Source organism: Bombina bombina, chromosome 8 (genome assembly GCF_027579735.1).
Source record: "Bombina bombina isolate aBomBom1 chromosome 8, aBomBom1.pri, whole genome shotgun sequence".
NCBI lineage: Eukaryota > Metazoa > Chordata > Amphibia > Anura > Bombinatoridae > Bombina > Bombina bombina.
In genome coordinates, this window is record NC_069506.1 from 272,485,156 (window position 1) to 272,773,513 (window position 288,358).

The following is a 288,358-nucleotide window of genomic DNA, read 5'->3' on the forward strand; positions in this document are numbered from 1 at the left end:
GTCAGAAGGTTAAAGCTTCTAAGCACTTGCCGAGCTCTTCATTCCATTCTTCGGCCATCTGTAGCTCAGTGCATGGAGGTAATCGGATTAATGGTAGCAGCAATGGACGTAGTCCCTTTTGCTCGAATTCATCTCAGGCTACTGCAATTGTGCATGCTCAAACAGTGGAATGGGGATTATGCAGATTTGTCTCCTCAAATCCAACTGGACCAGAAAACCAGAGATTCTCTTCTCTGGTGGTTGTCTCAGGATCACTTGTCTCAGGGAATGTGCTTCCGCAGACCGGAGTGGATCATCGTAACGACCGACGCCAGTCTGTTAGGCTAGGGCGCGGTCTGGGGCTCCCTGAAAGCTCAGGGCCTATGGTCTCGGGAAGAGTCTCTTCTCCCGATAAACATTTTAGAACTGAGAGCGATATTTAATGCGCTCCAGGCATGGCCTCAGCTAGCGGCGGCCAAGTTCATCAGACTTTTCACCCGGGGGAGTGGGAACTCCACCCGGAGGTATTTGCTCAGCTGACTCAGCTTTGGGGCATTCCAGAGTTAGATCTGATGGCGTCCCATCAGAACACCAAACTTCCTCTTTACGGATCCAGGTCCAGGGATCCCAAGGCGGCATTGATAGATGCTCTAGTAGCGCCTTGGTCCTTCAATCTGGCCTATGTCTTTCCACCGTTTCCCCTTCTCCCTCGGCTGGTATCCAGAATCAAGCAGGAGAAGGCCTTGGTAATTCTGATGGCGCCTGCGTGGCCACGCAGGACTTGGTATGCAGACCTAGTGGACATGTCATCTGTTCCACCATGGACACTGCCAATGAGGCACGATCTTCTAATACAGGGTCCATTCAAGCATCCAAATCTAGTTTCTCTGCAGCTGACTGCTTGGAGATTGAACGCTTAATTCTATCCAAGCTTGGGTTCTCTGAATCAGTCATAGATACTCTGATCCAAGCTAGAAAACCTGTCACCAGGAAAATTTACCATAAGATATGGCGAAAATATCTTTGTTGGTGTGAATCCAAGGGTTACTCGTGGAGTAAAATTAGGATTCCAAGAATATTGTCTTTTCTCCAAGAAGGATTGGAGAAAGGTTTATCAGCTAGTTCCTTAAAGGGGCAGATATCCGTTCTGTCGATCCTTTTACACAAGCGTCTGGCAGAAGTACCAGATGTTCAAGCGTTTGTACAGGCGTTAGTCAGAATCAAGCCTGTCTATAAACCTGTGGCTCCTCCATGGAGTCTAAATTTAGTTCTTTCAGTTCTTCAAGGGGTTCCGTTTGAACCTTTACATTCCATAGATATTAAGTTATTATCTTGGAAAGTTTTGTTTTTGGTAGCTATATCTTCTGCTCGAAGAGTTTCAGAATTGTCTGCTTTGCAGTGTAATTCACCCTATCTGGTGTTCCATGCAGATAAGGTAGTTTTGCGTACAAAACCTGGTTTTCTTCCTAAAGTTGTTTCTAATAAGAACATTAACCAGGAAATCATTGTTCCTTCCTTGTGTCCTAATCTCGCTTCTAAGAAGGAACGGCTTTTGCACAATCTTGATGTGGTTCGTGCTTTGAAATTCTATTTACAAGCAACTAAGGATTTCAGACAAACATCATCTTTGTTTGTTGTCTTTTCTGGTAAGAGAGAGAGGTCAAAAAGCGATGGCTACCTCTCTTTCCTTCTGGTTGAAAAGCATCATCCGATTGGCTTATGAGACTGCTGGGCAGCAGCCTCCTGAACGAATTACAGCTCATTCCACCAGAGCTGTGGCTTCCACTTGGGCCTTCAAGAATGAGGCTTCTGTTGAACAGATTTGTAAGGCAGCGACTTGGTCTTCACTGCATACTTTTGCCAAATTTTACAAATTCGATACTTTTGCTTCTTCGGAGGCTATTTTTGGGAGAAAGGTTTTGCAAGAAGTGGTGCCTTCCGTTTAGGTTACCTGTCTTGTTCCCTCCCTTCATCCGTGTCCTAAAGCTTTGGTATTGTTATCCCACAAGTAAGGATGAATCCGTGGACTGGATACACCTTGCAAGAGAAAACAGAATTTATGCTTACCTGATAAATTACTTTCTCTTGCGGTGTATCCAGTCCACAGCCCGCCCTGGCAATTAAGTCAGGTTAACATTTATTGTTTAAACTACAGTCACCACTGCACCCTATGATTTCTCCTTTTTCTCCTAACCGTCGGTCGAATGACTGGGGGGCGGAGCCAGAGGGGGAGCTATATGGACAGCTCTGCTGTGTGTTCTCTTTGCCACTTCCTGTAGGGAATGAGAATATCCCACAAGTAAGGATGAATCCGTGGACTGGATACACTGCAAGAGAAAGTAATTTATCAGGTAAGCATAAATTCTGTTTTTAATTTTCTCAAGCAAAAGTTTGTTATTTTAAATGGTACCGGTGTGTACTATTCACTCTCTAGCAGAAAAGGGATGAAGATTTCTGCAAGGAGGATGATGATCTTAGCGCTTTGTAACTAAGATCCACTGCTGTTCCCACAGAGGCTGAGGAGTACAGGAAAACTTCAGTTGGGGGAACGGTTTGCATGCTAATCTGCATTGAGGTATGTTCAGTCAATTTTTTTCTAGACAGACTGTGATAATTCTAGAAAAGGCTGACAGTATCCCCATGAGGGAATGGTAAGCTGTATTCAGAGACTTAGTATGGAATCCCAGCTTGCACAAAGGGCTAAGTTGTTACTGGTGACACTTATAAGAAAAACGTTTTTTATTAAAAGAGATTAACGTTTTGAGGGACTTTGGAGGTTCATTATGGCTTATTTAAGGGTTATTAACCCACATGGTTAGTTTAGAAACACTTTGGTGTGTTTCTTTTAGGCCCCACTGACATCGAGTGAGGTGGGAGGGGCCTATTCTCGCGCCTCAGATGCGCAGTTTATTTTACACACAAGACATCCAGCTGCTACTCCGGAGGGTCCTGCTGTACTTGAGGGCCTAAAGGAAGCTTTTTCCCCACAAATCTATCCCTAAGGGCAGGTAGGTGCCACAGCAGAACTGTGGCAAGGTGCTGAACGTTTTTATACTGGGTTTTGACGTTTTGTCAATCTGGTTTTTCCATTAAGGGGTTAATCGTTTATTTGACTGGTGGGGCAATCTTACTAAGGCTTTATGATTTCACTAAAAATTTCGAAAAGTTTACTGCTTTTTTACACTGTTTTGCAGAGTTTGTGCATCTTTTTTTCTCTTAAAGGCACAGTATCGTTTTTTTCTAAGTATTGTTTACTTTGAATAAAGTGTTTTCCAAGCTTGCTTGTTTCATTACTAGCCTGTTTAACATGTCTGACATCAAGGAAACTCCTTGTTCAATGTGTTTAGAAGCCATTGTGGAACCCCATCTTGGAATGTGTCCCACTTGCATTGATATGTCTATAAATTTTAAAGAGCATATTATAGCACTTAAAAATATAGCGCTAGATGATTCTCAGACAGAAAGAAATGAGGTTATGCCATCTAGCTCTCCCCAAGTGTCACAACCAGTAACGCCCGCACAAGTCACGCCAAGTACCTCTAGTGCGTCGACTTCGTTTACTTTACAAGACATGGCCACAGTTATGAATACAACCCTCACAGAGGTTTTATCTAAACTGCCTGGGTTACAAGGAAAGCGTGACAGCTCTGGGTTAAGAACAAATACTGAGCCTTCTGACGCTTTAGTAGCCGTATCCGATATACCCTCACAATGTTCTGAAGTAGGGGTAAGGGATTTGCTGTCTGAGGGAGAGATTTCTGATTCAGGGAAGACGCTCCCTCAGACAGATTCTGATATGACGGCCTTTAAATTTAAGCTTGAACACCTCCACTTTTTGCTCAGGGAGGTATTAGCGACTCTGGATGATTGTGACCCTATAGTGGTATAGTGGAAATTGTGTAAAATGGACAAATACTTAGAGGTTCCTGTTTACACTGATGTTTTTCCAGTCCCTAAGAGGATTGCGAACATTGTTACTAAGGAGTGGGATAGACCAGGTATACAGTTCGCTCCCCCTCCTGATTTTAAGAAAATGTTTCCCATATCTGACACCATGCGGGACTCGTGGCAGATGGTCCCTAAGGTGGAGGGAGCTATTTCTACTCTCGCCAAGCGTACAACTATACCTATCAAAGACAGTTGTGCTTTCAAAGATCCTATGGATAAAAAATTAGAGGGTCTCCTAAAGAAAATTTTTGTTCATCAAGGTTTTCTTCTCCAACCTATTGCATGCATTGTTCCTGTAACTACTGCAGCTGCTTTCTGATTCGAGGCTCTAGAAGAGGCTCTTCAGAGGGAGACCCCATTAGAGGATATTATGGATAGAATTAAGGCCCTTAAGCTGGCTAATTCTTTCATTACAGATGCCGCTTTTCAACTGGCTAAATTAGCGGCAAAGAATTCAGGTTTTGCCATTTTAGCGCGCAGGGCTTTATGGCTTAAGTCCTTTTCAGCTGATGTGTCATCAAAATCTAAAGTTTTGAACATCCCTTTCAAAGGAAAGACCCTATTCGGGCCTGAACTGAAAGAGATTATTTCAGACATCACTGGAGGGAAAGGCCATGCCCTCCCTCAGGATAAAACAAATAAAATGAGGACCAAACAAAATAATTTTCGTTCCTTTCGGAACTTCAAGGGTGGTCCCTCTTCCTCTTCCCCGGCTGTGAAGCAAGAGGGGAATTTTGCCCAATCCAAGTCAGTCTGGAGACCTAACCAGGCTTGGAACAAGGGTAAACAGGCCAAGAAGCCTGCTGCTGCCTCTAAGACAGCATGAAGGGGTAGCCCCCGATCCGGGACCGGATCTAGTAGGGGGCAGACTCTCTCTCTTCGCCCAGGCTTGGGCAAGAGATGTTCACGATTCCTGGGTTTTAGAAATTGTTACCCAGGGTTATCTTCTGGACTTCAAAGACTCCCCTCCAAGGGGGAGATTTCTCATTTCTCAATTGTCTGCAAACCAGAGAAAGAGAGAGGCGTTCTTACGCTGTGTAGAAGACCTACATACCATGGGAGTGATTCGCCCAGTTCCAAAAGCGGAACAAGGGCTAGGGTTTTACTCAAACCTGTTTGTGGTTCCCAAAAAAGAAGGAACTTTCAGACCAATCTTGGATCTCAAAATTCTAAACAAATTCCACAGGGTACCATCATTCAAGATGGGGACCATTCTGCCTCTGATCCAGGAGGGTCAATATATGACCACCGTGGACTTAAAGGATGCGTATCTGCACATCCCTATTCACAGAGATCATCATCAATTCCTCAGATTCGCCTTTCTGGACAGGCATTACCAGTTTGTGGCCCTTCCCTTCGGGTTTGCCATGGCTCCCAGAATTTTCACAAAGGTGCTAGGGTCCCTTTTAGCAGTTCTAAGACCGCAGGGCATAGCAGTGGCGCCTTATCTAGACGACATCTTAATTCAAGCGTCGACTTTCCAGCTAGCCAAGTCCCACACGGACATCGTGTTGGCTTTTCTGAGATCTCATGGGTGGAAGGTGAACATAAAAAAAGAGTTCTCTCTTCCCTCTCACAAGAGTTTCCTTCCTAGGGACTCTGATAGACTCGGTAGAAATGAAAATATTTCTGACGGAGGTCAGGAAATCAAAACTCATAACCACCTGCCAAGCTCTTCATTCCATTCCTCGGCCATCAGTGGCTCAGTGTATGGAGGTAATCGGCCTTATGGTAGTGGCAATGGACATAGTTCCTTTTGCCCGCCTACACCTCAGACCACTGCAACTATGCATGTTCGAACAGTGGAATGGGGATTATGCAGGAGACCAGAGATTCTCTTCTCTGGTGGTTGTCTCAGGACCACCTGTCTCAGGGAACGTGTTTCCGCAGGCCAGAGTGGCTCATAGTAACGACAGATGCCAGCCTACTGGGCTGGGGTGCAGTCTGCAACTCCCTGAAAGCTCAGGGCTTATGGTCTCAGGAGGAAGCTCTGCTCCCGATAAACTTTCTAGAACTGAGAGCGATATTCAATGCTCTTCAGGCGTGGCCTCAGCTGGCTGCGGCCAAATTCATCAGATTTCAGTCGGACAACATCACAACTAGCTTATATCAATCATCAAGGAGGAACATGGAGTTCTCTAGCGATGATGGAGGTGACCAAAATAATCCGATGGGCGGAGACTCACTCTTGCCATCTTTCAGCAATCCATATCCCAGGGGTAGAGAACTGGGAGGCGGATTTCCTAAGTCGCCAGACTTTTCATCCGGGGTAGTGGGAGCTCCACCCGGAAGTATTTGCCCAGCTGACTCGGCTATGGGGCACACCAGAATTAGATCTGATGGCGTCTCGTCAGAACGCCAAGCTTCCTTGTTACGGGTCCAGGTCCCGGGATCCCCAGGCAGTACTGATAGATGCTCTAGCAGTGTCCTGGTCCTTCAACCTGGCCTATGTATTTCCACCGTTTCCTCTCCTTCCATGTCTGCTTGCCAGAATCAAGCAGGAGAGAGCTTCAGTGATTTTGATAGCACCTGCGTGGCCACGCAGGACTTGGTATGCAGATCTGGTGGACATGTCATCTGTTCCACTGTGGACTCTGCCGATGAGGCAGGACCTTCTAATCCAGGGTCCATTCAAGCATCTAAATCTAATTTCTCTGCGTCTGACTGCTTCGAGATTGAATGCCTGATTTTATCAAAGCGTGGTTCTTCTGAGTCGGTCATTGATACCCTGATTCAGGCTAGAAAGCCTGTCACTAGTGATGTCGCGAACCTAAAAATTTCGATTCGCAAACGGCGGACTCGAACTTCCGCAACTGTTCGTGAACCGGGCGACCCGCCATTGACTTCAATAGGCAGGCGAACTTTAAAACCAACAGGGACTCTTTCTGGCCACAATAGTGATGGAAAAGTTTTTCAAGGGGACTAACACCTGGACTGTGGCATCCCTGAGGGGGATCCATGGCAAAACTCCCACAGAAAATTGCATAGTTGATGCAGAGTCTGGTTTTAATCCATAAAGGGCATAAATCACCTAACATTCCTAAATTGTTTGGAATAACGGGCTTTAAAACATCAGGTATGATGTTGTATCAATCAGGTAGTGTAAGGGTTACGCCCGCTTCACAGTGACAAACACCGCAAACAACCGCAAACAGTCCATTTGCACAACCACGAGATGGATAGATAGATACATAGATTACATAGATCAATAGATGCAATATACTTTTGATAGATACGATTGATAGTTAGATAGATTTGATAGATAAAGAGATAGATTTGATAGATATATAATTTTCCAGACAGAGAATTACAAGACGTGCGGTCTGGGACCCATGGTAAGGTTCCCAGAGGCAGTTGCGGCGCCAGGGGACGTGTATATGGCAGGGATTTTAGGAACCGGGAGATGGAAAAAGATGCTTGGTCGGTCCTCCTACTTCAAATTTGGCCTAAACACAAGTGGCTGTCACAAAACAATCCGGCCACGAGATAGATACATAGATTACATAAATCAATAGATGCAATATACATTTGATAGATACAAATTACATAGATCAATAGATGCAATATACATTTGATAGATACAAATTACATAGATCAATAGATGCAATATACATTTGATAGATACAAATTACATAGATCAATAGATGCAATATACATTTGATAGATACGAATTACATAGATCAATAGATGCAATATACATTTGATAGATACGAATTACATAGATCAATAAATGCAATATACATTTGATAGATACAAATTACATAGATCAATAGATGCAATATACATTTGATAGATACAAATTACATAGATCAATAGATGCAATATACATTTGATAGATACGATTGATAGTTATATAGATTTGATAGATAAATAGATAGATTTGATAGATATATAATTTCCCAGACAGAGAATTACAAGACGTGCGGTCTGAGACCCATGGTAAGGTTACTTCCTTTTGCACAATCGAGTACAGGTTGGGGTCCGGGATTGCCTTTTGTGCAAAGAAATTGTTGCCGGGTACCTTCCACTGCGGTGTCCCCTAACAGGGGACGTGTATATGGCATGGATTTTAGGAACCGGGAGATGGAAAAAGATGCTTGGACACCCAGTACAGGTCGTTCTCCTTCAGCCTTTTTATATGAGGGTCCCCGACCCTCAACAGGCACGACAGCATGAAAGACCCCATATGCCATGACTTCCTTTTGCACAATCGAGTACAGGTATGGCATCGATTTTAGGAACCCGGAGATAATTTTTAGGAACCGGGAGATGGAAAAAGATGCTTGGACACCCAGTACAGATTGTTCTCCTTCAGCCTTTTTATACAAGGGTCCCCGACCCTCAACAGGCACGACAGCATGAAAGACCCCATATGCCATGACTTCCTTTTGCACAATCGAGTACAGGTATGGTATCGATTTTAGGAACCCGGAGATAATTTTTGGAACTGGGAGATGGAAAAAGATGCTTGGTCAGTCCTCCTACTTCAAATTTGGGGCACTGCGTGTGTAATCTACTGTGCCACCAGATATGAGTGGTGTGTTAAGTAGTACTATTCTTAGCAGTTTAATCCCTGTTATGTGCTTTTTTTTTGGTTTGGGTTTTGAAGCCACAGTGCAGCACCAGAGTCCAGAAAAATTAGGCATGTACACATGCATGAAAAATTAGGTATTGTTGCAGCCGCTGCTGTAGCAGCGGCCAGAAAAATTGATGTTTGTTTGACAGTTAGAAAGTGCCCTAAAACATTGCGGCTTGAACCCTAGTTGTTGGCGGATAAGTCACGCAAGTCATCCGCCATTCGAAGATAAAATACAGCAGCGTGTGGACCATTTTTAGCCCAAGGCAGCTCATCTCATCAGGCCTTTTTTACTCGAATGTATCGCCCAATGTCAGTCCCTTCGGGATCCATCTCTCATTCATTTTAATAAAGGTGAGGTAATCTAGACTTTTTTGACCTAGGCGACTTCTCTTCTCAGTGACAATACCTCCTGCTGCACTAAAGGTCCTTTCTGACAGGACACTTGAAGCGGGGCAGGCCAGAAGTTCGATTTCAAATTGGGATAGCTCAGGCCACAGGTCAAGCCTGCACACCCAGTAGTCAAGGGGTTCATCGCTCCTCAGAGTGTTGAGATCTGCAGTTAAAGGGACAGTCAAGTCCAAAAAAAACTTTCATGTTTCAAATAGGGCATGCAATTTTAAACAACTTTCCAATTTACTTTTCTCACCAATTTTGCTTTGTTCTTTTGATATTCTTAGTTGAAAGCTAGACCTAGGAAGGCTCATATGATAATTGCTAAGCCATTGAAGGCCGCCTCTAATCACATGCTTTTGTATTTGCTTTTCACAGCAGGGGAGAGCTAGTTCAGGTAAACCCTATAGATAACATTGTGAGCATGGCCGTGAATTGTGGCAGACACTGCACTAATTGGCTAAAATAAAAGTCAATAGATAATAAATAAAATGTCATGTGATCAGGGGGCTGTCAGAAGATGTTTAGATACAAGGTAATCACAGAGGTAAAAAGTATATTAATATAACAGTGTTAGTTATACAAAACTGGGTAATGGGTAATAAATAGACATGTGCACCGCTAAAAAATTCGGTTCGTTTTCGGTTCGGATTGATTCGGACTTTTCGAATTTCGTTTCGGATCGAATCGGATTCGGCAAAATTTGAATAAATTCGTTTCGGATTTATTCGGATCCGAATAAATTAGTTTCGGATTTATTCGGATTCGGCTGAATTCGGTTCTATTCCGTTCCGAAATTCGGTATGTTTTTAGTACACTAACACCCATTTAGTACACTAAGTCACTAACACCCATAAACTACCTATGAACCACTAAACCAAGGCCCCCCCACATCGCAAACCCTATAATAACATTATTTAACCCCTAATCTGCCGATCGGATATCGCCGCAACCTACATTATAGCTATTAACCCCTAATCTGCTGTCCCTAACACCGCCGACCCCTACATTATAGTTATTAACCCCTAATCTGCCTCCCCCAACGTCGCCGCAATCTAACTACAAGTATTAACCCCTAATCTGCCGACCCGATATCGCCGCCTACATTATAGCTATTAACCCCTAATCTGCTGTCCCTAACACCGCCGACCCCTACATTATAGTTATTAACCCCTAATCTGCCCCCCCACGTCGCCGCAATCTAACTACAAGTATTAACCCCTAATCTGCCGACCCGATATCGCCGCCTACATTATAGCTATTAACCCCTAATCTGCTGTCCCTAACACCGCCGACCCCTACATTATAGTTATTAACCCCTAATCTGCCTCCCCCAACGTCGCCGCAATCTAACTACAAGTATTAACCCCTAATCTGCCGACCCGATATCGCCGCCGCCTACATTATAGCTATTAACCCCTAATCTGCTGTCCCTAACACCGCCGACCCCTACATTATAGTTATTAACCCCTAATCTGCCTCCCCCCAACTTCGCCACAATCTAACTACAAGTATTAACCCCTAATCTGCCGACCCGATATCGCCGCCGCCTACATTATAGCTATTAACCCCTAATCTGCTGTCCCTAACACCGCCGACCCCTACATTATAGTTATTAACCCCTAATCTGCCCCCCCCAACGTCGCCACAATCTAACTACAAGTATTAACCCCTAATCTGCCGACCGCAAATCGCCGCCACTATAATAAATGTATTAACCCCTAAACCGCCGCACTCCCGCCTCGCAAACACTATAATACATTTTATTAACCCCTAATCTGCCCTCCCTAACATCGCCGCCACCTACCTACAATTATTAACCCCTAATCTCCCGCCCCCAACGTCGCCGCTACTATAATAAGGTTATTAACCCCTAAACCTAAGTCTAACCCTAACACTAACACCCCCTAACTTAAATATAATTTAAATAAAACGAAATAAGTTTACTATAGTTAAATAAATGAATCCTATTTAAAACTAAAGACTTACCTGTAAAATAAACCCTAAGATAGCTGCAATATAACTAATAGTTACATTGTAGCTATTTTAGGATTTATTTTTATTTTACAGGCAACTTTGTATTTATTTTAACTATTTACAATAATTATTAAATAGTTAATAACTATTTAATAACTACCTAGCTAAAATTAAAACAAATTTACCTGTAAAATAAATCCTAACCTAAGTTACAATTACACCTAACACTACACTATCATTAAATTAACTAAATAAATGAATCATATTTAAAACAAAATACTTACCTGTAAAATAAACCCTAATATAGCTGCAATATAACTAATAGTTACATTGTAGCTATTTTAGCATTTATATTTATTTTACAGGCAACTTTGTATTTATTTTAACTAGGTACAAAAGCTATTAAATAGTTATTGACTAATTAATAGCTACCTAGTTAAAATAATTACCTAAATTACCTGTAAAATAAATCCTAACCTAAGTTACAATTAAACCTAACACTACACTGTCATTAAATAAATTAACTACAAGTACCTACAATTATCTACAATTAAATAAACTAAAGTACAAAACCCCCCCACTAAATTACAAAAAAACAAACACTAAATTACAAAAAATAAAAAAATATTACAAGAATTTTAAACTAATTACACCTAATCTAAGCCCCCTAATAAAATAACAAAGCCCCCCAAAATAAAAAAAATGCCCTACCCTATACTAAATTACAAAAGTTAACAGCTCTATTACCTTACCAGCCCTGAACAGGGCCCTTTGCGGGGCATGCCCCAAAGAAAACGGCTCTTTTGCCTGTAAAAAAAAACACAATCCCCCCCCCACATTACAACCCACCACCCACATACCCCTACTCTAACCCAAACCCCCCTTAAATAAACCTAACACTACCCCCCTGAAGATCTCCCTACCTTGAGTCGTGTTCACCCAGCCGGGCCGAAGTCTTCATCCGATGGGGCAGAAGAGGACATCCAGACCGGCAGAAGTCTTCATCCAAGCGGGGCAAGAAGAGGTCTTCCATCCATCATACAAGTACCAAAATACAAACAAACACTAAATTACAAAAAATAATAAAATATTACAATAATTTTAAACTAATTACACCTAATCTAAGCCCCCTACTAGCTATTAATATAGCTTCAATATAACTAATAGTTACATTGTAGCTATTTTAGGATTTATATTTATTTTACAGGCAACTTTGTATTTATTTTAACTAGGTACAATAGCTATTAAATAGTTAATAACTATTTAATAACTACCTAGCTAAAATAAATACAAATTTACCTGTAAAATAAATCATAACCTAAGTTACAATTACACCTAACACTACACTATCATTAAATTAACTAAATAAATGAATCCTATATAAAACTAAAGACTTACCTGTAAAATAAACCCTAATATAGCTGCAATATAACTAATAGTTACATTGTAGCTATTTTAGCATTTATATTTATTGTACAGGCAACTTTGTATTTATTTTAACTAGGTTCAATAGCTATTAAATAGATATTGACTATTTAATAGCTACCTAGTTAAAATAATTACAAAATTACCTGGAAAATAAATCCTAACCTAAGTTACAATTAAACCTAACACTACACTATCATTAAATAAATTAACTACAAGTACCTACAATTAAATACAATTAAAAAAACTAAACTAAAGTACAAAACCCCCCCCACTAAATTACAAAAAATAAAAAAATATTACAAGAATTTTAAACTAATTACACCTAATCTAAGCCCCCTAATAAAATAACAAAGCCCCCAAAATAAAAAAAAATGCCCTACCCTATACTAAATTACAAAAGTTAACAGCTCTATTACCTTACCAGCCCTGAACAGGGCCTTTTGCGGGGCATGCCCCAAAGAAAACAGCTCTTTTGCCTGTAAAAAAAAACACAATACCCCCCCCCCACATTACAACCCACCACCCACATACCCCTACTCTAACCCAAACCCCCCTTAAATAAACCTAACACTACCCCCCTGAAGATCTCCCTACCTTGAGTCGTGTTCACCCAGCCGGGCCGAAGTCTTCATCCGATGGGGCAGAAGAGGACATCCAGACCGGCAGAAGTCTTCATCCAAGCGGGGCAAGAAGAGGTCTTCCATCCATCAGAAAAGTACAAAAAAACAAACAAACACTAAATTAGCAAGAATAATAAAATATTACAATAATTTTAAAATAATTACACCTAATCTAAGCCCCCTACTAGCTATTAATATAGCTTCAATATAACTAATAGTTACATTGTAGCTATTTTAGGATTTATATTTATTTTACAGGCAACTTTGTATTTATTTTAACTAGGTACAATAGCTATTAAATAGTTAATAACTACCTAGCTAAAATAAATACAAATTTACCTGTAAAATAAACCCTAACCTAAGTTACAATTACACCTAACACTACACTGTCATTAAATTAACTAAATAAATTAATCCTATATAAAACTAAATACTTACCTGTAAAATAAACCCCAATATAGCTACAATATAACTAATAGTTACATTGTAGCTATTTTAGCATTTATATTTATTTTACAGGCAACTTTGTATTTATTTTAACTAGGTACAATAGCTATTAAATAGATATTTACTGTTTAATAGCTACCTAGTTAAAATAATTACAAAATTACCTGTAAAATAAATCCTAACCTAAGTTACTATTAAACCTAACACTACACTATCATTAAATAAATTAACTACAAGTACCTACAATTAAATACAATGAAATAAACTAAACTAAAGTACAAAAAAAACAAACACTAAATTACAAAAAATAAAAAAAATTACAAGAATTTTAAACTAATTACACCTAATCTAAGCCCCCTAATAAAATAACAAAGCCCCCCAAAATAAAAAAAATGCCCTACCCTATACTAAATTACAAAAGTAATCAGCTCTATTACCTTACCAGCCCTGAACAGGGCCTTTTGCGGGGCATGCCCCAAAGAAAACAGCTCTTTTGCCTGTAAAAAAAAACACAATACCCCCCCCCCCACATTACAACCCACCACCCACATACCCCTACTCTAACCCAAACCCCCCTTAAATAAACCTAACACTACCCCCCTGAAGATCTCTCTCTACCGTGTCTTCACCCAGCGGGCCGAAGTCTTCATCCGATGGGGCAGAAGAGGACATCCAGACCGGCAGAAGTCTTCATCCAAGCGGGGCAAGAAGAGGTCTTCCATCCATCAGAAGTCTTGATCCAGGCGGCATCTTCTCTGTTCATCCATCCGGAGCGGAGCGGCAGCATCCTGAAGACATCCCACGCAGAGCATCCTCTTCTTTCTTGATCCGACGACTAGGTGACTGTACCTTTAAGTGACGTCATCCAAGATGGCGTCCCTTGAATTCCGATTGGCTGATAGGATTCTATCAGCCAATCGGAATTAAGGTAGGAAAAATCTGATTGGCTGATTCAATTAGCCAATCAGATTCAAGTTCAATCCGATTGGCTGATCCAATCAGCCAATCAGATTGAGCTCGCATTCTATTGGCTGATCGGAACAGCCAATAGAATGCGAGGTCAATCTGATTGGCTGATTCCATCAGCCAATTGGATTGAACTTGAATCTGGCTGATTAAATCAGCCAATCAGATTTTTCCTACCTTAATTCCGATTGGCTGATAGAATCCTATCAGCCAATCGGAATTCAAGGGACGCCATCTTGGATGACGTCACTTAAAGGTACAGTCACCTAGTCGTCGGATCAAGAAAGAAGAGGATGCTCTGCGTGGGATGTCTTCAGGATGCTGCCGCTCCGCTCCGGATGGATGAACAGAGAAGATGCCGCCTGGATCAAGACTTCTGATGGATGGAAGACCTCTTCTTGCCCCGCTTGGATGAAGACTTCTGCCGGTCTGGATGTCCTCTTCTGCCCGATCGGATGAAGACTTCGGCCCGCTGGGTGAAGACACGGTAGAGAGATTTTCAGGGGGGTAGTGTTAGGTTTATTTAAGGGGGGTTTGGGTTAGAGTAGGGGTATGTGGGTGGTGGGTTGTAATGTGGGGGGGGTATTGTGTTTTTTTTTACAGGCAAAAGAGCTGTTTTCTTTGGGGCATGCCCCCGCAAAAGGCCCTGTTCAGGGCTGGTAAGGTAATAGAGCTGATTACTTTTGTAATTTAGTATAGGGTAGGGCATTTTTTTATTTTGGGGGGCTTTGTTATTTTATTAGGGGGCTTAGATTAGGTGTAATTAGTTTAAAATTCTTGTAATTTTTTTTATTTTTTGTAATTTAGTGTTTGTTTTTTTTGTACTTTAGTTTAGTTTATTTCATTGTATTTAATTGTAGGTACTTGTAGTTAATTTATTTAATAGTGTAGTGTTAGGTTTAATAGTAACTTAGGTTAGGATTTATTTTACAGGTAATTTTGTAATTATTTTAACTAGGTAGCTATTAATTAGTCAATAACTATTTAATAGCTATTGTACCTATTTAAAATAAATACAAAGTTGCCTGTAAAATAAATATAAATGCTAAAATAGCTACAATGTAACTATTAGTTATATTGTAGCTATATTAGGGTTTATTTTACAGGTAAGTATTTAGTTTTATATAGGATTAATTTATTTAGTTAATTTAATGACAGTGTAGTGTAGTGTTAGGTGTAATTGTAACTTAGGTTAGGGTTTATTTTACAGGTAAATTTGTATTTATTTTAGCTAGGTAGTTATTAACTATTTAATAGCTATTGTACCTAGTTAAAATAAATACAAAGTTGCCTGTAAAATAAATATAAATCCTAAAATAGCTACAATGTAACTATTAGTTATATTGTAGCTATATTAATAGCTAGTAGGGGGCTTAGATTAGGTGTAATTAGTTTAAAATGGTTGTAATATTTTATTATTTTTGCTAATTTAGTGTTTGTTTGTTTTTTTGTACTTTTCTGATGGATGGAAGACCTCTTCTTGCCCCGCTTGGATGAAGACTTCTGCCGGTCTGGATGTCCTCTTCTGCCCCATCGGATGAAGACTTCGGCCCGGCTGGGTGAACACGACTCAAGGTAGGGAGATCTTCAGGGGGGTAGTGTTAGGTTTATTTAAGGGGGGTTTGGGTTAGAGTAGGGGTATGTGGGTGGTGGGTTGTAATGTGGGGGGGGGATTGTGGTTTTTTTTTACAGGCAAAAGAGCTGTTTTCTTTGGGGCATGCCCCGCAAAGGGCCCTGTTCAGGGCTGGTAAGGTAATAGAGCTGTTAACTTTTGTAATTTAGTATAGGTTAGGGCATTTTTTTTATTTTGGGGGGCTTTGTTATTTTATTAGGGGGCTTAGATTAGGTGTAATTAGTTTAAAATTCTTGTAATATTTTTTTATTTTTTGTAATTTAGTGGGGGGGGTTTGTACTTTAGTTTAGTTTTTTTAATTGTATTTAATTGTAGGTACTTGTAGTTAATTTATTTAATGATAGTGTAGTGTTAGGTTTAATTGTAACTTAGGTTAGGATTTATTTTACAGGTAATTTTGTAATTATTTTAACTAGGTAGCTATTAAATAGTCAATATCTATTTAATAGCTATTGAACCTAGTTAAAATGAATACAAAGTTGCCTGTACAATAAATATAAATGCTAAAATAGCTACAATCTAACTATTAGTTATATTGCAGCTATCTTAGGGTTTATTTTACAGGTAAGTCTTTAGTTTTATATAGGATTCATTTATTTAGTTAATTTAATGATAGTGTAGTGTTAGGTGTAATTGTAACTTAGGTTATGATTTATTTTACAGGTAAATTTGTATTTATTTTAGCTAGGTAGTTATTAAATAGTTATTAACTATTTAATAACTATTGTACCTAGTTAAAATAAATACAAAGTTTCCTGTAAAATACATATAAATCCTAAAATAGCTACAATGTAACTATTAGTTATATTGAAGCTATATTAATAGCTAGTAGGGGGCTTAGATTAGGTGTAATTAGTTTAAAATTATTGTAATATTTTATTATTTTTGGTAATTTCGTGTTTGTTTGTATTTTGGTACTTGTATGATGGATGGAAGACCTCTTCTTGCCCCGCTTGGATGAAGACTTCTGCCGGTCTGGATGTCCTCTTCTGCCCCATCGGATGAAGACTTCGGCCCGGCTGGGTGAACACGACTCAAGGTAGGGAGATCTTCAGGGGGGTAGTGTTAGGTTTATTTAAGGGGGGTTTGGGTTAGAGTAGGGGTATGTGGGGGGGGGGGATTGTGTTTTTTTTTTACAGGCAAAAGAGCTGTTTTCTTTGGGGCATGCCCCGCAAAGGGCCCTGTTCAGGGCTGGTAAGGTAATAGAGCTGTTAACTTTTGTAATTTAGTATAGGGTAGGGCATTTTTTTATTTTGGGGGGCTTTGTTATTTTATTAGGGGACTTAGATTAGGTGTAATTAGTTTAAAATTCTTGTAATATTTTTTTATTTTTTGTAATTTAGTGGTTTTTTATTTTTTGTAATTTAGTGGGGGGGGTTTTGTACTTTAGTTTATTTAATTGTAGGTACTTGTAGTTAATTTATTTAATGACAGTGTAGTGTTAGGTTTTATTGTAACTTAGGTTAGGATTTATTTTACAGGTAATTTTGTAATTATTTTAACTAGGTAGCTATTAATTAGTCAATAACTATTTAATAGCTATTGTACCTAGTTAAAATAAATACAAAGTTGCCTGTAAAATAAATATAAATGCTAAAATAGCTACAATGTAACTATTAGTTATATTGCAGCTATATTAGGGTTTATTTTACAGGTAAGTATTTAGTTTTAAATATGAGTCATTTATTTAATTAATTAAATGATAGTGTAGTGTTAGGTGTAATTGTAACTTAGGTTAGGATTTATTTTACAGGTAAATTTGTATTTATTTTAGCTAGGTAGTTATTAAATAGTTAATAACTATTTAATAACTATTGTACCTAGTTAAAATAAATACAAAGTTGCCTGTAAAATAAAAATAAATCCTAAAATAGCTACAATGTAACTATTAGTTATATTGCAGCTATCTTAGGGTTTATTTTACAGGTAAGTCTTTAGTTTTAAATAGGATTAATTTATTTAACTATAGTAAACTTATTTCGTTTTATTTAAATTATATTTAAGTTAGGGGGTGTTAGTGTTAGGGTTAGATTTAGGTTTAGGGGTTAATAACCTTATTATAGTAGCGGCGACGTTGGGGGCGGGAGATTAGGGGTTAATAATTGTAGGTAGGTGGCGGCGATGTTAGGGAGGGCAGATTAGGGGTTAATAAAATGTATTATAGTGTTTGCGAGGCGGGAGTGCAGCGGTTTAGGGGTTAATACATTTATTATAGTGGCGGCGATTTGCGGTCGGCAGATTAGGGGTTAATACTTGTAGTTAGATTGTGGCGACGTTGGGGGGAGGCAGATTAGGGGTTAATAACTATAATGTAGGGGTCGGCGGTGTTAGGGACAGCAGATTAGGGGTTAATAGTTATAATGTAGGCGGCGGCGATATCGGGTCGGCAGATTAGGGGTTAATACTTGTAGTTAGATTGCGGCGACGTTGGGGGGGGGCAGATTAGGGGTTAATAACTATAATGTAGGGGTCGGCGGTGTTAGGGACAGCAGATTAGGGGTTAATAGCTATAATGTAGGCGGCGGCGATATCGGGTCGGCAGATTAGGGGTTAATACTTGTAGTTAGATTGCGGCGACGTTGGGGGGGGCAGATTAGGGGTTAATAACTATAATGTAGGGGTCGGCGGTGTTAGGGACAGCAGATTAGGGGTTAATAGCTATAATGTAGGTGGCGGCGATATTCGGTCGGCAGATTAGGGGTTAATAAAATACTGCAGGTGTCAGCGATAGCGGAGGCAGCAGATTAGGGGTTAATAAGTGTTAGATTAGGGGTGTTTAGAGACTCGGGGTACATGTTAGGGTGTTAGGTGCAGACTTAGTGTTTCCCCATAGGAAACAATGGGGCTGCGGTGTTAGTTTTTTTTCAGCCGAAACTCCCATTGTTTCCTATGGGGAAATGCCGAATTTTAACGAGCTAATTCGGATTTATTCGGAGATACGGCAGCTATTTCGGATTCATTCGGTAGATTCGGAAGTATTTTAATTCGGAAATCCGAATCGATCCGAATCTCCGAATTTACCGAATTTACCGAATTTCCGAATTAATCCGAAACGAACCGCACATGTCTAGTAATAAAGGGATTATCTATCTTTTAAAACAACAAAAATTCTGGTGTTGACTGTCCCTTTAAGGCGAGGTAGTCTGCTACCTGTCGGTTGAGTCGTTCTCTGAGGCTGGATCCCGAAAGGGCTGTGGCGATGCATAGGAGTTAAAAAGGTCTGCATGTCCTCCATCAACAACACATCTGGAAAGCGTCCTGTCCTTGCCGGCGTGGTCGTGGGAGGAGGAGTATTACTTTCACCTCTTCCCCTGTTAGATTCCCATTGTGCTGTGACATCACCCTTATACGCTGTGTAAAGCATACTTTTTAATTTGTTTTCAAACTGCTCCATCCTTTCCGACTTGCGGGAATTCGGTAACATTTCAGTCACTTTATGCTTATACCGGGGGTCTAGTAGCGTGGACACCCAGTACAGTTCGTTCTCCTTTTATACGAGTGTCCCTCAACAGGCACGACAGCATGAAAGACCCTGTCAGCCGTAAAGGACCAGCCCAGGATTCAACCCAACTGCTAGCGTGAAAAGTAAAAACACACACTAGCACACTGAGAAATATCCAGGACGTGACCCACTCAGGATTGATGAAAGCAAATGTCCTTTTAAGAAGATAAATAAAACTAAGTGAAATTCCTTTTAGCAAGTGATAAATAAATGTCCTTTTAAGCAGGATAGCAAACAAACAGATATTCCTTTTAGCAGGTCTGGATAAAGCAAATGTCCCTTTAAGCAGGTTAGCAAACAAACAGAGATTCCTTTTAGCAGGTTTGGATAAAGCAAATGTCCCTTTAAGCAGGTTAGCAAACAAACAGAGATTCCTTTTAGCAGGTTTGGATAAAGCAAATGTCCCTTTAAGCAGGTTAGCAAACAAACAGATTCCTTTTAGCAGGTTTGAATAAAGCAAATGTCCCTTTAAGCAGGTTAGCAAACAAACAATGAAGTATTCTTTTTGCAGGTTTGTTAAAGCAAATGTCCCCTTAAGCAGGTTTAGCAAACAAACAATGAAGTATTCTTTGAAGCAGGTTTGTTAAAGCAAATATCCCCTTAAGCAGGTTTAGCAAACATACAGAGAGATATTCAGGCAAGGAGATTCTGGCAAGGGAGAAGGAGACATCAGAACATTACTCACACAGGTCCGGTCAGGAATGAAGGGGAAGAGAAAACAAACGGGCCCCGAGTAAGATCTCCCGCCGAGATTTGAAGGCAGGGAGACTCTGACGTCAGGAGGAGTGCTAGATACCGCGTCACGTTGCTAGGCAACGTGACGTGATACAGAGGGGATCCGTGAGCCGCGGCGACACGGCAATGAGCGGATCTGAAGCATGACAGCACCCCCCCTCAAGGACCCCTCCGGGGGACAGGACCAGGCCTAGCAGGATAAGCCTTGTGAAAGGCCCTAATCAAAGCAGGGGCGTGTACATGTTGGGCTGGTTCCCAAGTCCGCTCTGTGACTGGATAACCCTTCCAATGGATGAGATAGTATAGTTTCTTGCCACGAAGTTTGGAATCCAGAATGTGAGCAACCTCAAACTCAGGCTGTCCCTGTACCAAGAGAGGTGGAGGCTTGGGCAGAGACTTAGAAAATCTATTAGATCACACCGGTTTCAGGAGAGAAACATGGAAAACAGGGTGAACTTTGAGAGTCTTGGGAAGAGCAACTCGGTATGCAGTAGAACAAACTTGACCCAGTATTCGGAAAGGACCCACATATCGTGGCCCCAATTTAATAGAAGGTTGTTTGAGATGAAGGTGACGAGTAGAAATCCAAACCTTGTCTCCAGGACGAAAATTAGGAGCCTTCTTCCGTCTGCGATCAGCAAAAAACTTGTATCGATTAGTGGCTTTGGAAAGAAGAACACGTATCTTACGCCAATGTCGAGTTAATCTCCGAGCAGTTTGATCAGAAGCAGGATTTTCAGAAGAGGAAGTATACAGAGGAAATGTTCTGGGTTGAAATCTGTAAGCTGCAAAAAAGGGAGAAGACTGAAGAGATGAATTGTAACGAGCATTATGGGCCAACTCCGCCAAAGGAAGATAACGAGTCCAATTAGAATGATTATGGTCCACATAATGTCTAAGGTAAGTCTCCAGACACTGGTTTACTCTCTCGGTTTGGCCGTTAGACTGTGGATGATGAGAAGTTGATAAAGAGACTGTAGTGCCAAAATGTTTGCAGAGCCATCTCCAGAACCGAGAAACAAATTGTACCCCTCTATCGGAGACGATGTCCATAGGAAAACCATGTAATCTCACGATATGCAAAAGGAAAAGCTCAGAAAGTCCCTTGGCAGATGGAAGACCAGGCAAAGGAATGAAATGAGCAGACTTCGTAAACCTGTCGACCACCACTAAAATAGTGTTGTTTCCGGCAGAAAGAGGAAGGTCTGTAATAAAATCCATAGATAAATGGGTCCAAGGCTGGTGAGGAATGGGTAAAGGTTGAAGTAAACCAGAAGGGAGTTGACGAGGAGTTTCATTTGTAGCACATTGTGTGCAAACTTAGACATAATCTTTAACATCTTGAGTGAGAGTAGGCCACCAGACATACTGTTTGAGATTCCGAGTCGTGTTACTGACGCCAGGATGTCCAGAGAGAGGACTATCATGAGCCCAATGTAGAATCTTAGGACGGAGATGTTCAGGAACAAATAATAAACCGTCAGGAGGTTTGAAGGATGAAGGAAAATCCTTTTGAGCAGACTGTAAGTCCTGTAAACAAGAGGTTGATAATTGAGCTATGACTTCTTGTGGTTGAAGTATGGTACCAGATTCTGGAGTAGAGGTAGATTGAAACTGTCTGGATAAGGCATCCGCTTTTATATTCTTAGAACCAGGTATATAGGAAAGATTGTAATTAAAACGTGAAAAGAATAAAGACCAACGAGCTTGTCTGGAATTCAATCGTTTGGCAGTTTGGAGATAAAGAAGATTTTTATGATCCGTGAGTATGGAAAATGGAAAGGTAGTACCCTCCAACCAATGCCTCCATTCGTCCAGAGCCATCTTGATGGCTAATAACTCTTTATTGCCAACGTCATAATTTAATTCAGAAGAAGTAAATTTCTTGGAAAAGAAACCTACAGGATGAATCTTACCCGTGTCAGGTATTCGTTGGGAAAGAACAGCCCCAGCAGCAACAGAAGAAGCATCCACTTCTAGGATAAATTGAAAATCCGGATTTGGATGACGGAGTATGGGTGCAGAAGAAAAGGCCTTTTTGAGGGACCCAAAGGCCTTAATAGCCTCTGGGGACCATTCTTTACAATCTTGCCCTTTCTAGTGAGTGACGTAAGGGGAGTAGTAATAGTAGCAAATCCTTTGATAAATTTCCTGTAATAACTGGCGAAGCCAAGAAACCGTTGTAGGGCCTTAAGAGAATCAGGTCTAGGCCAGTCCAAAATGGAAGAAAGCTTATTCAGATCCATTTCAAATCTGGATTCAGATATTACATAACCCAAGAAAGGTATGGATTTTTGATGAAATGAACATTTCTCCAACTTGGCGAATAGATGATTGTCTCGTAACCGTTGCAAAACCTTCCTGACGTGGTGTACATGATCTTGATAATTGTGGGAAAAAATTAAAATATCGTCAAGGTAAATAATGACGAAGGAGTTCAAAAAATCCCGAAAGATCTCATTCACGAAGTGTTGAAAAACAGCAGGGGCATTACACAGCCCAAAGGGCATGACCAGATATTCATAATGCCCAAATCGAGTGTTAAAGGCTGTCTTCCATTCGTCACCTTTGCGCATGCGAATAAGGTTATAAGCACCACGAAGGTCCAGTTTGGTAAATATTGTAGCTCCTTGAAGATAAGTAAACAGTTCAGGAATAAGAGGCAGAGGGTAACTATTCTTGACTGTGATTTGATTCAAACCCCGGTAATCAATACAAGGTCGCAGACCTCCATCCTTTTTTCCCACAAAAAAGAATCCTGCCCCTAGAGGAGAAGAGGAAGGTCGAATAAAACCTCTAGCCAAACTATCTTGGATATATTCCTCTAAGGCAACATTCTCAGGCCTTGAGAGTGGATACGTCTTGCCACGAGGGTAGGTTGCCCCAGGAAGTAGATCAATGGGGCAATCAAAAGCACGATGTGGGGGAAGACGTTCTGCTTCTTTCTTGGAAAAAACATCAACATAATCTTGATAAGGTGCGGGTAACGACCCAGAGGTATCAATAGTGAGAGCAATAGTGAGAGGCACTTTAGTGGGTATTTGAAGACACCTATTTTGACATGTATATCCCCAGGAAATGAGTTCGCCTTGAGTCCAAGAGAAGACAGGGTTATGTAACTGGAGCCAGGGAAGACCCAAAATTATGGGAAATTGAGGAGTCGAGATTACGTCAAAACATATTGTCTCTGAATGAAGAATTCCTACAGAAAAGAGAATGGGTCTAGTAGCAAACTGGATAAGTCCGGGACCCAAAGGATCTCCACTAACAGTGGAGACAGGAATAGAATACTCCTTTTTGCTTAATGGAATAGAGTGAGTAGCTACAAATGTGGAATCGATGAAGACTCCTCCAGCACCAGAGTCAATAAGGGCTTGAGTATGAATCTTGTCTCCTCCAATTTGAAGAGTAACCGGAACAAAAAGTTTATTATTGAGGCAATGAGATCCTATTTGGCTTAACTTAGCTCCCTGGACAGAAGTTAAGCCCTGGCTTTTAACGGTCTGGTAGGACAATCTTTTAATAAATGTCCTTTAAGGCCACAGTATAAACACAGTCCAAGAGAGCGTCTCCTCAGACGTTCAGTTCCAGTTAATCTAATGGTGCCTATTTCCATTGGTTCAGCCTGATCGGAAGGTGGAGAAGCGGGAGTTAAAGGGTTAGAGAGGCGAGGTACCAGACGAAAAGGTCGATTAGAAGCTTTCTGACTTCTCTCTCTTTCTTGTTGGCGTTCGCGGTATCTGGAATCGAGGCAAATACAAAGATTTATCAGAGCTTCTAGAGATTCTGGAAGTTCACGATAGACCAACTCATCTTTGAGACGTTCAGAGAGTCCTTTGCGAAAAGCTGCTCTAAGAGCTCCCTGATTCCAAGTAGTCTCAGAAGCTAGAGTGCGAAATTCAATGGCATATTGAGATACAGGTTGACCACCTTGTCGTAAGTCTAGAAGAGAAGCTTCAGCAGCGGCAGACCTCCCTGGTTTATCGAAGACATTTGAAAAGACAGAGAGGAATGTATCCACATCCTGGAGTATTGGATCATTCTTTTCAAGCAAAGGTGATACCCAGGCTAAGGCTCTACCTTTCATTAAGGAAATAAGGAAAGTGATTCTAGAGGAGGAAGTTGCAAAGAGAACAGGACTATTCCGAAAATGAAGGCGACACTGATTCAGAAAACCCCTACAATCCTCAGAATTCCCATCATATTTGTCCGGAAGAGGTATCCTGGGACGGAGCTGACCTTGTGACTGATTGGTAGGATTCGTAGGGGGAGAGGGATCCAACGGAATAGGATTAGGAGGTATAGGAGCAGCCATATTCTGAAGTAAAGTAGTTATCTGATCCAACTTTGCGTCCAAGGATTGCAAGTGGGTAGCATGAGATCCCAATAACTGTCCCTGGTGGGTCACGGCCATGGATAATTCAGTGGGGTCCATTTTTATGGCCCGTTTGTAATGTCAGCCGTAAAGGACCAGCCCAGGATTCAACCCAACTGCTAGCGTGAAAAGTAAAAACACACGCTAGCACACTGAGAAATATCCAGGACGTGACCCACTCAGGATTGATGAAAGCAAATGTTCTTTTAAGAAGATAAATAAAACTAAATGAAATTCCTTTTAGCAAGTGATAAATAAATGTCCTTTTAAGCAGGATAGCAAACCAACAGATATTCCTTTTATCAGGTCTGGATAAAGCAAATGTCCCTTTAAGCAGGTTAGCAAATAAACAGAGATTCCTTTTAGCAGGTCTGGATAAAGCAAATGTCCCTTTAAGCAGGTTAGCAAACAGAGATTCCTTTTAGCAGGTTTGGATAAAGCAAATATCCCTTTAAGCAGGTTAGCAAACAAACAGAGATTCCTTTTAGCAGGTTTGGATAAAGCAAATGTCCCTTTAAGCAGGTTAGCAAACAAACAGAGATTCCTTTTAGCAGGTTTGGATAAAGCAAATGTCCCTTTAAGCAGGTTAGCAAACAAACAGAGATTCCTTTTAGCAGGTTTGAATAAAGCAAATGTCCCTTTAAGCAGGTTAGCAAACAAACAGAAAGGTCTTCCTCTTATTAGATTTGAATAAAGCAAATGTCCCTTTAAGCAGGTTAGCAAACAAACAATGAAGTATTCTTTTTGCAGGTTTGTTAAAGCAAATGTCCCCTTAAGCAGGTTTAGCAAACAAACAGTGAAGTATTCTTTGAAGCAGGTTTGTTAAAGCAAATATCCCCTTAAGCAGGTTTAGCAAACATACAGAGAGATATTCAGGCAAGTAGATTCTGGCAAGGGAGAAGGAGACATCAGAACATTACTCACACAGGTCCGGTCCGGAATGAAGGGGAAGAGAAAACAAACGGGCCCCGAGTAAGATTTCCCGCCGAGATTTGAAGGCAGGGAGACTCTGACGTCAGGAGGAGTGCCAGATACCGCGTCACGTTGCTAGGCAACGTGACGTGATACAGAGGGGATCCGTGAGCCGTTGCGACACGGCAATGAGGGGATCCGAAGCATGACAGACCCCATTTGCACAAGGTTGGATGCCGAGCTACTCATGTCCCGTTCCTCATCCTCACTGATCTCACTGAAGTTATCTTCTTCCCCCCAGCCACGTACAACACCACGGGTACCAGATAGGTGACAACGAGCACCCTGGGATGCCTGTTGTGCTTGGTCTTCCTCCTCCTCCTCAAAGCCACATTCCTCCTCTGACTCCTCTTCCTCACAATCCTCTTCCTGCGTTGCCGCTGGTCCAGCAAGCGATGCTAATAAGGCTGTTTCTGGTGGTGATGGTGACCACAACTCTTCCTCTTCACGTTCATCTACGGCCTGATCCAGCACTCTTCGCAGGGCACGCTCCAGGAAGAAAACAAATGGTATGATGTCGCTGATGGTGCCTTCGGTGCGACTGACTAGGTTTGTCACCTCCTCAAAAGGATGCATGAGCCTACAGGCATGTGGCAAAAAAACTGGGTGCTTATGCACAAAGCGTTGTACAATCAGATTACACACATGTGCCATGCACGGCACATGTGTGAACTTGCCCAATTTCAATGCCGCCACCAAATTACTTCCGTTGTCAGAAAACACTTTGCCGATCTCCAGTTGTTTTGGAGTCAGCCACTGATCCACCTGTGCGTTCAGTGCGGACAGGAGTGCTGCTGCGGTGTGACTCTCTGCTTTCAGGCAAGTCAACCCCAAGACGGCGTGACACTGCCGTATCCGGGATGTGGAATAGTACCTGGGGAGCTGGGGGGGGGGTGCCGTTGATGTGGAGCAAGACACAGCAGCAGAAGAGAACTCAGCCGAGGAGGTTATGGAAGACAATGGAGTAGGAGGAGTAGAGGAGGTGGCAGCAGGCCTGCCTGCAAGTCGGGGCGGTGTCACCAACTCATCCTCTGCAGAGCCAGGCATTCCATGCTTGGCAGCTGTCAGCAGGTTTACCCAATGCGCAGTGTAGGTGATATACCTGCCCTGACCATGCTTTGCAGACCAGCTATCAGTGGTCAGATGGACCCTTGCCCCAAGACTGTGTGCCAGACATGCCATTACTTCTTTTCGCACAATCGAGTACAGGTTGGGGATTGCCTTTTGTGAAAAGAAATTTCGGCCGGGTACCTTCCACTGCGGTGTCCCAATAGCTACAAATTTTTTGAACGCCTCAGACTCCACCAGCTTGTATGGTAAAAGCTGGCGGGCTAAGAGTTCAGACAAGCCAGCTGTCAGATGCCGGGCAAGGGGGTGACTTGTTGACATTGGCTTCTTACGCTCAAACATGTCCTTGACAGACACCTGACTGTGGTCAGATGAGCAGGAACTGCTCCGGAAGAGAGACTGATTGGCGGATGGTTGAGAGGGGGCAAGGAGCACAGCAGTGGTTGACGTGGCTGAAGATGCTGGACCAGGAGGAGGATGGCGGCTTTGAGTTTGTGTGCTGCTTCTACTCATGTGTTCATCCCATAGGCGTTTGTGATGTGAGATCATGTGCCTTCGCAAAGCAGTTGTACCTAGGTGGGTGTTGGACTTCCCACGGCTCAGTTTCTTTTGGCACAGGTTGCGAATGGCATTGCTGTTGTCAGAGGCAGACACATAAAAAAATGCCACACTTCTGAGCTCTGCAATGACGGCATTCTGGTGGTGTCAACAGCATGCATTGATTGGTGTGCTGTCTGGCTGACCCCGGGTGCCGATGCATGCTGTCTGACTGTGCCACTAGCTCCTTGCGACGACTTCCCCCTGCTTCCAACTCGTCTCCTCCTCCTGCTCCTTTCTGTCTCCCCATCTGAACTTTCCCCCTGTTTTTCTTCTCTTCTACCGGGCGCCCACGTGACATCCACGGACGCATCATCATCATCAACCCCTTTACTTGTATCTGACAACTCAACAACGGAAGCAGCGGCGGGTACAACATCATCATCATCATCACACCGTGCGTCGTCCATGTCTGTAATGCTACCTGACTGAGACATATCACAGTTATCTACATCCTCTGTCAATGATGGTTGCACATCACTCATTTCTTCACACTGAGGTGTACATAACTCCTCTGACAGATCAAGTGAGGTGGCTGTGGTGCTAGTGTCGGCGGTGGCGGCAGGCGGGCGAGTGGTAAGTTGAGAGGTGCCCGAAGCTAAGCTAGAGGAGGAGGATGGTGCGTCAAGGTTACGAGCGGAAGCTGTAGAAGATTGGGTGTCCTGTGTTATAAAGTCAACTATTTCATCAGAACTTTTCGTGTTCATGGTACGTGGCCTAACACTGGGCATTATTCTATGGCCAAAGGGAATCACAGCACCACGACGGCCCCTGCGGGTTGGTCTGCCTCTGCCTGTCATTTTTTTTTCAATTAGTGCTACTATGCGTGGAAGCTACTGTGAGTGGGCACAGTATACGCTGTGAGCCTGACACAAAAAAGCAGACTGATGTTTCACAGTCAAAATATTTTTTTTATTTTTAAATGTACACTTACACTACTATTAAACAAGATATGAGTGGTGCCACTGGGCAAGTGGGCACAGTATACGCTGTGAGCCTGACATAAAAAAGCAGACTGATGTTTCAAAGTCAAAATATTTTTTTTATTTTTAAAATGTACACTTATATTACTATTAAACAAGATAATATGAGTGGTTGTGGCACTGGACAAGTGGGCACAGTATACGCTGTGAGCCTGACACACAAAAGCAGACTGATGTTTCACAGTCAAAATAGTTTTTTTATTTTTAAATGTACACTTACACTACTATTAAACAAGATATGAGTGGTGGCACTGGGCAAGTGGGCACAGTATACGCTGTGAGCCTGACACACACGCTGGTAGTGGTAGGCTGGCCTGGCAACTGCAATTAGATTACACTAGCAGACTGATGTAAAAGTTTTTTTTTTAAAAAAAATTACACTACTGTTACACCAGATATGACTGGTGGTGGCACTGAGAAAGAAGACACAGTATATGCTGTGAGCCTGACACACAGGCTGGCAGTGGCAGGCAGGCAACTGCTATTAGATTACACTAACAGACTGATGTAAAAGTTTTTTTTTAAAAAATGTACACTACTGTTACACCAGATATGACTGGTGGTGGCACTGAGCAAGTAGACACAGTATATGCTGTGAGACTGACACACAGACTGGCAGTGGCAGGCTGGCCTGGCAACTGAAATTAGATTACACTAGCAGACTGATGTAAAAGTTTTTAAAAAAATTTACACTACTGTTACACCAGATATGACTGGTGGTGGCACTGAGCAAGTAGGCACAGTATATGCTGTGAGCCTGACACACAGGCTGGCAGTGGCAGGCAGGCAACTGCTATTAGATTACACTAGCAGACTGATGTAAAAGTTTTTTTTTTTTTTAAATTACACTACTGTTACACCAGATATGACTGGTGGTGGCACTGAGAAAGAAGACACAGTATATGCTGTGAGCCTGACACACAGGCTGGCAGTGGCAGGCAGGCAGGCAACTGCTATTAGATTACACTAGCAGACTGATGTAAAAGTTTTTTTTAAAAAAAATGTACACTACTGTTACACCAGATATGACTGGTGGTGGCACTGAGCAAGTAGGCACAGTATATGCTGTGAGACTGACACACAGACTGGCAGTGGCAGGCTGGCCTGGCAACTGAAATTAGATTACACTAGCAGACTGATGTAAAAGTTTTTAAAAAAATTTACACTACTGTTACACCAGATATGACTGGTGGTGGCACTGAGCAAGTAGGCACAGTATATGCTGTGAGCCTGACACACAGGCTGGCAGTGGCAGGCAGGCAACTGCTATTAGATTACACTAGCAGACTGATGTAAAAGTTTTTTTTAAAAAAATTTACACTACTGTTACACCAGATATGACTGGTGGTGGCACTGAGCAAGTAGGCACAGTATATGCTGTGAGACTGACACACAGACTGGCAGTGGCAGGCTGGCCTGGCAACTGAAATTAGATTACACTAGCAGACTGATGTAAAAGTTTTTTAAAAAATTTACACTACTGTTACACCAGATATGACTGGTGGTGGCACTGAGCAAGTAGGCACAGCATATGCTGTGAGCCTGACACACAGGCTGGCAGTGGCAGGCAGGCAACTGCTATTAGATAACACTAGCAGACTGATGTAAAAGTTTTTTTTTTAAATTTACACTACTGTTACACCAGATATGACTGGTGGTGGCACTGAGCAAGTAGGCACAGTATATGCTGTGAGCCTGACACACAGGCTGGCAGTGGCAGGCTGGCCTGGCAACTGAAATTAGATTACACTAGCAGACTGATGTAAAAGTTTTTTTTTTTTAATTTACACTAATGTTACACCAGATATGAGTGGTGGCACTGAGCAAGTAGGCACAGTATATGCTGTGAGCCAGACACACAGGCTGGCAGTGGCAGGCAGGCAATTGCTATTAGATTACACTAGCAGACTGATGTAAAAGTTGTTTTTTTAAATTTACACTACTGTTACACCAGATATCACTGGTGGCACTGAGCAAGTAGGCACAGTATATGCTGTGAGCCTGACACACAGGCTGGCAGTGGCAGGCTGGCCTGGCAACTGAAATTAGATTACACTAGCAGACTGATGTAAAAGTTTTTTTAAAAAAAAATTTACACTAATGTTACACCAGATATGAGTGGTGGCACTGAGCAAGTAGGCACAGTATATGCTGTGAGCCAGACACACAGGCTGGCAGTGGCAGGCAGGCAACTGCTATTAGATTACACTAGCAGACTGATGTAAAAGTTTTTTTAAAAAAATGTACACTAATGTTACACCAGATATGAGTGGTGGCACTGAGCAAGTAGGTACATTATATGCTGTGAGCCAGACACACAGGCAGGCAACTGCTATTAGATTACACTAGCAGACTGATGTAAAAGTTTTTTTTTAAAAAAATGACACTACTGTTACACCAGATATGACTGGTGGTGGCACTGAGCAAGTAGGCACAGTATATGCTGTGAGCCGGACACACAGGCTGGCAGTGGCAGGCTGGCCTGGCAACTGAAATTAGATTACACTAGCAGACTGATGTCAAAGTTTTCTTTCATGTAATTGGCAAGAGTCCATGAGCTAGTGACATATGGGATATACAATCCTACCAGGAGGGGCAAAGTTTCCCAAACCTCAAAATGCCTATAAATACACCCCTCACCACACCCACAATTCAGTTTTACAAACTTTGCCTCCTATGGAGGTGGTGAAGTAAGTTTGTGCTAAGATTTCTACATTGATATGCGCTTCTCAGCATTGTTGAAGCCCAATTCCTCTCAGAGTACAGCGAATGTCAGAGGTACGTGAAGGGAGTATCACCTATTGAATACGATGATTTCCCTAACGGGGGTCTTTTTCATGGGTTCTCTGTTATCGGTCGTAGAGATTCATCTCCTACCTCCCTTTTCAGATCGACGATATACTCTCAAATTTACCATTACCTCTACTAGAGAACTGTTTTAGTACTGGTTTGGCTATCTGCTATATGTGGATGGGTGTCTTTTGGTAAGTATGTTTTTATTACTTAAGACACTCTCAGCTATGGTTTGGCACTTTATGCAAATTATATAAAGTTCTAAATATATGTATTGTACTTATATTTGCCATGAGTCAGGTTCATGTATTTCCTTCTGCAGACTGTCAGTTTCATATTTGGGAATATAAACACTTTAAGAAATTTGTTTCTTACCTGGGGTTTAGTCTTTTTCAATTTTGACTACTTTTGCATTTGCGGGTATTAGGCCTGCGGGTGCGTCAAATGTTAGACTTTATTGCGTCATTTTTGGCGCAAACTTTTTTGGCGCGGGAAATTACGTTTTTGACGCAACTTCGTCATTTCCGGCGTCATACGTGACGTCGAGACCTTTCACACGGCAGTGTCATTAGTGACGCAAGTGTGTCATTTCCGGTCATTTTTGGCGCCAAAAAAGTTTACGTTACGTTGTGCGTCATACTTGGCGCCAAATTTTTTTCATTATTTCAATACCCCATTTATGTTTGCCTCCTGCTTTCTTCTCTATCAAGAGGCCTATGCTTTTGCATTTTTTCCCATTCCTGAAACTGTCATTTAAGGAAATAGATAATTTTGCTTTATATGTTGTTTTTTCTTTTACATTGAGCAAGATGTCCCAATCAGATCCTGTCTCTGAAGTTTCTGCTGGAACATTTCTGCCTGACATCGGTTCTACCAAAGCTAAGTGCATTTGTTGCAAAATTATAGAAATTATTCCACCGAATGTCATTTGTAATAGTTGTCATGATAAACTTTTACATGCAGATAGTGTTTCTATCAGTAATAGTACATTGCCAGTTGCAGTTCCTTCAACTTCTAATGTGCATGATATACCTGTAAATTTTAAAGAATTTGTTTCTGAATCTATTATGAAGGCTTTGTCTGCATTTCCACCTTCTAATAAACGTAAAAGGTCTTTTAAAACTTCTCATTTAGCTGATGAAATTTCAAATGACCAACAACATAATAATTCATCCTCTTCTGCTGAGGATCTATCTGAAACAGAAGATCCTTCCTCAGATATTGACACTGACAAATCTACTTATTTATTTAAAATAGAGTATATGCGTTCTTTATTAAAAGAAGTGTTAATTACTTTGGATATTGAGGTAACCAGTCCCATTGACGTTCAGTCTAATAAATATTTAAATGCTGTTTTTAAACCTCCTGTGGTTCCCCCAGGTGTTTTTCCCATTCCTGAGGCTATTTCTTATATGATTTCTAGGGAATGGAATAAGCCAGGTACTTCCTTTGTTCCTTCTTCAAGGTTTAAGAGGTTGTATCCTTTACCAGCAAAATCTATAGAGTTTTGGGAAAAGATCCCCAAAGTTGATGGGGCTATTTCTACTCTTGCTAAACGTACCACTATTCCTATGGAAGATAGCACTTCCTTTAAGGATCCTTTAGATAGGAAGCTTGAATCTTATCTAAGGAAGGCCTATTTATATTCAGGTCATCTTCTCAGACCTGCTATTTCTTTGGGTGATGTTGCGGCTGCATCAACTTTCTGGTTGGAAAATTTAGCGCAACATGAATTGGATTCTGACATATCTAGCATTGTTCGCTTACTGCAACATGCTAATCATTTTATTTGTGATGCCATTTTTGATATTATCAAAATTGATGTTAGATCCATGTCTTTAGCTGTATTAGCTAGAAGAGCTTTGTGGCTTAAATCTTGGAATGCTGATATGACATCTAAATCTAGATTACTATCTCTTTCTTTCCAAGGTAATAATTTATTTGGTTCTCAGTTGGATTCTATTATTTCACCTATCACGGGAGGAAAAGGAGTTTTTTTGCCTCAGGATAAAAAACCTAAGGGAAAATCTAAGGCTTCTAACCGTTTTCGTTCCTTTTGTCAGAATAAGGAACAAAAACGCAATCCTCCTCCCAAGGAATCTGCTTCCAGTTGGAAGCCTTCCTCAAATTGGAATAAATCCAAGCCATTTAGGAAACCAAAGTCTGCCCCTAAGTCCGCATGAAGGTGCGGCCCTCATTCCAGCTCAGCTGGTAGGGGGCAGATTAAGGTTTTTCAAGGATTTTTAGATAAAATCTGTCCAAAATCATTGGATTCAGAGCATTGTCTCTCAAGGGTATCGAATAGGATTCAAAGTAAGACCTCCTGTGAGAAGATTTTTTCTCTCACACATTCCTGTAAATCCAGTAAAAGCTCAGGCTTTTCTGAAGTGTGTTTCAGACCTGGAGTCTTCAGGGGTAATCATGCCAGTTCCTCTTCAGGAACAAGGTTTGGGGTTTTATTCAAACCTATTCATTGTACCAAAGAAAGAAAATTTGTTCAGACCAGTTTTGGATCTGAAAATTTTGAATCGTTATGTAAGAGTACCAACTTTCAAGATGGTGACTATAAGGACTATTCTGCCTTTTGTTCAGCAAGGACATTATATATCCACAATAGACTTGCAGGATGCATACCTTCATATTCCGATTCATCCAGAACACTATCAGTTTCTGAGATTCTCTTTTCTAGACAAGCATTACCAATTTGTTGCTCTTCCATTTGGCCTAGCAACAGCTCCAATAATCTTTTCAAAGGTTCTAGGTGCCCTACTATCTGTAATCAGAGAACAGGGTATTGCGGTGTTTCCTTATTTGGACGATATCTAGGTACTAGCTCAGTCTTTACATACTGCAGAATCTCACACGAATCAACTAGTGTTGTTTCTTCGGAAACATGGTTGGAGGATCAATTTACCAAAAAGTTTCTTGATTCCTCAGACAAGGGTCACCTTTTTAGGTTTCCAGATAGATTCAGTGTCCATGACTCTGTCTCTAACAGACAAGAGACGTTTAAAATTGGTTGCAGCCTGCCGGCACCTTCAGTCTCAGTCATTCCCTTCAGTGGCTATGTGCATGGAAGTTTTAGGTCTCATGACTGCAGCATCGGACACAATCCCCTTTGCTCATTTTCACATGAGACCTCTACAGCTTTGTATGCTGAATCAATGGTGCAGGGATTATACAAAGATATCACAATTAATATCCTTGAATCCCAATGTTCGACACTCTCTGACATGGTGGATAGATCACCATCGTTTGGTTCAAGGGGCTTCTTTTGTTCGCCCAACCTGGACTGTGATCACAACAGATGCAAGTCTTTCAGGTTGGGGAGCCGTTTGGGGGTCTCTGACAGCACAAGGGGTTTGGAAATCTCAAGAGGCGAGATTACCAATAAATATTTTAGAACTCCGTGCAATTCTCAGGGCTCTTCAGTTCTGGCCTCTACTAAAGAGAGAACCGTTCATTTGTTTTCAGACAGACAATATCACAACTGTGGCTTATGTCAATCATCAGGGTGGGACTTACAGTCCCCAAGCTATGAAAGAAGTATTTCGGATACTTGCTTGGGCGGAATCCAGCTCCTGTCTAATCTCTGCGGTGCATATCCCAGGTGTAGACAATTGGGAGGAGACTTTACATCCAGGGGAGTGGTCTCTCCATCCAGATGTGTTTTCTCAGATTGTTCAGATGTGGGGGCTTCCAGAGATAGATCTCATGGCCTCTCATCTAAACAAGAAACTTCCCAGATACCTGTCCAGGTCCAGGGATGTTCAGGCGGAAGCAGTGGATGCACTGACACTTCCTTGGTGTTATCAACCTGCTTACATCTTCCCGCCTCTAGTTCTTCTTCCAAGAGTAATTTCCAAAATCATCATGGAACAGTCTTTTGTGTTGCTGGTGGCTCCAGCATGGCCACACAGGTTTTGGTATGGGGATCTGGTTCGGATGTCCAGTTGCCCGCCTTGGCCACTTCCGTTACGGCCGGACCTACTATCTCAAGGTCCGTTTTTCCATCAGCATCTCAAATCATTAAATTTGAAGGTATGGAAATTGAACGCTTAGTTCTAAGTCATAGAGGTTTCTCTGATTCAGTGATTAATACTATGTTACAAGCTCGTAAATCTGTCTCTAGGAAGATTTATTATAGAGTTTGGAAGGCTTACATTTCATGGTGTTCTTCTCATAAATTCTCCTGGCGTTCTTTAAGAATTCCTAGAATTTTGCAGTTTCTTCAGGATGGTCTGGATAAGGGTTTGTCTGCAAGTTCCTTGAAAGGACAAATCTCCGCTCTCTCTGTTTTATTTCACAGAAAAATTGCTATACTTCCTCATATACACTGTTTTGTACAGGCTTTAGTTCGTATTAAGCCTGTCATTAAGTCAATTTCTCCTCCTTGGAGTCTTAATTTGGTTCTGAGGGCTTTACAGGCTCCTCCTTTTGAACCTATGCATTCTTTGGACATTAAACTACTTTCTTGGAAAGTGTTGTTCCTTTTGGCTATCTCTTCTGCTAGTAGAGTTTCTGAGCTATCTGCTCTTTCTTGTGAGTCTCCTTTTCTGATTTTTCATCAGGATAAGGCAGTTTTGCTGACTTCTTTTCAATTTTTACCTAAGGTTGTGAATTCTAACAACATTAGTAGAGAAATTGTTGTCCCTTCTTTATGTCCTAATCCTAAGAATTCTTTGGAGAGATCCTTACATTCTTTGGATGTGGTAAGAGCTTTGAAATATTATGTGGAAGCTACTAAAAATTTCAGGAAGACTTCTAGTCTATTTGTTTTATTTTCTGGTCCTAGGAAAGGTCAGAAAGCTTCTGCTGTTTCCTTGGCTTCTTGGTTGAAACTTTTGATTCATCAAGCTTATTTGGAGTCGGGTCAAACCCCGCCTCAGAGAATTACAGCTCATTCTACTAGATCAGTCTCTACTTCATGGGCTTTTAAGAATGAAGCTTCAGTTGATCAGATTTGCAAAGCAGCCACTTGGTCCTCTTTGCATACATTTACTAAATTCTACCATTTTGATGTATTTGCTTCTTCGGAAGCAGTTTTTGGTAGAAAAGTTCTTCAGGCAGCTGTTTCAGTTTGATTCTTCTGCTTTTTTATTTAAGTTTTTTTCTTTCAAAAGTGAAAATAAACTTATTTTTGGGTTGTGGATTATTTTCTCAGCGGAATATGGCTGTTTTTGTTTTAGTCCCTCCCTCTCTAGTGACTCTTGAGTGGAAGACTCCACATCTTGGGTATTGATATCCCATATGTCACTAGCTCATGGACTCTTGCCAATTACATGAAAGAAAACATAATTTATGTAAGAACTTACCTGATAAATTCATTTCTTTCATATTGGCAAGAGTCCATGAGGCCCACCCTTTTTTATGGTGGTTATGATTTTTTGTATAAAGCATAATTATTTCCAAATTTCCTTTGTTGATGCTTTCTACTCCTTTCTTTATCACCCCACTGCTTGGCTATTCGTTAAACTGAATTGTGGGTGTGGTGAGGGGTGTATTTATAGGCATTTTGAGGTTTGGGAAACTTTGTCCCTCCTGGTAGGATTGTATATCCCATATGTCACTAGCTCATGGACTCTTGCCAATATGAAAGAAATTAATTTATCAGGTAAGTTCTTACATAAATTATGTTTTTTTTTTTTAATTTACACTAATGTTAGACAAGATATGAGTGGTGGCACTGAGCAAGTAGGCACAGTATATGCTGTGAGCCTGACACACAGGCTGGCAGTGGCAGGCAGGCAGGCAGGCAACTGCTATTAGATTACACTAGCAGACTGATGTAAAAGTTTTTTTTTTTTAAATTTACACTAATGTTACACCAGATATGAGTCGTGGCACTGAGCAAGTAGGCACAGTATATGCTGTGAGCCTGACACACAGACTGACAGGCAGGAAAATGCAATTAGATTACAAAGAAGAAAAAAAAAAGACTGATGTTCTAGCCCTAAAAAGGTTTTTTTGGCTTTTTGGGGTGCTGTCCTTACAGCAGAGATCAGATGAGTCCTTCAGGACTGTAGTGGACACTGAATACACTAGCCTAGCTATCAATTTCCCTATAAAATCATCAGCAGCAGCACTATGCCTCCTCTCTCTAAGAATGCAGGATCAGAATGAATCTAAAATGGCTGCTGCCCAGGAGCTGGGAGGGTCTGGGAGTGAGTGTCTGCTGCTGATTGGCTGAAATGTGTCTGCAGACTGTGAGATACAGGGTCAAAGTTTACTCAATGATGACGAATAGAGGACGGATCGAACATTGCATATGTTCGCCCGCCACGGCGAACAGGAGCAAGCTATGTTCGCCGGGAACTGTTCTCCGGCGAACTGTTCGCGACATCACTACCTGTCACCAGGAAAATCTATCATAAGATATGGCGAAAATATCTTTATTGGTGTGAATCCAAGGGTTACTCATGGAGTAAGATTAGGATTCCTAGGATACTGTCTTTTCTCCAAGAAGGATTGGAGAAGGGATTATCAGCTAGCTCCTTAAAAGGACAGATATCTGCTTTGTCTATTCTTTTACACAAACGTCTGGCAGATGTCCCAGACGTTCAGGCGTTTAGTCAGGCTTTAGTCAGAATCAAGCCTGTATTCAAACCTGTTGCTCCGCCATGGAGCTTAAACTTAGTTCTTAAAGTTCTTCAAGGGGTTCCGTTTGAACCTATGCATTCCATAGATATTAAGCTTCTATCTTGGAAAGTTCTGTTTTTAGTAGCTATCTCTCGAAGAGTTTCTGAGTTATCTGCTTTACAGTGTGACTCACCTTATCTTGTTTTCCACGCTGATAAGGTGGTTTTGCGTACCAAACCTGGATTCCTTCCTAAGGTTGTTTCTAATAGGAATATCAATCAGGAAATTGTTGTTCCTTCTCTGTGTCCTAATCCTTCTTCCAAGAAGGAACGTCTGTTGCACAATCTTGATGTGGTTCGTGCTTTAAAGTTCTACTTACAAGCAACTAAAGATTTTCGTCAAACATCTTCGTTGTTTGTTGTCTATTCTGGTAAGCGGAGAGGTCAAAAGGCTACGGCTACCTCTCTTTCTTTTTGTCTGAAAAGCATCATCCCTTTGGCTTATGAGACTGCTGGCCAACAGCCTCCTGAAAGGATTACTGTTCATTCTACTAGAGCAGTGGCTTCCACATGGGCTTTTAAAAATGAGGCTTCTGTTGAACAGATTTGTAAGGCGGCGACTTGGTCTTCACTTCATACTTTTTCCAAATTTTCCAAATTTGATACTTTTGCTTCTTCGGAGGCGATTTTTGGGAGAAAGGTTCTACAAGCAGTGGTGCCTTCCGTTTAGTTACCTGTCTTGTCCCTCCCTTCATCCGTGTCCTAAAGCTTTGGTATTGGTATCCCACAAGTATTGGATGAATCCGTGGACTTGATACATCTTGCAAGAGAAAACAAAATTTATGCTTACCTGATAAATTTAAAAAACTTCAGTCACCTCTGCACCCTATAGTTTCTCCTTTTTCTTCCTAACCTTCGGTCGAATGACTGGGAGGTGGAGCTAAGGGAGGAGCTATATTGACAGCTCTGCTGTGGGTGCTCTTTTTGCCACTTCCTGTTGGGAAGGAGAATATCCCACAAGTATTGGATGAATCCGTGGACTCGATACATCGCAAGAGAGAGAAATTTATCAGGTAAGCATAAATTTTGTTTTTTCTACTATGGAGCATACTGGAACTGTCCCCAATAATATAAACTTACATCCTTTAGTGGGTAGATCCACTGATTTTGCAAATCAATTTAAATGTGTATTGTGCTACTGTTGTTCCCCCAGCTCAACTTTGCAATACTTGTATGTATCACCTGATGCATTCCAATCAATCTAATGTTGCTTTTTCCCCTAAAGGAATTTGTTCTCTTCTGTTTGCTCTTTACAAGGGCGTTGAAAGTTTGCTCCAGGATTTAAAGTTATTGTGCGCCCAACTGTTTCTGAAATGTTACCGTTTGTCTCCTTCAAGTAAGGGCAAAATATATAGGTCTGACAATCAACCTACTGTCAAACTTATTTTTCCATTATGAATCTCTAAAAGTTAGATCAGCTAAAAAGCTTCTCAACTTGAAGACAGATCTGATGTGTCAGAACCTGAATCCTTGAGAATCTCAAGGATTCAGGTTCTGACACATCAGATCTGTGTTTTGAAGGTGAATATATTTCTGATAATCAAAACTCACTCACTAATTTAGCAATACTCAAGATTCATCCTCTTATGTTCAAACTGGAACACCTTTACTAAAGTCAGTGTTATGTACTTTAGGGGTTCAAGATCCTAAACCTGCTAAGGAAAAGTCCATTAAGCAATTGGATCTAATTTTAAAACCTGCTGCTAAAGTTCCAGAGGTTTTTTCCAGTCCCTGGTGCAATTACTGAAATAATTACCAAAGAGTGGACAAGGCCTGGCGTTCCTTATAATGCAGCCTCAAATTTTTAAAAGATGTTCACGTTACTGTCTTTTAATTTAGAAACTATCCCAAAGGGTAGACAGACATTTCCCTACAAAAGGCCCTTTTAAGAGCTATTGTAGTTTAGTTTAGGGGGTGTTTTTATTTTGGGGGGCTTTTTATTGTCATAGGGATTAGGTTTCATTTTTTTATTTTTGATTTTGTTTATTTTTTTCTGTAATTTTATAGTTTTTTATTTTTTGTAATTTTAGATATTTTTTTTGTAATTTAATGTTAGGTTTTATTTAAGTGTAAATTAGTATTGGGGTTAATTTAGGGGGTGTTAGGTTAGGGGGCTTAGTAATTTAGTTATTTGCGTTGTGGGTGTTTGGTGGTTTAGGAGTTAATAGGTTAGTTAGGTTTATTGCGATGTGGGGAGTTGGTGGTTTAGGGGTTAATAGGTTAATTAAGTTTATTGGGATGTGGGGAATCAGTGGTTTAGGGGTTAATAGGTTAATTAGGTTTATTGCGATGTGGGGGGTTGTCGGTTTAGGGGTTAATTAGGTTTATTGCAATGTGGGGGTTTGTCAGTTTAGGAGTTAATAGGTTAATTAGGTTTAGGGATGCACCGATACTGAGCATTTGTACTAGTGCACAATGCTCTGATACTGATACTTTTGGCCAGGTGCCTACTCTGTTACAGGGAGGAAGGAGGGACGTGACGCGCAGCGCAATGAAAACCGGGCTGATACTTTTGGCTAGGTTCCTACTCTGCCTACTGTTACAGCGATGTGAGGGAGGAAGGAGGGACGCGACACGCAAAAAAAACCGGGAGACAGAAATGACGTCACTCCGGCCCTGGCATCATTACAGGCGCATGAGGGAGCAGTGTGCTGGATGTGCCACATAAGCAGAACTATCGATCACAGGGCAGTTACAGGACAGACAGATTAGGTAGGCAGTCAATTGCATATGTGCATATTGCTCCTCTGTAGCACTGCACGCATCTATAGGCAGCGTGGGGACCGGGGCTAATAAGTGTGAATAGTAGCACCGCATTTTCAAAACATTTGTGCCTCCAGATCTTCAGCACTGCAACCGCATATAGCATAAAAATGTTATGCATTTGTCACCAGTTTGCCTAACCCAAGGTCAGAGAGCTGCACTTTAGTTGTATGGCTTATTGACTCAGTGTGTTTCTTCAGCTCTGAATCAATAGGTTAAAGTGGATCTACACAAGCACAAGCACTGAGGGGATTAGCACTAAACATGGCGCAGTCCTTTGCCCCCAGTGTGCACATTAATACCTATCTAGTAGTTGTAATGTAGCTGCAGCTTTGTATGGTTCAGCTCTGCATTCAGACCAATATAAATAACATTTGTGAGCAATAATTAAATTGTAAGCTCTGTGGGGTATATTCTATCACTAGCAGCTAATGCTGTTTTATCAGAAAATCAGTAATAAAACTCACATACCATTTGTGTCTTATCCCAGATATGCAACAATCCTCAGTAAGGAAGCAGGTCTTTATTTACATGTATAAATCAGTTTTGCAGTCAGAGAAACCCCCAAATCACACCCACCTGTCCCTACCAATCACACCCACCTGTCCTCCAATCACACCCACTTTCCCCCAAAATCAAACCCACCTGTCTCCCCAATCACACCCACCTTTTCCCCCAAATCAAACCCACCTGTTCTTTAAATTAAACCCACCTGTACTCCCAGATCACACCCACTTGTTACCCCACATCACAACCACCTGTACTCCAAGACCACACCCACCTATATTTCCAGATCAAACCCACCTGTACCAAAAACATGGTATCGGTGCAACCCTAATTAGGTTTATTGCGATGTGGAGGGTTGGCGGCTAAGGGGTTAATATTTTAATTGTTATTTGCGGATTAGGGGTTAATTACTTTATTATTTTGCAATGTGGGGGTTTGCGGTTTCGGTGTTCAATACTTTGTGCGGGAGGTTAAGTTTCGTGTAGGGGGTTACGTGTTTTTTATTTCTTTCTTGCGGGCGGTTAGGTGTTTTTTCATTTTTTCATGTGGGCGGTTGCGTGTTTTTTTTTTTTTTACGGCTTCGGGTTTGCCTATGCTGCATCCAGGTGGATCTCGAAAATGGCAGGGTGGTGAAAGAATCCACCCACGGACACGGTGCCATTTTTGAAATCCACTGGGATGCAGCTTCGCTCATCCAGGTGGATTATTTTGGCTTTGAGGATGCGTGCGCAACTGGCGACACAGACGGATGCGTTGCAAACACAATTAAAGTATAGATTTTTCTTTTCCACACCCCAAACCTATTATAAAAATACTGTTGGTATCGGAAAGGTTATGATTAAGGTCATTTGACCGAAACGTTGTGTTGCTGTGTCTTTGGTGATGTCTCAATAAAGAAGATTTTTTATTACATTCATTGGATGGTGCTGTTCCTTCTGTGGAGTTTGATCGGAAAGGTTGAGCCAATATAATTAGAGATTAAAACAATAAATATGGAAATTTCTATATCTTGGCCTATAACCTAGGCAATACTTACCAGATTCCTGCCCTATGGTTCTCTGTATTCCTATGATGATCAAAACTAGGAATGAAGGTGGGAGGGAGGTCACATTGATATAGGTAAAGGTGGTGGTTATCTGTCCATGGCATAAGGAGTCTAGTACACGTCATGAAAGAACAATTCAGAGAACTTGGCTGCTATATGGTAAGAAGCACTTCAACCAGTGGGGATGTGGGTTGTAGTTGGCAGCAACTCTCAAAATGTTTTTTGAGATTTTTCACACCACAAAATAACAGGAATCATTGTCTACTGAGGCTGGGGCACAATATAAGACTTGATTTATTTGTTCTTTTAATAGACCATAAATATATTGTTGATTTGTTTAGAAAGTATGCAATGGTTAGAGTACTGTGTGTGGTGGGGAAAACACTGTGCAATTACAAGCAAGTGAGTTGAAAAATGCTGGTTTGGTTTAGTTTTGTTCTTTTAACACTAAATTGGCACCACACATAAGTGTCTAGTGTGTGGACATTGATTGGTGGACATTGATTTGTCAGTTCTATTAATTAGCTACCTGGGTAGTTGTTATCAAAGGTGTCAAACATTGTAGTTTTGGTTACACTATGGGGTAGAATAATGTCCCATTAAGCTGAGGACACTTGGTGTTTTGGAATCGGACCTTTTAAGACATCCGCAGAATAATGCGAGCGCACAAACACCACCTAGAATAGACCATCTCCCCCCACTTGGAGTTATAGTGTTCTTAAAAAACATTAAACAAGCATTGAAGTCAAAATTAAGCTTTTGTTATTCAAATAGAACATTCAACTAAATATGATCAAATTGTGTACAGTCTTTTTCTGTGCATGTTTTCTGTGGCACCAGCTCCTACTAATGTAGGATCATTATTTAATAATTGTAAATAGACATACAACTAAAAGAAGGAGTGCTTAACCCTGTGTTGGAATAACAATTACTGCTTCTTAGAGAATACCACTAACCACTTACCCTAACTACAATGATTTAAACCCATTTTTTTGTCAGTGTTACAAATTAGGAAATCTGCAGCTAGACCTTAAAGGGACAGGAAACCCCAAAAATGTATTTCAGGATTTGACCAGAACATACAATTATAAACAACTTTCCAATTTACTTCTGTTATCAAATTTGCTTCATTCTCTTTTTATCATTTGCTGAAGGAACAGCATTGCACTACTGGCAGCTAGCTGATACATCTAGATAGCAAATCACAAGAAACAAATGTGTGCAGGCACCAGTGAGCAGCTAGCTCCCACTAATGTAGGATATGTGTGTTTTCTTTTTCAACAAGGAACAGCAAGAGAATGAAGCACATTTGAAAATAGAAGTGAATTTAAAAGTGTCTTAAAATTGCATGCTATGGGGCCTATCTATCTAAGTGTCAACCGCAAATATGCTGGAATTCCGCATCGTAATTGTTGCGAGATTGATCCGACCTAGTTATCAAAGCCTCCAGACTGGCAAATGATGAAATTTGTGATGTAACATACGATCCGCCGGTCTCAATCCGACGCAGATCGATGCTTACGTCATTACAGATGTTCCGAATACACCTTCGGCTCTATTTGACACTTTTTTCCCATTTATCAAACTTTTAACAGGTACGCTCGCGGCTATTCAGACGCAGCGTACCTGGTTTTCAAACTGCCACCCTTGAGGCCGCGGATGCCATAGAAACCAATGGGAGTATGAAAGCACGAAAGCTTATGTTCGATGCTGCAAGAGAATGAAGCATACCCCATTGATTTATATGATAGAAAAAAAAGTTATGTTTTCACCTAACACCCTAACATAAACCCCAATTGCTGATTGGAACAGCCAATAAAATGAGAGCCCAAATCCTATTGATTGATTGGAACAGCCAATAGAATGAGAGCTGCTCAAATCCTATTGGCTGATTTGAACAGCCAATAGGATTTTAGCAGCTCTAATTCCTATTGGCTGATTGAAATCTTTCCACCAATAGGAATGCAAGGGATGCCATCTTTGATGGCGTCACTTGCATTGAAGTTCCAGTGTACAGCGGCGACCGGATGAAGATAGAAGATGCCGTCTGGATGAAGACTTCTTGCCGCCTGGATGAGGACTTCGCCGGCTGGATGAAGATAGAAGATGCCGCCTGGATGAAGACTTCTTGCCGCCTGGATGATGACTTCGCCGGCTGGATGGATCCTTCAAGCGGGACTTTAACAACTGTAAGTGGATCGTCAGGGGTTAGTGTTAGGTTTTTTTAAGGGTTTTTTGGTTGGGTTTTATTTTTAGATTAGGGTCTGGGCAATGTAAAAGAGCTAAATGCCCTTTTAAGGGCAATGCCCATACAAATGCCCTTTTCAGGGCAATGGGTAGCTTAGGTTTTTTTAGAGTTAGGGTTTTTATTTGGGGGGGTTGGTTGGGTGGTGGGTTTTACTGTTGGGGGGGGTGTTTGTATTTTTTTTTTACAGGTAAAAGAGCTGATATCTTTGGGGCAATGCCCCACAAAAGGCCCTTTTAAGGGCCATTGGTAGTTTATTGTAGGCTAGGGTTTTTTTTATTTTGGGGGGGCTTTTTTATTTTGATAGGGCTATTAGATTAGGTTTAAAAAAATTAGTTTTTTATAATTTGGTTTGCTTTTCTTCGTAATTTAGTGTTTTGTTTTTTTTTGGTAACTTACAGCTAGATTACGAGTGTTCAGCGCTATAGGGAAATTAACGACTGCCACAAAAGCTGCGTTATTTCACCTCCCTATAGCGCTGTTATTACAGGTTTACAAAAAGCAGGCTTGTGGGGGCGATATGGTGGCGTTGAGCTCCATACTGCACTGAAATACAAGCGATGCTTTGACGATTTCCCCATAGACATCAATAGGTATAGCCGGCAAAAAAGAAGCCTAACACCTGCGATCGCGGAAGCAAAAGCTCCGTAACGCAGCCCCATTGATGTCTATGGGGAAAGAAAAAGTTATGTTTAAACCTAACACCCTAACATAAACCCTGAGTCTAAACACCCCTAATCTGCTGCCCCCGACATCGCTGCAACCTACATAATGTTGTTAACCCCTAATCTGCCACCCTTAACATCACCGCCACTTAAATAAAACTATTAACCCCTAATCTGCCGCTCCCGATATAGCCGCCACCTACATACAGTTATTAACCCCTAATCTGCTGCCCTTAACATCGCCGCCACCTACATACAGTTATTAACCCCTAATCTGCTGCCCTTAACATCGCCGCCACCTACATACAGTTATTAACCCCTAATCTGCCGCCCTTAACATCGCTGCCACCTACATTACAGTTATTAACCCCTAATCTGTCACCCCCACTATACTAGTTAACCCCTAAACCTCTGGCCTCCAACATCAAACACTAGCCCTAACCCTAAGTCTAACCCTAATGTAACCGTAAGTCCAAGTCTAACCCTTACACCCCTTGATTTAAATATAATTAAAATAAATCTAAATAAACCTTACAATTATTACCTAAATAATTCCTATTGTAATGTTAGTTTTTAGTGTAAGGCAGGTTAGGTTTTATTTTACAGGTAACTTTGTATTTAATTTAGCTAGGTAGATATTAAATAGTTAATAACTATTTACTAACTAGTCTAACTAGTAAAAATTAATACAAACTTAGTTGTGAAATAAAAATAAAACCTAAGATAGCTACAATATATACAATATAACTATTAGTTATTTTGTAGCTAGCCTAGGTTTTTTTACAGGTAAGTATGTATTTAGTTTTAAATAGGAATTATTTAGGTAATAATTGTAAGGTTTATTTATATTTATTTCAATTATATTTAAGTTAGGGGGTGTTAGGGTTAGGCTTACGTTAGTGTTAGGTTTAGGAGTTAATATATTTATGTAGAGTTAGTGATGTGGGAGGTCAGAGGTTTAGGGGTTAATAATTTATTTAAAGGGACACTGAACCCCAATTTTTTCTTTCGTGATTCAGATAGAGCATGCAATTTGAAGCAACTTTCTAATTTACTCCTATTATCATTTTTTCTTCATTCTCTTGCTATCTTTATTTGAATAAGAAGGCATCTAAGCTTTTTTTCTTGGTTCAGACTCTGGACAGCACTTTTTTATTGGTGGATGAATTTATCCACCAATCAGCAAGGACAACCTAGGTTGTTCACCAAAAATGGGCCGGCATCTAAACTTACATTCTTGCATTTCAAATAAAGATACCAAGAGAATAAAGAAAATTTGATAATAGATACATTAGAAAGTTGCTTAAAATGTCATGCTCTATCTGAATCACAAAAGAAAAAATTTGGGTTCAGTGTCCCTTTAAGTATATTTCATTGTGGGGGGCTTGTGGTTTAGTGGTTAAAAGGTTTATTATAGCAGCGGTGTGGGCGGACCGCAGATTAGGGGTTAATAATCTTTAAATATTGTTTGCAATGCGGGGGGCGGCGGTTTAGGGGTTAATAGGTTTATTATAGTGGGGACGATGTTAGGGAGCGGCGGAATAGGGGTTAATAATTTTATTTTGTGGCGGCGATGTCCGGAGCAGCATTTTAGGGGTTAATAATTTTATTTTAGTGTTTGCGATGCGGGAGGGTCTCGGTTTAGGGGTTAATAGGTAGTTTATGGGTGTAAGTGTACTTTTTAACACTTTAGTTATGAGTTTTATGTTACAACTTTGTAACATAAAACTCGTAACTACTGACTTTAGATGGCGGAACGGATCTTGTTGGTATAGGGTGTACCGCTCACTTTTTGGCCTCCCAGGCAAAACTCGTCCATTGAAAAAGGACTTTTTTTAAAAGTGCGGTACTGACATTGCATGACGGCCAAAAAGGTGTGCGGTACACCTATACCTACTAGACTTATAATAGCGGCGTTAGGGAAAAAGCAGCGTTATGAAGCATACCGCTGCTTTTTCACTCATAACGCAGAACTTGTAATTTAGCTGTTAGTGTTTTTTTTTTTAATTAGTCATTTGAATACGGTTTAATTGTATATTTAAATAATTTTAGTAGGCTTAGGTTTTTTAAATATGTAATTTATTTTATTTAATTGGTAGTTTAATGTAATTTTAGTATAATAGTTAGGGTAGGTTAATTAATAGTTTAAAATTAGTTTATTTTATTCTACAGGTAAGTTTTAATTTATATTAGGATAGGGATGTTGTAATTTTAATTTAAAGTTAAGGTGTTGTTAGGTTTAGGGGTTAATAGCTTAATTTAGTTTTTGGCGATGTGGGGTGCTGACGATTTAGGGGTTAATAGGTTTAGTTAGTGGTGTTGATGTTGGGAGGCAGAGGTTTAGGGGTTAATATGTTTATTTAGGTTGCACCGGTGTCAAGAAGCGGCGGTAAGGGGTTAATAACTTTATTTAGATTGTTGCGGTGGCGGTATAGGGGTTAAACATTTTATTATAGTGGCGGCGTTTAGTGAAATGGTATAAATAAAGTTGGGAAAAACACGAATAGCAGCGTCATCGATGACTGTTAGTTAACAACGGTCCGATGCTCATCGCCCCGTGCTTGTGTTTTTGACGGCTTTATTTATAAATATGGAGATCGTATTCAGATCCGCAGCAACAATGTTTGGCGAGCGAATCGACACCCGCGAATGCAATATAGTTGACGCTTTGATACATATCCCCCTCTATGTGAATCATGCAAGTTTATTTTTGACTTTCCTATCCCTTTAACATTAAACATGGCTCCCGGATTGTGGGAGCCCAGCTTATATTTATTTAACTGTGTGCTGCAGCATTTCTACAGCCGATACTTGTTATACTCAAAAAATATTTTTGAATATATATATAGTTAAAGGGACATAAAACCCAAAATATTTATTTTATTTACTTATATTATCATTTACTTTACTCTTTAGATATCCTTTGTTGAAGATAAAAAAAAATATACCACAATGGTGAAAACCCCAAATACAAAATAATATGAAATGAAATGTGTCAAAATAAAGACTCAGATACAGACCATCACAATGTCAGATATCAAATAAAAAAGGCAGAGTCCTCTTGAATAAGGCATAAAGACAAACTTTAATTCTGTTCTTACAAATCCTCAGAAGCAATCCCCAAGGAAAGAGAAAAGCAAACATAGTGCTGGTTCTTTATTTTGACACATTTTATTTCAGATCCTTTGTTGAAGAAACAGCAATGCACATGGACGAACCAATCACATGAGGCATCTTTGTGCAGCCATCTTTGTAACTGTTTATTTAATAAGAATTGGTGTGTATGGGGATATGTTAGTTTTTATTATTAGATGTATTTTTAGTGCTATTCTCTTAGAAGCAGTAATTGTTATTCCAACACAGGGTTAAACACTCTGTCTTTTAGTTGTATGTCTATTTACAATTATTTAATAATTGTTTCAATTGTGCTAATATTCTGGCTAGAAAAAAACCTCCAAGACATTTATTTGTTTCTAATTTGAGGCTTTCTTGTAGATTAATTTACTAGTTTCCCCCATCTTTTCTTTCGCTGTAATATGTAGGAGAGCCTGTTATTGGCTGATGGTGACAGAGGGAAATGAAAGGATACGTGTTATCACATTATCTTTTTATTACAGACTTCCACTGTATTTGCTGGTCCTTGAATTAACTTTGAAAGATTCTTTAATAAGCTATTTAACAAGGTGTTAAATGTGGAGATCAATAAAGGAATGTATTACATGTTGCGCTAAATTAACTTTTTTCGACTCCACTTTTCACCCCCTTTCAGTTAGATTCAGTGTTACACAGGATAGACACCGTATATGCACATAACCATAAAAGGCCTATAATGCTGTCCCACAAATAGAAAGTATGAAAATAAGACTTAAATTTCTTTATTTGGACATACTTAAAAAAGAAGGCAAAGCAGAACTAGATCTCTTAAATTTACATACAAATAATTGCAAATATATATATATATATATATACTTATATATATACTGTATAGAGTTACTTCTTCACCATGTGCAGTTTTTGGGAAAAGGAGGATTTCTATAAGAGAACTTGTGCTTATTGGGGATGTTCTCAGGGGGTAATAGTGCCCCCTCTACCCCAAGGTTATGCACTTTAATACATTTTAAGGGGTTATCTTTGGAAACTTGTTGTACATTCATAGAAAGAATTACAGTGCATTGCATTGAAGTAGATAGATCTCTCATTTGAGGGGGTGGGAGTTGGAGGATTGTCAGTGCTTATGTCAGTCATTGATCCCACAATCTCTTTTATTTAACTTTGGTTAGTCTGAACACCTCCCACCAGTGTCTGTTCAGAAACCACCCTTGTCCTAATATAAGGCCAAAGTAAGAGACTGGCGTAATTTGAATACTATATGGGTTTAGGCAAGTCCATCCTAGACCACAAAGGTCACATCAAGGTCACTTATTATGGTCAAGTGAAACCTGCAGAAACAAAGGTTACTTCAAGATCAACTGAACTTAGTTTATAATCTTAAGACCAGACAGCCAGCTGGCCTCATTGAAATCCTTTGCTGAGGGGGAAACTGGATGCCAACCTAGGGTCAAGGTTAATTGTTGACTTTGTGGTCAGAAACATCATGAGATGGAAAGGCCTTTCAGTCCATATGAGCTTCAGGAAGGAGTGCTGAGTTCATCTTCAACACAAAGCAGGATACAACCCAGAGTCAGAAATCCTGTGATGTGAATAGATGACTCAGTTCCTCAGATCCATGTATTTTTCTCCCTTCAAAATAAAAAGACATCATGCAAAGTTTTGAATAGTAGTGCAACTAGAGACACTTCATAAGTAGTAGTAGTGGAGACAGATACTTAGACACATAGAAGTGCTTTAGGAGTGAGTGAATGGAATGGTGTAAAATGTATTATGCCAATAAAATAGCTGTAACTTTAATACACTACGATTCTTTGGTCACAAAAAAATAATAGTGCCATGATGCTCTATGGGCACGAAGTTGGATACTAAATCCGTCAGCATTTCAGCACTGTATTAATTATGATTCTAAAGAATTTTCCATGTAGGGATTTTGTAATTCTGAAATCTCACATAACTACTATCCAGTGGTTGCTAGTCCCTTAAAAGGGCGTTAAACATCTCTTGCTTAGGTATAATTGTGCATTTCCCATTTTCTATAAATGGGCAAACATGTTCTGTAACTAAGGTTTTGTTGAAGAAAATCTAGGTTCCAGAAAAACCTTTTTGGCTTCTCTACAGATCATTGAACAAGCACAGTTTTATACAAAAGCAAGATGTATTTAATGTTGCTTGATGGAGAGGGATGTTGTAATATTGTGTTTCCCATTGTCGGGCTGCACTTTAGTGTTGAGGTGCTGTGTTTTTCTTTCTTTTCAGTGTTGTGTGCTGTATTTTAGGAGTCTCACCTGGTCTCCTGGAGGTTTCTTCTCTTGGGGTCCTGGAAGCAGAACAGATTCCTCCGCTGGTGAATCTGGCTTCATTTCCACTACAATCTTATCCTTTTCACCAGGTGTTGTTCTGGGAAAGAGTGCAGTTTGTGAGGAAATTTAAATTCAAATGCACATTAAAGGGATAGTCTAGTCAAAATTAAACTTCATGCTTTAGATAGGTCATGCAATTTTAAGCAACTTTCTAATGTACTCCTATTATAAAAAAAATTTCTTCGTTCTCTTGGTATCTTTAAGTGTTAGCTTAGGAGCCAGCCCATTTTTGTTTCAGCACCTGGGTAGCGCTTGCTGATTGGTGGCTACATTTAGACACCAATCAGAAAGCGCTACCCAGGTGCTGAACCAAAAATAAGCCGGCTCCTAAGCTTACATTCATGCTTTTTCAAGTAAAGATTGCAAGAGAATGAATACAAATTTATAATAGTAGTGAATTAGAAAGTCAATAAAAATTGCATGCTCTGTCTGAATCATGAAAGTTTCATTTTGACCAGACTATTCCTTTAAACATAGGATCCACAATAGTTCTACTACTCACATGTCCTGTTTCCCAGAGCGGCCACAGGGAATCCGTCCTTTTTTGTATAGGAAGTACAGCACTGCTCCCAGAATAGCGAGAAGAAGGATACACACTATAACCGCAACAATTACCACACCATGACTTCCTTCTTTTGTTTGCTCGTCTGCAGAGACAACATGAGTGTCACTAACAAGTCACAATGTCATATTCATTAAAAGATTATAAAAGGCCATTGTACCAGTTCATTTATTGCATAGCATGCAGTTAATCTTGCTTTAAGGTGAAACAAGTTACTCTCTGATTAGTCAGCACAGCATCATGCTGAGCCGTTGAGCTTTTTTGCTACCTACATATATACCCTATTGTAGGTCAAATTTCAGTGAGCGACCCACCCAAATTATATATTGTTTTTTTCAGCAGATTCACAATAAACCATTATTATATTTATAATTCATGCCATATCAGATAGCTGCAGCAAAAACTGTAAAGAAAAGTGTATATTTCTTTCTTAGATTTTAGTAAATTATACTGAAAATGAACAAGGGACCACTGCTGTTACTGTGACCACCGTACTAAATTGTCTACTAGAAAATAAACTTTAATAGGAGTCTCTTCGCATACCCGATTTTTTTTATTGGTCATATTAATGACCCATTCCCAAGGAAATTCCTGTGTTTTTTTCCTGCTTTTGCCCAGATTACAAGTGAAGCTGTATTTAACGCTCCCACTCGTACGTTAGCTAGAAGTAAGATTTTTACACGCACCGATTTTAGTGCTTGTATTACAAGTTGTAAGTTAAAAAGTTTTAATACGCTCGAAAACCTGATGAATGTAAAAAGCCTAAATTAGGATATTGCACGAGCAATAACGTATTCCCACATAGAAGTGGAGCAAAAAAAAAACCCTACTTTAGCGCAATCCCAATTGGATATTCTCAAGTGCGCTAACCCAACATGAAAATATGAATATTTCACATTCCAATGTTCTTCACATAGCAGAATATGTTCCATTTATTCATAAATACATATTTCTACATATATCTGAGGTTACAAGGTTACAATTGTGGTCAGTGGTATTAGGTTGTTACACAGTATCAGGTAATGATTTTTTTTTCATAAATGTGCAACGTTGCACCCTTTTCCTAAGCAGGGTTCAGGATTGAATAAGGTCACACAAATAGAGAGCGTGGAAAAGTAAACAAGGAGAGGGTAAGCAAACCGCTAGTAAGTGGCAGTGAGTGGATTGCACAGGTGCAGCTTATTAATGGCAAATTGCAAGCAGAGGCGATAGGGATATTGAGTCAACTGACCTTTCTTGATGTTTGTGTCTAATGTGGAAAGAGAACAAATGAATGAGGATTACTTTCTACTTTGCATACATCCTGCCACACCTAACTCTGTCTGTACCACCATCTGCCACTGATCCCCCTTCATGCTTCACTTCACTCCCCTCTACATCTTTCATTAAAGGGACATGAAACCCAAATGATTTAGAAAGAGCATGCAATTTTAGACAACTTTCTAATTTACTTCTATTATCTAATTTGCTTCATTCTCTTGATATCCTTTACTGAAAAGCATATCTAGATAGGCTCAGTAGCTGCTGTTTGGTGGCTGCACATAGATGCCTTATGTGATTGGCTCACCCATGTGCATTGCTATTTCTTCAATGAAGTATACCTAAAGAATAAAGCAAATTAAATGATAGATGTAAATTGGAATGTTGTTTAAAATTTTATTCTCTATCTGAACCATCAAAGAAAATTTTGGGTTTAATGTCCCTTTAAAGGCAAATTAACACAGAAAGATACCTGTTCTGTTACTAACTCTAAATTGAATAGATTTGAAAATATGCACCAGAGATAACAACCACTATAATCCTGTGTCCTGTAATGTTTCTATCTCACTCTTGTCTCACTCGCCTTCTGCTAATTACTCTCTGCTCTGTTCTTCTAAGTCTTCCTCCCTTTTCCTATAGTCCTTCCTCAACTTATACTTACAATCTTACTTTGTCTGTCCACTGTCTCCCCCCCCCCCCCCCACCATTTGATCTCTTTATGCCTAGGTAAATCACCCCTGTCTCACTTGATTGTAACATTATTTAGACCTTCTCTTCTCTCCATCTCTTCTTCTCGGTTCCCTGTATCTCCCTCACTCAACCCTTCTTATGCCAATGAACCTTCCATTTTTCCACATGATCTTTACAATGGGTCTTCCTTCCCCACTCTCTGCATCACTTTCTCCATTTATTTATTGTTTTTACATGTTGTGGGTCTTCCTTTCACACTTTTTACAAATTTTTCTTGTCTATTCATTATCTAGCCCTTTCAAAAAAAAAATTGTTTTTTTTTTCTCAATTTCCTCCCCCCCCCTTAGATCTCTAGCTCCCCTTTTGTTTTTGTTCCCCTGCCCATAATCTAGCTATCTGAATATGTTGCTCTTACCTGCATTGATGTCCGTAGAGGTTGTAGTTTCAGGTACTGTTCCTAAAACAGAATAATAGTCAGAGAGCATAGATCCCAACTATATTTAAGCACAAGCATATAAATAGATATATATCTAAGCAAACTCAAAAAGCCCTACATCCATTTCTACATGTGTGAAATACACTCACACACACAAATACACACCTATTTACACCTGCAAAAAATACTTAAATCATTATAAATGTAAGTCAGAAAAAGCTCAGACCTCAGTGTTTATTAGAGAGCCAGTGGATGTTTAATTGATGTTAAGTATGAAATATTGGGAATTTTTATAGGATTGTTTTAAAAATTAGGCTTTTGTTTGGGGAGGATTAAATGTTGGACGTGATTAGGTTTATGGGGGTTGTGATAGGGGATCTTTTGTTGGAGACTGGTGCTGGGGCCATATTACAGCCTTCACTCATTCTTGTCCTTCTGCTCACCACTCTCTGCTCTGTTCCTCTGAATCTCTCTTCCTTTTTCCATATTCCTTTCTTCTACCACTTGTATTTGTTAACACTGTTATGTTTACTATAGTCTTTCTTTCCTTCTTGTTTTATCTTTTCAAATTCCAGCATTCTCCTTAAAGGGATACTAACCCCTCATTTTTTCTTTCATGATTCAGATAGAGCATGCAATTTTAAGCAACTTTATAATTTACTCCTATTATCAATTTTTCTTTGTTCTCATGTTATCTTGATTTGAAAAAGCAGTAATAAAAGGTTAGGAGCCGGCCCATTTTTTAGTTCAGCACCTTGGTAGAGCTGCTGATTGGTTTGCTACATTTAGCCACAAATCAGCAAGTGCTACCCATGTGCTGAACAAAAAATGGTCTGGCTCTAAAGCTTACAGTACTGCTTTTTCAAATCAAGATAGCATGAGAACAAAGAAAAATTGATAATAGGAGTAAATTAGAAAGGTGCTTAAAATCTCATGCTCTATCTGAATCATGAAATAAAAAAAATGGGTTTAGTATCCCTTTAAGTCAATCACTCTATCTCACTTGGTTTTGACTTTCTCTACCCTTCTCTCTTTCCCATTTCTTCTCCTTTATTCCCTGTCTCTTATTGGCTAATTTTCTCATGAAACAAATCAACCTTTTACTTGTCCATGTGACCTCTTTTATAGCCTCCTTTCTCCATATCTCTTTGTACATTAATCTATTGCTTTTAAATTACTTGGCTCTTCTTTTCTCTCTTATACTATCTATTTAACTATCCATATTCTCTTCCTTATCTAGCACTTTATATAGTCTGGATTTGTTATCCTTCTATCAATTTGTTTCCCTTCCTCCAGTTGTCTCACTCCCCATTAGGGTTAGTTCCCCAGCCCATCCCTTCTGCTTGTAATTCCTCATCTTGAATGTTTTGCTCTTACCTGTGCTGATGAGTGTAGAGGTTATTATATCAGGTACTGTTCACAAAACAGAACAAGAGTCACACAACATAAAGACAAACAGAGCATACATATAAACATGCATTAAACATACATAGTAGTGTAGCTATAGTTTAAGTTTTTTAGGTGTTTGTAAAGTTAGGCACCTTAAGTGGCTGGGCATGTTTAAAATGTGCTTAAAAAGATTCAAGCAGTTTAATACAGACAATTAAACATTTATTGAAAGTTTGTGTTTCTGTGGCTATAGTATGTTTTTGTTTGGGGTCTAACAATAACTCAGATGGCCAAAAGACATAACATTTCATAGTAATTACGGTAACCAATAAAAAAGTGCATGTGCACATATTTCTCAATGAGCCTTTAAACTGATTAAACAGGCAGGAAATATTAAATTCATTAAACATATTTGGAGAATCTAAAATAAGGTTCAGGCTTCAGTATTTTGTATTTAAAAACAAAAAACAAAACATAAAAGGCACCAGATACCACACTGGTCAATCAATCTGATAAATCTGAGTCTAAAAATTACCTTTTTTTTATTATATAAATTATTTGAAAGTCCATTCTAACTTAAATTATATCCACACTACCATTAAGCATAAATATCCAATTTTTAATTACTTACTCTCTTCCAGCAAGATGATTTTCATATCCGTTCCAAAGGAGTTAACAGCTGTACAGTTTATTCCCCAACGTATCAGATCGAATGTTACCAGCACAGTCCGATTACTGGTCACTCCATAATCATCCTCCTCCTCATTTTCCTGGAATACAATAATATACTGAGCTATATATAAGATAAGGGCACAAGCTAAAAAAAAGAGGGGGTGGAGAAAATAGTATTTTGGTGATAGAAGAGGGGAGATTAAGCAGGAAATTCAGGACTAAACACTATATCATAGGGTAACTGAGAAGGAACAGGGCAGAAAGCTGAACTAAGTTGACCAGAGAAGATGAATTACCGCATTGCCACTATCTGACCAGCTGATCCTTGGTTTTGGATAACCCTGAGCTCTGCACATTACATTCACCTCATCACCATTCTGCACTTGAAGAAAACCTGGGCTAACAGAGACTTCTGGCTTACCTGCGATAGGGAACAGGAAGTGTTACATGGTGACCTATGAAATGTCTGTTACCGCTTATTTAGCCATTTTTCTACTACCTTTCACAATTATCTGGAGCTCTTTGTGCACACTCAGGCCTGGTACATCCAGCAGTTCAGCTACACACATGTACATGCCAGACATGTTATAATCCACGTTTTTCAGATCTAGAGATGGGTCATTGGCAATGACTGTATCGTCCTACAGAAATTAAAAAGTAGAGTTATATCAGTAAAAAGGTAAACTTAAAGGGACAGTCAACACCAGAATTTTTGTTGTTTTAAAAATTAGATAATCCCTTTATTACCCATTCCCCAGTTTTGCAAAAACCAACACAGTTATAATACACTTTTTTACCTCTGTGATTAACTTGTATCTAAGCATCTTCTGACAGCCCCCTGATCACATGACATTTTATTTATTATCTATTGACTTTCATTTTAGCCAATTAGTGCAGTGTCTGCCACAATCCACGGGCATGCTTACAATGTTATCTATAGGGTTTACCTGAACTAGCTCTCCCCTGCTGTGAAAAGCAAATACAAAGCATGTGATTAGAGGCGGCCTTCAAGGGCTTAGAAATTATCATATGAGCCTTCCTAGGTCTATCTTTCCACTAAGAATACCAAAAGAACAAAGCAAAATTGGTGATAAAAGTAAATTGGAAAGTTGCTTAAAATTACATGCCCTATTTGAAACATGAAAGTTTTTTTTGGACTTGACTGTCCGTTTAAATGTAACTAAACAGATATCTAATGATTCCAATAGAGCAATTTACTTCTATTATCAAATGTATCTCTGTTTCTTTTTGTATACTTTGTTGGAACTACTTCATGTGATAGCATACTGAGGTATTCTCCGGAATGTGTGCCTGTCTTAAGGATTATATGTGCACCAATGTTACAAACACTGGTGCCACATAATGCACAACATATTTGCACACTTCTGAGCCTACTACAGTATGCTATGTAAAAGAGTTACATTTTATCAAAGTATATTAAGATTAAGAGATACAATTTATAACAGACTTAATGGGAACACTTTAAAAAATTGTGACATAATATAATTGTACACTTAACACAAGCCACCAAAAAGATTTGGAGATCCACTGTATCTTTGGTGGACTTACTTTCTTCCATTGAAAGTTTATCTTAGCTGATCCATTTGCTTTGCACAAGATGCTGAAATCAGACCCAAGTTCAGCTATAGCTGGCGATTCCTGAGAAAGTGATGGTGTATCCAGAACTAGGAAATAGGGAGAGAGATATTGAGGTTTAACAGCATAAGGGCACTGGTGATACCAGGATCATGAACAAGTTGCTCTGTTGATGGGTATATAATGTCCCTTCATTGTGTGCTTTAATGAATACAGTAAGAGGTTAAAGTGCATACTTTAGGCATTTTCCACAAACATCTGCAAACTAATGGATGCATGTTGTTATTTGGGTAGATTTATTAACAGGCTCTCTTGCCTCTCCAACTCCTCCAATCTCACCAAGACCTATGTTATTTTATGGAGCACATTTATTAAAAATTGGAGAGGTGTTTGAGCTTTCATGACTGGCCTCTAAACAATAACATAGGAACTGATAAGTCCAGAGAGACTGGGGAGGTCGTTAGGGAATCTACCCTAGTAAATTAAGGAGCTGTCCATGGTTCTAGAGAAACTAAAGAGACATCTCATGCCAAGAAACTACAAGGTACATTATACTCAGCTTGTGTTTATCAAATACTTTATCTAGAAAAATATCCTTCATTTTTCATTTAGAATAGAATCTAACTGGTTTGCAAAACGATTGAGCTATATTCTAAGATTTAGATGACCTTGATCCCAAAAAATTAATTTTAGGGAATACAACTATTTCCTGAATGCTATTTTGTATATATAATATTGGGGCAGATCATAATCCTCTAGAAAAGTTTTTCAAATATTTTTTTCTGCAACATTCACTATTCAAATCTATGGGAGGTTTTGTACATAAATAATAAGCTTTTCTAAAGGTTTGGAATCAACGCCATTATCAGACAACAACTAGAAGCAATAAGCCCAAATCTTTTGTTCTTGATCTCCAGCCACATGTTGCTCATAAGACCACACCTTGCAGCTCGATAAAACCCCTCAAAAAATATAGAAATAATGCTGAATGTGACATTTTTGTTCTGAGAAGAACTAGTAGAAGAAATGTTATGTAGGATATTATTCTTTGGACCATGGCTTAATTCTCTCTACAAAATGTAATAATGCTACTATTGCCAGACTCAGATTTTCTCTCTTCTTTCAAAATTATCTGGAACAAAGAACAGACTCTTGGAGCTTACTGTAAATATATGTTTAAAGAAGAAAACTAGAAATACGACAGTCACCAATATTAAGTTTAGCAGTTCTGTTGTTCACCAATGCTAGATCTATAATTGGACCTGGAGGGACTATGTCATTGGATGGGAGGGTAAACAGGCAGATCCCATTATGGCTGACTGTTAATGTCTCTTATTATTTAAGGCCTGATCATCACAAATTTAACTGCATGGAATTAAATCTATTTTTTTAGCATTATATATGTTTTGAGCTTCAATTTGTGAGACTGCTATGATTTAGATTGTAATGAATGGAGCGTTGGAGAGTTGGGGTTGTTATTTCATTCTTGGGCCCTAGCTTCTTTATGATGGCTTCGAAATATCCTCAATGGGTCAATTTCCAATGTGTTTCCTAAGCTCCCAAGCTCACATTTTGTGTAAAGTATTACAATGTACATCCTTACTTAAAGGGTCATTCAAGTCAACTTTTTACTTATGCATCAGAAATGATTCACTGTATTGCAAAAGAGCTTTGGACAAAACACGTGTATTTAAAGCATTTATAACTGTATTTTTTAAAGAAAAATATGCATTGATTTGCAGGCCTATTGGATGTTGTTTATTTTACTTCCTTTGTTGTAGCCAATCAGTAAGAGATATAGGCAAGCTTGTGCATATATGTGGAGCACTTTATGGCAGCACCTTTGCAAGAATGTTATCCATTTGTAAGAGTACTAGATGGCAGCCCTATTTCCTGTCATGTGGTGCTCCAAATTCCTGCAAAGTTTTTTTTTTTTTTTTTAACTTTTAAATTAATAGGGTTGCCAGGTGCCCAGTATTCAACTGGTCAGTCCTGTATTTTTGTGAAGATGTTGCTGGACAGCTTTCTAAAATACTGGACGCTTAAAGGGACACTAAACACAAACATTTTCTTTCATGATTCAGGTAGAGAATATAATTTTAAACAACATTTAAATTTAATTATAATATTTAATTGTATTAATTCTTTAGCTATCCTTTGTTGAGGAGATAGCAATGTATATGGGTGAGCCAATCACAAGAGGCATCTATGAGCAGCAACCGCTCCATAACTTTTCCACCTGCTCTGAGGCGGTAGACAGAATCGATCGAATACGATTGGTTTGATTGACACCCCCTGCTAGCGGCTGATTGGCCGTGAATCTGAAGGGGGCAGCATTGCACCAGCAGTTCACAAGGACTGCTTGTGCAATGATAAATACCGACAGCGTATGCTGTCCGCATTTATTGATGTGCAGCGGACATGATACACTACTTTGTATCATGTCCGCTCGCACATTGATAAATATAGCCCTATGGGTTTTTAAATGTACAAAGCCTCCTATGCCTCAATGCATTACCTATATGGAGCAGAAAGAAATATAAATAAGTCAAGGGGGTCAAATCATTACTATCTGAGTGTATTGGAGCAGCTAAAAAGGTATTATGATTGATTTGTGATACTTGCAGAAATGCCTGTTCAATTGTGAAAAATGTTCATGGTTGGATCAAGAGTGGGGGCTTTTGGGGGAAGCAATGTGTGACCCCCGCCCCCAACTATCATCGTTCCAAGACATTGTCCAGTATTTTTGTGGTGGACAGCTGGCACCCCTAATAATTAAATATTTTATGAAGAACTACATTTTGAGGTATCTGACCATTTAAACAGGCTAGCTCACCTCAACTACTCTCAAGTGTTAATTCCTGTTACTGCATGAAGTATCTGACTATATTAACATCCTTATCATTTCAGCAGAAAGTGTATTTAAACTTCTTTTCAATTACTGTTCTATTTCATATAAAATAGACATTAAAGGGATACTAAACCCACATTTTTTCTTTCATGATTCAGATAGAGCATGCAATTTTAAGGAGCTTTCTAATTTAATTATATTATTAATTTTTCTTCATTCTCTTGCTATTTTTATTTAAAAAGCAGGAATTTGAAGCTTAGAAGCCAGCCCATTTTAGGTTCAGCACCCTGGATAGCACTTGCTTATTGGTGGCTACATTTAGCAAATCAATAAGCAAGCATAACCCAGGTTCTGAACCAAAAATGGGCCGGCTCCTAATCTTCAAATTCCTACTTTTTAAATAAAGTTAGCAAGAGAACAAAGAAAAATTGATAATATGAGAAAATTAGAAAGTTGCTTAAAATTGCATGCTCTATCTGAATCATGAAAAAAAAATGGGTTTAGTGTCCCTTTTAATCATATGCCGCATGCTAAAAATTAACATAGGCTTTTCCTAAATAATAATAATACAAAAATATTAAACACATGCAAATGAGTTAAACACAAAGGCCTCGCTTCCATTGAGTCGTAATTCAGTTTGCGTGCACTCGCAAACCGTTAAATATGCTGTCGAAAGCAATAGCGTTTAACGACTGTTTCCAATGGCGCGTTATACCTCAATATCGGCTGCCGGACTTCGGCTGCCGAAAAGATTTTCGCGTCCCATAGAAAGTAATAGAAGCCGTTAATCGATAAATTATACCAGGTTTCCATTGAAAGCGCTAACCGTTAATACACTGTCGGAGGCTGTCGATACATTGAGACATATTACCCCCAGCTCAACTAGGTGTATAGGAGGAAAAAGAGCTTTTTTGAGGCCTGTTTCTCATTGAAATTGCAAATCCCAAAGAAATTATGAGTGTTTCAATGTACAAATAACATTATATATGCTACATTTATTGGTCCTATGTATAGGAATATTTGCACCCATGTTGTCATAGAAATATCAATATGTATGTACATATAAAAATATATGCAAGCACCACAATTATGGAGCGACCTCCCGCACACTTTCAAACCTTCCCCATGCCTAATATTCTTTAAGAGATCCCTCTCTACATATCTCAAAACAGAATGCACCTGTCATTGTTGATTATATATTTCCTACCTGTTCTATGTTACATTTTTGGGCATATGTATTATTATTTTTTATTTTATTTTATTGTACCCATTGTATCAATGCAATGTTTTGTGTACCCAGGACATACTTGAAAACTATAGAAATCTCAATGTATCTTTCCTGGTAAAATATTATAAAAATAAATAAAATATCTACCTATTCAAAATGAAACCTTTGCCCAGGGATGCTATATATAATCTCAATACATATAGAAAAATAATTCAAAGTAAATAAGTTGTTTATAATGAAGATGAGTTTTATTATTACAGATTTACCCTCATTCAAATGTAATTTTCAATGTGAAAATCATATTTATTCAATACAAAACGATAACACATTAAAGTTATAATGTGTCATAGTACTAATATTTATAAAATATATGTAATGTCATGTCTGCTAAAGCAGATAATACATTTGCAATATTTAGACTATTAACCAAAATACATACGTGCTTAATATTACATACTTCAAGAGATATGAAGTATTGTCTTTAACATGGAATTATTGAAACAATTTAAAAGTGCATTGTGCATTGGTCCCAGGGAGAGTCTGTGTCTGTTCATATGATGTCAATTAAAATGTATTAATCACCTCTATATCATGGCAATCACATATATGTTGTGTATACATCATTGCTTAAATATCATAAAGATACATTTATCTAATTATTCTAAATATTGAATAATAATCTTGACAAAAAGGAGTGCATTAGTCATGATAGGTATTAGTCATGATAGGTATATATTTCAGATATTACATTCCACATAGGACTAGAATGAATGCAAGGTGTTTGGCCATATCAACAGGAAGGAATATTTACTTTTCAACTCTTCTATAACTGTATAAGCCTTATTAGCTTCATCTGAAGGAGCAAACAACATATGCTTGTGGAATATAAATCATAACATTTACACATGTCACGTTGACCAATGTTAGATAGCATATACTGTATAAATTTCAGACACGTATCCCCAAGTATTCTTAAACGGCATAATATCCTCAATAAAAGGACACATACATTTATCAACAATGTACACCTGCATATTAATTGACATCATGTGAAATAAAAATGAATAAAGCTGTTAATGTTTTGAAAATAAACAGCTATTAAAACAATTTTGAAATATATTTTCTAATTTGGATTAGAAAAATATATGCATATTTATGAGATGGAAATCACACTTAAGAAAGTGCTTCATACAAAAAAATTAGATATTATATATCTGTAAATAATTTAAAAAGAAAAATACTTATTAATGCTTGCGGCGGGATTTGGCCTTTGGAGGAGAGGTACTTGGGATGGAAGTGTGGCGTCTTGGGCGACGCACACCAGCTGACTGGGAGGCTAAAACATGCGATTCAGGGTCCTGCAGGGAGATAACAGAGGATGCGAGTGAGGAGGGAGTTTGCGGCCTATCTGCAAGCCTCTCCACTGCCTCTGCCAGGCGGACGAGTGCGGCATTATGTATGTCCATCTGGCTCTGTAGCCTCCTGAAATCATGCTGCTGCTGGAGCCTAGTAAGTCTAAGCTCCCTGTGAATGAGCCTCAGTAGAGCATCCTGCTGGGACTGTGCGGGGATATTGGATTCCATGGGGGGCACTTGTGGCTGTATAGGTGTCTCCGGCACATATTCCTGGCTCTGTGTGAGGTTGTCGTCACTCAGTCTTGGGGACTGTGTGGGTGGCTCAATATCCAATTGAGGACAGACATTGGTGGGGGGTGGTGGTGATTGTTGTTGTGGTGGTAGTGGTGGCGGCATTTGTTGTGCCATGGGAGGGTGCTGAATCTGTTGTTGAGGTGGCATATAGTACATATGCTGCGGTGGAGGATGCATCTGCTGATGCTGTGGTGATGAAGGAGGCATCTGCTGATGCTGTGGTGATGAAGGAGGCATCTGCTGATGCTGTGGTGATGAAGGATGCATCTGCTGATGCTGTGGTGGTGGAGGATGCATCTGATAATGCTGTGGTGGAGGATGCATCTGATAATGCTGTGATGAAGGATGCATCTGCTGATGCTGTGGTGGTGGAGGATGCATCTGATAATGCTGTGGTGGAGGATGCATCTGATAATGCTGTGGTGGAGGATGCATCTGATAATGCTGTGGTGGAGGATGCATCTGATAATGCTGTGGTGGAGGATGCATCTGATAATGCTGTGATGAAGGATGCATCTGCTGATGCTGTGGTGGTGGAGGATGCATCTGATAATGCTGTGGTGGAGGATGCATCTGATAATGCTGTGGTGGTGGAGGCTGCATCTGATGATATGTCCTCCCAGATGAATATGGGGATGGGCCAGGAACATTTTCAACCTCATAGGCCAGTGGCTGTTGCTCATCTCCTTCAAGTATGCTGAGGTAGGAGTATCCAGCTTCAATAACATCCCCCTCCTCCTCCTCACTGAATTCCGGAACATCACTGGCCTCCGGTCTTGTTGAGGACTCATACTCATGTTCCAATTCTGAAAAATAAATTGTAATTATAAATTAATCTGATGAAACATCTAACATTTGAAAATCAAATTTATAGATATAGTTTTATATATATATATATATATAAAATCTATACCCTTGCTTGTTTGAGCAGATAGCCACTCCAGAAATCAGGATGAATATATCCACTACAACTATGTTAAGATGCCATTAAAGGGGCAATGAAGTACAAATTAAACTTTCATGATTCAGACAGAGCATGCAAATTTAGTCAACTTTTTATATTTTACTCCTATTATCATATTTTCTTCCTTCTCTTGGTATCTTTATTTGAGAAGCAAGAATGTAAAGCTTAAGAGCCAGACAATTTTTGTTTCAGAACCTGGGTTGCTGTTGCTTATTGGGTGGCTAAATGTAGCCACCAATCACGAGCGCTAGCCAGGGTTCTGAACCAAAAATGCAAAGTCTCCATAGCTTACATTCCTACTTTTTCAAATAAAGATACCAAGAGAACAAAGAAATATTGATAATAGTAGTACATTAGAGAGTTGCTTAAAATTGCTGCTCTATCTGAATCATGAAATAAAAACATTGGGTTTACTATCACTTTACGTTACTGTGCAAATTAGACTTTGAACCATGTAAAACATTACTTGTACTAATCCTACCTAGGTATGTTTTCCACTGATGCTTGAACACAATTGATTACTAAACATATATAATATATGAACATTCTATATTCTGTATTACACATGTGTATGATTACATTTATATTTTAAAAAACAAAGCCGATATATATTTCTGATGTTAACATATATTTGTTAGAAATAAAACATTTATTACATATGATATTTAATATTCACCTTCATGGACCTCTTCAGCTGGCACTGATGTGTCCATTGTCCCCTTACATCCTAGGACAGATTCATCTGAGATGACATTGGCCATCATCTCCTCCCATGACCTTAGGTGTATTCTCTTGCTAGGACCACCACCTGTCCCACGTGCATATTTGGCCTGCTGTGCCAGCTTAGCTTTGGTTTCCCTCCTGCAGTCATGATAGCGGTGTTTAATGCTGGCAGTAGAACGATTACGTCCTAAGCAGCTGACTGCCACTCAAATCTCCTCCCACAGCTTATTCCGGACAGCCGGCCTCAGGTTAGGGTTCTCCAGCTGAGCTGCCCTCTCCAAGTATGCCTCAACAAGAGCCTCCTTCTCCTCCTCAGAGTACCTCTCCTCTCTTAGCCTGCCCTTCACACCTGAAGGGCCAGCAGACACAGACTCTCCCTCCTGTGACTGGGGACCAGCCCTCTCTACCTCCTCTGTCCCTGCAGGCTGTGACAGGCTACCACCAGCCCCACCCCCAGTTGCCACAGTCTGCCCCACTTTCCCTTTTCTTTTTGTGCCTAGCTGAGGCTGACTCCTCCTCACTCCTCCCACCTCCATTCCTCTTCCACCCTCTCTCCTTCCCTCCTCTGCCAGGGTTTGAGGAAGGACAAATCCTCCACCCAAACCTCGGCCCCTATTCCTGCCCATACTACTCCCTACTTCCCCCCTCCCCCTCCCTCTATCCACCCTCACCACTGCCCTCCCCCTAGCCACCCCCTTCCCAACTCCACTAGGCCTATCCATCCCTTTCTCCTTCCTCCCTAACTCTAACCTAACACTAAAGTCCCTAGCTTACCTAACTACACTAATTCACCTAACTAAACCCTAAATTAAATAGCCCCAAAACTAACTACCTAACCTATCTAGACCCTAACTATCTATATTCTATATCCCTCAAAATAAAAATAAAATGTGGGGGTGAAAATAAACCAAGGGATGTAAATGAAAAAGGAAAAACTAAGGAGGATTAGAACAAAATTATAGAAAAATAATAAGGGATGCAAATTAAGAAAGGGGTGAGCTATATAGTCAAATGAAACAAAAAATATGGGATGTTAAAAAAAAAAAAAATAGGATGGGCAAAATGTATATATAAAAAAACAAGTTATATAGTGAGGAAGGGAAGGGTAGTCAAAGGGGGGATGGGAAGTGGAATAAGGGGATTAATGAAAGGAGTAATAAAGGAAGATGGGGATATGGGGGTTAATGAAAAAAAAAATGTGAATGTGTTTGTATCAAATAAAAGTGTGTATGTGTGTGTGTGTGTGTATTTGTGTGTATAAACTAATGTGTGTTAATTAACTAATGTATGGATGTGTGTGTGTGTTCCTAATATTATATGAGGCCTACAATAAGAATATATGAAAATAAAATATCAAACTCTCCACTAACTCTCAAACAACTCTCAAAAACCCAAAACTCCTACCAACGCAACTAGCTCCCGTGTCTTTCTCTCTAGAGGCGATCACAGGTAAAGAGCGCAGGCGCAAACCGTTATTCTTATAGACAGAGGTCGGGTTACCATGGCAATGCACTTGTTATGGCGCGCTTTTCGACAAATCCGACATCGGTTGGCAACGCAAACTTACGTACGGCCGAAAAGAGCGACTGCGCGCAACACGCTAATCTTTTCAATGGAAACCTGGTACTAAAATGGAGCTGTAAATTACTCTTAGCTGTCGTCCGCTTCGGTAGCTTACGGCTCCATTTTTAACGACTCAATGGAAGCGAGGCCATAGTTGCATGTTCTATCTGATGCATGAAAATTTAATTTTGACCTCTATTTCCATTTTAATTTATTTTGACTAACTTGAAATTTTATTAAGAAAATATATATATATGGAAATATTAAAGGAAGCAAAGCAAAGTAACTGAAAGAGAATACGGCTCGATTTATTAAAAATTCTCCAGTATGGAAATAAATCATGCATACACTTTTTTTATTTTGAACATTATATTTTAATCAGTGTGTCTCCTTCACATTCAGAACTCTGACTATCAAGATAAACAGCTCTCAAGCTAAAATTCGCCTTTATATAATTCTTTGAGGAGCCTCACATCACTAACAAGACTTTTTTTTTTAATAATCTGAGAGCTTTAAAGAATTGGGTCCTATTTATGAAAAAAGACAGAAGAATAAAAAAAAAATATATACTGTATGTAATGAAGGGGCAGAGCATAGCTTCTCATTGTAATAAATATACAAGTATCTGATCTCCATTCCAAGAGTGGTTGACTTACAATGCACATGTAGTTCGATATCTGCCCGCAGTTCAATATTTGGGTCATCACTATTAATATCAAATCCTAAACAGTAATAGCCACCAGATGCCTCTCGTTTAACGTTCTCCAGAATCAGAGTAGACCCATCGTATGTTTTATCCTCTTGGTCTACCTAGGAAGATAAAGGAGAGCACTAGTTGTAGAGTGAAGTATAGATTAAGAAAAAGGTAACGAGTGTATTAGAGATCATCATCAGATTCCTGAAACAAAACCTTTACAAGTCTTTTCACTTTCCACTCCACAATACTTGTAGGTACACAAAACTAAATGCCCTACAGCTCACCCCATACACTTACACTGCTTTTGTTTTATAATGTTAATCTATATTCTCTTTAATTAAAGGGAATTAAAACACAAAAACATATATACTCTAATATGTGAGAGCATTTTATTATTGCACTTTTGCTTGTGTATAAATGTGTGCTTAACCCCTGCATAGTCATTAAACACATAATTAAAGTCAGCTCCAGAGAAGCAATGCACTACTGGGAGCTAGTTGAGCACACCTGATGAGCCAATCACAAGACAAAAGTATGTAGCCACCAATCACAAGATAGCTCCCAATAGTGTAGTAAATGTATATATTCATTTCAACAAAGGATACCAAGAGTACATTTGAAAATTGAGAGGAATTTAAAAGTGCCTTAAAATTACATGTTATATTGTGTTAAATAATGTGTTTGTACTGGATCGGAGGTTATAGGAGGTGGGAATAGCCAGGTAGGGTGGGAGCTTCCCAGAAAAGCTCTTACACACATTTAATATTCTTATATTTTTATTCAAAGAGAAATTAGTTATAATCTTTTTTTCAAAGAGAAACGGTGATAGGTCTCAGAATTTAGACCTCTAGGGTATAGTGTGTCAAATCTATATATTAGTTTGGCTTCCTTAATAAGCAGTTTCTTCTCAATGTCTCCAGCTCTCTTTAACCTTACATATGCCCCAGTATTTTAGGTCATTACTTCTCCCTTTATGTACATCCTTAAAATGCTTATATAAGTTTGTCTTATCTATTTTGTTATCAATATAACATAAGTGCTCCCTAATTCTGTCTCTTAATAACCTTTTTGTTTCACCAATATATATTAAATTACATGTGCACTGTAGTGCATATATTATGTTTTTATGTGTACATCTAATCAAATCTTTAATGGTGTATTCCTCATTAGTACTGTATGAGGAATAATAAAACACTTTTTTTGTGCTGTGATGGCATGCTCTGCGTGTATAACATGGGTAAAAACCCATTCTTTTGTTACCTTTTAAATCTAAATATTTTTGTGATTTTCTATTTTTGTTTTGTCTAAAATCACTTGGTGCTAAGATGGATTTTAGATTTTGTGCTCTTCTGAATACAAACTTTGGTTTAGGGGATAGTAAATCTCCTAAAAGTGGGTCTGCTTTAAGTAAGTGCCAGTGTTTTCTCACTATCTTCTTAATGATCCCATTGTCTACTATAGTCTGTTATAAACGGAATGTTTATTTCTGTGATTTTCTCATTATCTATAGATGATTGCTCTTTTTTCTATCAATTGACTTTGCTTTTGAGACTGCTGTGTTAATTGTGTCTTCTCTATAACCCCTTTCACTGAACTTATCTAAAAGAGTGATGGCTTGATTTTCAAAATCCTCTATCCTTGAGCATTTTTTTCTTATTCTTATACATTGTCTCATCGATATGTTTTCTTTCCATCTACTAAGATGGCAACTCTGTGCATGGATATAATTATTGGAGTCAACCTCTTAAAATGGGTCTTTGTCTCTATTTTATTATCAACTATCATTATATCTAGATCTAAAAAGGGTATTGTTGATGTACTGAAGTTGTATGTGAAAATTAACCCTTTGTTGTTATTGTTCATATTATTGAACATCTGTACCAGTCCTGTCTCGGGACCTTTCCAAATTAGTAGAAGGTCATCAATGTATCTCTTATTGAGTACAAGGTTTGCACCATAGCTATTGCCAAAGAATAAATTCTCTTCCCAGTCTCCCATAAAGAGATTGGCATAGCTAGGTGCAAACCTTGTACCCATGGCTGTTCCTTCTGTTTGGAGGAAATATTTCCCCTCAAATGAGAAATAATTATTCTCCAGAATGAAACTAATACTTTTAAGAATAAATTCCATTTGCTCTTTAGACATTATTAGATCTTTTTTCAGGTATTTCTCTACTGAATTTAATCCTATCTTGTGATCTATAAGGGTGTAGAGCAACGTAATGTTGCAAGTTGCTAGGATCATATCTTTTTCCCATACTATATTTTCTATTAACTTTAATACCTGCGTGGAGTCTTTTAAATATGTGTTTAGACTCTTTACATGTTTTTGAAGGAATTTGTCAACATATTGAGAGAGATTAGCAGACATAGAATTTATGCCAGAAATTATAGGCCTCCCTGGTGGGTTAGAGAGGTCTTTATGTATTTTGGGTAGGAAATAGAAGATGGGAATCCTTGGAAAACAGGGCTTTAGAAACCTATATTCCTTTTCATTTAGGATTCTTATCTTCTTTCCCTCTGTTAATATTTTTTTTATCTTTGTTAAGAATCTACTAGTGGGGTTTAAGTCCAGTTTTTATATGCTTTTTGGTTGTTGAGTAGTCTATGTGCTTCAGTAAAATATTGTTCTGTATCCATGACAAAAAAACCCTTTGTCTGCTGGTTTGATGGTGACATTCTCATTTCTTTGTAGATCTGTTATTATCTTTCTATCCATCTTATTTAATTTGTTTTTTATATATTTCGAGGGGCAGCTTTTTTTAATATCTTGTAGTACAAGCTTTATAAAAGTTTCTATATTACTTCCTTTAGTGAAGGTTGGATTAAACCTAGACTTTGGTTTAAGATCTATGTGTTGGAAATTATTTCTTTCAGTACTGTTTTTATGTATGTTTGTTATAATTTGTCTCTCTAATGGTTGTTTAATAAAAACCTCTTTATTGTTAAATTCCTTACAATGTTTTTGCATGTATACTGTATGTGTGTGGAATTTACTCATCCTTATAGTAGGTGCAAATGAGAGTCCTAGAGAAAGAACTCTTTCTTCTTCCTCTTTTAGTTTTGTCTTACTAATATTAAAAATACACTGTTTTTGTATTTGTTTATTCTTATTTATTCTCTCCATCTTTTTGGCTTGTTTACTGATCCCCTTTCCTCTCTTTCTTCTTGTGCTCTTTTTCTTGTTTACATAGGTTTTCTTTCCTCACACTCTCTCCTCAGAAGATCTCTGGAGGTGCTTTCCCTTAGAGGGCTTTTCTCTAAAAAAACCCTTTTTTTCATGTGTTAGGTCTACCTGGTTCTCATAATCATTAAGGGGTTCAAATCTGTTCCTTACAGGGATATAATTGCGGTCCCTATTTTGATCTGCCCATCTGTTTTTCTGTCTATTCTGAAATTTTCTTTCCTTTTGTGCCCTCCAATCCTGTTGATTTTGCCCATATTGTCTTTCATGTTGGTATTTTACATAATCTCTATTATATCTTTGACCTTGGTAATTTCTATTAGTGTGGCAAAGTAATCTGGGCCTGAGAATGTATTTCTTGGATCATAATTCCTATTAAAATTATTCCTATAGTTACCGTTATGATTTGTGTATTTGTATGTGCCAGTGTAATGGTCATTAGTGTTAAGTCTATTAGAGTATCTATAGGTGTATTCTTGTTGCATATTTCTACCTCTGTTCTCCCAAGTTCTATTGTAATTTCTTCTCTGATGTTTTACCTCAACCCATGAGTTTTGTCTTCCCCTCTGATTGTGACTAATTGGAGTATATTTTACAATATTTCTATACTCTATTTGCTTTGATGGATTTTCGATTTGAAACTCATTATTTTCCCTATCAGTAATATTCCTTTCCATTTTCCTCCATTTCGTTCTTAGTAGATCTTTATTTAGTACAGTGGGGGAAAAAAGTATTTAGTCAGCCACCAATTGTGCAAGTTCTCCCACTTAAGAAGATGAGAGAGTCCTGTAATTTTCATCATAGGTATACCTCAACTATGAGAGACAAAATGTGGAAACAAATCCAGACAATCACATTATCTGATTTGGAAAGAATTTATTTGCAAATTATGGTGGAAAATAAGTATTTGGTCACCTACAAACAAGCAAGATTTCTGGCTCTCACAGACCTGTATCTTCTTCTTTAAGAGGCTCCTCTGTCCTCCACTCATTACCTGTATTAATGGCACTTGTTTGAACTCAGTATAAAAGACACCTGTCCACAACCTCAAACAGTCACACTCCAAACTCCACTATGGTGAAGACCAAAGAGCTGTCGAAGGACACCAGAAACAAAATTGTAGACCTGCACCAGGCTGGGAAGATTGAATCTGCAATAGGCTAGCAGCTTGGTGTGAAGAAATCAACTGTGGGAGCAATAATTAGAAAATGGAAGACATACAAGACCACTGATAATCTCCCTCAATCTGGGGCTTCACGTAAGATCTCACCCCGTGGGGTCAAAATGATCACAAGAACAGTGAGCAAACATCCCAGAACCACATGGGGGGACCTAGTGAATGACCTGCAGAGAGCTGGGACCAATGTAACAAAGGCTACCATCAGTAACACACTACGCCGCCAGGGACTCAGATCCTGCAGTGCCAGATGTGTCCCCCTGCTTAAGCCAGTACATGTCCGGGCCCGTCTGAAGTATGCTAGAGAGCATTTGGATGATCCAGAAGTGGATTGGGAGAATGTCATATGGTCAAATGAAACCAAAGTAGAACTGTTTGGTAGAAACACAACTTGTCGTGTTTGGAGGAGAGAGAACACCATACCTACTGTGATGCATGGGGGTGGCAACATCATGCTTTGGGGCTGTTTCTCTGCAAAGGGAACAGGACGACTGATCCATGTACATGAAAGAATGAATGGGGCCATGTATTTTGAGATTTTGAGTGCAAACCTCCTTCCATCAGCAAGGGCATTGAAGATGGAACGTGGCTGGGTCTTTCAGCATGACAATGATCCCAAACACACCGCCCGGGCAATGAAGGAGTGGCTTCGTAAGAAGCATTTCAAGGTCCTGGAGGGGCCTAGCCAGTCTCCAGATCTCAACCCCATAGAAAACCTTTGGAGGGAGTTGAAAGTCTGTGTTGCCTAGCGACAGCCCCAAAACATCACTGCTCTAGAGGAGATCTGCATGCAGGAATGGGCCAACATACCAGCAATAGTGTGTGACAACCTTGTGAAGACTTATAGAAAATGTTTGACCTCTGTCATTGCCAACAAAGGATATATAACAAAGTATTGAGATTAACTTTTGATATTGACCAAATACTTATTTTCCACCATAATTTTCAAATACATTCTTTCCAAATCAAATAATGTGATTGTCTGAATTTGTTTCCACATTTTGTCTCTCATAGTTGAGGTATACCTATGATGAAAATTACAGGCCTCTCTCATCTTCTTAAGTGGGAGAACTTGCACAATTGGTGGCTGACTAAATACTTTTTTCCCCCCACTGTATGTCTAACCTTTCTATCATAACTTTCTGCCTTTCCCTGTATTCAGTCTCTAACTTCCTATCTTTCAATTTTTATTTTAGTTCTAGTAGGTCTGACTCTATTTGTATCAATGTTTCTTTTCTTGAGCATTTTAATATATAAATTAGATCATTAGAGGCTTTTTTTTTAAACGTTCTCCCATTCCTTTTCTAAGGTATTACTTAAAGAGAAAGTACATGTTTTGCTTAGCTGTAATCCCCTTAAAATGATTTCTTTACTTGTATATCTATTCAGAAATACTGGCTCCATTTTTTGTTTTAATTCTTTTATTAGCGTTTTTTCTAGTTCTTTCATAACTGCATTTAAATAATTTATTGTGGGTTTGCACGCCTCACTGGTTTTTAAATCCTCTTTTAATTCATTAATGATTTTGTCCCTAAAGTCAAAAATATCCTCCATACTTTGGAGATGGCTTGCAGCAGAAAAGAGGAAAATATATGTTTGAATATATGTGTGTATTAGTACTGCGCTGGCCAAAGATAAGAGATATCAAACCCTACTAGAGACACACCTTCCTCAAAAATGTGTAATAAGTTATAAAAGTAGAAATATTAATAGAGGGCGCTAAAAAAGCTAAATATATCACAGAAATGCTGTAGACAGATATAGTGTCTATATATACAATTTTACAACATCAACCCTGTCACGAATACCTAAGGATTTAGCTGCTAAGGGGTTAATTCTGTTTAGTTTGTGAACTAAAAACAGTTGTTTGTTTTTTAAGAAGAACTGTGTGCTGTGTTAGGTAAGCACATGATTTCTATTTGATGTGCCAGAACCCCTAATAAATAGTTTTTAAGGCCCATTTCACCAAATGTTATTGTGTATGCATTGAGTCATAAAGCCAGTCAACCTGTTAGCTCCAGAGATACAAATCAGTGCCTCTTCCCATATCCTGATGAGGTCAATAAAAGGACATTGGTACAATGTAGATATGTGTTTAAAACATGTTATGACATTAAATGAAGGGAAAAATGGCAACCATGTCATATTTGGTATCAAATTGATTCTCACAATGTAAATAAGAGATCGCCCTTTTGTCTAGATGTAAATGGAAGTATCTAGCAGAAATTTTAATGGGTTCTATAATTTCAGGCAAAGACTTAGAGTTTATTGAAGGTCATAAAAGATAGGGGGGTTTCTTAACCCTGCCAGGAGGGTGTGGTCAGGCAACTTGATCTCTGAAAAATATGTATAAGAATCTGGTGTTTTAACAATAAAATTGTCATTCTTACAAGGGAGGCTGTGACAACACAGAGTAAGGACCCAATTGCGTCATACCATCTCTCTGGTAACAGATTTCAAAGACTAGTACAGTATATGGTGTCTATTTTCTTCTTTTTATTTTAACCTGTTTGCTTGTGTGTAATTTTATTTGTAACAACTTTTTATTAATAATGCATTGTGCATAATATTTTTGGCATAATAAATAATTCCTTTATTAAGCTTTGGCCTTTGTCTAATAATTGAACCACGTTACTGAAAGAGACTGGAGTATTAGAACTGTATATTTTAGATTATTTTCTGCTAAATTGTATTCTGAGAGTTAATGTATAAGTCTGGGTTTTCCCTTAGTAATTTCCCTTTAATAAATCATAAGTGGTGGCAGCATAGATATTATAGTTAGTTTAGTGTAGGTGGCATTAAAGGGGAGTTTTGGGCATTTCTTTTTCGTCTAATACAGACTGGAGAGTGTTGTTAACCCTTGCACCCACTGAACTAAATCACAAGCTTGCCTGGTGTTGCTAGATTGTGACATATTAGTGACAGTAGAAGGGGTCTGATAACCCTTTCTGTGCCAAACAAGTGACTGGCGCAGGGTTGATTAATCTTGGTCATCACAAACCCCAACAATAAATTCGCAATATCTATTTAAAAAACCTTTTTTATTTATCAAAGGTCTACAATTAACAACTCAAACATTAAACATTAAATTGGGATATCTCCCATATATATATATAAACACTCCTATATATAATTAAGGAACAGATTTGAACCCCTTAATGATTATGAGAACCAGGTAGACCTAACACATGAAGAAACAGTTGTTTTAGAAAAAAGCCCTCTAAGGGAGGGCACCTCCAGAGATTGTCTGAAGAGAGAGTGGGAGGAAAGAAAACCTATGCAAACAAGAAAAAGAGCACAAGAGGAAAGAGAGGAAAAGGGATCAGTAAACAAGCCAAAAAAGATGGAGAGAATAAATAAGAATAAACAAATACAAAAACAGTGTTTTTGTAATATTAGTAAGACAAAACTAAAAGAGGAAGAAGAAAGCGTTCTTTCTCTAGGACTCTCGTTTGCATCTACTATAAGGATGAGTAAACTCCACACACATATACATGCAAAAAAATTGTAAGGAATTTAGCAATAAAGAGGTTTTTTTTTTATTAAACAACCATTAGAGAGACAAATTATAACAAACAAAAATAAAAACAGTACTGAAAAAAATAATTTCCAACACACAGCTCTTAAACCAAAGTCTAGGTTTAATCCAACCTTCGTAAAAGGTAGTAATATAGAAAATTTTGTGAAGCTTCTACTAAGATATTAAAAAAAGCTGCCCCTCGAAATATATAAAAACAATTTAAATAAGATGGATAGAAAGATAATAACAGATCTACAAAGAAATGAGAATGTCACCATCAAACCAGCAGACAAGGTGGGGGGGGGGATTGTTGTCATGGATACAGAACAATATCTTACTGAAGCACATAGACTACTCAACAACCTAAAAACATAAAAAAACTGGGCTTAAACCCCACTAGTAGATTCTTAACATAGTTAAATAAAATATTAACAGAGGAAAAGAAGATGGGAATCCTTAATGAAAAGGAATATAGGTTTCTAACGCCCTGTTTTCCAAGGATTCCCATCTTCTATTTCCTACCCAAAATACATAAAGACCTCTCTAACCCACCAGGGAGGCCTATAATTTCTGGCATAAACTCTATGTCTGCTAATCTCTCTCAATATGTGGCAAATTCCTTCAAAAACATGTAAAGAGTCTAAACTCATATTTAAAAGACTCCACACAGGTATTAAAGTTAATAGAAAATATAGTATGGGAAAAAGATATGATCCTAGCAACTTGCAACATTACGTCGCTCTACACCATTATAGATCACAAGATGGGATTAAAATCAGTAGAGAAATACCTGAAAAAATATCTAATAATGTCTAAAGAGCAAATGGAATTTATTCTTAAAGTATCAGTTTCATTCTGGAGAATAATTATTTCTCATTTGAGGGGAAATATTTCCTCCAAACAGAAGGAACAGCCATGGGTACAAGGTTTGCACCTAGCTATGCCAATCTCTTTATGGGAGACTGGGAAGAGAATTTCTTCTTTGGCAATAGCTATGGTGCAAACCTAGTACTCTATAAGAGATACATTGATGACCTTCTACTAATTTGGAAAGGTCCCGAGACAGAACTGGTACAGATATTCAATAATATTAACAATAACAACAAAGGGTTAATTTTCACATACAACTTCAGTACATCAACAATACCCTTTTTAGATCTAGATATAATGATAGTTGATAATAAAATAAGAGACAAAACCCCATTTTAAGAGGTTGACTCCAATAATTATATCCATGCACAGAGTTGCCATCTTAGTAGATGGAAAGAAAACATATCGATGAGACAATGTATAAGAATAAGAAAAAAATGATCAAGGATAGAGGATTTTGAAAATCAAGCCATCACTCTTTTAGATAAATTCAGTGAAAGGAAGGGAAGAAACAATTAACACAGCAGTCTCAAAAGCAAAGTCAATTGATAGAAAAAAAACTCATTGAATATAAAGATAAAGAGCAATCATCTATAGATAATGAGAAAATCACAGAAATAAACATTCCGTTTATAACAGACTATAGTGTAGACCAGTGATTTTTAACCTTTTTTTGCAGTGGCACATTTTTTTACATTAAAAAATCCTGTGGCACACCACCATCCCAAAATTTAAAAAAAATCACAAATTGTAGCCTAATACAGCATATAAATATACACATACACACAAACACACACATACTGTATGTATTGTGCTGTTATGCTATGCCTCCTACAAACTACCCCTACACTGGGAGTAAAAAAAAAGCTAAGTTTAAAAAATATGTCACACTGTTGTCAGTCTGCCGTGGCACACCTGAGGATCTCTCACGGCACACTAGTGTGCCACGGCACACTGGTTGAAAAACACTGGTGTAGACAATGGGATCATTAAGAAGATAGTGAGAAAACACTGGCACTTACTTAAAGCAGACCCACTTTTAGGAGATTTACTATCCCCTAAGCCAAAGTTTGTATTCAGAAGAGCACAAAATCTAAAATCCATCTTAGCACCAAGTGATTTTAGACAAAACAAAAATAGAAAATCACAAAAAGATTTAGATTTAAAAGGTAACAAAAGAATGGGTTTTTACCCATGTTATACACACAGAGCATGCCATCACAGCGCAAAAAAGTGTTTTATTATTCCTCATACAGTACTAATGAGGAATACACCATTAAAGATTTGATTAGATGTACACATAAAACCATAATATATGCACTACAGTGCACATGTAATTTAATATATATTGGTGAAACAAAAAGGTTATTAAGAGATAGAATTAGGGAGAACTTATGTTGTATTGATAACAAAATAGATAAGACAAACTTATATAAGCATTTTCAGGATGTACATAACGGGAGAAGTAATGACCTAAAATACTGAGGCATATGTAAGGTTAAAGAGAGCTGGAGACATTGAGAAGAAACTGCTTATTAAGGAAGACAAACTAATATATAGATTTGACACACTATACCCTAGAGGTCTAAATTCTGAGACCTATCACCGTTTCTCTTTGAATAAAAGATTATAACTAATTTCTCTTTGAATAAAAATATAAGAATATTAAATATCAAGACTAATGGATCCATGATAATAATCCTCTGGATACATAAACATGTCCCTATCAGCTATACTACTAAATAATAAAGTGGAAAGGTCATCTAGTAACTCTTAAATTTGCATATAATACCTCACTCTAAGAGATCAGTTCTAATTAGAAATTGTTAAAAAAAACAAACTTGAATCTATGATTTTAAAGCCCTAAATATTTAAATATGCTCAAGTATTGAGCAAAAATAATCCAACTATTGGATCATTATAATCAATGTAAAACATATAAAGATAGTGTCATATAATTCCTAAATATACCACTCTAAGGATTAGTTTTAACAAAAAATATGAGAAAGCAATATCTTTTAATAAGAGAATATATTTCTAATGAATATGAAATGATAATACAGGATTACCACAACTATTGTAAGATATAGAATATAACATAAACATGATTCTAGTCCACAATCTCTAAGTGGAAATAATCACATAATTATGAGGTATAACAGCTGAAGTATGTATAATACAAGCATACCACCTTCAATGTTTTTAATGTTTTAAATGAATCTATAGCATACCACCTTTAACTAAGTGTCATTATTTTTGGGAATCAATGAACAGCCAAAATGTGTATAATATAAGCATACCACCTTTAATGTTTCTAATGTTTTAAATGAATCTGCAGCATACCACCTTTAACTAATTGCCACTATCTTTTGAGCCAATGGAGTTTACTTTGTATAAAAGGATGTGATGTAATGCATGTAACCTATCTTGATAAAGCCCACTATAAGGTGAAACGCGTTGAAGGGACACAGGCTGAATACTTTGAATGCTAAAAACTGGCACAATTATACTGATTACATCTATTTCAGTATCTATATATTGGGACATTGTGGAACATTTGCAAATAACCTGGGTTATAATTCTAGCTTCGACAGAAACAACTTGCTTGCTGTTAGCAGTAAGTGCAAGGAGATCTGTATTGCAACCTATTGATGAAGTTTGCTACTATTTTCGAAAGAAGTCTTTTTGTTTCCAACTCAACTTTACATAAAGTTGCTACATAGAGGATCCATGGTGTGATGTAAGGTAAACTCACGTGAACACTACAGAGGAGCTGTGTAAGACGCTGCACACATGCTGGAATAACTGCGGTAAGGAACAGAAGCAGAGAGCAGAGCTCACGCAGGTAAACCAAAGTGTTGATAATAAGTGTTACAACAAAACCTGTAGGACAATTCCTCCTATGATTTCAAGGTAAATCTGTGTGTCTGCACCTTTACTGTATGCCACTGCATTCTGAAGCAGGAGACTCAATATAAGAGATAGTACCTAAGACGCTGGCTCTCTATAGAGACTTTATTTTATCCTGAAAACAAACTTCCACTAGTACACCTTAAAGACAAGTCGAAGAGGACACCATTTCTATATTAGTGGCTATAGATCAAGTGTTATTTCATTTTTTATTGGTTGTATGCTGTTTTAAAGTTATGAATATACATTCAATACTAGTATTGGCTGATGGTATATCATATTTACCAAGGTGATGTATGTACATTTATTACCAAGTAATTTGTAACTCTGTGTTTGCATATTTAGGTGGTCTATGTACGCACACCACTAATTAATTAATTGATTCGTCTGCTATATACCCTAAAGTTTACTATATTTTACTCTGTATTTTTATTGCATGAAATTGCATTCTAATTATATATAGGAGTGTTTTTATATATATGGGAGACATCCCATTTTAATGTTTAATGTTTGAGTTGTTAATTGTAGACCTTTGATAAATAAAAAAGGTTTTTTAAATAGATATTGCAAATTTACTGTTGGGGTTGATGTTGTAAAATTGTATATATAGACACTATATCTGTCTACAACAATTCTGTGATATCTTTAGCTTTTTTAGCACCCTCTATTAACATTTCTATTTTAAGTTCAGTGGGTGCAAGGGTTAACAACACTCTTTAGTCTGTCCTAGACTTAGAAAAAATGCCCACAACTCCCCTTTAATGCTACCCACACTAAACTATCTCTAAGCTGCTACCATTTAAGATGTATTATATGGGAAATCTTAAGGAAAACCCAGACTAACAAATTAAATCTCAGAATACAATTTAGCAAAAAATAACCTAAAATCACAGTATAAATACTACCAGTCTCTTTCAGTAATGTGGTTCAAATATTAGACAAAGGCAAAACTTATAAAGGAATTATTTAGTATGCAAAAAATTATGTACAGAGCAATTTTAATAAAAAGATGTTAACAAAAAGAATTATACACAAGAAAAAACAGTTTTAAAAATAAAAAGAAGAAATAACAGACCTAAACTTTCCTAGCTTAGATGTCTGTGCCAGGGAGATTGGCAAGAAAAGATGGTCACTCACGCTGTAACAGCCTCCCATGTAGAATGAACAACTTGTATTTTTAGACACAAAATTTTATACCTGTTTCTCTGATATAAAATTGCTTGACCCAACCTTCTTTCAGAGGAGCCAGAAATATCCACTCCTCTCTTTTTACAACAGTTCAGAGTCTTTGTCTGAAATTATATAACATCTTTTATCTTCTGATATGTATATCTATTTTATATACACAGATAAGCAATCCCTAAGTGATGTTGTGAGGAGTATTTTGATACCAAACACCATATATTTTGCATTCTTTATGTTTCTGAGGTATTATTACTTATGAAAACATAAATTAAGGAACTGGCGGCAAGACCCTTCTCCAAACCGTCTTGGAGAAAAGACAGAATCCTGGATACCTTCACCTTGTGCCAAGGATATCCATGCTTCTCACACAAGGACAAGTAAGTCCTCCCCACCTTATGGTAGATGCGACAAGTGACTGGCTTCCTAGCCTGAACCAAAGTATCAATCACACTCTTAGGAAAGCCTCTCTTGGCCAAGACCAGGCGTCAATCACCACGCAGTCAGCCTCAGAGAATTGAGATTTTGATGTTGAAAGGGACCCTGTTCCAGCAGATCCCTGCGACAGGGTAACCTCCATGGCGGAGAGGATGAAATCCCCACCAGATCCACAAACCACGTCCTCCACAGCCATGATTGAGCAATCAGAATGGCTGAAGCTCGCTCCTGTTTGATGCGTGCCACTACACGAGGTAGAAGTGGTAACGGTGGATAAATGTAAGCTAGGCTGAACCCCCAAGGCACCGCTGAGGTATCTATCAGCTCCGCCTGGGGATCCCTGGACCTTGACCCATATTGGGGTAGCTTGCAATTGAGTCTGGATGCCATGAGATCTATCTCCGGTGTTCCCCATCTGAGACAAATCTCCACAAACATTTCAGGGTGAAGAGACCATTCCCCCAGATGGAAGTCCGCTTCCCAGTTGTCCACACCTGAAATGTGAATCACTGAGAGTGAGCAGATGTGGGACTCCGCCCACTCCAAAATCCAAGACACCTCCCTCATTGCTAGGGAGCTCCTCGTACCCCCCTGATGGTTGATGTAAGCTACCGAGGTAATGTTGTCAGTCTGGAATCTGATGAAGCTGAATGACTTAAGAGGGGGCCATGCCTTCAGAGCATTGTAGATTGCTCGGAGTTCCAGAATATTTATCGGGAGGAGAGACTCCTCCCGGGACCATTTTCCTTGTACCATCCTGGCAACCCAAACAGCTCCCCATCCTACCAGACTTGCATCTTTGGTCAAAATTTCCCAGGATGGTCTCAAGAACGATGTCCCCAAAGGACAGTTGCTCTGGACGGATCCACCAAGAGAGGGAGTTCTGAGTCTGAGCATCCATGGATATCTGCTTTGATAGATCTGAATGATCGCCATTCCACTGTCTCAACATGCACAATTGAAGATGTCTGAGATGGAACCTGGCGAATGGGATGACATCTATGCTGGAAACCATGAGCCTGATCACCTCCATACACTGAGCCACCGAGGGACTTGAGAAGGACTGAAGGGCAAGACAAGCAGATGCAATCTTCCTGAGTCGATGATCTGTGAGAAATATTTTCCTGGACATAGAGTCTATTATTGTGCCCAGGAACTCCAGCCTGTTGCTGGGAACCAGGGAACTCTTTCCTGAGTTGATCTTCCAACCGTGATATTGGAGCAAAAGAAGAAGAGCCCTTGAATGATTCTCTGCGAGACTGAGTGACGGCATCTGGACTAGGATGCCATCCAGATAGGGCGCCACAGCAATGCCTCTGGATCTGGCCACTGCAAGTAGTGCCCCTAGAACCTTCGTGAAGATTCTCGGGGCCGTCGCCAGACCAAAGGGAAGGGCCACAAACTGGAAGTGTTGGTCCAGAAAAGCAAATCTTAGGAACTTGAAGTGGTCCCTGTGAATTGGTACATGAAGGTAAGCGTCCTTCAAGTCTATAGTCATCATGAATTGTCCCTCTTGAACTAGGGGCAGAATAGATCTGATTGTTTCCATTTTGAACAATGGAACAGCCAGAAACCTGTTTAAACACTTTAAGTCCAGAATCGGGCGGAATGTGCCCTCCTTCTTTGGAACCACAAAAAGATTTGAATAGTACCCTAGACCCCTTTCTGTTTGGGGTACTGGTACGATCACCCCGAGAGAGTAAAGATCCCTCACGCACTCTAGAAAGGCCTCTCTCTTTTCTAATCTTGAAGACAGGTTTGACAGGAGGAATCTGCCCCTGGGCGGATGGGAACTGAATCCTATCCTGTAACCCTGGGCGACAACTTCCAGAACCCAAGGGTCCTGAACATCCTGGAACCAGGCTTCTGAGAAGAGAGATAATCTGCCCCCTACTTGGTCTGGAGACCGGTTGGGGGACGCCCCTTCGTGCCGATTTTGTCTCCGCCGGCTTCTTGCTCTGCTTGGACTTGTTCCAAGATTGAGCCGGCTTCCAAATTCCCTTGGACTGGTCCGCTTTTGTGGCAGGCTGCTGGCGCTGGGCCTTGTCCACACGAAAGGGATGAAAAGTAGATCCTTTAGGCTTAGCCTTTTTGTCCTGCGGAAGGAAAGCTCCCTTGCCTCCCGTAACTGTGGATATGATCGAAACCAATCCTGGACCAAACAGAATCTTTCCTTGGTCAAAATTTCCCAGGATGGTCTCAAGAACGATGTCCCCAAAGGACAGTTGCTCTGGACGGATCCACCAAGAGAGGGAGTTCTGAGTCTGAGCATCCATGGATATCTGCTTTGATAGATCTGAATGATCGCCATTCCACTGTCTCAACATGCACAATTGAAGATGTCTGAGATGGAACCTGGCGAATGGGATGACATCTATGCTGGAAACCATGAGCCTGATCACCTCCATACACTGAGCCACCGAGGGACTTGAGAAGGACTGAAGGGCAAGACAAGCAGATGCAATCTTCCTGAGTCGATGATCTGTGAGAAATATTTTCCTGGACATAGAGTCTATTATTGTGCCCAGGAACTCCAGCCTGTTGCTGGGAACCAGGGAACTCTTTCCTGAGTTGATCTTCCAACCGTGATATTGGAGCAAAAGAAGAAGAGCCCTTGAATGATTCTCTGCGAGACTGAGTGACGGCATCTGGACTAGGATGCCATCCAGATAGGGCGCCACAGCAATGCCTCTGGATCTGGCCACTGCAAGTAGTGCCCCTAGAACCTTCGTGAAGATTCTCGGGGCCGTCGCCAGACCAAAGGGAAGGGCCACAAACTGGAAGTGTTGGTCCAGAAAAGCAAATCTTAGGAACTTGAAGTGGTCCCTGTGAATTGGTACATGAAGGTAAGCGTCCTTCAAGTCTATAGTCATCATGAATTGTCCCTCTTGAACTAGGGGCAGAATAGATCTGATCGTTTCCATTTTGAACAATGGAACAGCCAGAAACCTGTTTAAACACTTTAAGTCTAGAATCGGGCGGAATGTGCCCTCCTTCTTTGGAACCACAAAAAGATTTGAATAGTACCCTAGACCCCTTTCTGTTTGGGGTACTGGTACGATCACCCCGAGAGAGTAGAGATCCCTCACGCACTCTAGAAAGGCCTCTCTCTTTTCTAATCTTGAAGACAGGTTTGACAGGAGGAATCTGCCCCTGGGCGGATGGGAACTGAATCCTATCCTGTAACCCTGGGCGACAACTTCCAGAACCCAAGGGTCCTGAACATCCTGGAACCAGGCTTCTGAGAAGAGAGATAATCTGCCCCCTACTTGGTCTGGAGACCGGTCGGGGGACGCCCCTTCGTGCCGATTTTGTCTCCGCCGGCTTCTTGCTCTGCTTGGACTTGTTCCAAGATTGAGCCGGCTTCCAAATTCCCTTGGACTGGTCCGCTTTTGTGGCAGGCTGCTGGCGCTGGGCCTTGTCCACACGAAAGGGATGAAAAGTAGATCCTTTAGGCTTAGCCTTTTTGTCCTGCGGAAGGAAAGCTCCCTTGCCTCCCGTAACTGTGGATATGATCGAAACCAATCCTGGACCAAACAGAATCTTTCCTTGAAAAGGCAGGGACAACAGCCTCGACTTAGAGGTCATGTCCACAGACCAAGACTTTAGCCACAGAGCCCTGCGAGCTAAAACGGAAAAACCTGACACCTTAGCATTCAGGCAAATAATCTGCATATTGGCATCACAGATGAAAGAATTGGCGACCTTCAGCGCCTTAATCTTATCCTGTATCTCGTCGATGGAAGTCTCCCCCTCAACCATTTCACACAGGGATTCACACCAATATGTTGCAGCTCCGGAAACCGTGGCTGCGGCTGCTGCCGGCTGAAAAACAAACCCTGTGTGCTGAAACATCTTCCTTAACACGTTTTCCAACTTTTTATCCATGGGCTCTTTAAACGACGAACTATCCTCGAGGGGAATAGTTGTCCACTTTGCGAGCGTGGAGAGAGCACCAACCACCTTAGGGACAGTACCCCACAGCTCAAGCTGAGAGTCCGGAATGGGGAACAGTTTTTTTAAAGGAAGAAGGGGAAAAGGAAGAACCTAATCACTCCTATTCATTCTTAATAATATTAGCCATATTAACAGGAACTGGGAAGGTCTGAGGCACCACTCTGTCCTCGTATACCTTATCAAGCTTAGGAATCACGGGTTCATCTGGAAGCTTCGGTTCTAGAACCTCCAGAGTAGCAAGCACTTGCTTCAGCAAAAAGTGCAAATTCTCTATCCTAAACCTAAAGTCAGGCTCCTCCGCAGCCGGAGGTTTAGATGACACGGACTCCAACCCAGAAGGGGCCTCCTCCGAAAAGTCGGAGTGGGCCTCATCATCGTATAATGCCTCTGATATTTCCATAGGCATAGACAACCCCTGGGCCGCTAAGATACACCCTATGCTTGCGCTTAGCAGAACGTGGTAAGGCATGGATCACTTTCAATACCGCCGTTTGCAGTTGATCCGCAAACTCTGATGGCTAACGAATCTCTATTTTCTTCTGTTTAGCACACAAGCATGAAGCTATTGCATCACATTTGCATAATACAATGAGTGAAGCAGACATAGTCATAGTGTGAAGACCTTGACAGACCCCAATGAGTTTACTTGACCATTGATTCTAGCATCCTAGGATACGCAGCAACATTGCAGAATTGTTCAAGGTAAATGGAAACCGGACAAAATTATATTATCAATAAATGAACTAAAGCTCAAGCTGACTGTTGTAGTGGATGGAGACTTTGGGGTGTTATTTCATTCTTGGACCCAGGCATCACAATGTTTTGAAATCTCTGATGGTGTAAACAAAACACAGAAGGGCGCCTCCTAGTGTGATATAGTACAAGCAATATACATATATGCAATGACAATGGACAGGTACTCACAAGTGTGGCAGCACTCACTCGTGCTTAGTGGCACCTACTGGGATCTCTCAGTGTCCCAGCTCACTGTTCTTAGGCTCTCACACACCTCCGTCAGGGGCGTAGTCTCCAACCACGAAAGAACTGGCTCTCAGTCAAGTGAAATGTATAAAATCACTTTTAATTAAAACAAGGTAAAAACACAGTGTACAAGAAGTTTCCACTATGTATTTAAAATCATGCAACTAGTTTCTCAGCTAACACGCTGTTTCATCGGGCATCTACAACCTGTCTGAGAGCTCTAGACTATAAACTGAACATAACCAATGAAAACACAGTTGTATTGTGACACCCCTAAACGCAGCTGTTGCCAACCTTAATTAATTATCTACTTAACCCTTCATACCTCATACATATTTATTTTAAAGAGATAATCATACTAGATTCCTTAAAACACTCAGTACAATCATCAGATAAACCATTCCCCAATGTGTGTAGCAGATTAGCCTTTAGTATGTAAGGTAAATTTCATGTTGCGATATAGTAATTGATGAAACAGCGTGTTAGCTGAGCAACTAGTTGCATGATTTTACATACATAGTGGAAACTTCTTGTACACTGTGTTTTTACCTTGTTTTAATTAAAAGTGATTTTATACATTTCACTTGACTGAGAGCCAGTTCTTTCGTGGTTGGAGACTACGCCCCTGACGGAGGTGTGTGAGAGCTTAAGAACAGTGAGCTGGGACACTGAGAGATCCCAGTAGGTGCCACTAAGCACGAGTGAGTGCTGCCACACTTGTGAGTACCTGTCCATTGTCATTGCATATATGTATATTGCTTGTACTATATCACACTAGGAGGCGCCCTTATGTGTTTTGTTTACACCATCACAGATTTCTTTTGACCTTTTTCTGGGAAGGAGCAGCATTTATCCGAGGACAAAGATATCAACAAAGGGGAAATCTCATCAACAGAGACTGATCACTGTATGGACTGATAAGTTATAGCATTACATATGCAATAATTATCTACATCATTTAGACTATTGGATTGTTTTGTACAGTATCATTTTAACTACTTTAGTCTATTTTTGCGCCCCCTTGAGTGGTGGTGACGAGGAATTGTCATCAGGTTGGTCTTGAGCACAATGTTTTGAGTTGCCACTGCCTAATGTTACCCTCTTTCCTCCTTCCTGCTCTCTCCTCACCTTGTTGAATGTTATCTCTGGTTGAGGGTTACCATCACCCTGGCATCTCAGCTCCACAGTGTCTCCTTCTTTCACTGGACCAGTAGGCGTTTTCTTAAACAGAATTAACTTCTTGTTGACATCTGTGGATATAAAATATAAAAAGCTGTAATGTCCCATAAAAAAACACCCTGAAATGCACTAATATCCCATCTATGAACCCATCTGCAATACAGACCACAGTATCAGTGCGTACATTGTGTTGTGAAGTTTGCTTTCTCAGACTCCATCATATGGATGTTTTCTAAAAGCTGGTAGGAGACCTCACAGTGAAAGAAAGCGTCACTGTCAGACTGTTGAACTGGCATTGAGAGACTGCTGCTAACTGAGACGAGACCACTGGACTCCTTAATCATCTGAGATCTGACAATCACATCTAAGAAAGCAATAAGAGATGGGAAAAAGGGATAAAGTTAGACAGAGAGGAAAAGGAAAGGAAGACGAAAGTGAAAGGGGCAAAAAGAGAAGAGGAAAGGGAAGGAGAACAAAACAAATAAGTTAAGCTTAACAGCAATAAAGCATTTGGGAGAGAGGAAGAAGGATATATAGAGGGTGAGTGAAGGTTGCTACATACTGTTTTCTCCATTTCTCAAAGGAGTATTATTCTTGTACCAGGTGATGGTGGGACTTGGGTACCCATTCTTGCTACTACATTCTGCAATCTGCAACAACAGTGACAACAAAATGACTTATAATGTCACCATGTCAGAAAATTAAAGCCATATTTCAATAATTTTCCATCATGTCACAGTATCACTAAGATATTATGTTAAAACTAACAAACAGAGCACATAACAATGTCATCAACATGTCACTAATGCTACTATCATGGCACCATTAGCACATCACAGTAAAAACACCATGTCCTAGTGTCAAAATTATTTTTTATTGTGTCACCAGCGTATCATGTCACGTAGTAAGCAAAACATGTTATAACAGGGTCTCCCAGTGTGACATTGTTACCTCAGTAGTGTCATTGGTCACCAATATCGAGTCTTGTTTCAATTTAATCTCTGGGTGCTCCGGAGCCTCTAGATAAAGCAATGGGAAGAATGAAACCTGCAGCCTCTTAGTGATATACAGCCAAAAATATCCCATGGGTTTGCACAGATACTAATCATATACACAGATACTAATAATATACACAAATACTACTTATATACATTTAAACACACAACTGATTTTCAGACCATACTTGTCATGCACATACATCATACACAGACCACTGATATATGCCCATACAGAGACCCTCCCCCATTTAGTTATACGTAATACTCACTGTAGACAAGTAGCTTTACAGAATACTCCAAGGATACCCCGCTAGATGTTTCCATCTCACATATGAACACAGCCTCATCTTGCACACTTGTCTTGCTGATCACCAGAACAAAATTGTGTACCACACTCACTCGCTTCTTCAACTCTGAGACCTCGAAAGAGTCACCTTCTGGGCCGCTAGGATAAATTATGTGACGTCCATTTTTTACCTGATGAGAGTAAAACAGATCATTTAAAACCAGAGGTGTCAAATCATTTTCAGTTTAGAGACAACATAGGATTATTTTTTTTTTCACTTAAAAGCTTTTGTGCAACATTTAGTAAAAAAATATCAGGAAAACCAAAAATGCATAAAACTATACAGGGGGTGCAGAATTATTAGGCAAATGAGTATTTTGACCACATCATCCTCTTTATGCATGTTGTCTTACTCCAAGCTGTATAGGCTCGAAAGCCTACTACCAATTAAGCATATTAGGTGATGTGCATCTCTGTAATGAGAAGGGGTGTGGTCTAATGACATCAACACCCTATATCAGGTGTGCATAATTATTAGGCAACTTCCTTTCCTTTGGCAAAATGGGTCAAAAGAAGGACTTGACAGGCTCAGAAAAGTCAAAAATAGTGAGATATCTTGCAGAGGGATGCAGCACTCTTAAAATTGCAAAGCTTCTGATCATCGAACAATCAAGCGTTTCATTCAAAATAGTCAACAGGGTCGCAAGAAGCGTGTGGAAAAACCAAGGCGCAAAATAACTGCCCATGAACTGAGAAAATATTTTAGAGCTGCAACATCACTGAAGTGCCCAAAAGCACAAGGTGTGCAATACTCAGAGACATGGCCAAGGTAAGAAAGGCTGAAAGACGACCACCACTGAACAAGACACACAAGCTGAAACGTCAAGACTGGGCCAAGAAATATCTCAAGACTGATTTTTCTAAGGTTTTATGGACTGATGAAATGAGAGTGAGTCTTGATGGGCCAGATGGATGGGCCGTGGCTGGATTGGTAAAGGGCAGAAAGCTCCAGTCCGACTCAGACGCCAGCAAGGTGGAGGTGGAGTACTGGTTTGGGCTGGTATCATCAAAGATGAGCTTATGGGGCCTTTTCGGGTTGAGGATGGAGTCAAGCTCAACTCCCAGTCCTATTGCCAGTTTCTGGAAGACACCTTCTTCAAGCAGTGGTACAGGAAGAAGTCTGCATCCTTCAAGAAAAACATGATTTTCATGCAGGACAATGCTCCATCACACGCGTCCAAGTACTCCACAGCGTGGCTGGCAAGAAAGGGTATAAAAGAAGAAAATCTAATGACATGGCTTCCTTGTTCACCTGATCTGAACCCCATTGAGAACCTGTGGTCCATCATCAAATGTGAGATTTACAAGGAGGGAAAACAGTACACCTCTCTGAACAGTGTCTGGGAGGCTGTGGTTGCTGCTGCACGCAATGTTGATGGTGAACAGATCAAAACACTGACAGAATCCATGGATGGCAGGCTTTTGAGTGTCCTTGCAAAGAAAGGTGGCTATGTTGGTCACTGATTTGTTTATGTTTTGTTTTTGAATGTCAGAAATGTATATTTGTGAATGTTGAGTTGTTATATTGGTTTCACTGGTAAAAATAAATAATTGAAATGGGTATATATTTGTTTTTTGTTAAGTTGCCTAATAATTATGCACAGTAATAGTTACCTGCACACACAGATATCCCCCTAAAATAGCTAAAACTAAAAACAAACTAAAAACTACTTCCAAAAATATTCAGCTTTGATATTAATGATTTTTTTGGGTTCATTGAGAACTTGGTTGTTGTTCAATAATAAAATTAATCCTCAAAAATACAACTTGCCTAATAATTCTGCACTCCCTGTATGAATAACTTCAAGATTTCTTTAGAATAAATGACAAGAAACATAAGTTTAACTTTTAAAGGAGCATGAAAATAAAAATTAAACTTTCATGATTAAAGGGACAGTCTACTCCAGAATTGTTATTGTTTAAAAAGATAGATAATCCCTTTATTACCCATTCCCCAGTTTTACATAACCAACACAGTTATATTAATATATGTTTTACCTCTGTGATTACCTTGTATCTAAGCCTCTGCAGACTGCCCCCTTATTTCAGATCTTTTTACAGACATGCATTTTAGCCTATCAGTGCTGACTCCTAGGTAAGTCCATGGGCGTGAGCACAATGTTGTGTTTAAGGAACACATGAACTAACACCCTCTAGCTGTGAAAAACTGTCAAAATGCACTGAGATTAGAGGTGGCCTTAAAGAGCTTAGCAATAAGCATATGAGACTACCTAGGTTTAGCTTTCAGCTAAGAATATCAAAAGAACAAAGCAAACTTGATGATAAAAATAAATTGTAAAGTTGTTTGAAATGGCATGCCTTATCTGAATAATGAAAGATTAATTTTGGCTAGACTGTCCCTTTAAGATAGTCTATACTATTTTAAGAGACTTTTAAATTTACTTCTCCTATCAAATCTATTTTGTTCTCTTGGTATTCTTTGTTGAAAAGCATACCTATGTAGACTCAGCAACAGCAGTGCACTACAGGGATCTAGCTGATGACTGGTAGCTGCACACATGCCTCTTGTCATTGACTCACCAGGGGCCTGGTAATCAAAAACAGAAATCACCAAAAATGGAAGGCTTTTATTAAGTCTTATATTGCAGTAGGTGTCTCATTTACATCAAGAACCCGGCACAGATAGATAAATAGCTCATGGAACCATACAGTACTGTTGGAATTGCTTAGACCATCTTGCCAGAGCAGGAAGCTTTAGATCATCAGAACCCAGATGTGTTTGGTTCCATTTGGATTTCAACTTTTTGTAGGAGTTAAACAAACATATAGTTACTAGTCCTAAAGTCCATGCACACGGGCCATTTTTTGTAGTACAACGGTCCCACCCCATGCTCTCTCTATTCCCCCTTGCTTTTGCTCTCTCTCCTCCCCTCTTTTGCCCTCTCTGTCTCCCCTCTCTTTTGTGCTCTCTTTCCCCCCTCTCTTTTGCTCTCCCTCCCCCTTTCTTTTGCTCTCTCTCTTTCCCCCCTTTCTTTTGCTCTCTCTCTCTCTCTCCCCTCACTTTTGCTCTCTCCCCCTCTTTTTTGCTCTCTCCCCCTCTCTTTTGCTCTCTCTCCCCCCTCTTTTGCTTTCTCTCTCCACCTCTTTTGTGCTCTCTTTCTCCCTCTTTTGCTCTCTATCTCCTCTCTTTTTTGCTCTCTCCCCTCTCTTTTTTGCTCTCTCTCCCTCTCTCTTTTGCTCTCTCTCCCTCTCTCTTTTGCTCTATCTCCACCCTCTTTTGTTCTCCCCTCTCTCCTTTGCTCTCTCTCCCTCTCTCCTTTGCTCTCTCTCCCCCTTCTCCTTTGCTCTCTCTCCCCCCCTCTACTTTGCTCTCCCCCCCCCTCTACTTTGCTCTCTCTCCCCCCTCTACTTTGCTCTCTCTACCCCTCTCCTTTGCTCTCTCTCCCCCCTCTCCTTTGCTCTCTCTCTCCCCCTCTCGTTTGCTCTCTCTCCCCCCTCTCCTTTGCTCTCTCTCCCCCCTCTCCTTTGCTCTCTCCCCCCCTCTCTTTTGCTCTCTCTCCCCCCTTTCTTTTGCTCTTTCTCTTCCCCCTCTCTTTTGCTCTCTCTCCCCCCTCTCTTTTGCTCTCTCTCCCACTCTCATTTGCTCTTTCTCCTCTTTCTTTTGCTTTCTCTCCCCTCTCTTTCTCTCTCCCCCCTCTCTTTAACTCTCTCTCCCCCTCTCTTTAACTCTCTCTCCCCCTCTCTTTCTCTCTCCCCCTCTCTTTAGCTCTTTCTCCCCCTCTCTTTTTCTCTCTCCCCCCTCTCTTTTGCTTTCTCTCCCCTCTCTTTTGCTCTCCCTCCCCTCTCTTTAACTCTCTCTCTCCCCTCTCTTTAACTGTCTCCCCCCTCTCTTTAACTTTCTCTCCCCCATCTCTTTTGCTCTCTTTCTCTCTCCCCCTCTCTTTAACTCTCTCTCCCCCCCTCTCTTTTGCTCTCTTTCTCTCTCCCCCCTCTCTTTAGCTCTCTCTCCCCCTCTCTTAGCTCTCTCCCCCCTCTATTTTGCCCCCTCTCTTTTGCCCTCTCTTCCCCCTCTTTTTTGCCTCCTCTTCCCCCTCTCTTTTGAACCCTTCGGATGAATTCTCTATGGTGCCTATTCAAAATCAAGTGAAACAGACGATTTGCATCAAAACTCATCTCAAAATCAGGAGGAAGTATTAAAATTCAAAAGGTCTGGCATATGTATGCAGCTATTCTTCTGATGCATAAAGTGTTGCATGAAAATGTATGCAACTGCAATATTTAATGATTGTAAGCAATGGAAGAAACAGAGCCACCAATAAACAGCAAAACCAGCAAGCTTCTTCAAAGAAAAGCACTCCTTTATTCTGTCACATACAGGATAAAGCACCGAACAATAAAAGTAGATAATTCAGTGTCAGACGTTAGCACAATGCGTCTTACGCGTTTCGACTATCAGACATGATGAGTATATCATTCCTCAACTGTAAATAGTCAGCTAATAAGCATGATTGGTTTGTGATAACAACTCCTCTTTTGTGACATGATAGGAAGAAACAGTTAACATTAACATTAATTTCAGTATTAAAGATCATAAGTTTGATATAAATTGAACTGTATGAACAGTGTGATAATAAGGGTGTGTGTATGTATGTATGTATGTATATATGTAAGTATGTATGTATATATGTATGTATGTATATATATATATAATAAATATATATAAGTAGAAATATGAACCCCCTTTTTAATGATCTAGGGGAGAAGAAAGATATAAATTAAATAATTATTGGGGGATTTATTTCCAAAAATTGATGATGTCACCATTAATGTTCAAGCCATGAGGTTTTCTGGTCCTTAATTTAAACATCCAAAAAAAAAACCTCTCTTTGTAGCAAAAATGCAATTCAATCTTCCCCATAGGGGGGCTGTGAAGCAATTCTATAATCTGCCATTTGAAGAACGAAACATCCTGGTTAAGCACATTGATAAAGTGTCTTGTTAAGTCAGAACAATCACACTCAAAAATAATGTTGTTTTTGTGTTCCCTAATTCTAATAAGGGCCTCTCTGGTGATACAACCTACGTACTGTCGATCACATAGTGAACATTCAATTATGTATACTACAAAAGTAGTCCTACAATTTGTACAATGCGTTAGATCATAAACGCAATGAGTACTTTTTGATAGAAACTGTGTAGTGACTTTACAATGTTGACATGCTATACATTTTGTGAAGTGTCTTTTCATAGCTAGCCAGCTACTATGTTCCTTTACAGTATTCCTAAACATACTGGGAGCTACAATGTCACACCCTCTTCTAGGAACATAATTACACCCCCCTAGAAAAATAATCTCTAAGCCTATCTTCAGCTGTCAGTATAGGTAAATGTTTATTAACACTATTGCAAATGTCCTTAAACTAAGGACTGTATGTGGTAACTAAAACTGGCTTAGGGTTAATAAACCTCTTATTATCATCAGTGTAAGACACAGAGTTTCCTAACATTGACCGTCTATCTATGCTACTAACCCCCAGGAAAGCCCTATTTACTAAATTCATTAAAGGGACATGCCACCCACATTTTTTCTTTAATGATTTAGAAAGAGAATGCAATTTTAAACATCTTTCTAATTTACTTATATTATCTAATTTGTTTTATTCTCTTGATATTCTTTGATGAAAAGCATATCTAGATATGCTCACTAGCTGCTGATTGGTTGCTGCACATAGAAGCATCATGTGATTGGCTCACCATGTGCATTGCTTTTTGTTCAACTAAGGATATTTAAAAAATGAAGCAAAATAAATAATGGAAGTAAATTGTAAAGTTGTTTAAATTTCTATTCTCTATCTGAATCATGAAAGAAAGATTTTGGGTTCAGTGTCCCTTTAAGTACCCGCTGGAATAAAAAAAACACTTCAAAATGTCACTTTCTCTAAGGAAATCCTTTTCCTCCTTACAATTTCGCTTCAATCTCATAAACTGCTCTTTTGCCACCCCAAACCCTGTATGTGTGGGGTAATTACTCCTAGCATGCAAAATCAGATTAAAAGTGATCGGTTTCCGATATGATGATGTCTTAATTTTACCAAGAAACCGAGCCAGACAGCAGAAATTATAATAAATTATTTTATTTTTTGTCTAATTAAAAGTTCATATTTTTAGTCTCTAGGCACAGAGTGTCTTAAGTTACAGCAAAAAATACTGAAAATTAGAAAAAAATGCTTAAAATACAAAAACCTGTGAAAGACACCACCCCCCCTTGCTTTTTTATTTTTTTATTTTCTTTTCAAACTCGCTGTTATTCAAAGTAGATTAAAGCAAACCTGCTTGAAAATGCACGGTGTGTGTTTTTGAATAGAGGCTATAACCGTCATTTATTAACTACCGGAAGGATCTCAAAATGCATATTAAACGCTCGTGCAATGCCGCACCCTGCTCGTACTAGCCCAATGGCGGGCGAGTAGGGTGTTGTCATACACATAGGGCAAATGTACTCAAGGTGATTTAATCTGTTAGCTAATAACTGGCATACTGGTTAGGAAGCTGCGGTCTAATGACTGCTGCTTCCTAACTTTCGGCTTCAGGTTTGTTCATGCGATCAGCCCCCAGAGCTGCATTCGCAGCTGGATAAATGGGTCCTATGTGGTGTGGTGTATTTACCTAATACTTTGTCTTACACTATGTTTTGCACTAATAAAATACACACTGTTTGCATTCATCTCCAGTCTGGGACTTCTACATCATTGTAGCAATAAGTTACCTCAGTGTTTTCATTTGCTTATTATAAACAATGCAAGGTTCAGTTTTTAGACAGCACCAACTGTTTATCTGTACTTGAATAACTTCTACAAACTGGAATATTATTTCTCACTTTAGGACTTGGAGGAATGCATCAGACATCATTTTGATACAAGGGAAACACCAGACTAGAATTTACTACAGTCTTTTACTACACTACACTCTGCCCCATAATAAGGTGACATTTTACACACAGGGACCTGCAATACAGTTTTATATATGACCTGTAGGTGGGGCTAAAGTACAGAACAGAGGATCTGTGACTGTTTAAAAGAGGTATCAAGCTCATTGTATCCCGGGGCCGCTGGCCAAGTGTTCTTACCACATGGGGGCCACTTGAACAGAGTGAGTTCTCTGGAACTGGATATACTAGAAACTGGGAGGGACATTTACCCAAGCAGTAGTGCATGGTAGGAGCTGTAGACTACAATAGACATACACAGTGTATATTTATCTTGTGAGTGCCAAGTAAAGTGATGATTCTGGAACTGAATAAAAATTGACATTTATCCAAGCAGTGCATAATGAGAGTCTACACTGGACAATGCATGAGTACCTATATAGATCATCAGCTTGTTACACCTCTTAGAACCCAAAATAATTGATGGAGCCAAATAAATAATTTACCTAATAAACAAGGGAGGGCTGCATCAAACTACTCTGAGACCACTGACATAAAGTAATTGTAAAGTTTAATGAATAAGTGCCCGGTATCTAAAACTAATCTTAAAAACAGGGTCACTTTCATTCATTAAACTTTTCAATGAAGCTTCATTTTTAAAAAATACTTACCTTTCTTTATGGAAAACAGACCGGAAATCCTCCGCCCGCATCTCCTGCTGTAGTTAGCACAGCGATTAATCCGGCTTCCTCCAATTGTTGTGTGTCCTCTTTGGCATCCAACTCGTAGGGCCACACAATGATTGGAGGAAGCCAGATTCGTCATTGCTGTGCTAACTACAGCATGAGATGCGAGTGGAGGAAACATCAAATTAATAAAAAATATCTTACAAATACCACCTTTAAGGAAAAAAGATGGAAGCTTCAGAGGAGTATTATCCAATGAAATCAACACAACGAAGATCCAATCAGAACCACACAAGTGCTTTAAAAAGTGAGCAACAGCGATTATGGAGTATCTTGATAAAGCCCTCAAGGGGTGAAACGCGTAGATGAACATACTCCTATCTAACAAGTCAAACTTAACTCTGTGATTCACTGGGGACATGAGCACGAAGTTCCCAATCTTTGTTCCTAGGAGTATCCAAGGATACGGTGGAGGCTGGTGAGGAGCGTCCCTAAGAGTGAATATGGAGAACTGGAAAAAGCTCTATAAACCGTTAGCGTGGAAAGCTAAAAACGGAGCAGATAGCGGCTATCAAAAAGAGGTAACCGATTGCACATAAATACCATCAAGTTCGAATCTATGTAAAAATGTCAAAAGCTTACTTTGTTTCCATTTGGATAAACTTTGTATCTATTTTTATTTCACAAGTGCCGATCATGTGAGTCAAGGAGCCTATGGCCTATATTTATCAAGGTCTGGCGGACCTGATCCGACATTGCGGATCAGGTTCACCAGACCTCGCTGAATATGGCGAGCAATAAGCTCGCCGTATTCAGCATTGCACCAGCAGCTCACAAGAGCTGCTGGTGCAACGCCGCCCCCTGCAGACTCGCGGCCAATGGGCCGCCAGCAGGGGGGTGTCAATCAACCCGATCGTACTTGATCGGGTTGATTTCTGGCGATGTCTGTCTGCCTGCTCAGAGCAGGCGGACAGGTTATGGAGCAGCGGTCTTTGTGACCGCTGCTTCATAACTGCTATTTCTGGCGAGCCTGCAGGCTCACCAGAAATACGGGGCATCAAGCTCCATACGGAGCTTGATAAATATGCCCCAATGACTAGACATTTGTGGTCCGATCAGGTGACCATAACTCCTGGGATATGTAAGTCTTTTGAGTTACCAAACGCAAGTAAAGTTTTGGGAAGTATCGAGTACAGTCTATATATTGTTTGTACGGTACCTTACGTGACTTTAACCTAAATAGATAAGGGAGACGTCCCTTCCTATTGGAAATTGGTTTTCGCTATATTTGAAGTTCATATATTTTAGTGTGTTTTTATATTCTGATATATTTTAGATTTTTATAAGCTATATATTAAACCGACTTCTGATTAATCTTTTATGACATATTTTGATTTTGTTAATCACCTAGCTGTTTAGCGCCAGCCTCTTTTATCTTAAACTAGGTCTGTGTGTGTGTATAAATTAGTTGGTGTTTGTGTATAAATGTGTTGGTGTGTGTGTGTATAAATGTGTAGGTGTTTGTGTATAAATGTGTTGGTGTGTGTGTGTATAAATGTGTAGGTGTTTGTGTATAAATGTGTAGGTGTTTGTGTATAAATGTGTTGGTGTGTGTGTGTATAAATGTGTAGGTGTTTGTGTATAAATGTGTTGGTGTGTGTGTGTATAAATGTGTAGATTTGTGTATAAATGTGTTTGTGTGTGTATAAATGTGTAGGTGTTTGTGTATAAATGTGTTGGTGTGTGTGTGTATAAATGTGTTGGTGTGTGTATAAATGTGTAGGTGTGTGTGTGTGTATAAATTAGTTGGTGTTTGTGTATAAATGTGTTGGTGTGTGAGTGTATAAATGTGTAGGTGTTTGTGTATAAATGTGTTGGTGTGTGTTTATAAATGTGTAGGTTTGTGTATATAAATGTGTAGGTGTGTGTATACGTGTGTAGGCTTGTGTGTATAAATGTGTAGGTGTGTGTATACATGTGTAAGCTTGTGTGTTTAAATGTGTAGGTGTGTGTATACGTGTGTAGGTGTGTGTGTGTAGGTGTATGTGTGTTTGTGTATATAAATGTGTAGTGCTGTGTGTCTAAATGTGTAGGTGTGTTTATAAATGTGTAGGTATATGTTTATAAATGTGTAGGTTTGTGTATATAAATGTGTAGGTATATGTGTATAAATGTGTAGGTTTGTGTATATAAATGTGTAGGTGTGTGTATACGTGTGTAGGCTTGTGTGTATAAATGTGTAGGTGTGTGTATACGTGTGTAGGCTTGTGTGTATAAATGTGTACGTGTGTGTGTCTAAATGTGTAGGTGTGTGTATGTGTATAAATGTGTAGGTGTGTGTGTGTGTAGGTGTATGTATGTATGTGTATATAAATGTGTAGTGCTGTGTGTCTAAATGTGTAGGTTTGTGTGTATAAATATGTAGATGTGTGTGTGTGTGTATAAATGTGTAGGTCTATGTGTGTAAAAATGTTTATGTCTATCTGTATCAGTGTGTAGGTGTGTCAACTCGAGCTGGCCTTTATTTCAGCACCTGGGTAGCGCATGCTGATTGGTGGCTAAATGTAGCCACCAATCAACAAGCGCTACCTAGGGTACTAAACCAAAAATGGGCGGGCTCCTTTGCTTACATTCTTGCTTTTTCAAATAAATATACCAAGAGAACGAGGAAAAATTATAATAGGAATAAATTAGAAAGTTGCTTAAAATTGCATGCTCTATCTGAATTATGAAAGAAAATAATTTGGGTTCAATATCCCTTTAAACCTATTTGATACCTGAATAAAGCAAACTACATCTAGTAAGCCAGCTATAGGGATCTTTCCGGTGCTCTTTATCTAACAGGCGTAGTAAACGTTTTGTATCTATGAAAAAACTGTGTAGGAGGCAGAAAGAGGAATTTAGCTGATGTGCTGTAGATTTTGTGTGAAGCTCTGCAAGTGTTGGGTGTAAGGTTCTGCCTCTGTAGGGTATATATATTTTTCTGAGATTAAATTATTATTGGATTTGGTATTCCATATATTATGTGTGTGATACTTTGCAGACATGAGTCTGCATGGGAAATATTCTCTAAGTAATGAGATAAGTATTCTTGTTTTGAGATGTGGTGTTCTGTATTCTATGCATGTATGAGGTGTTATACGCTCCTCAGATGATGTTGTTTGGGTGTTGATTGTACTGCTCAGACCAACATTTTTATAAATATTGCTCTGTGTGTGTGATATTCTGCAGATGTAATGTTCTGCCGGTACTTACATAAAGCCATTTCATAGTCTGGTTGGAATATTCGTCACGTGAGAGTTTACAGGGAATTGTAGCATCATTTCCATATTTCACCTCCACTGTCTGATTTGCGATCAAATCTAACTGTCCTAAGGCTCCTGTAAAAAAAAAAAAAGGTCAAACACTTAAAAATACAGGAAAAAGTCCATATAAACCCCAAACACATATGTCATCATGTAGACAGACCCAAACTTCAAACACTGACCATCAAATACTAAATGTACAACGTACAGGAAAAAGTCCATATAAACCTCAAACACATATGTCATCATGTAGACAGACCCAAACTTCAAACTCTGACCATCAAATACTAAATGTACAACGTACAGGAAAAAGTCCATATAAACCTCAAACACATATGTCATCATGTAGACAGACCCAAACTTCAAACACTGACCATCAAATACTAAATGTACAACGTACAGGAAAAAGTCCATATAAACCTCAAACACATATGTCATCATGTAGACAGACCCAAACTTCAAACACTGACCATCAAATACTAAATGTACAACGTACAGGAAAAAGTCCATATAAACCTCAAACACATATGTCATCATGTAGACAGACCCAAACTTCAAACACTGACCATCAAATACTAAATGTACAACGTACAGGAAAAAGTCCATATAAACCTCAAACACATATGTCATCATGTAGACAGACCCAAACTTCAAACTCTGACCATCAAATACTAAATGTACAACGTACAGGAAAAAGTCCATATAAACCTCAAACACATATGTCATCATGTAGACAGACCCAAACTTCAAACTCTGACCATCAAATACTAAATGTACAACGTCCACCAAGTTCACCAAAACAACATGTAATGTGACCTGAAATCCTCTAACATGCGCCTAGTAGCTCACAAGCCAAGACTACAAATATATACAGGAATTACACGTTTCAGAGTCACTAGTGAAACACCAAATACAGAGAAGGGGATCAGGACATCTCAGCTATTATAGCACCGAGTGTATTTGCCATCTTCATGGGTTATACAATTAGCTTGTTTTAAGGGGTGGATCTCATTATTATAGCATAGTGGAATCAGAGGTTTCTATGTAAGGGTCATATCTCTTAGCTCTTCTTTCTGTTAATGAGAATTAAAGGGACAGTAAAGTCATAATTAGACTTTTATGATTTAGACAGAACATACAATTTTAAACAACTTTCCAATTTACTTCTATTATATAATTTTCTTCATTCTCTTGTTATCCATTGTGGAAAAGGTTTATCTAGAAAAGCTCGGGAACAGCAAAAAAAAACAAGGTTCTAGCTGCTGATTGGTGGCTGCATATATATACCGATTGTCATTGTCTCACCCATGTGTTCAGTTAGAAACTATTAGTGCATTGCTGCTCCTTCAACAAATAATACCAAGAGAATGAAACAAATTGGATAATAGAAGTAAACTGGAAAGTTGTTTAAAAATGTATGTTCTACCTAAATCATGAAAGAAAAAAAATGTGGGTTTCGTGGAGTGAAGTCTAGAGGATGTTACTAGATGTGACACTTATTTTCTGATTTCTTTGGCCTGATTGGTTCCCTTATTTATTCGCAGTTGCTTAAATGTACAGTAAAGTTAACATTCATTTTTCATGATTCAGATTTACTGTGCTTTAAAAAAAAAAAAAAAATCCAACTTCTATTATCAAATTGAATTCATTCTTGTAGGATCCTTTGTTGAAGAGTACACCTTGGTAGGCTCATGGGAGATCAGGAACGTCCATGTGTCTTTAGCATTGTTTGGCAGCAGTGTTTACAACATAGTATAACATTGCTACAAACATTGTTTCAAACACAGCTGCCATATAAGGCTAGCTTACAAGTGGAGCGCAAAATTGCACTTTTGTGAGCAAATGTGCGCTAGTATTATAAATACAGAACAATGCGAATGAGGCCTACCTAGGTTTACTCTGAAACTAAGGATACCAAGAGAAAAGAGTAAATTTAATAACAGAAGGAATTTGTTTTGGTCTATCTCAAACACAAGAGTTTAATTTTGACATTACTGTCTCTTTAATAATGTCTTATTTAGATTAAAATAGAAAAAGGATTATTGCCGTATTGGTCCCACAGAGAATGTTTAGTAGATTGTAATAACTTTTAATGGACCAACAAAATCAAGGATTGTAATTCCGTAAGCCATCACAGGTCTCTTCTTCATCTACAGGTCTTTAAAGTTAATGGAGTACAAAACATTGATTTTTTTTTTATTCAAATATAATTTATAGTAAATATTGGTAACAGATCTGCTTGTATGGCAACGTTTTAAAATTGCATTTACTGAATATTTATATCTTTCAAATGAAATTAATGTTGGATCTGTGGATCTAAAATTCTAACAAAATGTTTTATATATATATATATATATATATATATATATATATATATATATATATATTACATACATATACATATTACTCAATACAACTTCAAGATTTTTATATATTTTGAATATCAAGATGATTACCCAAATATTGAGTGTAGCATTCAAATGTAAAAAAGAAACATTCAATACTTTTTAAATTAATTTTCAATAAAAAAAAAATCTTCGATAAAAAAAACAATCTTAATATTATAATGCAACAGACCACAAAAACACTTAGGCCTAGATTTGGAGTTTGGCGTTAGCCGTGAAAACCAGCGTTAGAGGCTCCTAACGCTGGTTTTAGGCTACCGCCGGTATTTGGAGTCGTGTAGGTAAGGGTCTAACGCTCACTTTTCAGCCGCGACTTTTCCATACCGCAGATCCCCCTACACCATTTGCGTATCCTATCTTTTCAATGGGATCTTTCTAACGCCGGTATTTAGAGTGGTTTCTGAAGTGAGCGTTAGAGCTCTAACGACAAAACTCCAGCCGCCGAAAAAAAGCAGGAGTTAAGAGCTTTCTGGGCTAACGCCGGTTCATAAAGCTCTTAACTACTGTACCCTAAAGTACACTAACACCCATAAACTACCTATGTACCCCTAAACTGAGGTCCCCCCACATCGCCGCAACTCGATAACAAATTTTTAACCCCTAATCTGCCGACCGCCACCTACGTTATCCTTATGTACCCCTAATCTGCTGCCCCTAACACCGCCGACCCCTGTATTATATTTATTAACCCCTAACCTGCCCCCCTCAACGTCGCCGCCAGCTACTTACAATAATTAACCCCTAATCTGCCGACCGCAAAGCGCCGCCACCTACGTTATCCTTATGTACCCCTAATCTGCTGCCCCTAACACCGCCGACCCCTATATTATATTTATTAACCCCTAATCTGCCCCCCTCAACGTCGCCGACACCTGCCTACACTTATTAACCCCTAATCTGCCGAGCGGACCTGAGCGCTACTATAATAAAGTTATTAACCCCTAATCCGCCTCACTAACCCTATCATAAATAGTATTAACCCCTAATCTGCCCTCCCTAACATCGCCGACACCTAACTTCAATTATTAACCCCTAATCTGCCGACCGGAGCTCACCGCTATTCTAATAAATGTATTAACCCCTAAAGCTAAGTCTAACCCTAACACTAACACCCCCCAAAGTTAAATATAATTTAAATCTAACGAAATTAATTAACTCTTATTAAATAAATTATTCCTATTTAAAGCTAAATACTTACCTGTAAAAAAAATCCTAATATAGCTACAATATAAATTATAATTATATTATAGCTATTTTAGGATTAATATTTATTTTACAGGCAACTTTGTAATTATTTTAACTAGGTACAATAGCTATTAAATAGTTAAGAACTATTTAATAGTTACCTAGTTAAAATAATAACAAAATTACCTGTAAAATAAGTCCTAACCTAAGTTATAATTAAACCTAACACTACCCTATCAATAAATTAATTAAATAAAATACCTACAATTACCTACAATAAAACCTAACACTACACTATCAATAAATAAATTAAATACAATTTCTACAAATAACTACAATTACATAAACTAACTAAAGTACAAAAAATAAAAAAGAACTAAGTTACAAAAAATAAAAAAATATTTACAAACATAAGAAAAATATTACAACAATTTTAAACTAATTACACCTACTCTAAGCCCCCTAATAAAATAACAAGGGGGCGGAGCCTACAGCTGTTGCGAGAGGACGTGTTTGTGTTGAGCTCCTGATTTCTGCTGGGCAAATAGGGATTATTCCCTCACGAAACTGCATCAATATCCTAAAGATACCTGCTGAGGTGTCTTGTGAAACCCCAGAGAGATTTGTGAGTGTTTTCATGAATGTGGACCTTTCTATGTTCCTCAGCTCATCTGCTTGGGGACTAGCCACGTGGCGGGGTGACCTGCACTGTGATCTTGTTCCCTCAAGTAGGTAGGGCACGTTTCCCCACTTACGATCGACGATCATTGGCAGTGGACAGTGCTGCACTATAGAAGTGAAAATTGAACAACCACCATTAATTAAGTGGACTAAGCTTAATATCATACGGAGGAAAGCCATGCCCGGGGGAAAAGCCTTACATGACGGAAGTTTTGCCTTGGACAGTGACTGTTTTATTATATGGGAGCAGAGGCTAACACTGGTGTTTGCGGAGCAGCTGCAGCGATTTAAGCGGCAGTTATATCTAGCATTTGAGGTGGTGACCCCGTGCAACAAGCCATTCCTAAACGAGGAACCCCCACTTATAGGAGCCTGTTATGGGTCATGCTTGTCTGAGAGAGGAGCCAGGAGACACGAGACCCCTGAGCACTTTGACATTCCTGTGCCAACTATAACTAAGGATTCTGTTTTTGCCAATCCTCAAATATCAAGAAAAGAGCTTAATGTGCAGATTGTGCAAGAGCCCGCTGAGGCACCTCAGACCTTAACGTCTCACACCGTGAATTGTGCTACGCAACAGGCTCATGCACAGCTTTCCTGGACTTGTCAAGGTAGATGTGCAATGGCTTTGCAGAGAGAATTGTCTTTACCGGCTGCTAGTTTAGAGTTCCACCGGAGCGCCACAGCCAGCGAAATCCAACTTACTGCAAACAAGGACCTTTCACATGGGTCTATGGCTAGAATATACCCACTAGGCGAAAAGTGGGTGTCCCGGTACATATATTTTTTTGCCCACTCAACTTCGGGAAAGGACAGCTTCCTAACATATGATGGTGTGAGAATGGGCATCGGATAAACTAGGAAGGGCCTGCCCGCATGTAAACCCTTATGCTTGTCACATTTTAGCGAGTTTTGTTAGGTACAGTCTACTTGAGATGCCTCCTACGATACCCATTGAGTTGAAATCTGTAGGGGGTTCCCTGTTATACTAATCCAATTTTTACTCTCATTATATTTCTTACTACTTTACATGTTAATATAGGTTTCAGGTTGTTATTTATTGTACTTTATGAAGTGTTTTTGCTAACATATACAAAATATTGTGGCGCACATTATTGCTGTATAACTTATATACAAGGCGACATAAACTGACGAGTGAGCCTCTCCCTATATTATCAATCTGTTTATATAACATATCATCCCACAATGGAGGATAGTCACCGTATGGGGTTATAGATATTATATCAATTACTGCTATTTGAATACCTAGTATTAATATCCACACTATTGCTTAGATGAGAAGTGGACTGCCTCTGTCCCAGCCTTCTGTAAAGATACTACTGATCTATTGTGCGGGATGAACTTTTACTGTTGTACCTTGTCAATTTCCCTCTCACTTTAGCCCCGCAGTTTAACCTGGAATGGGATTAACAATTTACTAACCTTTACGTACCTAGGGAAACTATAATATCACTATACTATGTAGGGTTTATGTCTCTAATCCACAATTTGGTAGATTAAAAGGATTAATTGTAGTCTGTGATCACCCATCTCACATATTCCCCACTATGGCCTACATGTTTATATCTTCTTTATATCTATTTGTATTGCTTAATGTCATAGCTATAGTCTTTCTAATATTTCTGCGTAAGCTAGAATGGTTCCCCTCCCTTTCAGGGTATAATCGACCTAGTCTATACAACTACTTTGCTAGTGCTTTCAGATCACTCTCTCACTGGGGTCCAAACGAGGCCTCCCCCCCCCCCTTCACCCCAAGTCTCCCTGATATATGTCAGAAGTAAAATCGGTGTGGCCCTAGAGTGGTCACTATTTAACAGGGGAAAATGTATTGTAACTCCTATAGTTATTATTTTCAAAGAGGTCATACACCTATTTTCTTATAATAAACTGAGGTTTGTTAATAACACAGGCCTAGATTTGGAGTTTGGCGGTAAAAGGGCTGTTAACGCTCCGCAGGCTTTTTTCTGGCCGCACCATAAATTTAACTCTGGTATCGAGAGTTAAAACAAATGCTGCGTTAGGCTCCAAAAAAGGAGCGTAGAGCATTTTTACCGCAAATGCAACTCTCGATACCAGAGTTGCTTACGGACGCGGCCGGCCTCAAAAACGTGCTCGTGCACGATTCTCCCATAGGAAACAATGGGACTGTTTGAGCTGAAAAAAAACCTAACACCTGCAAAAAAGCAGCGTTCAGCTCCTAACGCAGCCCCATTGTTTCCTATGGGGAAACACTTCCTACGTCTGCACCTAACACTCTAACATGTACCCCGAGTCTAAACACCCCTACCCTTACACTTATTAACCCCTAATCTGCCGCCCCCGCTATCGCTGACCCCTGCATTACACTTTTAACCCCTAATCTGCCGCTCCGTAAAACGCCGCAACCTACGTTATCCCTATGTACCCCTAATCTGCTGCCCTAACATCGCCGACCCCTATGTTATATTTATTAACCCCTAATCTGCCCCCCACAACGTCGCCGACACCTACCTACACTTATTAACCCCTAATCTGCCGAGCGGACCTGAGCGCTACCATAATAAAGTTATTAACCCCTAATCCGCCTCACTAACCCTATCATAAATAGTATTAACCCCTAATCTGCCCTCCCTAACATCGCCGACACCTAACTTCAATTATTAACCCCTAATCTGCCGACCGGAGCTCACCGCTATTCTAATAAATGTATTAACCCCTAAAGCTAAGTCTAACCCTAACACTAACACCCCCCCTAAGTTAAATATAATTTAAATCTAACGAAATTAATTAACTCTTATTAAATAAATTATTCCTATTTAAAGCTAAATACTTACCTGTAAAAAAAATCCTAATATAGCTACAATATAAATTATAATTATATTATAGCTATTTTAGGATTAATATTTATTTTACAGGCAACTTTGTAATTATTTTAACTAGGTACAATAGCTATTAAATAGTTAAGAACTATTTAATAGTTACCTAGTTAAAATAATAACAAAATTACCTGTAAAATAAGTCCTAACCTAAGTTATAATTAAACCTAACACTACCCTATCAATAAATTAATTAAATAAAATACCTACAATTACCTACAATAAAACCTAACACTACACTATCAATAAATAAATTAAATACAATTTCTACAAATAACTACAATTACATAAACTAACTAAAGTACAAAAAATAAAAAAGAACTAAGTTACAAAAAATAAAAAAATATTTACAAACATAAGAAAAATATTACAACAATTTTAAACTAATTACACCTACTCTAAGCCCCCTAATAAAATAACAAGGGGGCGGAGCCTACAGCTGTTGCGAGAGGACGTGTTTGTGTTGAGCTCCTGATTTCTGCTGGGCAAATAGGGATTATTCCCTCACGAAACTGCATCAATATCCTAAAGATACCTGCTGAGGTGTCTTGTGAAACCCCAGAGAGATTTGTGAGTGTTTTCATGAATGTGGACCTTTCTATGTTCCTCAGCTCATCTGCTTGGGGACTAGCCACGTGGCGGGGTGACCTGCACTGTGATCTTGTTCCCTCAAGTAGGTAGGGCACGTTTCCCCACTTACGATCGACGATCATTGGCAGTGGACAGTGCTGCACTATAGAAGTGAAAATTGAACAACCACCATTAATTAAGTGGACTAAGCTTAATATCATACGGAGGAAAGCCATGCCCGGGGGAAAAGCCTTACATGACGGAAGTTTTGCCTTGGACAGTGACTGTTTTATTATATGGGAGCAGAGGCTAACACTGGTGTTTGCGGAGCAGCTGCAGCGATTTAAGCGGCAGTTATATCTAGCATTTGAGGTGGTGACCCCGTGCAACAAGCCATTCCTAAACGAGGAACCCCCACTTATAGGAGCCTGTTATGGGTCATGCTTGTCTGAGAGAGGAGCCAGGAGACACGAGACCCCTGAGCACTTTGACATTCCTGTGCCAACTATAACTAAGGATTCTGTTTTTGCCAATCCTCAAATATCAAGAAAAGAGCTTAATGTGCAGATTGTGCAAGAGCCCGCTGAGGCACCTCAGACCTTAACGTCTCACACCGTGAATTGTGCTACAAATTTACCTGTAAAATAAATCCTAACCTAAGATATAATTAAACCTAACACTACCCTATCAATAAAATAATTAAATAAACTACCTACAATTACCTACAATTAACCTAACACTACACTATCAATAAATTAATTAAACACAATTGCTACAAATAAATACAATTAAATAAACTAGCTAAAGTACCAAAAATAAAAAAGAACTAAGTTACAGAAAATAAAAAAATATTTACAAACATAAGAAAAATATTACAACAATTTTAAACTAATTACACCTACTCTAAGCCCCCTAATAAAATAACAAAGCCCCCCAAAATAAAAAATTCCCTACCCTATTCTAAATTAAAAAAGTTACAAGCTCTTTTACCTTACCAGCCCTGAACAGGGCCCTTTGCGGGGCATGCCCCAAGAAGTTCAGCTCTTTTGCCTGTAAAAAAAAACATACAATACCCCCCCCCCAACATTACAACCCACCACCCACATACCCCTAATCTAACCCAAACCCCCCTTAAATAAACCTAACACTAATCCCCTGAAGATCTTCCTACCTTGTCTTCACCATCCAGGTATCACCGATCCGTCCTGGCTCCAAGATCTTCATCCAACCCAAGCGGGGGTTGGCGATCCATAATCCGGTGCTGAAGAGGTCCAGAAGAGGCTCCAAAGTCTTCCTCCTATCCGGCAAGAAGAGGACATCCGGACCGGCAAACATCTTCTCCAAGCGGCATCTTCGATCTTCTTCCATCCGGTGCGGAGCGGGTCCATCTTGAAGCAGGCGACGCGGATCCATCCTCTTCTTCCGATGTCTCCCGACTAATGACGGTTCCTTTAAGGGACGTCATCCAAGATGGCGTCCCTCGAATTCCGATTGGCTGATAGGATTCTATCAGCCAATCGGAATTAAGGTAGGAATTTTCTGATTGGCTGATGGAATCAGCCAATCAGAATCTAGTTCAATCCGATTGGCTGATCCAATCAGCCAATCAGATTGAGCTCGCATTCTATTGGCTGATCGGAACAGCCAATAGAATGCGAGCTCAATCTGATTGGCTGATTGGATCAGCCAATCGGATTGAACTTGATTCTGATTGGCTGATTCCATCAGCCAATCAGAAAATTCCTACCTTAATTCCGATTGGCTGATAGAATCCTATCAGCCAATCGGAATTCGAGGGACGCCATCTTGGATGACGTCCCTTAAAGGAACCGTCATTAGTCGGGAGACATCGGAAGAAGAGGATGGATCCGCGTCGCCTGCTTCAAGATGGACCCGCTCCGCACCGGATGGAAGAAGATCGAAGATGCCGCTTGGAGAAGATGTTTGCCGGTCCGGATGTCCTCTTCTTGCCGGATAGGAGGAAGACTTTGGAGCCTCTTCTGGACCTCTTCAGCACCGGATTATGGATCGCCAACCCCCGCTTGGGTTGGATGAAGATCTTGGAGCCAGGACGGATCGGTGATACCTGGATGGTGAAGACAAGGTAGGAAGATCTTCAGGGGATTAGTGTTAGGTTTATTTAAGGGGGGTTTGGGTTAGATTAGGGGTATGTGGATGGTGGGTTGTAATGTTGGGGGGGGGTATTGTATGTTTTTTTTTACAGGCAAAAGAGCTGAACTTCTTGGGGCATGCCCCGCAAAGGGCCCTGTTCAGGGCTGGTAAGGTAAAAGAGCTTGTAACTTTTTTAATTTAGAATAGGGTAGGGAATTTTTTATTTTGGGGGGCTTTGTTATTTTATTAGGGGGCTTAGAGTAGGTGTAATTAGTTTAAAATTGTTGTAATATTTTTATTATGTTTGTAAATATTTTTTTATTTTCTGTAACTTAGTTCTTTTTTATTTTTTGTACTTTAGCTAGTTTATTTAATTGTATTTATTTGTAGCAATTGTGTTTATTTAATTTATTGATAGTGTAGTGTTAGGTTAATTGTAGGTAATTGTAGGTAGTTTATTTAATTATTTTATTGATAGGGTAGTGTTAGGTTTAATTATATCTTAGGTTAGGATTTATTTTACAGGTAAATTTGTTATTATTTTAACTAGGTAACTATTAAATAGTTCTTAACTATTTAATAGCTATTGTACCTGGTTAAAATAAATACAAAGTTGCCTGTAAAATAAATATTAATCCTAAAATAGCTATAATATAATTATAATTTATATTGTAGCTATATTAGGGTTTATTTTACAGGTAAGTATTTAGCTTTAAATAGGAATAATTTATTTAATAAGAGTTAATTTATTTTGTTAGATGTAAATTATATTTAAGTTAGGGGGGTGTTAGTGTTAGGGTTAGACTTAGCTTTAGGGGTTAATACATTTATTAGAATAGCGGTGAGCTCCGATCGGAAGTTTAGGGGTTAATAATTGAAGGTAGGTGTCGGCGATGTTAGGGAGGGCAGATTAGGGGTTAATACTATTTATGATAGGGTTAGTGAGGCGGATTAGGGGTTAATAACTTTATTATAGTAGCGCTCAGGTCCGCTCGGCAGATTAGGGGTTAATAAGTGTAGGTAGGTGTCGGCGACGTTGTGGGGGGCAGATTAGGGGTTAATAAATATAACATAGGGGTCGGCGATGTTAGGGCAGCAGATTAGGGGTACATAGGGATAACGTAGGTTGCGGCGGTTTACGGAGCGGCAGATTAGGAGTTAATAATAATATGCAGGGGTCAGCGATAGCGGGGGCGGCAGATTAGGGGTTAATAAGTGTAAGGGTAGGGGTGTTTAGACTCGGGGTACATGTTAGAGTGTTAGGTGCAGACGTAGGAAGTGTTTCCCCATAGGAAACAATGGGGCTGCGTTAGGAGCTGAACGCTGCTTTTTTGCAGGTGTTAGGTTTTTTTTCAGCTCAAACAGTCCCATTGTTTCCTATGGGGGAATCGTGCACGAGCACGTTTTTGAGGCCGGCCGCGTCCGTAAGCAACTCTGGTATCGAGAGTTGCATTTGCGGTAAAAATGCTCTACGCTCCTTTTTTGGAGCCTAACGCAGCATTTGTTTTAACTCTCGATACCAGAGTTAAATTTATGGTGCGGCCAGAAAAAAACCCGCGGAGCGTTAACAGCCCTTCTACCGCCAAACTCCAAATCTAGGCCTCCAAATCTAGGCCACAGATTGCCACTAGTAGAACATTGCATGAGGGAATTTTGTATTGCACATAGTATATATGTTATCTTTAGTTTCTAACTACTAATGTGTGTTTTTACAGTGTTTTATGTAACTATCCCTTGCAGACAGAAAGTCTGATTATGTGGCAATTTTGTTTGGTTCTGTATTGTATTGCTTTTAACCTCAATAAAAAAAAATTCTTTAAAAAAAAAATAAAAAAAAAAAATAACAAAGACCCCCAAAATAAAAAAATGCCCTACCCTATTCTAAATTAATAAATTTAAAAGCTCTTTTACCTTACCAGCCCTGAACAGGGCCCTTTGCGGGGCATGCCCCAAGAAAATCAGCTCTTTTGCCTGTAAAAAAAAACATACAATACCCCCCCCCCCAACATTACAACCCACCACCCACATACCCCTAATCTAACCCAAACCCCCCTTAAATAAACCTAACACTAAGCCCCTGAAGATCTTCCTACCTTGTCTTCATCTCACCGGGTATAACCGATCGGTCCTGGCTCCGATATCTTCATCCAACCCAAGCGGGGGCTAGACATCCACTGAAGAAGTCCAGAAGAGGGTCCAAAGTCTTCCTCCTATCCGGCAAGAAGAGGACATCCGGACCGGCAAACATCTTCATCCAAGCGGCATCTTCGATCTTCTTCCATCCGGTGCGGAGCGGGTCCATGTTGAAGCAGCCAACGCGGATCCATCCTCTTCTTCCGGCGTCTCCCGACGAATGATGGTTCCTTTAAGGGACGTCATCCAAGATGGCGTCCCTCGAATTCCGATTGGCTGATAGGATTCTATCAGCCAATCGGAATTAAGGTAGGAATATTCTGATTGGCTGATGGAATCAGCCAATCAGAATCAAGTTCAATCCGATTGGCTGGCCGATTGAGCAAATCAGCCAATCGGATTGAACTTGATTCTGATTGGCTGATTCCATCAGCCAATCAGAATATTCCTACCTTAATTCCGATTGGCTGATAGAATCCTATCAGCCAATCGGAATTCGAGGGACGCCATCTTGGATGACGTCCCTTAAAGGAACCGTCATTCGTCGGGAGACGACGGAAGAAGAGGATGGATCCGCGTCGGCTGCTTCAACATGGACCCGCTCCGCACCGGATGGAAGAAGATCGAAGATGCCGCTTGGATGAAGATGTTTGCCGGTCCGGATGTCCTTTTCTTGCCGGATAGGAGGAAGACTTTGGACCCTCTTCTGGACTTCTTCAGTGGATGTCTAGCCCCCGCTTGGGTTGGATGAAGATATCGGAGCCAGGACCGATCGGTGATACCCGGTGAGGTGAAGACAAGGTAGGAAGATCTTCAGGGGCTTAGTGTTAGGTTTATTTAAGGGGTGTTTGGGTTAGATTAGGGGTATGTGGGTGGTGGGTTGTAATGTTGGGGGGGGGTATTGTATGTTTTTTTTTACAGGCAAAAGAGCTGATTTTCTTGGGGCATGCCCCGCAAAGGGCCCTGTTCAGGGCTGGTAAGGTAAAAGAGCTTTTAAATGTATTAATTTAGAATAGGGTAGGGCATTTTTTTATTTTGGGGGTCTTTGTTATTTTATTAGGGGGCTTAGAGTAGGTGTAATTAGTTTAAAATTGTTGTAATATTTTTCTTATGTTTGTAAATATTTTTTTATTTTTTGTAACTTAGTTCTTTTTTATTTTTTGTACTTTAGTTAGTTTATGTAATTGTAGTTATTTGTAGAAATTGTATTTAATTTATTTATTGATAGTGTAGTGTTAGGTTTTATTGTAGGTAATTGTAGGTATTTTATTTAATTAATTTATTGATAGGGTAGTGTTAGGTTTAATTATAACTTAGGTTAGGACTTATTTTACAGGTAATTTTGTTATTATTTTAACTAGGTAACTATTAAATAGTTCTTAACTATTTAATAGCTATTGTACCTAGTTAAAATAATTACAAAGTTGCCTGTAAAATAAATATTAATCCTAAAATAGCTATAATATAATTATATTTTATATTGTAGCTATATTAGGATTTTTTTTACAGGTAAGTATTTAGCTTTAAATAGGAATAATTTATTTAATAAGAGTTAATTAATTTCGTTAGATTTAAATTATATTTAACTTAGGGGGGTGTTAGTGTTAGGGTTAGACTTAGCTTTAGGGGTTAATACATTTATTAGAATAGCGGTGAGCTCCGGTCGGCAGATTAGGGGTTAATAATTGAAGTTAGGTGTCGGCGATGTTAGGGAGGGCAGATTAGGGGTTAATACTATTTATGATAGGGTTAGTGAGGCGGATTAGGGGTTAATAACTTTATTATAGTAGCGCTCAGGTCCGCTCGGCAGATTAGGGGTTAATAAGTGTAGGCAGGTGTCGGCGACGTTGAGGGGGGCAGATTAGGGGTTAATAAATATAATATAGGGGTCGGCGGTGTTAGGGGCAGCAGATTAGGGGTACATAAGGATAACGTAGGTGGCGGCGCTTTGCGGTCGGCAGATTTAGGGGTTAATTATTGTAAGTAGCTGGCGGGGACGTTGTGGGGGGCAGGTTAGGGGTTAATAAATATAATATAGGGGTCGGCGGTGTTAGGGGCAGCAGATTAGGGGTACATAGGGATAATGTAAGTTGCGGCGGTTTACGGAGCGGAAGATTAGGGGTTAATAATATAATGCAGGGGTCAGCGATAGCGGGGGCGGCAGATTAGGGGTTAATAAGTGTAAGGTTAGGGGTGTTTAGACTCGGGGTACATGTTAGAGTGTTAGGTGCAGACATAGGAAGTGTTTCCCCATTGGAAACAATGGGGCTGCCTTAGGAGCTGAACGCAGCTTTTTTGCAGGTGTTAGGTTTTTTTTCAGCTCAAACAGCCACATTGTTTCCTATGGGAGAATCGTGCACGAGCACGTTTTTGAGGCTGGCCGCGTCCATAAGCAACTCTGGTATCGAGAGTTGCATTTGCGGTAAAAATGCTCTACGCTCCTTTTTTGGAGCCTAACGCAGCATTTTTTGGAACTCTCGATACCAGAGTTAATTTTATGGTGCGGCCAGAAAAAAGCCCGCGTAGCGTTAACAGCCCATCTACCGCCAAACTCCAAATCTAGGCCTTAGAATTCAACCGAATAGTCTATCACACAGCCTTTATTCTTAAAGGGCCATTATAGTACAAAAATGACATGCTCTTATGCTAGTATACCATTGAGCACGTTTTTTTTTTAGTACTACCGACCTTTCAAGTCTATGGCCCCTATTTATGATAGGTCTTGCGGACCTGATCCGACAGTGCGGATCAGGTCCGCAAGACCTCGCTAAATGCGGAGAGCAATACGCTCTCCGCATTTAACATTGCACCAGCAGCTCACAAGAGCTGCTGGTGCAACGCCGCCCCCTGCGGACTCGCGGCCAATCAGCCGCCAGCAGGGAGGTGTCAATCAACCCGATCGTACTCGATCGGGTTGATTTCCAGCGATTCCTGACCGCCTGCTCAGAGCAGCTTGTGTTTCTAGCGAGTCTGAAGACTTGCCAGAAACACAGCCCTAAAAGCTCCGTACGGAGCTTGATAAATATGGGCCTATGAGTTTATTTCCAGCAAATTGGTTAAACACATAGTTAAAGCACCTCTCGGGAGCAACAGAGGATCAGCAATGCTAACAAGACACACCCTAACAAATTAGAGCATGTAATTTATGCATTATTATGGCTCTTCAAAGATAAGTCATCAAACTTGCAGTACTATACATACATGTCATTGGTATAATTACAAGTGTTTATTGATCTGAGCGTGAAGTGGTATCAGCAGTATTCATGGCACCTCTGACTTTATACATAAACAAAATCCTAAAGTATCATCAGGTGAACTGGAGAAGAATGATTTACATTATCAGAACAAATTTTTAATAACTGACAGATCAGATTATACATATTAATTTTCAGTTTGTCGCAGCTGTGGTAAACTTGTATTTACAGTAAATACATAGTTAAAATCATTATTAAATATGAATATTGCATAAATATGTGTTTTCATGTTTTCATCTGCAAAGGACTCCAGTGCACATATATGTCTATATACAGTATGTGTACATATCTATTTATGTGTATATATGTGCATATATGGCTGTAAATACATAACGAGAATACCTGAGGGTCTCAATTCCAGATACGATATTATTAATTACTGGGAATAGGATATCTCTACCTCTTTTCACCTCTTTTTGTACTTATTATTACTATTCTGTTTTGTTTAGGTATATAACAGTGTACTTTGAGCGAGTAGGTATGTGTATAATAGGGGAATAATGAATCTTTTCTAGAGAGCAGTTATTAGTGAATGGTATTAATAGTAAAATCTCATAATTGCCTCTGTAGCAACTCACCAAATAGCCTAAAATACATAGAGAAATTAGTAAATATTAGGCAATCCACAAAGTAATGAGCTATTCTCACAATCTTAACCCATTAATTGACATACATATTATCATGCCAAAGGGTTAATCACCTGAATACCTATCAGTTTACATTCAAGGTCATGTCAGATGGGAAATATTTGATTGTAGACATTATGACTTTTAGTGCACATAATAAGCCTTTATTACAATACCCTTACCCTGTTGAGAAAAACATGTATGTTCTCATTATAAGTACACCTAAAATCTATGGTATACACAAACACTTATGTTTCATTTGGCATAAAACCAATCCACTCATCACTTAATACTAAAATGCCTTTAGTGAGATAATTGCCAACAACTTAAACACATATAAAATGAGTGAAAGGAGTGATAGGGTTAAATTCAAGCTGTAGGTGTTTAGCATTTACTGAGCATTAGAAGGAGGGACAGTGCATATGTTTTAACCAATCAGACTAGATTAAAGTGTTCTTAATGGCAAGGAGTACAGACACACAACAGGCTATGATTACGGCAACCTGCCGAAACGCGTAAGCCTGTGTGCTGCGCTCTCTCTCCAACAAAGTGGCAAGGCTGTCACATATTTCACTATTTGAATTTTAAAGGATTTTTCAATAAAGATATATTTTTTATGGAGTGTGGTACTACTATATTTCTTTGTAAATACATATATACACATATAAATACATAAATACATATGAGCACACATATATAGACATTATATGAATATATATATATATATACACACACATACATATACATATTTAGACATGTATTTGTATGTATCTCTATGTTAAAGCCCTTTGCCTGCCTTTTTTCCTATCACCTGAGACCTCATATCTTTCAGCCCTTATAACTTTTTTCTGCAATATTTTATTATTTATGATTTGAATAATTTTTATTAGAGAGTGTTATTATGCGTGTAACTGTTCTTTTTAATGTAATTTTTTATGTGTTCTTTATTACACTTGTTTCACGAAACAGTTAAAGGGACACTGGCCCATTTTTGGTGAACAACCTGGATTGTTCATGCTGATTGGTGAATAAATTCACCACCAATAAACAAGTGCTGTCCAGTGTACTAAATCAAAAATTGGCTGGCTCCTTAGCTTAGATGCCTTCTTTTTTCAAAGAGAACGAGGAAAAATTGATAACAGGATTCAATTAGAAAGTTGCTTAAAATTGCATGCTCTGTCTGAATCACGAAAGAAACAATTTGGGTTCAGTGTTCCTTTAACCAGAGCTCTGAGGTCACTCCATCCCAACAAGCTTTAACTTCAAATGCGCTTAAGCGATTGCATTTACTTTCATCTTGTAATACAAGCAAAACACCCGACACGCGCAAACACCCGCGATAAACCCCTTTTCGCTTGAGTGCAACAGCGCGACCACTCATAATCTGGCTCTTAGTGTTTTGTTCTCATCCCTATATTATCTCTATCACCTTGGGCCAGTAGTGGACCTAGTCAACAGAGGACTCTAATGCAAAAACATTTTTTTGGCCCCCAAAGGTAACTCTGTAGTAAGCAATACTAATAATATTAATGCTGCTCTGTATAATAATTTTGGAGGATAAATAGATGGACCTGCAACCTGCACTAATAAAAGGTTTTCCTGGATTAGGATTGTAGAGAGCCTGCACAGTCCTATGTATAGACTGGCTACTATGGGCCCCCCAGCACTTGGGCACTGGTGCCGCCGCACCTGCTGCACCAGTTCCGCCCCTGCCTTGGGCTACCATCTTTGTTGAAAAAAATGGCCACAGCACTATTTGCACACATAAATGTGCTAATATTAGGAACACTAAATAAAAATATTAAAGTGAAAATTAAACTGTCATGAATACCTCATGGTTTTATTTTAATTTTATTTTTGTGTCCTGTATTTCTGTGTCTGCAATTTACAACTTCTTATCAGAACTATCTAAAAAAGGGCAAGGTTTGGGAAGAATGTTTATTTATTACATACATCTGGTAAAACAAGGTGCAAACTGCTCTTCTAAAGAGAGTGATTTTTATAGGCTAAAACAGTGTCCTCTTCTTAAGACACAGACCTTAGGTCAATTAAAGGTGACACTCTAGGACAGTGATTTGCAACCTTTTTTGTGCCGTGGCACACTTTTTTACATTAAAAAATCCTGTGGCACACCACCATCCCAAAATTTTACAAAATCACACATTGTTGCCTAATACAGGATATATAGATACAATATATATATAAATATATATATATATATATATATATATACACACACACTGTACTCTGCTGTCATGCCATGCCTCCTACAAACTATACATGACATATTTACATTCATTCACAAACAATCATAATGATTGCCTGTGAATGAATGTCAATTTCATTTCATGGTTGTAAATGATGCCTGATGAGCCTGTCACATACCTCCCAATATTTCAAAATTTGAAAGAGGGACACCCCCGCACTGTTGTCAGTCTGCCGCGGCACACCTGAGGATCTCTCACGGCACACTAGTTGAAAAACACTGCTCTAGGATACCCTAAGAAATGTTTTATTACGTTTATGTTACAGGGTGACCAAATATGACAGACATGTCATGATTGGTATCAAAATAATCATCAAAATGTGCAGTATGTTTTGAACAAACATAACTAAAAAGTAAAAGTTATTCTATTACTTCAGCTAGGGCTTGGAATTTGTTTTATAGTCTGCCATAAAAAAAGGGGTGGCTACCTTTCTTGCCCAATCTGGAAGGGGCTTGGTCAGAAACATGACCTCTGTTAAATTGTTTTATTTAAAGGGACATTCTGTCACTCTGGGTTTTTCCTTAAGGATTCCCATTTAATAATATTAAAGTGGTAGCAGCAGAGATAGTTTAGTGCGGGTGGCATTAAAGGGGGATTTTGGCCTTTTTGGGGGTCTTGTACAGGGGACAGAGTGTTTGTGAACCCTTGCACCCACTGAACTAAGTCACAGGCTTGCCTGGAGTGGCTAAACTGTGACAAATTGGTTAAGGTGGAAAGGGTCAGTTAACCCTTTCTGTAACACACTGCTGACTGTTGCGGGGTTAGTAAAACCTACGTCACATCATTTTCATGGTTTAGATAGAGCATGCAATTAAAAAATAAAAAAGGCAAAAAATTATTTAATTGCTTTGTTTTTTTGGTAAACCTAGGCAGAATCATAGGAGCTCAGGAGTGTGCACATTGGAGTGATTAATTAACTTTTATGCACCACTTCTTCCAACCCCCTTTGATGACTACATTACATGGATTTTTTTGTTCATGCATCTTTTAAATTAAAATTCCTCTGTCCCTGCAGCTTTCAAATGTCCCCCAATCGTAATGCATTTTTTTAAAAGGCTATAGATGCTACACCCAATCAGATCCTGTCTTGCCTAAGTCATTATTGCCAAGTACACACACATACACAGAGTTATACACAGAGTTATGCACATACACACGCACATATGCACAGAGTTATACACAGAGTTATACACATACACACAAGCACATATACACAGAGTTTTACACACGCACATATACACAGAGTTATACACAGAGTTATACACATACACACACGCACATATACACAGAGTTATACACACACACACATATACACAGAGTGATACACGTACACACACGCACATATACACAGAGTTATACACATACACACACGCACATATACACAGAGTTATACACACACGCACATATACACAGAGTTATACACATACACACACGCACATATACACAGAGTTATACACACACGCACATATACACAGAGTTATACACACACTAACACAATTGTATTATACTTTGAAAGTATGTGTATTAGTATTAAAGATAAACATTGATACTGACATTAGGACACACAGTGTAATATTTTAGACAATGATTTTATCATTTGAATTGATTTATGATTCAATATAATCTTAAACTGATAGCTCAAAGGGATAGCCCATCTAATATTAAACTGTCATGATTCAGATACAGCAGAAATTAAATTCACATCTTTACTGTCATGCTATTTTCAGTGTATTTCTTCCTTCTCTCCTTTTTCAGTAAGAAATGTCATCTTATATGCCAGCCCATTTTATAACACCTGTGTAGGGGTGGTTTTAAAAACTAGATTGCAATCAGGAAGGGTTACACAGGTACAGAGAGAAAACTGGCCCAGCTCTTAAGTGCGGATCAGGTCCGACAAACATCACTGAATGCAGAGAGCAATACGCTCTCCGTATTCAGCATTGCACCAGCAGCTCCGCCCCCTGCAGACTCGCGGCCGCCAGCAGCTGGGTGTCAATCAACCCGATCGTACTCGATCGGGTTGGATTCCGGCGATTCCTGTCCGCCTCATCAGAGCAGGCAGACAGGGTTATGGAGCAGCAGTCTTTAGACCGCTGCTTCATAACTGGTGTTTCTGGTGAGTCTGCAGGCTCGCCAAAAACATGGGGCCTCAAGCTCCATTCAGAGCTTGATAGATAGGCCCCTATATACATATAGTGGTATAAATAAACACAGACATATAACAGACAACATTGTTTAGAACAAAAAAAGGAACTTAGGGACATGGAAATATTGATAAATATGCCCCATAATGGGTATACTATTATAAAAATGCTCACAGGAGTCTGGATGACAAGCATATTGCTCCAATTTAATACAATCATGATACAATGCAGAATATGGAGCAAAACCCACACATTAAAGGGACATTAATTGTCATATAAAATGTTTAACTATCTGTATTTAAAAAAACATTGCAATTTGCTTTAATTTTTTAATTTTGTCCCCTCTTCCAGTAATTTAACTTTGCAAATTGTTGGTATTCTCAGTTTCACTGGGTTTCTATAATGTAATAGGTGTCTCCATGTTGGAACCAAGGTGTCCCCTTATCTACATCTTCTACTGAGAACAATTGTATGGATTTTTACAATGCCCTATATGATGATCCAGTAGCAGTATAAAGGTATTGCAGTCTTATTATATACAATTTGGTAATACACATGTGTTCTTACTAATGATAATGATTTGAATGATTGTTGATTAAGTCATGTGTACATATAGCACATAGATGTTCAGTTTTTATATGCTGCTTGAGGAAGCAATACCGCTGTATTGCAAAACGGGTTGGAAAGTTGTTTTTCTAATGTATGTTTTATACTTTAAAAAAATAACACTGAAATATTTTTTGAGAGGTTGAACATATAGTAAGAGAAAATATTTTGATTAAAAATAAAGTGATCTAACAAAACAACGAGCAATTTATTTTAACACTAGACTGTCTCTTTAAAAGATGCCAGTTCAACATATTATATAGATACTATATATTATTTTATTATTCTGATGTGCAGGAACTCAGGTATCACAATATGCAAAAAAATATACACAAATCTAGCACTGATTCCCACAGTAAGACATTAATGCCAAACCCACACCTTAGGTCATATGTACAGGACAGACTCCCAGGATAATTATACCATCGGTGAGAAAGCCCAAAAACTTGGACTGTCCTGGGAAATCCAGGACAGAGGCACATAGGAATTTCCCACAAGAAAAGGGGCCTTGATCACATGTTCACATGGGAAAAAAGCCCTTGATTCCTGTATTCATTTGTTAACTTCTGTTGTGATTTGTTTTCATGATGGACATGGAAATGTTGATGTTCCATATATATTGTAATAGTAATAACAATAATTATTAACAGCTCTGAACATATGCCTTTAATTTACTAAGCGTTTGGTAAATTCCTCTTCCTATATCCTTTTAAATTTCACATCAGTATAATTGAATGCAGGTAGCATTTTAGTTTTCACTCTATTCTATTAATTCCATATGTTTGTATGTTGTTTTCACAATAAATGTTTTTTTTTAATTGATTTACGAAAAGAATATAGTTTTCTATATCAAGCTAACAGTACATAGATAAAGGGAGGCAGTGTCACTGCCAGTTGCATATCTCAGACCAGAACTGATAACATAAAAGGGACAGTCTACACCAGAATATTTATTGTTTTAAAAGATAGCTAATCCCTTTATTACCCATTCCCTAGTTTTGCATAACCAACACAGTTATATTAATACAGTTTTTACCTCTGTGATTACCTTGTATCTAAGCCTCTGCAGACTGCCCTCTTATCTCAGTGCTTTTTACAGACTTGCATTTTAGCCAATCAGTGATGACTCCTAGGAACTCCACGTGTGCGTGAGCACAGTGTTATCTATATGAAAACACATGAACTAACACCCTCTAGTGGTGAAAAATTGTCAAAATGCCCTGAGATGAGAGGCGGCCTTCAAGGGCTTATAAATTAGCATATGAACCTCCTAGGTTTAGCTTTCAACTAAGAATACCAAGAGAACAAAGCTACATTGGTACTATTACACAATACTATTACACAATAAGCAGCGCTCCTATAAGATAGAGTATAACTAATTAAACAGCCAGGTATGATTTGTGAAACAGGAACACCGTTATATAAAATTGTCATAAAATTAATGTACTATACTAAAATCACTGATATTGTGAAGAAATGTATATAAGATCCAATGCTTAAACCACTGTTATGGTGGGATATCTTTTCCTTGAGGTCGTGGATGCCATAGAACTCAATGGGAGTCGGAAAACACTGAAATCTTATGTTCGATGCTGCAAGACAATGAAGCATATCACCTAATAAAAGTCAATTACAAACTATTAAATATGTATACCCTTCAAATATCAAACAATATTATTGCTCCACATTTGGTGCACTAGTAGATATAGGGATAAAAATGAAAAATACATTACTACTGATGGATTATGCTACAACTTTGTCTCTCATTACAAATCAAGGGGACAATATTATTTCTACATATTTGGTGCAAAGTTTTCCCCCAAACGTGTCGCACTAATAGATATAGAGATAAAAATGAAATAAATACACAACATAATATAGCTAAGTTCCTTTTTATTTTTTTTAAAAATCTATGTGCACCATGTTTAAAGGGACAGTCAACCATAGAATTGTTATTGTTTTAAAAGATAGATAATCCCTTTATTACTCATTCCCCAGTTTTGCATAACCAACACAGTTGTATTAATGTACTTTTTACCTTTGTGATTACCTTGTATCTAAGAACCTTCTTCCAGCCCCCTGATCACATGACTGTGACTGTTTATTATCTCTTGTCTTAAATTTAGCATTGTATTGTGCTAGATCTTAAATAATGTAATACAAGTCCCACTCTCCACTTTGCGCCATATTTGACGCAACACTTTTCCCACCAATTATGACGCAAACTCCTAAATAACCCACACACTAGTGAATTTTTCCACCACTTTTGATTGGAATATGCATAATCACATGATTTATGACATCAGCCAATCTGATTCAAATATACATTATAAACTATCACTAACTAATCAAATTGCTCGATACTTCTGTCATCGATCACTCATCAGAACTTGTAAGTGCCATTTGTTACATTGTGTATTATACTTTGTATATGTGAAATTAATATTAAAGATAAACATTGATGCTGACATTAGGACACACAGTGTAATATTTTAGACAAGTATTTTAAAATTAGAATTGATGTTTGTTTCAATAAAATCTTAAGCTGATAGCTCAAAGGGGTAGCCCACCTAACTTTAAACTGTCATGATTCAGATACAGCAGAAATTAAATTCACCTCTTTACTGTCATGATATGTTCTCTTGAATTTCTTTTCCAGTAAGAAATGTCATCTTATATGCCAGGCCATTTTAAAAAACCTGTGTAGGGGTGTTTTTTTAAAAATAGATTACATCAGGAGGGGTAAGACAGGTACAGAGAGAAACCTGGCCCAGCTCTTAAAGGGACAGGAAACCCCAAAATATTATTTCAAGATTTGGATAGAACATAACAATTTTAAACAACTGTCCAATTTACTTCTATTCTCAAATTTGCTTCATTCTCTTGTTATCCTTTGCTGAAGGAACAACATTGCACTACTGGCAGCTAGCTGAACACATCTATTTAGCCAATCACAAGAGACAAATGTGTGCAGGCACCAACTAGCAGCTAGCTCCCACTAGTGCAACTTACATTTTCACTTTCCTATCCCTTTAAAATAGCCATAGATTTCAAATAAAAACATATGATACTCTGGTTACATGTTATATTCGCAATTATTCCTGCTCAGACTAATAATACATTTACAATATATACATATAGTGGTAAAGTGGTATAAATAAACACAGAGATATTGTTTAGAACAAGAGACATTGTTTAGAACAAAAAAAGGAACTTCGGGACATGTAAATATGTTTGCAAAAGATTTCTGACATAACACACACACACACATATATATATATATATATATATATATATGTATATGTGTGTGTGTGTGAGTGTGTGTGTGTACATACTAAAATATGTATGTCCAATCTTAAAAAGAATTCTAATAATTCACTCTCCACTTTGCACCAAATTTGTCGCTACTTGCTATATTCGCAATTTGTCCTGCTCAGAAAAATTATACATTTACACTATATACAATAATGAGCTAAAGAGAAATGTGCTTGTTCGTGGACAGTATTGAAATGGTATAAATAAAGTTGGGAAAAGCCTGAATAGCCGCGACATTGATGACTGTTAGTTAACACCAGTCCGATGCTCTTCGCACCATACTCGACGTGCGTGTTTTTGACGGCTTTTTTGATAAATAAGGAGATCGTATTTAGATCCATGGCTGCGATGTTTGGCGAGCGTAATGACGCCCGTGAATGCAACATAGTTGACGCTTTGATAAATAGGCCTCCGAGTTTGTAATTTTAAACAACTTTCCAGTTTACTTCTATTGTCTTTTTTGCTTTGTTCTCTTGGTATCTTTTGTTGAAATGCATACCTAGGTAGGCTCAGGAGCAGCAGTCTACTACTCAGACCTGGCTGCCGATTGGTGGTTGCACATATATGTCTCTTGTTGTTGTCTCACACTATGTGATCAACTAGCTCCCAGTAGTGCATTGCTGTCACCTCAACAAAGGATACCAAGAGAATTAAGCAAATTTGATAATAAAAGTAAATTTAAAAGTTGTCTACAATTGTATGTCCTGTTTTAATTATGATATAAACATTTGGGGTTTCATGTCCTTTTAAATTACAGGAAAAGGGGGCAAAATAAATACAATCAAATTAATTCCACAGCACCAAATGCATGCAGTGCTGGATCTTTAATGAGACCCAGTGAGACGACTGAACATGAGCAGCATTTGACAGCACATAAGGAGAATACCAGTTTACAGTATTCCCAGAGTGTGTCAGTTACAGTCAATCTTCTGAGTATTAGCTGTATTGTGCATTATAAATAAATTCCAGTTTACAGTAATGTCTGTGTGTGCCAGCTCTAATGTGCCTTCTCAATATCACCCTAGAGTGACTTCTCAGTATCATCATACATAATCCCAGAGTGTGCCAGTTACATTCAGCATTCTCTCCAGTTTACAGCAATCCCTGAGTGTGCCAGCTACAGTGCACCTTCTCACTACCAGTTTACAGTAATACCTGAGTGTGCCAGCTATAGTGCACCTTCTCACTACCAGTTTACAGTAATACCTGAGTGTGCCAGCTATAGTGCACCTTCTCACTACCAGTTTACAGTAATACCTTAGTGTGCCAGCTACAGTGCACCTTCTCACTACCAGTTTACAGTAATACCTGAGTGTGCCAGCTACAGTGCACCTTCTCACTACCAGTTTACAGTAATACCTGAGTGTGCCAGCTACAGTGCACCTTCTCACTATCAGTTTACAGTAATACCTGAGTGTGCCAGCTACAGTGCACCTTCTCACTACCAGTTTACAGTAATACCTGAGTGTGCCAGCTACAGTGTACCTTCTCACTACCAGTTTACAGTAATACCTGAGTGTGCCAGCTACAGTGCACCTTCTCACTACCAGTTTACAGTAATACCTGAGTGTGCCAGCTACAGTGCACCTTCTCACTACCAGTTTACAGTAATACCTGAGTGTGCCAGCTACAGTGTACCTTCTCACTACCAGTTTACAGTAATACCTGAGTGTGCCAGCTACAATGTACCTTCTCACTACCAGTTTACAGTAATACCTCAGTGTGCCAGCTACAGTGTACCTTCTCACTACCAGTTTACAGTAATACCTGAGTGTGCCAGCTACAATGTACCTTCTCACTACCAGTTTACAGTAATACCTCAGTGTGCCAGCTACAGTGTACCTTCTCACTACCAGTTTACAGTAATACCTGAGTGTGCCAGCTACAGTGCACCTTCTCACTACCAGTTTACAGTAATACCTCAGTGTGCCAGCTACAGTGTACCTTCTCACTAGCAGTTTACAGTAATACCTGAGTGTGCCAGCTACAGTGTACCTTCTCACTACCAGTTTATAGTAATACCTGAGGGGGCCAGCTACAGTGTCCTTCTCACTGCCAGTTTACAGTAATACCTGAGTGTGCCAGCTACAGTACCTTCTCACTAGCAGTTTACAGCAATCCCTGAGTGTGCCAGCTATAGTGCACCTTCTCACTACCAGTTTACAGTAATACATGAGTGTGCCAGCTACAGTGTACCCTCTCACTAGCAGTTTACAGTAATACCTGAGTGTGCCAGCTACAGTGCACCTTCTCACTACCAGTTTACAGCAATCCCTGAGTGTGCCAGCTATAGTGCACCTTCTCACTACCAGTTTACAGTAATACATGAGTGTGCCAGCTACAGTGTACCCTCTCACTAGCAGTTTACAGTAATACCTGAGTGTGCCAGCTACAGTGTACCTTCTCACTACCAGTTTACAGTAATACCTGAGTGTGCCAGCTACAGTGTACCTTCTCACTAGCAGTTTACAGTAATACCTGAGTGTGCCAGCTACAGTGCACCTTCTCACTACCAGTTTACAGTAATACCTGAGTGTGCCAGCTACAGTGTACCTTCTCACTACCAGTTTACAGTAATACCTGAGTGTTCCAGCTACAGTGTACCTTCTCACTACCAGTTTACAGTAATACCTGAGTGTTACAGCTACAGTGTACCTTCTCACTACCAGTTTACAGTAATACCTGAGTGTGCCAGCTACAGTGCACCCTCTAACTACCAGTTTACAGTTATACCTGAGTTTGCCAGCTACAGTGTACCTTCTCACTACCAGTTTACAGTAATACCTGAGTGTGCCAGCTACAGTGCACCTTCTCACTACCAGTTTACAGTAATACCTGAGTGTGCCAGCTACAGTGCACCTTCTCACTACCAGTTTACAGTAATACCTGAGTGTGCCAGCTACAGTGTACCTTCTCACTAGCAGTTTACAGTAATACCTGAGTGTGCCAGCTACAGTGCAACTTCTCACTACCAGTTTACAGTAATACATGAGTGTGCCAGCTACAGTTTACCTTCTCACTACCAGTTTACAGTAATACCTGAGTGTGCCAGCTACAGTGTACCTTCTCACTACCAGTTTACAGTAATACCTGAGTGTGCCAGATACAGTGTACCTTCTCACTAGCAGTTTACAGTAATACCTGAGTGTGCCAGCTACAGTGCACCTTCTCACTACCAGTTAACAGTAATACCTTAGTGTGCCAGCTACAGTGCACCTTCTCACTACCAGTTTACAGTAATACCTGAGTGTGCCAGCTACAGTGTACCTTCTCACTAGCATTTTACAGTAATACCTGAGTGTGCCAGCTACAGTGCACCTTCTCACTACCAGTTTACAGTAATACCTGAGTGTGCCAGCTACAGTGCACCTTCTCACTACCAGTTTACAGTAATCACTGAGTGTGCCAGCTACAGTGTACCTTCTCACTAGCAGTTTACAGTAATACCTGAGTGTGCCAGCTACAGTGCACCTTCTCACTACCAGTTTACAGTAATACATGAGTGTGCCAGCTACAGTGTACCCTCTCACTAGCAGTTTACAGTAATACCTGAGTGTGCCAGCTACAGTGTACCTTCTCACTACAAGTTTACAGTAATACCTGAGTGTGCCAGCTACAGTGTACCTTCTCACTACCAGTTTACAGTAATACCTGAGTGTGCCAGCTACAGTGCACCTTCTCACTACTAGTTTACAGTAATACCTGAGTGTGCCAGCTACAGTGCACCTTCTCACTACCAGTTTACAGTAATACCTGAGTGTGCCAGCTACAGTGCACCTTCTCACTACCAGTTTACAGTAATACCTGAGTGTGCCAGCTACAGTGTACCTTCTCACTACCAGTTTACAGTAATACCTGAGTGTGCCAGCTACAGTTTACCTTCTCACTATCAGTTTACAGTAATACATGAGTGTGCCAGCTACAGTGCACCTTCTCACTACCAGTTTACAGTAATACCTGAGTGTGCCAGCTACAGTGTACATTCTCAATATGAGTTTACAGTAGTCCCTGAGTGTGCCAGCTACAGTGTACCTTCTCACTACCAGTTTACAGTAATACCTGAGTGTGCCAGCTACAGTGTACATTCTCAATATGAGTTTACAGTAGTCCCTGAGTGTGCCAGCTACAGTGCACCTTCTCACTATCAGTTTACAGTAATACCTGAGTGTGCCAGCTACAGTTTACCTTCTCACTATCAGTTTACAGTAATACCTGAGTGTGCCAGCTACAGTGCACCTTCTCACTACCAGTTTACAGTAATCCCTGAGTGTGCCAGCTACAGTGCACCTTCTCACTACCAGTTTACAGTAATACCTGAGTGTGCCAGCTACAGTGCACCTTCTCACTATCAGTTTACAGTAATACCTGAGTGTGCCAGCTACAGTACCTTCTCACTAGCAGTTTACAGCAATCCCTGAGTGTGCCAGCTATAGTGCACCTTCTCACTACCAGTTTACAGTAATACATGAGTGTGCCAGCTACAGTGTACCCTCTCACTAGCAGTTTACAGTAATACCTGAGTGTGCCAGCTACAGTGCACCTTCTCACTAGCAGTTTACAGTAACACCTGAGTGTGCCAGCTATAGTGTACCTTCTCACTACCAGTTTACAGTAATACCTGAGTGTGCCAGCTACAGTGTACCTTCTCACTACCAGTTTACAGTAATACCTGAGTGTTCCAGCTACAGTGTACCTTCTCACTACCAGTTTACAGTAATCACTGAGTGTGCCAGCTACAGTGCACCTTCTCACTACCAGTTTACAGTAATACCTGAGTGTGCCAGCTACAATGTAGCTTCTCACTACCAGTTTACAGTAATACCTCAGTGTGCCAGCTACAGTGTACCTTCTCACTACCAGTATACAGTAATACCTGAGTGTGCCAGCTACAGTGCACCTTCTCACTACCAGTTTACAGTAATACCTGAGTGTGCCAGCTACAGTGCACCTTCTCACTACCAGTTTACAGTAATACCTCAGGGTGCCAGCTACAGTGTACCTTCTCACTAGCAGTTTACAGTAATACCTGAGTGTGCCAGCTACAGTGTACCTTCTCACTACCAGTTTACAGTAATACCTGAGGGGGCCAGCTACAGTGTCCTTCTCACTGCCAGTTTACAGTAATACCTGAATGTGCCAGCTACAGTACCTTCTCACTAGCAGTTTACAGCAATCCCTGAGTGTGCCAGCTATAGTGCACCTTCTCACTACCAGTTTACAGTAATACATGAGTGTGCCAGCTACAGTGTACCCTCTCACTAGCAATTTACAGTAATACCTGAGTGTGCCAGCTACAGTGCACCTTCTCACTACCAGTTTACAGCAATCCCTGAGTGTGCCAGCTACAGTGTACCTTCTCACTACCAGTTTACAGTAATCCCTGAGTGTGCCAGCTATAGTGCACCTTCTCACTACCAGTTTACAGTAATACATGAGTGTGCCAGCGACAGTGTACCCTCTCACTAGCAGTTTACAGTAATACCTGAGTGTGCCAGCTACAGTGTACCTTCTCACTACCAGTTTACAGTAATACCTGAGTGTGCCAGCTACAGTGTACCTTCTCACTAGCAGTTTACAGTAATACCTGAGTGTGCCAGCTACAGTGCACCTTCTCACTACCAGTTTACAGTAATACCTGAGTGTGCCAGCTACAGTGTACCTTCTCACTACCAGTTTACAGTAATACCTGAGTGTTCCAGCTACAGTATCTTCTCACTACCAGTTTACAGTAATACCTGAGTGTGCCAGTTACAGTGCACCTTCTCACTACCAGTTTACAGTAATACCTGAGTGTTCCAGCTACAGTGTACCTTCTCACTACCAGTTTACAGTAATACCTGAGTGTTCCAGCTACAGTGTACCTTCTCACTACCAGTTTACAGTAATACCTGAGTGTGCCAGCTACAGTGCACCCTCTCACTACCAGTTTACAGTTATACCTGAGTTTGCCAGCTACAGTGTACCTTCTCACTACCAGTTTACAGTAATACCTGAGTGTGCCAGCTACAGTGCACCTTCTCACTACCAGTTTACAGTAATACCTGAGTGTGCCAGCTACAGTGCACTTTCTCACTACCAGTTTACAGTAATACCTGAGTGTGCCAGCTACAGTGTACCTTCTCACTAGCAGTTTACAGTAATACCTGAGTGTGCCAGCTACAGTGCACCTTCTCACTACCAGTTTAAAGTAATACATGAGTGTGCCAGCTACAGTTTACCTTCTCACTACCAGTTTACAGTAATACCTGAGTGTGCCAGCTACAGTGTACCTTCTCACTACCAGTTTACAGTAATACCTGAGTTTGCCAGCTACAGTGTACCTTCTCACTACCAGTTTACAGTAATACCTGAGTGTGCCAGCTACAGTGCACCTTCTCACTACCAGTTTACAGTAATACCTGAGTGTGCCAGCTACAGTGCACTTTCTCACTACCAGTTTACAGTAATACCTGAGTGTGCCAGCTACAGTGTACCTTCTCACTAGCAGTTTACAGTAATACCTGAGTGTGCCAGCTACAGTGCACCTTCTCACTACCAGTTTAAAGTAATACATGAGTGTGCCAGCTACAGTTTACCTTCTCACTACCAGTTTACAGTAATACCTGAGTGTGCCAGCTACAGTGTACCTTCTCACTAGCAGTTTACAGTAATACCTGAGTGTGCCAGCTACAGTGCACCTTCTCACTACCAGTTAACAGTAATACCTTAGTGTGCCAGCTACAGTGCACCTTCTCACTACCAGTTTACAGTAATACCTGAGTGTGCCAGCTACAGTGTACCTTCTCACTAGCAGTTTACAGTAATACCTGAGTGTGCCAGCTACAGTGCACCTTCTCACTACCAGTTTACAGTAATACCTGAGTGTGCCAGCTACAGTGCACCTTCTCACTACCACTTTACAGTAATTACTGAGTGTGCCAGCTACAGTGTACCTTCTCACTAGCAGTTTACAGTAATACCTGAGTGTGCCAGCTACAGTGCACCTTCTCACTACCAGTTTACAGTAATACATGAGTGTGCCAGCTACAGTGTACCCTCTCACTAGCAGTTTACAGTAATACCTGAGTGTGCCAGCTACAGTGTACCTTCTCACTACAAGTTTACAGTAATACCTGAGTGTGCCAGCTACAGTGTACCTTCTCACTACCAGTTTACAGTAATACCTGAGTGTGCCAGCTACAGTGCACCTTCTCACTACCAGTTTACAGTAATACCTGAGTGTGCCAGCTACAGTGCACCTTCTCACTACCAGTTTACAGTAATACCTGAGTGTGCCAGCTACAGTGCACCTTCTCACTACCAGTTTACAGTAATACCTGAGTGTGCCAGCTACAGTGTACCTTCTCACTACCAGTTTACAGTAATACCTGAGTGTGCCAGCTACAGTTTACCTTCTCACTATCAGTTTACAGTAATACCTGAGTGTGCCAGCTACAGTTTACCTTCTCACTATCAGTTTACAGTAATACATGAGTGTGCCAGCAACAGTGCACCTTCTCACTACCAGTTTACAGTAATACCTGAGTGTGCCAGCTGCAGTGTACATTCTCAATATGAGTTTACAGTAGTCCCTGAGTGTGCCAGCTACAGTGTACCTTCTCACTACCAGTTTACAGTAATACCTGAGTGTGCCAGCTACAGTGTACATTCTCAATATGAGTTTACAGTAGTCCCTGAGTGTGCCAGCTACAGTGCACCTTCTCACTATCAGTTTACAGTAATACCTGAGTGTGCCAGCTACAGTTTACCTTCTCACTATCAGTTTACAGTAATACCTGAGTGTGCCAGCTACAGTGCACCTTCTCACTACCAGTTTACAGTAATACCTGAGTGTGCCAGCTACAGTGCACCTTCTCACTATCAGTTTACAGTAATACCTGAGTGTGCCAGCTACAGTGTACCTTCTCACTACCAGTTTACAGTAATACCTGAGTGTGCCAGCTACAGTGCACCTTCTCACTAGCAGTTTACAGTACTATCTGAGTGTGCCAGCTACAGTGCACCTTCTCACTACCAGTTTACAGTAATACCTGAGTGTGCCAGCTACAGTGTACCTTCTCACTAGCAGTTTACAGTAATACCTGAGTGTGCCAGCTACAGTGCACCTTCTCACTACCAGTTTACAGTAATACCTGAGTGTGCCAGCAACAGTGCACCTTCTCACTACCAGTTTACAGTAATCACTGAGTGTGCCAGCTACAGTGTACCTTCTCACTAGCAGTTTACAGTAATACCTGAGTGTGCCAGCTACAGTGCACCTTCTCACTACCAGTTTACAGTAATACATGAGTGTGCCAGCTACAGTGTACCCTCTCACTAGCAGTTTACAGTAATACCTGAGTGTGCCAGCTACAGTGTACCTTCTCACTACAAGTTTACAGTAATACCTGAGTGTGCCAGCTACAGTGTACCTTCTCACTACCAGTTTACAGTAATACCTGAGTGTGCCAGCTACAGTGCACCTTCTCACTACCAGTTTACAGTAATACCTGAGTGTGCCAGTTACAGTGCACCTTCTCACTACCAGTTTACAGTAATACCTGAGTGTGCCAGCTACAGTGCACCTTCTCACTACCAGTTTACAGTAATACCTGAGTGTGCCAGCTACAGTGCACCTTCTCACTACCAGTTTACAGTAATCCCTGAGTGTGCCAGCTACAGTGTACCTTCTCACTACCAGTTTACAGTAATACCTGAGTGTGCCAGCTACAGTGTACCTTCTCACTACCAGTTTACAGTAATACCTGAGTGTGCCTGCTCCGGTGTACCTTCTCACTACCAGTTTACAGTAATACATGAGTGTGCCAGCTACAGTGTACCTTCTAACTACCAGTTTACAGTAATACCTGAGTGTGCCAGCTACAGTGTACATTCTCAATATGAGTTTACAGTAGTCCCTGAGTGTGCCAGCTACAGTGTACCTTCTCACTACCAGTTTACAGTAATACCTGAGTGTGCCAGCTACAGTGTACATTCTCAATATGAGTTTACAGTAGTCCCTGAGTGTGCCAGCTACAGTGTACCTTCTCACTACCAGTTTACAGTAATACCTGAGTGTGCCAGCTACAGTGTACATTCTCAATATGAGTTTACAGTAGTCCCTGAGTGTGCCAGCTACAGTGCACCTTCTCACTAGCAGTTTACAGTAATACCTGAGTGTGCCAGCTACAGTTTACCTTCTCACTCTCAGTTTACAGTAATACCTGAGTGTGCCAGCTACAGTGCACCTTCTCACTATCAGTTTACAGTAATACCTGAGTGTGCCAGCTACAGTGTACCTTCTCACTACCAGTTTACAGTAATACCTGAGTGTGCCAGCTACAGTGTACCTTCTCACTAGCAGTTTACAGTACTATCTGAGTGTGCCAGCTACAGTGCACCTTCTCACTACCAGTTTACAGTAATCCCTGAGTGTGCCAGCTACAGTGTACCTTCTCACTACCAGTTTACAGTAATTCCTGAGTGTGCTAGCAACAGTGCACCTTCTCACTACAAGTTTACAGTAATACATGAGTGTGCCAGCTACAGTTTACCTTCTCACTACCAGTATACAGTAATACCTGAGTGTGCCAGCTACAGTTTACCTTCTCACTACCAGTTTACAGTAGTCCCTGAGTGTGCCAGCTACAGTGCACCTTCTCACTACCAGTTTACAGTAATAGCTGAGTGTGCCAGCTACAGTTTACCTTCTCACTACCAGTTTACATTAATACCTGAGTGTGCCAGCTACAGTGCACCTTCTCACTACAAGTTTACAGTAATCCCTGAGTGTGCCAGCTACAGTGCACCTTCTCACTACCAGTTTACATTAATACCTGAGTGTGCCAGCTACAGTGTACCCTCTCACTACCAGTTTACATTAATACCTGAGTGTACCAGCTACAGTGTACCCTCTCACTACCAGTTTACAGTAATACCTGAGTGTGCCAGCTACAGTGCACCTTCTCACTACCTGTTTACAGTAATACCTGAGTGTGCCAGCTATAGTGTACCTTCTCACTAGCAGTTTACAGTAATACCTGAGTGTGCCAGCTACAGTGTACCTTCTCACTACCAGTTTACAGTAATACCTGAGTGTGCCAGCTACAGTGTACCTTCTCACTATCAGTTTACAGTAATACCTGAGTGTGCCAGCTACAGTGTACCCTCTCACTACCAGTTTACAGTAATTCCTGAGTGTGCCAGCTACAGTGTACCTTCTCACTAGCAGTTTACAGTAATACCTGAGTGTGCCAGCTACAGTACATTCTCACTACCAGTTTACAGTAATACCTGAGTGTGCCAGCTACAGTGTACCTTCTCACTACCAGTTTACAGTAATACCTGAGTGTGCCAGCTACAGTGTATCTTCTCACTACCAGTTTACAGTAATACCTGAGTGTGCCAGCTACAGTATACCTTCTCACTACCAGTATACAGTAATACCTGAGTGTGCCAGCTACAGTGTACCTTCTCACTACCAGTATACAGTAATACCTGAGTATGCCAGCTACAGTGCACCTTCTCACTACCAGTTTACAGTAATACCTGAGTGTGCCAGCTACAGTGCACCTTCTCACTATCAGTTTACAGTAATACCTGAGTGTGCCAGCTACAGTGCACCTTCTCACTAGCAGTTTACAGAAATCCCTGAGTGTGCCAGCTACAGTGTACCTTCTCACTATCAGTTTACAGTAATACCTGAGTGTGCCAGCTACAGTGCACCTTCTCACTATCAGTTTACAGTAATACCTGAGTGTGCCAGCTACAGTGTACCTTCTCACTACCAGTTTACAGTAATACCTGAGTGTGCCAGCTACAGTGCACCTTCTCACTATCAGTTTACAGTAATACCTGAGTGTGCCAGCTACAGTGCACCTTCTCACTACCAGTTTACAGTAATACCTGAATGTTCCAGCTACAGTGCGCCTTCTCACTACCAGTTTACAGTAATACCTGAGTGTGCCAGCTACAGTGTACCTTCTCACTACCAGTTTACAGTAATACCTGAGTGTGCCAGCTACAGTGCACCTTCTCACTACCAGTTTACAGTAATCACTGAGTGTGCCAGCTACAGTGCACCTTCTCACTACCAGTTTACAGTAATACCTCAGTGTGCCAGCTACAGTGTACCTTCTCACTACCAGTTTACAGTAATACCTGAGTGTGCCAGCTACATTGCACCTTCTCACTACCAGTTTACAGTAATACCTCAGTGTGCCAGCTACAGTGTACCTTCTCACTAGCAGTTTACAGTAATACCTGAGTGTGCCAGCTACAGTGTACCTTCTCACTACCAGTTTACAGTAATACATGAGTGTGCCAGCTACAGTGTACCCTCTCACTACCAGTTTACAGTAATACCTGAGTGTGCCAGCTACAGTGCACCTTCTCACTACCAGTTTATAGTAATACCTGAGGGGGCCAGCTACAGTGTCCTTCTGACTGCCAGTTTACAGTAATACCTGAGTGTGCCAGCTATAGTGCACCTTCTCACTACCAGTTTACAGTAATACCTGAGTGTGCCAGCTACAGTACCTTCTCACTAGCAGTTTACAGCAATCCCTGAGTGTGCCAGCTATAGTGCACCTTCTCACTACCAGTTTACAGTAATACATGAGTGTGCCAGCTACAGTGTACCCTCTCACTAGCAGTTTACAGTAATACCTGAGTGTGCCAGCTACAGTGCACCTTCTCACTACCAGTTTACAGTAGTCCCTGAGTGTGCCAGCTACAGTGCACCTTCACACTACCAGTTTACAGCAATCCCTGAGTGTGCCAGCTATAGTGCACCTTCTCACTACCAGTTTACAGTAATACATGAGTGTGCCAGCTACAGTGTACCCTCTCACTAGCAGTTTACAGTAATACCTGAGTGTGCCAGCTACAGTGTACCTTCTCACTACCAGTTTACAGTAATACCTGAGTGTGCCAGCTACAGTGTACCTTCTCACTAGCAGTTTACAGTAATACCTGAGTGTGCCAGCTACAGTGCACCTTCTCACTACCAGTTTACAGTAATACCTGAGTGTGCCAGCTACAGTGTACCTTCTCACTACCAGTTTACAGTAATACCTGAGTGTTCCAGCTACAGTGTACCTTCTCACTACCAGTTTACAGTAATACATGAGTGTGCCAGCTACAATGTACCTTCTCACTACCAGTTTACAGTAATACCTGAGTGTGCCAGCTACAGTGTACCTTCTCACTACCAGTTTACAGTAATACCTGAGTGTGCCAGCTACAGTGCACCTTCTCACTATCAGTTTACAGTAATACCTGAGTGTTCCAGCTACAGTGTACCTTCTCACTACCAGTTTACAGTAATACATGAGTGTGCCAGCTACAGTGCACCTTCTCACTACCAGTTTACAGTAATACCTGAGTGTGCCAGCTACAGTGTACATTCTCAATATGAGCTTACAGTAGTCCCTGAGTGTGCCAGCTACAGTGCACCTTCTCACTATCAGTTTACAGTAATACCTGAGTGTGCCAGCTACAGTTTACATTCTCACTATCAGTTTACAGTAATACCTGAGTGTGCCAGCTACAGTGCACCTTCTCACTACCAGTTTACAGTAATACCTGAGTGTGCCAGCTACAGTGCACCTTCTCACTATCAGTTTACAGTAATACCTGAGTGTGCCAGCTACAGTGCACCTTCTCACTACCAGTTTACAGTAATACCTGAGTGTGCCAGCTACAGTACCTTCTCACTACCAGTTTACAGTAATACCTGAGTGTGCCAGCTACAGTGCACCTTCTCACTACCAGTTTACAGTAATCCCTGAGTGTGCCAGCTACAGTGTACCTTCTCACTACCAGTTTACAGTAATAGCTGAGTGTGCCAGCTACAGTGCACCTTCTCACTACCAGTTTACAGTAATACCTGAGTGTGCCAGCTACAGTGCACCTTCTCACTACCAGTTTACAGTAATACCTGAGTGTGCCAGCTACAGTGCACCTTCTCACTACCAGTTTACAGTAATACCTGAGTGTGCCAGCTACAGTGCACCTTCTCACTAGCAGTTTACAGTAATACCTGAGTGTTCCAGCTACAGTGCACCTTCTCACTACCAGTTTACAGTAATACCTGAGTGTGCCAGCTACAGTGTACCTTCTCACTACCAGTTTACAGTAATTCCTGAGTGTGCTAGCTACAGTGTACCTTCTCACTACAAGTTTACAGTAATACATGAGTGTGCCAGCTACAGTTTACCTTCTCACTACCAGTATACAGTAATACCTGAGTGTGCCAGCTACAGTTTACATTCTCACTACCAGTTTACAGTAGTCCCTGAGTGTGCCAGCTACAGTGCACCTTCTCACTACCAGTTTACAGTAATAGCTGAGTGTGCCAGCTACAGTGCACCTTCTCACTACCAGTTTACATTAATACCTGAGTGTGCCAGCTACAGTGCACCTTCTCACTACAAGTTTACAGTAATCCCTGAGTGTGCCAGCTACAGTGCACCTTCTCACTACCAGTTTACATTAATACCTGAGTGTGCCAGCTACAGTGTACCCTCTCACTACCAGTTTACAGTAATACCTGAGTGTGCCAGCTACAGTGCACCTTCTCACTAGCAGTTTACAGTAATACCTGAGTGTGCCAGCTACAGTGCACCTTCTCACTAGCAGTTTACAGTAATAGCTGAGTGTGCCAGCTACAGTGTACCCTCTCACTAGCGGTTTACAGTAATACCTGAGTGTTCCAGCTACAGTGTACCTTCTCACTACCAGTTTACAGTAATACCTGAGTGTGCCAGCTATAGTGTACCTTCTCACTAGCAGTTTACAGTAATACCTGAGTGTGCCAGCTACAGTGTACCTTCTCACTACCAGTTTACAGTAATACCTGAGTGTGCCAGCTACAGTGTACCTTCTCACTATCAGTTTACAGTAATACCTGAGTGTGCCAGCTACAGTGTACCCTCTCACTACCAGTTTACAGTAATTCCTGAGTGTGCCAGCTACAGTGTACCTTCTCACTAGCAGTTTACAGTAATACCTGAGTGTGCCAGCTACAGTACCTTCTCACTACCAGTTTACAGTAATACCTGAGTGTGCCAGCTACAGTGTACCTTCTCACTACCAGTTTACAGTAATACCTGAGTGTGCCAGCTACAGTGTATCTTCTCACTACCAGTTTACAGTAATACCTGAGTGTGCCAGCTACAGTGTACCTTCTCACTACCAGTATACAGTAATACCTGAGTGTGCCAGCTACAGTGTACCTTCTCACTACCAGTATACAGTAATACCTGAGTGTGCCAGCTACAGTGTACCTTCTCACTACCAGTTTACAGTAATACCTGAGTGTGCCAGCTACAGTGCACCTTCTCACTACCAGTTTACAGTAATACCTGAGTGTGCCAGCTACAGTGCACCTTCTCACTACCAGTTTACAGTAATACCTGAGTGTGCCAGCTACAGTGTACCTTCTCACTAGCAGTTTACAGTAATACCTGAGTGTGCCAGCTACAGTGTACCTTCTCACTACCAGTTTACAGTAATACATGAGTGTGCCAGCTGCAGTATCTTCTCACTACCAGTTTACAGTAATACCTGAGTGTGCCAGCTGCAGTATCTTCTCACTACCAGTTTACAGTAATACCTGAGTGTGCCAGCTACAGTGCACCTTCTCACTACCAGTTTACATTAATACCTGAGTGTGCCAGCTACAGTGCACCTTCTCACTACCAGTTTACATTAATACCTGAGTGTGCCAGCTATAGTGCACCTTCTGACTACCAGTTTACAGTAATACCTGAGTGTGCCAGCTACAGTGTACCTTCTCACTACCAGTTTACAGTAATACCTGAGTGTGCCAGCTACAGTGTACCTTCTCACTACCAGTTTACAGTAATACCTGAGTGTGCCAGCTACAGTGTACCTTCTCACTACCAGTTTACAGTAATACCTGAGTGTGCCAGCTACAGTGCACCTTCTCACTACCAGTTTACAGTAATACCTGAGTGTGCCAGCTACAGTGTACCTTCTCACTACCAGTTTACAGTAATACCCGAGTGTGCCAGCTACAGTACCTTCTCACTACCAGTTTACAGTAATAACTGAGTGTGCCAGCTACAGTGTACCTTCTCACTACCAGTTTACAGTAATACCCGAGTGTGCCAGCTACAGTACCTTCTCACTACCAGTTTACAGTAATCACTGAGTGTGCCAGCTACAGTGCACCTTCTCACTATCAGTTTACAGTAATAACTGAGTGTGCCAGCTACAGTGTACCTTCTCACTACCAGTTTACAGTAATACATGAGTGTGCCAGCTACAGTGCACCTTCTCACTACCAGTTTACAGTAATACCTGAGTGTGCCAGCTACAGTGCACCTTCTCACTACCAGTTTACAGTAATACCTGAGTGTGCCAGCTACAGTGTACCTTCTCACTACCAGTTTACAGTAATACCTGAGTGTGCCAGCTACAGTGTACCTTCTCACTACCAGTTTACAGTAATACCTGAGTGTGCCAGCTACAGTGCACCTTCTCACTACCAGTTTACAGTAATCCCTGAGTGTGCCAGCTACAGTGTACCTTCTCACTACCAGTTTACAGTAATACCTAAGTGTGCCAGCTACAGTGCACCTTCTCACTACCAGTTTACAGTAATACCTGAGTGTGCCAGCTACAGTGCACCTTCTCACTACCAAGTTACAGTAATACCTGAGTGTGCCAGCTACAGTGCACCTTCTCACTACCAGTTTACAGTAATACCTGAGTGTGCCAGCTACAGTGCACCTTCTCACTAGCAGTTTACAGTAATCACTGAGTGTGCCAGCTACAGTGCACCTTCTCACTACCAGTTTACAGTAATACCTCAGTGTGCCAGCTACAGTGTACCTTCTCACTACCAGTTTACAGTAATACCTGAGTGTGCCAGCTACATTGCACCTTCTCACTACCAGTTTACAGTAATACCTGAGTGTGCCAGCTACAGTGTACCTTCTCACTACCAGTTTACAGTAATACCTGAGTGTGCCAGCTACATTGCACCTTCTCACTACCAGTTTACAGTAATACCTCAGTGTGCCAGCTACAGTGTACCCTCTCACTAGCAGTTTACAGTAATACCTGAGTGTGCCAGCTACAGTGCACCTTCTCACTACCAGTTTACAGTAATACATGAGTGTGCCAGCTACAGTGTACCCTCTCACTACCAGTTTACAGTAATACCTGAGTGTGCCAGCTACAGTGCACCTTCTCACTACCAGTTTATAGTAATACCTGAGGGGGCCAGCTACAGTGTCCTTCTCACTGCCAGTTTACAGTAATACCTGAGTGTGCCAGCTATAGTGCACCTTCTCACTACCAGTTTACAGTAATACCTGAGTGTGCCAGCTACAGTACCTTCTCACTAGCAGTTTACAGCAATCCCTGAGTGTGCCAGCTATAGTGCACCTTCTCACTACCAGTTTACAGTAATACATGAGTGTGCCAGCTACAGTGTACCCTCTCACTAGCAGTTTACAGTAATACCTGAGTGTGCCAGCTACAGTGCACCTTCTCACTACCAGTTTACAGTAGTCCCTGAGTGTGCCAGCTACAGTGCACCTTCTCACTACCAGTTTACAGCAATCCCTGAGTGTGCCAGCTATAGTGCACCTTCTCACTACCAGTTTACAGTAATACATGAGTGTGCCAGCTACAGTGTACCCTCTCACTAGCAGTTTACAGTAATACCTGAGTGTGCCAGCTACAGTGTACCTTCTCACTACCAGTTTACAGTAATACCTGAGTGTGCCAGCTACAGTGTACCTTCTCACTAGCAGTTTACAGTAATACCTGAGTGTGCCAGCTACAGTGCACCTTCTCACTACCAGTTTACAGTAATACCTGAGTGTGCCAGCTACAGTGCACCTTCTCACTACCAGTTTACAGTAATACCTGAGTGTGCCAGCTACAGTGCACCTTCTCACTATCAGTTTACAGTAATACCTGAGTGTGCCAGCTACAGTGTACCTTCTCACTACCAGTTTACAGTAATACCTGAGTGTGCCAGCTACAGTACCTTCTCACTACCAGTTTACAGTAATACCTGAGTGTGCCAGCTACAGTGCACCTTCTCACTACCAGTTTACAGTAATACCTGAGTGTGCCAGCTACAGTGTACCTTCTCACTACCAGTTTACAGTAATAGCTGAGTGTGCCAGCTACAGTGCACCTTCTCACTACCAGTTTACAGTAATACCTGAGTGTGCCAGCTACAGTGTACCTTCTCACTACCAGTTTACAGTAATACATGAGTGTGCCAGCTACAATGTACCTTCTCACTACCAGTTTACAGTAATACCTGAGTGTGCCAGCTACAGTGTACCTTCTCACTACCAGTTTACAGTAATACCTGAGTGTGCCAGCTACAGTGCACCTTCTCACTATCAGTTTACAGTAATACCTGAGTGTTCCAGCTACAGTGTACCTTCTCACTACCAGTTTACAGTAATACATGAGTGTGCCAGCTACAGTGCACCTTCTCACTACCAGTTTACAGTAATACCTGAGTGTGCCAGCTACAGTGTACATTCGCAATATGAGTTTACAGTAGTCCCTGAGTGTGCCAGCTACAGTGCACCTTCTCACTACCAGTTTACAGTAATACCTGAGTGTGCCAGCTACAGTGTACATTCTCAATATGAGCTTACAGTAGTCCCTGAGTGTGCCAGCTACAGTGCACCTTCTCACTATCAGTTTACAGTAATACCTGAGTGTGCCAGCTACAGTTTACATTCTCACTATCAGTTTACAGTAATACCTGAGTGTGCCAGCTACAGTGCACCTTCTCACTACCAGTTTACAGTAATACCTGAGTGTGCCAGCTACAGTGCACCTTCTCACTATCAGTTTACAGTAATACCTGAGTGTGCCAGCTACAGTGTACCTTCTCACTACCAGTTTACAGTAATACCTGAGTGTGCCAGCTACAGTACCTTCTCACTACCAGTTTACAGTAATACCTGAGTGTGCCAGCTACAGTGCACCTTCTCACTACCAGTTTACAGTAATACCTGAGTGTGCCAGCTACAGTGTACCTTCTCACTACCAGTTTACAGTAATAGCTGAGTGTGCCAGCTACAGTGCACCTTCTCACTACCAGTTTACAGTAATACCTGAGTGTGCCAGCTACAGTGCACCTTCTCACTACCAGTTTACAGTAATACCTGAGTGTGCCAGCTACAGTGCACCTTCTCACTACCAGTTTACAGTAATACCTGAGTGTGCCAGCTACAGTGCACCTTCTCACTAGCAGTTTACAGTAATACCTGAGTGTTCCAGCTACAGTGCACCTTCTCACTACCAGTTTACAGTAATACCTGAGTGTGCCAGCTACAGTGCACCTTCTCACTACCAGTTTACAGTAACTCCTGAGTGTGCTAGCTACAGTGCACCTTCTCACTACAAGTTTACAGTAATACATGAGTGTGCCAGCTACAGTTTACCTTCTCACTACCAGTATACAGTAATACCTGAGTGTGCCAGCTACAGTTTACATTCTCACTACCAGTTTACAGTAGTCCCTGAGTGTGCCAGCTACAGTGCACCTTCTCTCTACCAGTTTACAGTAATAGCTGAGTGTGCCAGCTACAGTGCACCTTCTCACTACCAGTTTACATTAATACCTGAGTGTGCCAGCTACAGTGCACCTTCTCACTACCAGTTTACAGTAATCCCTGAGTGTGCCAGCTACAGTGCACCTTCTCACTACCAGTTTACATTAATACCTGAGTGTGCCAGCTACAGTGTACCCTCTCACTACCAGTTTACAGTAATACCTGAGTGTGCCAGCTACAGTGCACCTTCTCACTAGCAGTTTACAGTAATACCTGAGTGTGCCAGCTACAGTGCACCTTCTCACTAGCAGTTTACAGTAATAGCTGAGTGTGCCAGCTACAGTGTACCCTCTCACTAGCAGTTTACAGTAATACCTGAGTGTTCCAGCTACAGTGTACCTTCTCACTACCAGTTTACAGTAATACCTGAGTGTGCCAGCTATAGTGTACCTTCTCACTAGCAGTTTACAGTAATACCTGAGTGTGCCAGCTACAGTGTACCATCTCACTACCAGTTTACAGTAATACCTGAGTGTGCCAGCTACAGTGTACCTTCTCACTATCAGTTTACAGTAATACCTGAGTGTGCCAGCTACAGTGTACCCTCTCACTACCAGTTTACAGTAATTCCTGAGTGTGCCAGCTACAGTGTACCTTCTCACTAGCAGTTTACAGTAATACCTGAGTGTGCCAGCTACAGTACCTTCTCACTACCAGTTTACAGTAATACCTGAGTGTGCCAGCTACAGTGTACCTTCTCACTACCAGTTTACAGTAATACCTGAGTGTGCCAGCTACAGTGTATCTTCTCACTACCAGTTTACAGTAATACCTGAGTGTGCCAGCTACAGTGTACCTTCTCACTACCAGTTTACAGTAATACCTGAGTGTGCCAGCTACAGTGCACCTTCTCACTATCAGTTTACAGTAATACCTGAGTGTGCCAGCTACAGTGCACCTTCTCACTACCAGTTTACAGTAATACCTGAGTGTGCCAGCTACAGTGTACCTTCTCACTAGCAGTTTACAGTAATACCTGAGTGTGCCAGCTACAGTGTACCTTCTCACTACCAGTTTACAGTAATACATGAGTGTGCCAGCTGCAGTATCTTCTCACTACCAGTTTACAGTAATACCTGAGTGTGCCAGCTGCAGTATCTTCTCACTACCAGTTTACAGTAATACCTGAGTGTGCCAGCTACAGTGCACCTTCTCACTACCAGTTTACATTAATACCTGAGTGTGCCAGCTACAGTGCACCTTCTCACTACCAGTTTACATTAATACCTGAGTGTGCCAGCTATAGTGCACCTTCTGACTACCAGTTTACAGTAATACCTGAGTGTGCCAGCTACAGTGTACCTTCTCACTACCAGTTTACAGTAATACCTGAGTGTGCCAGCTACAGTGTACCTTCTCACTACCAGTTTACAGTAATACCTGAGTGTGCCAGCTACAGTGTACCTTCTCACTACCAGTTTACAGTAATACCTGAGTGTGCCAGCTACAGTGCACCTTCTCACTACCAGTTTACAGTAATACCTGAGTGTGCCAGCTACAGTGTACCTTCTCACTACCAGTTTACAGTAATACCCGAGTGTGCCAGCTACAGTACCTTCTCACTACCAGTTTACAGTAATAACTGAGTGTGCCAGCTACAGTGTACCTTCTCACTACCAGTTTACAGTAATACCCGAGTGTGCCAGCTACAGTACCTTCTCACTACCAGTTTACAGTAATCACTGAGTGTGCCAGCTACAGTGCACCTTCTCACTATCAGTTTACAGTAATAACTGAGTGTGCCAGCTACAGTGTACCTTCTCACTACCAGTTTACAGTAATACATGAGTGTGCCAGCTACAGTGCACCTTCTCACTACCAGTTTACAGTAATACCTGAGTGTGCCAGCTACAGTGCACCTTCTCACTACCAGTTTACAGTAATACCTGAGTGTGCCAGCTACAGTGTACCTTCTCACTACCAGTTTACAGTAATACCTGAGTGTGCCAGCTACAGTGTACCTTCTCACTACCAGTTTACAGTAATACCTGAGTGTGCCAGCTACAGTGCACCTTCTCACTACCAGTTTACAGTAATCCCTGAGTGTGCCAGCTACAGTGTACCTTCTCACTACCAGTTTACAGTAATACCTAAGTGTGCCAGCTACAGTGCACCTTCTCACTACCAGTTTACAGTAATACCTGAGTGTGCCAGCTACAGTGCACCTTCTCACTACCAAGTTACAGTAATACCTGAGTGTGCCAGCTACAGTGCACCTTCTCACTACCAGTTTACAGTAATACCTGAGTGTGCCAGCTACAGTGCACCTTCTCACTAGCAGTTTACAGTAATCACTGAGTGTGCCAGCTACAGTGCACCTTCTCACTACCAGTTTACAGTAATACCTCAGTGTGCCAGCTACAGTGTACCTTCTCACTACCAGTTTACAGTAATACCTGAGTGTGCCAGCTACATTGCACCTTCTCACTACCAGTTTACAGTAATACCTGAGTGTGCCAGCTACAGTGTACCTTCTCACTACCAGTTTACAGTAATACCTGAGTGTGCCAGCTACATTGCACCTTCTCACTACCAGTTTACAGTAATACCTCAGTGTGCCAGCTACAGTGTACCCTCTCACTAGCAGTTTACAGTAATACCTGAGTGTGCCAGCTACAGTGCACCTTCTCACTACCAGTTTACAGTAATACATGAGTGTGCCAGCTACAGTGTACCTTCTCACTACCAGTTTACAGTAATACCTGAGTGTGCCAGCTACAGTGCACCTTCTCACTACCAGTTTATAGTAATACCTGAGGGGGCCAGCTACAGTGTCCTTCTCACTGCCAGTTTACAGTAATACCTGAGTGTGCCAGCTATAGTGCACCTTCTCACTACCAGTTTACAGTAATACCTGAGTGTGCCAGCTACAGTACCTTCTCACTAGCAGTTTACAGCAATCCCTGAGTGTGCCAGCTATAGTGCACCTTCTCACTACCAGTTTACAGTAATACATGAGTGTGCCAGCTACAGTGTACCCTCTCACTAGCAGTTTACAGTAATACCTGAGTGTGCCAGCTACAGTGCACCTTCTCACTACCAGTTTACAGTAGTCCCTGAGTGTGCCAGCTACAGTGCACCTTCTCACTACCAGTTTACAGCAATCCCTGAGTGTGCCAGCTATAGTGCACCTTCTCACTACCAGTTTACAGTAATACATGAGTGTGCCAGCTACAGTGTACCCTCTCACTAGCAGTTTACAGTAATACCTGAGTGTGCCAGCTACAGTGTACCTTCTCACTACCAGTTTACAGTAATACCTGAGTGTGCCAGCTACAGTGTACCTTCTCACTAGCAGTTTACAGTAATACCTGAGTGTGCCAGCTACAGTGCACCTTCTCACTACCAGTTTACAGTAATACCTGAGTGTGCCAGCTACAGTGCACCTTCTCACTACCAGTTTACAGTAATACCTGAGTGTGCCAGCTACAGTGCACCTTCTCACTATCAGTTTACAGTAATACCTGAGTGTGCCAGCTACAGTGTACCTTCTCACTACCAGTTTACAGTAATACCTGAGTGTGCCAGCTACAGTACCTTCTCACTACCAGTTTACAGTAATACCTGAGTGTGCCAGCTACAGTGCACCTTCTCACTACCAGTTTACAGTAATCCCTGAGTGTGCCAGCTACAGTGTACCTTCTCACTACCAGTTTACAGTAATAGCTGAGTGTGCCAGCTACAGTGCACCTTCTCACTACCAGTTTACAGTAATACCTGAGTGTGCCAGCTACAGTGTACCTTCTCACTACCAGTTTACAGTAATACATGAGTGTGCCAGCTACAATGTACCTTCTCACTACCAGTTTACAGTAATACCTGAGTGTGCCAGCTACAGTGTACCTTCTCACTACCAGTTTACAGTAATACCTGAGTGTGCCAGCTACAGTGCACCTTCTCACTATCAGTTTACAGTAATACCTGAGTGTTCCAGCTACAGTGTACCTTCTCACTACCAGTTTACAGTAATACATGAGTGTGCCAGCTACAGTGCACCTTCTCACTACCAGTTTACAGTAATACCTGAGTGTGCCAGCTACAGTGTACATTCGCAATATGAGTTTACAGTAGTCCCTGAGTGTGCCAGCTACAGTGCACCTTCTCACTACCAGTTTACAGTAATACCTGAGTGTGCCAGCTACAGTGTACATTCTCAATATGAGCTTACAGTAGTCCCTGAGTGTGCCAGCTACAGTGCACCTTCTCACTATCAGTTTACAGTAATACCTGAGTGTGCCAGCTACAGTTTACATTCTCACTATCAGTTTACAGTAATACCTGAGTGTGCCAGCTACAGTGCACCTTCTCACTACCAGTTTACAGTAATACCTGAGTGTGCCAGCTACAGTGCACCTTCTCACTACCAGTTTACAGTAATACCTGAGTGTGCCAGCTACAGTGTACCTTCTCACTACCAGTTTACAGTAATACCTGAGTGTGCCAGCTACAGTACCTTCTCACTACCAGTTTACAGTAATACCTGAGTGTGCCAGCTACAGTGCACCTTCTCACTACCAGTTTACAGTAATCCCTGAGTGTGCCAGCTACAGTGTACCTTCTCACTACCAGTTTACAGTAATAGCTGAGTGTGCCAGCTACAGTGCACCTTCTCACTACCAGTTTACAGTAATACCTGAGTGTGCCAGCTACAGTGCACCTTCTCACTACCAGTTTACAGTAATACCTGAGTGTGCCAGCTACAGTGCACCTTCTCACTACCAGTTTACAGTAATACCTGAGTGTGCCAGCTACAGTGCACCTTCTCACTAGCAGTTTACAGTAATACCTGAGTGTTCCAGCTACAGTGCACCTTCTCACTACCAGTTTACAGTAATACCTGAGTGTGCCAGCTACAGTGCACCTTCTCACTACCAGTTTACAGTAACTCCTGAGTGTGCTAGCTACAGTGCACCTTCTCACTACAAGTTTACAGTAATACATGAGTGTGCCAGCTACAGTTTACCTTCTCACTACCAGTATACAGTAATACCTGAGTGTGCCAGCTACAGTTTACATTCTCACTACCAGTTTACAGTAGTCCCTGAGTGTGCCAGCTACAGTGCACCTTCTCTCTACCAGTTTACAGTAATAGCTGAGTGTGCCAGCTACAGTGCACCTTCTCACTACCAGTTTACATTAATACCTGAGTGTGCCAGCTACAGTGCACCTTCTCACTACAAGTTTACAGTAATCCCTGAGTGTGCCAGCTACAGTGCACCTTCTCACTACCAGTTTACATTAATACCTGAGTGTGCCAGCTACAGTGTACCCTCTCACTACCAGTTTACAGTAATACCTGAGTGTGCCAGCTACAGTGCACCTTCTCACTAGCAGTTTACAGTAATACCTGAGTGTGCCAGCTACAGTGCACCTTCTCACTAGCAGTTTACAGTAATAGCTGAGTGTGCCAGCTACAGTGTACCCTCTCACTAGCAGTTTACAGTAATACCTGAGTGTTCCAGCTACAGTGTACCTTCTCACTACCAGTTTACAGTAATACCTGAGTGTGCCAGCTATAGTGTACCTTCTCACTAGCAGTTTACAGTAATACCTGAGTGTGCCAGCTACAGTGTACCTTCTCACTACCAGTTTACAGTAATACCTGAGTGTGCCAGCTACAGTGTACCTTCTCACTATCAGTTTACAGTAATACCTGAGTGTGCCAGCTACAGTGTACCCTCTCACTACCAGTTTACAGTAATTCCTGAGTGTGCCAGCTACAGTGTACCTTCTCACTAGCAGTTTACAGTAATACCTGAGTGTGCCAGCTACAGTACCTTCTCACTACCAGTTTACAGTAATACCTGAGTGTGCCAGCTACAGTGTACCTTCTCACTACCAGTTTACAGTAATACCTGAGTGTGCCAGCTACAGTGTACCTTCTCACTACCAGTTTACAGTAATACCTGAGTGTGCCAGCTACAGTGTACCTTCTCACTACCAGTATACAGTAATACCTGAGTGTGCCAGCTACAGTGTACCTTCTCACTACCAGTATACAGTAATACCTGAGTGTGCCAGCTACAGTGTACCTTCTCACTACCAGTTTACAGAAATACCTGAGTGTGCCAGCTACAGTGCACCATCTCACTATCAGTTTACAGTAATACCTGAGTGTGCCAGCTACAGTGCACCTTCTCACTACCAGTTTACAGTAATACCTGAGTGTGCCAGCTACAGTGTACCTTCTCACTAGCAGTTTACAGTAATACCTGAGTGTGCCAGCTACAGTGTACCTTCTCACTACCAGTTTACAGTAATACATGAGTGTGTCAGCTGCAGTATCTTCTCACTACCAGTTTACAGTAATACCTGAGTGTGCCAGCTGCAGTATCTTCTCACTACCAGTTTACAGTAATACCTGAGTGTGCCAGCTACAGTGCACCTTCTCACTACCAGTTTACATTAATACCTGAGTGTGCCAGCTACAGTGCACCTTCTCACTACCAGTTTACATTAATACCTGAGTGTGCCAGCTATAGTGCACCTTCTGACTACCAGTTTACAGTAATACCTGAGTGTGCCAGCTACAGTGTACCTTCTCACTACCAGTTTACAGTAATACCTGAGTGTGCCAGCTACAGTGTACCTTCTCACTACCAGTTTACAGTAATACCTGAGTGTGCCAGCTACAGTGTACCTTCTCACTACCAGTTTACAGTAATACCTGAGTGTGCCAGCTACAGTGCACCTTCTCACTACCAGTTTACAGTAATACCTGAGTGTGCCAGCTACAGTGTACCTTCTCACTACCAGTTTACAGTAATACCCGAGTGTGCCAGCTACAGTACCTTCTCACTACCAGTTTACAGTAATAACTGAGTGTGCCAGCTACAGTGTACCTTCTCACTACCAGTTTACAGTAATACCCGAGTGTGCCAGCTACAGTACCTTCTCACTACCAGTTTACAGTAATCACTGAGTGTGCCAGCTACAGTACCTTCTCACTACCAGTTTACAGTAATCACTGAGTGTGCCAGCTACAGTGCACCTTCTCACTATCAGTTTACAGTAATAACTGAGTGTGCCAGCTACAGTGTACCTTCTCACTACCAGTTTACAGTAATACATGAGTGTGCCAGCTACAGTGCACCTTCTCACTACCAGTTTACAGTAATACCTGAGTGTGCCAGCTACAGTGCACCATCTCACTATCAGTTTACAGTAATACCTGAGTGTGCCAGCTACAGTGCACCTTCTCACTACCAGTTTACAGTAATACCTGAGTGTGCCAGCTACAGTGTACCTTCTCACTAGCAGTTTACAGTAATACCTGAGTGTGCCAGCTACAGTGTACCTTCTCACTACCAGTTTACAGTAATACATGAGTGTGTCAGCTGCAGTATCTTCTCACTACCAGTTTACAGTAATACCTGAGTGTGCCAGCTGCAGTATCTTCTCACTACCAGTTTACAGTAATACCTGAGTGTGCCAGCTACAGTGCACCTTCTCACTACCAGTTTACATTAATACCTGAGTGTGCCAGCTACAGTGCACCTTCTCACTACCAGTTTACATTAATACCTGAGTGTGCCAGCTATAGTGCACCTTCTGACTACCAGTTTACAGTAATACCTGAGTGTGCCAGCTACAGTGTACCTTCTCACTACCAGTTTACAGTAATACCTGAGTGTGCCAGCTACAGTGTACCTTCTCACTACCAGTTTACAGTAATACCTGAGTGTGCCAGCTACAGTGTACCTTCTCACTACCAGTTTACAGTAATACCTGAGTGTGCCAGCTACAGTGCACCTTCTCACTACCAGTTTACAGTAATACCTGAGTGTGCCAGCTACAGTGTACCTTCTCACTACCAGTTTACAGTAATACCTGAGTGTGCCAGCTACAGTACCTTCTCACTACCAGTTTACAGTAATAACTGAGTGTGCCAGCTACAGTGTACCTTCTCACTACCAGTTTACAGTAATACCCGAGTGTGCCAGCTACAGTACCTTCTCACTACCAGTTTACAGTAATCACTGAGTGTGCCAGCTACAGTACCTTCTCACTACCAGTTTACAGTAATCACTGAGTGTGCCAGCTACAGTGCACCTTCTCACTATCAGTTTACAGTAATAACTGAGTGTGCCAGCTACAGTGTACCTTCTCACTACCAGTTTACAGTAATACATGAGTGTGCCAGCTACAGTGCACCTTCTCACTACCAGTTTACAGTAATACCTGAGTGTGCCAGCTACAGTGCACCTTCTCACTACCAGTTTACAGTAATACCTGAGTGTGCCAGCTACAGTGTACCTTCTCACTACCAGTTTACAGTAATACCTGAGTGTGCCAGCTACAGTGTACCTTCTCACTAGCAGTTTACAGTAATACCTGAGTGTGCCAGCTACAGTGCACCTTCTCACTACCAGTTTACAGTAATCCCTGAGTGTGCCAGCTACAGTGTACCTTCTCACTACCAGTTTACAGTAATACCTGAGTGTGCCAGCTACAGTGCACCTTCTCACTACCAGTTTACAGTAATACCTGAGTGTGCCAGCTACAGTGCACCTTCTCACTACCAAGTTACAGTAATACCTGAGTGTGCCAGCTACAGTGCACCTTCTCACTACCAGTTTACAGTAATACCTGAGTGTGCCAGCTACAGTGCACCTTCTCACTAGCAGTTTACAGTAATACCTGAGTGTTCCAGCTACAGTGCACCTTCTCACTACCAGTTTACAGTAATACCTGAGTGTGCCAGCTACAGTGTACCTTCTCACTACCAGTTTACAGTAATTCCTGAGTGTGCTAGCTACAGTGCACCTTCTCACTACAAGTTTACAGTAATACCTGAGTGTGCCAGCTACAGTGCACCTTCTCACTACCAGTTTACAGTAATACCTGAGTGTGCCAGCTACAGTGTACCTTCTCACTACCAGTTTACAGTAATACCTGAGTGTGCCAGCTACAGTGTACCTTCTCACTAGCAGTTTACAGTAATACCTGAGTGTGCCAGCTACAGTGCACCTTCTCACTACCAGTTTACAGTAATCCCTGAGTGTGCCAGCTACAGTGTACCTTCTCACTACCAGTTTACAGTAATACCTGAGTGTGCCAGCTACAGTGCACCTTCTCACTACCAGTTTACAGTAATACCTGAGTGTGCCAGCTACAGTGCACCTTCTCACTACCAGTTTACAGTAATACCTGAGTGTGCCAGCTACAGTGCACCTTCTCACTACCAGTTTACAGTAATACCTGAGTGTGCCAGCTACAGTGCACCTTCTCACTAGCAGTTTACAGTAATACCTGAGTGTTCCAGCTACAGTGCACCTTCTCACTACCAGTTTACAGTAATACCTGAGTGTGCCAGCTACAGTGTACCTTCTCACTACCAGTTTACAGTAATTCCTGAGTGTGCTACCTACAGTGCACCTTCTCACTACAAGTTTACAGTAATACATGAGTGTGCCAGCTACAGTTTACCTTCTCACTACCAGTATACAGTAATACCCGAGTGTGCCAGCTACATTTTACCTTCTCACTACCAGTTTACAGTAGTCCCTGAGTGTGCCAGCTACAGTGCACCTTCTCACTACCAGTTTACAGTAATAGCTGAGTGTGCCAGCTACAGTGCACCTTCTCACTACCAGTTTACATTAATACCTGAGTGTGCCAGCTACAGTGCACCTTCTCACTACAAGTTTACAGTAATCCCTGAGTGTGCCAGCTACAGTGCACCTTCTCACTACCAGTTTACATTAATACCTGAGTGTGCCAGCTACAGTGTACCCTCTCACTACCAGTTTACATTAATACCTGAGTGTGCCAGCTACAGTGTACCCTCTCACTACCAGTTTACAGTAATACCTGAGTGTGCCAGCTACAGTGCACCTTCTCACTAGCAGTTTACAGTAATACCTGAGTGTGCCAGCTACAGTGCACCTTCTCACTAGCAGTTTACAGTAATAGCTGAGTGTGCCAGCTACAGTGCACCTTCTCACTACCAGTTTACAGTAATACCTGAGTGTGCCAGCTACAGTGTACCTTCTCACTGCCAGTTTACAGTAATACCTGAGTGTGCCAGCTACAGTGTACCTTCTCACTGCCAGTTTACAGTAATACCTGAGTGTGCCAGCTACAGTGTACCTTCTCACTGCCAGTTTACAGTAATACCTGAGTGTTCCAGCTACAGTGTACCTTCTCACTGCCAGTTTACAGTAATACCTGAGTGTGCCAGCTACAGTGTACCTTCTCACTACCAGTTTACAGTAATACCTGAGTGTGCCAGCTATAGTGTACCTTCTCACTAGCAGTTTACAGTAATACCTGAGTGTGCCAGCTACAGTGTACCTTCTCACTACCAGTTTACAGTAATACCTGAGTGTGCCAGCTATAGTGTACCTTCACACTGCCAGTTTACAGTAATACCTGAGTGTGCCAGCTACAGTGTACCTTCTCACTACCAGTTTACAGTAATACCTGAGTGTGCCAGCTATAGTGTACCTTCTCACTAGCAGTTTACAGTAATACCTGAGTGTGCCAGCTACAGTGTACCTTCTCACTACCAGTTTACAGTAATACCTGAGTGTGCCAGCTACAGTGTACCTTCTCACTATCAGTTTACAGTAATACCTGAGTGTGCCAGCTACAGTGTACCCTCTCACTACCAGTTTACAGTAATTCCTGAGTGTGCCAGCTACAGTGTACCTTCTCACTAGCAGTTTACAGTAATACCTGAGTGTGCCACCTACAGTACCTTCTCACTACCAGTTTACAGTAATACCTGAGTGTGCCAGCTACAGTGTACCTTCTCACTACCAGTTTACAGTAATACCTGAGTGTGCCAGCTACAGTGTATCTTCTCACTACCAGTTTACAGTAATACCTGAGTGTGCCAGCTACAGTGTACCTTCTCACTACCAGTATACAGTAATACCTGAGTGTGCCAGCTACAGTGTACCTTCTCACTACCAGTATACAGTAATACCTGAGTGTGCCAGCTACAGTGTACCTTCTCTCTACCAGTTTACAGTAATACCTGAGTGTGCCAGCTACAGTGCACCTTCTCACTATCAGTTTACAGTAATACCTGAGTGTGCCAGCTACAGTGCACCTTCTCACTACCAGTTTACAGTAATACCTGAGTGTGCCAGCTACAGTGAACCTTCTCACTATCAGTTTACAGTAATACCTGAGTGTGCCAGCTACAGTGCACCTTCTCACTACCAGTTTACAGTAATACCTGAGTGTGCCAGCTACAGTGTACCTTCTCACTAGCAGTTTACAGTAATACCTGAGTGTGCCAGCTACAGTGTACCTTCTCACTACCAGTTTACAGTAATACATGAGTGTGCCAGCTGCAGTATCTTCTCACTACCAGTTTACAGTAATACCTGAGTGTGCCAGCTGCAGTATCTTCTCACTACCAGTTTACAGTAATACCTGAGTGTGCCAGCTACAGTGCACCTTCTCACTACCAGTTTACAGTAATACCTGAGTGTGCCAGCTACAGTGTACCTTCTCACTACCAGTTTACAGTAATACCTGAGTGTGCCAGCTACAGTGTACCTTCTCACTAGCAGTTTACAGTAATACCTGAGTGTGCCAGCTACAGTGCACCTTCTCACTACCAGTTTACAGTAATCCCTGAGTGTGCCAGCTACAGTGTACCTTCTCACTACCAGTTTACAGTAATACCTGAGTGTGCCAGCTACAGTGCACCTTCTCACTACCAGTTTACAGTAATACCTGAGTGTGCCAGCTACAGTGCACCTTCTCACTACCAAGTTACAGTAATACCTGAGTGTGCCAGCTACAGTGCACCTTCTCACTACCAGTTTACAGTAATACCTGAGTGTGCCAGCTACAGTGCACCTTCTCACTAGCAGTTTACAGTAATACCTGAGTGTTCCAGCTACAGTGCACCTTCTCACTACCAGTTTACAGTAATACCTGAGTGTGCCAGCTACAGTGTACCTTCTCACTACCAGTTTACAGTAATTCCTGAGTGTGCTAGCTACAGTGCACCTTCTCACTACAAGTTTACAGTAATACCTGAGTGTGCCAGCTACAGTGCACCTTCTCACTACCAGTTTACAGTAATACCTGAGTGTGCCAGCTACAGTGTACCTTCTCACTACCAGTTTACAGTAATACCTGAGTGTGCCAGCTACAGTGTACCTTCTCACTAGCAGTTTACAGTAATACCTGAGTGTGCCAGCTACAGTGCACCTTCTCACTACCAGTTTACAGTAATCCCTGAGTGTGCCAGCTACAGTGTACCTTCTCACTACCAGTTTACAGTAATACCTGAGTGTGCCAGCTACAGTGCACCTTCTCACTACCAGTTTACAGTAATACCTGAGTGTGCCAGCTACAGTGCACCTTCTCACTACCAAGTTACAGTAATACCTGAGTGTGCCAGCTACAGTGCACCTTCTCACTACCAGTTTACAGTAATACCTGAGTGTGCCAGCTACAGTGCACCTTCTCACTAGCAGTTTACAGTAATACCTGAGTGTTCCAGCTACAGTGCACCTTCTCACTACCAGTTTACAGTAATACCTGAGTGTGCCAGCTACAGTGTACCTTCTCACTACCAGTTTACAGTAATTCCTGAGTGTGCTACCTACAGTGCACCTTCTCACTACAAGTTTACAGTAATACATGAGTGTGCCAGCTACAGTTTACCTTCTCACTACCAGTATACAGTAATACCCGAGTGTGCCAGCTACATTTTACCTTCTCACTACCAGTTTACAGTAGTCCCTGAGTGTGCCAGCTACAGTGCACCTTCTCACTACCAGTTTACAGTAATAGCTGAGTGTGCCAGCTACAGTGCACCTTCTCACTACCAGTTTACATTAATACCTGAGTGTGCCAGCTACAGTGCACCTTCTCACTACAAGTTTACAGTAATCCCTGAGTGTGCCAGCTACAGTGCACCTTCTCACTACCAGTTTACATTAATACCTGAGTGTGCCAGCTACAGTGTACCCTCTCACTACCAGTTTACATTAATACCTGAGTGTGCCAGCTACAGTGTACCCTCTCACTACCAGTTTACAGTAATACCTGAGTGTGCCAGCTACAGTGCACCTTCTCACTAGCAGTTTACAGTAATACCTGAGTGTGCCAGCTACAGTGCACCTTCTCACTAGCAGTTTACAGTAATAGCTGAGTGTGCCAGCTACAGTGCACCTTCTCACTACCAGTTTACAGTAATACCTGAGTGTGCCAGCTACAGTGTACCTTCTCACTGCCAGTTTACAGTAATACCTGAGTGTGCCAGCTACAGTGTACCTTCTCACTGCCAGTTTACAGTAATACCTGAGTGTGCCAGCTACAGTGTACCTTCTCACTGCCAGTTTACAGTAATACCTGAGTGTTCCAGCTACAGTGTACCTTCTCACTGCCAGTTTACAGTAATACCTGAGTGTGCCAGCTACAGTGTACCTTCTCACTACCAGTTTACAGTAATACCTGAGTGTGCCAGCTATAGTGTACCTTCTCACTAGCAGTTTACAGTAATACCTGAGTGTGCCAGCTACAGTGTACCTTCTCACTACCAGTTTACAGTAATACCTGAGTGTGCCAGCTATAGTGTACCTTCACACTGCCAGTTTACAGTAATACCTGAGTGTGCCAGCTACAGTGTACCTTCTCACTACCAGTTTACAGTAATACCTGAGTGTGCCAGCTACAGTGTACCTTCTCACTAGCAGTTTACAGTAATACCTGAGTGTGCCAGCTACAGTGTACCTTCTCACTACCAGTTTACAGTAATACCTGAGTGTGCCAGCTACAGTGTACCTTCTCACTATCAGTTTACAGTAATACCTGAGTGTGCCAGCTACAGTGTACCCTCTCACTACCAGTTTACAGTAATTCCTGAGTGTGCCAGCTACAGTGTACCTTCTCACTAGCAGTTTACAGTAATACCTGAGTGTGCCACCTACAGTACCTTCTCACTACCAGTTTACAGTAATACCTGAGTGTGCCAGCTACAGTGTACCTTCTCACTACCAGTTTACAGTAATACCTGAGTGTGCCAGCTACAGTGTATCTTCTCACTACCAGTTTACAGTAATACCTGAGTGTGCCAGCTACAGTGTACCTTCTCACTACCAGTATACAGTAATACCTGAGTGTGCCAGCTACAGTGTACCTTCTCACTACCAGTATACAGTAATAACTGAGTGTGCCAGCTACAGTGTACCTTCTCTCTACCAGTTTACAGTAATACCTGAGTGTGCCAGCTACAGTGCACCTTCTCACTATCAGTTTACAGTAATACCTGAGTGTGCCAGCTACAGTGCACCTTCTCACTACCAGTTTACAGTAATACCTGAGTGTGCCAGCTACAGTGCACCTTCTCACTATCAGTTTACAGTAATACCTGAGTGTGCCAGCTACAGTGCACCTTCTCACTACCAGTTTACAGTAATACCTGAGTGTGCCAGCTACAGTGTACCTTCTCACTAGCAGTTTACAGTAATACCTGAGTGTGCCAGCTACAGTGTACCTTCTCACTACCAGTTTACAGTAATACATGAGTGTGCCAGCTGCAGTATCTTCTCACTACCAGTTTACAGTAATACCTGAGTGTGCCAGCTGCAGTATCTTCTCACTACCAGTTTACAGTAATACCTGAGTGTGCCAGCTACAGTGCACCTTCTCACTACCAGTTTACATTAATACCTGAGTGTGCCAGCTACAGTGCACCTTCTCACTACCAGTTTACATTAATACCTGAGTGTGCCAGCTATAGTGCACCTTCTGACTACCAGTTTACAGTAATACCTGAGTGTGCCAGCTACAGTGTACCTTCTCACTACCAGTTTACAGTAATACCTGAGTGTGCCAGCTACAGTGTACCTTCTCACTACCAGTTTACAGTAATACCTGAGTGTGCCAGCTACAGTGTACCTTCTCACTACCAGTTTACAGTAATACCTGAGTGTGCCAGCTACAGTGCACCTTCTCACTACCAGTTTACAGTAATACCTGAGTGTGCCAGCTACAGTGTACCTTCTCACTACCAGTTTACAGTAATACCCGAGTGTGCCAGCTACAGTACCTTCTCACTACCAGTTTACAGTAATAACTGAGTGTGCCAGCTACAGTGTACCTTCTCACTACCAGTTTACAGTAATACCCGAGTGTGCCAGCTACAGTACCTTCTCACTACCAGTTTACAGTAATCACTGAGTGTGCCAGCTACAGTACCTTCTCACTACCAGTTTACAGTAATCACTGAGTGTGCCAGCTACAGTGCACCTTCTCACTATCAGTTTATAGTAATAACTGAGTGTGCCAGCTACAGTGTACCTTCTCACTACCAGTTTACAGTAATACCTTAGTGTGCCAGCTACAGTGTACCTTCTCACTAGCAGTTTACAGTAATACCTGAGTGTGCCAGCTACAGTGTACCGTCTCACTACCAGTTTACAGTAATACCTTAGTGTGCCAGCTACAGTGTACCTTCTCACTAGCAGTTTACAGTAATACCTGAGTGTGCCAGCTACAGTGCACCTTCTCACTACCAGTTTACAGTAATCCCTGAGTGTGCCAGCTACAGTGTACCTTCTCACTACCAGTTTACAGTAATACCTGAGTGTGCCAGCTACAGTGCACCTTCTCACTACCAGTTTACAGTAATACCTGAGTGTGCCAGCTACAGTGCACCTTCTCACTACCAGTTTACAGTAATACCTGAGTGTGCCAGCTACAGTGCACCTTCTCACTACCAGTTTACAGTAATACCTGAGTGTGCCAGCTACAGTGCACCTTCTCACTAGCAGTTTACAGTAATACCTGAGTGTTCCAGCTACAGTGCACCTTCTCACTACCAGTTTATAGTAATACCTGAGTGTGCCAGCTACAGTGTACCTTCTCACTACCAGTTTACAGTAATTCCTGAGTGTGCTAGCTACAGTGCACCTTCTCACTACAAGTTTACAGTAATACCTGAGTGTGCCAGCTACAGTGTACCTTCTCACTATCAGTTTACAGTTATACCTGAGTGTGCCAGCTACAGTTTACCTTCTCACTACCAGTTTACAGTAATACCTGAGTGTGCCAGCTACAGTGCACCTTCTCACTACCAGTTTACAGTAATACCTGAGTGTGCCAGCTACAGTGCACCTTCTCACTAGCAGTTTACAGTAATACCTGAGTGTTCCAGCTACAGTGCACCTTCTCACTACCAGTTTACAGTAATACCTGAGTGTGCCAGCTACAGTGTACCTTCTCACTACCAGTTTACAGTAATTCCTGAGTGTGCTAGCTACAGTGTACCTTCTCACTACCAGTTTACAGTAATACCTGAGTGTGCCAGCTACAGTGTACCTTCTCACTACCAGTTTACAGTAATTCCTGAGTGTGCTAGCTACAGTGCACCTTCTCACTACAAGTTTACAGTAATACATGAGTGTGCCAGCTACAGTGCACCTTCTCACTATCAGTTTACAGTAATACCTGAGTGTGCCAGCTACAGTGCACCTTCTCACTACCAGTTTACAGTAATACCTGAGTGTGCCAGCTACAGTGCACCTTCTCACTACCAGTTTACAGTAATACCTGAGTGTGCCAGCTACAGTGCACATTCTCACTACCAGTTTACAGTAATACCTGAGTGTGCCAGCTACAGTTTACCTTCTCACTACCAGTTTACAGTAGTCCCTGAGTGTGCCAGCTACAGTGCACCTTCTCACTACCAGTTTACAGTAATAGCTGAGTGTGCCAGCTACAGTGCACCTTCTCACTACCAGTTTACATTAATACCTGAGTGTGCCAGCTACAGTGCACCTTCTCACTACAAGTTTACAGTGATCCCTGAGTGTGCCAGCTACAGTGCACCTTCTCACTACCAGTTTACATTAATACCTGAGTGTGCCAGCTACAGTGTACCCTCTCACTACCAGTTTACAGTAATACCTGAGTGTGCCAGCTACAGTGCACCTTCTCACTAGCAGTTTACAGTAATACCTGAGTGTGCCAGCTACAGTGCACCTTCTCACTAGCAGTTTACAGTAATAGCTGAGTGTGCCAGCTACAGTGTACCCTCTCACTAGCAGTTTACAGTAATACCTGAGTGTTCCAGCTACAGTGTACCTTCTCACTACCAGTTTACAGTAATACCTGAGTGTGCCAGCTATAGTGTACCTTCTCACTAGCAGTTTACAGTAATACCTGAGTGTGCCAGCTACAGTGTACCTTCTCACTACCAGTTTACAGTAATACCTGAGTGTGCCAGCTACAGTGTACCTTCTCACTATCAGTTTACAGTAATACCTGAGTGTGCCAGCTACAGTGTACCCTCTCACTACCAGTTTACAGTAATACCTGAGTGTGCCAGCTACAGTGTACCTTCTCACTAGCAGTTTACAGTAATACCTGAGTGTGCCAGCTACAGTACCTTCTCACTACCAGTTTACAGTAATACCTGAGTGTGCCAGCTACAGTGTACCTTCTCACTACCAGTTTACAGTAATACCTGAGTGTGCCAGCTACAGTGTATCTTCTCACTACCAGTTCACAGTAATACCTGAGTGTGCCAGCTACAGTGTACCTTCTCACTACCAGTATACAGTAATACCTGAGTGTGCCAGCTACAGTGTACCTTCTCACTACCAGTATACAGTAATACCTGAGTGTGCCAGCTACAGTGTACCTTCTCACTACCAGTTTACAGTAATACCTGAGTGTGCCAGCTACAGTGCACCTTCTCACTATCAGTTTACAGTAATACCTGAGTGTGCCAGCTACAGTGCACCTTCTCACTACCAGTTTACAGTAATACCTGAGTGTGCCAGCTACAGTGTACCTTCTCACTAGCAGTTTACAGTAATACCTGAGTGTGCCAGCTACAGTGTACCTTCTCACTACCAGTTTACAGTAATACATGAGTGTGCCAGCTGCAGTATCTTCTCACTACCAGTTTACAGTAATACCTGAGTGTGCCAGCTGCAGTATCTTCTCACTACCAGTTTACATTAATACCTGAGTGTGCCAGCTACAGTGCACCTTCTCACTACCAGTTTACATTAATACCTGAGTGTGCCAGCTATAGTGCACCTTCTGACTACCAGTTTACAGTAATACCTGAGTGTGCCAGCTACAGTGTACCTTCTCACTACCAGTTTACAGTAATACCTGAGTGTGCCAGCTACAGTGTACCTTCTCACTACCAGTTTACAGTAATACTTGAGTGTGCCAGCTACAGTGTACCTTCTTCTCACTACCAGTTTACAGTAATACCTGAGTGTGCCAGCTACAGTGCACCTTCTCACTACCAGTTTACAGTAATACCTGAGTGTGCCAGCTACAGTGTACCTTCTCACTACCAGTTTACAGTAATACCCGAGTGTGCCAGCTACAGTACCTTCTCACTACCAGTTTACAGTAATAACTGAGTGTGCCAGCTACAGTGTACCTTCTCACTACCAGTTTACAGTAATACCCGAGTGTGCCAGCTACAGTACCTTCTCAGTACCAGTTTACAGTAATCACTGAGTGTGCCAGCTACAGTGCACCTTCTCACTATCAGTTTACAGTAATAACTGAGTGTGCCAGCTACAGTGTACCTTCTCACTACCAGTTTACAGTAATACATGAGTGTGCCAGCTACAGTGCACCTTCTCACTACCAGTTTACAGTAATACCTGAGTGTGCCAGCTACAGTGCACCTTCTCACTACCAGTTTACAGTAATACATGAGTGTGCCAGCTACAGTGCACCTTCTCACTACCAGTTTACAGTAATACCTGAGTGTGCCAGCTATAGTACCTTCTCACTACCAGTTTACAGTAATACCTTAGTGTGCCAGCTACAGTGCACCTTCTCACTACCAGTTTACAGTAATACCTTAGTGTGCCAGCTACAGTGCACCTTCTCACTACCAGTTTACAGTAATACCTGAGTGTGCCAGCTACAGTGTCCTTCTCACTACAAGTTTACAGTAATACCTGAGTGTGCCAGCTACAGTGTACCTTCTCACTATCAGTTTACAGTAATACCTGAGTGTGCCAGCTACAGTGTCCTTCTCACTACAAGTTTACAGTAATACCTGAGTGTGACAGCTACAGTGTACCTTCTCACTACCAGTTTACAGTAATACATGAGTGTGCCAGCTACAGTGCACCTTCTCACTACCAGTTTACAGTAATACATGAGTGTGCCAGCTACAGTGCACCTTCTCACTACCAGTTTACAGTAATACCTTAGTGTGCCAGCTACAGTGCACCTTCTCACTACCAGTTTACAGTAATACCTGAGTGCGCCAGCTACAGTGCACCTTCTCACTACCAGTTTACAGTAATACCTGAGTGTGCCAGCTACAGTGTACCTTCTCACTAGCAGTTTACAGTAATCCCTGTGTGTGCCAGCTACAGTGTACCTTCTCACTACCAGTTTACAGTAATACCTGAGTGTGCCAGCTACAGTGCACCTTCTCACTACCAGTTTACAGTAATTCCTGAGTGTGCCAGCTACAGTGTACCTTCTCACTAGCAGTTTACAGTAATACCTGAGTGTGCCAGCTACAGTACCTTCTCACTACCAGTTTACAGTAATACCTGAGTGTGCCAGCTACAGTGTACCTTCTCACTACCAGTTTACAGTAATACCTGAGTGTGCCAGCTACAGTGTATCTTCTCACTACCAGTTTACAGTAATACCTGAGTGTGCCAGCTACAGTGTACCTTCTCACTACCAGTATACAGTAATACCTGAGTGTGCCAGCTACAGTGTACCTTCTCACTACCAGTATACAGTAATACCTGAGTGTGCCAGCTACAGTGTACCTTCTCACTACCAGTTTACAGTAATACCTGAGTGTGCCAGCTACAGTGCACCTTCTCACTATCAGTTTACAGTAATACCTGAGTGTGCCAGCTACAGTGCACCTTCTCACTACCAGTTTACAGTAATACCTGAGTGTGCCAGCTACAGTGTACCTTCTCACTAGCAGTTTACAGTAATACCTGAGTGTGCCAGCTACAGTGTACCTTCTCACTACCAGTTTACAGTAATACATGAGTGTGCCAGCTGCAGTATCTTCTCACTACCAGTTTACAGTAATACCTGAGTGTGCCAGCTACAGTGCACCTTCTCACTACCAGTTTACATTAATACCTGAGTGTGCCAGCTACAGTGCACCTTCTCACTACCAGTTTACATTAATACCTGAGTGTGCCAGCTATAGTGCACCTTCTGACTACCAGTTTACAGTAATACCTGAGTGTGCCAGTTACAGTGTACCTTCTCACTACCAGTTTACAGCAATACCTGAGTGTGCCAGCTACAGTGTACCTTCTCACTACCAGTTTACAGTAATACCTGAGTGTGCCAGCTACAGTGTACCTTCTCACTACCAGTTTACAGTAATACCTGAGTGTGCCAGCTACAGTGCACCTTCTCACTACCAGTTTACAGTAATACCTGAGTGTGCCAGCTACAGTGTACCTTCTCACTACCAGTTTACAGTAATACCCGAGTGTGCCAGCTACAGTACCTTCTCACTACCAGTTTACAGTAATAACTGAGTGTGCCAGCTACAGTGTACCTTCTCACTACCAGTTTACAGTAATACCCGAGTGTGCCAGCTACAGTACCTTCTCACTACCAGTTTACAGTAATCCCTGAGTGTGCCAGCTACAGTACCTTCTCACTACCAGTTTACAGTAATCACTGAGTGTGCCAGCTACAGTGCACCTTCTCACTTCCAGTTTACAGTAATACCTGAGTGTGCCAGCTACAGTGCACCTTCTCACTACCAGTTTACAGTAATACATGAGTGTGCCAGCTACAGTGCACCTTCTCACTACCAGTTTACAGTAATACCTGAGGGTGCCAGCTACAGTACCTTCTCACTACCAGTTTACAGTAATACCTGAGTGTGCCAGCTACAGTGCACCTTCTCACTACCAGTTTACAGTAATACCTGAGTGTGCCAGCTACAGTGCACCTTCTCACTACCAGTTTACAGTAATACCTGAGTGTGCCAGCTACAGTACCTTCTCACTACCAGTATACAGTAATCACTGAGTGTGCCAGCTTCAGTGCACCTTCTCACTACCAGTTTACAGTAATACCTTAGTGTGCCAACTACAGTGCACCTTCTCACTACCAGTTTACAGTAATACCTGAGTGTGCCAGCTACAGTGCACCTTCTCACTACCAGTTTACAGTAATACCTGAGTGTGCCAGCTACAGTGCACCTTCTCACTACCAGTTTACAGTAATACCTGAGTGTGCCAGCTACAGTGCACCTTCTCACTATCAGTTTACAGTAATACCTGAGTGTGCCAGCTACAGTGCACCTTCTCACTACCAGTTTACAATAATACCTGAGTGTGCCAGCTACAGTGCACCTTCTCACTATCAGTTTACAGTAATACCTGAGTGTGCCAGCTACAGTGTCCTTCTCACTACAAGTTTACAGTAATACCTGAGTGTGCCAGCTACAGTGTACCTTCTCACTACCAGTTTACAGTAATACATGAGTGTTCCAGCTACAGTGCACCTTCTCACTACCAGTTTACAGTAATACATGAGTGTGCCAGCTACAGTGCACCTTCTCACTACCAGTTTACAGTAATACCTGAGTGTGCCAGCTAGAGTGCACCTTCTCACTACCAGTTTACAGTAATACCTGAGTGTGCCAGCTACAGTGTACCTTCTCACTACCAGTTTACAGTAATACCTGAGTTTGCCAGCTACAGTGTCCTTCTCACTACAAGTTTACAGTAATACCTGAGTGTGCCAGCTACAGTGTACCTTCTCACTTCCAGTTTACAGTAATACATGAGTGTTCCAGCTACAGTGCACCTTCTCACTACCAGTTTACAGTAATACATCAGTGTGCCAGCTACAGTGCACCTTCTCACTACCAGTTTACAGTAACACCTTAGTGTGCCAGCTACAGTGCACCTTCTCACTACCAGTTTACAGTAATACCTGAGTGCGCCAGATACAGTGCACCTTCTCACTACCAGTTTACAGTAATAACTGAGTGTGCCAGCTACAGTGTACCTTCTCACTAGCAGTTTACAGTAATCCCTGTGTGTGCCAGCTACAGTGTACCTTCTCACTACCAGTTTACAGTAATACCTGAGTGTGCCAGCTACAGTGCACCTTCTCACTACCAGTTTACAGTAATACCTGAGTGTGCCAGCTATAGTGCACCTTCTCACTACCAGTGTACAGTAATACCTGAGTGTGCCAGCTACAGTGCACCTTCTCACTACCAGTTTACAGTAATACCTGAGTGTGCCAGCTACAGTGTACCTTCTCACTACCAGTTTACAGTAATACCCGAGTGTGCCAGCTACAGTGCACCTTCTCACTACCAGTTTACAGTAATACCTGAGTGTGCCAACTACAGTGCACCTTCTCACTACCAGTTTACAGTAATACCTGAGTGTGCCAGCTACAGTGTACCTTCTCACTACCAGTTTACAGTAATACCTGAGTGTGCCAGCTATAGTGTACCTTCTCACTACCAGTTTACAGTAATACATGAGTGTGCCAGCTACAGTGTACCTTCTCATTAGCAGTTTACAGTAATACCTGAGTGTGCCAGCTACAGTTTACCTTCTCACTACCAGTTTACAGTAATCCCTGAGTGTGCCAGCTACAGTGCACCTTCTCACTACCAGTTTACAGTAATACCTGAGTGTGCCAGCTACAGTGCACCTTCTCACTACCAGTTTACAGTAATACCTGAGTGTGCCAGCTACAGTGTACCTTCTCACTACCAGTATACAGTAATACCTGAGTGTGCCAGCTACAGTGTACCCTCTCACTATCAGTTTACAGTAATACCTGAGTGTGCCAGCTACAGTACCTTCTCACTACCAGTTTACAGTAGTCCCTGAGTGTGACAGCTACAGTGTACCTTCTCACTACCAGTTTACAGTAATACCTGAGTGTGCCAGCTACAGTACCTTCTCACTACCAGTTTACAGTAATACCTGAGTGTGCCAGCTACAGTGTACCTTCTCACTACCAGTTTACAGTAATACCTGAGTGTGCCAGCTACAGTACCTTCTCTCTACCAGTTTACAGTAATACATGAGTGTGCCAGCTACAGTGCACCTTCTCACTACCAGTTTACAGTAATACCTGAGTGTACCAGCTAGAGTGCACCTTCTCACTACCAGTTTACAGTAATACCTGAGTGTGCCAGCTACAGTGTACCTTCTCACTACCAGTTTACAGTAATACCTGAGTTTGCCAGCTACAGTGTCCTTCTCACTACAAGTTTACAGTAATACCTGAGTGTGCCAGCTACAGTGTACCTTCTCACTTCCAGTTTACAGTAATACATGAGTGTTCCAGCTACAGTGCACCTTCTCACTACCAGTTTACAGTAATACATCAGTGTGCCAGCTACAGTGCACCTTCTCACTACCAGTTTACAGTAATACCTGAGTGTGCCAGCTACAGTGCACCTTCTCACTACCAGTTTACAGTAATACCTGAGTGCGCCAGATACAGTGCACCTTCTCACTACCAGTTTACAGTAATACCTGAGTGTGCCAGCTACAGTGTACCTTCTCACTAGCAGTTTACAGTAATCCCTGTGTGTGCCAGCTACAGTGTACCTTCTCACTACCAGTTTACAGTAATACCTGAGTGTGCCAGCTACAGTGCACCTTCTCACTACCAGTTTACAGTAATACCTGAGTGTGCCAGCTATAGTGCACCTTCTCACTACCAGTGTACAGTAATACCTGAGTGTGCCAGCTACAGTGCACCTTCTCACTACCAGTTTACAGTAATACCTGAGTGTGCCAGCTACAGTGTACCTTCTCACTACCAGTTTACAGTAATACCCGAGTGTGCCAGCTACAGTGCACCTTCTCACTACCAGTTTACAGTAATACCTGAGTGTGCCAACTACAGTGCACCTTCTCACTACCAGTTTACAGTAATACCTGAGTGTGCCAGCTACAGTGTACCTTCTCACTACCAGTTTACAGTAATACCTGAGTGTGCCAGCTATAGTGTACCTTCTCACTACCAGTTTACAGTAATACATGAGTGTGCCAGCTACAGTGTACCTTCTCATTAGCAGTTTACAGTAATACCTGAGTGTGCCAGCTACAGTTTACCTTCTCACTACCAGTTTACAGTAATCCCTGAGTGTGCCAGCTACAGTGCACCTTCTCACTACCAGTTTACAGTAATACCTGAGTGTGCCAGCTACAGTGCACCTTCTCACTACCAGTTTACAGTAATTCCTGAGTGTGCCAGCTACAGTGTACATTCTCACTACCAGTATACAGTAATACCTGAGTGTGCCAGCTACAGTATACCCTCTCACTATCAGTTTACAGTAATACCTGAGTGTGCCAGCTACAGTACCTTCTCACTACCAGTTTACAGTAGTCCCTGAGTGTGACAGCTACAGTGTACCTTCTCACTACCAGTTTACAGTAATACCTGAGTGTGCCAGCTACAGTACCTTCTCACTACCAGTTTACAGTAATACCTGAGTGTGCCAGCTACAGTGTACCTTCTCACTACCAGTTTACAGTAATACCTGAGTGTGCCAGCTACAGTACCTTCTCTCTACCAGTTTACAGTAATACCTGAGTGTGCCAGCTACAGTGCACCTTCTCACTACCAGTTTACAGTAATACCTGAGTGTGCCAGCTACAGTACCTTCTCACTATCAGTTTACAGTAATACCTGAGTGTGCCAGCTACAGTTTACCTTCTCACTATCAGTTTACAGTAATACCTGAGTGTGCCAGCTACAGTTTACCTTCTCACTATCAGTTTACAGTAATACCTGAGTGTGCCAGCTACAGTGCACCTTCTAACTATCAGTTTACAGTAGTCCCTGAGTGTGCCAGCTACAGTGTACCTTCTCACTACCAGTTTACAGTAATACCCGAGTGTGCCAGCTACAGTGTACCCTCTCACTATCAGTTTACAGTAATACCTGAGTGTGCCAGCTACAGTACCTTCTCACTACCAGTTTACAGTAGTCCCTGAGTGTGACAGCTACAGTGCACCTTCTCACTACCAGTTTACAGTAATACCTGAGTGTGCCAGCTACAGTACCTTCTCACTACCAGTTTACAGTAGTCCCTGAGTGTGACAGCTACAGTGCACCTTCTCACTACCAGTTTACAGTAATAACTGAGTGTGCCAGCTACAGCACCTTCTCACTACCAGTTTACAGTAATACCTGAGTGTGCCAGCTACAGTGTACCTTCTCACTACCAGTTTACAGTAATACCTGAGTGTGCCAGTTACAGTGCACATTCTCACTACAAGTTTACAGTAATACCTGAGTGTGCCAGCTACAGTGTACCTTCTCACTACCAGTTTACAGTAATACCTGAGTGTGCCAGCTACAGTGCACCTTCTCACTACCAGTTTACAGTAATACATGAGTGTGCCAGCTACAGTGCACCTTCTCACTACCAGTTTACAGTAATACCTGAGTGTGCCAGTTACAGTGCACATTCTCACTACAAGTTTACAGTAATACCTGAGTGTGCCAGCTACAGTGTACCTTCTCACTGCCAGTTTACAGTAATACCTGAGTGTGCCAGCTACAGTGCACCTTCTCACTACCAGTTTACAGAAATACATGAGTGTGCCAGCTACAGTGCACCTTCTCACTACCAGTTTACAGTAATACCTGAGTGTGCCAGTTACAGTGCACCTTCTCACTATCAGTTTACAGTAATACCTGAGTGTGCCAGCTACAGTGTACCCTCTCACTACCAGTTTACATTAATACCTGAGTGTGCCAGCTACAGTGTACCTTCTCACTACCAGTTTACATTAATACCTGAGTGTGCCAGCTACAGTGCACCTTCTCACTACCAGTTTACATTAATTCCTGAGTGTGCCAGCTATAGTGCACCTTCTGATTACCAGTTTCCAGTAATACCTGAGTGTGACAGCTACAGTGCACCTTTTCACTACAAGTTTACAGTAATACCTGAGTGTGCCAGCTACAGTGCACCTTCTCACTACCAGTTTACAGTAATCCCTGAGTGTGCCAGCTACAGTGTACCTTCTCACTACCAGTTTACAGTAATCCCTGAGTGTGCCAGATACAGTGCACCTTCTCACTACCAGTTTACAGTAATCCCTGAGTGTGCCAGCTACAGTGCACCTTCTCACTACAAGTTTACAGTAATACCTGAGTGTGCCAGCTACAGTATCTTCTCACTACCAGTTTACAGTAATACCTGAGTGTGCCAGCTACAGTGCACCTTCTCACTAGCAGTTTACAGTAATACCTGAGTGTGCCAGCTACAGTGCACCTTCTCACTAGCAGTTTACAGTAATACCTGAGTGTGCCAGCTACAGTGTACCTTCTCACTACCAGTTTACAGTAGTACCTGAGTGTGCCAGCTACAGTGCACCTTCTCACTACCAGTTTACAGTAATACCTGAGTGTGCCAGCTACAGTTTAGCTTCTCACTATCAGTTTACAGTAATACATGAGTGTGCCAGCTACAGTGAACCTTCTCACTACCAGTTTACAGTAATACTTGAGTGTGCCAGCTACAGTTTACCTTCTCACTAGCAGTTTACAGTAATACCTGAGTGTGCCAGCTACAGTGTACCTTTTCACTACCAGTTTACAGTAATACATGAGTGTGCCAGCTACAGTTTACCTTCTCACTAGAAGTTTACAGTAATACCTGAGTGTGCCAGCTACAGTGTACCTTCTCACTACCAGTATACAGTAATACCTGAGTGTGCCAGCTACAGTGTACCCTCTCACTACCAGTTTACATTAATACCTGAGTGTGCCAGCTACAGTGTACCTTCTCACTACCAGTTTACATTAATACCTGAGTGTGCCAGCTACAGTGCACCTTCTCACTACCAGTTTACATTAATACCTGAGTGTGCCAGCTATAGTGCACCTTCTGATTACCAGTTTCCAGTAATACCTGAGTGTGACAGCTACAGTGCACCTTTTCACTACAAGTTTACAGTAATACCTGAGTGTGCCAGCTACAGTGCACCTTCTCACTACCAGTTTACAGTAATCCCTGAGTGTGCCAGCTACAGTGCACCTTCTCACTACCAGTTTACAGTAATCCCTGAGTGTGCCAGCTACAGTGCACCTTCTCACTACAAGTTTACAGTAATACCTGAGTGTGCCAGCTACAGTATCTTCTCACTACCAGTTTACAGTAATACCTGAGTGTGCCAGCTACAGTACACCTTCTCACTAGCAGTTTACAGTAATACCTGAGTGTGCCAGCTACAGTGCACCTTCTCACTAGCAGTTTACAGTAATACCTGAGTGTGCCAGCTACAGTGTACCTTCTCACTACCAGTTTACAGTAGTACCTGAGTGTGCCAGCTACAGTGCACCTTCTCACTACCAGTTTACAGTAATACCTGAGTGTGCCAGCTACAGTTTAGCTTCTCACTATCAGTTTACAGTAATACCTGAGTGTGCCAGCTACAGTGCACCTTCTCACTACCAGTTTACAGTAATCCCTGAGTGTGCCAGCTACAGTGCACCTTCTCACTACCAGTTTACAGTAATCCCTGAGTGTGCCAGCTACAGTGCACCTTCTCACTACAAGTTTACAGTAATACCTGAGTGTGCCAGCTACAGTATCTTCTCACTACCAGTTTACAGTAATACCTGAGTGTGCCAGCTACAGTACACCTTCTCACTAGCAGTTTACAGTAATACCTGAGTGTGCCAGCTACAGTGTACCTTCTCACTACCAGTTTACAGTAGTACCTGAGTGTGCCAGCTACAGTGCACCTTCTCACTACCAGTTTACAGTAATACCTGAGTGTGCCAGCTACAGTTTAGCTTCTCACTATCAGTTTACAGTAATACCCGAGTGTGCCAGCTACAGTGAACCTTCTCACTACCAGTTTACAGTAATACCTGAGTGTGCCAGCTACAGTTTACCTTCTCACTAGCAGTTTACAGTAATACCTGAGTGTGCCAGCTACAGTGTACCTTTTCACTACCAGTTTACAGTAATACATGAGTGTGCCAGCTACAGTTTACCTTCTCACTAGCAGTTTACAGTAATACCTGAGTGTGCCAGCTACAGTGTACCTTCTCACTACCAGTATACAGTAATACCTTAGTGTGCCAGCTACAGTGTACCCTCTCACTATCAGTTTACAGTAATACCTGAGTGTGCCAGCTACAGTGTACCTTCTCACTACCAGTTTACAGTAATACCTGAGTGTGCCAGCTACAGTGTACCTTCTCACTACCAGTTTACAGTAATACCTGAGTGTGCCAGCTACAGTGTACCTTCTCACTACCAGTTTACAGTAATACCTGAGTGTGCCAGCTACAGTGTACCTTCTCACTACCAGTTTACAGTAATACCTGAGTGTGCCAGCTATAGTGCACCTTCTCACTACCAGTTTACAGTTATACCTGAGTGTGCCAGCTACAGTGTACCTTCTCACTACAAGTTTACAGTAATACCTGAGTGTGCCAGCTACAGTACCTTCTCACTACCAGTTTACAGTAGTCCCTGAGTGTGACAGCTACAGGGCAGCTTCTCACTACCAGTTTACAGTAATACCTGAGTGTGCCAGTTACAGTGCACCTTCTCACTACAAGTTTACAGTAATCCCTGAGTGTGCCAGCTACAGTGTACCTTCTCACTACCAGTTTACAGTAATACCTGAGTGTGCCAGCTACAGTGTACCTTCTAACTACCAGTTTACAGTAATACCTGAGTGTGCCAGCTACAGTGTACCTTCTCACTACCAGTTTACAGTAATACCTGAGTGTGCCAGCTACAGTGTACATTCTCACTACCAGTTTACAGTAATACCTGAGTGTGCCAGCTACAGTGCACATTCTCACTACCAGTTTACAGTAATACCTGAGTGTGCCAGCTACAGTTTACCTTCTCACTACCAGTTTACAGTAGTCCCTGAGTGTGCCAGCTACAGTGTACCTTCTCACTACCAGTTTACAGTAATACCTGAGTGTGCCAGCTACAGTTTACCTTCTCACTACCAGTTTACAGTAGTCCCTGAGTGTGCCAGCTACAGTGTACCTTCTCACTACCAGTTTACAGTAATACCTGAGTGTGCCAGCTACAGTGCACCTTCTCACTACCAGTTTACAGTAATACCTGAGTGTTCCAGCTACAGTGCACCTTCTCACTACCAGTTTACAGTAATACCTGAGTGTGACAGCTACAGTGCACCTTCTCACTACCAGTTTACAGTAATACCTGAGTGTGCCAGTTACAGTGCACCTTCTCACTACCAGTTTACAGTAATACCTGAGTGTGCCAGTTACAGTGTACCTACTCACTACAAGTTTACAGTAATCCCTGAGTGTGCCAGCTACAGTGCACCTTCTCACTACCAGTTTACAGTAATACCAACAGCAGGTTACTGTTCAGCACTCTGTTTTTGAGGTTATTTATCCGTGCAAGCTGCAAGGGTCCATACCAAAAAACCCAAAAATAAGTAGAAAGTTCAAGCTGCAGCAGCACTGAATAAAAAGATTTTTATTTTTGCCAAAAAGTTAATACAACGTTTCGGACCAACTGTCCTTAATCATGTATAAAATCACACTGACACATACAGGCTTAAAATACCCTTAACCCCTCCCATTCAATTATAATACACACCTGTGATAATCTATCTACATCAGTTAACTCCACCTAGTGTTCACACACCTCTTTTCTTAGAGGTTCTCATATGACTTCACAGTTGATTTATCATTATGTGTACACAACATAGACATTCTAAATCAAAGATACCTATACTTTTTGTTAGCTCTAAGAACTTTTTAGACTTTTTTTAAGCCTTTACCTCTTATATTAAAGGGACAGTAATCAGAAAATACTCCAATCCATTTCTCTATTCATACCTCCTGGCCACATAGTACCTAATGTATAGATCCAAAACAATTCTTTTTGCTGAAGTTTTTTCTCTCTGTTACCCCCCCCTCCTGGGTCTCCCTACATGATCTATAATCTGAAATCTAATTTGACTCAGACTATGCCCAGCTGTCAAAAAATGGTGAGCCACAGGTGCATCTACATCTCCTGTTCTTATGCTACTCTTGTGTTGGTTCAACCTCTCACGCACCTTACGGGTGGTCTCTCCTACATAGCCCCACCCACATGGGCATTTGATTAGATACACAGCATATTCTGTGTTACAGGTGAAATACCCTCTAATCAAAAATTTCTTGCCTGTGCGTGGGTGGCAAAATGTAGAGCCCCGCACCATATTGTTACAGTTAGTACAATTTAGGCAGGGAAAGCAACCATTGTTTTTTTTGTCAATATACCTTTGCACTTTCATTTTACCAGGTCCTATATCTGCCCTAACAAGGGTATCCTTAAGATTTTTACCCCTCCTGTATGCAGGCATTGGCGGTACTTGAAATTCCTTTACTTTAGGGTTACATTCACTTAGTACACTCCAGTGTTTTCTTATAATACCTTGTATTTTATCACTAAGGGGAGAAAAATTACTCACAAATACCATTCTATCTGTTTGATCCTTTTCTTTATTATTTTGTTGTTCTAACAACTTAGCCCTCGGAATGTCTAGAGCGCTATTTATGCCCTCCTGTATCATTTTAGATGGATAGCCTCTCTTTGTGAATGCATTCCCTATCTCACTAAGTCTCTCCAGTGCCAGACTCTCGTCTGATACTATGCGTCTTACACGCAGAAACTGGCTCTTTGGTAGAGATTTAGTGAGAGTGGGAGGATGTGCACTACTGTAGTGTAATAGATTGTTACAATCTGTTTCCTTTCTATACAGATCTACTGACAATGAAGTCCCAGACTTATAAACTTTGGTATCTAGAAAGTTAATGCTTTCTTCACTATGGACAAGTTTAAATTTAATGTTAAGGGTAGCGCTATTCAAATCCTTAAAGAACTGTTCCAGGGTCCCAATGTCGCCCAACCACACACCGAACACATCATCTATATAGCGCCACCATGGAGGGAAGCGCCACCGCAGGAAAAAAGACCAAGACGAGTGGCAGCAAGCAGCGGGCAACGACTCGCAGCCAGAGGAAATAACTGTAAATCTGAGTCAGACGCAGCTAACCGTGGAAGAAGAGCAAGTGCTAAACAAAGGACTATCATTTTGTCCCACAGGTGAATGTAACATGTTTGAGCTGCGTAAAGACTTGCATAGATTTTACAGATCAGTTAAACTGAAAAGTTTTTTCTCAGATTGCATTGTGCCACCAATTAAAAATAATGCATGTATTGAAACACTTAATTTATCTGTGTTAAACTTAAGAAATAAAAGCAATTTCACGCCATCACAGGTTAACCCCAGTGTACAAACCTTCATACAATTGGTTGATAGGGATATAGAGATTCTAGAAAAGAAAGGTAGAGAGGTTAAGGTTAACAGAAAAGTGAACTTTACTAAAAAAGATAGGAATGCTTTAAAGAAATTGAGTGATAATAAAGGGATTATCATTAAGAGAGCGGACAAGGGTGGTGCAACTGTCCTTTTGGATAAAGAATTTTATATTCAAGAAATTAGAGCGCAATTGGCAGATGAGAAAGTGTATAAGTTGCTATCAAAAAACCCTAAGTTTGAAATCAAGAAAGAAATAGAGAACTGTGTATCTAAAGCAGAGAGAGGAGGAGTCATTGGGCAGGATGTGGTGAAATTCCTATTGGAGACTGAAGAAATAACACCTGTCCTTTATACATTACCAAAAATCCATAAGGACAAGGTAGCTCCACCAGGACGCCCTATAGTGGCAGGAATTGGATCAATCCTGTCCAATGCCTCCATTTTCCTTGATAAATATCTGAGACCTTTTGTGGGATCTAACTCTTACATAAGAGATACAGGTGATTTTTTGAATAAAATACATAGTCTTGATCTGAGTGAGGGAAAAGGTATTCTGTATAGTATGGATGTAGTAAGTTTGTACACATCCATTACACATGAAGCAGGAATTGAAGCAGTAAATAGAATACTGAGCAATAGCACAGAGATAAGTGAGATGCAGAGAAATGTTATTGTTGAACTGCTAGGTATTGTACTGCGGTGTAATTACTTCCTATTCCAAGATGACTATTTTCTGCAACTTCAGGGCACGGCCATGGGTTCCAATGTCGCTCCCACATACGCGAACATTTTCATGAATGTGTTTGAAGAGCATGTGGTGTACAGCCACCCTTTATTTATTCTATATGGCGCCACATGGTGGCGCTATATAGATGATGTGTTCGGTGTGTGGTTGGGCGACATTGGGACCCTGGAACAGTTCTTTAAGGATTTGAATAGCGCTACCCTTAACATTAAATTTAAACTTGTCCATAGTGAAGAAAGCATTAACTTTCTAGATACCAAAGTTTATAAGTCTGGGACTTCATTGTCAGTAGATCTGTATAGAAAGGAAACAGATTGTAACAATCTATTACACTACAGTAGTGCACATCCTCCCACTCTCACTAAATCTCTACCAAAGAGCCAGTTTCTGCGTGTAAGACGCATAGTATCAGACGAGAGTCTGGCACTGGAGAGACTTAGTAAGATAGGGAATGCATTCACAAAGAGAGGCTATCCATCTAAAATGATACAGGAGGGCATAAATAGCGCTCTAGACATTCCGAGGGCTAAGTTGTTAGAACAACAAAATAATAAAGAAAAGGATCAAACAGATAGAATGGTATTTGTGAGTAATTTTTCTCCCCTTAGTGATAAAATACAAGGTATTATAAGAAAACACTGGAGTGTACTAAGTGAATGTAACCCTAAAGTAAAGGAATTTCAAGTACCGCCAATGCCTGCATACAGGAGGGGTAAAAATCTTAAGGATACCCTTGTTAGGGCAGATATAGGACCTGGTAAAATGAAAGTGCAAAGGTATATTGACAAAAAAAACAATGGTTGCTTTCCCTGCCTAAATTGTACTAACTGTAACAATATGGTGCGGGGCTCTACATTTTGCCACCCACGCACAGGCAAGAAATTTTTGATTAGAGGGTATTTCACCTGTAACACAGACTATGCTGTGTATCTAATCAAATGCCCATGTGGGTGGGGCTATGTAGGAGAGACCACCCGTAAGGTGCGTGAGAGGTTGAACCAACACAAGAGTAGCATAAGAACAGGAGATGTAGATGCACCTGTGGCTCACCATTTTTTGACAGCTGGGCATAGTCTGAGTCAAATTAGATTTCAGATTATAGATCATGTAGGGAGACCCAGGAGGGGGGGTAACAGAGAGAAAAAACTTCAGCAAAAAGAATTGTTTTGGATCTATACATTAGGTACTATGTGGCCAGGAGGTATGAATAGAGAAATGGATTTGAGTATTTTCTGATTACTGTCCCTTTAATATAAGAGGTAAAGGCTTAAAAAAGTCTAAAAAGTTCTTAGAGCTAACAAAAAGTATAGGTATCTTTGATTTAGAATGTCTATGTTGTGTACACATAATGATAAATCAACTGTGAAGTCATATGAGAACCTCTAAGAAAAGAGGTGTGTGAACACTAGGTGGAGTTAACTGATGTAGATAGATTATCACAGGTGTGTATTATAATTGAATGGGAGGGGTTAAGGGTATTTTAAGCCTGTATGTGTCAGTGTGATTTTATACATGATTAAGGACAGTTGGTCAGAAACGTTGTATTAACTTTTTGGCAAAAATAAAAATCTTTTTATTCAGTGCTGCTGCAGCTTGAACTTTCCAGTTTACAGTAATACCTGAGTGTGCCAGCTACAGTGCACCTTCTCACTACCAGTTTACAGTAATACATGAGTGTGCCAGCTACAGTGTACCTTCTCACTACCAGTTTACAGTAATACCTGAGTGTGCCATCTACAGTGTACCTTCTCACTACCAGTTTACAGTAATCCCTGAGTGTTCCAGCTACAGTGCACCTTCTCACTACCAGTTTACAGTAATACCTGAGTGTGACAGCTACAGTGCACCTTCTCACTACCAGTTTACAGTAATACCTGAGTGTGCCAGTTACAGTGCACCTTCTCACTACCAGTTTACAGTAATACCTGAGTGTGCCATCTACAGTATACCTTCTCACTACCAGTTTACAGTAATCCCTGAGTGTTCCAGCTACAGTGCACCTTCTCACTACCAGTTTACAGTAATACCTGAGTGTGCCAGCTACAGTGCACCTTCTCACTACCAGTTTACAGTAATACCTGAGTGTGCCAGTTACAGTGCACCTTCTCACTACCAGTTTACAGTAATACCTGAGTGTGCCAGTTACAGTGTACCTACTCACTACAAGTTTACAGTAATCCCTGAGTGTGCCAGCTACAGTGCACCTTCTCACTACCAGTTTACAGTAATACCTGAGTGTGCCATCTACAGTGCACCTTCTCACTACCAGTCTAGAGTAATCACTGAATGTGCCAGTTACAGTGCACCTTCTCACTACCAGTTTACAGTAATACCTGAGTGTGCCATCTACAGTGTACCTTCTCACTACCAGTTTACAGTAATCCCTGAGTGTTCCAGCTACAGTGCACCTTCTCACTACCAGTTTACAGTAATACCTGAGTGTGCCAGCTACAGTGCACCTTCTCACTACCAGTTTACAGTAACCCCTGAGTGTGCCAGCTACAGTGTACCTTCTCACTACCAGTTTACAGTAATACCTGAGTGTGCCAGCTACAGTGTACCTTCTCACTGCCAGTTTACAGTAATACCTGAGTGTGCCAGCTACAGTGTACCTTCTCACTGCCAGTTTACAGTAATACCTGAGTGTGCCAGCTACAGCACCTTCTCACTACCAGTTTACAGTTATACCTGAGTGTGCCAGCTACAGTGCACCTTCTCACTACCAGTTTACATTAATACCTGAGTGTGCCAGCTACAGTTTACCTTCTCACTACCAGTTTACAGTAATACCTGAGTGTGCCAGCTACAGTGTACCTTCTCACTACCAGTTTACAGTAATACCTGAGTGTGCCAGCTACAGTGTACCTTCTCACTACAAGTTTACAGTAATACCTGAGTGTTCCAGCTACAGTACCTTCTCACTATCAGTTTACAGTTATACCTGAGTGTGCCAGCTACAGTGTACCTTCTCACTGCCAGTTTACAGTAATACCTGAGTGTGCCAGCTACAGTGTACCTTCTCACTGCCAGTTTACAGTAACACCTGAGTGTGCCAGCTACAGCACCTTCTTACTACCAGTTTACAGTTATACCTGAGTGTGCCAGCTACAGTGCACCTTCTCACTACCAGTTTACATTAATACCTGAGTGTGCCAGCTACAGTTTACCTTCTCACTACCAGTTTACAGTAATACCTGAGTGTGCCAGTTACAGTGCACCTTCTCACTACCAGTTTACAGTAATACCTGAGTGTGCCAGTTACAGTGTACCTACTCACTACAAATTTACAGTAAACCCTGAGTGTGCCAGCTACAGTGCACCTTCTCACTACCAGTTTACAGTAATCCCTGAGTGTGCCAGCTACAGTGCACCTTCTCACTACCAGTCTAGAGTAATCACTGAATGTGCAAGTTACAGTGCACCTTCTCACTACCAGTTTACAGTAATACCTGAGTGTGCCATCTACAGTGTACCTTCTCACTGCCAGTTTACAGTAATACCTGAGTGTGCCAGCTACAGTGTACCTTCTCACTGCCAGTTTACAGTAATACCTGAGTGTGCCAGCTACAGCACCTTCTCACTACCAGTTTACAGTTATACCTGAGTGTGCCAGCTACAGTGCACCTTCTCACTACCAGTTTATAGTAATACCTGAGTGTGCCAGCTACAGTGCACCTTCTCACTGCCAGTTTACAGTAATACCTGAGTGTGCCAGCTACAGTGTACCTTCTCACTACCAGTTTTCAGTAATCCCTGAGTCTGCTAGCTACAGTGCATCTTCTCACTACCAGTTTACAGTAATCTCTGAGTGTGCCAGCTACAGTGTACCTTCTCACTATCAGTTTACAGTAATACCTGAGTGTGCCAGCTACAGTGTACCTTCTCACTATCAGTTTACAGTAATACCTGAGTGTGCCAGCTGCAGTGTACCTTCTCACTACCAGTTTACAGTAATAGCTGAGTGTGCCAGCTACAGTGCGCCTTCTCACTACCAGTTTACAGTAATACCTGAGTGTGCCAGCTACAGTGTGCCTTCTCACTAGCAGTTTACAGTAATACCTGAGTGTGCCAGCTACAGTGCACCTTCTCACTATCAGTTTACAGTAATACCTGAGTGTGCCAGCTACAGTGTACCTTCTCACTACCAGTTTACAGTAATACCTGAGTGTGCCAGCTACAGTGTACCTTCTCACTACCAGTTTACAGTAATACCTGAGTGTGCCAGCTACAGTGTACCTTCTCACTGCCAGTTTACAGTAATACCTGAGTGTGCCAGCTACAGTGCACCTTCTCACTACCAGTTTACAGTAATACCTGAGTGTGCCAGCTACAGTGTACCTTCTCACTACCAGTTTACAGTAATACCTGAGTGTGCCAGCTACAGTGCACCTTCTCACTAGCAGTTTACAGTAATACCTGAGTGTTTCAGCTACAGTGCACATTCTCACTACCAGTTTACAGTAATACCTGAGTGTGCCAGCTACAGTGCACCTTCTCACTACCAGTTTACAGTAATACCTGAGTGTGCCAGCTACAGTGTACCTTCTCACTACCAGTTTACAGTAATACCTGAGTGTGCCAGCTACAGTGTACCTTCTCACTGCCAGTTTACAGTAATACCTGAGTGTGCCAGCTACAGTGCACCTTCTCACTACCAGTTTACAGTAATACCTGAGTGTGCCAGCTACAGTGTACCTTCTCACTACCAGTTTACAGTAATACCTGAGTGTGCCAGCTACAGTGCACCTTCTCACTACCAGTTTACAGTAATACCTGAGTGTTTCAGCTACAGTGTACCTTCTCACTACCAGTTTACAGTAATACCTGAGTGTGCCAGCTACAGTGCACCTTCTCACTACCAGTTTACAGTAATACCTGAGTGTGCCAGCTACAGTGTACCTTCTCACTACCAGTTTACAGTAATACCTGAGTGTGCCAGCTACAGTGTACCTTCTCACTGCCAGTTTACAGTAATACCTGAGTGTGCCAGCTACAGTGCACCTTCTCACTACCAGTTTACAGTAATACCTGAGTGTGCCAGCTACAGTGTACCTTCTCACTACCAGTTTACAGTAATACCTGAGTGTGCCAGCTACAGTGCACCTTCTCACTAGCAGTTTACAGTAATACCTGAGTGTTTCAGCTACAGTGCACATTCTCACTACCAGTTTACAGTAATACCTGAGTGTGCCAGCTACAGTGCACCTTCTCACTACCAGTTTACAGTAATACCTGAGTGTGCCAGCTACAGTGCACCTTCTCACTACCAGTTTACAGTAATACCTGAGTGTGCCAGCTCCAGTGCACCTTCTCACTACCAGTTTACAGTAATACCTGAGTGTTTCAGCTACAGTGCACATTCTCACTACCAGTTTACAGTAATACCTGAGTGTGCCAGCTACAGTGCACCTTCTCACTACCAGTTTACAGTAATACATGAGTGTGCCAGCTACAGTGCACCTTCTCACTACCAGTTTACAGTAATACCTGAGTGTGCCAGCTACAGTGTACATTCTCACTACCAGTTTACAGTAATACCTGAGTGTGCCAGCTACAGTGCACCTTCTCACTACCAGTTTACAGTAATACCTGAGTGTGCCAGCTACAGTGTACCTTCTCACTACCAGTTTACAGTAATACCTGAGTGTGCCAGCTACAGTGTACCTTCTCACTGCCAGTTTACAGTAATACCTGAGTGTGACAGCTACAGTGCACCTTCTCACTACCAGTTTACAGTAATCACTGAGTGTGCCAGCTACAGTGTACCTTCTCACTACCAGTTTACAGTAATACCTGAGTGTGCCAGCTACAGTGTACCTTCTCACTACCAGTTTACAGTAATACCTGAGTGTGCCAGCTACAGTGCACCTTCTCACTATCAGTTTACAGTTATACCTGAGTGTGCCAGCTACAGTGCACCTTCTCACTAGCAGTTTACAGTAATAGCTGAGTCTGCCAGCTACAGTGTCCTTCTCACTACCAGTTTACAGTAATACCTGAGTGTGCCAGCTACAGTGCACCTTCTCACTATCAGTTTACAGTTATACCTGAGTGTGCCAGCTACAGTGCACCTTCTCACTACCAGTTTACAGTAATACCTGAGTCTGCTAGCTCCAGTGTATCTTCTCACTGCCAGTTTACAGTAATCCCTGAGTCTTGGTTGGTACCTATGTTCAGCCTAATTAAATTCTTACCTCACACACTATAACACATATCATAACATATAGATACCAATAGAATAGTCAGAGTTCTCTGTGTAGACAATGAGGCCAATTTATCAAAGGTCTTGCGGACCTGATCCGACAGTGTGGATCAGGTCCGCAAGACCTCGCTGAATGCGGAGAGCAATACGCTCTCCGTATTCAGCATTGCACCAACAGCTCACAAGAGCTGCTGGTGCAACGCCTCCTCCTGCAGACTCGCGGCCAATGGGCCGCCAGCAGGGAGGTGTCAATCAACCCGATCGTACTCGATCGGGTTGAATTGCGGCGATTCCTGTCCGCCTCATTAGAGCAGGTGGACAGGGTTATGTAGCAGCGGTCTTTAGACCGCTGCTTCATAACTGGTGTTTCTGGCGATTTTGAAGATTCGCCAGAAACATGGCCCTTCAAGCTCCATTCGGAGCTTGATAAATGGGCTTCTATGAGCTCTCCTGAAGCACTCCTAGTTAATCTGTTGTTTTAAAAATTATATAAATACACAGGAACTCCAGGTTAAGTTCAGACCATGATAAGGAAGAGGCCATAACAGACCCATTCCCTGTCATATAAAAGAGCCAGAAAATAGATTACAATTTTTAGAAATAGGGCATTTGGGGTTTTATTAGGGGTTTTATTATTTATGGGTATTTTATTATCTAGAGGTGAGCCTTTAGAACTAGCATACATTTCTAAATATATAATGCAGCCAAAGCTTAGCTGCAAAACTGTTTCTGTTGTAACCCCCATTAGCCCCTTTAATTCAGGAATAGTTTTGTTTGCAGCAAGCTCCCCCTGGGCATTTCCATATATGGAAGGTGCTATCCAGGCCATAACTTCTGCAGAATGTTAGGGGGCAGAGTCACATAGCACCTGACTAAAGCAGTGCTTAGTATAATGCTGAAGCTTTTACAAAGCACGTGACATTATTCCCATGGAAATGAGCAAGCCTCTTGGCAACAAACAATAGCAGTACCTGCTAACCCTCCTTACCCCCCCTTGCTAATTATCCTCACATGCACACTTTGTTATTTGATAGCACAAGGTTTGAACTAGGATACTGATAGGTGAGGTGGAGCAGGCTACACTTGGCAACACTAAAGTGTAAGTAATTTTGCAGATTTTTGGAATTTTTATTAAAATACTTATAAACTTTTTTAAACTTTTTTTTTCACACACTTTTGCCTCAGTTGACCCTTTTATAATATGCACATAACTCAAAATGTTTTATGGCATTTTAAGTGCTAGAGAAGCATTATGGTGCGGAGGAGGTGTAAGGGGCTCACATGCGTGTTTGGGGTATATTGCAGTGGGGTATTATGCAGTAGCACTGGGGTAGGATAGAGAGTCAGGGCAGTAGCATACCTACTTAACAGAGGGGCCTGGTGCAAACATTTATTCCCCCCACGCACACAAGATAACTCGGTTAGAAGCAATAGTAATGATCTACATGCTTCTCTGAGTTTTTATACACTGTCCTGTATAAATATGATGAGTATGTATATTGTAATAAATATGTTGAGCTGTATATTATGAAATATCTGTGAGCATGCTGTACTATATAATGATGTGAGTATCTATACACTATACCCTGATGAGTATGTATACTTTGAAAAATACTGTATAATGATATGAGTATATATACACTGATGAGTATGCTGTGCAGCATATGGATGATGATGAGTATCTATACACAGACACTGACCCCATAGCCACACACCTATGTATAGACTGGCTGCTATGGGCCCCCCATTACTTGGACACTGGTGCCACTGCACCTGTTGCACCAATGGGGCAATGAGTATATGGATCATGATTAGGGCTGCCAGATTTCCTCTACAATAATACTGGACAATCTGTAAGTGACTGAATATGATGGTCTGTGGGGTCACACAATGTACCCACCAAAAAAACTCTACCTTGATCCTACAATGTATATTTTTCACCACTAAGCAGTCATTTTACCCATTGGCTGCCAGTAACATACAAATAAATATTTGTACCTCTTTGGTTGCTAGTAACACGTGTAAATAGTAAGATTTGACCTACTGGACCGCCCCTTTCTTCATTCTGCTCCATATTTGTAATGCATTGAAGCATAGAAGGACTTTTACATTTAACATTTAATTGATTTTTAAGTGTCCAGTATTTTTGTGAAGATTTTCCTGGACAAAAAGGTGAAACTAACAGAAAATTCATGTTTTCATACAACTGATACAAAGATATATATTATTTATTGGTTGATAGGGACAAACCCACAGGAGAAAAATTTTGGTTTGGAACATAAAGTTAAAAAAACACAGAGCACTCTAATACATTATGAAATAGTATCTTGTAGATGGAACATAGAAAATATTTCAATACAATGTCCCTTTAAGTTTAAGGCTTTAGGAGGATATAAGGACATTACACCAGGTGAGGGCAGCAATAGACAACAAGGGATCTCCTTGCATCGTGTGACCAGCCACACAATTATTGTGGTATTGCGGTGAGGATAGAAAGTAATAACTATCGCTTTTTACTTGGGAGCTGTAACAATGCAGCTGTCAGCTAATTAATTGCTCTTCAAGAGTATGACTTGTGCGAGCCACTATTGATAGTGACAGGGTAACCAATATACAGGGACACTATGGCTATGAATAGTGACTCATCAGTGGCCGTCCTTCAGATCAGGATCGGCTGGGAGTGTGCCTATCAGATCAGGATTGGCTGAGATTGTGCCTATCAGATCAGGATTGGCTGAGAGTGTGCCTTTCAGATCAGGATTGGCTGAGAGTGTGCCTATCAGATCAGGATTGGCTGGGAGTGTGCCTATCAGATCAGGATTGGCTGGGAGTGTGCCTATCAGATCAGGATTGGCTGAGAGTGTGCCTATCAGATCAGGATTGGCTGAGAGTGTGCCTATCAGATCAGGATTGGACTGAGAGTGTGCCTATCAGATCAGGATTGGACTGAGAGTGTGCCTATCAGATCAGGATTGGCTGAGAGTGTGCCTATCAGATCAGGATTGGCTGAGAGTGTGCCTATTAGATCAGGATTGGCTGAGAGTTTGCCTATCAGATCAGGATTGGCTGAGAGTGTGCCTATCAGATCAGGATTGGACTGAGAGTGTACCTATCAGATCAGGATTAGCTGAGAGTGTGCCTATCAGATCAGGATTGGCTGAGAGTGTGCCTATCAGATCAGGATTGGCTGAGAGTGTGCCTATTGGATCAGGATTGGCTGGTAGTTTGTCATTAAGACCAGGATTGACTGAGAGTCAGCCTTTCAGATCAGGATTGACTAGGAATGTGCCTATTGGATCAGGATTGACTAGGAATGTGCCTATTGGATCAGGGTTGACTGGGAATGTGCCTATTGGATCAGGGTTGACTGGGAATGTGCCTATTGGATCAGGGTTGACTGGGAATGTGCCTATCAGATCTGGAATGGCTGAGAGCATACCTGCTGCTAATCCTAAACTGACACAGGAGTAATGGATTTGTATGTCTCTGTGTAGCTAGGGAAATATTAGGGAAGAGAGTGAGCAGGGATAATATATGTGAGACACAAATGTGAATGGGAGTAATATAAAGTGCAGAGTTAGCTGGGATAATAAAATGGCTATGCAGTAATGTGGAGATGTTTCTGAGGGGTAATCTTAGAGGCACCTGTAGCTTGGGGTTATGTATCTCGAGATGTAGGATGGTATTACATGTGCAGGTCAGGTGAAGCTGGGGGTTATGTGTGGGGCAGATGTAGTTGGGGGTTATGTGTGGGGCAGATGTAGCTGGGAGTTATGTGTGGTGCAGATGTAGCTGGGAGTTATGTGTGGTGCAGATGTAGCTGGGAGTTATGTGTGGGGCAGATGTAGCTAGGGGTTATGTGTGGGACAGATGTAGCTAGGGGTTATGTGTGGGGTAGATGTAGCTAGGGGTTATGTGTGGGGCAGATGTAGCTGGGAGTTATGTGCAGGGCAGATATAGCTGGGGGTTATGTGCGGGGCAGATATAGCTGGGGGTTATGTGTGGGGCAGATATAGCTGGGGGTTATGTGCAGGGCAGATATAGCTGGGGGTTATGTGTGGGGCAGATATAGCTGGGGGTTATGTGCAGGACAGATATAGCTGGGGGTTATGTGCGGGGCAGATATAGCTGGGGGTTATGTGTGGGGCAGATATAGCTGGGAGTTATGTGTGGGGCAGATGTAGCTAGGGGTTATATGTGGGGCAGATGTAGCTGGGAGTTATGTGTGGGGCAGATGTAGCTGGGAGTTATGTGTGGGGCAGATGTAGCTGGGAGTTATGTGTGGGGCAGATGTAGCTGGGAGTTATGTGCACGGCAGATGTAGCTGGGAGTTATGTGTGGGGCAGATGTAGCTGGGAGTTATGTGTGGGGCAGATGTAGCTGGGAGTTATGTGTGGGGCAGATGTAGCTGGGAGTTATGTGTGGGGCAGATGTAGCTGGGAGTTATGTGTGGGGCAGATGTAGCTGGGAGTTATGTGTGGGGCAGATGTAGCTGGGAGTTATGTGTGGGGCAGATGTAGCTAGGGGTTATATGTGGGGCAGATGTAGCTGGGAGTTATGTGTGGGGCAGATGTAGCTGGGAGTTATGTGTGGGGCAGATGTAGCTGGGAGTTATGTGTGGGGCAGATGTAGCTGGGAGTTAGGTGTGGGGCAGATGTAGCTGGGAGTTATGTGCACGGCAGATGTAGCTGGGAGTTATGTGTGGGGCAGATGTAGCTGGGGGTTATGTGTGGGGCAGATGTAGCTGGGAGTTATGTGTGGGGCAGATGAAGCTGGGAGTTATGTGTGAGGCAGATATAGCTGGGGGTTATGTGCAGGGCAGATATAGCTGGGGGTTATGTGTGGGGCAGATATAACTGGGGGTTATGTGCAGGGCAGATATAGCTGGGGGTTATGTGTGGGGCAGATATAGCTGGGGGTTATTTGCAGGGCAGATATAGCTGGGGGTTATGTGCAGGGCAGATATAGCTGGGGGTTATGTGCAGGGCAGATATAGCTGGGGGTTATGTGCAGGACAGATATAGCTGGGGGTTATGTGCAGGGCAGATATAGCTGGGGGTTATGTGTGGGACAGATGTAGCTGGGGGTTATGTATATAGGACAGTATTGCATGTGGGGCAGATGTAGCTGGGGGTTATGTATATAGGACAGTATTGCATGTGGGGCAGATATAGCTGGGGGTTATGTGCAGGGCAGATATAGCTGGGGGTTATGTGTGGGGCAGATATAGCTGGGGGTTATGTGCAGGGCAGATATAGCTGGGGGTTATGTGCAGGGCAGATATAGCTGGGGGTTATGTGTGGGGCAGATATAGCTGGGGGTTATGTGCAGGGCAGATATAGCTGGGGGTTGTGTGCAGGGCAGATATAGCTGGGGGTTATGTGCAGGGCAGATATAGCTGGGGGTTATGTGCAGGGCAGATGTAGCTGGGGGTTATGTGTGGGACAGATGTAGCTGGGGGTTATGTATATAGGACAGTATTGCATGTGGGGCAGATGTAGCTGGGGGTTATGTATATAGGACAGTATTGCATGTGGGGCAGATATAGCTGGGGGTTATGTGCAGGGCAGATATAGCTGGGGGTTATGTGCAGGGCAGATATAGCTGGGGGTTATGTGTGGGGCAGATATAGCTGGGGGTTATGTGCAGGGCAGATATAGCTGGGGGTTATGTGCGGGGCAGATATAGCTGGGGGTTATGTGTGGGGCAGATATAGCTGGGGGTTATGTGCAGGGCAGATATAGCTGGGGGTTGTGTGCAGGGCAGATATAGCTGGGGGTTATGTGCAGGGCAGATATAGCTGGGGGTTATGTGCAGGGCAGATGTAGCTGGGGGTTATATGTGGGGCAGATGTAGCTGGGAGTTATGTGTATAGGACAGTATTGCATGTGGGGCAGCTGTAGGAGGGGGTGGGCACTTGGCACTATGGCAGTAATGTTAGGGGCTGAGGCAGCTGGAAGTAAATGATGAGCAGAGACAACTGGGAAGTGAGGTTCATACAGCTTTATACTGAGGGGCTTAAGCAGGCTGCAGTCATATCAATGTCATGTTAGTTGGCAAGATTCAGTGGGATGGCTATAGCTGCTATAACTGATTTAATGAGCTCACTTAGCTTTACTATATGAAGAGGTTATGTGAGGTCAACTTTATTTCCCTTTACCAACTAAGTGCATCTCACTGTGCCTCTTTATCTACCCACTCATATGTTTACCCCTCTCCTATCAAACTCTACTGTCTCTTTTCCTGTGTTCCTCTCTCTCAGCAATATGTTGCTCTCCCCCCATTGCTGTCCTTCTTTCCCCTCAGCCTCCTCTCCCCCTTCTCATTTCCCCTCCTCAATCTCTCTTTTCTGCACACTTTCCTCTCTGGGTCTCCTCTCTCCCCCCAATACATCCTGTAAAACACAAGCCGCGCATTCAGTGTCCCTCTCAGCTGCTGCACAGCTTAATAACAAGCTATGTCTCATACAAGGAACCTTTCACAGCCACCCTTGTGCTCTTGCATGCCCCTCTCATTCAAAAGCTGGGAGACCCTGCAAAGCACATAATGATGCTCACACCTCTCATATAGCTGCAAGTAAGGGGTGCTCTGTGTGAGGGAAGGTCTGCATGAAATGTAATAAAAGCATTTATAGTCCCTGCCACCCTCATATCTCTTATTTTGCTCCCCTGCACCATCTTAAAGTAATCGGCCAGCACTCTCAGCTCTCTTACACTGCTCGCTCTTACAACATAATCTCACTTATAATACTTACCCAGCACTCTCAGCTCTCTTACAGTGCACCCCAAAACCATAAGATCACTTACAGTACTTACCCAGCACTCTCAGCTCTCTTACAGTGCACCCCAAAACCATAAGATCACTTACAGTACTTACCCAGCACTCTCAGCTCTCATACAGTGCACCCCAAAACCATAAGATCACTTACAGTACTTACCCAGCACTCTCAGCTCTCTTACAGTGCACCCCAAAACCATAAGATCACTTACAGTACTTACCCAGCACTCTCAGCTCTCATACAGTGCTCGCTCCTACACCATAATCTCACCTACAGTATTTACCCAGCACTCTCAGCTCTCTTACAGTGCTCGCTCCTACAACATAATCTCACTTACAGTACGTACCCAGCACTCTCAGCTCTCTTACAGTGCACCCTAAACCATAAGATCACTTACAGTACTTACCCAGCACTCTCAGCTCTCATACAGTGCTCGCTCCTACAACATAAGATCACTTACAGTACTTACCCAGCACTCTCAGCTCTCTTACAGAGCACCCCCAAACCATACGATCACTTACAGTACTTACCCAGCACTCTCAGCTCTCATACAGTGCACCCTCAAACAATAAGATCACTTACAGTACTTACCCAGCACTCTCAGCTCTCTTACAGTACACCCCAACACCATAATCTCACTTACAGTAGTTACCCAGCACTCTCAGCTCTCTTACAGTGCACCCCAACACCATAAGATCACTTACAGTACTTACCCAGGACTGTCAGCTCTCTTACAGTGCACCCACACACCATAATCTCACCTATAGTACTTACCCAGCACTCTCAGCTCTCTTACAGTGCACCCACACACCATAATCTCACCTATAGTACTTACCCAGCACTCTCAGCTCTTTTACAGTGGACTCCAACACCATTAACTCACTTACAGTACTTACCCAGCACTCTCAGCTCACTTACAGTGCACCCACACACCATAATCTCACTTACAGTACTTAACCAGCACTCTCAGCTCTCTTACAGTGCACCTCCAAACCATAAAATCACATACAGTACTTACCCAGCACTCTTAGCTCTCTTACATTGCACCTCCAAACCATAAGATCACTTTCAGTACTTACCCAGCACTCTCAGCTCTCTTACAGTGCACCTCCAAACCATAAGATCACATACAGTACTTACCCAGCACTCTTAGGTCTCTTACATTGTACCTCCAAACCATAAGATCACTTGCAGTACTTACTCAGCACTCTCAGCTCTCTTACAGTGCACCCACACACCATAATCTCACCTATAGTACTTACCCAGCACTCTCAGCTCTTTTACAGTGGACTCCAACACCATTAACTCACTTACAGTACTTACCCAGCACTCTCAGCTCACTTACAGTGCACCCACACACCATAATCTCACTTACAGTACTTAACCAGCACTCTCAGCTCTCTTACAGTGCACCTCCAAACCATAAGATCACGTACAGTACTTACCCAGCACTCTTAGCTCTCTTACATTGCACCTCCAAACCATAAGATCACTTTCAGTACTTACCCAGCCAGCACTCTCAGCTCTCTTACATTGCATCCCCAAACCATAAGATCACTTACAGTACTTTCCCAGCACTCTCAGCTCTCTTACAGTGCATCCCCAAACCATAAGATCACTTACAGTACTTACCCAGCACTCTCAACTCTCTTATTGTGCACCCCAACACCATCAACTAATTTACAGTAATCACCCAGCACTCTCAGCTCTTACAGTGCACCCCAAACCATAAGATCACTTACAGTACTTACCCAGCACTCTCAGCTCTCTTACAGTGCTCATTCCCACACCATAAACTCACAGTATTTACCTAGCACTCTTAGCTCTCTTACAGTGCACCCCCACACTATAAAATCACTTACAGTATTTACCCAGCACTCCTCTAATACAGTCCACCCCAACACCATAAACTCTATATCAACTCCAGCTTGTACCCCCTTAATATACCATTCCCAGCCTGTGTCTCTCCCCTTATCTATACTATTTCTAGCCTGTACTTCCTCCCTAATCTTTACCAATTCCAGCCTGCATCTCTTCCCTAATCTACTAGTTAAGATTAGCGAGAAGGTAAAGACTAGAACTGGTATAGGTTAGATTAGGGGAGAGGTAAAGACTGGAACTGGTACAGATTAGGGGTGGGAGTACAGGCTGGAAATAGTATAGATTAGGGGAGTAGTACAGGTTAGAATTGGTATAGATGAGTGGAGGAGTACAGATTAGAATTGGTACAGATTAGGGGAGGGGTGCAGGTTAAAAATGGTATAGATTAGGGGAAGTATAACTGGCATAAATTAGTAAAGGGGTACATGTTAGAATTGGTATAGATTAGGGAGGAGTACAGGCTGAAATTGGTATAGATTAGGGGAGGAGTACAGGTTAGAATTGGTATAGATTAGGAGATGGGCACAGGCTGGAATTGGTATAGATAAAGGGAAGGGTACAGGTTAGAAATGGTATAGATTAGGGGAGGGGTACAGGTTAGAATAAGAATAGATTAGGTGAGTGGAGGGGAGGGGTACAGGTTAAAATTGGTATAGATTAGGGGATGGGTACAGACTGGAATTGATATAGATTATGAGAGGGGTACAGATTAGAATTGGTATAAATTAAGGGAGGGGTACAGATTAGAATTGGTATAGATTAGGGGAGGGGTACAGGTTAGAATTGGTATAGATTAAGGGAGGGGTACAGGTTAGAATTGGTATAGATTAAGAGAGGGAGGGGTACAGGTTAGAGTTGGTATAGATTATGGGAGGGGTACAGGTTAGAATTGGTATAAATTAAGGGAGGGGTACAGGTTAGAATTGGTATAGATTAGGGGAGGGTTACAGGTTAGAATTGGTATAGATAAAGGGAGGGGTACAGGTTAGAATTGGTATAGATAAAGGGAGGGGTACAGGTTAGAATTGGTATAGATTAAGGGAGGGGTACAGGTTAGAATTGGTATAGATTAAGGGAGGGGTACAGGTTAGAATTGGTATAGATTAAGGGAGGGGTACAGGTTAGAATTGGTATAGATTAAGGGAGGGGTACAGGTTAGAATTGGTATAGATTAAGGGAGGGGTACAGGTTAGAATTGGTATAGACTAGGGGCAAGGTACATGTTTGAAAATAGTAATACATTAGAAGCAGTAGGTGAAGGGTATATACAGAGCTGGTACAGTTTATGACAAGGTTACACATCAGAGGTACTACAGGTTAGTGGAGGGTACTGGTTTGGAGAGGTTTAGAGGTTGGAAAGGGTTCTGATAAGTGGGTTTACATAAATATTGATTATTATTTTATCATTGTTATTAACTTCCTTCCCCCCCCCCCACTTTTTAATCATCACTAAAACTGAGCTCCTCCTCTTTCCTCCCACATCCTCCTCATATCTAGATTACTGTTGACAACACTTTCATCAGCCACTCACACCTCTTTCTTTGGAATCACAGATGATTTAATTTACTCCTCACATTCTGTATGTAGATAGCCTTGTGCTTCCACCTTAAGAAGAACCCTATGACACAACTAAGGTTCTAATCCATTCATTTATCATGTCCTTCTTGCAGTTCATTATCCTTACACATAGCTGCTCATCTGCTGCATCTGTCTGTCTCTCTATTAGCTTTGCTTTGCCTTTAAGAATATCTCTCAAAATCTTGACCCTAATACAGAGTGTAAGTATATACTAAATACATATGAAATACTGGTCACCCAGTGTACATCTATTGAGATAGCACATTGCTATGCTTTTTAGATATCTTTCTCTGAGTGTTTTTAGTTTTGTATGTTTTATTTTTAATGATGTGGCCACATCTTGAATAAATTATTTGAAAATTTGATTTTTATTTTTATTTTCAGGGTGCTTAGTAATTTTAGAGTATTTAAATATGAAATGGTATTGAATTTGTGTTTATCATTGAATTAAATTATATGCTTTTGCCATTTGAATAACTATTGAGTTTTATTAAATAGATTTACCTTGAGCTATTTCCTGCTTATAATTCTATATTTAACCCTTTGACTTTTGAGCTCTGCTTATAGCGCCACTCTACATCCACTTCTTATAAATACAGGTCACCCCATGTGTGTAATTTTAATATATATATATATAAACATGTAGAGATAGGTGCACTCCCACTAACAAGCTTCATATGCCAGGGTGCTAAGTGTAGTAGATAAAGCTGAAGGACGAAGCACTCTCTGGTCTTATCAAGTGTACAACACAATTTTATTTTGTGATGGTTCGGGGTGTTCACCCCTTCATCAGATCTGATGAAGGGGTGAACACACCGAAACGTTACTGTAAATAAAATTGTGACCACAGAGTGCTTCTTCCTTCATCTCTCTCTCTCTCGCTCTCTCTCTCTCTCTCTCTCTCTCTCTAACTCTCTTGCTCTCTCTCTCTCTCTAACTCTCTCTCTCTCTCTCTCTCTCTCTCTCTCTCTCTCTCTCTCTCTCTCTTTCTCTCTCTTTCTCTCTCTTTTTCTCTCTTTTTCTCTCTTTCTCTTTTTCTCTTTTTCTCTCTCTTTTTTTCTCTCTCTCTTTTTTAAAGAGACATTAAACAAGCAATAAGTGCTAATTATAATAATGTATCCAAGGTATGAGTAGCAGGAGAATGATTAAATGATTAAATTATATTAGTTGTTTAAATACTGGGAAAAAAAGTGTAATAATTTCTTTTACATAAAGTGCCACCATATTATAACCTAGGTTTCCTAGTCTTAGAGACCTGAAGCAGATCTACCTACACCCTGAATAGTGTAGGACTGTCAGGCTTTGGGAGCTATGCCCATCTGCCCTTCCAAAGTAAAACCGTGACTCACGGCCCACTCTGTATCTACTCATATACCTTCCAACTCTGTCAATGCTGCTGCAAACCCCATCCATGTTACACCATAATGCTGCTCCTCCTATCACAGTTTGCCCATAGAACAACCCACTGTCACTATCACACACTATATGCTTCTTGGTCCTGGAAGTGATCTTGAAAATGTTGAGATTTATGCTTTTATCTTATCTACTCTGCTGAGACCAGTTACTGACAGTTATAGAAATGCTGATGAAGTAACCATCTGAAAGTGTTCAATGTCCCTTAAACATTACTCACATGAAAAAGTACTTGTATATATTTATTTTAAATATAACGGAACTGTACCACGGTTCTTGACTTTGAACCCTATTGCACTATGGGGAATGCCATTTTTAGTTCATTTGCTAGCAGCAGATCACCTGTATGCCGACACTGGCTCTGAAGCAGAGATTTGCTATGTGAAACATAGAATACTCTCAGTAATAATGCACCTTCCTATTTATCTTCCCTTGTCTGCAAACAATATGAAACCCACATTGTTCTTTAAGATCAAAACATACTTTACTTTTTCACATTCCTGTTTACAGGAATTTTATAGAACTGGATCTTTGCCCCACATTGTCAGACTTGCCTCAAGCTTTCAGAGTTCCCAAACAATGTATCTGTTCAGGGATATGTTATAGCTATATTGCCTAGGTCTCTGATTCCTCGCCTTCCCTGAGTACTTCCTGTATATCACCCCAAATAAAGGGACTTTACATCATTTATAAAATTATGGAATATGTTGGTGCATAAATTAATAAATGATAAAAAACAATATTGATTACAGTTTGGAAGCAATAGAGATAAGGGAAAGGGTAAAGGGCACAGCTGTGTTACTACATAAAGGACTAAGGTGATTTTGCGCTCCCATGGAACATCACCTGGATACAGGTTGGGGGGGAGGTTATAGGATAAATCTGGCATAATTTAGGGGAGGTTTGAATCTAGAGGAAGTTACCGCAGGGGTGCAGACTGAAGAGGTTAAGGCTAGGTGAGGGTTAAATATTAAAGTACAATGTATTTCATTCTGTGAGTCTAAAGCATAAGATTCTACCAGTGGAATTCCAATAGGATGCAAGAGCAGAGTATGACAAAGACAGAGTGAGGAGGGAAGAGGCTGAGGGTGGTACAGGTTACAGAATGTTACATCTGCTCTAAAACTATCTCTTCCCAGCTGGAGCTACACAACATCTTATACTTCTGTAGCCTGGATAAGAAAAGTAAACACAAAGCGTAGTTCAGGCACATCAAATTGCTTGCATTTAACTGTGTGTTTAATTCCTGGAAAGGAGTTAAACACTTTCTTAATGTCAGCTCTAGAGCAGCAATGAACTACTGAGATCTATATCTAAACATAGCCAGTGAACCAACGAAAAGAGGCATATGTGTGTAGCAACCAATCACCACCTTGCAAGTGTGTAAGTGTTTGCATAAGAGTATGGGAGTGCCTAGCGTGGGTGTACAAGGGTGGGAAGTGCACTGACTTGTGTGTATGGGAGGTCAAATACCTAAGTGTGTGAGTGTAAAGCTGTGAGTGTGTAACAGTAGAGGAAACAACTGGTGAGTGTACATAGAGGTCCGTAAAGCATTTTCAGGTCTGTGTTTGGGAGGCGCACATGACATGATGTAAGAAAGATGCTACCAGTAATTCTGTTGATGCTCCCTGGACAAATTTACAACTTCTTGACTTAATAAGCCAAAATTGATTTTTATTTCACTTGAAAATGATACCTAATAAACATAATAAAACTAAATATTCACCTCAGTATAAACAAACTTTATATGAACAAACTGACATACACATATACATTGCATTAATATAGAGTGACAGGTAATGAACCATTTGCACAGCTATGTTACAGGGTGTAGAGGTAGAGAAATCGTATGTGATTATGTGCTGATGTGTCACTGTAACAATAATATACCAATATACCATCAATATTCCCAACCTCTTATTTAAGAGCATATTGTGTTTTTCATACAGAAATCATTTTAAGTTATAGTTTTTTGTTTTGATTTGTAAAGCAAACTCCTACTTTGCTAATGGTAAAAAGTGACATGCCCCAAAGCATACAAAAATATTTTTCTCCCACTTAAAAAATGTTAATACTCTTCAAAATGCCCTTTAGATCTTTAGAATAAAAAAAGAAAAAAAGTGTACAATAAATGCATTAAAACGGTTTTGTCATTAAATTTCCTTAATGGATTATATTATCCCAAAACATTATATTTCCAGTTACTTTACAGGTGTTCTGAAGTTTATTTGATGCATTTAAGAAATTATATATTTAAGTGTTTTAAAGATTTTGTAATGCATGTTCCTATCCTGAAAAAATATCTATATACACATGTATATGCATACACACATACACACACATTGGAGTCCACTCAAATACCTAAAACTTGAAAAATAATTTTTAATCAATTTTAATATTTTATAATGTTTTTTAATGTGTATTTAATGTAACTATTTTAACTTTCAATGTTCTTCACATAGAAGAAAAGGCTCTTTGTATTTTTTAAATCTATCTATCTCTCACTTTATCTCTCTCTCTCTCTCTCTCTCTCTCTATATATATATATATATATATATATATATACCTGTATATATTTATATAGATATATATTTTATAAAAAATAATTATAAATATACTGTATATAATATATATATATATATATTACAAAAATTAATTATAAATATACTGTATATAATATATATATATATATATATATATATATAAGAGCATATTCTTCTATGTGAAGAACACTGTAATGTAAAATATTTATAACTACCTTTGAGTATAGCACGGTAAGTCTTACACAGTGTCGTGTTAGCAGGCGAGTAATAAGGGTTAGTTGTTTTTTTAAAGCACGCTCCATTAACGTCTATGGGGAAAAGAAGTTAAAGTTCTCTCAAATGTAAACAATTTACTTTTAACTTGTAATATGCGTGCTAACCCTCCTGCATTAAAAGCTTACGTTCAACAGTGTTTGCGCATGAGCGAAAAGGTTATTTAGCGCACCACTTGTAATCTGGTCCATTATAAGCACAATACTAAGTTAACATGTTTAAAATGACATTAAAGTTATCTGTTTAATAGAGCAGTAGATTTTGTCCCTATCAATTGGAAACTTCTATCCTATGGACCAGCTTAAAAGGATAGTAAAGTTAAATTGATACTTTCACTATTCAGAAAGAGCATGTCATTTTAAACACATTTCAAGTTTACTACCTTGCTATTCCCGGGTTGGACCACCTTTTGCCTTCAGAACTGCCTTAATTCTTCGTGGTATAGATTCAACAAGGTGTTGGAAACATTCCTCAGACATTTTGGTTTATAATAACATTATAGCATCACGCAGTTGCTGCAGATTTGTCGGCTGCCCATCCATTAAGCGAATATCCCGTTCCTCCACATCCCAAAGGGGCTCTATTGGATTGAGATCTGGTGACTGTAGAGGCCTTTGGAGTACAGTGAATTCATTGTCATGTTCAAGAAACCAGTTTGAGATGATTTGAGCTTTGTGACATGGTGCATTATCCTGCTGGAAGTAGCCATCAGAAGATTGGTATACTGTAGTCATAAAGGGATGGACATGGCCAGCAACAATACTCAGGTAGGCCGTGGCGTTTAAACGATGCTCAATTGGTACTAAGGGGCCCAAAGTGTGCCAAGAAAATATCTTCCACACTATTACACCACCACCACCAGCTTGAAACGTTGATACAAGGCAGGATGGATCCATGCTTTCATGTTGTTTATGCCAATTTCTGAGCCTACCATCTGAATGTCGCAGCTGAAATCAAGACTCATAACTCATCAGACCAGGCAATGTTTTTCCAATCTTCTATTGTCCAATTTTGGTGAGCCTGTGGGAATTGTAGCCTCAATTTCCGGTTCTTAGCTAACAGGAGTGGCACCCAGTGTGGTCTTCTGCTGCTGTAGCCCAAGGTTTGATGTGTTGTGCATTCAGAGATGGTATTCAGCATACCTTGGTTGTAACAGGTGGTTATTTAAGTTACTGTTGCCTTTCTATCATCTCGAACCATTCTGCCCAATTTACTCTGACATCTGACATCAACAAGACATTTTCGTCCACACAACTGCCGCTCACTGGATATTTTCTCTTTTTCTGACCATTTTCTGTAAACCCTATAGATGGTTGTGTGTGAAAATCCCAGATCAGCAGTTTTTGAAATACTCAGACCAGCCCGCCGGGCACCAACAACCATGCCACGTTCAAAGTCACTAAAATCCCCTTTCTTCCCCATTCTGATGCTTGGTTTGAACTTCAGTAAGTCGTCTTCACCACATCTAGATGCCTAAATGCATTGAGTTGCTGAAATGCGATTGGCTAAGAAGCAATTTGTGTTACCAAGCAATTGAACAGGTGTACCTAATAAAGTGGCCGGTGAGTGTATATGCTTCTTGTCATTGGCTCACTGATGTGTTCAGGTAGGTACTAAAAGGATGAAGTAAATGTCATAATAGAAGTAAATTTAAAGGGAACTGTCGGGCACAACTACAGTTGCATGGTTATTACTTGTCATGCTACTGTTTTTCTGTTGCACATCTCTATTCCAAGCTGTTCTCTCAATTTAACTCTCTACATGTGCCAGTTGTTAAATCTAGGCAGCTTTATACTGGGCACCGCCATCTTGGAGCGTAGGTATTCTCACAATCTGTGACATAAGCAGACCAGTGACATTGGCAGCTTTTTATCATGCAAGCTAACCCAACACACAATACAGCTGACAAAAAGGTCAGGGATTACACTAACCAGTGAATGTGCACCACTTCTGTCACATGGTCTGAGAATATCTGCACTCCAACATAGCGGTACATGGAATAAAGATGCAAATCCTCACCAAATGCCACTTTAAAGGCATAACATTTGAGAATTGTTCTGAAGAGAGCTGCAAACACAGGAGGAAAAACAGAAGCACAATGAGCTATAATTTTGCTATTGACGTTGTGCCCAGAAGTTCCACTAACCTTCATGTTCCAAAAATATTTTTATTTTATACTCTTTCATATAAATAATAGAAATTTGTTGAGATTACTGTCCCTTAAATTAGAACCTTTTTTATGTATATGACAAATGGTGTAATGTCCCATTGACCTTGAGAGAAGATGCCTGATACTATGGCATACATTTAATAAAAACCCCTTTGTAAAACTAATATAGTGGGGGGGGGGGGGAATGAAAATTTCTCAATTTAAATAAATTTGCACCCACCCTTTGTTACATGTGTGAGTTTAAAGTGATTCTCCATTATAATCAATGGAACAGCATCAAAAGGGTCTATATGGGGGGCGTGTCCATGCAGCGTTCAGGACAGGACGCATTTTCTGCTAGCTCTGGTAGATTCTTTGGTAATCCGCAGATTATCATCAATTAACAGTGAAAGTAAGATCACAACCTACAATCTTTCCACAGTGCTGGTGACTGGAGCTCTATATTCCATCATCTGGCTGTTTGTGTGACACAGAGAGCACAGATCGGAGTAATAAGGCCTAATGCGGTGGCCTACCATATTTAGGCATCCACCTTCCCCCCGGGAAGAGCCGGGTTACCGGTGCCGTCTGAATTTCCAGACTTACTGGGTCTCTTTGAACTTTATCATTATCTGGTCAATAAACTCAACTGCTGCTCAGCATCACCTTATTACTGCAAGACCTTTGGGGACAGAGTAGCACCAACTCGTCACTATGGCAGACAGGGAAGAAGAGACTAACTCAACATCTCTTGTGGTCTTACCTGCAAAGCTTGAATTCCTCATGAATCGGCTGTTTGAGAGGGCACCATTTGAATACTTACTGAACCGCTTGTTTGTGGAGGGAGAGACGGGAAAAAGACGGGAGGGACATTCTGAGACAGAGCAACATTACAGCTCTGACACCGTTGCAGCCCTCCCCGCATCACAGGCTACACATAAGCCACAGCAACCCTTCCTGGCTTCGGATATATGCAGAGCGGTTCACAAGGGTGATATGACAAACTGGACCTTACGAATACTGGATGGGACATTACACTATGACAGAGCTGGCTCGCTGCCCACGGAAAAGCGCGACACTGGCATACCGCCAGATATGATGAAGCCTTCCATAGAAGAAACAGCGTCTGACTTCTCCACTTCGGCGCAGTGTTCCACACCGCAAAAGGGGAAAACCCCACAGACACAGAACAGCTCCACACTTACAGGCATCACGGCTTCCTTTGGGTGCACAGACCGGCTAGACACCACATCGCATTGGCTGACCTTAAGCTCTTCTAAGTCTCAATCAATTTTGGAAATGCCCTTATCCCCCTCCGCTATGACAAATGAACAGGAAAAGCAATCTCAGCATTTAAGACTGCCATCTAGAATAAGGGTGAGACAGGCTAATACGGCCCTTGAAATACTTCCCTACCGAGACTTGTCTATGCAAAAGCTGGGGCTCCTAATCCCCTACATCACTCAGCCCTCTCCCTCATTTCAGACATGGACTTGATACATACTGCTATGTGGCCGGTTGATAAAGAGGGCAAGGGCTAATACCTTTAGTAATTAACTTGAATCTCAGCACAGCCCGGCCCCTCCACAAACACCTGGACTGTCATCTATATAAGGTTAACTGTGTTGTTTAGTAGCATCCTAGTTAAGCATAGTTTTGCTCAATGTTAGCTCATAGTTAAAATAGGAGCTCAGTTTTGCATTTCATAACCCTTATGGACTTATGCAGCAACGTGTAGATAGGTGTGTACATCTGTTTTTATATTCTTAAAGGGTTCAATGGGATCACGATACTAAAGGGAAGTCCCTGTCACCCACTTTGATAGATCAAGCTGAGAATACCCTCTTATATAGCAAACTCCCCTGCAATAATTGAAATAACATTTTAGCTATGTGAACCCAGTATAACTCTTCACGTTATGGTTAAAAAGAGCAGAAATCAAATATGTTCACTGTTTGTCCAGACTCAATTATCTTTCTTTTTATTTTTCATATAGCTTTGTATATTGTGTATTTATACCCCAAAGAATGCGGTTTGATATTTTTTTTTTTTTTTTTTTTGCTTGATGAGCATTTATGCCCCAAAGATCGCAGCTCGCTTCATGTTAGGTCATAACATCACAGAAAATTCCCTATTTCTTTTACACATCACATTTGGGATCCAAGAGAGATCCAACTACTTTATATTTGGGACTCAAAACTAGAATATATTTAAAAAATGAGGATAGAAACGCATATGCTTCAACATGTTATATGTGACTGTAATAACCCTGATTGTATTGTTCTATATCTATTTTTGTTAATTACACAATCCTCAATAAAAAAGTTTATAAATAAAAAAAAGGGTCTATATGTCTTTTGCACTAGATTACAGCAGTGTTTATGACAGAAAGGAGTATTAAGAAAAGATACCATGAGAATGAAGTAAATTTGATTATGGAAGCAAATTGGAATGTTTGTTTGTTTAAAGATTGCATGCACTGTCTGAATGCTGAAAGTTCCATGTCCCTTGGCCGACTTACCTTAAGTGAGAACAGGAACCCATGAATGTCCTGGCTTTTCGTGTGCAGTAAGATCAATTCTGTATAACTCAGATGTACATAAATGCCTTGATTGGTGTATGAGAATTTAGTTTGTATCTCTTTGGCACATGTGTAATTGGGACATGAGCATCCCTGTATATTTCTCTTTAGCACATGTGTAATTGGGACATGAGCATCCCTGTATATTTCTCTTTAGCACATGTGTAATTGGGACATGAGCGTTCCCTGTATATTTCTTTTTAGCACATGTGTAATTGGGACATGAGCGTTCCCTGTATATTTCTCTTTAGCACATGTGTAATTGGGACATGAGCGTTCCCTGTATATTTCTTTTTAGCACATGTGTAATTGGGACATGAATGTCCCCTGTATATTTATCTTTAGCACATGTGTAATTGGGACATGAGCATCCCTGTATATTTTTCTTTAGCATATGTGTAATTGGGACATGAGCGTTCCCTGTATATTTCTCTTTAGCACATGTGTAATTGGGACATGAGCGTTCCCTGTATATTTCTCTTTGGCACATGTGTAATTGGGACATGAGCGTTCCCTGTATATTTCTCTTTAGCACATGTGTAATTGGGACATGAGCGTTCCCTGTATATTTCTCTTTGGCACATGTGTAATTGGGACATGAGCGTTCCCTGTATATTTCTCTTTAGCACATGTGTAATTGGGACATGAGCGTCCCCTGTATATTTCTCTTTAGCACATATGTAATTGGGACATGAGCGTTCCCTGTATATTTCTCTTTAGCACATGTGTAATTGGGACATGAGCGTTCCCTGTATATTTCTCTTTAGAACATGTGTAATTGGGACATGAGCATCCCTATATATTTTTCTTTAGCATATGTGTAATTGGGACATGAGCGTTCCCTGTATATTTCTCTTTAGCACATGTGTAATTGGGACATGAGCGTTCCCTGTATATTTCTCTTTGGCACATGTGCAATTGGCACATGAGCATCCCTGTATATTTCTCTTTAGCATATGTGTAATTGGGACATGAGCGTTCCCTGTATATTTCTCTTTAGCACATGTGTAATTGGGACATGAGCGTTCCCTGTATATTTCTCTTTAGCACATGTGTAATTGGGACATGAGCGTTCCCTGTATATTTCTCTTTAGCACATGTGTAATTGGGACATGAGCATTCCCTTTATATTTCTCTTTAGCACCTGTGTAATTGGGACATGAGCGTTCCCTGTATATTTCTCTTTAGCACATGTGTAATTGGGACATGAGCGTTCCCTGTATATTTCTCTTTAGCACACGTGTAATTGGGACATGAGCATTCCCTTTATATTTCTCTTTAGCACATGTGTAATTGGGACATGAGCATCCCTGTATATTTCTCTTTAGCATATGTGTAATTGGGACATGAGCGTTCCCTGTATATTTCTCTTTAGCACATGTGTAATTGGGACATGAGCGTTCCCTGTATATTTCTCTTTGGCACATGTGTAATTGGGACATGAGCGTTCCCTGTATATTTCTCTTTAGCATATGTGTAATTGGGACATGAGCGTTCCCTGTATATTTCTCTTTAGCACATGTGTAATTGGGACATGAGCATCCCTGTATATTTCTCTTTAGCACATGTGTAATTGGGACATGAGCGTTCCCTGTATATTTCTCTTTAGCACATGTGTAATTGGGACATGAACATCCCTGTATATTTCTCTTTAGCATATGTGTAATTGGGACATGAGCGTTCCCTGTATATTTCTCTTTAGCACATGTGTAATTGGGACATGAGCGTTCCCTGTATATTTCTCTTTAGCACATGTGTAATTGGGACATGAGCGTTCCCTGTATATTTCTCTTTAGCACATGTGTAATTGGGACATGAGCATTCCCTTTATATTTCTCTTTAGCACATGTGTAATTGGGACATGAGCATCCCTGTATATTTCTCTTTAGCATATGTGTAATTGGGACATGAGCGTTCCCTGTATATTTCTCTTTAGCACATGTGTAATTGGGACATGAGCGTTCCCTGTATATTTCTCTTTGGCACATGTGTAATTGGGACATGAGCGTTCCCTGTATATTTTTCTTTAGCACATGTGTAATTGGGACATGAGCGTTCCCTGTATATTTCTCTTTAGCACATGTGTAATTGGGACATGAGCGTTCCCTGTATATTTCTCTTTAGCACATGTGTAATTGGGACATGAGCGTTCCCTGTATATTTCTCTTTAGCACATGTGTAATTGGGACATGAGCGTTCCCTGTATATTTCTCTTTAGCACATGTGAAATTGGGACATGAGCGTTCCCTGTATATTTCTCTTTAGCACATATGTAATTGGGACATGAGCGTTCCCTGTATATTTCTCTTTAGCACATGTGTAATTGGGACATGAGCGTTCCCTGTATATTTCTCTTTAGCACATGTGTAATTGGGACAAGAGCATTCCCTGTATATTTCTCTTTAGCACATGTGTAATTGGGACATGAGCGTTCCCTGTATATTTCTCTTTAGCACATGTGTAATTGGGACATGAGCGTTCCCTGTATATTTCTCTTTGGCACATGTGTAATTGGGACATGAGCGTTCCCTGTATATTTCTCTTTAGCACATATGTACTGGGACATGAGCGTTCCCCGTATATTTTTCTTTAGCACATGTGTAATTGGGACATGAGCGTTCCCTGTATATTTCTCTTTGGCACATGTGTAATTGGGACATGAGCGTTCCCTGTATATTTCTCTTTAGCAAATGTGTAATTGGGACATGAGCGTTCCCTGTATATTTCTCTTTAGCACATGTGTAATTGGGACATGAGCGTTCCCTGTATATTTCTCTTTGGCACATGTGTAATTGGGACATGAGCGTTCCCCGTATATTTCTCTTTAGCACATGTGTAATTGGGACATGAGCGTCCCCCGTATATTTCTCTTTAGCACATGTGTAATTGGGACATGAGCGTCCCCCGTATATTTCTCTTTAGCACATGTGTAATTGGGACATGAGCGTTCCCTGTATATTTCTCTTTAGCACATGTGTAATTGGGACATGAGCGTTCCCTGTATATTTCTCTTTGGCACATGTGTAATTGGGACATGAGCGTTCCCTGTATATTTCTCTTTAGCACATATGTACTGGGACATGAGCGTTCCCCGTATATTTTTCTTTAGCACATGTGTAATTGGGACATGAGCGTTCCCTGTATATTTCTCTTTGGCACATGTGTAATTGGGACATGAGCGTTCCCTGTATATTTCTCTTTAGCAAATGTGTAATTGGGACATGAGCGTTCCCTGTATATTTCTCTTTAGCACATGTGTAATTGGGACATGAGCATCCCCCGTATATTTCTCTTTAGCACATGTGTAATTGGGACATGAGCGTCCCCCGTATATTTCTCTTTAGCACATGTGTAATTGGGACATGAGCGTCCCCCGTATATTTCTCTTTAGCACATGTGTAATTGGGACATGAGCGTTCCCTGTATATTTCTCTTTAGAACATGTGTAATTGGGACATGAGCGTTCCCTGTGTATTTCTCTTTAGCACATGTGTGTTGGGACATGAGCGTTCCCTGTATATTTCTCTTTAGCACATGTGTATTGGGACATGAGCGTTCCCTGTATATTTCTCTTTGGCACATGTGTAATTGGGACATGAGCGTTCCCTGTATATTTCTCTTTAGCACATGTGTAATTGGGACATGAGCGTTCCCTGTATAGTTCTCTTTAGCACATGTGTAATTGGGACATGAGCGTCCCCTGTATATTTCTCTTTAGCACATGTGTAATTGGGACATGAGCGTTCCCTGTATATTTCTCTTTAGCACATGTGTAATTGGGACATGAGCGTACCTGTATATTTCTCTTTGGCACATGTGTAATTGGGACATGAGCGTTCCCTGAATATTTCTCTTTAGCACATGTGTATTGGGACATGAGCGTTCCCTGTATATTTCTCTTTAGCACATGTGTAATTGGGACATGAGCGTACCTGTATATTTCTCTTTAGCACGTGTGTAATTGGGACATGAGCGTTCCCTGTATATTTTTCTTTGGCACTTGTGTAATTGGGACATCAGCGTTCCCTGTATATTTCTCTTTAGCACATGTGTAATTGGGACATGAGCGTTCCCTGTATATTTCTCTTTAGCACATGTGTAATTGGGACATGAGCGTTCCCTGTATATTTCTCTTTAGCACATATGTAATTGGGACATGAGCGTTCCCTGTATATTTCTCTTTAGCACATGTGAAATTGGGACATGAGCGTTCCCTGTATATTTCTCTTTAGCACGTGTGTAATTGGGACATGAGCGTTCCCTGTATATTTCTCTTTAGCACATGTGTAATTGGGACATGAGCGTTCCCTGTATATTTCTCTTTAGCACATGTGTAATTGGGACATGAGCGTTCCCTGTATATTTCTCTTTAGCACATATGTACTGGGACATGAGCGTTCCCTGTATATTTCTCTTTAGCACATGTGTAATTGGGACATGAGCGTTCCCTGTATATTTCTCTTTAGCACATGTGTAATTGGGACATGAGCGTTCCCTGTATATTTCTCTTTGGCACATGTGTAATTGGGACATGAGCGTTCCCTGTATATTTCTCTTTAGCACATGTGTAATTGGGACATGAGCGTTCCCTGTATATTTCTCTTTGGCACATGTGTAATTGGGACATGAGCGTTCCCTGTATATTTCTCTTTAGCACATGTGTAATTGGGACATGAGCGTTCCCTGTATAGTTCTCTTTAGCACATGTGTAATTGGGACATGAGCGTCCCCTGTATATTTCTCTTTAGCACATGTGTAATTGGGACATGAGCGTTCCCTGTATATTTCTCTTTGGCACATGTGTAATTGGGACATGAGCGTTCCCTGTATATTTCTCTTTAGCACATGTGTAATTGGGACATGAGCGTCCCCTGTATATTTCTCTTTAGCACATGTGTAATTGGGATATGAGCGTTCCCTTTATATTTCTCTTTAGCACATGTGTAATTGGGACATGAGCGTCCCCTGTATATTTCTCTTTAGCACATGTGTAATTGGGACATGAGCGTCCCCTGTATATTTCTCTTTAGCACATGTGTAATTGGGATATGAGCGTCCCCTGTATATTTCTCTTTAGCACATGTGTAATTGGGATATGAGCGTTCCCTTTATATTTCTCTTTAGCATATGTGTAATTGGGACATGAGCGTTCCCTGTATATTTAGAGTGTATACAAAAGTCTCAAGTCATTTAGTATCCCTGCCCTGTTATGACAGATTGTACTAAGCTCCTTTGTGTAATTGGGGGTATAAGGATTGTATTTGGCATTAGGCAGAGCAGACATTTTAACTGAGAGGGGCTCCTGTCTGGTTGTTAAAGTGACATGAAACACCTTTCTAATGTATTCTATTATCAAATTGTCTTTGTTCTTTTTGTATCTTTTGTTGAAAAGCAGGATGTAAGCTCAGGCATGTGCAAACTGGAGTAGTAAACTGGAAACCTTTTTTAAAATAATATGCTCTGTCTAAATCACAAAATATTTGTTTTGGGTTTCATATCCCTTTAAATGAAAAGCAGCTTTAAAGCCACCAGCCCACCACTTATTTACGTTTTGTGGGCTACAAACCTGACTGCCAAGTAAAGCGAAGCAGAGGCTGCACTTGCTGTACATATTGGGAGTACAATGCTTGGGATAGCTAAGTTAGACCAGATATGGCCGTTTGACCCGATGCTCTAGAATCCCCAGTATCTCCTGGGTCATTGCAGTGTATAGTTCTCTTGTACAATTAGGTGTAATATATTATCTTGTGAAACTGGGGTGTACTAAATTCCCTAATGTAATTAAAGGGATAGGAAAGTCCAAATTACACTTGCCTGATTCATGTAGGGCAGGTCATTTTAAGACACTTTTAAATTCACTTCTATTTTTAAATGTGCTTTGTTCTCTTAGTATCCCATATTGAAAAAGAATATGCACATATCATACACTAGTGGGAGCTGCTGCTAATTGGTGCCTGCACACATTTGTCTCTTTTGATTGGCTAACTAGATGTGTTCAGATAGCTGTCAGTAGTCCAATGTTGTTCTTTCAGCAATGGATAACAAGAGAATGAAGTAAATTTTACAATATAAGTAAATTGAAAAGTTGTTTAAAATTGTATTCTCTATCTGAATCATAAAATAATTTTTTTGTGTTTACTATCCCTTTAAGGTGTGCTAGAAAACCTGGTGTAATTTAGATAAGCGTACATCAATCTTGGGGTGTCCTTAAATATCTTAGTAAATGGTTTGAATTCAATTATTTGGTGTATCAGGATATATTAAACTGTGCAGATGGGGCATACTAGAAGCATTGAGTTACAGACCATAATTTAAAATTGTGGTGTATTGGACTTCCTTATTTAATTGGGGTGTACTGGGATTCGTTGTATACATAATGAGTCTTGTATAAAGGGGTATGGAATTCCTTGCATGACATTAATAGGATACCAGGGGTGACTGGCGTCACGCAATACCATTAGGGTGAATGAGGTCAGTGCTATTCTTTGTATGACGGGGATTCCATTCAGGATTTCCCATATGAATCAGTCAAAGATCATTTTAGACAATTTACCCTCTGTATGTATCCAAGGGGTGGGAGCTAATAGTGGAGGAGTAAGGAGCACAGGGTGAACCCATCCCCAAAATCATAAATATTCTGATACAATATATTACACAGTGTGAAAGTGACACAAAGTAACAGAGTCACACAAATAATAATAATTACACATTACACATTACATTACACAGAGTAACACATGCCCATAATACACATGCACAGTGTAACAATAATACACAGTTACACACACAAACTAACAAACACAGAGTAACACATGACAATAATACACTTGCACAACGTGTAGCAATAATGCACAGTTACACACACAAAGTAACACACACAGAGTAACAATAATACACATGCACGGTGTAACAATAATACACAAAGTTACACACACAAACTAACACACACAGAGTAACAATAATACACAATGTTATAATCACAAAAAGTAACAAACCCAGAGTAACACAGATAACAATATAATTACACATGAACAGAGCAACAATAATACACAAGGTAACAATCACACAAAGTAACAGACACAGAGTAACACAGATTAATAATTACATGCACTGAGTAACAATAATACACAAGATAGCAATCACACAAAGTAACAAACACAGAGTAACACAGATAACAACAATTACACATGCACTGAGTAACAATAATACAGGAGGTAATAATCACACAAAGTAACAGGCACAGAGTAACACATAATAATAATTACATGCACTGAGTAACAATAATTATACATGCACACAGTAACAATAATACACAAGGTAACAATCACACAAAGTAACAGACACAGAGTAACACTAATAACAATAATTACACATGCACACAGTAGCAATAATACACAAGGTAACAATCACACAAAGTAACAGACACAGAGTAACACTAATAACAATAATTACACATGCACACAGTAGCAATAATACACAAGGTAACAATCACACAAAGTAACAGACACAGAGTAACACTAATAACAATAATTACACATGCACACAGTAACAATAATGCACAAGGTAACAATCACAGAAAGTAAAAGACACAGAGTAACATAGATAACAATAATTACACATGCACACAGTAGCAATAATACACAAGGTAACAATCACACAAAGTAACAGACACAGAGTAACACTAATAACAATAATTACACATGCACACAGTAACAATAATGCACAAGGTTACACTCACACAAAGTAAAAGACACAGAGTAACATAGATAACAATAATTACACATGCACACAGTAGCAATAATACACAAGGTAACAATCACACAAAGTAAAAGACACAGAGTAACATAGATAACAATAATTACACATGCACACAGTAGCAATAATACACAAGGGGTCACTCACACAAAGTAAAATACACAGAGTAACATAGATAACAATAATTACACATGCACACAGTAGCAATAATACACAAGGTAACAATCACACAAAGTAAAAGACACAGAGTAACATAGATAACAATAATTACACATGCACACAGTAGCAATAATACACAAGGTAACAATCACACAAAGTAAAAGACACAGAGTAACACTAATAACAATAATTACACATGCACACAGTAACAATAATACACAAGGTAACACATACAGTGCAGCAATCCCAACCATGTAATAGTCATTCACAACCACAGTTACATAAAAAATAACAATTTCTCACGCATCTGTAACAATCACACAGGTTACCATTATTCACCATGAACAAATCACACCAAGTAACAACCACCTACATAGTGGTACAAATTGAGCACAGTTACAGAATAATCACACATAAAGCAACAATCATAGTAACAGGACAAACACTTTCACAGAATAAACATAATAGTCAGATACAGCAACCAGCATCTGTACTGTAACAATCGCACTCACTGAATCATTTACCTACAGACTAACGGTTGCATAATTATAATAATAATAATAATAATCACACACGCTGTATCATTTACCTTCAGACTAACGGTTACTTAATAATAATAATAATAATAATAATCACACACACTGTATCATTTACCTATAGACTAACAGTTACTTAATAATAATAATAATAATAATAATACTAATAATCACACACACTGTATCATTTACCTTCAGACTAACGGTAACTTAATAATAATAATAATAATCACACACACACTGTATCATTTACCTACAGACTAACGGTTACTTAATAATAATAATAATAATAATCACACACACACTGTATCATTTACCTACAGACTAACGGTTACTTAATAATAATAATAATAATCACACACACTGTATCATTTACCTACAGACTAACGGTTACTTAATAATAATAATAATAATCACACACACTGTATCATTTACCTACAGACTAACGGTTACTGAATAATAATAATAATAATAATAATAATAATAATCACACACACACTGTATCATTTACCTTCAGACTAACGGTTACATAATAATAATAATAATAATAATAATAATAATAATAATAATAATAATAATAATAATAGTAATAATAATAATCACACACACACTGTATCATTTACCTACAGACTAACGGTTACTTAATAATAATAATAATCACACACACACTGTATCATTTACCTACAGACTAACGGTTACTTAATAATAATAATAATAATAATAATAATAATCACACACACTGTATCATTTAACTATAGACTAACGGTTACTTAATAATAATAATAATAATAATAATAATAATCACACACACACACACTGTATCATTTACCTTCAGACTAACGGTTACTTAATAATAATAATCACACACACACTGTATCATTTACCTACAGACTAACGGTTACTTAATAATAATCACTCACTAACAGATACACAACCCAGAGAGTGCCAGTCTCGCTCATTGTGTACAAACAGGGTAATAATCAGCAATAATCAGTCATTACTGCGCACTGTAATAAACAGATCAATAACACTCCCACTTCTATACACCGCATTCAGCTTAATAAACACAACACATGCCCTTGTATAGAAACACACACTGACCATAGCAAGACTTTAGATTTGTCACTCTATCCCTGACCCAGGTCTCCCCAACAGCACCCAATTGCCCCAGCCTTTTTCTGAAAAATACAGACCCACTCCTATTTGCTACTGCACATGGACACACCCTAAGCACCTGCAGTATGGAAGGAGTTAAATTATCATTTGGAAATATCATAAGGATTATAGGAATGTGAATATATGATAAAGCGTGACATGTTCTCCAATACAAGAGTCAGGGAAGTTTAGGACCATTAATGAGTGGGTCTATACTGAGCACACAGAGAGAAGACCACCAAGACCAAATGATAAATTATTCCCCCAGTACCTCTATAGCTCAGCAGGCAGAAGGACAGGAATAGCAGCAAATCCATGGTCCAGCTTCTGCACCAGCTCCCTGCAAAGACTGAAAAAGACTAACAGAGTAGACAGGCTGACGTCAGGTGGGAGAGGGAGGGAGTAGGAGGGTGGTGGAGAGGAGGGAGAAAGAGAGAGGAAGATGTGGGAGAGAGAGAGAAGGGAGGGAGGGAGGTGTGGGAAATGAAGAATGAATAAAGACAAATGTGGGAAAACGAACGGAGAGATTATTAATAAATGTTGAAATAAGATGAGAGGCAGAGAGATGGAGGAGAGGGGATGTGGGAGAGACCAAATTGTGGGGGAGAGACAAGGGAGGCAGAAAATGTGGAGTAGGTAGATAAGAAAGTCAGAAAGTTAGAGGAGACAAGTGAGGCAGATAGCTGGTGGAGAATGGTGTCAGAGAGGTGGTGAGAGAGGAGGTAGGTAGAAAAGAGAGGCAGAGAGGTGCAGAAAAGAAAGGGAAGCAGAGAGGTGGTGAGAGAGGAGGTAGGTAGAAAAGAGAGGCAGAGAGGTGCAGATAAAAAGGGAAGCAGAGAGGTGGTGAGAGAGGAGGTAGGTAGAAAAGAGAGGCAGAGAGGTGCAGAAAAGAAAGGGAAGCAGAGAGGTGGTGAGAGAGGAGGTAGGGAGAAAAGAGAGACAGAGAGGTGCAGATAAAAAGGGAAGCAGAGAGGTGGTGAGAGAGGAGGTAGGTAGAAAAGAGAATCAGAGAGGTGCAGAAAAAAAGGGAAGCAGAGAGGTGGTGAGAGAGGAGGTAGGTAGAAAAGAGAGGCAGAGAGGTGCAGAAAAGAAAGGGAAGCAGAGAGGTGGTGAGAGAGGAGGTAGGGAGAAAAGAGAGGCAGAGAGGTGCAGATAAAAAGGGAAGCAGAGAGGTGGTGAGAGAGGAGGTAGGTAGAAAAGAGAATCAGAGAGGTGCAGATAAAAAGGGAAGCAGAGAGGTGGTGAGAGAGGAGGTAGGTAGAAAAGAGAGGCAGAGAGGTGCAGAAAAGAAAGGGAAGCAGAGAGGTGGTGAGAGAGGAGGTAGGGAGAAAAGAGAGGCAGAGAGGTGCAGATAAAAAGGGAAGCAGAGAGGTGGTGAGAGAGGAGGTAGGTAGAAAAGAGAATCAGAGAGGTGCAGAAAAAAAGGGAAGCAGAGAGGTGGTGAGAGAGGAGGTAGGGAGAAAAGAGAGGCAGAGAGGTGCAGAAAAGAAAGGGAAGCAGAGAGATGGTGAGAGAGGAGGTAGGTAGAAAAGAGAGGCAGAGAGGTGCAGAAAAGAAAGGGAAGCAGAGAGATGGTGAGAGAGGAGGTAGGGAGAAAAGAGAGGCAGAGAGGTGCAGAAAAAAGGGAAGCAGAGAGGTGGTGAGAGAGGAGAGAGGAGGGAGGCAGAAAAGAGAGGTAGAGAGGTGCAGAAAAGAAAGAGAGGCAGAGGGATAGTGAGAGAGAGAAATGAGGCAGAGGGGTTGGGGAGAGAGAAGGGAGGCAGATAGGAGCAGAAAGAGAGGCAGAGAGGTGGGGAGAGATGAGGTAGGGAGCGAAGAGAGGTGCAGAAAAGAAAGGGAGGTGGGGAGAGTCGAGGGAGGCAGAAAAGAGAGGCAGAGAGGTGCAGAAAAGAGATGGAGGCAGAGAGGTGGTGAGAGAGGAGGTAGGGAGAAAAGAGACGCAGAGAGGTGCAGAAAAGAAAGGGAAGCAGAGAGGTGAGGAGAGAGGAGGTAGGTAGAAAAGAGAATCAGAGAGGTGCAGAAAAAAAGGGAAGCAGAGAGGTGGTGAGAGAGGAGGTAGGGAGAAAAGAGAGGCAGAGAGGTGCAGAAAAGAAAGTGAAGCAGAAAGGTGAGGAGAGAGGAGGGAGGCAGAAAAGAGAGGCAGAGAGGTGCAGAAAAGAAAGGGAAGCAGAGAGATGGTGAGAGAGGAGGTAGGGAGAAAAGAGAGGCAGAGAGGTGCAGAAAAGAAAGGGAAGCAGAGAGATAGGGAGAGAGGAGGAAGGCAGAAAAGAGAGACAGAGAGGTGCAGAAAAGAAAGATTGACAGAGAGATGGGGAGAGATAAATTAGTAAGAGGGGTTGGGGTAGAGAGAAGGGAGGAAGATAGGTTCAGAAAATAAAGAGAGGCAGAAAGATGGGGAGAGAGAAGGGAGGCAGATAGGTGCAGCAAAGAAAGGGAGGCAGATAGGTGCAGCAAAGAAAGGGAGGCAGAGAGGTGGGGGGGGGGGGGGAGAGAAATAAGGCAGATGGGTTGGGGGAGAGAGAAATGAGGAATATGATGGTGCAGAGAGAAGGGAGGAAGATAGGTGCAGCAAAGAAAGGGAGGCATAGGGATAGTGAGAGAGAAAAATGGGGCAGAGGGGTTGGGGAAAGAGAAGGGAGGCAGATAGGAGCAGAAAGAGAGGAAGAGAGGTGATGGGAGAGAGAACTGAAGCAGAGGGGTTGGGAAAGAAGGCAGGCAGAGAGATAGAATAAAGACTTAAAGGTTGGTTAGAGAAATGGGAGGCAGAAGAGAAATGGAAAGGGACAGGTAAGTGGGGGCAAGAGAAGGGAGTCAGATTGTTGGGAGAATAAAGGGGGCAGAGAAGTAGAGGTAAAAAGAAGGAAACAGGTGTCGGTATACAGAGAAGGTAGACAGAGGTAGACAGAGAGGTGGGGGAGAGAAGTATGTTCTAATGAATCAGTACAGATATTAGCTGCTTTTATGTGACAGAACATATGAACAATTAAAGTTTATTTTGCAGCTGGTAAAACAGAGCTGTTATTTTAAAGGGACACTAAACCCAATATTTTCTTTTATGATTCAGATAGAACAGGCAATTTTAAGCAACTTTCTAATTTCCTCCTATTATCAATTTTTCTTGGTTCTTTTGGTATCTTTATTTGAAAAGCAAGAATGTGAGCTTAGGAGCCGGGCCATTTTTGGTTCAGCAAGCGCTACCCAAGGTGATGAACACAAAACAAATGGGCTGACTCCTAAGCTTACATTCCTGCTTTTTTTTTTACATAAAGATAGCAAGAGAACTAAAAAATTGATAATAGGAGTAAATTATAAAGTTGCTTAAAAATTGCCTGCTTTTTGGTTTGATGTAAGTTTACATACTTCTTTATTACCTTTGTTGGCTAACCTTGCTCTAATTGACTTTTAAAATGACATAATACTCCATTGTTTTCATGAATCAGAGCACACAATTTAAAAAACAACAACTTTAGTTCTATTTACCTTGTTCTCTTGGTATTCTTTGTTAAAGCATACTTAGGTATGCCCTGGAATGTGCATGTGTTTAGGGCAGTAAATGGCAGCAGTTTTGCAAAATGAATTTAACAATGGTATTTACTTTTGAGCACTATATGGCAACAACGTTTGCATAACTCTTGAATTTACTTCAACAAAGGATACCAAGTGAACAAAGTACATTTGATAATATTAAACTGGAAGGGAATCATTAAAGAAAAATGTTGTTTATTATGGCCAAAAAATCTAATTGAGGATCCTGTTGTTTGTTGTTGCCGTAACATATATATTTGTGCAGGAGCTCTGTTCTAATTGTTACAAATACAACATGGCTGCAAAGTAAACGCCTCAAGTGCAGATAATGCAAATAACTGATATTTAAAAGGCACTGTGGGATATTAAAGTGTACACAACAATCACCCATGTGACTTTTTTCTTTCTTTGTTCCTTCCCCCCAGCAATCCCCCAGCTATTTAAAAATGATACTGTGAAAGCATTCAAAGGGGCACCAAACACAAAATAAATGCTAGATATATTTACATTCAAAGCAAAGATTAGCCGGACAATAATATAGAGATATATATATTTAAATTATTGCCTTGATTCCAATGTTTTTGATATTCTCATTTGATACTGGGAAAAAACAAATTGGGCGTTAGACGCCCATACGCGATTTTAGTGCTCAGATATATGGGTCTTCATTGAAGTCCTTCTGGAAACTGACCGACATTTTATTGCAGGGTTCTTCAAACCATGGGTCGGGACCCATTACTGGGTTGCAACACCATGTTTACTTGGTCGCGACTTGTGGGTGTGTGGTGTGTGTGTTATTTAAGAGTGTCTGTGGTGTGGGTGTTATATGAGTTCGTGTGGTGTGTGTTTTGCATGAGAGTGTGTGTTGTATGCGAGTGTGTGTGGTGTGTGTTAAATGAGTGTGTGTGGTGTTTGTGTGTTGTATGAGAGTGTGTGTGTTGTATTAGAGTGTATGTGGTGTGTGTTGTAGGAGATTGTGTGTGATGTGTGTGTGTTTTGTATGAGAGTGTGTGTGTTGTATGAGAGTGTATGTGGTGTGTGTTGTAGGAGATTGTGTGTGATGTGTGTGTGTTTTGTATGAGAGTGTGTGTTGCGGTGAGTGTGTGTTAAATGAGTGTGTGTGGTGAATGTATGTTGTATTAGAGTGTGTGTGTTGTATGTGAGTGTGTGTGGTGTGTGTTAAATGACTGTATGGGGTGTGTGTTGCAGGAGAGTGTGTGTAATGTGTGTGTGTGTTGTATGAGAGCGTGTGTGAACTGTGTGTGTGTTTTATGAGAATGTGTGTGAAGTGTTAGTGTGTTTTTACCTTTTACAACATTTTTAAATTTGACTACAATCAGGAATAAAGTACACACACATTTTAATCACTTTCCCAATAATTGCAGCTATCATATATTACTTCAGAAATTTTCAGACCAGGCATACAAATAGAGTTGCAGAGGTCTGTGGTATCATGGAACTAGGTCTTGGGAAAAGTTTGAAGCACCCTGCTTTATTGTATGAACAACGGAGGAGGGGTGATATTTCAATAATTTTCGATCACTGTGAAAACTTTTTGCTTTGTTGTAACTAGCTGCAGGCAAGATCAAGGGGAGTATTGGCTCCCAAGGAGATACTGCAGGATATTCCTTCACAATAAGTTATTCCTCTTTAACCACTGTGCATACACTTTACAAACACCGGAACTGATGGTGTAGATCTACATCATTTCTATTGTAAGATGTCAGTACTGACTTTGTTTTTCCTATCACAGACTGGCTCTGGGTTTTTAATTAGACAGGGGACGCCCATCCTTAGGTTTTATAATGTGTCTTGCAGAGTATGTTAATACTTTATTATTGTATTAATAAAGTTGTATGTCACTTTGTAGCTTTCATTGGAGATATTTTCATTGAGTGTGGGGACCATATTTATACTTTTGGTTTATTTATTTATTTTTATTGCATTTTCAATCAAGGAAAACACATCAAACACGAGAAAAATGTAGAACATAAGTAACATTTGGCATTCCCGTTAAAGGGACAGTAACATCATAATTAAACATTCATGATTTAGACAGAGGGGCCAAATTATCAAGCTCCGAATGAAGCTTGATGCCCCTGTTTCCGCGCGACCCTTACGGCTCACCGGAAACAGAAGTTATGAAGCAGCGGTCTAAAGAACGCTGCTCCAATAACATGTCCGCCTGCTCTGAGGCTGCGGACAGAAATCAACCCAATCGAATACGAATGGGTAGATTGACACCCCCTGCTGATTGGCTGCGAATCTGCAGGGGGAGGCATTGCACAAGCAGTTCACAAGATGTGCGGCGGACATGATACGCTACATCGTATCATGTCTGCTCACACATTGATAAATAGGCCCCAGAGATTTAGATTTGAAACAACTTTCTAATTTACTTTAATTATTTAATTTGCTTTCTTCTCTTGTTATTCTTTGCTGAAAGATTTATATAGGAAAGCTCAGGAGTAGCAAAGAACCTAGGTTCTAGCTGCTGATTGGTGGCTGCATGTATATATACTGATTTTCATTGGCTCACCTATGTTTTCAGTTAGAAACTAGTAGTGCATTGCTGCTCCTTCAACAAATGATACAAGGAGAATGAAGCAAATTTGATAATAGAAGTAAACTGGAAAGTTGTATAAAATTGTATGTTCTAACTAAATCATGAAAGAAAAAAATTGTGTTTCATGTACTTTTAAGCAGATATGTCAAATAATAAGTATATTTTTTTAACATGCATTGAGCTTATTTATATACTGACTTTAACCAAAGTGGAACGGGACTTGGGAATTATTATTTCAGATGATTTAAAATTGAGTAGACAATTCAGCAGTGCAGCCAGTAATGCCAGTCAAATTCTTGGTTGCATTGGGAGAGGTATTAGTAGCAGAATTAGCAGGGTTCTTGTGCCACTTTACAGATCGATAGTTCTCATCTGGAATATTGTGTACAGTTCTGGAGACCATATCAGAAGCATATAAATAAACTAGAAACTGTCCAAAAGATTGCTTCTAAAATGGTACATGGTCTAAAATGTAAAACGTACAACGAAAGACTCTTTAATCTAAATATGTATAGTTTAGAGGAGAGAATGGAAAGAGGTGACATGATAGAAACCTTCAAATATATGAAGCATTTTCCACACACAAAAAAGAAATACCAAAACAAGGGGTCACAATCTTAAATTAGAGGGTAACAGATTCAGGAAAACATTTTTTACAGAAAGAGTGGTGAATACATGGGGGCCAATTTATTAATGTGCGGGTGGATATGATCCGCTGTAGCGTATCATGTCCGTCCCATATCGATAAATGCCAACAACAAACGCTGTCTGCATTTATCATTGCACAAGCATTTCTGGTTAAGCTTCTTAAAGTGAAGGTCAAGTTGAGCCTTTGGATAGATCATTAAAAAATATTTGTACTTTAATTCATCATTTTTTTAATTCTGAAAATTGTATGCAGTTTTTTACCTTTTACATACCCTCCGATCCACTTCTTTCCTCCACCCGACATTTTGTAAAATTGATTGACAGGCGAGTCCAATTTTTAAAGACCAATGGTCGTTTCCCCGCAGGGGTGTTCTGCCCCTTTTGGAAAACGTCACTTCATAGTTATGTGCATGCGTTAAACCAGCAAACATGTTTCTACTTTATGCTCGTTTATGAGTTGTGCATGTGCAGTCGGTATCATCGTAAAAACCAAGGCTGGCAATAGAATCCAAAGCGGTAAGACAATCACTGAAATGCTGCTGCTATTTACGATCATATAGTACTCAATTAATATTTTAATTCATTCATTGACTACTATATATCTGTTTTGATATTGCGGTGTTTTTCGCATTCGCAGTTGTGCTCACAATTGGGAATGCGCTTATGAGCGACATAGAGAGCAGGTGGGACCGCTGGATACGTTACATCAAGAGAAGAAGGAAGTAGTGTTGGGGAGGAGTCATCGTAGAAGCGGTAAACATTTTAAACACTATTTATTTAAAAAAACAGAGGGGGAAAAAAAAAAACTTAGCGACTAAATTACTGCAATATTTATACATGCATTGCGGTAGTCTACAACTGTAAACTTGAAATTCACTTTAACTTAAGTTTCCGGCGAGCCTGAAGGCTAGCGTGGAAACAGCAGCATACGCTGCTTCTCAAATCGGCCCCATGGAATAGACATCCAATAGAGATGGTAAACACAGGAACTGTAAAATAATAAAAAATGCCTGGGACATACATAAGGCTATCCTAAGAAATAAGTAACATGTAATATGGGAGACTTGATGGGCTTTTTGGTTCTTATATACAATGACATTTTATGTTTCTTTTACTTTATAAGTGGACTAGTCTAATACTCACACGCCTAGATTTAGAGTTCTGCGGTAGCCATCAAAACCAGAGTTAAGGGGTCCTAACGCTGCTTTTGGCCGCCCGCTGGTATTTAGAGTCAGTCAGGAAAGGGTCTAACGCTCACTTTCCAGCCGTGACTTTTCCATACCGCAGATCCCCTTACGCCAATTGCGTATCCTATCTTTTCAATGGGATCTTCCTAACGCCGGTATTTAGAGTCTTGGCTGAAGTGAGCGTTAGAACTCTAACGACAAGACTCCAGCCGCAGAAAAAAGTCAGGAGTTAAGAGCTTTCTGGGCTAACGCCGGTTCATAAAGCTCTTAACTACTGTGCTCTAAAGTACACTAACACCCATAAACTACCTATGCACCCCTAAACCGAGGTCCCCCCACATCGCTGCCACTCTAATAACATTTTTTAACCCCTAATCTGCCGACCACACACTGCCAAAACCTACATTATCCCTATGAACCCCTAATCTGCTGCCCCTAACATCGCCGACACCTACATAATATTTATTAACCCCTAATCTGCCCCCCCCAACGTCGCCGCTACCTTACCTACACTTATTAACCCCTAATCTGCCGACTGGACCTCGCCGCCACTTTAATAAATGTATTAACCCCTAAAGCTAAGTCTAACCCTAACACTAACAACACCCTAAGTTAAATATAATTTAAATCTAACAAAATAAATTAAATCTTATTAAATAAATTAATCCTATTTAAAGCTAAATACTTACCTGTAAAATAAATCCTAATATAGCTACAATATAACGAATAATTATATTGTAGCTATTTTAGCATTTATATTTATATTACAGGCAACACTACACTATCAATAAATTAATTAAATAAACTACCTACAATTACCTACAATGAAATCAACTAAACTAAATTACAAAAACAAACAAACACTAAATTACAAAAAATAAAAAAAATTACAAGAATTTTAAACTAATTACACCTACTCTAAGCCCCCTAAAAAAATAACAAAGCCCCCCAAAATAAAAAAATGCCCTACCCTATTCTAAAATAAAAAGTTAACAGCTCTATTACCTTACCACTGCCATCCCTTAAAAGGGCTTTTTGCGGGGCATGCCGAATGAAGGTTCCTTTAAATGATGTCATCCAAGATGGCGTCCCTCGAATTCCGATTGGCTGATAGGATTCTATCAGCCAATCGGAATTAAGGTAGGAAAAATCTGATCTGAACAGCCAATAGAATGCGAGCTCAATCTGATTGGCTGATTGGATCAGCCAATCCGATTGAACTTGAATCTGATTGGCTGATTCAATCAGCCAATCAGATTTTTCCTACCTTAATTCCGATTGGCTGATAGAATCCTATCAGCCAATCGGAATTCGAGGGACGCCATCTTGGATGACGTAATTTAAAGGAACCTTCATTCGGTGTTAGGACGTCGGAAGAAGAGGATGGATCCGCGCCGGCTGCTTCAAGATGGACCCGCTCCGCTTCCGGATGGAAGAAAATAGAAGATGCCGTCTGGATGAAGACTTTGGACCCTCTGGAGGACCTCTTCTTGCCGGATAGGATGAAGACTTCGGACCCTCTGGAGGACCTCTTCTTGCCGGGTAGGATGAAGACTTTGGACCCTCTACCCGGCTGGGTGAATACAAGGTAGGGAGATCTTCAGGGGCTTAGTGTTAGGTTTTTTTAAGGGGGGTTTGGGTGGGTTAGATTAGGGGTATGTGGGTGGTGGGTTGTAATGTTGGGGGGTATTGTATGTTTTTTTTTACAGGCAAAAGAGCTGATTTCTTTGGGGCATGCCCCGCAAAAAGCCCTTTTAAGGGCTGGTAAGGTAATAGAGCTGTTAACTTTTTATTTTAGAATAGGGTAGGGCATTTTTTTATTTTGGGGGGCTTTGTTATTTTTTTAGGGGGCTTAGAGTAGGTGTAATTAGTTTAAAATTCTTGTAATCTTTTTTTATTTTTTGTAATTTAGTGTTTTGTTTTTTTTGTAATTTAGTTTATTTGATTTAATTGTAGGTAATTGTAGGTAGTTTATTTAATTAATTTATTGATAGTGTAGTGTTAGGTTTAATTGTAACTTAGGTTAGGATTTATTTTACAGGTAATTTTGTAATTATTTTGACTAGGTAGCTATTAAATAGTTATTAACTATTTAATAGCTATTGTACCTAGTTAAAATAAATACAAAGTTGCCTGTAAAATAAATATAAATGCTAAAATAGCTACAATATAATTATTCGTTATATTTTAGCTATATTAGGATTTATTTTACAGGTAAGTATTTAGCTTTAAATAGGATTAATTTATTTAATAAGATTTAATTTATTTCGTTAGATTTAAATTATATTTAACTTAGGGGGGTGTTAGTGTTAGGGTTAGACTTAGCTTTATGGGTTAATACATTTATTAGAGTAGCGGCGAGGTCCGGTCGGCAGATTAGGGGTTAATACTTGAAGTTAGGTGTCAAAGATGTTAGGGAGGGCAGATTAGGGGTTAATAAAATTTATTATAGGGGTTGCGAGACGGGAGTGTGGCGGTTTAGGAGTTAATAAATTTATTATAGTGGCGGCGAGATCCGGTCGGCAGATTAGGGGTTAATAAGTGTAGGTAAGGTAGCGGCAACGTTGGGGGGAAGATTAGGGGTTAATAAATATAATATAGGGGTCGGCGGTGTTAGGGGCAGCAGATTAGGGGTTCATAGGGATAATGTAGGTTGCGGCGGTGTCCGGAGCGGCAGATTAGGGGTTAATAATATAATGCAGGGGTCAGTGATAGCGGGGGCGGCAGATTAGGGGTTAATAAGTGTAAGGTTAGGGGTGTTTAGACTCGGGGTACATGTTAGGGTGTTAGGTGCAGACCTAGGAAGTGTTTCCCCGTAGGAAACAATGGGGCTGCGTTAGGAGCTGAACGCTGCTTTTTTGCAGGTGTTAGGTTTTTTCCAGCTCAAACTGCCCCATTGTTTCCTATGGGGGAATCGTGCACAAGCACGTTTTTCAAGCTGGTCGCTACCGTAAGCAACGCTGGTATTTAGAGTTGAAGTGGCGGAAAATTATGCTCTACGCTCCCTTTTTGGAGCCTAACACAGCCCTTCAGAGAACTCTAAATACCAGCGTTATTTAAAAGGTGCGGGGTTAAAAAAACACGCGTAGCTAACGCACCCCTTTGGCCGCAAAACTCTAAATCTAGGTGACAGTTAGATAACTATTGATGAATTGCTTCTCAGGGTGCACACTCCTGAACTTTCCTGCCTGCCTTTTCAACAAAGGATAACAAGAAAACAAAGAAAATGAAATAGAAGTAAATTGAAAAGTTGTTTAAAATGGTATATTCTATCTGAATCATGAAGGAAAAATGTAGGTTTTATGTTCATTGAATTTGTAAAGGCTGTATATAGATAATAGTGTGTATAAAGCTCACTAAGGAATGGCCAAGGCTGCTCTATAATGATAGAAAAATACCAAATTTGTTATATTGCTCATTCCCAAAACACTTTGCACAATCATAAGAAGCACAGTAAGCAATACGAGGCACTTCAAACTCTGCTATATAACCCAAGGCTATGAGAGGTTAAGTATTTAAAAGGCTGCTTTTTTATCAGTAAATGCAATACTAATATATAAGTATCTTTTGAATATCATGGGGCCGATTTATTAGGGACCAAATGGCCCCTAATGCTGCTGTTTCCGTGTGAGCCTTCAGGCTCACCGGAAACAGGAGTTAAGAAGCAGCGGTTTTAAGACCACTGTTCCTTAACTTGTCCGCCAGCTCTAAGGAGACGGACCGCAATCCGCCCGATTGTATACGATCGGGTTGATTGACACCCCCTGCTAGCGGACGATTGGTTGCAAATCTGCAGGGGGTGGCATTTTAAAAGCAGTTCACCAGAACTGCTTGTGCAATGTTAAATGTCGACAGCGTATGCAGTCTGCATTTTGCGCTGCAGGGCGGACATGATTCGCTATAGCAAATCATGTCCGCCCGGGGTATGATAAATCTACCCCCATGTATTTAAGTATTATATAATTATTATTTACATTACTTCATAATGAACAATACAATAAAATAAACTTGGGATTTTGACATTGATGTAAATATAATAGTGTATTAAATGCTTTTTGCGTTCAGACAATCTCTAGTGAAGGTCACATGTGCAAACAAGTCTTGTGAGTTGCTAAGCAACGTTTTCTGAGATGCAATGTTTCTTCTAAAAAAAACTACAAGGGCACAGAACTTTAAAGGGACATTATAGTCAAAATTAAACTTTTATGGTTCAGATACAGCATTATTTTTTTAATTTGTCAGATTTACTTAGTTCCTTTGTATCCTTTATTGGAAAGCATACCTAAGCTGATATGTTATCTGTTAATTGGTGGCTACACACGTGTCCCTATTGTCATTGGGTCATCAGATGTGTTCACCTAGCTCCCAGTAGTGCATTGCTGCTCAGAAGCTGAATTCAACTCTGTTTTTAACACTGTTGCAGGGATTAAACAGATAGTTATATACAAGCAATAGTGCAATAATAAAATGCTCTGACACAGCTATAACACCAAATGTTAATCACACAAAATATTTAATTAATATTGTATTATTCTATACAAGATCTTAAAGCCCTTTACACAGGCCAAAATCATCTCTCCTTCATCCCCCCCTCTCTGCCGCTGTCAACTTTTTTTTCTGCTGTGTAGCGGTCCCACCCGCTCCCGCCCCCAGTCCAGGGATGATCCGCCCACCCGCCTCCCTCCTAACCCTCCCACACCACCAACTAGGCGGGTAGCGGTCCCACCCACTCCCATCCCCCTCTAGCGATGATTCGCCCACCCGCCTCCCTTCTAACCCTCCCACACCACCAACTAGGCGTGTAGCGGTCCCACCTGCTTCCGCCCCCCTCCAGCGATGATCCAGCCACCCACCTCCCTCCTAACCCTCCCACGTAAGACCTTGTGGCCTTTCTCACGCAGACACGCACCACTACTGAGCCTCGCCTTGGACACGCCCGTGGTCTCCTACTGATCACCGGACACTGCTTCTTAAGGCCAAGTATGTTTGTCTCGCGATGCAGTCTCTACTGCGCAAGACTGCATCAGACAAACATACCTGGCCTTTAATAATATAGGATAATCTACAGGAGATTGACATTGTCGGTTTAGCAAGTTAGATATATTATTCTGCTGTTGTAAAGTGCCTACTATACAAACAAAATATACAATGACCTCTAGTCTGAATCCTGTGCTTATATACAGTACATGCCAAGCCCACACCTCAGAGCAGATTTCTACCATGTGGGACTTCCAGGACATTCCTAGAACTGGACAGGAGTCCAAAAACAGAGGCTGTCCCAGAAAAATCAGGACAATTGGCAAGCATGGGTTAAAATAAAACATGTTGAAAGAAATCATAACATTTGAATGTTTGTTTATGTGCAATTAAAAGGACATTAAGCTTCTGAGTACAACTACAGTACCATGGTTACTCACTGTGCTATCGTTTTCCTCCTGTGCATGCAGCTGTCTTCATTCTTGTATTTTAACCCCTTACAAGTTTTAGTGAAGCTGGGCGCCGCCATCTTGGAGCTAATATTTATGTAAAACTGCAAAAGTGTAACACTCCTGCTCTCTATTATGTGAGCTAAACTGAAGTTAAAGGTACAGCTGTCAACAAGCCGGTAACGTCACATATCTGTGAAAGTGCACTGCTTCTGTTATAGGAAGCAACAATACGTGAGCTACAAGATGGCGGCACCCAGTGTAAAATGCAGAGCTTAACCAGCGGGATTATGTAATGAGTTAAAATAAGAGAACGGCTTTATAGAGCTGTGGGTATAGGAGGACAAACACTAGCATGGTGAGTAGTAACCATAATAGGGGGCGGACGAGTTAAGGAGCAGCGGTCTTAAGAAACAGCTGCATTCGGGCCTTGATAAATCGGCCCCAGAGTCTTCACTCGAGCTAACCTGACGCACGCAAATTTAATTTACACTCGAGCAAACGCGTTTTCTTTCCACTTGTTACTCTGACCACCAGCCCCCCCTGTAACAATGCCACTATTGATTGGTCCAAACTGATTGAGACACTTCTAAACAGTGGAAGAGCCAAACATCCTGCTGAAGAGGAGTTGGGTGGAGAGGGGAGGAGCTGGGTGGGAAGTGGGTAAAGCTGGATGAGGAATGGACAGCTCAGGTTGTGCTGCTAGATTGTCCTTGTCATCCTAGAACTTTTGTACGTTCCTGGGGAGCTAAAGGACGCACAAAGGTCAAATTAAAATGTGCATAGATGCATTTTAACTTTAAATAGAAGCATTTTGCAATATACTTACGTTAGCAAAAACATAGAGCTATTAGTGTTTTCCAGTGGCATATGCACATATGCTGTGAGAGTGTGAGGGCCGTGCATCAGTATTTAAGATCAGATAGCTGGCAGTGGTCTGTATTGTGTCTTTGAAGACACTTTGAAGGTGTAGTGTTTGAATACTAGTGCATAGACCTTCATAGCATATGTGCGTATGCTACTGAAAAAGAGTAATAACGTTTACTAGAGGCATTTTCAATTTTGACATTTCTATCCCTTAACTATGCTAAAATGATTGAAATTAGACTACACATAGAGGCAAATGTGTATATACTGTATATATTTATATACTTATACAAAAGGTATAAACACTCTCCGTCTTAATTCAACCAAATTTAAAGTGACATGAAACCAAATTTTTTTTCTAGATTCAGAGAGAGCATGTAAGTTTAAACTTTCCAATTTACTTCTATGATCTAATTTGTTTAGTTGTCTTCGTTTTCTTTATTGAAAAGCATATCTAGGTAGGCTCAGGAGCTACTTATTGGTGGCTACACAGATATGCCTCATGTATTGGCTCACCCATGTGTATTGCTATTTTTTCAGCAAAGGATATCAAGAGAATGAAATACATTAGACAATAGCAGTACATTAGAAAGTTGTTTAACATTTTTGGGTTTCATGTTCCTTTAATTTTTTTTTCATTATGCATTTTGTAACCAGCTAATGAGATGATAAAAAATACATAGAATTTAAGAGTACATAATAACTAGGAAAAAGGCATTTCAAAAGTCAACCTATGATTGGATGAGAGAGAGAGTTGTAATGTGAGAGGACAGTTACTCTTCCTGAGAGATTTACGGTGCTGCGATGTAAATAACTTACTCTTTGCACAGCAGATTTTTTTCTGCAGGTTTATAAATATCTTCTATTCTGCAGCTTTAACAAAATATTTAAGTAGAGAAACTTGTTGCCATTAAATGCATTATCTGTCCCTGAATTTGTATTTAGGATTAATTTTCTAGACAACTATAATATGATTACCATGAATCTGTAAAATAAATTGCAGCTTTAAATATTTACTACCCCATAAAACCAATATACCTCCTATCCCCTCATTTTGTATTGCCCCAGACCTCAAATCAGCCAGATCTTATCTCATATAAGCCACAATCCTGTTGATGATGCCTCTGCCCTCACCACGCCATCCGCACTCTTCTCAGCGCCTCCACACCGCAACTGCGCTCCATCTTTACAGTAGCATTTCATTGCTGAACTGCACGCCCAGCCTTCAATAGTGAGTGAATATTGATTTAACATTCTCTCACTATCTTTCACTACTCGCCACAGTTCAATTTCTACTCGTCAATTGCTAGTGGGCGAGTGGAAATTTTGAGCCCTGATTTAGAGTGCTTTAGTAATGCTATAGCTATGTATTATAGGCTGGAACTGTGTGATGCTGCTGCAGTGCTGTATAACAATACTGACTACACAGAGGTATAAAATATGGATTGTGCAGCTGTGCACTTATAGGCTAGATCGCAAATATAACACTATACAGCTGCAATATTCTGTCTGTAATAGTCTGTCTAATAAATGTCCCATGCACCCCGACATTCTGTTGTACCGCACTGCTTCATTATATATGTCCCATGCACCCCAACATTCTGTTGTACCGCACTGCATTATTATCTATGTCCCATGCACCCCCAACATTCTGTTGTACTACACTGCTTCATTATATATGTCCCATGCACCCCAACATTCTGTTGTACCACACTGCTTCATTATATATGTCCCATGCACCCCAACATTCTGTTGTACCGCACTGCTTCATTATATATGTCCCATGCACCCCGACATTCTGTTGTACCGCACTGCTTCATTATATATGTCCCATGCACCCCGACATTCTGTTGTACCGCACTGCTTCATTATATATGTCCCATGCACCCCAACATTCTGTTGAACCGCACTGCTTCATTATATATGTCCCATGCACCCCAACATTCTGTTGTACCACACTGCTTCATTATATATGTCCCATGCACCCCGACATTCTGTTGTACCACACTGCTTCATTATATATGTCCCATGCACCCCAACATTCTGTTGTACCACACTGCATTATTATATATGTCCCATACACCCCCAACATTCTGTTGTACCACACTGCTTTATTATATATGTCCCATACACCACCAACATTCTGTTGTACCACACTGCATTATTATATATGTCCCATACACCCCCAACATTTTGTTGTACCACACTGCATTATTATATATGTCCCATACACCCCCAACATTCTGTTGTACCACATTGCATTATTATATATGTCCCACACACCCCCAACATTCTGTTGTACCACACTGCATTATTATATATGTCCCATACACCACCAACATTCTGTTGTACTACACTGCTTTATTATATATGTCCCATACACCGCCAACATTCTGTTGTACCACACTGCTTTATTATATATGTCCCATACACCCCCAACATTCTGTTGTACCACACTGCATTATTATATATGTCCCATACACCCCCAACATTCTGTTGTACCACACTGCATTATTATATATGTCTCATACACCCCCAACATTCTGTTGTACCACACTGCTTCATTATATATGTCCCATACACCCCCAACATTCTGTTGTACCACACTGCATTATTATATATGTCCCATACACTCCCAACATTCTGTTGTACCACACTGCTTCATTATATATGTCCCATACACCCCCAACATTCTGTTGTACCACAATGCTTTATTATATATGTCCCATGCACCCCAACATTCTGTTGTACCGCACTGCATTATTATATATGTCCCATGCACCCCCAAAATTCCGTTGTACTACACTGCTTTATTATATATGTCCCATACACCCCAACATTCTGTTGTACCGCACTACATTATATATGTGTCCCATGCACCCCCAACATTCTGTTGTACCGCACTGCATTATTATATATGTCCCATGCATCCCAACATTCTGTTGTACCACACTGCTTCATTATATATGTCTCATGCACCCCAACATTCTGTTGTACCACACTGCATTATTATATATGTCCCATGCACCCCCAACATTGTGTTGTACTGCACTGCTTCATTATATATGTCCCATGCACCCCCAACATTCTGTTGTACCACTCTGCTTTATTATATATGTCCCATGCACCCCAACATTCTGTTGTACCACACTGCTTTATTATATATGTCCCATGCACCCCCAACATTCTGTTGTACCACACTGTATTATTATATATGTCCCATGCACCCCAACATTCTGTTGTACCACACTGCATTATTATATATGTCCCATGCACCCCCCACATTCGGTTGTACCACATTTCATTATTATATATGTCCCATGCATCCCCAACATTCTGTTGTACTAAGAGCAAGTTTTCTCTGTGAAAAAAATCACAAAAAGACAAAGGCGCCTCCTAGTGTAATACAGTTGGTGAAAGAGATTTGATAGGTAATCAAAAAGGTACTCACAAGTGGAGCAGCACCCAATTGTGCTAAATCAAACAGACTGGGATCTCACAGTGTCCCAGCTCACTGACACTGCAAGGAAACTGGTTTCTCCAATGTCTTGCCGGACTGACAGAGCTCAGACTCTCACAAAGAGGTTTACATAAAACCAAATTTTATTAATAAAATAAAAATCTCAGTGTCTCATGACACTAGATATTAAAAGAACAAGCAACGCGTTTCTCAGACTGCTGTCTGTTTCATCAGGCGTCTCTTAGCCTATTTACATAATAATCATATAAGGTCCTGTGCGCCCCCTAGTAGTAACACACCCTTAGTGTTACTGATTGTTTATTCTGTTGTACTACACTGCTTTATTACATATGTCCCATGCACCCCCAACATTCTGTTGTACCGCACTGCTTCATTATATATGTCCCATGCACCCCCAACATTCTGTTGATCACACTGCTTCATTATATATGTCCCATGCACCCCAACATTCTGTTGTACCGCACTGCATTATTATATATGTCCCATGCACCCCCAACATTCTGTTGTACTGCACTGCTTCATTATATATGTCCCATGCACCCCCAACATTCTGTTGTACCACTCTGCTTTATTATATATGTTCCATACACCCCCAATATTCTGTTGTACCACACTGCTTTATTATATATGTCCCATGCACCCCCAACATTCTGTTGTATTGCACTGCTTCATTATATATATCCCATGCACCCCCAACATTCTGTTGTACCACACTGTATTATTATATATGTCCCATGCACCCCCAACATTCTGTTGTACCACACTGTATTATTATATATATGTCCCATGCACCCCAACATTCTGTTGTACCACACTGCATTATTATATATGTCCCATGCAACCCCCACATTCTGTTTTACCACATTTCATTATTATATATGTCCCATGCACCCCCAACATTCTGTTGTACTACACTGCTTTATTACATATGTCCCATGCACCCCCAACATTCTGTTGTACCGTACTGCTTCATTATATATGTCCCATGCACCCCCAACATTCTGTTGACCGCACTGCTTCATTATATATGTCCCATGCACCCCAACATTCTGTTGTACCGCACTGCATTATTATATATATGTCCCATGCACCCTCAACCTTCTGTTGTACCGCGCTGCTTTATTATATATGTCCCATGCACCCCCAACATTCTTTTGTTGTCGCACTGCTTTGTTATATATGTCCCATGCACCCCCAACATTCTGTTGTACCACACTGCATTATTTTATATCTAACAAGAACTTGCTCGCCATAATTTAACAAGCAGCGGTCACCAGACCGCCGCTTCCCTAACCTCTTTGCCACCACTAAGGTGGCGAAATTCAATCTCCGTGGTCGAGTCCGACCGAGGAGATTGACAGCTCCTGCCCGCGTGTGATTGGCTGTGCCTGGGCAGGGGGCAGGATTGCACGCGAGCGCAAAATTGCGCTAGTGTGTAATGGTGATTACCTGCAGGTAATTTCGCCCTGCCACAGGCGAGCTGTACGTGCCTCTGTCCGCCTCAGCTTTAATAAATCTAGCCCTAAATAGCAGCCAGGTGCTGCAAATCAAATGCCCTTAATTAATTGATCAATAGCAAGTGTGACCACCTTTAGCCGAAGTTTTAGCAGTTTTCTGGTCTGGAGCATTCAGGTGTGTGTTAACACAATACCAAGGAGGAAAGACATCAGCAATGATCTTAGAGAAGCAATTTGTTGCTGCTCATCAATCTTGGAAGGGCTATTTCCAAACAATTTAAAGTGCATCATTCTACAGTGAGAAAGATTATTCACAAGTGGAAAACATTCATGACAATTGCCTATCTTCCCAGGAGTGGACGTCCGAGGAAATTCACCCAAAGGTCAGACCGTGCAATGCTCAGAGAAATTGCAAAAAAATCCAGGCGTTACATCACAGACTCTACAGGCATCAGTTTGCATGTTAAATGTTAAAGTTCAAGACAGTACAATTAGAAAAAGACTGAACAAGTATGGTTTGTATGGAAGGGTTGCCAGGAGAAAGCCTCTTCTCTCTAAAAAGAACATGGCAGCACGGCTTAGGTTTGAAAAGTTGCATCTGAACAAACCAAAAGACTTTTGGGACAATGTCCTTTGGATAGATGAGACCAAAGTGGAGATGTTTGGCCATAATGCACAGTGCCACGTTTTGTGAAAATCAAACACAGCATATCAGCAGAAACACCTCATACTAACTGTCATGCACGTTGGTGGAGGGTGTATACACAAGTATTAGCTGTCTGATTACAGTATTGTACTATCTGTCTGAGGGTACTATGTATACACAAGTATTAGCTGTCTGATTACAGTATTGTACTGTCTGTCTGAGGGTACTATGTATACACAAGTATTAGCTGTCTGATTACAGTATTGTACTGTCTGTCTGAGGGTACTATGTATACACAAGTATTAGCTGTCTGATTACAGTATTGTACTGTCTGTCTGAGGGTACTATGTATACACAAGTATTAGCTGTCTGATTACAGTATTGTACTGTCTGTCTGAGGGTACTATGTATACACAAGTATTAGCTGTCTGATTACAGTATTGTACTGTCTGTCTGAGGGTACTATGTATACACAAGTATTAGCTGTCTGATTACAGTATTGTACTATCTGTCTGAGGGTACTATGTATACACAAGTATTAGCTGTCTGATTACAGTATTGTACTGTCTGTCTGAGGGTACTATGTATACACAAGTATTAGCTGTCTGATTACAGTATTGTACTGTCTGTCTGAGGGTACTATGTATACACAAGTATTAGCTGTCTGATTACAGTATTGTACTGTCTGTCTGAGGGTACTATGTATACACAAGTATTAGCTGTCTCATTACAGTATTTTACTGTCTGTCTGAGGGTACTATGTATACACAAGTATTAGCTGTCTGATTACAGTATTGTACTATCTGTCTGAGGGTACTATGTATACACAAGTATTAGCTGTCTGATTACAGTATTGTACTGTCTGTCTGAGGGTACTATGTATACACAAGTATTAGCTGTCTGATTACAGTATTGTACTGTCTGTCTGAGGGTACTATGTATACACAAGTATTAGCTGTCTGATTACAGTACTGTACTATCTGTCTGAGGGTACTATGTATACACAAGTATTAGCTGTCTGATTACAGTACTGTACTGTCTGTCTGAGGGTATTATGTATACACAAGTATTAGCTGTCTGATTACAGTATTGTACTGTCTGTCTGAGGGTACTATGTATACACAAGTATTAGCTGTCTGATTACAGTACTGTACTATCTGTCTGAGGGTACTATGTATACACAAGTATTAGCTGTCTGATTACAGTATTGTACTGTCTGTCTGAGGGTACTATGTATACACAAGTATTAGCTGTCTGATTACAGTACTGTACTGTCTGTCTGAGGGTACTATGTATACACAAGTATTAGCTGTCTGATTACAGTACTGTACTGTCTGTCTGAGGGTATTATGTATACACAAGTATTAGCTGTCTGATTACAGTATTGTACTGTCTGTCTGAGGGTACTATGTATACACAAGTATTAGCTGTCTGATTACAGTATTGTACTATCTGTCTGAGGGTACTATGTATACACAAGTATTAGCTGTCTGATTACAGTATTGTACTATCTGTCTGAGGGTACTATGTATACACAAGTATTAGCTGTCTGATTACAGTACTGTACTATCTGTCTGAGGGTACTATGTATACACAAGTATTAGCTGTCTGATTACAGTACTGTACTATCTGTCTGAGGGTACTATGTATACACAAGTATTAGCTGTCTGATTACAGTATTGTACTGTCTGTCTGAGGGTACTATGTATACACAAGTATTAGCTGTCTGATTACAGTACTGTACTATCTGTCTGAGGGTACTATGTATACACAAGTATTAGCTGTCTGATTACAGTACTGTACTGTCTGTCTGAGGGTACTATGTATACACAAGTATTAGCTGTCTGATTACAGTACTGTACTATCTGTCTGAGGGTACTATGTATACACAAGTATTAGCTGTCTGATTACAGTACTGTACTATCTGTCTGAGGGTACTATGTATACACAAGTATTAGCTGTCTGATTACAGTACTGTACTATCTGTCTGAGGGTACTATGTATACACAAGTATTATCCCTGATTTGGGCTTGTTTTGCAGCAACAGGACCTGGGCACCTTGCAGTCATTGAGTTGACCATGAACTGATCTATATACCAAAGTATTCTAGAGTCAAAAGTAAGGCCATCTGTCCGACAGCTAAAGCTTTGCCGAAAGTGTTGCAGCACACCAGCAAATCTACAACAGAATGGCTGAAAAAGAGAAGAATCAATGTGTTGCAATGGTCCAGTTAAAGTCCAGACCTCAACCCGATTAAAATGCTGTGGTGGGACCTTAAGAGAGCTGTGCATAAATGAATGCCCCCAAACCTCAATGAACTGAAGCAACGCTGTAAAGAAGAGTGGGGCAAAATTCCTCCACAACTATGTGAGAGACTGATGAAGTCATACCGAAAATGATTAGTTCAAGTTATTGCTGCTAAAGGTGGTTCTACAAGCGATTGACTCATAAGGTGTACTTAGTTTTTCACACATGGCTTCTCTATTTTGGCTTTATTTTTGTTAAATAAATCATGATACAGTGTAATTTGTCATGTGTTGTTGTTCATATGAGGTTGTAGTTACCTCATTTTAAGACCTGCTAAGGACCAGATTGTTATTATGTCCTTATACGTAAAACCATAGAATTCAAAGGGGGTGTACTTCCCCCCCATGGCTGTATATATCCCATGCACCCCAGCATTCAGTTGTACAACACTGCCATATTATATATGTCTTATGCACCCCTAACATTCTGTTGTACTACACTGTTTTATTACATATGTCCCATGCACCCCAACATTCTGTTGTACCGCACTGCTTTATTACATATGTCCCATGCACCCCAACATTCTGTTGTACCATACTGCTTTATTACATATGTCCCATGCACCCCGACATTCTTTTGTACCGCACTGCATTATTATATATGTCCCATGCACCCCAACATTCTGTTGTACCGCACTGCTTTATTACATATGTCCCATGCACCCCAACATTCTGTTGTTCCATACTGCTTTATTACATATGTCCCATGCACCCCAACATTCTTTTGTACCGCACTGCATTATTATATATGTCCCATGCACCCCAACATTCTGTTGTACCGCACTGCTTTATTACATATGTCCCATGCACCCCAACATTCTGTTGTACCGTACTGCTTTATTACATATGTCCCATGCACCCCAACATTCTTTTGTACTGCACTGCATTATTATATATGTCCCATGCACCCCCAACATTCTGTTGTACCGCACTGCATTATTATATATGTCCCATGCACCCCCAACATTCTGTTGTACCGCACTGCATTATTATATATGTCCCATGCACCCCCAACATTCTGTTGTACCGCACTGCTTTATTACATATGTCCCATGCACCCCAACATTCTGTTGTACCGCACTGCATTATTATATGTCCCATGCACCCCCAACATTCTGTTGTACCGCACTGCTTTATTACATATGTCCCATGCACCCCCAACATTCAGTTGTACCACACTGCTTTATTATCTATGGCTATGCATCACAACATTTAACTGCCCCTTAGTGCCTCTCTCTCTCTCTCCTATCTCTCTCTCTCTCTCTCTCTCGCTCCAATCTCTCTCTCTCTCTCTCTCTCTCCTATCTCTCTCTCTCTCTCGCTCCAATCTCTCTCTCTCACTCTCTCTCTCCCATATGACCCAATATTTTAGCCCTACTGTGTATGCCCCATGAACCCCAAAATCATGCTTACCCATACTGTCTTATTTTTTATGGACATCCCATAATGATCAGATATTTTATAAACATTAAAGGGACAGTAAAGTCATAATTAGACATTTATGATTTAGACAGAACATACAATGATAAACAACTTACCAATTTACTTCTTTTTTATAATTTGCTTCCTTCTCTTGTTATCCATTGCTGAAAGGTTTATCTAGGAAAGCTCAGGAGCAGCAAAGAACCTAGGTTTTAGCTGCTGATTGGTGTCTGCATATATATATATACCGATTTTCATTGGCTCACCCATGTGTTCAGTTAGAAACCAGTAGTGTATTGCTGCTCCTTCAACAAATGATATAAGAGAAAGAAGCAAGTTTGATAATAGAAGTAAAATGGAAAGTTGTTTAAAATTGTATGTTCTACCTAAATCATCATAGAAATTTTTTTGGTTTCATGTCCCTTTAAGTTGAGTCCTCAAATGCCGGTATCAGCAACACAAACCCAGATGAGAAATGACCATAATTGGCATGTATACCCTGATTTAATTACATGAGATCGTAGATAATTCTTCTGGGAATGGTACAAGAAGGAAACCACATTGTGTTTGAGACAGGTCACCCTTTAAGAAACTGCTCTGAAAGATTAGACATTATGTCCTTCCTTTACACTGAGGCAGCAAATTACAGGAAGGAAGGCTTACAGCTTTATACACTCACAGTACAAGGATATGAGAAATATCTGACACAGCCTCACCTGCTACTGTATGCCCTGGGAATTAGCTTAACCACTCTACTTTGGCATCTAACTAGTTAAGACAGGCAAAAAAGGAAGATATCCAGAACGGCTCGCTCAAAAACACTTTATTATTAAAAGTATACCAACGTGGGCTAAACAACATACAAAAATGTGTTAAAATCACATGTAGAAAAGAGCAGCACACATCCCAGCTTAGGACGCGTTTTGGGTTTCCCCGTACTCACAGTAAACTAGGTTAGTGCTGATTGGTCTATTTCTGTGCATAGGTTAATAGAAAACACCTGAACTGGAAACTATGTTACAAAAAAATAGTCATGTTAACTCGTTAGATACTGATCACAGTGAAAAAATATATAATCCTAACTGTAGTATAAGCTTGATACAATGGGGCCTATCTATCAAGCTCTGAATGGAGCTTGATGCCCCGTGTTTCTGGCGAGCCTGCAGACTCGCCAGAAACAGCAGTTATGAAGCAGCGGTCACAAAGACCACTGCTCCATAACCTATCCGCCTACTCTGAGCAGGAGGACACACATCGCCGGAAATCAACCCGATCGAGTAAGATCGGGTTGATTGACACCCCCTGCTGGCGGCCCATTGGTCGCGAGTCTGCAGGGGGCGGCGTTGCACCAGCAGCTCTTGTGAGCTGCTGGTGCAATGCTGAATACGGCGAGTGTATTGCTCGCCGTATTCAGCGAGGTCTGGCGGACCTGATCCACACTGTCGGATCAGGTCCGCCAGACTTTCTTAAATAGGGGCCATAGTAATAAATATAAACAATATGGTTTAAATTTAAATACAGATTACAAGTATAAACAGCAGTGACTAGTTACCATAGTATAAAAATGAAAAAATAAATAAAAATAAAATATATATATATACACAAATTGTACAAATAACACAATTTGCGATCTAATAAAGACCTGTGAAAATATATTTATCCATCCGATTCACCAGTTCATACTAGGTGGTCACATAACAACTCAATATTGCACTTGCATTATGTCAGTGATACATAAATAGAAGAGTAAATGAATAAATAAATAACTATTGGTGTACAGAATATCAGTATATAAAAAAAACTTGATAACTAGTATTGCATTAGGCTCATGCTATTACAAAAATTTCCATGCAAACTCTCGAGTACCAGCGCAGAAAAGGATACAGACCAGATGTCTCATATAGAATGTGTAGTCTAAAGTGATGTATATATATTAAATATTAATCCCTATAAGCCTCCTTAGACTAGTGTATACAATACAATACTATACTATATGAATCAGAGGTTTAACATACAAACTCATTTTACCCTTTCCAATGATTCATGATGTCATAAGAAAAATTGAATCTCTTTGGAAATCTAGTGTCTAATTTAAAGATCCAAAATGTTTCTCTACTTCTTTAATTCTGTTGCCACCTCTCCTGGGGCGATATACTAGTTCTATTGCCTGCCATCTCAGAGACTCAACTGATTGATTATGATGATGAATAAAGTGGGTAGCTAGTGCTGAGCACTCTTTTTTGCTATTAATATTGCTTAAGTGATCCCGTATGCGGGACCTTACCTCCCTTGTTGTAAGGCCCACGTATTGAAGTCTACAAACTACACATGAGATAAGATAAATGACATATCCCATGCTGCAGTTTATACATTGGGAAGTTTCATACTTTTCTCCTGTGACAAAAGATTCAAAACAAGTTGAAGGATGGATATAGTCACAGGCCTTTCACCTTGTGCTGCCACATTTGAAGGTACCTTTATGGGTCAACCAGCTACTGGCAGCACTGGTTTTGGGTAATACAGTTGGAGAAAGGATATTACCCAGGGTCACACTCTGCCTATAAGAGAATCTACATCCTCTCTCAGAAAGTTGCTCACTCAATTTGCTTTTCCTAAGGCTACCGTTAAGGATGGACTTGTCACGGCTAGTGCCAATAGCTCATTTGCCGTTTATCTAAATAGCTAATTTATATTCAAGTGAAGCAATTTTATACTCTGCATATATTAGAAAATCAATCACAGTATCACTAATTCCTGAAGGCTCTGGGTATTGATTTTGCTGTGAGTGGTTTTATTTTTTTAAACTTGTTTTTAGAACATGCTCAGAAGGGCTCTTTGTTTGTTTACTGTATTTACAGTGGGGAGGTTTTAACCCATTCTCTGCTGATAATATAGCATATTGCTATGTGATGTGTTATTTCTGCTTCTGGCAGACATAGGGGCCGATTTAACAATGTCTGTCCGACATGATACGCTGTAGCGTATCATGTCCGACAGACATCGTTGAATGCCGACAGCATACGCTGTCGGCATTTAACATTGCGCAAGCAGTTCTGGTGAACTGCTTGTGCAATGCAGCCCCCTGCAGATTCGCAGCCAATCGGCCGCTAGCAGAGGGTGTCAGAGGCAGCGGACCAGTTAAAGAGCAGTGGTCTTAAGACTGCAGCTTCATAACTGCTGTTTCCAGCGAGCCTGAAGGCTCGTGCGAAAACAGGGACATTAGGGGCCATTCAGCCCTTGATAAATCGGCCCCATTGGGTTAATCACGTTTCTAAACATGAAAACTGATTTTGCAGTAATACTTTTTACTCCAAATTCATCTTCCAGGGTTTCTTCCCTCTCAAACAGTTGTTTGTGGGCAGGTTTTCTAAAACTGCTATACCAAAACAGACCATGGGACATTTTCCAATCCACTAGAATTTCCTTGCCAACTCAGGTGATTATTTTTAGCTCTTTTATTTCTTTTTTCGTTCTTTCAAAAAAGCAAAATAAATGAAGCTAATGTAAAAGTACAAATGTTGAGTGGTATATTCAGGGCTATATTACAAGTAAGCTGCAAATGGTTTTGCATTACCGGGACAGGCAAGGGAGGGAGCTTGATGCACACTCATCTTATTTCCCTATTCAGTTTAAGGAATTTTACTATGAAATCTCATGAGAGTTAAGCGAAATCTCATGAGATCACTGTAAAAGAGTTCATGACGTCAGCACTGTTGATACTGATTGGCTGCTGTTCATTTCTTCCTTATTTTTTCTTTTAAACCTGCAACTGGGCAGTAACTGTAAGATAACTTTTAACAGAACCTTTACTCTGGCGGGCAGAGGAAATTGTGAGGTAAAATATCTTCCATTTTTACATATAGATGCTCAGGTGATATTTTCCTGTCAGCTTTTGACAGTTGTGTTGCATCATTTTCAATTGATTTAGCATATGAGTATTATGTCCCTTTAATAAATATTTTAACTATGTATTCACTGTAAATATTTCACATTTTCTAATGCGAATATGCTATGTTGTTTGTGCGATGGGTGTTGATTTTTTTTTTAAAAATTTGTTTTTCTGCATTGACTTCTACTATGTGGAATGCGAAAATGCCATGGAGTTGACGTGATCTTGGGTGTTATTTTTTTTCCCTATTTTTTCTCTCTATTGATCTCTATGGTGGAATACATGCACGTACACGTGAAAAATTAAGTAAGCTATTCCGGTTACCACTAGCGCAATATTTTTTCTTTAATATATGTAATATGAATGCAAACCCGAATAGCGCAAAGAGATTAATAACGCGCGGCGCCACTTGTAGTCTAACCCTCAGTATTGCTAATAACTGTGACTAATGATGGACTAATGCCGTGGTTTCTCTGTATTCAATATTCATTGTTGCGTTTTAATTTTGACCTTTATTATTTGCTATCCATACTCACAACGTAACATTTTTTTCATTTTTCACTTAAATTGGTTTCATGTCCCTTTAATGCCAGGTATTAGGCTAATCTCTGCTAAAATACTTTACGGTTTCCATTTCCATTTGTTCATTACATAGCATTGCAGAATCTCTAGTGCTAAAATGAATTAGATGAGTTTCACCGTACTGTCCCTTAAACACTATCTGGCAGCCATGTTTGCATCAATATTTGTAACAATATTATACATTTTTGCTTTACTCCTGTCATATTGTACTCAAGACACATACACCGTCTTGAGTCTACCTAGGTATTCTGTCATGGAGAGAAGGAAAGTTTCAGTTAAGGATATTAAGGGAAAAATATAAATTTGATAATAGAAGAAAACTGGATTTTTTTAAATTGCATACTTATTAATTTTGACTCATGAAACTTTTATTTTAACTTCCATGCACCTTTAAAGGGACCGTCTAGTCAAAATTGAACTTTCATGATTCAGAATTGGGGGCTGATTTACTTATGTCTGTCCGACAAGATAAGCTGCAGCGTATCATGTGCGACAGACATTGCTGAATGTGGACAGCATACTCGGCATTCAGCATTGCACAAGCAGTTCTAGTGAACTGCTTGTGCAATGCCAACTCCTGCAGATTCACAGCCAATCGGCCATGAACAGGGGCTGTCAATCAACCCGATCGTATTTGATCGTGTTGATTGCTGTACGCCGCTCAGAGGTGGCGGATACATAAAACTATGTAGGCTCATAAGAGCTCAGGAGTGTGCACGTGTCTTTAGTACTCGGCAGAAGTATTTTGCAACATTTTATAACAAAGCTACAAATAATGTTGCAAAACACTGCTGCCATAGAGTACTAAAGACACGTGCACACTCCTGAGCCCTTATGAGCCTATATAGTTTTACTCTTCAATAAAAGATACCAAGAGAACAAAGCAAATTTGATAACAGAAGTAAATTGGAAAGTTGTTTAAAATTGAATCTCTGTCCGAATCATTTAATTTTGACTTTACTGTCCCTTTAAGCATCTCTACTGCCAATACCTCTTACTAACAGTATATATCAGCACCCTACTGGCTTTCTGCTATGTTACATTGTTTAAGTTTTTATGAACTTAAACATCCTTCCTAGCACTTAATACTTGGCACATTTACAGCAATGCACACCACACATGCATTTCATGATTCTATGTAACTATGTATTGCTACTAGTTTACAAATACTATTTTAATACAATACAACTTTTATTTTAAACACAGTTTCTCTATTTTAAGTTCTAAGATTTTATAAAATGAGACAAAATGCAAACACCTGATTAAACAATCAATGTTATTATTTCATAAAAATAAAACCAGTAAATATTTCTATAAATTAAAGTGATGGTAATGTTTACATTTTCAGAACATGTATTCTTTATATATGTAATATGTTTATATTAGTTGCTAACTTTTTAAGTTAATATATAATAATCTAATTATGGCTAAAATAAAAAACATACTGACCCATACTTCCTCCTATTGCCACTGTGATGTAGATAGTGGTCCCACCCGTTGTCTAATTATTGCTTTATTGCTCTTATTTATATGTGTAATAAGATGCCATGATTTGGATTGTTCAGCGGCTAAAAATGTAAAAAAAGCAGAATTTTGAGTGCCTAGGGCAGCACAAACTTTAATATGCCACTGGCTAGATTACAAGTAGAGCGGTATTTATGAAAAATTATACATACTGTAGAAAATACATATATATTATATTATTTAAATTTTCTACAATATGTTTAATAATTTTTAATAATTATTATAATTTAAAAAAAATATTTTATATGTAATATTTCATAAACACGCTTTGAGGTTAGTAATTCTTCATGTGCGCTAATCCGCAGTAGACCTAATACGCAAAAGCCGAATGGCATTACGCATATTTTACATTCTTATGGCCTTCACATCAAATTGTTTTACATTTTATTATTAAAAATATATTTCTATATAAATCTGATATTGTTACTGTAAAATAGATATCTATACCTAAATATCTATAGGAATAGATATACAGGTATATACAGATACATATAGAAATATGTATTAACAATAAAAATAAAATTTTCCTGTAAGTGAAGAACATTGGAATGTTAAATATTTGAAGTAACTATGCAGTAAAAAACCTAAACACATACATACATTTGTGTACACATCTATATATATATATATATATATATATATATATATGCAGAACAAGCGCACTCCAAGGGACTTTTCAAAATCACTTTAATCACTGATTAAAGTGATTTTGAAAAGTCCCTTGGAGTGCGCTTGTTCTGCATTTCTATCTATTTTATTTGCTGCACCCAGGGCATAAGGACTTTGGTTATTGGGAGTGCAATTTCCATGCTTGTTTATATATATATATATATATATATATATATATATATATATATATATATATATATATATATATAAAGTCCCACAAATAAAAAGCACTCACCAGGGCTTATTATTTACAGCAATTAGAGTTTTTATTTAACCAAGTGACGTTTCGGGGATTTTAACCACGTCCTTAGACGTCACTTGGTTGAATAAAAGTTCTAATTGCTGTAAAGAATAAGCCCTGGTGAGTGCTCTTTATTTGTGGGACTTTGTGTGGACTTTGGATGCACCCCGGGCAGTTGCTAATTGAAGTGAGTGCAGAGTTCACTTGGGATGTTTGTGTATATATATATATATATATATATATATACATACATACATTCACAAATTAAGATATGTATATGTATGTATATATACATTATAGCCCTTTGCAGTCAAACACCTTGTTATATACTATATACTTTTTAACCCTTATAACTTTTTAAAAAAAATATTTATATGAATGATTGTATATCAAATACTATTTATATGAGTGTAACTGTAATTTTAAATGTATTTATGTTGCGTTTAGTACAACTTTTAACGCACTACCCTCTAGGTGAGGTTTTCAGTCACACTAACCTGATGAGTGTAAAATGCGATTGGGATCACGTTTACTTTCAACTTGTAATACGAGCGCTATTTCATCAACAGCGCACCACTTACTTGTAATATACCCCATAGTTTTTAGAAATTATAGTTAAAATAGGTTGAAAATCTAAAACTGATCATTTTTGCAGGTTGCCAGGGTATTTCAAGACCAAGAAAGTAAATCATAAACAACGGGCATGGTCTACCATACCTGTAATTACTTGGGAATGGGACAAACTAAATAATGAATATATATTGGAAAGTAGTTTTCTTTTTTTTTTTTTTCTTTTTTCTCTGGTTCGTATCCTCTGCTGGGATTTTTATTATTTTACATACTGTAACTGGCAATTTGTTTATCACAGCACAGGGAAATTTCAAGGTCTTACAAATAAACACTTTAATTTTAAATTGTTTTTACAGCAGCAAACACATTCGCCTTGAAATCAAAAGGATTTATCTGCATTTTTTCCTTTTTTTTTTTTTTTCCCAATAAGTCTTTATTAAAGTGCAAACAAATGTTACAAACTTTTTAAATTTTTCCAATTTTACATTCCATAAACATATCCAATTCACATTCTCAAATAGTATGCGAGTCTGCATCCTCTTCGTTGCGACTGTACAGTGCTTGGGTTAGCCATACATTGCGGTTCATTTTTGAGAAAGTCTGTGAATACAAAGTCCTTTCTGAGCGCCATTTAATGAGTAATGTCCTTCTCATTTAGGTGCATGACATCTATGGCATAATGTGGCACATATTAACACATATGTTGAGTATCCTCACTAGAGGATTACCTATGAGTACCCAGCCTCTACTGAAGAAAAAGAAAAAGAAAAAATTCCCCTAGAACCTGTGTGTATTAACTCAGATTTGCTTAGATTTCCCGGATTAGGGTTGAGGTGTGTTGTTACTGTGTTCCCTATCTTATGCTGCTTGTTGTCTGTGTTGCGTCCACTGTGCTAGCATTGTTTCGTGTGTGTCTGTGGTTCCCTGAGTCTTGTGATGATACCTTTCTAGGTTTAGCAATGAGTCTACTTGAGTGTACCATTCGTCTACTGTGGGGACTACTTGTGATTTCCAATGTTTTGGTATTAGCAGCTTGGCCCCATTTAACATGACCAGCATCAATGCTCTCCCCGCCTTGTTAGCGATTTTTGGTAGTGATAGGTACAACAACGATTTTGGGCTGTTTTGTATGGGGGTTCCCAAGACTAACTCCATGTGGTGGAGGACTCCTACCCAGAAATCATCTAGTCTAACACAGTCCCACCAGATATGTGTTGGTGTGCCCGGCTCCCCGCATTCCCTCCAGCATTTGCCTGAGGCTTGTTTATATATACGCTGCAATCTACTGGGGGTGAGGTACCATCTTGACATAAATTTGTAACTGGATTCCTGCACTCTAGTGGATATGGAGGCGGTTTTGGTTATTTGAAAGGCTGCCTGCCATTCCTCGGGTTCTATTTCTGTGTGTAGCTCTTTCTCCCAAGCTGTTGTATATGTAGGTAGAGCTTGTGTGTCGTTTGTGAGAAGGATTTTGTATATTAAAGAGATTGCGTGAGCTGTTGGTGTGCTTTTCACACATAGGCTCTCAAATGTGGTGAGTTGCCTCATGAGGCATTGTTTATGTTTGTGTGTCATCAGGTAGTGATTTAGCTGTGTGTGAGAGTACCAGCTCATGAGCAGATCAGGCTGCTCCTCTGTTATGTCTAGGTGAGATTTGAGTTTGCCCCTATCAGTGAGTGCCGCCAGAGTACATTCTCCAATAGGTGTCTGGTGTGTTGTTCTCTTCTCCGGGCGGTTCCATGGTACTGCGGGGTTTTGGTATATGGGTGTTAAAGGGGAGTATGTTGTAGATGTGCTGGGATTAGTACGGGTTATTTTGTCCCAAGTCATGTAGAAGTCAACCAGTAGGGGGTATACTGTCGTCGCTAGATGTCTGTCTTTTTCCGCGATCCAGGCTCCAAGGCCTGCATTTTTTGTTTCCATTATGTCACAGTCCAGTTGAACCCATTTTTTGTTGGGGTCGTTAAAGCACCAGTCCAGCAGTCTGTGTAGTGTGATTGCCTGTTTATAGGTTTGGATGTTTGGGACCCCAAGGCCTCCCCTGTCTCTTGGTAGGTACAGTGTTTTCTTAGCCACTCTTGGCCTGATCCCTCCCCAAATGTACTGCTCTAGTATACTTTGTAGTTTTTGTAAAAAGTTCCCTGGTAGGGGGATCGGTGTGGTTTGTAGTAGGTATAGCAATCTGGGAATCACGTTCATTTTCACTACGTTGATCCTGCCTATCCATGAGATGGACTTATTCTTCCAGCTGGATAGGTCTGCTATCAATGTGTGTTCCAGGGTTTTATAATTTTCTCGGAATATAATCTGAGGGTCCGGAGATATATAGATCCCCAAGTACCTCATCTTTTCCTGGCATCGCTGCAAGCTGCAGTGATGTAGTATCCTATCCAATTCCCCTGCACTGTATGTTATGTTCAATATTTCTGATTTTGTCACGTTTAGATGGAAATTGAAATATTGCCCATATTCTTCAAAGGTGGCTAAGGCTCTTGGGAGGGAGATATCCGCTTTAGACAATGTCATTAGGACATCATCTGCATATAGGGCCAGCTTGTGGGAATTTGATCTAGTAGCTATTCCCTGGATCAGTGCATCCTCCCTAATCCTCTGTGCTAGTGCCTCTATTGAAATGGCAAAGAGGAGTGGCGAGAGGGGACAACCTTGCCTGGTGCCGTTCCTAATATGGAACCTGTTGGATAACAAACCATTAACTTTTACCCTTGCAGTAGGATTTTTGTATAGTGCAAATATTTGGTCTATAAGGGTAGCGCTAAATTTCATTTTGGTGAGGACTGCTTTTAGGAACGGCCAGTGTACTCGGTCAAACGCCTTTTCGGCGTCTGTCAAGACTAAAATCAAGGGTATATGCTGTTGCTGGGCATAAATTACTAGCTGTAGCACCTTTAGCGTGTTATCTCGCGCTTGCCTGCCTGGTACGAACCCCACTTGATCCGGGTGGATCAAGGCGGGGAGGAACTTATTAATTCTGTTGGCCAATATCTTGGCGTATATTTTTATGTCTACGTTTAGTAGGGAAATTGGGCGGAAGTTCTCTGGTCTGTCTGGGGCTTTCCCCGGCTTAGGTAGGACAGTTATGTTCGCTTCTAACATCTGGTCCGGGAACCCTCCCTCTCGTAGTAGGGAGTTAAATAGGGTTGTTGTGATGAGACCAATCTCGCCACTGTGCATTGGAGGGCCTGTTATGGAACATTCTTTGGGCTGGAGGTACATGGGCTTAAGGATACCCAGAGACTGCATGGAAATGTGGAATTTTATATGCTGGACACCCCATGTACTTTCATAACTCTTTCTTATGTCCATGTCACCCTGTATCCATAAATACAGGATGGGTACAGGGTGTGAGTGCCCCTTGTGGGAGCAATTGTGACTCTATAAACCAAGTGGGCATAAAGGACTTAATAGCTAATAAGGGCTGTTCTTATATTCTGTAATAAGATGTATTTTATTTACGTTGCAGATCTGATTGTGTCTCAGGAGTCTGTCTGGGTAAACTGATTGTGTCCCTGTGTGATTATGTTAACTAGACTGCCCAACATCAGATTGTCTGAGTAAACATTCTTCCCCAGTTAATTAATTTAATATGTTAATCTGTTTTACCTGTGAATAGACAATTGTTAGAGGTTTGATGCATTGTTCATATGTTTGCTTTACTGTTTAACCAATGCCCTCTGTAACCTGAAGCCAGGGTGTATAAATATGTGTGCTGCTTTTAAATAAACTATTCATTTTGCTGATATCTGCTGGACCCTCACCATGGAGCTTTGACTCATGTTTGGGGGGAGGGAGTGGGGAAATTTACTGTATGCTGCCTATGCCTCTGCCCTTTTATGCCAGGGTTATACCGTAACAATTAGTGGCAAGCGACGGGATTGTTCCTACAGCCAGAAGGACAGCTACAGGAGACACCATTCCGTGGATTTACAAGTTGGGGGCAACGCATGTCCCAGTACAGCGACCCTAAAAGCAACAGAATGGAACCAGCAGTGTTATATGAGGAGGAGGACCTGGATGGCCGGGACGCATTAAGGAAAGGCATCTGGTACCAGGCCCTGGATAATGTACAATACCAGCAGGGTAAGAGTCTCCCCAGTGAAGAGCAGCGGTTGCAGAAGCAAGTGGCCCTGCGGATGCCCTTCCTGGGAGAGCAGCCCCTGGAGGACTGGGTGAAGGAACTAGAGCACCGGGTATGGCAGGAGCTATGGCTGGAGGATGCCTACCAGGCGCTCTGGTGGTATATGGCACAGTATATACCCTGGACAGCCGAGCATGACAAACCAGAGGGAGAGGAGTTTGATGGTCCTGGCTTGTTATGGGAGTCCTTTGCAGAGCCTGACTTTGGGAGCCCTGTGCAGACCAGACTTCAGGACATTTTCTATGAGAGGGAGGCTAGGCATGACTGGGCTGACCCCCATGAGGTAGAGCCAGACCTGGCTCACTTAGCAGCCCTGGAGTGGGAACTGGAGCAGGACTACCGAGATCTCTTCCACTCCATTGGGAAGGCTCAGCAGGACAGCAAGGTGAAAGACCCAGATCCAGACCCATTCAGCTGGGAAGATATTGTGGAGATTTACTGGGAAGGACCCCAGGTGGCCGGTGGAGATGGGACCGAGGTCTCTCCACCGGTCCTGCAGGGAATTGGGAGCCCAGACTCCATTCCCCAGCGGCAGGCTGAGTTACAGGGGGCAGAGACAGTTGGTCCTGTCCCCCAGCAGCAGAGTGATATGCAGGGAATTGGGAGCCCAGACTCCATTCCCCAGCGGCAGGCTGAGTTACAGGGGGCAGAGACAGTTGGTCCTGTCCCCCAGCAGCAGAGGAATATGCAGGGAATTGGGAGCCCAGACTCCATTCCCCAGCGGCAGGCTGAGTTACAGGGAGCAGAGACAGTTGGTCCTGTCCCCCAGCAGCAGAGGAATATGCAGGGAATTGGGAGCCCAGACTCCATTCCCCAGCGGCAGGCTGAGTTACAGGGGGCAGAGACAGTTGGTTCTGCCCCCCATCAGCAGAGTGAGATGCAGTGGATTGGGAGCCCAGTCTCCATTCCCCAGCGGCTGGAAGTATGTATGGGAGAGGAGCTTGTTACCCCCTCTCCCCAGCGGCAGCTTAATGCACCAGGGGGAGACAGTAAGCCCCACAACCGTGCAGATGGGACCGTGGTCTCTGCACTTACAGCACAGGGGGTAGGGACAGTTGGTCCTGTCCCCCAGCAACAGGGCTGTTTAGCCAAAGGGGAGACGATTGGTCTCCCCCTCCAGCAGCACAGCTATGTATCCAAAGGGGAGACAGTCGGTCCCCCCCTCCAGCAACCAGGCTCCCACCAGGCTATTTCCATGGTAGTGCTGGCACCTGGGCAAAGTACAGCTGGTCTCTGCCCACCTCGCAACCCACCAATTCAGCGTACCAGTCCCCCACACAGCTGTGGTGAGGCACCTGGACATGGACAAGTTTTCCCCGTACTCAGGTGTAGTAACCATTTATTGTGGGTGGGCTGTACTACTAATTGTGTTTTATGGGTGGGTTGCTGGACTAACCAGGGCACTGACCGGCAGGAGGTCAGATACCCTGTTAGTCTGTTTTGAAAAGGGGAGAGATGTGACGAGACCAATCTCGCCACTGTGCATTGGAGGGCCTGTTATGGAACATTCTTTGGGCTGGAGGTACATGGGCTTAAGGATACCCAGAGACTGCATGGAAATGTGGAATTTTATATGCTGGACACCCCATGTACTTTCATAACTCTTTCTTATGTCCATGTCACCCTGTATCCATAAATACAGGATGGGTACAGGGTGTGAGTGCCCCTTGTGGGAGCAATTGTGACTCTATAAACCAAGTGGGCATAAAGGACTTAATAGCTAATAAGGGCTGTTCTTATATTCTGTAATAAGATGTATTTTATTTACGTTGCAGATCTGATTGTGTCTCAGGAGTCTGTCTGGGTAAACTGATTGTGTCCCTGTGTGATTATGTTAACTAGACTGCCCAACATCAGATTGTCTGAGTAAACGTTCTTCCCCAGTTAATTAATTTAATATGTTAATCTGTTATACCTGTGAATAGACAATTGTTAGAGGTTTGATGCATTGTTCATATGTTTGCTTTACTGTTTAACCAATGCCCTCTGTAACCTGAAGCCAGGGTGTATAAATATGTGTGCTGCTTTTAAATAAACTATTCATTTTGCTGATATCTGTTGGACCCTCACCATGGAGCTTTGACTCATGTTTGGGGGGAGGGAGTGGGGAAATTTACTGTATGCTGCCTATGCCTCTGCCCTTTTATGCCAGGGTTATACCGTTACAGTTGTTATTGGCAATAATAAGTGATTAATGAACGTTTTGTAATATGTGACTCCCAGTCCATCTGGGCCTGGGCTTTTGCCGCTTGGCATGGTTTTAATGGCTAACTTGACCTCTTCAATTGTTATTGGTCTGTCTAACGTCTCTTTGTCCTCTAGGGATAGTGCGTTCAGCTGTACACCCTCCAAGTATTTGTCTATGACAGCCTGCGTGCTAGTGTTTTGGATATTGTATAATTTATCATAATACTGTTTGAATGTCTCGGCTATTTTTGCGCTATCTTTCAGCACCTGTCCTGATGCATCTTTCATGGAGTATATGTGTGTGCTAAGCTGTTTTCGCTTTAATGCTTTGGCCAGCGAGGATCCTATCTTATCATTTAGATCAAAGTATTTTTGTTGTAAGATTGATGCCTTTCGCTGGTATTCCAAGTGGTTGTGTAAGTCTGTCTTAACTTTGGTTAATGAGGCTAAGGTAGTAATGGAAGTGGGATTTCTTTTTAATTCCGATTCCCAATATCTGATCTGTGACTGAGTGGAGTTTACAAACTGTCTGTTGTGTTTAGTGTCTCTTGCCTTGATTTTGATGAATTCCCCCCATACTACGCACTTGTGGGCTTCCCATGTGGTGGAGGTAGGTAAGGCGTCTAGTGGGTTATCTACAAAGTAGTGCCTTAAGGTTGTGTCGACTTCTAGTTTGGTCAGGGGGTTGTCTAGAATTCGGTCGTCAAGTCTCCAAGTGTAGGGGCGCATAGGCACGTCAGGCCAGGTTATTAAGCATTGGACCGGTGCATGGTCTGACCACGTGATTGGTAGTATGCTGGCGTTATTTATAAAGGACAGCCCTATCTGATCTGATATGAGGTAGTCTATCCTCGTGTATAAGCGGTGGGGGTGTGAGTAAAAGGTATAGTCTCGTTTTAGGGGATGTACTGATCTCCACACATTGTGTAGTTTTAATAGTTGGAGTCGTGTGTTTACGGCTTTGATTACCCTTAGGGGTGTGCTAGTCTTTCCTATTGATGTGTCTTTAATAGGGTCTAGTGGGAGATTGAAGTCCCCTGCTAGATATAGTACTCCTCTAGTGTGTTCCAGTAATAATTGAGTTAATTTCTTGAATACTATGTGTTGTCCTTGGTTTGGTAGGTATACGTTGGCTAGGGTGACATATGAGTTATATAGAACTCCCAATACAAGTATATACGAGCCATTAGGGTCTCTTATCACTTGGGTGGGTTGAAAAGGAATTGAGTTTTTGATAAAAATTCCCACTCCACCTCTTTTTGAGTTACCTGATGCTAGGTAGCAGGTTCTGTATTTATAGCTGATGCATTTAGGTTCTCTCCCTTTTTTAAGATGCGTTTCCTGTATGTATATGATGTCACCTCCATCCCTTGATAGTTGAGTGAATGCAATGGACCTCTTCTCTGGGCTATTAAGCCCTTTTGCATTTATTGTGATCAATTTAAGGGGGTGTGGTTGCATGTTTCCTATATTGGAAGGGTCTCTTTGATGTGTATGTGGGTCGTGTGTTAGCGACATTCTTCTAGTATGTTAATGCGGGTGCGTTAGATCAAATGTGTCTTCTGCGATGTCTGGTGTTTTAATTGCTCTTATGAGAAGGTTTGTTAGCTAGTATCCTGGTTTTGATGTGTGTGTACACAGGTAGGAGATATCAGTTGCTAACAAAAACTATAGCAATCTATATATGCAAGTTAATATTCTGTACAGATGGAGATAAGCTCAATTACATACAATGTACTGGTTGCAAGAAAAAACAATGAAATAACAATGAAACAATAACAACAATTGAATAAATGTGCAGGGTAGTATCCCCGCTACCAAATCCAACATTAGAAATATAAACATTGAGATCATATTATACGACCTGTAACCCTGTCTCACTGGCTAGACTCTTCTGGAAGCTGTGCTGGTAGAGTGTCCAGGGTGTGGCGTGCGTTCTCCGGGTCCTCGGCTGCCGTGGTTACGGCTATGTGTTTGATATTGTCCCGAGCAGCCGAGACCACCACCGAGGACCTTGCTTTACCCCCAGGAGGGTAGTGCGGTGTGGGGCCATCCGTAGCTTGGGTTCCTGCCCGGATGTTTATCTGTAAGGCCTCGCAGAAGTGAGGCAGGTCTTCTTGATTTTTGTAGACTGCAGTGCTGTTGCCATTAGTTGCTATAATGCTGACTGGGAATCCCCAGCGGTTAGGTATTTTCTTCTCCCGTAGTGCTGTGGTGATATGGCTAAGGTCTCTCCTCTTTTGAAGCGTTGTGGGGCTCAGGTCCGTGAAGATCTGTATGCGGTTTCCAGCGTGTGTGATATCTTGCTTTTGTCTTGAGTGTTTAAGGATTTCCTCCTTGTCTTTGAAGTGCAGTAGCTTTAGGATCACGTCCCTAGGTGGGGCTTTAGGTGGTTGTTTGGCTCTCAGCGCCCTATGTGCTCTTTCTATAATCACCTCTGGTGCGTTTTCGTCTCCTTTTACTGTGCGGAATAGAGCTTGGAGACACCCTTCCAGGGTGCCTTGTTGTATGGATTCCGGGATCCCGAGCACCCTGAGGTTGTTTCTCCTTCCCCTATTGTCCAAATCTTCTACTTTTTCAAGCAAGTTGTAGATGGTTTCTTCTTGGTCATACACCAAGCGGGAAATGTGATGTATATCATTGCAGGTGGTGTTGTGGTTCTCCTCTAAGTTAGTGACCCTATGTGTCACCCTGGTCAGATCCCTCTTCAAATCACCATACCACCCTTTCACTTCTGAAAGCATTTCTTTTAGGTCATCTTTAGTACATAATGACTTTAGATCTTCTTTTGTAAGTTGTGTGGCATCAGGTGTTGCAGGAGTTGTTGTGTGCCTGGGGTTTTGTGTAGTGTCTGCGGAGAAGTTGTTGTCTGGGATATGCTGCGCCTGAGCCAGGTTTATGTCTATTGGCTTCATGAATTGCTGCATGGTTCTGGGATGTAAGTTGCCATCAGACTTATTAGCTCTTTTCCCAGGCATATCTATATACTTCTGTAAGAAGGGTGTGCTCTTGGAGTAGTTCCTCTGTGAGTGATAGATGCTATATTGCAGTTCAGCAACTGGTTGTTTAGGAGAGGTTAAGTGTCCTGCGTGTAATGTCCCTGGCACTGATAAAAAACCTTTATGTGGTGCAGGTGGTTCAGTACTGATGTGATGTACAGTGCCTGGTTATGTTACTGCAGTAACTTTATATAGTTCAGTCCTGTGCTTAATTGTGAGGCTTATTTTTGAGGGCTACTGATTGGAGCTTGCCTTTGGCTGTAGGTTATTAACTATTGCTGATGTTGAGCCCAATAGTGCCTGCTCCCCCCTCTTGTTTGATATATTTATGCCGGTGCTCTATTGTGGTGTCCAGCACCTGGGTATATTACTCACTGTGAGCCTCTTTTTTGTCCCTATGCGTTGTTGACCGCTCTCCTATGGTCTGTGGCAGGTCCGGTCACTTATGCACTCCCCAGCCTCTGTGATTGCGCTGCGATCCCTCTCCTGGCGGTGGTTATTACTCTGGGCCTGCTTGGGCCTGTTCCGGCCTCTGGTGTCTCTGGGCTGTGGTGCACTGTATCAAATGTGCGGTTGCGGTGGCGCCCTGATGCGTGTGTGCCTCCCGATACCGATCACCGGCTGTGTGGGACCCTCTCCCAGGGTGTGGGGCATCAGTGCAGGGTCAGGTCTCTTGCGGCTGTTGGATTTGGTAAGCGTGGGCCTGGGAGCTATTCCTCTATGCGGCCATTGTCTTGAACGGCCAAGCTCCGCCCCCAGTTTTCTTTTTTTTACTTTACAAAATTAAAAATTTTCTATTACAATCTTAAAGTGTTTAATGTCCTATTAAAAATACCAAAAAAGAAATGTTTTTTTTTCAGTCTTTATTATGACATTTTAGAATGTATTACCATGTTGTTGTTGTTGTTTGTTTGTTTTTTTGTAAAAGATGTTGCTCTGCTACTGAAGACATTTTGCTGCACCCACTCAACTCTCGGTCCATTGCAATCAAAACACAGTCATAGCACTGCATTACATCATTATAAAGGTAAAATAGTAACATAGATATAGACACAAAAATATGATCATTAACAAAGAGATCTCCAAACAAAGATCTCCAAACACTAACATAGAAATATACCTGAGGGTATGACTACTGAATGCCATCATCTGGCACAATCAGTTATTACTGTAAACATAAATTGATAAGGTAAGCTAGAGCTGGCACACTCAGGGACTACTGTAAACTCAAATTGAGAATGTACACTGTAGCTGGCACACTCAGGTGTTACTGTAAACTTGTAATGAGAAGGTACTGCAGCTGGCACACTCAGGTGTTAATGTAAACTAGTAGTGAGAAGGTACACTGTAGCTGGCACACTCAGTGATTACTGTAAACTTGTAGTGAGAAGGTGCACTGTAGCTGGCACATTCAGTGATTACTATAAACTGGTAGTGAGAATGTACACAGTAGCTGGCACACTCAGGTATTACTGTAAACTGGTATTGAGAAGGTACACTGTAGCTGGCACACTCAGGGACTACTGTAAACTTGTATTGAGAAGGTACACTGTAGCTGGCACACTCAGGTATTACTGTAAACTGGTAGTGAGAAGGTGCACTGTAGCTGGCACACTCAGGTATTACTGTAAACTGATAGTGAGAAGGTGCACTGTAGCTGGCACACTCAGGTATTACTGTAAACTGATAGTGAGAAGGTGCACTGTAGCTGGCACACTCAGGTATTACTGTAAACTGGTAGTGAGAAGGTGCACTGTAGCTGGCACACTCATGTATTACTGTAAACTGGTAGTGAGAAGGTGCACTGTAGCTGGCACACTCATGTATTACTGTAAACTGGTAGTGAGAAGGTGCACTGTAGCTGGCACACTCATGTATTACTGTAAACTGGTAGTGAGAAGGTACACTGTAGCTGGCACACTCAGGTATTACTGTAAACTGGTAGTGAGAAGGTACACTGTAGCTGGCACACTCAGGTATTACTGTAAACTGGTAGTGAGAAGGTACACTGTAGCTGGCACACTCAGGGATTACTGTAAACTGGTAGTGACAAGGTGCACTGTAGCTGGCACACTCAGGTATTACTGTAAACTGGTAGTGAGAAGCTATACTGTAGCTGGCACACTCAGGTATTACTGTAAACTGGTTTGCTAGCTGGAGGCGCTGGTTCAGCTTGTATCAGTCGTTGGTATCTTCCTTTCCTTCCTCGGTTGTATAACTCTAGGTGCAAAATAGTGGTGCTGAAATATCAGACAATACACCATACAAAGGTGAATATCTACTCACAGTGTATATATCAGGTTACCGGCTCCTTCCCAATATGAAAAGATAATATCACAGATTCAGTAAAAAAGTTTGTCTTTATTTGGCTCAACGCAAAAGCATTTCAACGGTCCCAGCCGTCTTTCTCAAGAGCAATAAAAGTGCTTTACAAACCAAAGCATACCTTTCCGCTGCACAGGCGGCCTTTAAATACATGTCAGTTACGCTACCTGCTTCCCCATTGGAGGAGAGCAGGTTTACACCCGATTCAAAATTTCAATTGTAAATTTAAAATAAACATCTAAAATAACATAAAAAACAATATTAGTTATATTAGAAACTATAAGTTTGTTTTAAAATATAAAATTTCTGTAGATATCATCATTTTCGCCGGTTTTGTAGTTCCCTTTCAGGTAGTTTTCTGCTTCGAGTTCTCTTTCAGGTCCGGTATGTCAGTGAAGATCACATGTTATAGGTTGTCCAATGAAATTCAGTTTCTGGTATAGTGATGTTTTGTAGTTCCCTTTCAGGTAGTTCTCTATTTTAGGTTCCCATTCAGGTCTGATATGTCAGTGGGTATCACATGTTATCAAATGTCCAATGAAAAACAGTTTCTCATATAGTGATATTGATTGCCTTTTCTTTTTTTCTCAAAATAAAAAGACATAAGTGTTATTCACAGATACAAAGTTTCTTATATGAATTCTACGTATCCAAATATTTAGAGGAGGTAGAATAAATTGCCACTTAGAAGTTTGTTACAAGTTAGAATAGATACTTTTCATAATTAAACATCCATATTATAAATAGACTTCTATACTTATTGAATGTTAAATATTGACACAGCGACTTGTGTGTTGCATATAATTTCTTGAAATTAAGTGTGAGAATTATATTCTTTTGTACAATATGTGTATATATAAACATTAAGTGTGATGATATAACATGAACTGTCTGTATAAATACATGTTTATTTTGCCCCCCTTTCATGTACTAATGTTTTTCAGTATTCACTTTACACAAATTTTACCGGTTTATTCGGGCTCCATTTTTTCTTAGGAACAGATTATAGATTATCATCTGTTTTGCCCCCCTTTCATATGTTGAAGGTTTTTAAGACAAAAACAGCTTTTTTTTTTTTTTTTTTTTGTGTGTGTCCTTATACTCGTATTCACCTCAACAAGAACAAAAAAATTGTTACTGATTTATTTAGGCCCCATATTTTCACCTTTTGAATTTCTCATTTATTTTGCCCCCCTTTCATATGTTAAGAATTTTTTTAGACAAAGGCAGCAATTTTTGTGTCCTTATTTAGACCCCATTGGGCATATGTTCTAAGTGTATGTATCCATTTTAATTCTCTTTGGTCTAGTTGTTTTGCCAGATTACCACCCCTCCAATGAAGTTCAACTTTCTCAATTCCTATCCATAGAAAGGATTCTTTTGTGAAATGTTCACAATTGTTGCAGTGTAGTGGCACTCCATGGTCATCATGATTCTTTTCTATTTTATTTTGATGTTCCATGATTCTTGTTTTTAAAAATCTGGACGTTTGTCCTAAATACTGGATTTTGCAGCCACATTGCAACAAATATATCACATTTTTACTTTTGCAAGTAATGAATTCTTTTATTTCAAAAAATTTTCCCGTAACTGTGGAGTTAAATGTTTTGTGTGTTCTTCTGGTGTAGTTACAACCTTTGCATTTGCCACAAGTGAAGAAGCCTGTCATGTTACTTATTTGTAAGGGTTTTTTGGGGGCTATGCCTTTTATGAGTGAGGGAGCTAATTTTTGTTTCAAATTTTGTCCTTTTCTGAAGATAACTGTGGGCTTAGCTGGAATTATAGGTCCTAGATATTCATCCTCCTTTATAATGTGCCAGTGCTTTTGTATAATTTTTTTGATTGTATGATGTTCTACATTAAATGTGGTCATGAATTTAGGGAAATTATTATTAAATGAGGTCTCATTTTTGTGTTTGTTTTCTAACAGGGTTGATCTTATTTTATTTCCAACTTCTTTTCTTTCTTGTTCTAAAGCTCTTTGGTCATATCCCTTTTGTATGAATCTTTCTTTAAGTATTCTTGATTGTTGTTCGTAATCATCTGTATTGCTGCAGTTCCTGCGTATTCGTAGGAATTGGCTTTTTGGTACTGACTTTAGCCAGTTAGGATGGTGGCAGCTATCATGTCTAATGTATGTGTTAGTGTCACACTTCTTAAAGTATGTTTTGCTGTGGATTTTTTCATCTATAGTGTAAAGAGTTAAATCTAAAAAATTTATTTCTTTTTTGTTATATTCTACTGATAATGTGACTTGCTGATTATTGTTATTAAGTATTTGTACAAATTCTATAAGTTTGGACTCACCCCCCTTCCATATGCACAGAATGTCATCTATATATCTATGCCAGGACACCAGGTCTGCACCAAATTCTTGATTATGCCATATATGAGTCATCTCAAAATAGTCCAAGTAAATATTGGCATAACTTGGTGCAAACCTGGTGCCCATGGCAGTCCCACAAATCTGTAAATAGTAGTTCCCATTGAACCAAAAAAAGTTATGATATAGAATAAATTCTATGGCTCTAAGTATGAAATCTAGTAATTTTGGTGATAAATCTTTATCTTCTGATAGTTTCCATTTAACTGCCTCAATCCCTTTTTTGTGATCGATTATGGTATACAAAGAAGTCACGTCCATGGTGACCCAAAAGTAATTTTCTTGCCAGTTATCTTCAGAAAAGGACAAAATTTGAAACAAAAATTAGCTCCCTCACTCATAAAAGGCATAGCCCCCAAAAAACCCTTACAAATAAGTAACATGACAGGCTTCTTCACTTGTGGCAAATGCAAAGGTTGTAACTACACCAGAAGAACACACAAAACATTTAACTCCACAGTTACGGGAAAAAAATTTGAAATAAAAGAATTCATTACTTGCAAAAGTAAAAATGTGATATATTTGTTGCAATGTGGCTGCAAAATCCAGTATTTAGGACAAACGTCCAGATTTTTAAAAACAAGAATCATGGAACATCAAAATAAAATAGAAAAGAATCATGATGACCACGGAGTGCCACTACACTGCAACAATTGTGAACATTTCACAAAAGAATCCTTTCTATGGATAGGAATTGAGAAGGTTGAACTTCATTGGAGGGGTGGTAATCTGGCAAAACAACTAGACCAAAGAGAATTAAAATGGATACATACACTTAGAACATATGCCCAATGGGGTCTAAATAAGGACACAAAAATTGCTGCCTTTGTCTAAAAAAATTCTTAACATATGAAAGGGGGGCAAAATAAATGAGACATTCAAAAGGTGAAAATATGGGGCCTAAATAAATCAGTAAAAAAATTTTTGTTCTTGTTGAGGTGAATAGGAGTATAAGGACACAAAAAAAAAAAAAAAAAAAAAAAAGCTGTTTTTGTCTTAAAAACCTTCAACATATGAAAGGGGGGCAAAACAGATGATAATCTATAATGTGTTCCTAAGAAAAAATAGGGTCTTAATAAACCAGTAAAATTTGTGTAAAGTGAATACTGAAAAACATTAGTACATGAAAGGGGGGCAAAATAAACATGTATTTATACAGACAGTTCATGTTATATCATCACACTTAATGTTTATATATACACATATTGTACAAAAGAATATAATTCTCACACTTAATTTCAAGAAATTATATGCAACACACAAGTCGCTGTGTCAATATTTAACATTCAATAAGTATAGAAGTCTATTTATAATATGGATGTTTAATTATGAAAAGTATCTATTCTAACTTGTAACAAACTTCTAAGTGGCAATTTATTCTACCTCCTCTAAATATTTGGATACGTAGAATTCATATAAGAAACTTTGTATCTGTGAATAACACTTATGTCTTTTTATTTTGAGAAAAAAAGAAAAGGCAATCAATATCACTATATGAGAAACTGTTTTTCATTGGACATTTGATAACATGTGATACCCACTGACATATCAGACCTGAATGGGAACCTAAAATAGAGAACTACCTGAAAGGGAACTACAAAACATCACTATACCAGAAACTGAATTTCATTGGACAACCTATAACATGTGATCTTCACTGACATACCGGACCTGAAAGAGAACTTGAAGCAGAAAACTACCTGAAAGGGAACTACAAAACCGGCGAAAATGATGATATCTACAGAAATTTTATATTTTAAAACAAACTTATAGTTTCTAATATAACTAATATTGTTTTTTATGTTATTTTAGATGTTTATTTTAAATTTACAATTGAAATTTTGAATCGGGTGTAAACCTGCTCTCCTCCAATGGGGAAGCAGGTAGCGTAACTGACATTTATTTAAAGGCCGCCTGTGCAGCGGAAAGGTATGCTTTGGTTTGTAAAGCACTTTTATTGCTCTTGAGAAAGACGGCTGGGACCGTTGAAACGCTTTTGCGTTGAGCCAAATAAAGACAAACTTTTTTACTGAATCTGTGATATTGTCTTTTCATATTGGGAAGGAGCCGGTAACCTGATATATACACTGTGAGTAGATATTCACCTTTGTATGGTGTATTGTCTGATATTTCAGCACCACTATTTTGCACCTAGAGTTATACAACCGAGGAAGGAAAGGAAGATACCAACGACTGATACAAGCTGAACCAGCGCCTCCAGCTAGCACACCTGATCTATTCACACAGACCTTGGGAGAGACTGTGGGACGGCTGCGGTTCACCAGAAGGGGAAAGTATTAATACATATTATAAACCTGTTTGCATGTATATCTGTTTTTTCTCTCCTGTATAATATGGAAAATACCATTGTTAATAATACTTTAAATGATTGGAGGACTGCAAGACAGTCCAAATATAATGATATATTTGGTAAAACAGAAAACTCTAACTCCAAATGGGAGTCTATAATTTTTAAATTACAAAAATTATACACAAAAGAAGCCAAAAAATGGTGGGAAGTAACATTTTGAAGTAGATACCTTAATGAAAGTATTGTACCCAGAGGACTTAGAGTATTTAAAATTCCAGAGGATGATAATTTTTTGCAAAAATGGAACGCAGCTTTACATAAATGTTCTCTAGAATTAGTCAGCTTACTATATGAGATGCAAGACTTACAATTGAAATCTCTTGAGAAAGAAATTAATACATTAGAACAAGAACTAAGTGGTTATTTAGACAACAAGAAATGTAAAGATAAGTTTGAATACATTAAAGAGAAAGCAAAAGAATTTGATGAAACAATAGGTGACAAAAAACATCAAAAATATATGAGAGATAATGAAGACTTTCAAGGTGGGACACAATATGTACAAAAAAAGCCTACACAGCAAAACAAATCACTTGATGAAAGGGGGAGAACAAAAACCAATAATGGTAATAATTATTCACATCACAACAGAAAAAAAATGTATATCACAGTAATGAATATTCTAGAGATAGAAAAGATCTAAATCACGGTCACATGCACAGAAATTATAGCACGGACACTAGTAGAAATCAGTACACACATCAAGAAAGAAATCAGAGACCAAGATCGCACAATAAAGAACTGGTAAATGAAAATTTTATTTACAATGAAAGAAATCAAAGACACAGGTCACAACACAGAGAATACACACAAAGAAATGATCATAGGAACTACGATTCTCCATACTATGCTCAAATCAATATAAAAAACAAAAAGATTATTATCAAAAAGATACACATAATTATTACTATACACCAAAAACACCACGTGCACATCACCAAGATTATAAAAGACCACGATCTCCTTTTATGAAGGGAGAAACAAAAGAGAAACACAAAACAGAAATAAGGGAAAGTTTTTCAAGACCCCCTCACCATTACACATACCAGAAAGAGGATCATATGGGGGAGAGAGAGAAACATTCACACAGGGAAAATTGGACACATCAAAACAAATATTCACCAATCAGGATAGATCATCCTCAGAAAAAGAGGGGAAGAACTCCAAATATAGAGGAAATAGAGGAGGAAGAGGGAAATCAAAGAAAGAGGAGACAGTAACACAGGGTATCTTTAATCTTTCATCCAAAACCATAAGTGACAATGAAAAATCAGTTTTATCTAGGGGACTAAAATTTATCCCCACACAAAAAGTTAATTCTTTTCAACTCTTTGTAGATGCACAAAAATTTGTGAGAAATTTAACGGTAAAAAGATTCTTTGCCAAACAGCCATCTGTACAATATATACCACCTCAAGATAGTCTAAGAAGCAAATTTAAAAACCCCTCAAGATTTTACCCAAGTCACATAAAGGGTCCCAATATAGAGGTATTTAATAAATTGATAATGAAAGATATAGACAATTTAACCAACAAAGTAAATAAGAGTTATCACAATCTAACAAAACAAGAAAAGGACATTCTTACAAATCTAAACAAGAGAGAAGATATAGTGATAAAGGAGGCGGACAAGGGTGGAGGTGTGGTCATTCTAGATAAAGAACATTATATGGAAGAAGCTAACAGAATCCTAGGAGACTCCAATACATATATTATTTTAACAAAGAATCCTAAAAAAGAATACACCTCCACTCTTCAAAAACTACTTATGGAAGCATTTAACCAAAATATAATAACAGAAGAGGAATTTGATTTTCTTTATAAAACAGATTCTAAGACCCCAATCTTTTATTGTTTACCCAAATTACATAAGCATGCAACAAGGCCACCAGGAAGGCCGATTATTAGTGGGATAGATTCTTTAAGTTCAAACTTGTCAGCATTCATAGATTTTTTTTCTCCAACCCTATGCACAGAAGGCAAAATCTCATTTAAAAGATACCAAACATGTTTTACAAATCATACAAAATATACCCTGGCAAGAAAATTACTTTTGGGTCACCATGGACGTGACTTCTTTGTATACCATAATCGATCACAAAAAAGGGATTGAGGCAGTTAAATGGAAACTATCAGAAGATAAAGATTTATCACCAAAATTACTAGATTTCATACTTAGAGCCATAGAATTTATTCTATATCATAACTTTTTTTGGTTCAATGGGAACTACTATTTACAGATTTGTGGGACTGCCATGGGCACCAGGTTTGCACCAAGTTATGCCAATATTTACTTGGACTATTTTGAGACGACTCATATATGGCATAATCAAGAATTTGGTGCAGACCTGGTGTCCTGGCATAGATATATAGATGACATTCTGTGCATATGGAAGGGGGGTGAGTCCAAACTTATAGAATTTGTACAAATACTTAATAACAATAATCAGCAAGTCACATTATCAGTAGAATATAACAAAAAAGAAATACATTTTTTAGATTTAACTCTTTACACTATAGATGAAAAAATCCACAGCAAAACATACTTTAAGAAGTGTGACACTAACACATACATTAGACATGATAGCTGCCACCATCCTAACTGGCTAAAGTCAGTACCAAAAAGCCAATTCCTACGAATACGCAGGAACTGCAGCAATACAGATGATTACGAACAACAATCAAGAATACTTAAAGAAAGATTCATACAAAAGGGATATGACCAAAGAGCTTTAGAACAAGAAAGAAAAGAAGTTGGAAATAAAATAAGATCAACCCTGTTAGAAAACAAACACAAAAATGAGACCTCATTTAATAATAATTTCCCTAAATTCGTGACCACATTTAATGTAGAACATCATACAATCAAAAAAATTATACAAAAGCACTGGCACATTATAAAGGAGAATGAATATCTAGGACCTATAATTCCAGCTAAGCCCACAGTTATCTTCAGAAAAGGACAAAATTTGAAACAAAAATTAGCTCCCTCACTCATAAAAGGCATAGCCCCCAAAAAACCCTTACAAATAAGTAACATGACAGGCTTATTCACTTGTGGCAAATGCAAAGGTTGTAACTACACCAGAAGAACACACAAAACATTTAACTCCACAGTTACAGGAAAAAAATTTGAAATAAAAGAATTCATTACTTACAAAAGTAAAAATGTGATATATTTGTTGCAATGTGGCTGCAAAATCCAGTATTTAGGACAAACGTCCAGATTTTTAAAAACAAGAATCATGGAACATCAAAATAAAATAGAAAAGAATCATGATGACCACGGAGTGCCACTACACTGCAACAATTGTGAACATTTCACAAAAGAATCCTTTCTATGGATAGGAATTGAGAAGGTTGAACTTCATTGGAGGGGTGGTAATCTGGCAAAACAACTAGACCAAAGAGAATTAAAATGGATACATACACTTAGAACATATGCCCAATGGGGTCTAAATAAGGACACAAAAATTGCTGCCTTTGTCTAAAAAAATTCTTAACATATGAAAGGGGGGCAAAATAAATGAGAAATTCAAAAGGTGAAAATATGGGGCCTAAATAAATCAGTAACAATTTTTTTGTTCTTGTTGAGGTGAATACGAGTATAAGGACACAAAAAAAAAAAAAAAAAAAAAAGCTGTTTTTGTCTTAAAAACCTTCAACATATGAAAGGGGGGCAAAACAGATGATAATCTATAATGTGTTCCTAAGAAAAAATGGGGCCTGAATAAACCAGTAAAATTTGTGTAAAGTGAATACTGAAAAACATTAATACATGAAAGGGGGGCAAAATAAACATGTATTTATACAGACAGTTCATGTTATATCATCACACTTAATGTTTATATATACACATATTGTACAAAAGAATATAATTCTCACACTTAATTTCAAGAAATTATATGCAACACACAAGTCGCTGTGTCAATATTTAACATTCAATAAGTATAGAAGTCTATTTATAATATGGATGTTTAATTATGAAAAGTATCTATTCTAACTTGTAACAAACTTCTAAGTGGCAATTTATTCTACCTCCTCTAAATATTTGGATAAGTAGAATTCATATAAGAAACTTTGTATCTGTGAATAACACTTATGTCTTTTTATTTTGAGAAAAAAAGAAAAGGCAATCAAAATCACTATATCAGAAACTGTTTTTCATTGGACATTTGATAACATGTGATACCCACTGACATATCAGACCTGAATGGGAACCTAAAATAGAGAACTACCTGAAAGGGAACTACAAAACATCACTATACCAGAAACTGAATTTCATTGGACAACCTATAACATGTGATCTTCCTGAAAGGGAACTACAAAACCGGTGAAAATGATGATATCTACAGAAATTTTAAATTTTAAAACAAACTTATAGTTTCTAATATAACTAATATTGTTTTTTATGTTATTTTAGATGTTTATTTTAAATTTACAATTGAAATTTTGAATCGGGTGTAAACCTGCTCTCCTCCAATGGGGAAGCAGGTAGCGTAACTGACATGTATTTAAAGGCCGCCTGTGCAGCGGAAAGGTATGCTTTGGTTTGTAAAGCACTTTTATTGCTCTTGAGAAAGACGGCTGGGACCGTTGAAACGCTTTTGCGTTGAGCCAAATAAAGACAAACTTTTTTACTGAATCTGTGATATTGTCTTTTCATATTGGGAAGGAGCCGGTAACCTGATATATACACTGTGAGTAGATATTCACCTTTGTATGGTGTATTGTCTGATATTTCAGCACCACTATTTTGCACCTAGAGTTATACAACCGAGGAAGGAAAGGAAGATACCAACGACTGATACAAGCTGAACCAGCGCCTCCAGCTAGCACACCTGATCTATTCACATAGACCTTGGGAGAGACTGTGGGAGGGCTGCGGTTCACCAGAAGGGGAAAGTATTAATACATATTATACACCTGTTTGCATGTATTACTGTAAACTGGTTGTGAGAAGGTACACCGGAGCAGGCACACTCAGGTATTACTATAAACTGGTAGTGAGAAGGTGCACTGTAGCTGGCACCCTCAGGTATTACTGTAAACTGGTAGTGAGAAGGTACACTGTAGCTGGCACACTCAGGTATTACTATAAACTGCTAGTGAGAAGGTACACTGTAGCTGGCACACTCAGGTATTACTGTAAACTGGTAGTGAGAAGGTGCACTGTAGCTGGCACACTCAGGTATTACTGTAAACTGATAGTGAGAAGGTGCACTGTAGCTGGCACACTCAGGTATTACTGTAAACTGGCAGTGAGAAGGTACACTGTAGCTGGCACACTCAGGTATTAATGTAAACTGGTAGTGAGAAGGTGCACTGTAGCTGGCACACTCAGGTATTACTGTAAACTGGTAGTGAGAAGGTGCACTGTAGCTGGCACACTCAGGTATTACTGTAAACTGGTTGTGAGAAGGTACACCGGAGCAGGCACACTCAGGTATTACTGTAAACTGCTAGTGAGAAGGTACACTGTAGCTGGCACACTCAGGGACTACTGTAAACTGGTAGTGAGAAGGTGCACTGTAGCTGGCACACTCAGGTATTACTGTAAACTGCTAGTGAGAAGGTACACTGTAGCTGGCACACTCAGGTATTAATGTAAACTGGTAGTGAGAAGGTGCACTGTAGCTGGCACACTCAGGTATTACTGTAAACTGGTAGTGAGAAGGTGCACTGTAGCTGGCACACTCAGGTATTACTGTAAACTGGTTGTGAGAAGGTACACCGGAGCAGGCACACTCAGGTATTACTGTAAACTGGTAGTGAGAAGGTACACTGTAGCTGGCACACTCATGTATTACTGTAAACTGGTAGTGAGAAGGTGCACTGTAGCTGGCACACTCAGGTATTAATGTAAACTGATAGTGGGAAGGTGCACTGTAGCTGGCACACTCAGGGACTACTGTAAACTGGTAGTGAGAAGGTGCACTTTAGCTGGCACACTCAGGTATTACTGTAAACTGGTAGTGAGAAGGTACACTGTAGCTGGCACACTCATGTATTACTGTAAACTGGTAGTGAGAAGATACACTGTAGCTGGCACACTCATGTATTACTGTAAACTGGTAGTGAGAAGGTGCACTGTAGCTGGCATACTCAGGTATTACTGTAAACTGGTAGTGAGAAGGTGCACTGTAGCTGGCACACTCAGGTATTACTGTAAACTTGCAGTGATAAGGTGCACTGTAGCTGGCACACTCAGGTATTACTGTAAACTGGTAGTGAGAAGGTACACTGTAGCTGGCACACTCAGGTATTACTGTAAACTGGTAGTGAAAAGGTACACTGTAGCTGGCACACTCAGGTATTACTGTAAACTGGTAGTGAGAAGGTACACCGGAGCAGGCACACTCAGGGCATTACTGTAAACTGGTAGTGAGAAGGTGCACTGTAGCTGGCACACTCAGTGATTACTGTAAACTGGTAGTGAGAAGGACACTGTAGCTGGCACCCTCAGGTATTAATGTAAACTGGTAGTGAGAAGGTGCACTGTAGCTGTCACACTCAGGTATTACTGTAAACTGGTAGTGAGAAGGTGCACTGTAGCTGGCACACTCAGGTATTAATGTAAACTGGTAGTGAGAAGGTGCACTGTAGCTGTCACACTCAGGTATTACTGTAAACTGCTAGTGAGAATGTACACTGTAGCTGGCACCCTCAGGTATTACTGTAAACTGGTAGTGAGAAGGTACACTGCAGCTGGCACACTCAGGTATTACTATAAACTGGTAGTGAGAGGGTGCACTGTAGCTGGCACACTCAGGTATTACTGTAAACTGGTAGTGAGAATGTAAACTGTAGCTGGCACACTCAGGTATTAATGTAAACTGGTAGTGAGAAGGTACATTGTAGCTGGCACACTCAGGTATTACTGTAAACTGATAGTGGGAAGGTAAACTGTAGCTGGCACACTCAGGTATTACTGTAAACTGGTAGTGAGAAGGTACACTGTAGCTGGCACACTCAGGTATTACTGTAAACTGGTAGTGAGAAGGTACACTGTAGCTGGCACACTCAGGTATTACTATAAACTGGTAGTGAGAAGGTGCACTGTAGCTGGCACACTCAGGTATTACTGTAAACTGGTAGTGAGAAGGTAAACTGTAGCTGGCACACTCAGGTATTAATGTAAACTGGTAGTGAGAAGGTACATTGTAGCTGGCACACTCAGGTATTACTGTAAACTGGTAGTGAGAAGGTGCACTGTAGCTGGCACACTCAGGTATTACTGTAAACTGGTAGTGAGAAGGTACACTGTAGCTGGCACACTCAGGGGTTACTGTAAACTGGTAGTGAGAAGGTACACTGTAGCTGGCACACTCAGGGATTACTGTAAACTGGTAGTGAGAAGGTACACTGTAGCTGGCACACTAAGGTATTACTGTAAACTGATAGTGAGAAGGTACACTGTAGCTGGCACACTCAGGTATTACTGTAAACTGGCAGTGAGAAGGTTCACTGTAGCTGGCACACTAAGGTATTACTGTAAACTGGTAGTGAGAAGGTGCACTGTAACTGGCACACTCAGGTATTACTGTAAACTGGTAGTGAGAAGGTACACTGTAGCTGGCACACTCAGGTATTACTGTAAACTGGTAGTGAGAAGGTACACTATAGCTGGCACACTCAGGTATTACTGTAAACTGGTAGTGAGAAGGTGCACTGTAGCTGGCACACTCAGGTATTACTGTAAACTGGTAGTGAGAAGGTGCACTGTAGCTGGCACACTCAGGTATTACTGTAAACTGATAGTGAGAAGGTGCACTGTAGCTGGCACACTCATGTATTACTGTAAACTGGTAGTGAGAAGGTACACCGGAGCAGGCACACTCAGGTATTACTGTAAACTGGTAGTGAGAAGGTACACTGTAGCTGGCACACTCAGGGATTACTGTAAACTGGTAGTGAGAAGGTGCACTGTAGCTGGCACACTCAGGTATTACTGTAAACTGGTAGTGAGATGGTTCACTGTAGCTGGCACACTCAGGTATTACTATAAACTGGCAGTGAGAAGGTAAACTGTAGCTGGCACACTCAGGTATTACTGTAAACTTGTAGTGAGAAGGTGCACTGTAGCTGGCACACTAAGGAATTAATGTAAACTGGTAGTGAGAAGGTGCACTGTAGCTGGCACACTCAGGTATTACTGTAAACTGGTAGTGAGAAGGTGCACTGTAGCTGGCACACTCAGGTATTACTGTAAACTGGTAGTGAGAAGGTGCACTGTAGCTGGCACACTCAGGGACTACTGTAAACTGGTAGTGAGAAGGTATACTGTAGCTGGCACACTCAGGTGTTACTGTAAACTGGTAGTGAGACGGTGCACTGTAGCTGGCACACTCAGGTATTACTGTAAACTGGTAGTGAGAAGGTGCACTGTAGCTGGCACACTCAGGGACTACTGTAAACTGGTAGTAAGAAGGTACACTGTAGCTGGCACACTCAGGTATTACTATAAACTGGCAGTGAGAAGGTACACTGTAGCTGGCACCCTCAGGTATTACTATAAACTGGTAGTGAGATGGTACACTGTAGCTGGCACACTCAGGTATTACTGTAAACTGATAGTGAGAAGGTACACTGTAGCTGGCACACTCAGGTATTACTGTAAACTGGTAGTGAGAAGGTGCACTGTAGCTGGCACACTCAGGGACTACTGTAAACTGGTAGTGAGAAGGTACACTGTAGCTGGCACACTCAGGTATTACTATAAACTGGCAGTGAGAAGGTACACTGTAGCTGGCACCCTCAGGTATTACTATAAACTGGCAGTGAGAAGGTACACTGTAGCTGGCACCCTCAGGTATTACTATAAACTGGCAGTGAGAAGGACACTGTAGCTGGCACACTCAGGTATTAATGTAAACTGGTAGTGAGAAGATACACTGTAGCTGGCACACTCAGGTATTACTGTAAACTGGTAGTGAGAAGGTGCACTGTAGCTGGCACACTCAGGTATTACTGTAAACTGGTAGTGAGAAGGTACACTATAGCTGGCACACTCAGGTATTACTGTAAACTGGTAGTGAGAAGGTGCACTGTAGCTGGCACACTCAGGTATTACTGTAAACTGGTAGTGAGAAGGTACACTATAGCTGGCACACTCAGGTATTACTGTAAACTGGTAGTGAGAAGGTACACTGTAGCTGGCACACTCAGGTATTACTGTAAACTGGTAGTGAGAAGGTACACTGTAGCTGGCACATTCAGTGATTACTGTAGACTGGTATTGAGAAGGTTTCACTGTAACTGGCACATTCAGTGATTACTCTAGACTGGTAGTGAGAAGGTTTCACTGTAACTTGCACATTCTGTGATTACTCTAGACTGGTATTGAGAAGGTTTCACTGTAACTGGCACATTCTGTGATTACTCTAGACTGGTATTGAGAAGGTTTCACTGTAACTGGCACATTCTGTGATTACTCTAGACTGGTATTGAGAAGGTTTCACTGTAACTGGCACATTCTGTGATTACTCTAGACTGGTATTGAGAAGGTTTCACTGTAACTGGCACATTCAGTGATTACTGTAAACTGGTAGTGAGAAGGTAAACTGTAACTGGCACATTCAGTGATTACTCTAGACTGGTATTGAGAAGGTTTCACTGTAACTGGCACATTCAGTGATTACTGTAAACTGGTATTGAGAAGGTTTCACTGTAACTGGCACATTCAGTGATTACTGTAAACTGGTATTGAGAAGGTTTCACTGTAACTGGCACATTCAGTGATTACTCTAGACTGGTATTGAGAAGGTTTCACTGTAACTGGCACATTCAGTGATTACTCTAGACTGGTAGTGAGAAAGTACACTTGAGATGGCACACTCAGGTTTTAATGTAAACTGGTAGTGAGAAGATACATTAAGTTTGAATTGCTGTGAAGTAGTATTGAGAAGGCATACTACAGCTGGCATACTCAGAGCTTATTTTAGAGTGGTATCAAGAAGGTATACTGTAGCTGCCACCATCTGGGATTACTGTTTATCTGGCATTCTTCTTATGTGCTGTCCGTGTGGATCCAATTGTAAAGCTGACCGTGTCCTATTGTATACCCCAACTAATGTGAAATCCCATAACAACATTTCCTGTTTATTTGGAGATCATCATATCAAAATAATTTTAGTAGGAGCCCGATTAAAAGTTGAATAGCACTTGTAAGAGTGTATAAATAAGAACATCCGTTATATATAAAAACATATCATGCTATGATTTCATAAAGGGATATTTCCTCTGAGGGTTGCAGGATTAGAGATAAACACTGGAGGTGAATCTGCATTTTAAAGTCAAAATAAAACATACAAAGTTATTTTTGTTAAAATTACATTTTATTTTCAAAGAAAGTTATAGATTATAGGGGCATTTAACTTAAAATGGCATTTTACTATATTGCAATATTTAATTAAACATAGTAACAAAAGTAGCAAAATACATATTCATAATTTATTTAGCTGATTTCCCTATAATGGTCCACCCCAAACTGCATTTTATTACACCCCAAAAAAAGGCTTACGTTTTTACTGTCAACTTAAATGGACAGTTAACACAGAAAATAAAAATTCCCCTTCCTTACACTTACCCCTGAAAACATACATGAACAGCACCCCACTTCTGAAATCTGACTTTTTTAATGTTAATATAAATATTGTATGGTTAATTTGACTTTACCTCCAGTCACCAATCTGCCAATCTGTCTTCTCAACTGAGCTAGGTTAGGAGAGATGGGAAAAGTGTGTGTGCATTCTGCAACCCTGGCCTGTAGCACTATTGGTATGCTTTTGATTAATGTACTGCATACTGGGGAAAAAAAGGTTCATAAGGGCAGTCAGGTTCTGTATATAATTCAGCACCACTATATGTATTTTAAGAATAAACAAGACAGATTTAAGATGTTGGGAGTTCGCCAAGCAGTGTATCTAAGGGGGGGTTCTTTATTTGCTGCCCCTTTAAATATGCTGCAATTTGCAGGATCTCTACATGCTATGAAAAGTGCAAGCCTCATTTGCATCTGGCTTCTAATTGGCCTCAAGAGAGAACGAGAAAAAATGCTCATGAAGATTTAAAATGATGGTATCTCTAGACTGCTCCCATCAAATCTTCCAACAAAATGACTATTTGATATACTTTTAAAACATGTATTTTGTATGCAGATGTTTTGCAATGCAGTGGAATTACTGGTACGTATATACTTTGGATACAATTCATTTATTGAAGTTACATTTAAAGATAGAGTCACTTCCACTTTATTTAGATTTGCAATACATTTCACTGTATAACCCCAGTTAAGTGAAAGATGAATACATTTCCTTATCTACATTGAGCAGCCGGGAGATTCAGCAGACGCTCGGTTGCCAGACTTCATAACCATGATGATTTACAGCTTTTTCTTCTGATGCGAAATCACACACACAAAAAACATTACTGCATGTGGTTTACAGACATCACATGATGAATAAAGTATTAATTGCAAAACTAATCAGTATTTTCCACAGTACAAATTGATGACCAAACCAAATATCACTTTTTACATTGTCTAACTGATTTGCCATGGAAATATTTTGTATTTATTTCGGAATTAAACTTCTAGATGCATGATGCATGTAACATAGTATGTTTTAGCAATTATACTTTTTACATTTGAGATTTAGGGGCCGATATATCTAAAGACCGCTGCTCCATAACCTGTCCGCCTGCTCTGAGGCCGCGGACAGAAATCAACCCGATCGAATACGATCGGGTTGATTGACACCCCCTGCTATCGACTGATTGGCCGCGAATCTGCAGGGGGCGGCATTGCACCAGCAGTTCACAAGTACTTCTGATGCAATGATAAATGCTGACAGAGTATGCTGTGGGCATTTATCGATGTGCAGCGGACATGATCCACTACATTGTATCATGTCCGCTTGCACTATGTTAAATATACCCCTTAGTAGTCTTTTATTTTGTTACATAACATATGCAGTACATAGTGACATCCTTAGTTTTACAATTCGGTTCAGGCAACTGGGACCTGTAGAGAGATCTGCTTCTATTGGCAGTTGCAAGTTCACTGAGCCTGCTATGTTACTTGTGATGCATGCACTTTCCAAAAGACAGAGATTTGAGCTATCCTGCATTTTGTGAGACAGTTAGGGGCTCTATAACTTGTGCAACTACATTATAAAATCCTTTTAGCTATTGTTATTTTCTTAAAAGGGATATTCTGGTTAAAATTTAAATGCACATTGATGAATTACATCTTTATAGAAACATATTTGTAATATAAATGTATTGGGAAAAATGCTTCTAGTAAAAGTTATCACGGTTTTAGTGTTAATATTTTTCTCTGCACGTGCATGTGAAGCATAGCTAGATATTCTCAGTGCCTCAGCATTATAAATACTGCATCTGCTCAGAGCACCAGTGGGTCTTGTATCATGTCAGCAATTAACAAACAAATGGCTAGATTACAAGTGTTGCGGTACGGCTTTTAACGCTGAAAAAATAGCCATTCCGCAATGCATATTACAAGTCGTGTCGGTATAGCTATACTGCAAGCATTTTAGCCTGTAACACAACGTCCATTCCATACTCAAAAAAATGTCATTTGAGTGCAGATTTTCATATCGCCAGTATTACAGGTTGTGCGGTCCGACTAAAAAGCTTTTGTTACATCCTATACTGACACGATCCATAACGCCATCTGAGAGCAGTAGTTATGGAATTTGTGTAACAAAATATTTTCACAAAACTCATAACTAAACTGTTACAAAGTACACTAACACCCATAAACTACCTATTAGCCCCTAAACCACCACCCTCCCACATCGCAAACACTATCTAAAACTTATTAACCCCTAATCTGCTGCCCACCCACATCGCAACTAATAATAAACCTATTAACCCCTAATCTGCCGCCCACCCACGTTGCCAACACTATTTAAATATATTAACCCCTAAACCGCCGCTCCCCGACTTTGCCGATACTATAATTAAGTTATTAACCCCTAAACCTCTGGCCTCCCACATTGCTGCCACTAAATAAACCTATTAACCCCTAAAACTCGGGCCTCCCGCATTGCCGCCACTAAATAAACCTATTAAACCCTAAACCGCCAGCCCCCCACATAGCAAAACACTAAATTAAACTGTTAACCCCTAAACCTAATACCCCCCAACATTAAATTAAAATTACAATATAACTATATTTAAATAAATAAAAACTTACCTGTGAAATAAAAATAAACCTAACATTAAACTAAAAATAAACCTAACATAACTATTCTAATAAAATAAAAAATACTACCAATTAAAAAATCTAAATTGCAAATTTTAAAAAACCTATCACTACGAAAAAATAAAATCTAAAATTACAAAAAATAATAAACACTAAATTACGAAAAATAATAAAATAAATTATCAAAAATAAAAACAATTACACCTAATCTAATAGCCCTATAAAAATAAAAAAGCCCCCCAAAATAAAAACATCCCCTAGCCTACAATAAACTACCAATAGCCCTTAAAAGGGCCTTTTGTAGGGCATTGCCCTAAGTTAAACAGTTCTTTTACCTTTAAAAAATACAAAGTCCCCCCAACAGTAAAACCCACCACCCAACCAACCCCCCAAAATAAAAAATCTAACTCTAAAAAAAAGCTACCCATTGCTCCTAAAGGGGCATTTGTATGGGCATTGCCCTTAAAAGGGCATTCAGCTCTTTTTCACTGCCCTTAAAAGGGCATTTAGCTCTTTTACAAAAGCCCAAAGCCCTAATCTAAAAAAAACAAACACCCCAAAAAATGAAAAAAATATCCCTTACACTAACCCCAGAAAATCTACTCACCGTTCCTGAAGTCCGGACATCCATCTTCATCCAGGTGGCGAGAAGTCTTCATCCAGGCGGTGACACCTTCATCCATCTCGGGGATGTCTTCTATCTTCATTCCGGCGGTGCGGAGAAAAGCTATCCTGGAAGCCGATCCCATCCTGTACGGAGCGTCCTTTTCATACGGTCACTGCCGTACACTGAAGTTGAATGCAAGGTAGCCGTTTCAAAATGGCGTACCTTGCATTCCTATTGGCTGATTTGATTCTTCAAATTCAAATCAGCCAATAGGATGAGAGCTTCTGAAATCCTATTGGCTGTTCAAATCAGCCAATAGGATGAGAGCTTCTGAAATCCTATTGGCTGTTCAAAACAGCCAATAGGATGAGAGCTACTGAAATCCTATTGGCTGATATACGATTTTAGAAGCTCTCATTCTATTGGCTGATTTGAATTTAAAGAATCAAATTAGCCAATAGGAATGCAAGGTACACCACTTTGAAATGGCTACCTTATATTTAACTTCAGTGTACGGCGGTGACCGTATGAAGAGGACGCTCCAGGCAGGATGGGATCGGCTTCCAGGATAGCTCTGCGCCGCCAGGATGAAGGTGTCGCTGCCTGAATAAAGACTTCTCGCTGCCTGGATGAAGATGGATGTCCGGTAAAAGAGCTAATAATAATTTAGGGCATTGCCCTACAAAAGGCCCTTTTAAGGGATATTGGTAGTTTATTGTAGGCTAGGGGGGGGGGGTTTATTTTGTGTTTTATTTTTATTTTTATAGGGCTATTAGATTAGGTGTAATTGTTTTTATTTTTGATAATTTCATTTATTAATTTTGTAATTTTAGATTTTTTATTTTTTTCGTAGTGTTAGGTATTTTTAAATTTGTAATTTCGATTTTTTAATTGGTAGTTTTTTTATTTGATTAGAATAGTTAGATTGTTAGATTAATTTATAATTTAATGTTAGGTTTATTTTTATTTCACAGGTAAGTTTTTATTTATTTAAATATAGTTATATTGTAATTTTAATTTAAAGTTAGGGAGGGTGTTAGGTTTAGGGGTTAATAGTTTAATTTAGTGTTTTGCGATGTGGGGGGCTGGCGGTTTAGGGGTTAATAGGTTTATTTAGTGGTGGGGATGTGGGAGGCCGGAGACTTAGGGGTTAATAACTTTAATATAGTGTTAGCGAGGTCGGGGAGTGGTGGATTAGGGGTTAATAGCTTTTATTAGTGTTGGCGATGTCGGGAGCAGCGGATTAGGGGTTAATAACTTTATTTAGGTGTCGGCGATGTTGGGGACGGTGGATTAGGGGTGTTTAGACTTGGGGTTTATGTTAGGTTTAAACATAACTTTTTTCCCCATAGATATCAATGGGGTTGCGTTACGGAGATTTTTCATTCCTTACTTCAGGTGTTATGTTTTTTTCTGACACTCTCTCCCCATTGATATCTATGGAGGAAAGCATGCACAAGCACATCAAAGCAGCCCTTGGCTTTTGTGCGGTATGGAGCTTTACGCCACCATATCGCACGCACAAGGAGGCTTTTCAGTAACTCGTAATGGCAGTGCTATGGAGACGCAACTTTTTTTGGTGTTAATTTCGCATCCTGTTTAGCGCAAAGCTCGTAATCTTGGTGTGAGACATCAGCAGATGGTACAAGCACTTAAGGCTCACTGAGCCAGTAACATAGTAACATTACTATGTTACTATGTTATGTTGTTGTTATAACAAGTCATTAGAAACAGACTGAGGGCAAGTGCTGTATTAACAATGCTGGTGCACGGTGCATACATAAATACACTTCAGAAACAGTTATAGCTTTAATTAGAAGCATTGTTGCTAATATATGTATATTAAAAAAATCTTCTATTCTGAAAAGCATCCATCTAGATTCCAGTTTTGTCTGGACTATCCCTTTAAATGCCCAGGAAAAGTTCCTTTTTGTCTTGTTTTTTTTTTCTGACAGGTTGCTCAGACCCAAGCTAGAGCAGCTACAGCAGGGTGCAGGTTCATTCTCTGCTTAGTTTTAATAGGACAGGCAAGGCAGCATGTGATTGGCCGTACTGCTCACTGGCTTAGAAGAGAAAAAAACAGCTTTGCTAGGGGAGGCCAGGCGTGTAAGTAAAACAGGCTGCCTAGGGGTGCTAAAAAGTGTTCCGAAATGTGATTCAGTGTTATCTACCTGTGAGTCAGATCACAGTTTGAAGTCAGACATATTTTGCTGTTAAGCCTATATTACTGCACTGTTATTGTATTTTATTCATCTTCTGCAGTTGTCTACCTTATCAGATCAACTCATTCATGATCATAAGACCTTGTTATAAACAGCAACTGAAAACAAAAATGTACAAATATCAGACTTTGCTATGGATACAAACACTACAGTATCTGAAAATGAAATCTGCATTATTGTGCTCGTTTTATTAAAGGGACACTGTACGGTAAAATTGTTTTTCCCTCAGTCTGTTTCTAATGACTTATTATAATAACAGCAGCGTATTAACTGTATTGCTAATTTGCTTGTTTAGGTTTATTTTGTATTTGAAATAGCTGGTTTTGCTTATTAAAACTTCAACTGATTTTTCTCAAGAACATAACTATTTAAATGAGCTGAGCCTACCGTAAAAGCAGATCACCATATTGTATCTCTCTCTATATATACACAAAGGCCTTCTTATATTCTCTCTATCTGCCTGTGTATGTGTTTTTATATACATATATATATATATTTATCCAAAAGCCAATAACATCATGCACAGTGTGATGTAAAACTGGTCTCCCCTTTATGTGTTTCCAATCACTTTTTATATTAGCTGCAGTTAAAACTGTATGGGGGAATTGCTTAGCTTTAAGCTTGTATATGAAATAGCTGTTTCTGCTGATTTAAATCATAACCCAATCAAATAGGCTAGGCTTGCAGAAAGAGCCTATGCCATTATCATATCTCACTATATATAGGGTGACCATATTACCGCTTTTAAAAAAAATACTTATATCAGGGCTGTTTCCAGGGCTGTTTAAATAAATGTTTTGTATAAGATCCCTGACATATGTATTTTTCATATGTGTCCCTTTTTAAAGCAGCAATATGGTCACCCTAACTATATATATATATATATATATATATATATATATATATATATATATATATATATATATATATATATATATATATATATATTATCTCTCACTATATACTTAAATACTAAGGGCTCAGTGATCAAAAACTCTCTAGCTTTGAGAGAAATTGTAGTGCAGACTTCACAGGGGTTTAACTCACTGAATTCTCTAAGAAAAGGGGTGGAACCTGGAAGTTCCAAAGAGATAAGAGCTTACTCCCATATAAAGTTATGAAGCTATATGGAATAGAGAATCTCACAGGGTAGGGTGAAATCAACAGGGGAACACCTGGCACTGATATAACATCTCAATTTGGAGCAAATACAAATTAAACTGAAAGGTTTTCAATACAATTTAACTTGCATTTGCTTTTAGTTTATGAGTGTTGTGAGAGTGTTGTGAGAAAGATTTAGACACACCCTGGGAACTCCTCTGTTCAACCCATGGAACTCCCCTGTGCCTCCTACTTTTTGAAACTCTCAGGTTATTTTACATAGAACAAATACAAAGTGCAATGTACTTTGTAAACGATACACAGAAATATAAAAAGATTAATCCTTATTTGTTAAAGTTTCACAGAAACTTTAAAAGCATAATCAGAATTTGTAAAACCACAATCATAAATATACTGCTATGCACAGAATCAAAGTGCATTAAAATACAAAATAACAAGTGCAAAGCTTTCATTTAATAAACATGAAACTCAACATTTTTCTTTCATCATTCAGACAGAGCATGCAATTTTAAACAACTTTCTAATTTACATATATTATTATTTTTTCTTCATTCTCTTGGTAACTTTTGATAAAAAACAGAGAGGATGCAGCAGTTTTGCAAGAATGTTATCCATTTGCAAGAGCACTAGGGGCCAAATTTAACAAATTAAGCAGACAGGGGCGTACATCTTCGCCTTTGTCTACCCAGCTTCATGTCTAACGGGCAGCAATATGCTGCCAGCATTTAACATTGAACACTGCTGCTAATGTGCAACACTGCTAGCAATTGCTGGCTCTGTCTGAATCACAAAAGAACATTTTGGGGTTTCACATCCCTTTAAAGGACAAAAATCTGAGTTCTAAAGTAATATAAAATACGAAGCACAAAGGGCTAGATTTATCAACGCTGAGGCGTACAGGGGTGCGTATACGCGCCCCTGTACGCCTCAGCTGGCCTGTGGCGGGGCGAAATCACCCTCAGGTAAGTAACATTGCACACGAGCGCAATTTTGTGCTCGCGTGCAATCCCGCCCCCTGCCCACGCACAGCCAATCACGCGTCGGCAGGAGCTGTCAATCTCCTCGGTCGGACTCGACCGAGGAGATTGAGTTTCGCCACAATAGAGGTGGCGTAGATGTTAGGGAAGCAGCGGTCTGGTGACCGCTGCTTGATACATCACGGCGAGCAAGTTCTTGAGAGAACTTGCTGCCGTAGGGGCTTAATAAATCTAGCCCAAAGTGTAAAGATCCTCATGTCATGCTGTGCTATATTGCACTGGGATTGTCTCTCCTTCACACGCAGAAATGCAGGGAATGCCTCTTACAGAAGTATAGCAAAATGTATAAGAATATCTTGTGAGGGATCTCGCAGTGTTGGAAGATTATTTTAGATCATTTAATCTGAGCGGAGAACTTTAATCGTAAAGCCCTTAGAGAGAACAATGAAAAATAAACATTGTAGAGCCTCTCTGTTCCACCCCCACTGGGAGCATTATTTATTCTAAACATCCTTGTTTACATATATTTTCTACTACAAGTACTTCAGTATTGTATTTTTCAGTATAGATGAAGATAAAGATACAGGGCAAGATTACATATACGGTTTCAGCGCAAGCGCTGCAACCCACGTCACCCGTATATTTACCTCGCACATCGGGCTATTACATATACGGCGCCGGCAGTTCATAAAGTGCCATAAGTCGGATAAACTAGCGATGTCCAGAAATGAGCGTTCTTTAGAAACTAGCGTCGCCTAAGAAAAATAAAAAAAATATCAAATCTCCCATAAAAGTCTAACATGCCTCCCAAAAATAAGCCTGACACGTAAAACCCCTATATCCGAGGATTAGGGGTTAATAGTTTTATTAGGTAGTTTGCGATGTTGGGGTTGGCGGATATAGGGGTTAATACTTTATTTGTAGTTGCGGTGTGGGTTTGATGGCGGATATAGGGGTTAAAACACTTTCGCCTAGATTACGAGTTTTGCGTTAGAGACTGTGCGGTGCTAACAAGCAGTTTATGCTCACCACTAACTTGCAGACAGCGCTGGTATTACTGGTTTTTACAAACCCGGCGTTAGCCCCAAAAAAGTGAGCGTAGAGCAAAATTTTGCTCCACATCTCACCTCAATACCAGTGCTGCTTACATTAGCGGTGAGCTGGTAAAACGTGCTTGTGCAACATTTCTCCATAGGAATCAATGGGGGAGAGCCGGCTGAAAAAAAACCTAACACCTGCAAAAAAGCAGCGTAAAGCTCCTAACGCAGCCCCATTGATTCCTATGGGGAAATAAAATTTATGTCTACACCTAACACGAACCCCGAGTCTAAACACCCCTAATCTTACACTTATTAACCCCTAATCTGACGCCCCCGACATCGGCGACATCTGCATTATATTATTAACCCCTAATCTGCCGCTCCGGACACCGCCGCCACCTACATTATATTTATGAACCCCTAATCTACCGCCCCCATCATCGCTGACACCTAAATTATATTTATTAACCCCTAATCTGCCGCCCCCAATGTCGCCGAAACCTACCTACACTTCTTAACCCATAATCTGCTGCTCCGGACACCGCCGCTACCTACATTATACTTATGAACCCCTAATCTGCTGCCCCCAACATCGCCAACACCTACATTTTATTTATTAACCCCTAATCTGCCGCCCCTATGTCGCCGCAACCTAACTACATTTATTAACCCCTAATCTGCTGCCCCCAACTTCGCCACCACTATAATAAAGTTATTAACCCCTAAACCTAAGTCTAACCCTAACACCCCCTAACTTAAACATAATTACAATAAATCTAAAGAAAATTACTACAATTAACTAAATAATTCCTATTTAAAACTAAATACTTACCTATAAAGTAAACCCTAAACTAGCTACAATATAACTAATAATAGCTTACGGTTTATTTTTATTTTACAGGCAAGTTTGTATTTATTTTAACTAGGTAGAATAGTTATTAAATAATTATTAACTATTTAATAAATACCTAGCTAAAATAAATACAAATTTACCTGTAAAATAAAACCTAACATAAGTTACAATTAAACCTAACACTACAATACAATTAAATTAAATTAATTACCTAAATTAAATACAATTAATTACAATTAAATAAAATTATCTAAAGTACAGAACCCCCCCACTAAATTGCAGAAAATAATAAACAAATTACAAGATTTTTAAACTAATTACACCTACTCTAATCCCCCTAACAAAATAAAAAGTCCCCCAAAATAAAAAAAAAGCCCTACCATACACTAAATTACAAATAGCCCTTAAAAGGGCTTTTTGCGGGGCATTGCCCCAAAGTAATCAGCTCTGTTACCTGTAAAAAAAAAAGTACAAATACCCCCCAACATTAAAACCCACCACCCACACAACCAACTCTACTCTAAAACCCACCCAATCCCCCTTAAAAAAACCTAACACTAACCCCTTGAAGATCACCTTACCGGGAGACGTCTTCACCCAACTGGACAGAAGTGGTCCTCCAGACGGGCAGAAGTCTTCATCCAACCGGGCAGAAGTGGTCCTCCAGACGGGCAGAAGTCTTCATCCAGACGGCATCTTCTATCTTCATCCATCCGGCGCGGAGCGGGGCCATCTTCAAGACATCCAACGCGGAGCATCCTCTTCTTTACACTGCTTGTATTTAATTTACTTTGATTACACTTAAGATGTTATTGATAGATACCAACAAGAGTAACACCATTTAGTGACTAAGGCCAAATTGCATAATATGCTTAAAGGGACACTGAACCCATTTTTTTTCCTTTGTGATTCAGATAGAGCATGGCATTTTAAGCAACTTTCTAATTTACTCCTATTATCAAATGTTCATTCTCTTGGTATCTTTATTTGAAATGCAAGAATGTAAGTTTAGATGCCTAAATCTGGGTTGTTCTTGCTGATTGGTGGATAAATTCACCTACCAATAAACAAGTGCTGTCCAGAGAACTAAACCAAAAAAAAAAAACTTAGATGCCTTCTTTTTTAAATAAAGATAGCAAGAGAACGATGAAAAATTGATCATAGGAGTAAATTAGAAAGTTGCTTAAAATTGCATGCTCTATCTGAATCATGAAAGAAAAAAATTTGGGTTCAGTGTCCCTTTAACAATCAGTACTGCTCGGTCTGGTGTTACAAGTCATTAGTTAAAATGTTTAACCAAAGGATTTTTTATGTTTGCTATAAAGGAAATGTAAGGCAAATTGCCTGGAATGCACATAAGGGTTAAGGCCAAGACAGCGGAGTGGGAGTGCTCTGGTCTGTGTGTGTGAAACAATGTTGCAGATAGAGAGGAGGGGTTCCAGCTTACCTTTTTAAGCCCTGTACAGGAAGTACAAGTCCTCTTTCTGCTGGTTTCTTCAAAGTTTTCCCCACCCTGTCCCTCCCTTTATTATTTTAGGCGGCAATCGTTAGGGAGATTCATCTCTAGGGTGGTCCCTAGGATTAGGGGTATCCAAGGCATGATGAGGGCTAGCGAGCCTATTTCTGTAAGCCCAAGGACGTTAAGTTTCAGCTCCACAATGTGTTCAATGTGGTTTGCACCTTATTGACCCTGGTCCTACTTGTACGGAGTGGTGGGTTTGCACCCTGGGCTGGCGGGTGAACAGTGTCCGGGGGCAGGATGTGATATAGCGTGATGGCTACTTCCGGCCAGGGGTGAAGTCCTCAGACGCCTATCTGGGGTGTTCCCTCCCGTGTGATTTGAAGCCGAGAACTCCCTAAGCCTTTCCTCCCGTCTGGTATTGAGCTACGTTCTGCTTCCACTCCTGCACCCTGGTACTGCCCATCTTGTTAGCATGGGTTACTACGCATTAGCTAGTAACTGATTGCTGCCCCCCTGGTCCATGTTTATTCGTGCTGGTCGTTTGGTTCCTGTGTTGCCACAATAAACGTGACCTGCGGGTTTTATAACCAAGAAGTTGTCTGTGTGTTTATTTCTATGTTAGAAATGAAGTTAAAGGTTTACATTAAACTTGAGAATGTAAATAGTTAAGTTATGATAATTCTTCCCACAGAGGAGGATATAGCATTTTATCCCTTATGACCTGCAATACTTTCAATGGAAAGTTAAAGGGACAATCAACCTAAAATGTTTTCCTAAATATATGTAAAAGGTTATTGAAATACATCAAACAGTATCCCAAAGTGGAAGGTTAAGAAATGTGTAAGTAAATCAACTATTTATCCTCGGCTGTTTAGAGATGGCTGCCTGAGCCCTCCTACGTCATCCTGATGTATTCAGTCTCCCAAAATTTAATCTAGTCATATTTGCGTGGTCCCGCAATTTGCGCATGTGCAATGCACCGATTATGCTCAAGGGGGAACTACTAACAACCGCTCTGTACCGTAGCGATTGTTCTTATCAGCGGATCGACTGTTAGATACAGTATTCCATTTACCTTATTTGAAAGTGAGCGGTTACGAAACTGAGAGGTTGTTAGTAGTTCCTGCAATAAAAAGCCCCCCTTGAGCATAATCGGCGCATTGCGCATGTACAAATTGCAGGACCGCGCAAATTAGACTAGATTCAATTTTGGGAGACTGAATACATCAGGATGATGTAGGTGTAGGAGGATTCAGGCGGTCATCTCTAAACGGCCGAGGATAAAATAGTTAATTTACTTACACATTTCTTAACTTTCCCTTTGGGATACTGTTTGATGTATTTAGCTTCAATAACCTTTTACATATATTTAGGAACATTAATTAGGTTGACTGTCCCTTTAATAGTGGCAGTAGCATGCTTACAATGCTTGTATTACAAGTTGTCAATAAAGTGCAGCAATTTAAAATATCGCTTTCTTTTTACCTCTTTTTATTGTCCCTTTAAATGTCTAAATCCTCTACTCAGACATCCCAACTCTCCCTGAAGTTCGATAAGTCTCCCTCATTGTAATAGCGGCTCCCTGATACCGCAAATGAAATGTAATCTCCCTGAAACTATAAGTACTAGGATCAAAAGTGGGCCAAATCCTGAACCACTGTTTCTTTAAGGAATGCCTTTAGTTGCAGTGACGTCATTGAGCAGGAAGGCGTTGTCACAATAAGTCTGGCTTTACTTTCAGCACATTGCGTGTCTGCAACCCTCCCTCAAACAGTTTGGAGGCGGCGATAAGGCTCTTGGGGGATGAGGAGAATCAGCAGCAGGTAACATAGGCTGCAGCGAGAACTGAGAAAGAGGGCAAAGAGAGTGCACCCCTGTGAGGGAGGATATAGAAACCCCTGCAGCCAGGTCCTTATCAAACTGACTCTACTCTGAGTACAAAATATAATTACAAATAACCTCTCAAACTCAAAATCACACACGCTCCCAGACACAAAATCTGAAAGTCGTACAGGGACAACTTTACTGAGTACTTCACAAGCTGGGACGCTATGGAATCCTCAAAGCATTCACGAGGAACCAAAAAGCCCCCACTGAGTTTAATAAAATGACACAAATACTACCTTATTTACTTCACGTAATTTTGTATTCTAAAATATTTGAGCATTCAACAAGCGTACGATCACTGGAAAATAGGTTTGTTGTATGTGGTTGTGCAATAAAGCTACTTTTTTTTATGTGAGTTTCTTGGGAAGCTACTTTAATGATAAGTCTATATCTTATTTAGGGTTTCCAGGTGTCCAGCATATAAATCGTGTGTGTGTGTGTGTGTGTGTGTGGGGGGGGGGGGGGGGGGCGCCACACAGCGCAGTAGCCAGTGAAACCACCTCCCTGAAATTAGTTTTTACATGTTGGGATGTCCATCTACTATATTTATTGAAGTGTAACAAAGAATATTATTTCTTTGTTTTCTAATTTTATATTCATTAAAGTCAGTGACAGTTGGACACCGACTGCATGAGCATACACAATCTACTGTTTAGTTTAACGTTATTGCTGAGCACACATGTATCTGCTGTTAATGCATAGTGCACTATACTGCTAGAGACTGCTGAGTGCTCATGTATTTAATCATTTTTATAAATAATTTTTATTAGAAAGCAGAGGGCATCAAACAATGCATAAAGATTGTCAGATACATTACATTTCCTTAATGTCTGGCTAAAATATGTAGTAAAGTATATAATTATGAGTGAAGAAACATGATACATAATGGACAGTAAAGTTCAAATTAATATTTCATGATTTAGGTAGAGCATGCAATTTTAAACAACTTTACTTCTATTAACAAATTTGCTTTGTTCTTTTGGTAACATTTGTTGAACAGTAAACCTTGGTAGGGTCAGGAGCATATAGGCATTTTTAACAGATAGGGCTAGGTTACAAGTGGAGACATAGTTTGCCCTCACTTTTAAGCGTTGGAGTCATTTTAATTGAACTCAGGGATTCGCGCTCGTATTAAGAGTTAAAAGTAAAAAGTTTGCGCTCTCACGTTTCTCAAAGTCGTGGTAACATTGAAAAGTAACGAACGCAAACTCACATTACCCCTTAGACTTCAATGGAACCAAAAAAGTTTAAAAAAACCTAAAACCCACAAACACGATCGCGGTTATTTAAAAGCGCAAGATAAGAAGATAATATTGCATATCTCATAATCCAATGTTCTGCACATTGCAGAATATGTTCTATTTATTCTTAAATAAATATTTAAATATATATCTGAAGGATGTCTGCACAAACATATATTTATACCTATTTACATACATGATTATATATAGGTATAAATATATATATATAGGAATATCTATTTAAAAATACATAGAACATAGTCCCCTATGTGCAGAACATTGGAATGTGAAATATTTACAGTAAATACATAGTATAACACTTTATTAAATATAAATATTGCATAAATATGCTTTTTCATGTTTTCATCTACTTGACGGCAAAGGAAGGGCTCCAATGCACTTATATATATGTCTGTATATGCAAGGTAGAGGTGAGCGCCAATAGAAGGCTGAGGGTAGGGTGGGGAACGCTAAAATAGGCTAAAATTAGCTGATAGAATGTAAAATTAAAAATTACAAATTTTTTTATTCCATACAATAATTATAATAATAAAAAAGAACAATATACACTGATAGTTGTTCATGGATCCATGTTACAAATGGTAGCAAATTACAGTGTTAGGTAAAATACAATACAATATAATAATAAAAACAATTGTAAATACTGATAAATTCAGTGGCTGATGATATAGCCTTTTATGCTGAGTATCTGTTAAATGATTAACACCTTGGTTGAGTCCAGTAAGTGTAAGATGCTCCTGGTAGATAGTGTAGGGTTAATTGTAATCCAATATTGTGCAGGAGAAAAAAGTAGCAAGATTTGGGTGTGATCAGTGTCCAATACAACAATTTAGAAAAAAGTGGTAGAAAAAATGTGTGTTCACTCTATGTGATGAAAAAATGATGATAAAAAATGATGAAATCCCTCCAAAAAAATGTTATAAAAAAATGAAAAAAGGTGAAAAAGGATAAAATAGGATAAAAAAATAGTGTCAATTTCGAAATCCGAAGTGATGTTGGTGATGTCAGTGCAAATCAATCAATCAGTGGTTCAGTATTGATGCAATGTTTTGAAAAAATAAGATTATGCAAAAAGAAAAAATCCTGAAAAAAAGAAAACAAACAATACTCTAATATATGCAATCTGTACAATAGATATATCAGTATTATGCTTACTCAGATCTGTCGACGCGTTTCGGCCATATACCTCTGGCCTTTATCAAGACTGATAAACTGAGTAAGCTCACAGTGTTTATAAGAGTTATGGCTGATGTTTTGGCGCCAAACACTAATAGGCCACGCCCCCTTCCTGTTTGGTAGCATTATGGGTATGGGCGAAAGCATTGTGGGTATGGGCGAAGGCATTTATTTTGCTTGTGTTATTGAGGTCATTACTAAGTTTTTAAAGACATGTGTAGTTATAAATTGTCTTTCCATTGTATATGGCTGTATATGTATACATATGAATTTATGTGTTTATATGTGTATATATGTCTGTAAATAGATATATACACATATAAATATGTATATACACACACACACATACACATATATATACACACACATACACATATATATATATATATACACACACATATACTGTATATATATATATATATATATATATATATATATATATATATATATATATATATATATATATATAGTTTTGGGATCCAAGCACTCACTCTAAGTGTGTATTGCCTGGGTGCACTCTATAGTAGATAGGTAGAAACTTCAAGGAAAGAAGAGGCACTCACAGGACTTAGTTAACACAAAATTTTATTAATAGTTCATCAATTCAGTCAGTCAACGTTTCGGTCCTCACAGGGACCTTTGTCAAGACTGTTTCTACAAGAAAGATACAAAGTTAAATGAAAACACAATTAGTACCACTAGGTGTAAGACACCAGATTAAACAAGATTTACAACCACAAGACGCTGGCAAAGACAAATAACAAAAAGCAAAAAAAGCAAAAAAATAAAGAGAAAAGATAGAAATGTACATGAAAAATAAATCAACATGAAATGTAGATTCATAGGGGCCTATCTATCAAGCTCCGAACGGAGCTTGAGGGCCCGTGTTTCTAGCGAGTCTTCAGACTCGCCAGAAACACACATTATGGAGCAGCGGTCACAAAGACCACTGCTCCATAACCCTGTCCGCCTGCTCTGATGAGGCAGACAGGAATCGCCGGAATTCAACCCGATCGAGTACAATCGGGTTGATTGACACCTCCCTGCTGGCGGCCAATTGGCCGCGAGTCTGCAGCGGGCGGCGTTGCACCATCAGCTCTTGTGAGCTGCTGGTGCAATGCTGAATACGGAATACTCTCCGCATTCAGAGATGTCTTGCGGACCTGATCCGCACTGTCAGATCAGGTCCGCAAGACATTTGTTAAATTGGCCTCATAGGCTATACATGGGTATCTCCATAGCAGCTTATTGAATATATGTTGTAAGGTCCAAAACATTTCAAATAGATTGCACATACATATAAAAAGTGTAAACTGCCAGATAAATGCCACTTATGAAGAAAGATACATAATAAATGCTAATCAACAATGGTGAAAGAGAGAACAAAGTCCTGTATCACACAATGCCAAACGTGTTACAGCTAGTTTTGTTAATACTTAATAAGTAGCATAAGCAGTAGTGTAAGCCAGACAGTAAAGAAGATGTAAAGCCTAAGAAGACACACAAAAAAGACTAAAAAGACTAAAAGAGACTAAAAAGACTCCTATCCTCAACTAGTTTATCCTTACATTCACTTATACATATGCATCATTATCAGCATATACATCAGTATCAACACCTACTTTAACGATATTGTCACGATCGCTCCCCTCCGCTCCTCTTCTTCCGGTTCTTCCGGCTACTCTGTCTTGTGCGTTACGTTGCTTAGCAATGCTGCGCACATTCTGAGCCGTCCTCCTCTGCTGACGTCAGGCGGGCTTCTTATTCTGGCGGCCCGATCTCCTGGTGCCCGTTTGTTTTTCTTCTGTGGCTTCTGTGAGTACTCTCATTTCTCTTGTTACCGGATTTAACCCTGAACTGCCTGATTACAAGTTGCCAACCTCTGCTTCACTGACTACTCTATTGTTTAACCCTGAACTGCCTGATTACAAATTGCCAAACTCTGCTTCACTGACTACTCTATTGTTTAACCCTAAACTGCCTGATTACAAGTTGCCAAACTCTGCTTCACTGACTATGCTATTGTTTAACCCTGAACTGCCTGATTACAAGTTGCCAAACTCTGCTGAACTGACTTTGCCTATTCCTGATCCCACACCTCCTTCTAACAAGTGTCCTAGTACTACTATCCTGAACCTCAAGAACCACTTGACCCTCTGTCTGAGTACCTTGTTTTATAGAGGTTGTCGTGGGGTCACATCCTGGGTTATACTCAGTATGCTAGGGTGTTATTTGAGTTCACTCTAGCATTTGGGTCTGATCCCGGAACTTAAATAACCTGACAGATATACTTTAAAAAATATGCAAAGGTGAACATACTGCAAGACGCACATTGTTGGTTTAAAGAGTATACTTGTGTATCACAGGTAGCATGGATATCCTTAATAATTACAAGTGGGTGTGTAATTACAACATATTGTTCGATTTATGTGCTTAGCAATATAGCCAGAAAGTCAGGTACCAAGTTACACAGAAGTGCATACTATATCTGGGGGACAAACAGAGTCACCTAGTCAATATATCGCAGGAACACAGTGTTAGTATAAAAATGATTTTCAAGCATACATGTTACACCTACCTCAATATGAGAGTGTATGCTATGTTCAGCGGTGAACAGATTGTGGTCTGAGCAGCTCTTAAATACTGTGTGAGTAACGTGGCGACAACGTGCATGATGTCATCAGCCGTGCGTCTAGAACGCAGTTAGAGGGGAGTAGTCATGGTAACATGCCTAACTATTTACGTGCTAACATTAAATATTACGAATGTTATAACGTATGCTGATATAAACCCTTAGGGCTGGCAGGCTGTAATGTAGATACTCACTAGAGTAAACAAATTCAAAGTGCATATAGATAGATTTGTTTGTAAAGAGAATATGTCACTAGCGGATTCAGGCTACTGTATTTCAGTTAAGAGAAAGAATGTAGCTCAGTGTGTAAGGGCTAAAGTGCACAAAAGCACAAGGATATTTTGTGACAAAATGCAGGAATGTGTACAAGTATGATAGAAGGGCAGGTAGGGTAGGAATCTATTCAATGTGTACTGTAGGTGCTGTGTGTGGATGTGTGAAGAGTCACCACATGTGCAAGTTGACATTATATTATTTCTGTGCGGGACAAATGGGGTATCTCAAGATGCAGCATTGATGGAAAAACATAGATGGAAAAACATAGTTGCAAGCTATCTGGAGGGAAATAGATAAGCATACGTATAAACACATATAAAGAGAGATATGCAAAACATCCAACATGGAAATAATGTACTAAGGGAAGACATGTACAGAGCTGATGGTAAATGTATCACAGAAACCCCAATATGAATCTGTTATTGCCACCCCAATGGTGTGATTATACTGGGTTGGTTACAGTAGGTTATCAGCGCTGATGTCCACTTAGTAGAACAGGGCATAGTCAATGCTGGTATTGAGTCCCTTGGGTATCAGTGTCTCTAATCGGTTAAGCCACCTTGCTTCCCTCTTGAGTAGTTCAAGGTTTCTGTCACCCCCTCTTTTTAATGGGGGTATCCAGTCAATAAGGATTGTTCTTATCATGGCTACAGTGTGGCCATGTTGCATGAAGTGACGTGCCACAGGTTGGTCACTTTTTTTGTCTTTTATGGCCTTTCTAATTGCACTGCGATGGTTTGCTAGGCGCTCCCGGAAGGATGTGCTCGTCTTGCCTACATAATATAGGCCACATGGGCAAATTATCAAATAGACAACATATTCTGTGGTGTAGGTTAATCTGGGTTGTATATATATAGTCTTCCCATTATGTGGGTGATGAAATTTAGCACCTGTTATAAAGGAGTTACAAGTAATGCAATTACCACAGCTGTAGCATCCTTTTTTGGGTGTTGGTAACCAAAGATTTTGTCTCAAAGGTTGTCTTGACCAGTATGTCTCAGAGATTGTTGGTTCTACTATAGACCATTCTTGGAGGTGGCTTATTGTAGAAAGGGAGAGTTGGATATTGGTTTAAAATAAACCAATTGTTCTCTATAATTCGTTGAGTAAATCTGCTTGTGGGTTAAAGGTAACCATCATATTCATTCGTTCATCTTTAATCTTATCTCCAATTCCTCTTTTGAGAAAATTGGTTTGTGTTAAATTCCAGGTGTCATTCATGATCTGTTCTACTTCAGTTTGTTTATATCCTCTTTGTATGAATTTTAGCCTCATTGCTTCCAGTTGTTTTTCTTTATTCTTCTTGTCACTGTTGGTACGGATCACTCTCATCATTTGGACAAAAGAAAGTACTGAAAAATTTAGCTGAAGATCAATCCATTGTCATACGCCCTGCTGACAAGGGGGGAGCCATAGTCATATTGGACTATGAATACTATAGGAATGAGCTTTTGATACAACTACAAGATGAAAAAGTTTACCAAATGTCAACATCTAATACAACCTCCATGTACAAAAGAGTTGTTGATGCCGTCATTTCTATGGCAGTCCAAAACAGTTACGTAGACGAGAAACTAGGAGAGTTCCTCACTAAACCACATCCTAAATGTCCTATAATTTACACAGTACCAAAGATTCATAAATCAATCACTAATCCACCTGGAAGGCCGATAGTATCTGCAAGGGGTCTTTATTCCAACCCATTGCCCAGTATATAGATCATTTCCTACAACAGACGGTTAGACAAACTACATCTTTCCTGCTAGACTCCAAAACTCTGATTAAGGAAATGAACACTATTCAAAACATCAGTCAAGATAGTATTTTTGTGACCCTTGATGTAAGCAGTCTGTACACCATCATTCCACACAACATAGGCATCAAGGCAACCAAATAATTCCTAACTAAAGACACCATGTATTGTGGCCCACCATCAGAATTCCTTCTGGATATGCTTGACCCACAACTATTTTAAATTTGAAAACAAATATTATCTACAACAAATGGGTACTGCAATGGGTTCAAACATGGTGCCAGCTTATGCCAATCTATTCATGGCCTGGTTTGAAAACCAATTCATATACTCAAACAACATGGACAGCATCAGCATTTACCGCAGATATATTGATGATATCTTTCTAATTTGGAATGGCATGGAGGAAGAACTACTACATTGGTTCCACAGGGTAGACACTGCACTATTATATGTAAAGTTCAAGGTGGAACATAACAAATATACCATCCAATTCTTAGACCTTGAGATCTATAAGGATATGACTAACCCAGAGATAATAATTGGAACAACCCTCTATTCTAAGCCAACAGACCGAAATTCTCTACTCACGGCCAACTCTTTCCACCCGTAAGCACTCAAGAAAGGAATTATTAGATCCCAAATGATGAGCGTGATCCGTACCAACGGTGACAAGAAGAATAAAGAAAAACAACTGTAAGCAATGAGGCTAAAATTTATACAAAGAGGATATAAACAAACTGAAGTAGAACAGATCATGAATGACACCTGGAATTTAACACAAACTGATCTTCTCACCAGAGGAATTGGAGATAAGATTAAAGATGAACGCATGAATATGATGGTTACCTTTAATCCAACGAGCAGATTTACTTGACGAATTATAGAGAACAATTGGTTTATTTTAAACCAAGATCTAACTCTCCCTTTCTACAATAAGCCACCTCCAAGAATGGTCTATAGTAGAACCAACAATCTCCGGGACATACTGGTCAAGACAACCTTTGAGCCTGAAATGAGACAAAATATTTGGTTACCAACACCCATAAAAGGATGCTATAGCTGTGGTAATTGCATTACTTGTAACTCCTTTATAACAGGTGCTAAATTTCATCACCCACATAATTGGAAGACTATACATATACAACACAGATTAACCTGCACCACGGAATATGTTGTCTATTTGATCATTTGCCCATGTGGCCTATATTATGTAGGCAAGACGAGCACGTCCTTCCATGAGCACCTAGCAAACCATCGCAGTGCAATTAGAAAGGCCATAAAAGACAAAAAAAGTGACCAACCTGTGGCACGTCACTTCATGCAACATGGCCACACTGTAGCCATGATAAGAACAATCCTTATTGACTGGATACCCCCATTAAAAGAGGGGGTGACAGAAACCTTGAACTACTCAAGAGGGAAGCAAGGGGGCTTAACCGATTGGAGACTCTGATACCCAAGGGACTCAATACCAGCTTTGACTATGCCCTGTTCTACTAAGTGGACATCAGCGCTGATAACCTACTGTAACCAACCCAGTATAATCACACCATTGGGGTGGCAATAACAGATTCATATTGGGGTTTCTGTAATACATTTACCATCAGCTCTGTACATGTTTTCCCTTAGTACATTATTTCCATGTTGGATGTTTTGCATATTTCTCTCTATTTGTGTTTATACATATGCTTATCTATTTCCCTCCAGATAGCTTGCAACTATGTTTTTCCATCAATGCTGTATCTTGAGATACCCCATTTGTCCCGCACAGAAATAATATAATGTCAACTTGCACATGTGGTGACTCTTCACACATCCACACACAGCACCTACAGTACACATTGAATAGACTCCTACCCTACCTGTCCTTCTATCATACTTGTACACATTCCTACATTTCGTCACAAAATATCCTTGTGCTTTTGTGCACTTTAGCCCTTACACACTGAGCTACATTCTTTCTCTTAACTGAAATACAGTAGCCTGAATCCGTTAGTGACATATTCTCTTTACAAACAAATCTATCTATTCTATATGCACTTTGAATTTGTTTACTCTAGTGAGTATCTACATTACAGCCTGCTAGCCCTAAGGGTTTATATCAGCATACATTATAACATTTGTAATATTTAAGGTTAGCACATAAATAGTTAGGCATGGTTACCATGACTACTCCCCTCTAACTGCGTTCTAGACGCACGGCTGATGACGTCATGCACGTCGTCGCCACGTTATTCACACAGTATTTAAGGTAGGTGTAACATGTATGCTTGGAAATTGTTTTACTAACACTGTGTTCCTGCGATATATTGACTAGGTGACTATGTTTGTCCCCCAGATATAGGGGGGTAGTTATCAAGTCATCAACTTTTCTGCCTTCGCCGGCCCAATACG

At 40.4% G+C, this 288,358-nt stretch overlaps 1 protein-coding gene across 4 annotated transcripts; it reads right to left on the reverse strand.

Moving 5' to 3' along the window:
* Positions 1 to 48,714: 48,714 nt before the first annotated feature.
* MCAM (melanoma cell adhesion molecule) lies at positions 48,715 to 208,465 on the reverse strand. Of its 4 annotated transcripts, XM_053691367.1 has the most exons (18): positions 208,309 to 208,465; positions 98,175 to 98,299; positions 87,271 to 87,478; positions 86,955 to 87,022; positions 86,566 to 86,653; positions 86,188 to 86,367; positions 85,953 to 86,074; positions 66,566 to 66,719; positions 56,905 to 57,020; positions 55,835 to 55,976; positions 55,632 to 55,756; positions 55,295 to 55,433; positions 54,652 to 54,687; positions 53,254 to 53,295; positions 52,120 to 52,137; positions 50,829 to 50,973; positions 50,252 to 50,363; positions 48,715 to 49,595 (listed from the first exon to the last, which is right to left on the reverse strand). In XM_053691367.1, the coding sequence occupies exons 1-18, from the start codon at positions 208,352 to 208,354 to the stop codon at positions 49,566 to 49,568; spliced, it is 1,896 nt and encodes a 631-aa protein (XP_053547342.1). In that variant the 5' UTR covers positions 208,355 to 208,465; the 3' UTR covers positions 48,715 to 49,565. The 4 variants fall into 4 exon arrangements, with proteins under 4 accessions (XP_053547342.1, XP_053547344.1, XP_053547343.1 ...); XM_053691369.1 differs by lacking the exon at positions 54,652 to 54,687; XM_053691368.1 differs by lacking the exon at positions 52,120 to 52,137.
* Between the last annotated feature and the right edge of the window lie 79,893 nt (positions 208,466 to 288,358).

Coding starts and splice junctions, on each gene's coding strand:
- MCAM (XM_053691367.1), bottom strand. CDS start 208,354: ATGGATTTGCTGCTATTCCTGTCCTTCTGCCTGCTGAGCTATAGAG. Junction 86,368..86,565: donor TTTGAGAAATGGAGAAAACA/GTATGTAGCAAC, acceptor TTGCTTTCTTAG/ATGTGATTGTCAGATCTCAG. Junction 53,296..54,651: donor CTCTACACTCATCAGCACAG/GTAAGAGCAAAA, acceptor ATTCTGTTTTAG/GAACAGTACCTGAAACTACA.